Below are 261,569 nucleotides of genomic sequence, written 5' to 3'. Positions count from 1 at the left end.
CACAAGGGCGTCCAGACGGGGTCAGACCAAAGGTCCATCCCGCCCAGTGTCCTGTCGGCCCACGGTGGCCAACGCCAGGTGTCCCAGAGGGAGGGAACCAAACAGGGAATCATCCAGTGACCCCTCCCCTGTCGGCCGTTCCCAGCCTCTGACAAACAAAGGCCAGGGACACCGGCTCTGCCCATCCTGGCTAACAGCCATCGATGGACCGAACCTCCATGAATTTATCTAGCTCAGTTTGGAACCCTGTTCAAGTCCTGGTCTTCACAACATCCTCCAGCAAGGAGTTCCACAGGTGGACAGTGCGCTGAGTGAAGAAAAACTTTTAAACCTGTTGCCTATTAATTTCATTGGGTGGTGCCTAGTTCTTCTATTATGGGAACAAGTAAACAACTTTTCCTTATTCACTTTCTCCACATCAGTCACGATTTCTAGACTCTATCAAATCCCCACTTCATCTTCTCTTTCTGAAGATAAAAAGTTCCTGTCATTTTAATCTCTCTTCCTATGGGACCCGTTCCAAGCCCCTCCGCATCTCTGTTCCCTTTTCTGAACCTTTTCCAATTCCAATAGATCTTTTTTGCGATGAGGCGACCACACCTCTGCGCAGGATTCAAGATGGGGGCGTCCTGTGGTGTGATAGAGGCAATGAGATCTTCTCTGTCTTATTCTCCAAGCCATTTGAAATGATTCCTAACAGGCTGTTGCTTTTGTGACGTCTCTGCCCATGAGTGGGTGTTTGCAGAGAGCTCTCCACAGCGACTCCAGGATCTCCCTCTGGAGTAGTTGTAGCTAAATTAGTCCCCTCGTATTGTTGGTTTACAAACTGCTCTGCAAGCTTCTTACTGTGCAGTGCCGGCAGGCTGGTTCCATTGTGGTTTAGGGGGAGCCCGTCCTTCGTATGCGTAGGGCCCCCCATCCCAAAAGGGTTCCCATTTCCTAATAAATCTGATCCCCTCCTCCCTTCACCGTCGTCTCCTCCGCTCAATGAGACTCTGGACTCTGCCTGCCGACCCGCACGCCCAGGAACTGGAAGCATTTCCGAGAACCCGGCCATAGAGGTCCTGGATTTCACGCACCTACCCCCCAGGAAATGTTTTCGCAGGCCCAGTAGCCAGGGGCTGTTCAGGGCTGGAGTCTGGCGCACTGCGGCCGTAGAGCATTGGGTGGGAAATTGCATTTCCCTGGCAGCACGCTGGGTGTCTGTGTGATGGTGCACAGGCCAATAGGCTACGTCACTCTAGACAGCAGGCGCTCTAAACGCTCTTTCCGTGCAAAAACCCTCTTCCCCATCCACACGCCTTTCTCTGCAAGAGTTCTTCCGCAAAAAGGCTTCTTCCGCGCAGAAAGAGGGACACCGCTTGTCAAAACCCCTCTGCTCTTTAGATCCTCTTGTGCAAAAACGCGCCCGAGGTGCAGACGCTCCGTGAGTTTCATCAGAAAAACTCCGTAGTGTAGACAGAGCCTCACTGTGGGGGGGGTCAGTGTCCCTTGTGCAAGTCCTGCTGTTACAGACCCCTCCCTTTAGCACCCCCCACAGGCAGCTCTAGAGCTGTGACAGGGACCTTCTCCACCTAAGCCACCTCCGCTGTAATCAGCAAATATTGGGGGTTGTAAAATATTGATACCTCTGATTATAGCAAGGAAAAGGGGACTCTGACCCCAGGGGACCTAACGTCTCCTGCACCAGGGCGATAAACGTTTTACAGCCCGGAGCCGCTCCCCTTGCTCGATGCAAAGTCCCTTTCAATCGCAGAGAGATGCGTTTGCTCCCACCCTGAGCACGTGGATCTGGGAGTGTCTTGGTTCTATGTTGGTGGGAGGGGGGAGCTGCAGCGTTTCCTGTGAGCCGGGCGCTTGTGCGGCTGCTCTGGACAGATTCAAATGCCACCTGACTGAGTGGTGCACATGCCTTGGTGCATGTAATAAAGTTATTCCACACCTGGCTGGGAAGGATTAGAGGGAACCTTGGTGAGCAGCTGTGTCAGTGGCTGCTGCCTTTGCCCCATCACCTGCTGTGACGTAGTGGGGGTACCTGGCTGGTTTCTATGCTGCTGGCTCTGGGGTAACCCCCACTGGCTGCCGTGGGTACCACGACCCAGCAAAACAGGATGAGTCACTATGCAAACCAGTGGCCAGACACCCCCCATGGAGAGGAACAAAGGAAGGTGGATGCTGCCCTGGCTGGGGGGCAGGGCTGGAAGAGAGTTAGTTAGTTGGTGTCTGGGAGCATGGAGGAGACAGCCTAGGGGAAGGGGCTGGAGTTTAGGGGCCCAGTCTCCCCCATCTCAAGGGGGCCTGAGGCATCCTAGCCCAGCTCTGTGACCAGACTACATCTGTGCTGTGCTGTATCCTGGAGAGGCAATAAACTTCCTCTATTCCACCGGCTGGTGCAGTCTGTTTGTGCCATTTTGTGGTGCAGGAGACGGGGAGACCCCAACGTGCCATCACACCTGCCTCTGAAGACGGGGCTGCAGGGATAGAAAAGGCCTGTTGGGTCCCATCCCCCCCATCCCCCAGGGGCCCGTGTGTGACTGTTCCCGCGCTCTGTTCTCAGCCGTGTTAGCCAGGTCGAGTTCCCAACATCCCAGCCCCTGGGCAGCGCCCGCCCCAGCCCCAGGGCCCTTCTCAGAGTCCCATAGTCACATTAAGGCCTAAGATGCCCGTGGGAAGCTGTTCAGATCAATAAACACCCCAAATAATTATACCCTCAGACTCAGCCACATTGTCCCTTGTTGTCCTGGCATTCACCCCCCTTCCCTCCCGCTCCCAAAATAGATCCCCCCAATCAATGCTTCTCCTCCGTGGGGTTGGCGCCTGTCGGGGGTCAGTGTCGCTGTCTCGGCTCCCCCGGCCATTGCCCTAGACTGGAGCAGGTTCCTCTATTGCACCCTGAGTGCGTTTGCTGCCGGCTCACCCCCGGGAACACCCCCGGCTGTAAATGCCCATCCGCACATCACAGGCCTGGGGCAGGGCCGGGAAACGCCCAAGGAAACAGCATCCGCCCCCCGAGGGACGTAGCCCACGTGTGGGGCAGGTCCTGGCAGGCAGCTGAGCTGGGGGGGGATGTTTGGGGAGGGCTGGGGAGATGGGATGGGGGAGGGGGACAGTCTGATTTGTGACACGTGTGGGGAAAGGGAGAGGACGCTGCCGGGCTGCTTTGGGGTGGGTGTTGCCGGCTCAGCGAGGGCTGGATCAGCGCAGGGGCCTTGGTGCCTGCAGCCCAGTGAGGAGCCCCGCAAGGAGATCTCTGGGTTAGCAAAAGTGCAGCTCTTCTGTAGGGCTCCCACGGCTGGGCCACGTGGCTGGGGGGGATGGGGCTGCGTGAGGGGGTGGCTGCTTGGCCACCTGCCCTGGTGGTGGGAGCCACATTGGAATGAGGAGTAACGGTAGTTCAAACTAGGAAGCCTAGTTCGAACTACCTAGTTCGTGCCGCGTGTAGCCGCGCCGCACGGGGTTCGAACCAGCGGGGATTTAAAAATGGCGGCTCCCCGCTTATGCTAATGAAGCCCGGGAAATTCAAATCCCGGGCTTCATTTGCAAGTGCGGTATGCATACATTACCCTCCTAGTTCGAACTAGCGGGGTAGTGTAGACATACCCACTGTGACTTGGGCCTTTGGTCGTGGCACGGAGCGGTTGGTGCTGGAGCCGGAGGCAGGCGGGTGAACCCTCGGCTGTGTCCCCCATGGATCAGCCAACGCTGCGCTCAGCATTCGGTGCAGAGCAGGGAACAAGGCTCCTGCAGCTCCTATTAACCAATCAGAAGCATTGCTCCTCGTAATGGTCCCTTGTTTTAATACATTTCCCTCCACGTCTATGGACTATGGATAATACACACTGATATTTACTAGTGTGGCGTGTGCTGGGGGGTGCACACCCACCCACCACCTCACTATTGGTGTTGCAGATAGCAAATTTCAATCCCACCCCCAAAGAAAATTCAACCAGCCCAAGGATGGAAAAATCTTAGCAGGAGCCCTGATCACAGCCCTGCCCAGCCGTTGGAGTTCTGGTGCCATGACGGCTCTGTCACCCCTAGGTTCATCAGGGCATGGTCGTCCCTGAGACTAGATCGGTTTCGTATTTGCCGGCTGTGGAATTACCGGCTTGGTGCAACGTTTGAAGCCGGATCGAACGACGGTTTGTTCAATGATTAACCCTGTGACTTTGGCTCGTTACTGACATTTTCTGGGTGTCATAACCAGGAAGTGCCAGGGCTCTGCTCCCAGACCCAGGCCTGCAGCTCTTCCTCGTGTCCCCCAAGGCAGAGTCAAAGCCCGACCTGCCTCGGAAAGGCCCCTTGTCCAGCCCCTCCAGCCTTTCTCTGAACCAGCTGGGTGCTCGGCTAAGGGCAGATGTTCAAAGGCATTTGGGTGCCTCTAGATTGAGGGGGGCACCTAGGCTGGGACTCACCAGGGGACGTCGGTATCAGTTACTGGGATGGGGGTGGTCTGGCCTAGTGGTGAGAGCAGGAGTCAGCAGCCAGGAATCAGCCCACGGTCAGGGCTGGAGTCGGGGCAGCAACAAGAGCCCAGGGCAGGCCCAGGTTACCTGGAGGGAGCCAGGGCAGCAGCAGCAGCAGGGCTGGGGGGGGCCCAGGACCTCGGTTCTGCAGTTTTCCCTCCGCCCCTTCCTTAGAATCACAAACGCTGCCATTTCGAGATCACTTTCACCTGGTCAAATCCCCCCCAGACCGTCCTCGCCCCTCGCTGCTTCCTCCCCCTTCTGCAGTAAAACCCTCGTCTCCCCAGGCCCCACGGCAGAGAGAAAAGGCCCTTGGGGGGCAGGAGACCAGGGCGGGTAGAGGAGACACCAGGGGTTGGGAGATCCCAGACAGGAGAGAGGCCGAGGAGCGGGGGACGCACTGTGGGGGGAGCACAGGCCCTGGGGTGAGAGCTCAGCGCGGGTGCTGGTGCTGGGGGGAGGCTGCACCTGTCTCTGTTTCCCAGGGCTGGGGGGCCTGTGGTTTGTGGCTCCTCACAGGAACGTTACTTTGGGGCCGTGGCGCGGGGCTGGGCTGAGCGTTTCCTGCGTTCTCACGGCCGCGGCCGAGGCACCGAGTCCCACGGGCCACCCGGGTGCAGGCGGCTGCACAGAGATTTCTGGGGCGAACGCGCTCTGGGTTTCTCTGCACTTCTGGGGGGGCATTGAGGACACTGGGCTCGGCGTGTTGGAGGGTTTTGCCTCAGCCCAGCCTCCCAGACCTTCCCCCCCAGCTCAGGTCTCTGGGGCGGGTCCAGCCCGGCTCAGGCTGCAGGGTCCCACGGACGGGCCGTCCGCGTGGGCATGGGGGGGCTCCACAGAAGAACATTCCTGCAGGAACTCGGCAGCCCTGTCTGAGCGCGACGCGGAGCCCTTGGCCGGTCGGGAGGGGCCCTCGCAGGCTCTCTGGGGCGCGGCTCCAAATGGCTTTTACCTCCTGGACGGGGGCAGCCAGGGCCCTGTCAGCGCCAGTGGGGGTGAGATGGGCCTTTTGCAGAGGGGACCACTGAGCGGCTCCACTTTTGCCTGCAGGGAGGAGCACTGGGTGGTGCAGAGAGAAGCTTCTCTGTTCCTGAGAGGCCAAAGGTCTCTGTTCCGTCTCTGGCTTCCTGGAGCAATAAAAAAGCAGCAAGACCTTTGGATTGACACGATACCTGAGGGGCGAGGCACCTTCCTGCCGCCAGACGGACACGTTAGGAGGTAGGTGAGGGTGGCAGGGAACTTGTTCGTCCCCTCCTGGAAAGCACCATGGCGGCTGCGGACCCTGTAAAGGACCTTAAGGAACGAGCGACTTGTCCCATCTGTCTGGAGTTATTCCGGGACCCTGTGGTGACTGAGTGTGGACACAGCTTCTGCCGGGAATGTATCGCCCGGCACTGCCAGGGAGACGGAGACGTCGCCTGTCCTCAGTGCAGAAAGAAGCTGCAAAAGGGAAACTTACGGCCCAACTGGGAGCTGAGGAACATGGTGGAATCCTTACCCCCCTTGTTACGTTCACGAATTGTGGAAGAATCGAGAGGAGGGCCCATGTGTGACAGACACCAAGAGCCTTTGCAACTCTACTGCAAGGAGGATCAGAGCCCCATCTGCGTGTTTTGTGAGAGATCCCAGGCTCACCGCGGTCACACGGTGGTTCTTGTGGAGGAGGCTGTCCAGGAGCACTGGGTAGGCACCGTTATTTGGTTTTTTTTCAGTAAACTGCAGAGGGAAGTAAACATGTCTTTTCTTTGACTGTAATGGGCCACTTTTTCAGAGAGGTGGGGGTGGGGCATGAGCCCAACACGACTACCCCTCTGCAATCTGCGTTCCAGTCGGCCCTTCTACCAACCTGCTGGTCGCACTGACCTTGTACTGCCCTGGCTACAGGGGGAGGCCGTGGGATTTCTCCCTGGTGTGTGTCGTGTGAGGCCAAACTAATAGTGGCTGCAAAATCAATGGTCAGCCTGAGCGATTGTTAGGACAGTCGGTGGCAGGGCTGTCACTGGAGACTTGTGACTCTCAGTCGGGTGATGTTTCCCTCGGCTGTTTGCTGTGTGGAAGGAATTAATTCTTGAAGCCCTGCAGTGTTTAGAGCTGCTAGGCTGACGCTGCGTTTCCCGGTGCAGTTAGAGATCCACATTCTTTCCTGTGGGATGACAGAGTGAGCGGCCCACTAGCAAATCCTTAGAAACAAGAAGATACAAGATTCCCCCGACTCCTCCAGCGTCCCCTTAGCTCTGCCCTTGGGAGGCCCACAGACCCTGGGAACAGGGCAGCGAAGACGAGGCTGCAACAGGCTGAGATGGAGAAAGAGTCGGGGGGGCCGTTGGGTGGGTCGTGTCCCCTGGATTTGAATCGCAGGTTTCTCTGCGTCCCTGCCCCTGAACTCGCTGCCCAACGGGCACTGGGGAGACGAGTGGCGGGATTACGGGGGGACCCCCCTTGGAACTCTCGGGACCTGAATCACAAAGTTTGCTGGACCAGGGGAGGTCAAGGCTCCCCTCCCAGCTGCCAGCCCTGCTCCTGGGTGCCCTCCCTGGCCACTAGGCTCTGCTGCCAGCCCTGGCCAGGTCTGTGCTGCCTGCCACCGGCCCCGCTGCCTCCGGGCCCAAAAAAGGAGGTTTACAGGTTATTGCACAAAAGGGGGTTTTCCTGACAACTGGCCCCGTCCACACTGGGCTTTTTAGTGGCAAAACCTCTTCCGCAAAAAGGATTGGAAGATATGCAAATGAGCGCTCCATTTGCATATCTTCTGCGACAAAAAACAGCAGTGAGACATAGCCACAGATACACATGCAAATACCAGGCTGTCTGGTCCAATACCGGACACCTGGCAACCCTGCTACACCAAATTAGCTCTGCCTTTGGGAGGCCCACAGAGTTTGGACACCTGCTGCCAGGGGAGGGGAGGCTGCGAGGGGCAGGTGCTGGGATCAGCAGCAGCAACCGGAGGCCTGGGCAGGTCAGAAAGGGAGGGGCCCTGCCCCCTCTCCCCCTCCTCCCTCCTACAGCAGCACAAACCACGTTGTTCTGTTCATTGTAATATTTGTGTCTGAAGGAAACACTAACAAAGCACCTGGAGGGAATCGAGTCCACCTTCGGGAGACTGCACCCGCTGGTGAGCATGGACCGGAAACACCTTTCCCCCAGCGCAGGGGAGGAGGCGCACGAGAAACTGAAGAGACTCGCTGACAACGTAGTGACTCTGTTCAAGGTAAATTCCCCTGCAGACACAGGCTGCCCCGAACGGGGACCCCCCAGTAACCCCGCAGGGAGCCGCTGGCCCTGAGCTGTGTGTCTGCCACAGAGGGGAGAGAGGCCGAGGAGAGGGGGACACAAATGTGCAGCCCGAGGGAGAGTTTCCCATCCCAGCAAACCAGACAGAGCGCCCCTTCCCATCACACGCGGCCAGTGGGCTCTGAGTGCTGCTACCTGGGACAGAGACCTGCACCCACTAGGCAGGGTTACAGCAAGTTGGGTTTGGCCTGGCGGGGCCCAGGAGCTGGACAGAGCCACCAGCGGGGGGGGAGGGGAGGAGTGTGGATCTCAGACCCAGCTTTACAGTCCGCCGGGCAGAGATCCATCGGCACCGCGTCTCGTGGGAACCTCGCTGCAGGACGGGAGCTGAGCGTTGTTGTTTCTCTTCCCTTCCAGGTGCACACAGAGGGCCCGAGGCAAAGGTGAGTTTGTGAAATTCCCTGGGATGCGGGGGGGTCTCTGGGAGAAGATCCCTGTTCCACACACGCCCCAGCGTACAGAGAGCTCGGCGGCGTGGGACAGCGCTGGGGTTAGATCCCGGTTTTCCCTCTGCAATCTGGAGTCACTTTGCTTTGCTAGCGCAGCAGGTTAATGTCGGCAGGAAGGTCTGAGAGTCTGGAAAGGAAAACAAACAGGGAAAGAAATTGTAGAATTTTCCATGATTCGGCCACATCTCTGCTAAATCCCATGTCCCGTGTTAGCCATTTGTATCGTGGCTATTAGGTGTTTGCTCCTCTCCCTTCCCCCGCCCCCAGTGAGGTGCTGTGCCCCTGGGTAAAGGACGGGGACACTGACGAGAGTGGTCGCTCTGCGCAGGTTTGCAGATGCTGCTTCTCAGACCCAGCCATGTGATCCTGAGGCGAGAGCCTCCTCCCCAAGGAAAGATGCTGACGAGACAGAGTCCCAGGAACACAAAGGTAACACAAGGGGCCGGTGTCTGTGCAAGGTCCCTCACCAAAGACTCTTAAGTAAAGTGAGTTCTCATGGGATCAGAGGGAAGGGCCTTTCGTGGGCTGAGAACTGGTTACAAGACAGGAGACAAAGTGGAGGAGTAAACGGTCAGTTTTCAGAGTGGAGAGAGGTAACTAGTGGGGTCCCCCAAGGGTCTGTCCTGGGACCCATCCAACTTATTTATAAAGGAGCTAGAGAAAGGGGTAAACAGTGAGGTGGCAAAATGTGCAGCTGATCCCAAAGTGCTCAAGGTCGTTCAGACCAAAGCCAACTGTGAGGAGCTTCAAAAAGATCTCGCCAAACTAAGTGATTGGCCAACAAAATGGCGAATGAAATTTAATGTGGATAAATGTAAATTCATGCACATTGGAAAAAACAATCCCAACTAGACACACAATATGATGGGGACTAATTTGGCTACAATGACTCAAGAGATCTTGGAGTCATTATGGACAGTTCTCTGAAAACTTCCACGCAGTGTGCAGCAGCTGTCAAAAAAGCAAAGAGAATGTCAGGAGACATTTAAAAAGGGATAGAGAGTAAGATAGAAAATGTGGTTGCTTCATCTCAGAAAAGATCTCTTGGCATTGGAAAAGGTTCAGAAGAGGGCAACAGAAATGCTGAGGGGTTTGGAACGGGTCCCATATGAAGAGAGATTAAAAAGACTTGGACTTTTCATCTCAGAAAAGAGGAGAGTAATGCGGTTATGATAGACATCTATAAAATCATGACTGGTGTGGAAAAAGTGAATAAGGAAAAGTTATTTACTTATCCCAGAATATAAGAACTAGGGATCACCAAATAAAATTAATAAGCAGCAGGTTTAAAACAACAAAAGGAAGTTTTTTTTCACTCAGAGCACAGTAAACCTGTGGAACTCCTTGCCAGAGGATGCGGTAAAGGCTAGAACTTTAACAGGGTTCAAAAAAGAGCTAGATAGATTCATGGAGGTTAGGTCGAACAATGGCTATTAGCAGGGCTCGACAATTGATGTAATCTACTCACCCATGGTGAGTAGATTACAAGCCGGCACAGCCGGTGCAGTGCTATCAGCACATGCGCCGTGTGCACAACTGCGCGGCTGGTGAGCAGGACTCGCCACCACTTGGTGAGCCCTGGCTATTAGCCGGGATGGGTAGGGAGGGTGTCCCTGGCCTCTGTTTCTCTGGGAATGAGTGACAGGGGAGGGATCACGTGGGGATTCCCCGTTGTGCTCCCTCCCTCTGGGGCGCCTGGCGGCAATGGGCAGACAGACCTTTGGTCTGACCCAGTCTGGATGTTCTTCTGTTTTTACGATTCCCTCCCTGCTAGCTCCTTGCTGACATGGCCTCTTCCTAGCGTGTGTGTGTGGGGGCGTCATTACCCAAATTTCTGTAGAAGGATGTTTTCAGCAGTTTTCACTCCCTGCCCATGGGGGTCCCAGAGCGCTGCAGGAGACCCCCCCACCAGGGCCAGGCTGGCTCGCAGGGGGAGCGGGTCTGTGGGGTGGGGGGTGTAGCTGAGGGGCGGGTGATGGGCTGTAGTCGGAGACGCTCCTGCTGCCTGTCAGCCGGGGAGGGGGCCGGGCAGCAGGGGCAGGAGCGACTCCCAGCCGGGAGCAGGTGACAATAACCCACCGTCCATTCACCGGCAGGGAGGGAACCCGGCAGCGAGCCAGCGGCTGAGAAGCAGGAGGAGACGGGGAGTCATGTCGTTCACGTCTGTGAAGAGGCTCCAAGCCCCAAATATGGACTCGACCAGACATCCCTGGACCCAACAGTTCACAGGATCAGTGACACAACAGAGGCTGAGGAGTACAAGGTAGGAAATAACCCGGCGCGGCAATTGCTCCTGGCCGCTGGGAGCTGTGAGATCTGCACCCAGAGGGGGTCGGGCTGAGACCGGGCCCGTTCTGCCGCAGGGGCTGGGGGGGCTTGTGCTGCAAATGTGGGGTCTGTGTCGGGGGTCCCCAAGTCCAGCGCCGTCTCCCCCTGCCCCCCTCGCACAGGCAGTGACACACACAGCAGCTGCTCAGAACTTTTCCAAACTCTCACAGCTGTTTGGTGCAGAAGGACTGGAAACGGGAGGCTCCGTCCTTCACCCGCGGAACGTCACTGGCTTCCCCTGGGCTCAGACACTGAACAGAGCCAATGAGACACATGCCCCCCCCCACACACACACACACACGACTCCTCCCCACGTCACCCCTAGCAGGGGGAGGGCAGGGACAATCCCCCCTCTACCCCAGACCCTGCCCCTTCCCACCCCACCCCAACCTGCCCCCTCTCTACGCCTGCACCGCCCCCACCCTGCCTCTTCCCCCAGCCCCCTCCCTTGAGTGACATGGCCCAGGGGATTTGCAGAGCTGGGGGGGTCTGTCTCTGGCAGGGGGTGGGGGCCCCCCCGCACTCACCAGTGGGGGAAGGGGAATGATGGAGCCTCAGCCCCACTCCCAGCTGTGTCCCCACCAGTAAGTGCGAAGTGGCCGTGAGCCAGGAAGCAGAGTGAGCAAGTACCCTCCCCCCCGCACCCCCAGCTAGGCTAAGCCCCCTCACTCCTCCCACCCATGCCGTTAGGTACATGAGCCCCCTCGTGCCCCCATGAAAAGCCCCCATGTGTTAAAAGACATCACCTGCAGCCCTGCCCGGCTGTAGCCCCTCGGCGGGGGAGTGGGAACAGAGTCCAGCGCCGGGAGGGCCCAGGGGCTGGTTGGTGCCTCTGAGTCTCCGTCTGAGTCTGAGTCTGAGACTCTCCCACGTCCTGGGTCTTGGCTCCCTGAATCCCTCCCAGCATTGGCCTGTGGTGCCCGGTCCTGGAGCATTGGCCTCTCCCCATTGGGCCTGGGGACTGTCCGTCTAGAGCCTCCTCCCGCCCTTTCTGTGGGTTGCTGGGACGGTGCCACCAGGAACCAACCAACCTCTGCGGTGGGAGAGTCACGAAAAGCAGCCGCCACTTGGGAAGCCCAGACAAGCCCCAAGCCGCTCAGAGCCCCGGGGGAGCCCAGACAAGCCCCAAGCCGCTCAGAGCCCTGGGGGAGCCCAGACAAGCCCCAAGCCGCTCAGAGCCCTGAGGGAGCCCAGACAAGCCCCAAGCCGCTCAGAGCCCCGGGGGAGCCCAGACAAGCCCCAAGCCGCCCAGAGCCCTGGGGGAGCCCCAGACAAGCCCCAAGCCGCTCAGAGCCCTGGGGGAGCCCAGACAAGCCCCAAGCCGCTCAGAGCCCCGGGGGAGCCCAGACAAGCCCCAAGCCGCTCAGAGCCCCGGGGGAGCCCAGACAAGCCCCAAGCCGCTCAGAGCCCCGGGGGAGCCCAGACAAGCCCCAAGCCGCTCAGAGCCCTGGGGGAGCCCAGACAAGCCCCAAGCCGCCCAGAGCCCTGGGGGAGCCCAGACAAGCCCCAAGCCGCTCAGAGCCCCGGGGGAGCCCCAGACAAGCCCCAAGCCGCTCAGAGCCCTGGGGGAGCCCAGACAAGCCCCAAGCCGCTCAGAGCCCCGGGGGAGCCCAGACAAGCCCCAAGCCGCCCAGAGCCCTGGGGGAGCCCCAGACAAGCCCCAAGCCGCTCAGAGCCCCGGGGGAGCCCAGACAAGCCCCAAGCCGCCCAGAGCCCTGGGGGAGCCCAGACAAGCCCCAAGCCGCTCAGAGCCCTGGGGGAGCCCAGACAAGCCCCAAGCCGCTCAGAGCCCTGGGGGAGCCCCAGACAAGCCCCAAGCCGCCCAGAGCCCTGGGGGAGCCCCAGACAAGCCCCAAGCCGCTCAGAGCCCTGGGGGAGCCCAGACAAGCCCCAAGCCGCCCAGAGCCCCGGGGGGGCCCAGACAAGCCCCAAGCCGCTCAGAGCCCTGGGGGAGCCCAGACAAGCCCCAAGCCGCTCAGAGCCCTGGGGGAGCCCCAGACAAGCCCCAAGCCGCTCAGAGCCCTGGGGGAGCCCAGACAAGCCCCAAGCCGCTCAGAGCCCCGGGGGAGCCCAGACAAGCCCCAAGCCGCTCAGAGCCCTGGGGGAGCCCAGACAAGCCCCAAGCCGCTCAGAGCCCTGGGGGAGCCCAGACAAGCCCCAAGCCGCTCAGAGCCCTGGGGGAGCCCCAGACAAGCCCCAAGCCGCTCAGAGCCCTGGGGGAGCCCAGACAAGCCCCAAGCCGCTCAGAGCCCTGGGGGAGCCCAGACAAGCCCCAAGCCGCTCAGAGCCCCGGGGGAGCCCAGACAAGCCCCAAGCCGCCCAGAGCCCTGGGGGAGCCCAGACAAGCCCCAAGCCGCTCAGAGCCCTGGGGGAGCCTAGACAAGCCCCAAGCCGCCCAGAGCCCCGGGGGAGCCCAGACAAGCCCCAAGCCGCTCAGAGCCCTGGGGGAGCCCAGACAAGCCCCAAGCCGCTCAGAGCCCTGGGGGAGCCCAGACAAGCCCCAAGCCGCTCAGAGCCCCGGGGGAGCCCAGACAAGCCCCAAGCCGCTCAGAGCCCTGGGGGAGCCCCAGACAAGCCCCAAGCCGCTCAGAGCCCTGGGGGAGCCCAGACAAGCCCCAAGCCGCTCAGAGCCCTGGGGGAGCCCAGACAAGCCCCAAGCCGCCCAGAGCCCTGGGGGAGCCCAGACAAGCCCCAAGCCGCTCAGAGCCCCGGGGGAGCCCAGACAAGCCCCAAGCCGCTCAGAGCCCCGGGGGAGCCCAGACAAGCCCCAAGCCGCCCAGAGCCCCGGGGGAGCCCAGACAAGCCCCAAGCCGCTCAGAGCCCTGGGGGAGCCCAGACAAGCCCCAAGCCGCTCAGAGCCCTGGGGGAGCCCAGACAAGCCCCAAGCTGCTCAGAGCCCTGGGGGAGCCCCAGACAAGCCCCAAGCCGCCCAGAGCCCTGGGGGAGCCCAGACAAGCCCCAAGCCGCCCAGAGCCCTGGGGGAGCCCCAGACAAGCCCCAAGCCGCTCAGAGCCCTGGGGGAGCCCAGACAAGTCCCAAGCCGCCCAGAGCCCCGGGGGAGCCCAGACAAGCCCCAATCCGCTCAGAGCCCGGGGGAGCCCAGACAAGCCCCAAGCCGCCCAGAGCCCGGGGGAGCCCAGACAAGCCCCAAGCCGCTCAGAGCCCTGGGGGAGCCCAGACAAGCCCCAAGCCGCCCAGAGCCCTGGGGGAGCCCAGACAAGCCCCAAGCCGCTCAGAGCCCTGGGGGAGCCCAGACAAGCCCCAAGCCGCTCAGAGCCCTGGGGGAGCCCAGACAAGCCCCAAGCCGCTCAGAGCCCTGGGGGAGCCCAGACAAGCCCCAAGCCGCTCAGAGCCCTGGGGGAGCCCAGACAAGCCCCAAGCCGCTCAGAGCCCCGGGGGAGCCCAGACAAGCCCCAAGCCGCTCGGAGCCCTGGGGGAGCCCCAGACAAGCCCCAAGCCGCTCGGAGCCCTGGGGGAGCCCAGACAAGCCCCAAGCCCCTCAGAGCCCTGGGGGAGCCCAGACAAGCCCCAAGCCGCTCAGAGCCCCGGGGGAGCCCAGACAAGCCCCAAGCCGCCCAGAGCCCTGGGGGAGCCCAGACAAGCCCCAAGCCGCTCAGAGCCCTGGGGGAGCCCCAGACAAGCCCCAAGCCGCTCAGAGCCCCGGGGGAGCCCAGACAAGCCCCAAGCCGCTCAGAGCCCTGGGGGAGCCCAGACAAGCCCCAAGCCGCCCAGAGCCCTGGGGGAGCCCAGACAAGCCCCAAGCCGCTCAGAGCCCCGGGGGAGCCCCAGACAAGCCCCAAGCCGCTCAGAGCCCTGGGGGAGCCCAGACAAGCCCCAAGCCGCTCAGAGCCCCGGGGGAGCCCAGACAAGCCCCAAGCCGCCCAGAGCCCTGGGGGAGCCCCAGACAAGCCCCAAGCCGCTCAGAGCCCCGGGGGAGCCCAGACAAGCCCCAAGCCGCCCAGAGCCCTGGGGGAGCCCAGACAAGCCCCAAGCCGCTCAGAGCCCTGGGGGAGCCCAGACAAGCCCCAAGCCGCTCAGAGCCCTGGGGGAGCCCCAGACAAGCCCCAAGCCGCCCAGAGCCCTGGGGGAGCCCCAGACAAGCCCCAAGCCGCTCAGAGCCCTGGGGGAGCCCAGACAAGCCCCAAGCCGCCCAGAGCCCCGGGGGGGCCCAGACAAGCCCCAAGCCGCTCAGAGCCCTGGGGGAGCCCAGACAAGCCCCAAGCCGCTCAGAGCCCTGGGGGAGCCCCAGACAAGCCCCAAGCCGCTCAGAGCCCTGGGGGAGCCCAGACAAGCCCCAAGCCGCTCAGAGCCCCGGGGGAGCCCAGACAAGCCCCAAGCCGCTCAGAGCCCTGGGGGAGCCCAGACAAGCCCCAAGCCGCTCAGAGCCCTGGGGGAGCCCAGACAAGCCCCAAGCCGCTCAGAGCCCTGGGGGAGCCCCAGACAAGCCCCAAGCCGCTCAGAGCCCTGGGGGAGCCCAGACAAGCCCCAAGCCGCTCAGAGCCCTGGGGGAGCCCAGACAAGCCCCAAGCCGCTCAGAGCCCCGGGGGAGCCCAGACAAGCCCCAAGCCGCCCAGAGCCCTGGGGGAGCCCAGACAAGCCCCAAGCCGCTCAGAGCCCTGGGGGAGCCTAGACAAGCCCCAAGCCGCCCAGAGCCCCGGGGGAGCCCAGACAAGCCCCAAGCCGCTCAGAGCCCTGGGGGAGCCCAGACAAGCCCCAAGCCGCTCAGAGCCCTGGGGGAGCCCAGACAAGCCCCAAGCCGCTCAGAGCCCCGGGGGAGCCCAGACAAGCCCCAAGCCGCTCAGAGCCCTGGGGGAGCCCCAGACAAGCCCCAAGCCGCTCAGAGCCCTGGGGGAGCCCAGACAAGCCCCAAGCCGCTCAGAGCCCTGGGGGAGCCCAGACAAGCCCCAAGCCGCCCAGAGCCCTGGGGGAGCCCAGACAAGCCCCAAGCCGCTCAGAGCCCCGGGGGAGCCCAGACAAGCCCCAAGCCGCTCAGAGCCCCGGGGGAGCCCAGACAAGCCCCAAGCCGCCCAGAGCCCCGGGGGAGCCCAGACAAGCCCCAAGCCGCTCAGAGCCCTGGGGGAGCCCAGACAAGCCCCAAGCCGCTCAGAGCCCTGGGGGAGCCCAGACAAGCCCCAAGCTGCTCAGAGCCCTGGGGGAGCCCCAGACAAGCCCCAAGCCGCCCAGAGCCCTGGGGGAGCCCAGACAAGCCCCAAGCCGCCCAGAGCCCTGGGGGAGCCCCAGACAAGCCCCAAGCCGCTCAGAGCCCTGGGGGAGCCCAGACAAGTCCCAAGCCGCCCAGAGCCCCGGGGGAGCCCAGACAAGCCCCAATCCGCTCAGAGCCCGGGGGAGCCCAGACAAGCCCCAAGCCGCCCAGAGCCCGGGGGAGCCCAGACAAGCCCCAAGCCGCTCAGAGCCCTGGGGGAGCCCAGACAAGCCCCAAGCCGCCCAGAGCCCTGGGGGAGCCCAGACAAGCCCCAAGCCGCTCAGAGCCCTGGGGGAGCCCAGACAAGCCCCAAGCCGCTCAGAGCCCTGGGGGAGCCCAGACAAGCCCCAAGCCGCTCAGAGCCCTGGGGGAGCCCAGACAAGCCCCAAGCCGCTCAGAGCCCTGGGGGAGCCCAGACAAGCCCCAAGCCGCTCAGAGCCCCGGGGGAGCCCAGACAAGCCCCAAGCCGCTCGGAGCCCTGGGGGAGCCCCAGACAAGCCCCAAGCCGCTCGGAGCCCTGGGGGAGCCCAGACAAGCCCCAAGCCCCTCAGAGCCCTGGGGGAGCCCAGACAAGCCCCAAGCCGCTCAGAGCCCCGGGGGAGCCCAGACAAGCCCCAAGCCGCCCAGAGCCCTGGGGGAGCCCAGACAAGCCCCAAGCCGCTCAGAGCCCTGGGGGAGCCCCAGACAAGCCCCAAGCCGCCCAGAGCCCTGGGGGAGCCCAGACAAGCCCCAAGCCGCTCAGAGCCCTGGGGGAGCCCCAGACAAGCCCCAAGCCGCTCAGAGCCCTGGGGGAGCCCCAGACAAGCCCCAAGCCGCTCGGAGCCCTGGGGGAGCCCAGACAAGCCCCAAGCCGCTCGGAGCCCTGGGGGAGCCCAGACAAGCCCCAAGCCGCTCGGAGCCCTGGGGGAGCCCAGACAAGCCCCAAGCCGCTCAGAGCCCCGGGGGAGCCCAGACAAGCCCCAAGCCGCCCAGAGCCCTGGGGGAGCCCAGACAAGCCCCAAACCGCTCAGAGCCCTGGGGGAGCCCAGACAAGCCCCAAGCCGCCCAGAGCCCTGGGGGAGCCCAGACAAGCCCCAAGCCGCTCAGAGCCCTGGGGGAGCCCAGACAAGCCACAAGCCGCTCAGAGCCCTGGGGGAGCCCAGACAAGCCCCAAGCCGCTCAGAGCCCTGGGGGAGCCCAGACAAGCCCCAAGCCGCTCAGAGCCCCGGGGGAGCCCAGACAAGCCACAAGCCGCTCAGAGCCCCGGGGGAGCCCAGACAAGCCACAAGCCGCTCAGAGCCCCGGGGGAGCCCAGACAAGCCCCAAGCCGCCCAGAGCCCTGGGGGAGCCCAGACAAGCCCCAAACCGCTCAGAGCCCCGGGGGAGCCCAGACAAGCCACAAGCCGCTCAGAGCCCCGGGGGAGCCCAGACAAGCCCCAAGCCGCTCAGAGCCCCGGGGGAGCCCAGACAAGCCCCAAGCCGCTCAGAGCCCCGGGGGAGCCCAGACAAGCCCCAAGCCGCTCAGAGCCCCGGGGGAGCCCAGACAAGCCCCAAGCCGCTCAGAGCCCTGGGGGAGCCCAGACAAGCCCCAAGCCGCTCAGAGCCCTGGGGGAGCCCAGACAAGCCCCAAGCCGCTCAGAGCCCTGGGGGAGCCCAGACAAGCCCCAAGCCGCTCAGAGCCCTGGGGGAGCCCAGACAAGCCCCAAGCCGCTCAGAGCCCTGGGGGAGCCCAGACAAGCCACAAGCCGCTCAGAGCCCTGGGGGAGCCCAGACAAGCCACAAGCCGCTCAGAGCCCTGGGGGAGCCCAGACAAGCCCCAAGCCGCTCAGAGCCCTGGGGGAGCCCAGACAAGCCCCAAGCCGCTCAGAGCCCTGGGGGAGCCCAGACAAGCCCCAAGCCGCTCAGAGCCCCGGGGGAGCCCCAGACAAGCCCCAAGCCGCTCAGAGCCCTGGGGGAGCCCAGACAAGCCCCAAGCCGCTCAGAGCCCTGGGGGAGCCCAGACAAGCCCCAAGCCGCCCAGAGCCCTGGGGGAGCCCAGACAAGCCACAAGCCGCTCAGAGCCCCGGGGGAGCCCCAGACAAGCCACAAGCCGCTCAGAGCCCTGGGGGAGCCCAGACAAGCCACAAGCCGCTCAGAGCCCTGGGGGAGCCCAGACAAGCCCCAAGCCGCTCAGAGCCCTGGGGGAGCCCAGACAAGCCCCAAGCCGCTCAGAGCCCCGGGGGAGCCCCAGACAAGCCCCAAGCCGCTCAGAGCCCCGGGGGAGCCCAGACAAGCCCCAAGCCGCCCAGAGCCCCGGGGGAGCCCAGACAAGCCCCAAGCCGCCCAGAGCCGTGGGGGAGCCCAGACAAGCCCCAAGCCGCCCAGAGCCCTGGGGGAGCCCCGACAAGCCCCAAGCCGCTCAGAGCCCTGGGGGAGCCCAGACAAGCCCCAAGCCGCCCAGAGCCCTGGGGGAGCCCAGACAAGCCCCAAGCCGCCCAGAGCCCTGGGGGAGCCCAGACAAGCCCCAAGCCGCTCAGAGCCCCGGGGGAGCCCAGACAAGCCCCAAGCCGCTCAGAGCCCTGGGGGAGCCCAGACAAGCCCCAAGCCGCTCACAGCCCCGGGGGAGCCCAGACAAGCCCCAAGCCGCCCAGAGCCCCGGGGGAGCCCAGACAAGCCCCAAGCCGCTCAGAGCCCCGGGGGAGCCCAGACAAGCCCCAAGCCGCTCAGAGCCCCGGGGGAGCCCAGACAAGCCCCAAGCCGCTCAGAGCCCCGGGGGAGCCCAGACAAGCCCCAAGCCGCCCAGAGCCCTGGGGGAGCCCAGACAAGCCCCAAGCCGCTCAGAGCCCTGGGGGAGCCCAGACAAGCCCCAAGCCGCTCAGAGCCCTGGGGGAGCCCAGACAAGCCCCAAGCCGCTCAGAGCCCCGGGGGAGCCCAGACAAGTCCCAAGCCGCCCAGAGCCCCGGGGGAGCCCAGACAAGCCCCAAGCCGCTCAGAGCCCTGGGGGAGCCCAGACAAGCCCCAAGCCGCTCAGAGCCCTGGGGGAGCCCCAGACAAGCCCCAAGCCGCTCAGAGCCCTGGGGGAGCCCAGACAAGCCCCAAGCCGCCCAGAGCCCTGGGGGAGCCCAGACAAGCCCCAAGCCGCTCAGAGCCCCGGGGGAGCCCAGACAAGCCCCAAGCCGCTCAGAGCCCCGGGGGAGCCCAGACAAGCCCCAAGCCGCTCAGAGCCCTGGGGGAGCCCAGACAAGCCCCAAGCCGCTCAGAGCCCTGGGGAAGCCCAGACAAGCCCCAAGCCGCTCAGAGCCCTGGGGGAGCCTAGACAAGCCCCAAGCCGCCCAGAGCCCCGGGGGAGCCCAGACAAGCCCCAAGCCGCTCAGAGCCCTGGGGGAGCCCAGACAAGCCCCAAGCCGCTCAGAGCCCTGGGGGAGCCCAGACAAGCCCCAAGCCGCTCAGAGCCCTGGGGGAGCCCAGACAAGCCCCAAGCCGCTCAGAGCCCCGGGGGAGCCCAGACAAGCCCCAAGCCGCTCAGAGCCCTGGGGGAGCCCAGACAAGCCCCAAGCCGCCCAGAGCCCCGGGGGAGCCCAGACAAGCCCCAAGCCGCCCAGAGCCCCGGGGGAGCCCAGACAAGCCCCAAGCCGCTCAGAGCCCCGGGGGAGCCCAGACAAGCCCCAAGCCGCTCAGAGCCCTGGGGGAGCCCCAGACAAGCCCCAAGCCGCTCAGAGCCCTGGGGGAGCCCAGACAAGCCCCAAGCCGCTCAGAGCCCCGGGGGAGCCCCAGACAAGCCCCAAGCCGCTCAGAGCCCCGGGGGAGCCCAGACAAGCCCCAAGCCGCTCAGAGCCCCGGGGGAGCCCAGACAAGCCCCAAGCCGCTCAGAGCCCTGGGGGAGCCCAGACAAGCCCCAAGCCGCTCAGAGCCCTGGGGGAGCCCAGACAAGCCCCAAGCCGCTCAGAGCCTGGGGGAGCCCAGACAAGCCCCAAGCCGCTCAGAGCCCCGGGGGAGCCCAGACAAGCCCCAAGCCGCTCAGAGCCCCGGGGGAGCCCAGACAAGCCCCAAGCCGCTCAGAGCCCCGGGGGAGCCCCAGACAAGCCCCAAGCCGCTCAGAGCCCCGGGGGAGCCCAGACAAGCCCCAAGCCGCTCAGAGCCCCGGGGGAGCCCAGACAAGCCCCAAGCCGCTCAGAGCCCTGGGGGAGCCCAGACAAGCCACAAGCCGCTCAGAGCCCCGGGGGAGCCCAGACAAGCCCCAAGCCGCTCAGAGCCCCGGGGGAGCCCAGACAAGCCCCAAGCCGCTCAGAGCCCCGGGGGAGCCCAGACAAGCCCCAAGCCGCTCAGAGCCCCGGGGGAGCCCAGACAAGCCCCAAGCCGCCCAGAGCCCCGGGGGAGCCCAGACAAGCCCCAAGCCGCTCAGAGCCCCGGGGGAGCCCAGACAAGCCCCAAGCCGCTCAGAGCCCTGGGGGAGCCCAGACAAGCCCCAAGCCGCTCAGAGCCCTGGGGGAGCCCAGACAAGCCCCAAGCCGCTCAGAGCCCTGGGGGAGCCCAGACAAGCCCCAAGCCGCCCAGAGCCCTGGGGGAGCCCAGACAAGCCACAAGCCGCTCAGAGCCCTGGGGGAGCCCAGACAAGCCCCAAGCCGCTCAGAGCCCTGGGGGAGCCCAGACAAGCCACAAGCCGCTCAGAGCCCTGGGGGAGCCCAGACAAGCCCCAAGCCGCTCAGAGCCCTGGGGGAGCCCAGACAAGCCCCAAGCCGCTCAGAGCCCCGGGGGAGCCCAGAGAAGCCCCAAGCCGCCCAGAGCCCTGGGGGAGCCCAGACAAGCCCCAAGCCGCTCAGAGCCCCGGGGGAGCCCAGACAAGCCCCAAGCCGCCCAGAGCCCTGGGGGAGCCCCAGACAAGCCCCAAGCCGCTCAGAGCCCTGGGGGAGCCCAGACAAGCCACAAGCCGCCCAGAGCCCTGGGGGAGCCCAGACAAGCCACAAGCCGCTCAGAGCCCTGGGGGAGCCCAGACAAGCCACAAGCCGCTCAGAGCCCTGGGGGAGCCCAGACAAGCCCCAAGCCGCTCAGAGCCCTGGGGGAGCCCAGACAAGCCACAAGCCGCTCAGAGCCCTGGGGGAGCCCAGACAAGCCCCAAGCCGCTCAGAGCCCTGGGGGAGCCCAGACAAGCCCCAAGCCGCTCAGAGCCCCGGGGGAGCCCAGACAAGCCCCAAGCCGCCCAGAGCCCTGGGGGAGCCCCAGACAAGCCTCAAGCCGCTCAGAGCCCCGGGGGAGCCCAGACAAGCCACAAGCCGCCCAGAGCCCTGGGGGAGCCCAGACAAGCCACAAGCCGCTCAGAGCCCTGGGGGAGCCCAGACAAGCCCCAAGCCGCTCAGAGCCCTGGGGGAGCCCAGACAAGCCCCAAGCCGCTCAGAGCCCCGGGGGAGCCCAGAGAAGCCCCAAGCCGCCCAGAGCCCCGGGGGAGCCCCAGACAAGCCCCAAGCCGCTCAGAGCCCCGGGGGAGCCCAGACAAGCCACAAGCCGCCCAGAGCCCTGGGGGAGCCCAGACAAGCCACAAGCCGCTCAGAGCCCTGGGGGAGCCCAGACAAGCCCCAAGCCGCTCAGAGCCCCGGGGGAGCCCAGACAAGCCCCAAGCCGCTCAGAGCCCCGGGGGAGCCCAGACAAGCCCCAAGCCGCTCAGAGCCCCGGGGGAGCCCAGACAAGCCCCAAGCCGCTCAGAGCCCCGGGGGAGCCCAGACAAGCCCCAAGCCGCCCAGAGCCCCGGGGGAGCCCAGACAAGCCCCAAGCCGCTCAGAGCCCCGGGGGAGCCCAGACAAGCCCCAAGCCGCTCAGAGCCCTGGGGGAGCCCAGACAAGCCCCAAGCCGCTCAGAGCCCTGGGGGAGCCCCAGACAAGCCCCAAGCCGCCCAGAGCCCTGGGGGAGCCCCAGACAAGCCCCAAGCCGCCCAGAGCCCTGGGGGAGCCCAGACAAGCCCCAAGCCGCTCAGAGCCCTGGGGGAGCCCCAGACAAGCCCCAAGCCGCTCAGAGCCCTGGGGGAGCCCAGACAAGCCCCAAGCCGCTCGGAGCCCTGGGGGAGCCCAGACAAGCCCCAAGCCGCTCGGAGCCCCGGGGGAGCCCAGACAAGCCCCAAGCCGCTCAGAGCCCCGGGGGAGCCCAGACAAGCCCCAAGCCGCCCAGAGCCCTGGGGGAGCCCAGACAAGCCCCAAGCCGCTCAGAGCCCTGGGGGAGCCCAGACAAGCCACAAGCCGCTCAGAGCCCTGGGGGAGCCCAGACAAGCCCCAAGCCGCTCAGAGCCCTGGGGGAGCCCAGACAAGCCCCAAGCCGCTCAGAGCCCCGGGGGAGCCCAGACAAGCCCCAAGCCGCTCAGAGCCCCGGGGGAGCCCAGACAAGCCACAAGCCGCTCAGAGCCCCGGGGGAGCCCAGACAAGCCCCAAGCCGCCCAGAGCCCTGGGGGAGCCCAGACAAGCCCCAAACCGCTCAGAGCCCTGGGGGAGCCCAGACAAGCCACAAGCCGCTCAGAGCCCTGGGGGAGCCCAGACAAGCCCCAAGCCGCTCAGAGCCCCGGGGGAGCCCAGACAAGCCCCAAGCCGCTCAGAGCCCCGGGGGAGCCCAGACAAGCCCCAAGCCGCTCAGAGCCCCGGGGGAGCCCAGACAAGCCCCAAGCCGCTCAGAGCCCTGGGGGAGCCCAGACAAGCCCCAAGCCGCTCAGAGCCCTGGGGGAGCCCAGACAAGCCCCAAGCCGCTCAGAGCCCTGGGGGAGCCCAGACAAGCCCCAAGCCGCTCAGAGCCCTGGGGGAGCCCAGACAAGCCCCAAGCCGCTCAGAGCCCTGGGGGAGCCCAGACAAGCCACAAGCCGCTCAGAGCCCTGGGGGAGCCCAGACAAGCCACAAGCCGCTCAGAGCCCTGGGGGAGCCCAGACAAGCCCCAAGCCGCTCAGAGCCCTGGGGGAGCCCAGACAAGCCCCAAGCCGCTCAGAGCCCTGGGGGAGCCCAGACAAGCCCCAAGCCGCCCAGAGCCCTGGGGGAGCCCCAGACAAGCCCCAAGCCGCCCAGAGCCCTGGGGGAGCCCAGACAAGCCCCAAGCCGCCCAGAGCCCTGGGGGAGCCCAGACAAGCCACAAGCCGCTCAGAGCCCCGGGGGAGCCCCAGACAAGCCCCAAGCCGCTCAGAGCCCTGGGGGAGCCCAGACAAGCCCCAAGCCGCCCAGAGCCCCGGGGGAGCCCAGACAAGCCCCAAGCCGCCCAGAGCCGTGGGGGAGCCCAGACAAGCCCCAAGCCGCCCAGAGCCCTGGGGGAGCCCCGACAAGCCCCAAGCCGCTCAGAGCCCTGGGGGAGCCCAGACAAGCCCCAAGCCGCCCAGAGCCCCGGGGGAGCCCAGACAAGCCCCAAGCCGCTCAGAGCCCCGGGGGAGCCCAGACAAGCCCCAAGCCGCTCAGAGCCCCGGGGGAGCCCAGACAAGCCCCAAGCCGCTCAGAGCCCCGGGGGAGCCCAGACAAGCCCCAAGCCGCCCAGAGCCCTGGGGGAGCCCAGACAAGCCCCAAGCCGCTCAGAGCCCTGGGGGAGCCCAGACAAGCCCCAAGCCGCTCAGAGCCCTGGGGGAGCCCAGACAAGCCCCAAGCCGCTCAGAGCCCCGGGGGAGCCCAGACAAGTCCCAAGCCGCCCAGAGCCCCGGGGGAGCCCAGACAAGCCCCAATCCGCTCAGAGCCCCGGGGGAGCCCAGACAAGCCCCAAGCCGCCCAGAGCCCGGGGGAGCCCAGACAAGCCCCAAGCCGCTCAGAGCCCTGGGGGAGCCCAGACAAGCCCCAAGCCGCTCAGAGCCCTGGGGGAGCCCAGACAAGCCCCAAGCCGCTCAGAGCCCTGGGGAAGCCCAGACAAGCCCCAAGCCGCTCAGAGCCCTGGGGGAGCCTAGACAAGCCCCAAGCCGCCCAGAGCCCCGGGGGAGCCCAGACAAGCCCCAAGCCGCTCAGAGCCCTGGGGGAGCCCAGACAAGCCCCAAGCCGCTCAGAGCCCTGGGGGAGCCCAGACAAGCCCCAAGCCGCTCAGAGCCCTGGGGGAGCCCAGACAAGCCCCAAGCCGCTCAGAGCCCCGGGGGAGCCCAGACAAGCCCCAAGCCGCTCAGAGCCCTGGGGGAGCCCAGACAAGCCCCAAGCCGCCCAGAGCCCCGGGGGAGCCCAGACAAGCCCCAAGCCGCCCAGAGCCCCGGGGGAGCCCAGACAAGCCCCAAGCCGCTCAGAGCCCCGGGGGAGCCCAGACAAGCCCCAAGCCGCTCAGAGCCCTGGGGGAGCCCCAGACAAGCCCCAAGCCGCTCAGAGCCCTGGGGGAGCCCAGACAAGCCCCAAGCCGCTCAGAGCCCCGGGGGAGCCCCAGACAAGCCCCAAGCCGCTCAGAGCCCCGGGGGAGCCCAGACAAGCCCCAAGCCGCTCAGAGCCCCGGGGGAGCCCAGACAAGCCCCAAGCCGCTCAGAGCCCTGGGGGAGCCCAGACAAGCCCCAAGCCGCTCAGAGCCCTGGGGGAGCCCAGACAAGCCCCAAGCCGCTCAGAGCCTGGGGGAGCCCAGACAAGCCCCAAGCCGCTCAGAGCCCCGGGGGAGCCCAGACAAGCCCCAAGCCGCTCAGAGCCCCGGGGGAGCCCAGACAAGCCCCAAGCCGCTCAGAGCCCCGGGGGAGCCCCAGACAAGCCCCAAGCCGCTCAGAGCCCCGGGGGAGCCCAGACAAGCCCCAAGCCGCTCAGAGCCCCGGGGGAGCCCAGACAAGCCCCAAGCCGCTCAGAGCCCTGGGGGAGCCCAGACAAGCCACAAGCCGCTCAGAGCCCCGGGGGAGCCCAGACAAGCCCCAAGCCGCTCAGAGCCCCGGGGGAGCCCAGACAAGCCCCAAGCCGCTCAGAGCCCCGGGGGAGCCCAGACAAGCCCCAAGCCGCTCAGAGCCCCGGGGGAGCCCAGACAAGCCCCAAGCCGCCCAGAGCCCCGGGGGAGCCCAGACAAGCCCCAAGCCGCTCAGAGCCCCGGGGGAGCCCAGACAAGCCCCAAGCCGCTCAGAGCCCTGGGGGAGCCCAGACAAGCCCCAAGCCGCTCAGAGCCCTGGGGGAGCCCAGACAAGCCCCAAGCCGCTCAGAGCCCTGGGGGAGCCCAGACAAGCCCCAAGCCGCCCAGAGCCCTGGGGGAGCCCAGACAAGCCACAAGCCGCTCAGAGCCCTGGGGGAGCCCAGACAAGCCCCAAGCCGCTCAGAGCCCTGGGGGAGCCCAGACAAGCCACAAGCCGCTCAGAGCCCTGGGGGAGCCCAGACAAGCCCCAAGCCGCTCAGAGCCCTGGGGGAGCCCAGACAAGCCCCAAGCCGCTCAGAGCCCCGGGGGAGCCCAGACAAGCCCCAAGCCGCCCAGAGCCCTGGGGGAGCCCCAGACAAGCCTCAAGCCGCTCAGAGCCCCGGGGGAGCCCAGACAAGCCACAAGCCGCCCAGAGCCCTGGGGGAGCCCAGACAAGCCACAAGCCGCTCAGAGCCCTGGGGGAGCCCAGACAAGCCCCAAGCCGCTCAGAGCCCTGGGGGAGCCCAGACAAGCCCCAAGCCGCTCAGAGCCCCGGGGGAGCCCAGACAAGCCCCAAGCCGCTCAGAGCCCTGGGGGAGCCCAGACAAGCCCCAAGCCGCTCAGAGCCCCGGGGGAGCCCAGAGAAGCCCCAAGCCGCCCAGAGCCCCGGGGGAGCCCCAGACAAGCCCCAAGCCGCTCAGAGCCCCGGGGGAGCCCAGACAAGCCACAAGCCGCCCAGAGCCCTGGGGGAGCCCAGACAAGCCACAAGCCGCTCAGAGCCCTGGGGGAGTCCAGACAAGCCCCAAGCCGCTCAGAGCCCCGGGGGAGCCCAGACAAGCCCCAAGCCGCTCAGAGCCCCGGGGGAGCCCAGACAAGCCCCAAGCCGCTCAGAGCCCCGGGGGAGCCCAGACAAGCCCCAAGCCGCTCAGAGCCCTGGGGGAGCCCAGACAAGCCCCAAGCCGCTCAGAGCCCTGGGGGAGCCCAGACAAGCCCCAAGCCGCTCAGAGCCCTGGGGGAGCCCCAGACAAGCCCCAAGCCGCTCAGAGCCCTGGGGGAGCCCAGACAAGCCCCAAGCCGCTCAGAGCCCTGGGGGAGCCCCAGACAAGCCCCAAGCCGCTCAGAGCCCTGGGGGAGCCCAGACAAGCCCCAAGCCGCTCAGAGCCCTGGGGGAGCCCAGACAAGCCCCAAGCCGCTCAGAGCCCCGGGGGAGCCCCAGACAAGCCCCAAGCCGCTCAGAGCCCCGGGGGAGCCCAGACAAGCCCCAAGCCGCTCAGAGCCCCGGGGGAGCCCAGACAAGCCCCAAGCCGCCCAGAGCCCCGGGGGAGCCCAGACAAGCCCCAAGCCGCCCAGAGCCCCGGGGGAGCCCAGACAAGCCCCAAGCCGCTCAGAGCCCCGGGGGAGCCCAGACAAGCCCCAAGCCGCCCAGAGCCCCGGGGGAGCCCAGACAAGCCCCAAGCCGCCCAGAGCCCCGGGGGAGCCCAGACAAGCCCCAAGCCGCCCAGAGCCCCGGGGGAGCCCAGACAAGCCCCAAGCCGCTCAGAGCCCCGGGGGAGCCCAGACAAGCCCCAAGCCGCTCAGAGCCCCGGGGGAGCCCAGACAAGCCCCAAGCCGCCCAGAGCCCCGGGGGAGCCCAGACAAGCCCCAAGCCGCTCAGAGCCCCGGGGGAGCCCAGACAAGCCCCAAGCCGCTCAGAGCCCCGGGGGAGCCCAGACAAGCCCCAAGCCGCTCAGAGCCCCGGGGGAGCCCCAGACAAGCCCCAAGCCGCCCAGAGCCCCGGGGGAGCCCAGACAAGCCCCAAGCCGCTCAGAGCCCCGGGGGAGCCCAGACAAGCCCCAAGCCGCTCAGAGCCCCGGGGGAGCCCAGACAAGCCCCAAGCCGCTCAGAGCCCCGGGGGAGCCCAGACAAGCCCCAAGCCGCTCAGAGCCCCGGGGGAGCCCAGACAAGCCCCAAGCCGCCCAGAGCCCCGAGGGAGCCCAGACAAGCCCCAAGCCGCTCAGAGCCCCGGGGGAGCCCAGACAAGCCCCAAGCCGCTCAGAGCCCCGGGGGAGCCCAGACAAGCCCCAAGCCGCCCAGAGCCCCGGGGGAGCCCAGACAAGCCCCAAACCGCTCAGAGCCCCGGGGGAGCCCAGACAAGCCCCAAGCCGCTCAGAGCCCCGGGGGAGCCCAGACAAGCCCCAAGCCGCTCAGAGCCCCGGGGGAGCCCAGACAAGCCCCAAGCCGCTCAGAGCCCCGGGGGAGCCCAGACAAGCCCCAAGCCGCCCAGAGCCCCGAGGGAGCCCAGACAAGCCCCAAGCCGCCCAGAGCCCCGGGGGAGCCCAGACAAGCCCCAAGCCGCCCAGAGCCCCGGGGGAGCCCAGACAAGCCCCAAGCCGCTCAGAGCCCCGGGGGAGCCCAGACAAGCCCCAAGCCGCTCAGAGCCCCGGGGGAGCCCAGACAAGCCCCAAGCCGCTCAGAGCCCCGGGGGAGCCCAGACAAGCCACAAGCCGCTCAGAGCCCCGGGGGAGCCCAGACAAGCCCCAAGCCGCTCAGAGCCCTGGGGAGCCCAGACAAGCCCCAAGCCGCTCAGAGCCCTGGGGGAGCCCCAGACAAGCCCCAAGCCGCTCAGAGCCCTGGGGGAGCCCCAGACAAGCCCCAAGCCGCTCAGAGCCCCGGGGGAGCCCAGACAAGCCCCAAGCCGCTCAGAGCCCCGGGGGAGCCCAGACAAGCCCCAAGCCGCTCAGAGCCCCGGGGGAGCCCAGACAAGCCCCAAGCCGCTCAGAGCCCCGGGGGAGCCCAGACAAGCCCCAAGCCGCTCAGAGCCCCGGGGGAGCCCAGACAAGCCCCAAGCCGCTCAGAGCCCCGGGGGAGCCCAGACAAGCCACAAGCCGCTCAGAGTCCCGGGGGAGCCCAGACAAGCCCCAAGCCGCTCAGAGCCCTGGGGGAGCCCAGACAAGCCCCAAGCCGCTCAGAGCCCTGGGGGAGCCCCAGACAAGCCCCAAGCCGCTCAGAGCCCTGGGGGAACCCAGACAAGCCCCAAGCCGCTCAGAGCCCCGGGGGAGCCCAGACAAGCCCCAAGCCGCTCAGAGCCCCGGGGGAGCCCAGACAAGCCCCAAGCCGCTCAGAGCCCTGGGGGAGCCCCAGACAAGCCCCAAGCCGCTCAGAGCCCTGGGGGAGCCCAGACAAGCCCCAAGCCGCTCAGAGCCCAGGGGGAGCCCAGACAAGCCCCAAGCCGCTCAGAGCCCTGGGGGAGCCCCAGACAAGCCCCAAGCCGCTCAGAGCCCTGGGGGAGCCCAGACAAGCCCCAAGCCGCTCAGAGCCCAGGGGGAGCCCAGACAAGCCCCAAGCCGCTCAGAGCCCTGGGGGAGCCCAGACAAGCCCCAAGCCGCCCAGAGCCCGGGGGAGCCCCATACAAGCAACCAGCATCTCAGAGCAGCCAGGCGCACTGAGAACAAAGCTGCGAGGGTCTTGTGTGAATCCACTTTGGCAAACTCCCCTGGGGTCTCCGGCTGTGACTTTCCAAACGCCCCAGGTTTGGGATTCCTACCCGTAGCCACTGGACTCTGCAACGCCTGGAGTCTGGGCAGTGGGGGGTGACCTCGGGCCCTGCAGAGCCAGCCTAAGACACGTGAGAAATGGAAAACGCCCTTCCCAGAATCCTAGAGCCCTAGAGCCTGGGTCTGGCAGAGACCTCAGGAGTCACCGAGTCCAGCCCCCTGCCCAAAGCAGGACCAACCCAACTCCATCATCCAGGCCAGGGCTTTGTCAAGCTGGGCCTTAGAAACAGAATCACAGAGCATTAGCACTGGAAGGGACCTCGAGAGTCATCGAGTCCAGTCCCCTGTGCTCACGGCAGGACCAGGCACTGCCCAAACCAGTGTTTCTTTAAAAACTGTATTGTTTGGTGTGCCTCGGTCTTAAAAAGTTTGTGTGTGGAAAAAAAAAAGGACGGGGAAAAGTTGTTGAGGAAAAAAAAGAGGCATTGCCCTTTTAAGGGTGGCCATTGTGAACTTAGAGGGGTGTCTGTGTTAGTCTGAAACTGAAAGGCTGTTTCTACACTGGCATGAATTTCCGGAAATGCTTAAAACAGAATAGTTTTCGTTATAAGTATTTCTGGAAAAGGAGCATCTACATTGGCAGGCTGCTTTTCCGGAAAAGCCCTTTTTCCGGAAAAGCGTCTGTGGCCAAGGTAGACGCGCTTTTCTGGAAAAGAGCCCCGAGCATCATTTTTGCGATCGGGGCTTTTTTCCGGAAAAGACTACTGGGCTGTCTACACTGGCCCTTTTCCGGAACAGTGTTCCGGAATAAGGACTTATGCCCGAGCGGGAGCAGAATAGTTTTTCCGGAATAGCGGCTGATTTTATATAGTTCAACGTCGTTGCTTTTCCGGAAATTCAAGGGCCAGTGTAGACAGCTCGCAGCTTATTCCAGAAAAGCAGCTGATTTTCCGGAATAAGTGGCCCAGTGTAGACACAGCCAAAAAGTGTGGAGTCCTGGGCACCTTATAGACACAGATTTAATGGAGCATAAACTTTCTTGGGCAAAGATTTTGAACTCTGTTCACCTTTAAGAACACACTGGTCTAGCCCATCCCTGGCAGGTGTGTGTCCAACCTGCTCTTCAATATCCCCAGGGATGGGGATTCCACAACCCCCTTAGACAATTTATTCCAGTGTTTGACCACCCTGACAGGCAGGAACTTTTTCCTAATGTCCAACCTAAACCTCCCTTGCTGCAGTTTAAGCCCATTGAAACACCTCTAGGGATGGAGATTCCACCCTCTCCTTAGGGCAGTGGTCCCCAACGTTGCATGGCTGCCGGGCACCCGGGGGTGGAGCTGCTCATGTGCTAGGCATCTGGGGGCAGGGCCACTCACACACCGTGCTTCAGGGGGTGGGGCCACGCGCCGTGCACCTAGGGCCAGGGCCGCCCGAGGTCAGCACCGCGCATGGGCCGCGTGCCCGGGGCCGCCCACGAGCCACATACCCCAGGCCGGCACTGCACATGTGCCCTGAGGCCAGGGCTGGGACCGCTCACGCGACCCGGGCCGGCCCTGCGCATGTGCTGCGCGCCCAGGGGAGGGGCCGCCCATGCGTCCTGCGCCTAGAGCCGGCACCATGCATGTGCCGCGCACCGGGGGCGGGGCCAGCCCAGATGTTTCAGCGGGCACACATAAATGCTCCGGCAGGCGCCATAGCGCCCGCGGGCACCGCATTGGGGACCACGGCCTAGGGAATCCATCCCAGTGCTTCCCACGCTCCTAGGGGAAGTTTGTCACAGTAGAATATCAGTGGAAACGGGCAACGAGGAGAGAACGTTTATCGATGGTTGTCACAATTGGGAATTGCAGCTCCACCGAACCCCTTCATTTCTGATCAGAGGGTCTTGCTGTGGGAGGGGAGGGGGATGGACGCCAAGGGGGGTGGTTTCTGCAGGACAGAGGGTGACGCAGTCCCCAGCGCGTCAGGGGGAACGTTCTGATGGAATCTCATCTCGGTGCCTCTTCTCTCCCTGTTTCCCCGCAGGTGGATGTGAAGGGCCAGAGGAGCAGGTGGGTTTGTGAATCGCTCTGCAGGGCGCTGGGGAAACCTCCCGCCCCTCGGGCACCACAAGGGGAAGAGCTGTGGAGCAGGGGTGTTAAATTGCGAATAATGGACCAATCGAATAGCCGGTGCATTTTGCTTCGACTGTTCGATTAGTCGACAGGGCTCCTCCGCCTTTGAAGTGCAGCAAGAGCAGGGCTGGGCAGCCCTAGGGCCAGTGCTACACTTTAAAGGTGAAAGTGCCGTGTGGAGCCCGGGGTCACCTGGAGACTCCCCTGCTGACTCCAGGCTCCATGTGGTGCTGCTGCCTTGAAGTCCCCTCCTCTCTGCTCCTCCCCCGCTGCCTCTGTCTGATGGAGGCAGCCAGCGGTGGGGAAGAGACGAGTCGACCGGCCTGTCACTGCCCCATGAGCATTCGCTCATCCTTCCCATCCCTGCTGTGGTCATGTGTGAGAGACCCAGAGACGAGCTCCTGTCCCATCTCCTGCCGCCCCCCCCCCGCCCCGCTCCGATCCCCGTCCCCCTGGGGAATCACTGCAGTCCCATTGCAGGGGGAGGGTGCAGAGTGACCAGACAGGAGGGGAAATAGGAGACACGTCTGGCGTTGCCTCCCCGCTGACTCTCCCGTCCCCCTGTGACCCCCGGGCCAGGAGCTCAACGTCCCTCCCTTCCCCCTGGTGCCGGTGGGTGGGTGGTGAGAAGGCACCAAGTGCTGACGGGAAATTCTGTGTCTAGGTTTGACAGCCCAACGTCTCCAGGCTGGTCGCAGGTCTCTGCGGGGGACCAGGCCGGTGTCTCTCCTGCAGGGCAGGGGGCCGCCCAGACCGAGTCGGGGGGTGACACAGGTGAGCCGGGGCCCTGCGCCGTGGGAAGGTGCCGTGGGGCTGGGTTTGGTGCTTGGCTCTGTTACAGGAACGGGGCCTCCCCGGGCGAGTGACGGGGGGGGGACAGAAAGGGGCCCGGCCCGGTGAGAAGGTCTCGCTGCATTCGCGTCAGTCCCTCCATGTGTTAAGGCCTGGCCGGTGTCTGGTAACCGGGCCCGTCCCTTGCTGGTGGGGCAGGGCCCTCGCCTGTCCCTGCCTCGGAGATACAGGCCCTGGGCCCTCCCCGCTCTTCCCCCCCCCCTCGCCCTGGGGTCGGGGTTCAGGATCCGGCTCTCTGAGGCGCCCAGCAGAGAGCCCCCCCGAGCTGCCGCACCTCCCTCCCCCTCCCCTGAGCAATGGGGCCGGGGGACGAGGGGGCTGGCACAGGGGCATCAAAGTTCGACTCCCCCCCCACACTCACCACAGGGGCTGTGGGATCCAGAGCGGCCCAGCAGCCTGTCCCGCCCGCTGCACGGCCCCCCGGGCTGGGGCAGTGCCCTGGGACCAGGGTGCTCTGAGTCCCACAGAGAGGGGGGTGCAGCAGGGAGGGACAGGGCGGGGGTGGGGAGTGGAGCAGACCAGGCTGCTGCACCAATCAGGCTCCCGCCGCCCATGTGGTGAGGGGGGAAGGTTGAACCTGCTGCATCTCACACCAGCCCCCATCATGCCTGGGTCCGTCCTGTCGCTGGGATGGCTGTCAGCCACTGCAAGGGCCCCAATGCAGGGGCCTGGGGCGGCTGCCCTCACTCTCCCTACGGATGGGCTGGGAAGCTGGAGCGGGGAGTGTGTGTGTGTGTGTGTGTGTGTGTGTGTGTGTGTGTGTGTGTGGTGTTAGAGGGGGGTGTGTGTGGTGTTAGAGGGGTGTGTGTGTGTGTGGTGTTGGGGGTGTGTGTGGTGTTAGAGGGGTGTGTGTGGGGGGGGGTGTTAGAGGGGTGCGTGTGTGTGTGTATGTGTGTGTGTGGTGTTAGAGGGGTGTGTGTGTGGTGTTAGAGGGGTGTGTGTGTGGGGGGGGTGTTAGAGGGGTGTGTGTGTGTGTGTGTGTGTGTGTGTGTGTGTGTGTGTGTGTGGTGTTAGGTGTGTGCGACTTTTACCTGCCACGAGCAGCCAATGTCTCAACCCTGCAGACTCAGCCAGGACCCAGGTGCGAGCTGGCTGGGCTCTGGGGGAGGGTGGGGAGCTGTTTGGCGGAGGGGCGGGTGTTGGAAGGTCTCTATTTGTGGGACTGGGGAAGGGGGAGGCAGGCGGGAGGGACGATGCTCCAGGCCAGACTCTGGGGCTAAATAACCCCCCCCCCCCACCCCCGTCGGTGTCACTCGCAGGGAGAAGAGGCCGGGGGCCTGAGAAACGTAAAGAAGCTTCTGCGGGTGCCCACACAGGGACCAGCTCTGCCCCCCTGCCTCCGAAAATGCCCAGGTCTCTGCCTGCCTCAGGGACACAGCAGCAGGTAGGCTGTGGGACTGTCACACTGCTGGGGGGTCAGGGAGCCCTGTGACCTGCCCAGGAGTCTCTGCTCTGATTCACCGGGTGAAGGCAACAGTGGCCACCAGGCAATTGAGAGGCCAGGCCAGCCCCCGATGTGTGTGTGTGGGGGGGGGATAGAGAGAGAAGGAGGAAATGTTCCCTGCGGGGGGGGGGGGGCTCTGTACATGACTGAACATCCCCGAGACCCCGGAGACGCGTCGGCCCAAGGCCCCGACCGGCACAAACCACGGAAGCTGCTCACACAAGAGACCCCACAGAACAGACGGGCAGGGGCAGCGGGCACTGGGGGAAGGAGGGTGCAGGGGCAGGGCAGGAGGGTGCAGGGGCAGGGCGGGGGTGGGAGGGGAGGGCGGGAGGGCGCAGGGGCAGGGCGGGGGTGGGAGGGGAGGGCGGGAGGGCGCAGGGGCAGGGCGGGGGTGTGAGGGGAGGGCAGGAGGGCGCAGGAGCAGGGCGGGAGTGTGAGGGGAGGGCGGGAGGGTGCAGGGGCAGGGCGGGGGTGTGAGGGGAGGGCAGGAGGGCGCAGGAGCAGGGCGGGGGTGTGAGGGGAGGGCGGGAGGGTGCAGGGGCAGGGCGGGGGTGTGAGGGGAGGGCGGGAGGGTGCAGGGGCAGGGCGGGGGTGTGAGGGGAGGGCGGGAGGGTGCAGGAGCAGGGCGGGGGTGCGAGGGGAGGGCGGGAGGGCGCAGGGGCAGGGCGGGAGTGGGAGGGGAGGGTGCAGGGGCAGGGCGGGGGTGGGAGGGGAGGGCGGGAGGGCGCAGGAGCAGGGCGGGGGTGGGAGGGGAGGGCGGGAGGGCGCAGGGGCAGGGCGGGGTTGGGAGGGGAGGGCGGGAGGGCGCAGGGGCAGGGCGGGGGTGGGAGGGGAGGGCGGGAGGGCGCAGGGGCAGGGCGGGGGTGGGAGGGGAGGGCGGGAGGGCGCAGGGGCAGGGCGGGGGTGGGAGGGGAGGGCGGGAGGGCGCAGGGGCAGGGCGGGGGTGGGAGGGGAGGGCGGGAGGGTGCAGGGGCAGGGCGGGGGTGGGAGGGGAGGGCGGGAGGGCGCAGGGGCAGGGCGGGGGTGGGAGGGGAGGGCGGGAGGGCGCAGGGGCAGGGCGGGGTTGGGAGGGGAGGGCGGGAGGGCGCAGGGGCAGGGCGGGGGTGGGAGGGGAGGGCGGGAGGGCGCAGGGGCAGGGCGGGGGGTGGGAGGGGAGGGCGGGAGGGCTCAGGGGCAGGGCGGGGGTGTGAGGCGAGGGCGGGAGGGCGCAGGGGCAGGGCGGGGGTGGGAGGGGAGGGCGGGAGGGCGCAGGGGCAGGGCGGGGGTGGGAGGGGAGGGCGGGAGGGCGCAGGGGCAGGGCGGGGGTGGGAGGGGAGGGCGGGAGGGCGCAGGGGCAGGGCGGGGGTGGGAGGGGAGGGCGGGAGGGCGCAGGGGCAGGGCGGGGGTGGGAGGGAGGGCGGGAGCGGCGCAGGGGCAGGGCGGGGGTGGGAGGGGAGGGCGGGAGGGCGCAGGGGCAGGGCGGGGGTGGGAGGGGAGGGCGGGAGGGCGCAGGGGCAGGGCGGGGGTGGGAGGGGAGGGCGGGAGGGCGCAGGGGCAGGGCGGGGGTGGGAGGGGAGGGCGGGAGGGCGCAGGAGCAGGGCGGGGGTGGGAGGGGAGGACGGGAGGGAGCAGGAGCAGGGCGGGGGTTGGAGGGGAGGGCGGGAGGGCGCAGGGGCAGGGCAGGAGGGTGCAGGGGCAGGGCGGGGGTGGGAGGGGAGGGCGGGAGGGCGCAGGGGCAGGGCAGGAGGGTGCAGGGGCAGGGCGGGGGTGGGAGGGGAGGGCGGGGGTGCGAGGGGAGGGTGGGAGGGCGCAGGAGCAGGGCGGGGGTGGGAGGGGAGGGCGGGAGGGTGCAGGAGCAGGGGGGGGTGGGAGGGGAGGGCGGGAGGGCGCAGGGGCAGGGCGGGGGTGGGAGGGGAGGGCGGGAGGGCGCAGGGGCAGGGCGGGGGTGGGAGGGGAGGGCGGGAGGGCGCAGGGGCAGGGAGGGGGTGGGAGGGGAGGGCGGGAGGGCGCAGGGGCAGGGCGGGGGTGGGAGGGGAGGGCGGGAGGGCGCAGGGGCAGGGCAGGAGGGCACAGGGGCAGGGCCGGGGTGCGAGGGGAGGGCGGGAGGGCGCAGGGGCAGGGCAGGAGGGTGCAGGAGCAGGGCGGGGATGCGAGGGGAGGGCGGGAGGGTGCAGGGGCAGGGCGGGGGTGGGAGGGGAGGGCGGGAGGGTGCAGGGGCAGGGCGGGGGTGGGAGGGCAGGGCGGGAGGGTTCAGGGGCAGGGCGGGGGTGCGAGGGGAGGGCAGGAGGGCACAGGGGCAGGGCGGGGGTGGGAGGGGAGGGCGGGAGGGTGCAGGGGCAGGGCAGGAGGGTGCAGGAGCAGGGCGGGGGTGCGAGGGGAGGGCGGGAGGGTGCAGGGGCAGGGCGGGGGTGGGAGGGGAGGGCGGGAGGGTGCAGGGGCAGGGCGGGGGTGGGAGGGGAGGGCGGGAGGGTGCAGGGGCAGGGCGGGGGTGCGAGGGGAGGGCGGGAGGGCGCAGGGGCAGGGCAGGAGGGTGCAGGAGCAGGGCGGGGGTGCGAGGGGAGGGCGGGAGGGTGCAGGGGCAGGGTGGGGGTGGGGAGGGGAGGGCAGGAGGGCGCAGGGGCAGGGCGGGGGTGGGAGGGGAGGGCGGGAGGGCTCAGGGGCAGGGCGGGGGTGCGAGGGGAGGGGCGGGAGGGTTCAGGGGCAGGGCGGGGGGTGCGAGGGGAGGGCAGGAGGGCGCAGGGGCAGGGCCGGGGTGCGAGGGGAGGGCGGGAGGGCGCAGGGGCAGGGCAGGAGGGCACAGGGGCAGGGCGGGGGTGGGAGGGGAGGGCGGGAGGGTGCAGGGGCAGGGCAGGAGGGTGCAGGGGCAGGGCGGGGGGTGCGAGGGGAGGGCGGGAGGGCGCAGGGGCAGGGCAGGGAGGGTGCAGGAGCAGGGCGGGGGTGCGAGGGGAGGGCGGGAGGGTGCAGGGGCAGGGCGGGGGTGGGAGGGGAGGGCAGGAGGGCGCAGGGGCAGGGTGGGGGTGGGAGGGGAGGGCGGGAGGGTGCAGGGGCAGGGTGGGGGTGGGAGGGGAGGGCGGGAGGGTGCAGGGGCAGGGCGGGAGTGTGAGGGGAGGGCTGCACGGGGTTCGAACCAGCGGGGTTTAAAAATGGCGGCTCCCTGCTTATGCAAATGAAGCCCGGGGAAATTCAAATCCCAGGCTTCATTAGCAAGTGCGGTATGCCTACATTACCCTCCTAGTTCGAACTAGCGGGGTAGTGTAGACATACCCCTAGTGACTACCAGGTCAGGGATTAAGCCCCAGGAAACCTGGGCCCAGCCTTGTTGTGGTTTCGAAGAGAGTGGAGGGGGAGCCCTCAGGATCAGGGAGCCGAGGGGTAAAGGAAGTGGGAGCGGGGACTCAGATCCTTTCGCTGGTCCATTTCACCAAGGTGGTATAGAAGCCAGGAAAGTTCCCCACAATAGCGGGACCATTCACCCACTTACATGAAGAAAGGGGTGAGCAGGGAGGTGGCAAAATGTGCAGCTGATCCCAAACTGCTCAGGAGAGTTAAGAGCAAAGGAAACTGTGAAGAGCTTCACAAAGACTTCAGCAGACTGGGGGTCTGTCTACACTAGCCCCTAGTTCCAACGAGGGTGGCTAATGTCGGCATTCGAACTTGCAAATGAGGCCTGGGATTTAAATCTCCTGGGCTTGATTTGCACCTTCCCGAGCGGGCGCCGTTTTCAAATCCCCTTGGTCCGGACAGACTGCCCGCGGCTCCATGCGGCCCTTGGGAGTTCATCTGAGCTAGGTCCTGAGTTCGGATTCACGGTTACACTTTGTGGAGTGAGGTGTGGCCGGGTCGTAGCCCCCCCTCTTCTGGGGCACTGCGGGGATTCCCTCTGGGCAGGGACTGGGGCTGGGGCTGCCTAGAGAGGGGAGCAGGGCTCTGCCCCTCCTCCCCCCCGCTTGGCTAGAGACCCCCCCAGCCCCTACCCCTGCTACCGGCCCCCCTCTGCCCGGTGAGCCGGGGCTGCCCAGGCTGGGGGCAAAGGGCAGGGGCTGCCCGGCAGGGCGTGGAGGCTGAGTCTGACCCGAGGGCTGGGACAGGCCAGGAGCAGCCTGGGACCAATCCCAGCCCAGAGACAAAGCCGGGGGGGGGGGGGGGGCTCTGGGGGCCAGAGGGCGACACGTCCCCAGGGCAGGGGCAGAACCCTCCTGCCGAGCGAAATCTGAACCCTCGTCTCTCTGCTTCCCCCCTAGGCGGATGCACCGTCCCGCGGTGACAGGTGGGTTTGTCTCCCTGCCACCCCCCTGTCCCCCTGAATCCCTGGGGCTGCCGTTTGCAAGGCCCCTGCTCCCCCCCCCCTCCCCGGGGAACCGTGTGTCCCTGCCTGGAAAAGGCAGCGAGAGTGACAGACAATCTCCTGTCCAGCCCGCAGGGTCTGACCTCGGCGGGAGCAGCCCTGGGACCTGGATGCAGCGGGCAGGTCGGCGTCTCTCCTGGCGGGCATGTGGCCCGGCCCCCTGAGTTACAGGGGTGTGCAGGTGAGGAAAGGGGCCCTGCCCCGGGGGGGTGTTCACTGGGTCCCCACATTCCTTAGGGCCTGGCCACTGGGACTCAGGAGCTGCGGAACGGAGCCAGCCCCCCCCCCCCCGGTGCCCGCGCTGGTTTTCCGTCGGGGGGGGGGGGGATGCTCCACTCGCTGGTGTTTGCTCCGGAGTAAAGGCCGTGCCCCCCCCCCCCCCGTCTCTTCCCCGGGGGAAGCTCTAGGACTTCAGGCTTCTTCTGTGCCCTTGGGGCCACCTGCCCCTCCCCCGCCAGTCACAAGGACGAGGCGCTCGGGCTCCCCACTGCTCCAGGGGGGCCTTTACGCGGCCCCGAAACTCAGTGGCTGCCCCTGGGTGTGGGAGGCAGCCGGGGAGAGCCCCTGTCTGTCCGGCGGGCAGCCTGTCCGTCCCCTGGCCCCACAGGTGGAAGGGGGGGTCTCGGGGATCCCCAGGGGCTCAGATCCAGGGGGTGGGGACAGGGGGACCAGACAGCAACCAGAGCGGGGGGGGGGGGGGGAATAGGCGCCTGTACAAGACAAAGCCCCGAATCCCAGCACGGTCCCTGCAGCATCCGGCCAGCTGGTCACCCTAGGGCTGTGTCCAGACTCCATGCCTCCTTCGACGGAGGCATGTAGATTAGCCAGATCGGAAGAGGGAAATGAAGCCGCGATTAAAATAATCGCGGCTTCATTTAAATTTAAATGGCTGCCCCGATCTGCCGATCAGCTGTTTGTCGGCAGATCGGGAGAGTCTGGACGCGATGCCCCGACAAAGAAGCCTTTCTTCATCGACACAGGTAAGCCTCGTGACCACGGCCCTAGAGGACACGGCGTTAGGAGCCGAGCGGGAGGGACGGGAATCGCTCAGCCTGGTTCCCTGCATCCCACTGTCCTGTGCCAGGGCTGCAGGGCCCCACGCCCAGATCCGGGTTTGTTTTGTGTCACTCCCACCCCGGCCGGGAGGGTAGGAAGAGGGTGGGTCCAATTCTGAAGGGGGGGGCGCTGGGAGAATTTGACACATTGACCAGAGATTTCCGTGTTCAAAAGAGCCGCCCGGAGAGGGTGAATTTCTGCACTGAGCAGTGTCTGAGACTCCTGGTCTCCCTCACTGACAGTGACCCAGCACTGCCCCTGCGCTCACACAGGAGGCCGGGACGTGGGGCTCTCCGCTGGGTGTCCATGGGCCTAGCTCTGCGAGAACTCACTTGAATTCTAGAGCAGACACTGGACCTGGCTGGTCGGCGTCTCTGCTGGTTCCCACGCCCGTGCTGCCCACGTGGGCTCTGGTGGATGCCGGCTGAGGGGGAGGCAGGGCCAGATCTCAGGCCGGGGCATTTCCTGCTACTCAAATGAGCAAACCTGCCCCATTTTGAAGGGTAAAACCTGGCTCTCTCTCTCTCTCTCTCTCTCTCTCTCTCTTTCTCTCTCTCTCTCTCCCCCCCCCCCCCCAGTGGAGGTGACTCTGGACCCAGCCACGGCCCATCCCCGGCTCAGACTGTCTGAGGATCGGAAAAGCGTGAGACGTGGTGACATCTGGCAGCAACTGCCCAAAAACCCTATGAGATTTGACTATTCTGTTTGTGTGCTCGGGTCAGAGGGGTTCACCTCAGGGAGATGTTACTGGGAGGTGGACGTGGGGTTAGGGGGACGCTGGGCAATCGGAGTCGCCAGAGACTCTGTGCAGAGTAAGGGAAAGATCCAGCCAAAACCTGACTTGGGGATTTGGGCTCTTGACTCCTCTGAGATATCTCAGGTCCCCAGGAAGGTCGGCGTTTATCTGGACTATGAAGGGGGAGAGGTGAGATTTTACAATGCTGAGAACATGGCTCTGATCTCCTCTCTCACGGCCACGTTCACTGGGAGACTCGTCCCTTTCTTCCACCTCCGGACTGTAGGATCCCGTCTCTCGTTGTCCCTGTGCCAGAGGTGAACGTTTCACTGCCCCGCAGAGCCGTTTAGAACAGACACACGGACGGCAGCTGCTCATTCATAGACACCAGGTTACGGCTCCGGGTGCAAGTCGACAGCTGGTGTCTGAGCGCTCACATTGTATTTTCCTCGTCACACAGACGGGTGGGGGAGGGGAGCACTTTTACTATTGTGTTACCGTTTGCGAAGATAATTTGTATCATTATTAAATACTGACTGTAACTCCTGTTTCCTGTCTGTCACTCCCCACTTGAACAGCAGCGCGGCCGAGGCCTAGTTTGCCCTGACATGCTAGGTCTGGCTTCTGACACAGCTCGCTGAAAGCACTGGTTGGGTGTTTCTTGGTTGGTTCGGATGGGTGGAAGTGGCAAACATCCCCCACACCAGATCCCCCTGGGTAGCTGATGCCAGAGCCAAGGGATTTTCCCCACCAGTAGTCGGGGTGGGGAAGCTGCTCTGGTCCTGGCCAGGTCTGTTGCGTCTCCCCCGTCACTCGGCGGCACCAGGCAGCCTGGGCATCCAGCGGGCTCCTCTCGCCCCCCGAATGTTCGGGAGGCTGCTCCCGCTCAGGAACCTCCTCCCCCCACTGCTTCCCCGGCCCAGGTCTCTGATGGCCCAGGACTGGTGGGTGTTGCTGTGTCTGCTCCCCGGCATCCCGTGCTGGACGTTCCAATGCACCATGCACCCCCCGGGTCCTAGCATGGGGGGGGCCCCGCTCCTGCAGCCCGGAGCATGTCCTGCAGAGCCAGGGTGGCTGTGGGCGCTCGCCCCAGAGGGCTGTGACCCCCTCCTGCAGTGTGGGGTTCGGTGACCCCGTCGCACAAGAGCAGAGCCCAAAGTCTCTTTTCTTCCCCAGCTCCAAGCAACGGAGGTTGGGGGGGGGGGGGAGTTTTACGTTGGGGGGAGATTTCCCCAGTGAGCTCTTCCCTGGAAAAGGGTTTGTTTTTGTTTTTGTTTTATATTTTCTTGGAATCACTGGGCTGGTGGCTGCGGATTCCCCAGGATCCGGGGATTAGGATATTTTTGGGGGAGGGGTTTTTGTGCCAGAGCCGGTAGAGGCGAGGTTTGTGTTGGGGGTGTAACAGTGACTAGGGGTCTGGCCTGGCTCTACATTAGTGGGCAGGGGGCTGGCCAGAAGAGGCCTGGCATTGCCCTTCACACATGTTTTTCCCCTTGGTCCTGGCCGCCTTGGACACTAGAGCCAGGCAGCTTTCCTTTGCTGTGTCTTTGCTGAGCCTCACTGGCCCTGCATAACCCTCGTCGGGTCGAGTCCCATGTGATCTGTGACCTGCCCGTCCGCACCGCAGGACTGTGCTGATTTAATTAGACTTCAGAGAGAAACTGCAGCGTGACCGTTGGTTTGCAGATCGGACACTGGCCATTTAGGGCTGAACAAAGCCTGGGAACGGCTGGCAGCTCCCAAGCATCTCTCCTCTCTGGGGCATGTCTGGACGGCCTGGCCACACGGCTTAGCAGGAACTCAGGACACGACGCCGGTGCCGCGCTGCGGGGATGGGCCACCCAGGGCCGGCTCTCGGCACAGCAAGCACGTCCTGGGGGCGGCACATTTCCAGGGGCGGCAGTCCGGCCATACCTGTGTGTACTGGGCTGCCCCGATCTGCCCCATCCGCGGTCACCTGCCAGCAGCAGCCCCTCCCCCCCATGAGGGGCATCCCAGCCCCCAGGCAGGTGCCCCATAGCCCTGCCCCCCACGGGTGGCGCTGCCTGAGTCTCTTTCCCGCGGGGATGGGACCTGCGTGTGCCCCGCTGTGCGCGCTGATTGGCCGGCCGGCGCCACGTCTCAGACCCGGCGGGGCCCTGTGGCAGGTGTGGCCCTGCACTGGCCCTTTAAGGGCTGAGAGGGGTCAGGGAAGCCCAGCTGGAGGCTCTAACGGGACTCCTGGAAGCAGGAGGGAGCAGAGACCTGCCTGTGGCTCTGGGCGAGGGCAGCAGGGACCGGACGGCCGAGGGAGCAAGAGGCTTCCTGGCAGAGGGCAGGCTGGGGCGGCTTTGGGCTGGACAACCCGGGCTAGCAGGCCTGAGGCCCTAGGGCTGCGGGAAGCAGACGCGGGAGGCTGGGGCGGGGGAAGCCCCAGGCTGCCAGGCCTGAAGCCGGAGGGGCAGGAGGCCGCCTGGGAGGCAGAGGGAGCCGGTTCCCCGCCCTCGGCCAGGGAGGAGCGGCCGGCAGGGACTGAGCCTGCCTGGACACAGGGGAGAGAGGGACTGGCAGGGGCACTGAGGCCTGGAGGGGGCACGGGAACCGGGGTCCTGGGCAGAAGCACTGGGGGTCCCAGGGAGCAGGGAGGGCCCCGGAGAGCAGTGAAGGAAGAACCCCCCCCGGAAGGGGGGGCAGACAGAGACCGGAGGGGGCAGGGCCGGAGGGCGGTGCCCTGAAGACAAAACCGAACCGATGGAGGACGTGGGGAGACACCAGTGAACAGAGGGCGCTCGTCGAAACAACCACCTAATTCCCCACGGCGCCTCGCTGAGGGCACCACGCTGGTGAGTCGACCCCATTGCACTCGCACACCCGCCTGCCCCATAATAGCCCCAAATATTCCCTCACCCGCCTGCCCCATAATAGCCCCAAATATTCCCCCAACACCCGCCTGCCCCACTGAGAGGCAACAGGGCTAATGAGCCCCACCCCCAGTCACCTGTAACAGCAGCACTGCACAGTCAGGATCCCCTGCTCCGTGCTGAGATGCAGCCAGCTCTGGGGTGGGGCTGTGTAACAGCAGCACTGCACAGTCAGGATCCCCTGCTCTGTGCTGAGATGCAGCCAGCTCTGGGGTGGGGCTGTGTAACAGCAGCACTGCACAGTCAGGGATCCCCTGCTCCGTGTTGAGATGCAGCCAGCTCTGGGGTGGTGCCATGTAACAGCAGCATTGCACAGTCAGGATCCCCTGCTCTGTGCTGAGATGCAGCCAGCTCTGGGGTGGGGCTGTGTAACAGCAGCACTGCACAGTCAGGGATCCCCTGCTCCGTGTTGAGATGCAGCCAGCTCTGGGGTGGGGCCGTGTAACAGCAGCACTGCACAGTCAGGATCCCCTGCTCCGTGCTGAGATGCAGCCAGCTCTGGGGTGGGGCCGTGTAACAGCAGCACTGCACAGTCAGGATCCCCTGCTCTGTGCTGAGATGCAGCCAGCTCTGGGGTGGGGCTGTGTAACAGCAGCACTGCACAGTCAGGGATCCCCTGCTCTGTGCTGAGATGCAGCCAGCTCTGGGGTGGGGCTGTGTAACAGCAGCACTGCACAGTCAGGATCCCCTGCTCTGTGCTGAGATGCAGCCAGCTCTGGGGTGGGGCCGTGTAACAGCAGCACTGCACAGTCAGGATCCCCTGCTCCGTGCTGAGATGCAGCCAGCTCTGGGGTGGGGCCGTGTAACAGCAGCACTGCACAGTCAGGGATCCCCTGCTCTGTGCTGAGATGCAGCCAGCTCTGGGGTGGGGCCGTGTAACAGCAGCACTGCACAGTCAGGATCCCCTGCTCCGTGCTGAGATGCAGCCAGCTCTGGGGTGGGGCTGTGTAACAGCAGCACTGCACAGTCAGGATCCCCTGCTCCGTGCTGAGATGCAGCCAGCTCTGGGGTGGGGCTGTGTAACAGCAGCAATGCACAGTCAGGGATCCCCTGCTCCGTGCTGAGATGCAGCCAGCTCTGGGGTGGGGCTGTGTAACAGCAGCACTGCACAGTCAGGGATCCCCTGCTCTGTGCTGAGATGTAGCCAGCTCTGGGGTGGGGCTGTGTAACAGCAGCACTGCACAGTCAGGATTCCCTGCTCCGTGCTGAGATGCAGCCAGCTCTGGGGTGGGGCTGTGTAACAGCAGCACTGCACAGTCAATCCGAGGGTTTCCGGAAGGACTGTTGGTTAGCGCTGACCTCAGCTCCCTGCTGTGATGCTAAAGGGGTCGATGATCCGTCCTCAGCTGTGGGGAGGGGGCTAGTTTGTCAGAGCCGGGGCTGATTTCAGAGCAAGGGGCTGACCTGGGCACCCTTGTCCCCCTGAGAGCAGGCCGGGCCTCACTCCCCCACCCCTGTGTCGGGCCAGGCCGGCGCTCTGCCCGTCTGCGCCCTGCGCCCAGCTCCACCGGGACAGCTCTCCGGGGGGGATGGCGGGGGACTCGAGCGGGGAGCCGGGTCTGGCGGAGACGGTCGGCACTTTCATCCCTCCCCCACCGCAGGCCCTTCCAGCCAGAAGCCGCTGGTGCTCCAGGCCTCGGGGCTGTCGGGCTCTGCAGGTTCTTGGTGTTCTCATCCCATTGCCTGGCACAAACGTGGCTGCAAGTGCCAGGCTGGTCGCGGGGCTGGGTTCCTGGATGAATACGCGGGAGGTGTGTGGGGCGGGTCCTGGGGAGAATTTGTCTGAGGTTTGGGGGTGTCTGTGGGCGAGGACGGGCCTGTCCCCGAGGCCTGGGAGAGCGAGGGGCCATTTTCCAGGCTGGGGTGCAGATCTGGACACTGCGCTGGGGTTACGTTGGGGCGGTGGGGGTGACACGTGGAATTCTGTGGGTCTCTCTTTGGGGTCTGTCTAGGAGCAGTTCGTGTCGGGGGGCGCGTCTGGCTCTGTCGCTCTGTGTGTTCACTGCTCCGGGGGGCAGTTCAGTGTGCGGGATGCTCTGTAGAGACCCTGTGGGTGTCTGTCCCTGTCTGTGGGACTGGAGCAAATCCGGTTGTATCCCAGGCCTGGCGCTACACGACAGACTGAGAAATGTGTCTGGCCGGAAGCTGGAGGCGTGAAGGTCGGTGCAGCGGTCGGAGGGTTTCCGGCAGAGGGGGTGGAAATGGGTCTGTCGTGTCAGTGCACTGGAGTGTCCGGGACGTGGCTCTCCCGTGGGGACTGGCCCAGGCTGAGGGGGATGGGGGGGAAGTTGTTCAGATCCCTGTGGAATTCTCCCAGGGTCTCCTTCCCCTGGCTCCATGCAATGGAGATGTCACCGATGTGGGGTAAGTAGAGTCACGTGCTCGGGGGCGGGGCGGAGGAAACGCTGTTCCAGGTCGGCCAGAAAGACGTTGGCATGTGGCACCGACTGATGAGCTGGACGGGCCGGGGGCATGTTTCCGATCCCTCCAGTAGGGGGCCACGAAGCTCCGGGAAAGTGATTTTCACGTGTCCCAGACGATTCTTCTCCTGGAATTCTGTCATTCCCGTGTGGCCCTGCCAATGGAGACGCAGCATTCCTCCTCGCAGGGGCTGCCTCCTGCCGGCAGCTTGGGCATAAGGACACAAGAGCGTCCAGATGGGGTCAGATCAAAGGCCCATCCAGCCCAGTGTCCTGTCTGCCCACAGTGGCCAACGCCAGGTGTCCCAGAGGGCGGGAACCAAACAGGGAATCATCCAGTGACCCCTCCCCTGTCGCCCATTCCCAGGCTCTGATAGGGATTCCTCATTCTTACTCATCCTGGCTCATCACCATTGATGGACTTGTCCTCCATGAATCCATCTAGCTCTATTTTGAACCCTGCTAAAAATCCCTGGTCTTCACAACATCCTCTGGCAAGGAGTTCCACAGGTTGACTGTGCAGTGTATGAAGAAAAACCTGCTGCCTGTTAATTTCATTTGATAACCGCTAGTTCTTATATTATGGGAACAAGTTAATAACCTTTCCTTATTCACTTTTTTCCGCAGTGTCCATCCAGTTCTGAAGCCAGAGCCACTATAGCGGCAACTGTTATAGCAAATTAGCCACCTTGTTCTGAAAACAGAAATAATTTTGTGAGCCAACTAGCCACACTCACCCGGCCCAATAGCCAGGGGCTGTTTGGGGCTAGTGTCTGGTGCACCACGGCCTTAAAGCATTGGATGGGAAATTGTGTTTCCTTGGCAGCGTGCTGGTGTCCGTATGATGGTGCACAGTCTATTGGCTATGTCTACACTGCAGGCTTCTTGCACAAGAAGCTTTTATCGGAAGAGATCTTCCACAAAAACATCTTGCACAAGAGCCCATCCACACTGCAAAAGCGCATTGAAAAAGCAACATGTTTTTATGCAAGAGAGCGATCAGATTACATGGACACTCTCGAAAGTGCGCTGTGATTGCCATACACAGAATGGCCACTAGGTGCCTGGGCTTTTTCCTCTTTCCTCTTCTTGCACAAAAAAACCTTCTTCCCCGTCCACATGCCTTTCTCTGCAAGAGTTCTTCCACAAAAAGGCTTCTTCCGCGCAGAAAGAGGGACACCCATTGCACAAAAGCCCTCTGTTCTTTTGATTCATTGTGCAAAAATGTGCTTGAGTTTTGTCAGAAAAACACTGTAGTGTAGACAGAGCCTCGCTGTGGGGGGTCAGTGTCCCTTGTGCAAGTCCTGCTGTTACAGACCCCTCCCTTTAGCACCCCCCCCCCCCCCCCCAGGCAGCTCTAGAGCTGTGACAGGGACCTTCCCCACCTAAGCAACCGTCACTGTAATCAACACGTGGTGTGTGTTGTAAAATATTTATAGCTCTGATTATTGCTAGTAAAAGGGGACTCTGAACCCAGGGGACCTAACGTCTCTTGCACCAGGCGATAAACGTTTTCCAGCCAGGAGCCGCTCCCCTTGCACGGCGCAAAATCCCTTTGGAATCGCAGCCGGTCCCAGCGCTGAGCCCAGAGAGATGTGTTTGCTCCCACCCTGAGCACACGGATCTGGGAGTGACTTGGTTCTGTGTTGGTGGGAGGGGGGAGCTGCAGCGTTTCCCGTGAGCGGGGCGCTTGTGCGGCAGCTCTGGAGAGATTCAAATGCCACCTGACCGAGCGGTGCACATGCCTCGGTGCATGAAAAAGTTTATTCCACACATTTTTGAGAAATATTAGAGGGACCTGGGCAGCTGTGTCAGTGGCTGCTGCCTTTGCCCCATCACCTGCCTCTGAAGACGGGGCTGCAGGGATGGGAAAGGCCTGTTGGGTCCCAGCCCCCCCATCCCCCAGGGGCCCGTGTGTGATGGTTCCTGCGCTCTGTTCTCAGCCGTGTTAGCCAGGCCGAGTTCCCAACATCCCCACCGCACCTGAAATAGATCCCCCAAGTCAATGCTTCTCCCCCCATGGGGTTGGTGTAGGTGCACCGATCTGAACCTTGGGACGGGGCTGGGAAACGCCCACGGAAATGGCATCCTCACCCCAAGGGACATTGCGGCGCCAATCCCACCCCTGGTAGGGTTGCCAGGTGTCCGGTATTGACCCGCACACTGTGGTATTTTCTCCTCCTGTCCAGTAAAAACATTCAGAAAATACCGGACTGGTTTTTTTCCCCGCCAGGAGGTGAAAATACCGGACACTTGGCAACCCCACAGAACCACTCAGCAACTGGGCCCAACTCCTGGTCCTTCCCAGACCCTCCACTGGGCCCCCTGGATGATTTCGTCTGCGACCCTCTCCGCTTACCTAGTTCTGCAGGGGCTTGTCTTGTGGCTGGAACAGAAAAACAAGATGGCTGATGGCAAAAAAGCCTCTTCTTAAAGGGGCCATGCTGATCTTTAATTTTTAAATTTATTTATTAATTTCCTTAATAACTGCTGTCAGGCCCCCCCCCCCCCCCGTGGTTTTGTTTTTTACGTGAGGGGTAGGGGTGTTTTGTATTTTTGGTTAAACCATCTGGCAACCCTACCCCTGGGGCAGGCTGGGGCAAAGGAAAAATTCTCCATGTCCCAATGCAGCAGGACGGCCCCTACAAAACCAGAAAACCCCCTCCCCGTGCGCCCGGAATGCAGGCGGGGCCCAGGTCTGCTCTGCCTCCCTGCCCACCCAGAGCTGCGTGCGGAGGTCCTGGGTGTGTCACGAGCCTCCAGTGGGCTCCAGGCCTGGGCTGGCTGGGGGGGGGGGGGAGGTGCTGGGCTCTGTCACATCCGTGCTCAGGGTGTGTCCGTCGGCTTCCCTGGGGGTTTGGCACATTGGCTTTGACACGAGGAGCCGGAAATGGCCTGAGCCCCTCCCTGCCTGAGCCCCCAGACCCCCCTCCTGAGCCCCTCCCTTCTCATCCTGTGACCCTGCTCTGCTGGGCGGGTGGGGGAGGTGCTGGCAGGGGACTCACTGGTCTGAAAATGCCTCAATCTCTTGGCCTGCAAAGCCCACATGTGGGGCAGGTCCTGGCAGGCAGCTGAGATGGGGGTGGGTGTTTGCGGAGGGCCGGGGAGATGGGATTTGAGGGGGGGAGTCTGATTTGTGACACGTGGGGAAGGGGAGAAGATGCTGCTGTTTTACTGTGAGTTGGGTTTTCCCAGGCTGCTCTGGGGCGGGTTCCCATTGCACCATCTGGGCGGGGAGGTTTCTGTTGCACCCTCGTGTGTAAATCCCGACACACGACTACAGCCCATCACTGCACATGAGATACCACATGGCCCAGCCAGGCCGGGTTAGCGCAGGGGCCTTCGTCTTCTAGTCGTGTTAAGGGCAAAGACTCGCCCCCTGTGACCGGTGCGGGAGCAGGTGGCTCAGAAAGTGTTGCCCAAGCTCAAGTAAACGGCTCCGGGGGGGGGGGGGGGAATCCACCCTCCTGCCCCTTGGGAAGTTGCTCTGATAGTTAAATACCCCAAATAACGATTTCCTTGCACCCACCCTCATCCCCCACTTCAGCCTGAATCAATCCCCCTGTCATTTCTCTCCCTACATGGTGTTTGCACCTGTCTGGTGTTTGCAGCAAGGTCTCTGATCTCCACGTGTATGTTCTAATATATTTAAATTCTTGGTTTCTTCTGGTAAAGGCAACTGAACACAAGGGACCTGCCATCTCATGCGCCAGGGCAATAAATGTTTTACAGCCAGGCGGCCGCTCCCCTTCTATGGCGCAGAGTCTCTCTGGAAGCAGAGCTGGGTTCAAAGGTAAGTGAAGAGCATGGAGACCTGGGAGATGGGTTGGAAATGGGAGGGAGCGTGGGCTATAACGGCAGAGAGAAAGGAGGGACAAGGCAGAACTGGGAGGCAAAATCAAATGAGTATCTTAGATGCCTGTGTACAAATGCAAGAAGTACTGGTAACAAGCAGGAAGAACTGGAAGTGCTAATAAATAAACACAACTAGGGCATTGTTGGTATCCCAGAGACTTGGTGGGCTAATACACATAATTGGAATATTAGTATGGAAGGCTACAGCTTACTCAGGAAGGACAGGCGGGGAGAAAAGGGAGGAGGTGTTGCCTTATATATTAAAAATGACCACACTTGGACTGAGGTGGAGATGGACGTAGGAGACAGACGTGTTGAGAGTCTCTGGGTTAGGCTAAAAGGGGTTAAAAACAAGGGTGATATGCTAGGGGTCTACTATGGACCACCTACCCAGGCAGAAGAGGTGGATGAGGCTTTTTTTTTCAATAACTTACAAAATCATCCAAAGCGCAGGATTTGATGGTGATGGGGGACTTCAACTATCCAGATATATGTTGGGAAACTAACACAGCGGGGCACAGACTATCCAATAAGTTCCTGGTCTGCATTGAAGAAAACTTTTCATTTCAGAAGGTTGAAAAAGCTACTGGAGGAAAGCTGTTCTAGATTTGATCCTAACAAATAGGGAGGAACTGGTTGAGAATTTGGAAATGGAAGGCAGCTTGGGTGAAAGTGATCATGAAATCATAGAGTTCACAATTCTAAGGAAGGGTAGAAGGGAGAACAGCAAAACAGAGACAATGGATTTCAGGAAGGCAGATTTTGGTAAGCTCAGAGAGCTGGTCCCATGGGAGGCAAGACTGAGGGGAAAAACAACTGAAGACAGTTGGTAGTTTCTCAAAGGAACATTATTAAGGGCCCAAAAGCAAGCTATTCAGATCTGTAGGAAAGATAGAAAATACGGCAAAAGACCACCTTGCATGATCTAAAAATAAAAAAGGAGTCCTATAAAAAGTAGAAACTAGGACAAATTACAATGGACAAATATAAGCAAACAACACAGGAATGCAGGGGCAAGATTAGAAAGGCAAAGGCACAAAACGAGCTCAAACTAGCTACCGGAATAAAAGGAAACAAGACGACATTCTATAAATATATTAGAAGCAAGCGGAAGACTGAGGACAGGGTAGGCCCACTGCTCAGTGAGGAGGGAGAAACAGTAACAGGAAACTTGGAAATGGCAGAGATCTCAATGACTTCTTTGTTTCGGTCTTCACCGAGAAGTCTGAAGGAAAGCCTGACATAGTGACTGCTAGTGGGAAGGGGGTAGATGTAGAAGATAAAATTAAAAAAGAACAAGTTAAAAATCACCGAGAAAAGTTAGATGCCTGCAAGTCACCAGGGCCTGATGAAATGCATCCTAGAATACTCAAGGAGCTGATAGAGGAGGTATCTGAGCCTCTAGCTATCATCTCTGGAAAATCATGGGAGACAGGAGAGATTCCAGAGGACTGGAAAAGGGCAAATCTAGTACCCATCTATAAAAAGGGAAATAAGGACAACCCAGGAAACTACAGACCAGTTAGTTTAACTTCTGTCCCAGGGAAGATAATGGAGCAAGTAATTAGGAAATCATCTGCAAACTCTTGGAAGATAATAAGGTGATAGGGAAGAGCCAGCATGGATTTGTAAAGAACAAATCATGTCAAACCAATCTGATAGCTTTCTTTGATAGGATAACGAGTCTTGTGGATAAGGGAGAAGCGGTGGATGTGGTATACCTAGACTTTAGTAAGGGGTTTGATACGGTCTCGCATGATATTCTTATCAATAAACTAGGTAAATACAACTTAGATGGGGCTACGATAAGGTGGGTTAATAACTGGCTGGAAAACTGTTCTCAGAGGCTGTGTCTACACTGGCCACTTATTCCGGAAAATCAGCCACTTTTCCGGAATAACTTGCCAGCTGTCTACACTGGCCCCCCTGAATTTCCGGAGAAGCACTGACGATCTACTGTAAGATCATCAGTGCTTTTCTGGAAAAACTATGCTGCTTCCCGTTCAGGCAAAAGTCCTTTTCCGGAATACTGTTCCGGAAAAGGGCCAGTGTAGACAGCACAGATTTCTTTTCTGCAAAAAAGCCCCGATCGCGAAAATGACGATCGGGACTTTTTTGTGGAAAAGCACGTCTAGATTGGCATGGACACTTTTCCGGAAAAAGTGCTTTTCCAGAAAAGCATCCTGCCAATGTAGACGTGCTTTTTCCGGAAATACTTATAACGGAAAACTGTCCATTTTAAGCATTTCTGGAAAATCATGGCAGTGTAGACGTAGCGCTCGAGTAGTTATTAACAGCTCACAATCCCCCTGGAAGGGCAGAACAAGTGGGGTTCCGCAGGGGTCTGTTTTGGGACCGGTTCTTTTCAGTATCTTCATCAACGATTTAGCTATTGGCATGGAGAGGATGCTTATTAAGTTAGTGGATGATCCAAAGCTGGGAGGGGTTGCGAGTGCTTTGGAGGACAGAGTCAGAATTCAAACTGATCTGGACACACTAGAGAAATGGTCTGAGGTCAATAGGATGAAGCTGAATAAGGAAAATGCAAAGTGCCCAGTTAGGAAGGAACAATCAGTTTCACACACACAGAATGGGAAGTGACGGTCTAGGAAGGAGTCCTGCAGAAAGGGATCTAGGGGTCAGAGTGGACCACAAGCTGAATATGAGTCAGCAGTGTGATGCTGTTGCAAAAAAAGGAAACGTGATTCTGGGCTGCATGAACAGGATGGTCAAACACTGGAATAAATTGCCCAGGGAGGTTGTGGAATCCCCATTTCTGGAGATATTTAAGAGTAGGTTAGATAAATGTCTATCAGGGATGGTCTAGACAGTACTTGGTCCTGCCATGAGGGCGGGGGAATGGACTCGATGACTCTCGAGGTCCCTTCCAGTCCTAGTGATAGAGATGTAGTCGTGTTAGTCTGGGGTAGCTGAAGCAAAATGCAGGACAATGTAGCACTTTAAAGACTAACAAGATGGTTTATTAGATGATGAGCTTTTGTGGGCCAGACCCACTTCCTCAGATCAAATAGTCTATTTGATCTGAGGAAGTGAGTCTGGCCCACGAAAGCTCATCATCTAATAAACCATCTTGTTAGTCTTTAAAGTGCTACATTGTCCTGCATTTTGCTTCCAGTCCTAGTGTTCTATGATCCTGTGATTGAAATTGTCCCAGTGCTGGGCTCACAGCAACAGGCATCTGCGCCCCCCCTCTGCACACACAGATCAGACAGGAACTGGGCTGTAGGCCGTGTGGGGGAGGTCGCTGTGCAGCTTTTCTGGGCTCACGGCGAGGCCCGTCGGTGTGAACAGGCAGCACCAGAGAGCGGCTCGTGTCCGTTACTCCCGTCTGCACAGCCAGAGAGCTGAGCCCAGCCCAGTGCGGGAAACTATCCAGGGTCACGGCCCTGCCAGTCGGGCTACGGGCGTCCTGGTGCCAAGGTCGCTCTGCTGCCTGGCTCTGTATCCGGTGCCCTGTGGGATCTGGCCGTTGGGGCGGGTCCCTTTGCGGCCGGGGCTGGATTATTGGCTCGGTGCAAAGTCTGAAAGGAATCAGCGTTCGGTGCCGGTTTATCGCCGTTGCTCTGTACACTGGTGAGCAATAAAACGTCCAAACTCCAGGCTCTGCTTTGTCGCTGGGCTGGGCTGTAGCTCCGCCCCGTTGCCCCCCGGCAGACGTTGCTGGAGCTCCATGGGGCTCACCTAACCCCACCCCACAGGGAGCGTCACCAGAGGGCGGCTGGTTTGAATGGGGCGATCGGGCCCAGGGACTGAGCCACGGCCCAGTGAACTGAGAGCGGCAAACTCCAGTGTGAACAGACACAGACGTGGTCCCACCCCTGCCAGGGACCCAGCCGGCGGGGGGGGATTTGGCGTCAGCCCTGTGGCTCCATTGTGGCTTCTGCCAATGTGTGTGTGTGTGTGGGCGGGGGGGGGGGGGTCATGGCCCCACTGCCAATTTCAGAGGGTAGCACTGGGGCTGAAAACAAGGCTCACCTTGTAACTAAGGCCCCAACCCCTAGAACATCCCCCTGCCCCCCACAGGAACTGGACCCGTAGGGCCGAAAGCCTGACCCCCCCCAAGACCCCCAGGCCTAAAACACTGACGGGGGCAGGGAGGGCAGGGGTAAGAGGGGCCGTGGGGCTCATAGGACAGACACTGGGGGGAAGGGCAGGGGCACAGAGGGAGCCGTGGGGCTCACAGGACAGACACTGGGGGGAAGGGCAGGGGCACAGAGGGGGCCGTGGGGCTCACAGGACAGACACTGGGGGGAAGGGCAGGGGCACAGAGGGAGCCGTGGGGCTCACAGGACAGACACTGGGGGGAAGGGCAGGGGCACAGAGGGGGCTGTGGGGCTCACAGGACAGACACTGGGGGGAAGGGCAGGGGCACAGAGGGAGCCGTGGGGCTCACAGGACAGACACTGGGGGAAGGGCAGGGGCACAGAGGGGGCCGTGGGGCTCACAGGACAGACACTGGGGGGAAGGACAGGGGCACAGAGGGAGCCGTGGGGCTCACAGGACAGACACTGGGGGGAAGGGCAGGGGCACAGAGGGGCCGTGGGGCTCACAGGACAGACACTGGGGGAAGGGCAGGGGCACAGAGGGGGCCGTGGGGCTCACAGGACAGACACTGGGGGGAAGGACAGGGGCACAGAGGGAGCCGTGGGGCTCACAGGACAGACACTGGGGGGAAGGGCAGGGGCACAGAGGGAGCCGTGGGGCTCACAGGACAGACACTGGGGGGAAGGGCAGGGGCACAGAGGGAGCCGTGGGGCTCACAGGACAGACACTGGGGGGAAGGGCAGGGGCACAGAGGGGGCCGTGGGGCTCACAGGACAGACACTGGGGGGAAGGGCAGGGGCACAGAGGGGGCCGTGGGGCTCACAGGACAGACACTGGGGGGGAAGGGCAGGGGCACAGAGGGGCGTGGGGCTCACAGGACAGACACTGGGGGGGAAGGGCAGGGGCACAGAGGGAGCCGTGGGGCTCATAGGACAGACACTGGGGGGAAGGACAGGGGCACAGAGGGAGCGGTGGGGCTCACAGGACAGACACTGGGGGGGAAGGGCAGGGGCACAGAGGGGCCGTGGGGCTCACAGGACAGACACTGGGGGGGAAGGGCAGGGGCACAGAGGAGCCGTGGGGCTCACAGGACAGACACTGGGGGAAGGGCAGGGGCACAGAGGGAGCCGTGGGGCTCACAGGACAGACACTGGGGGGAAGGGCAGGGGCACAGAGGGAGCCGTGGGGCTCACAGGACAGACACTGGGGGAAGGGCAGGGGCACAGAGGGGGCCGTGGGGCTCACAGGACAGACACTGGGGGGAAGGGCAGGGGCACAGAGGGAGCCGTGGGGCTCACAGGACAGACACTGGGGGGAAGGGCAGGGGCACAGAGGGAGCCGTGGGGCTCACAGGACAGACACTGGGGGGAAGGGCAGGGGCACAGAGGGGCCGTGGGGCTCACAGGACAGACACTGGGGGGAAGGGCAGGGGCACAGAGGGAGCCGTGGGGCTCACAGGACAGACACTGGGGGGAAGGGCAGGGGTACAGAGGGGTCCGTGGGGCTCACAGGACAGACACTGGGGGGAAGGGCAGGGGCACAGAGGGAGCCGTGGGGCTCACAGGACAGACACTGGGGGGAAGGGCAGGGGTACAGAGGGGGCCGTGGGGCTCACAGGACAGACACTGGGGGGAAGGGCAGGGGCACAGAGGGAGCCGTGGGGCTCACAGGACAGACACTGGGGGGAAGGGCAGGGGCACAGAGGGGGCCGTGGGGCTCACAGGACAGACACTGGGGGGAAGGGCAGGGGAACAGAGGGGGCCGTGGGGCTCACAGGACAGACACTGGGGGGAAGGGCAGGGGCACAGAGGGAGCCGTGGGGCTCATAGGACAGACACTGGGGGAAGGGCAGGGGCACAGAGGGGGCCGTGGGGCTCATAGGACAGACACTGGGGGGAAGGGCAGGGGCACAGAGGGAGCCGTGGGGCTCACAGGACAGACACTGGGGGGAAAGGCAGGGGCACAGAGGGAGCCGTGGGGCTCACAGGACAGACACTGGGGGGAAGGGCAGGGGCACAGAGGGAGCCGTGGGGCTCACAGGACAGACACTGGAGGGAAGGGCAGGGGCACAGAGGGAGCCGTGGGGCTCACAGGACAGACACTGGGGGGAAGGGCAGGGGCACAGAGGGAGCCGTGGGGCTCACAGGACAGACACTGGGGGGAAGGGCAGGGGCACAGAGGGAGCCGTGGGGCTCACAGGACAGACACTGGGGGGAAGGGCAGGGGCACAGAGGGAGCCGTGGGGCTCACAGGACAGACACTGGGGGGAAGGGCAGGGGCACAGAGGGAGCCGTGGGGCTCACAGGACAGACACTGGGGGGAAGGGCAGGGGCACAGAGGGGGCCGTGGGGCTCATAGGACAGACACTGGGGGGGAAGGGCAGGGGCACAGAGGGGGCCGTGGGGCTCACAGGACAGACACTGAGGGGAAGGGCAGGGGCACACAGGGAGCCGTGGGGCTCACAGGACAGACACTGGGGGGAAGGGCAGGGGCACAGAGGGAGCCGTGGGGCTCACAGGACAGACACTGGGGGGAAGGGCAGGGGAACAGAGGGGGCCGTGGGGCTCACAGGACAGACACTGGGGGGAAGGGCAGGGGAACAGAGGGGGCCGTGGGGCTCACAGGACAGACACTGGGGGGAAGGGCAGGGGCACAGAGGGTGCCGTGGGGCTCACAGGACAGACACTGGGGGGGAAGGGCAGGGGCACAGAGGGGTCGTGGGGCTCACAGGACAGACACTGGGGGGAAGGGCAGGGGAACAGAGGGAGCCGTGGGGCTCACAGGACAGACACTGGGGGGAAGGGCAGGGGCACAGAGGGAGCCGTGGGGCTCACAGGACAGGCACTGGGGGGAAGGGCAGGGGAACAGAGGGGGCCGTGGGGCTCACAGGACAGACACTGGGGGGAAGGGCAGGGGAACAGAGGGGGCCGTGGGGCTCACAGGACAGACACTGGGGGGAAGGGCAGGGGCACAGAGGGGGTCGTGGGGCTCACAGGACAGACACTGGGGGGAAGGGCAGGGGCACAGAGGGAGCCGTGGGGCTCATAGGACAGACACTGGGGGGAAGGGCAGGGGCACAGAGGGAGCCGTGGGGCTCATAGGACAGACACTGGGGGGAAGGGTAAGGGCACAGAGGGAGCCGTGGGGCTCACAGGACAGACACTGGGGGGAAGGGCAGGGGCACAGAGGGAGCCGTGGGGCTCATAGGACAGACACTGGGGGGAAGGGTAGGGGCACAGAGGGAGCCGTGGGGCTCATAGGACAGACACTGGGGGGAAGGGCAGGGGCACAGAGGGAGCCGTGGGGCTCATAGGACAGACACTGGGGGAAGGGCAGGGGCACAGAGGGAGCCGTGGGGCTCATAGGACAGACACTGGGGGGGAAGGGCAGGGGCACAGAGGGAGCCGTGGGGCTCACAGGACAGACACTGGGGGGAAGGACAGGGGCACAGAGGGAGCCGTGGGGCTCACAGGACAGACACTGGGGGGAAGGGCAGGGGCACAGAGGGAGCCGTGGGGCTCACAGGACAGACACTGGAGGGAAGGGCAGGGGCACAGAGGGGGCCGTGGGGCTCATAGGACAGACACTGGGGGGAAGGGCAGGGGCACAGAGGGAGCCGTGGGGGTCACAGGACAGACACTGGGGGGAAGGGCAGGGGCACAGAGGGAGCCGTGGGGCTCACAGGACAGACACTGGGGGGAAGGGCAGGGGCACAGAGGGAGCCGTGGGGCTCACAGGACAGACACTGGAGGGAAGGGCAGGGGCACAGAGGGAGCCGTGGGGCTCACAGGACAGACACTGAGGGGAAGGGCAGGGGCACAGAGGGAGCCGTGGGGCTCACAGGACAGACACTGGGGGGAAGGGCAGGGGTACAGAGGGGGCCGTGGGGCTCACAGGACAGACACTGGGGGGAAGGGCAGGGGCACAGAGGGAGCCGTGGGGCTCACAGGACAGACACTGGGGGGAAGGGCAGGGGCACAGAGGGGGCCGTGGGGCTCACAGGACAGACACTGGGGGGAAGGGCAGGGGCACAGAGGGGGCCGTGGGGCTCACAGGACAGACACTGGGGGGAAGGGCAGGGGCACAGAGGGGGCCGTGGGGCTCACAGGACAGACACTGGGGGGAAAGGCAGGGGCACAGAGGGGGCCGTGGGGCTCACAGGACAGACACTGGGGGGAAGGGCAGGGGCACAGAGGGAGCCGTGGGGCTCACAGGACAGACACTGGGGGGGAAGGGCAGGGGCACAGAGGGGGCCGTGGGGCTCACAGGACAGACACTGGGGGGGAAGGGCAGGGGCACAGAGGGAGCCGTGGGGCTCACAGGACAGACACTGGGAGGGAAGGGCAGGGGCACAGAGGGGGCCGTGGGGCTCACAGGACAGACACTGGGGGGAAGGGCAGGGGCACAGAGGGAGCCGTGGGGCTCACAGGACAGACACTGGGGGGAAGGGCAGGGGAACAGAGGGGGCCGTGGGGCTCACAGGACAGACACTGGGGGGAAGGGCAGGGGCACAGAGGGAGCCGTGGGGCTCACAGGACAGACACTGGGGGAAGGGCAGGGCACAGAGGGGGCCGTGGGGCTCATAGGACAGACACTGGGGGGAAGGGCAGGGGCACAGAGGGAGCCGTGGGGCTCACAGGACAGACACTGGGGGGAAGGGCAGGGGCACAGAGGGAGCCGTGGGGCTCACAGGACAGACACTGGGGGGAAGGGCAGGGGCACAGAGGGAGCCGTGGGGCTCACAGGACAGACACTGGGGGGAAGGGCGGGGGCACAGAGGGTGCCGTGGGGCTCACAGGACAGACACTGGGGGGGGAAGGGCAGGGGCACAGAGGGAGCCGTGGGGCTCACAGGACAGACACTGGGGGGGAAGGGCAGAGGCACAGAGGGAGCCGTGGGGCTCACAGGACAGACACTGGGGGGAAGGGCAGGGGCACAGAGGGGCCGTGGGGCTCACAGGACAGACACTGGGGGGAAGGTCAGGGGCACAGAGGGAGCCGTGGGGCTCACAGGACAGACACTGGGGGGGAAGGGCAGGGGCACAGAGGGAGCCGTGGGGCTCATAAGACAGACACTGGGGGGAAGGGCAGGGGCACAGAGGGGGCCGTGGGGCTCACAGGACAGACACTGGGGGGGAAGGGCAGGGGCACAGAGGGAGCCGTGGGGCTCACAGGACAGACACTGGGGGGGAAGGGCAGGGGCACAGAGGGAGCCGTGGGGCTCACAGGACAGACACTGGGGGGGAAGGGCAGGGGCACAGAGGGGGCCGTGGGGCTCACAGGACAGACACTGGGGGGAAGGGCTGGGCACAGAGGGAGCCGTGGGGCTCACAGGACAGACACTGGGGGGGAAGGGCAGGGGCATAGAGGGAGCCGTGGGGCTCACAGGACAGACACTGGGGGGGAAGGGCAGGGGCACAGAGGGAGCCGTGGGGCTCACAGGACAGACACTGGGGGGGGAAGGGCAGGGGCACAGAGGGAGCCGTGGGGCTCACAGGACAGACACTGGGGGGGAAGGGCAGGGGCACAGAGGGAGCCGTGGGGCTCACAGGACAGACACTGGGGGGAAGGGCAGGGGCACAGAGGGAGCCGTGGGGCTCACAGGACAGACACTGGGGGGAAGGGCAGGGGCACAGAGGGAGCCGTGGGGCTCACAGGACAGACACTGGGGGGAAGGGCAGGGGCACAGAGGGAGCCGTGGGGCTCACAGGACAGACACTGGGGGGAAGGGCAGGGGCACAGAGGGAGCCGTGGGGCTCACAGGACAGACACTGGGGGGAAGGGCAGGGGCACAGAGGGAGCCGTGGGGCTCACAGGACAGACACTGAGGGGAAGGGCAGGGGCACAGAGGGAGCCGTGGGGCTCACAGGACAGACACTGGGGGGAAGGGCAGGGGCACAGAGGGGGCCGTGGGGCTCAGAGGACAGACACTGGGGGAAGGGCAGGGGCACAGAGGGAGCCGTGGGGCTCACAGGACAGACACTGGGGGGAAGGGCAGGGGCACAGAAGGAGCCGTGGGGCTCACAGGACAGACACTGGGGGGAAGGGCAGGGGCACAGAGGGGCCGTGGGGCTCACAGGACAGACACTGGGGGGAAGGGCAGAGGCACAGAGGGAGCCGTGGGGCTCACAGGACAGACACTGGGGGGAAGGGCAGGGGTACAGAGGGGTCCGTGGGGCTCACAGGACAGACACTGGGGGGAAGGGCAGGGGCACAGAGGGAGCCGTGGGGCTCACAGGACAGACACTGGGGGGAAGGGCAGGGGTACAGAGGGGGCCGTGGGGCTCACAGGACAGACACTGGGGGGAAGGGCAGGGGCACAGAGGGAGCCGTGGGGCTCACAGGACAGACACTGGGGGGAAGGGCAGGGGCACAGAGGGGGCCGTGGGGCTCATAGGACAGACACTGGGGGGGAAGGGCAGGGGCACAGAGGGGGCCGTGGGGCTCACAGGACAGACACTGGGGGGAAGGGCAGGGGCACAGAGGGAGCCGTGGGGCTCACAGGACAGACACTGGGGGGGAAGGGCAGGGGCACAGAGGGGGCCGTGGGGCTCACAGGACAGACACTGGGGGGGAAGGGCAGGGGCACAGAGGGGCCGTGGGGCTCACAGGACAGACACTGGGGGGAAGGGCAGGGGCACAGAGGGAGCCGTGGGGCTCACAGGACAGACACTGGAGGGAAGGGCAGGGGCACAGAGGGAGCCGTGGGGCTCACAGGACAGACACTGAGGGGAAGGGCAGGGGCACAGAGGGAGCCGTGGGGCTCACAGGACAGACACTGGGGGGAAGGGCAGGGGTACAGAGGGGGCCGTGGGGCTCACAGGACAGACACTGGGGGGAAGGGCAGGGGCACAGAGGGAGCCGTGGGGCTCACAGGACAGACACTGGGGGGAAGGGCAGGGGCACAGAGGGGGCCGTGGGGCTCACAGGACAGACACTGGGGGGAAGGGCAGGGGCACAGAGGGGGCCGTGGGGCTCACAGGACAGACACTGGGGGGAAGGGCAGGGGCACAGAGGGGGCCGTGGGGCTCACAGGACAGACACTGGGGGGAAAGGCAGGGGCACAGAGGGGGCCGTGGGGCTCACAGGACAGACACTGGGGGGAAGGGCAGGGGCACAGAGGGAGCCGTGGGGCTCATAGGACAGACACTGGGGGGGAAGGGCAGGGGCACAGAGGGGGCCGTGGGGCTCACAGGACAGACACTGGGGGGGAAGGGCAGGGGCACAGAGGGAGCCGTGGGGCTCACAGGACAGACACTGGGAGGGAAGGGCAGGGGCACAGAGGGGGCCGTGGGGCTCACAGGACAGACACTGGGGGGAAGGGCAGGGGCACAGAGGGAGCCGTGGGGCTCACAGGACAGACACTGGGGGGAAGGGCAGGGGAACAGAGGGGGCCGTGGGGCTCACAGGACAGACACTGGGGGGAAGGGCAGGGGCACAGAGGGAGCCGTGGGGCTCACAGGACAGACACTGGGGGAAGGGCAGGGCACAGAGGGGGCCGTGGGGCTCATAGGACAGACACTGGGGGGAAGGGCAGGGGCACAGAGGGAGCCGTGGGGCTCACAGGACAGACACTGGGGGGAAGGGCAGGGGCACAGAGGGAGCCGTGGGGCTCACAGGACAGACACTGGGGGGAAGGGCAGGGGCACAGAGGGAGCCGTGGGGCTCACAGGACAGACACTGGGGGGAAGGGCGGGGGCACAGAGGGTGCCGTGGGGCTCACAGGACAGACACTGGGGGGGAAGGGCAGGGGCACAGAGGGAGCCGTGGGGCTCACAGGACAGACACTGGGGGGGAAGGGCAGAGGCACAGAGGGAGCCGTGGGGCTCACAGGACAGACACTGGGGGGAAGGGCAGGGGCACAGAGGGGCCGTGGGGCTCACAGGACAGACACTGGGGGGAAGGTCAGGGGCACAGAGGGAGCCGTGGGGCTCACAGGACAGACACTGGGGGGGAAGGGCAGGGGCACAGAGGGAGCCGTGGGGCTCATAAGACAGACACTGGGGGGAAGGGCAGGGGCACAGAGGGGGCCGTGGGGCTCACAGGACAGACACTGGGGGGGAAGGGCAGGGGCACAGAGGGAGCCGTGGGGCTCACAGGACAGACACTGGGGGGGAAGGGCAGGGGCACAGAGGGAGCCGTGGGGCTCACAGGACAGACACTGGGGGGGAAGGGCAGGGGCACAGAGGGGGCCGTGGGGCTCACAGGACAGACACTGGGGGGAAGGGCTGGGCACAGAGGGAGCCGTGGGGCTCACAGGACAGACACTGGGGGGGAAGGGCAGGGGCATAGAGGGAGCCGTGGGGCTCACAGGACAGACACTGGGGGGGAAGGGCAGGGGCACAGAGGGAGCCGTGGGGCTCACAGGACAGACACTGGGGGGGGAAGGGCAGGGGCACAGAGGGAGCCGTGGGGCTCACAGGACAGACACTGGGGGGGAAGGGCAGGGGCACAGAGGGAGCCGTGGGGCTCACAGGACAGACACTGGGGGGAAGGGCAGGGGCACAGAGGGAGCCGTGGGGCTCACAGGACAGACACTGGGGGGAAGGGCAGGGGCACAGAGGGAGCCGTGGGGCTCACAGGACAGACACTGGGGGGAAGGGCAGGGGCACAGAGGGAGCCGTGGGGCTCACAGGACAGACACTGGGGGGAAGGGCAGGGGCACAGAGGGAGCCGTGGGGCTCACAGGACAGACACTGGGGGGAAGGGCAGGGGCACAGAGGGAGCCGTGGGGCTCACAGGACAGACACTGAGGGGAAGGGCAGGGGCACAGAGGGAGCCGTGGGGCTCACAGGACAGACACTGGGGGGAAGGGCAGGGGCACAGAGGGGGCCGTGGGGCTCAGAGGACAGACACTGGGGGAAGGGCAGGGGCACAGAGGGAGCCGTGGGGCTCACAGGACAGACACTGGGGGGAAGGGCAGGGGCACAGAAGGAGCCGTGGGGCTCACAGGACAGACACTGGGGGGAAGGGCAGGGGCACAGAGGGGCCGTGGGGCTCACAGGACAGACACTGGGGGGAAGGGCAGAGGCACAGAGGGAGCCGTGGGGCTCACAGGACAGACACTGGGGGGAAGGGCAGGGGTACAGAGGGGTCCGTGGGGCTCACAGGACAGACACTGGGGGGAAGGGCAGGGGCACAGAGGGAGCCGTGGGGCTCACAGGACAGACACTGGGGGGAAGGGCAGGGGTACAGAGGGGGCCGTGGGGCTCACAGGACAGACACTGGGGGGAAGGGCAGGGGCACAGAGGGAGCCGTGGGGCTCACAGGACAGACACTGGGGGGAAGGGCAGGGGCACAGAGGGGGCCGTGGGGCTCATAGGACAGACACTGGGGGGGAAGGGCAGGGGCACAGAGGGGGCCGTGGGGCTCACAGGACAGACACTGGGGGGGAAGGGCAGGGGCACAGAGGGAGCCGTGGGGCTCACAGGACAGACACTGGGGGGGAAGGGCAGGGGCACAGAGGGAGCCGTGGGGCTCACAGGACAGACACTGGGGGGAAGGGCAGGGGAACAGAGGGGGCCGTGGGGCTCACAGGACAGACACTGGGGGGAAGGGCAGGGGAACAGAGGGGGCCGTGGGGCTCACAGGACAGACACTGGGGGGAAGGGCAGGGGCACAGAGGGAGCCGTGGGGCTCATAGGACAGACACTGGGGGAAGGGCAGGGGCACAGAGGGGGCCGTGGGGCTCATAGGACAGACACTGGGGGGAAGGGCAGGGGCACAGAGGGAGCCGTGGGGCTCACAGGACAGACACTGGGGGGAAGGGCAGGGGCACAGAGGGAGCCGTGGGGCTCACAGGACAGACACTGGAGGGAAGGGCAGGGGCACAGAGGGAGCCGTGGGGCTCACAGGACAGACACTGGGGGGAAGGGCAGGGGCACAGAGGGAGCCGTGGGGCTCACAGGACAGACACTGGGGGGAAGAGCAGGGGCACAGAGGGAGCCGTGGGGCTCACAGGACAGACACTGGGGGGAAGGGCAGGGGCACAGAGGGAGCCGTGGGGCTCACAGGACAGACACTGGGGGGAAGGGCAGGGGCACAGAGGGAGCCGTGGGGCTCACAGGACAGACACTGGGGGGAAGGGCAGGGGCACACAGGGGGCCGTGGGGCTCATAGGACAGACACTGGGGGGGAAGGGCAGGGGCACAGAGGGGGCCGTGGGGCTCACAGGACAGACACTGGGGGGGAAGGGCAGGGGCACAGAGGGAGCCGTGGGGCTCACAGGACAGACACTGGGGGGAAGGGCAGGGGCACAGAGGGAGCCATGGGGCTCACAGGACAGACACTGGGGGGAAGGGCAGGGGAACAGAGGGGGCCGTGGGGCTCACAGGACAGACACTGGGGGGAAGGGCAGGGGAACAGAGGGGGCCGTGGGGCTCACAGGACAGACACTGGGGGGAAGGGCAGGGGCACAGAGGGAGCCGTGGGGCTCATAGGACAGACACTGGGGGAAGGGCAGGGGCACAGAGGGGGCCGTGGGGCTCATAGGACAGACACTGGGGGGAAGGGCAGGGGCACAGAGGGAGCCGTGGGGCTCACAGGACAGACACTGGGGGGAAGGGCAGGGGCACAGAGGGAGCCGTGGGGCTCACAGGACAGACACTGGGGGGAAGGGCAGGGGCACAGAGGGAGCCGTGGGGCTCACAGGACAGACACTGGGGGAAGGGCAGGGGCACAGAGGGGGCCGTGGGGCTCATAGGACAGACACTGGGGGGAAGGGCAGCGGCACAGAGGGGGCCGTGGGGCTCACAGGACAGACACTGGGGGGAAGGGCAGGGGCACAGAGGGGGCCGTGGGGCTCACAGGACAGACACTGGGGGGAAGGGCAGGGGCACAGAGGGAGCCGTGGGGCTCACAGGACAGACACTGGGGGGAAGGGCAGGGGCACAGAGGGAGCCGTGGGGCTCACAGGACAGACACTGGGGGGAAGGGCAGGGGAACAGAGGGGGCCGTGGGGCTCACAGGACAGACACTGGGGGGAAGGGCAGGGGCACAGAGGGGCCGTGGGGCTCACAGGACAGACACTGGGGGGAAGGGCAGGGGCACAGAGGGAGCCGTGGGGCTCACAGGACAGACACTGGGGGGAAGGGCAGGGGTACAGAGGGGTCCGTGGGGCTCACAGGACAGACACTGGGGGGAAGGGCAGGGGCACAGAGGGAGCCGTGGGGCTCACAGGACAGACACTGGGGGGAAGGGCAGGGGTACAGAGGGGGCCGTGGGGCTCACAGGACAGACACTGGGGGGAAGGGCAGGGGCACAGAGGGAGCCGTGGGGCTCACAGGACAGACACTGGGGGGAAGGGCAGGGGTACAGAGGGAGCCGTGGGGCTCACAGGACAGACACTGTGGGGGGGAAGGGTAGGGGCACAGAGGGAGCCGTGGGGCTCACAGGACAGACACTGGGGGGAAGGGCAGGGGCACAGAGGGAGCCGTGGGGCTCACAGGACAGACACTGGCAGGAAGGGCAGGGGTACAGAGGGGGCCGTGGGGCTCACAGGACAGACACTGGGGGGAAGGGCAGGGGCACAGAGGGAGCCGTGGGGCTCACAGGACAGACACTGGGGGGAAGGGCAGGGGCACAGAGGGAGCCGTGGGGCTCACAGGACAGACACTGGGGGGAAGGGCAGGGGCACAGAGGGAGCCGTGGGGCTCACAGGACAGACACTGGGGGAAGGGCAGGGGCACAGAGGGGGCCGTGGGGCTCATAGGACAGACACTGGGGGGAAGGGCAGCGGCACAGAGGGGGCCGTGGGGCTCACAGGACAGACACTGGGGGGAAGGGCAGGGGCACAGAGGGGGCCGTGGGGCTCACAGGACAGACACTGGGGGGAAGGGCAGGGGCACAGAGGGAGCCGTGGGGCTCACAGGACAGACACTGGGGGGAAGGGCAGGGGCACAGAGGGAGCCGTGGGGCTCACAGGACAGACACTGGGGGGAAGGGCAGGGGAACAGAGGGGGCCGTGGGGCTCACAGGACAGACACTGGGGGGAAGGGCAGGGGCACAGAGGGGCCGTGGGGCTCACAGGACAGACACTGGGGGGAAGGGCAGGGGCACAGAGGGAGCCGTGGGGCTCACAGGACAGACACTGGGGGGGAAGGGCAGGGGTACAGAGGGGTCCGTGGGGCTCACAGGACAGACACTGGGGGGAAGGGCAGGGGCACAGAGGGAGCCGTGGGGCTCACAGGACAGACACTGGGGGGAAGGGCAGGGGTACAGAGGGGGCCGTGGGGCTCACAGGACAGACACTGGGGGGAAGGGCAGGGGCACAGAGGGAGCCGTGGGGCTCACAGGACAGACACTGGGGGGAAGGGCAGGGGTACAGAGGGAGCCGTGGGGCTCACAGGACAGACACTGTGGGGGGGAAGGGTAGGGGCACAGAGGGAGCCGTGGGGCTCACAGGACAGACACTGGGGGGAAGGGCAGGGGCACAGAGGGAGCCGTGGGGCTCACAGGACAGACACTGGCAGGAAGGGCAGGGGTACAGAGGGGGCCGTGGGGCTCACAGGACAGACACTGGGGGGAAGGGCAGGGGCACAGAGGGAGCAGTGGGGCTCACAGGACAGACACTGGGGGGAAGGGCAGGGGCACAGAGGGGGCCGTGGGGCTCACAGGACAGACACTGGGGGGAAGGGCAGGGGCACAGAGGGAGCCGTGGGGCTCACAGGACAGACACTGGGGGGAAGGGCAGGGGCACAGAGGGGGCCGTGGGGCTCACAGGACAGACACTGGGGGGGAAGGGCAGGGGCACAGAGGGGGCCGTGGGGCTCACAGGACAGACACTGGGGGGGAAGGGCAGGGGCACAGAGGGAGCCGTGGGGCTCACAGGACAGACACTGGGGGGGAAGGGCAGGGGCACAGAGGGGGCCGTGGGGCTCACAGGACAGACACTGGGGGGAAGGGCAGGGGAACAGAGGGGGCCGTGGGGCTCACAGGACAGACACTGGGGGGAAGGGCAGGGGCACAGAGGGAGCCGTGGGGCTCACAGGACAGACACTGGGGGGAAGGGCAGGGGCACAGAGGGAGCCGTGGGGCTCACAGGACAGACACTGGGGGGAAGGGCAGGGGCACAGAGGGGGCCGTGGGGCTCACAGGACAGACACTGGGGGGAAGGGCAGGGGCACAGAGGGGGCCGTGGGGCTCACAGGACAGACACTGGGGGGAAGGGCAGGGGCACAGAGGGAGCCGTGGGGCTCACAGGACAGACACTGGGGGGAAGGGCAGGGGCACAGAGGGAGCCGTGGGGCTCACAGGACAGACACTGGGGGGAAGGGCGGGGGCACAGAGGGTGCCGTGGGGCTCACAGGACAGACACTGGGGGGGAAGGGCAGGGGCACAGAGGGAGCCGTGGGGCTCACAGGACAGACACTGGGGGGGAAGGGCAGGGGCACAGAGGGAGCCGTGGGGCTCACAGGACAGACACTGGGGGGGAAGGGCAGGGGCACAGAGGGAGCCGTGGGGCTCACAGGACAGACACTGGGGGGGAAGGGCAGGGGCACAGAGGGGGCCGTGGGGCTCACAGGACAGACACTGGGGGGAAGGGCTGGGCACAGAGGGAGCCGTGGGGCTCACAGGACAGACACTGGGGGGGAAGGGCAGGGGCACAGAGGGAGCCGTGGGGCTCACAGGACAGACACTGGGGGGGAAGGGCAGGGGCACAGAGGGAGCCGTGGGGCTCACAGGACAGACACTGGGGGGGAAGGGCAGGGGCACAGAGGGAGCCGTGGGGCTCACAGGACAGACACTGGGGGGAAGGGCAGGGGCACAGAGGGAGCCGTGGGGCTCACAGGACAGACACTGGGGGAAGGGCAGGGGCACAGAGGGAGCCGTGGGGCTCACAGGACAGACACTGGGGGGAAGGGCAGGGGCACAGAGGGGCCGTGGGGCTCACAGGACAGACACTGGGGGGAAGGGCAGGGGCACAGAGGGAGCCGTGGGGCTCACAGGACAGACACTGGGGGGAAGGGCAGGGGCACAGAGGGAGCCGTGGGGCTCACAGGACAGACACTGGGGGGAAGGGCAGGAGTACAGAGCGGGCCGTGGGGCTCACAGGACAGACACTGGGGGGAAGGGCAGGGGCACAGAGGGAGCCGTGGGGCTCACAGGACAGACACTGGGGGGAAGGGCAGGGGCACAGAGGGGGCCGTGGGGCTCATAGGACAGACACTGGGGGGGAAGGGCAGGGGCACAGAGGGGGCCGTGGGGCTCACAGGACAGACACTGGGGGGGAAGGGCAGGGGCACAGAGGGAGCCGTGGGGCTCACAGGACAGACACTGGGGGGGAAGGGCAGGGGCACAGAGGGAGCCGTGGGGCTCACAGGACAGACACTGCGGGGAAGGGCAGGGGAACAGAGGGGGCCGTGGGGCTCACAGGACAGACACTGGGGGGAAGGGCAGGGGAACAGAGGGGGCCGTGGGGCTCACAGGACAGACACTGGGGGGAAGGGCAGGGGCACAGAGGGAGCCGTGGGGCTCATAGGACAGACACTGGGGGAAGGGCAGGGGCACAGAGGGGGCCGTGGGGCTCATAGGACAGACACTGGGGGGAAGGGCAGGGGCACAGAGGGAGCCGTGGGGCTCACAGGACAGACACTGGGGGGAAGGGCAGGGGCACAGAGGGAGCCGTGGGGCTCACAGGACAGACACTGGGGGGAAGGGCAGGGGCACAGAGGGAGCCGTGGGGCTCACAGGACAGACACTGGAGGGAAGGGCAGGGGCACAGAGGGAGCCGTGGGGCTCACAGGACAGACACTGGGGGGAAGGGCAGGGGCACAGAGGGAGCCGTGGGGCTCACAGGACAGACACTGGGGGGAAGGGCAGGGGTACAGAGGGGGCCGTGGGGCTCACAGGACAGACACTGGGGGGAAGGGCAGGGGCACAGAGGGAGCCGTGGGGCTCACAGGACAGACACTGGGGGGAAGGGCAGGGGCACAGAGGGGGCCGTGGGGCTCACAGGACAGACACTGGGGGGAAGGGCAGGGGCACAGAGGGAGCCGTGGGGCTCACAGGACAGACACTGGGGGGAAGGGCAGGGGCACAGAGGGGGCCGTGGGGCTCACAGGACAGACACTGGGGGGAAGGGCAGGGGCACAGAGGGAGCCGTGGGGCTCACAGGACAGACACTGGGGGGAAGGGCAGGGGCACAGAGGGAGCCGTGGGGCTCACAGGACAGACACTGGGGGGAAGGGCACGGGCACAGAGGGAGCCGTGGGGCTCACAGGACAGACACTGGGGGGGAAGGGCAGGGGCACAGAGGGGGCCGTGGGGCTCACAGGACAGACACTGGGGGGAAGGGCAGGGGCACAGAGGGAGCCGTGGGGCTCACAGGACAGACACTGGGGGGAAGGGCAGGGGCACAGAGGGAGCCGTGGGGCTCACAGGACAGACACTGGGGGGGAAGGGCAGGGGCACAGAGGGGGCCGTGGGGCTCACAGGACAGACACTGGGGGGAAGGGCAGGGGCACAGAGGGAGCCGTGGGGCTCACAGGACAGACACTGGGGGGAAGGGCGGGGGCACAGAGGGGGCCGTGGGGCTCACAGGACAGACACTGGGGGGAAGGGCAGGGGCACAGAGGGAGCCGTGGGGCTCACAGGACAGACACTGGGGGAAGGGCAGGGGCACAGAGGGGGCCGTGGGGCTCATAGGACAGACACTGGGGGAAGGGCAGGGGCACAGAGGGGGCCGTGGGGCTCATAGGACAGACACTGGGGGGAAGGGCAGGGGCACAGAGGGAGCCGTGGGGCTCACAGGACAGACACTGGGGGGAAGGGCAGGGGCACAGAGGGAGCCGTGGGGCTCACAGGACAGACACTGGGGGGAAGGGCAGGGGCACAGAGGGAGCCGTGGGGCTCACAGGACAGACACTGGGGGGAAGGGCGGGGGCACAGAGGGTGCCGTGGGGCTCACAGGACAGACACTGGGGGGGGAAGGGCAGGGGCACAGAGGGAGCCGTGGGGCTCATAAGACAGACACTGGGGGGAAGGGCAGGGGCACAGAGGGAGCCGTGGGGCTCACAGGACAGACACTGGGGGGAAGGGTAGGGGCACAGAGGGAGCCGTGGGGCTCACAGGACAGACACTGGGGGGGAAGGGCAGGGGCACAGAGGGAGCCGTGGGGCTCACAGGACAGACACTGGGGGGGAAGGGCAGGGGCACAGAGGGAGCCGTGGGGCTCACAGGACAGACACTGGGGGGGAAGGGCAGGGGCACAGAGGGGGCCGTGGGGCTCACAGGACAGACACTGGGGGGAAGGGCTGGGCACAGAGGGAGCCGTGGGGCTCACAGGACAGACACTGGGGGGGAAGGGCAGGGGCACAGAGGGAGCCGTGGGGCTCACAGGACAGACACTGGGGGGGAAGGGCAGGGGCACAGAGGGAGCCGTGGGGCTCACAGGACAGACACTGGGGGGGAAGGGCAGGGGCACAGAGGGAGCCGTGGGGCTCACAGGACAGACACTGGGGGGGAAGGGCAGGGGCACAGAGGGAGCCGTGGGGCTCACAGGACAGACACTGGGGGGGAAGGGCAGGGGCACAGAGGGAGCCGTGGGGCTCACAGGACAGACACTGGGGGGGAAGGGCAGGGGCACAGAGGGAGCCGTGGGGCTCATAGGACAGACACTGGGGGGAAGGACAGGGGCACAGAGGGAGCCGTGGGGCTCACAGGACAGACACTGGAGGGAAGGGCAGGGGCACAGAGGGGGCCGTGGGGCTCACAGGACAGACACTGGGGGGGAAGGGCAGGGGCACAGAGGGAGCCGTGGGGCTCACAGGACAGACACTGGGGGGAAGGGCAGGGGTACAGAGGGAGCCGTGGGGCTCACAGGACAGACACTGGGGGGAAGGGCAGGGGCACAGAGGGGGCCGTGGGGCTCACAGGACAGACACTGGGGGGAAGGGCAGGGGCACAGAGGAGCCGTGGGGCTCACAGGACAGACACTGGGGGGAAGGGCAGGGGCACAGAGGGAGCCGTGGGGCTCACAGGACAGACACTGGGGGAAGGGCAGGGCACAGAGGGAGCCGTGGGGCTCATAGGACAGACACTGGGGGGAAGGGCAGGGGCACAGAGGGAGCCGTGGGTCTCACAGGACAGACACTGGGGGGGAAGGGCAGGGGCACAGAGGGGCCGTGGGGCTCACAGGACAGACACTGGGGGGAAGGACAGGGGCACAGAGGGAGCCGTGGGGCTCACAGGACAGACACTGGGGGGGAAGGGCAGGGGCACAGAGGGAGCCATGGGGTCACAGGACAGACACTGGGGGAAGGACAGGGGCACAGAGGGGCCGTGGGGCTCACAGGACAGACACTGGGGGGAAGGGCAGGGGCACAGAGGAGCCATGGGGTTCACAGGACAGACACTGGGGGGAAGGGCAGGGGCACAGAGGGGGCCGTGGGGCTCACAGGACAGACACTGGGGGGAAGGGCAGGGGCACAGAGGGGGCCGTGGGGCTCACAGGACAGACACTGGGGGGAAGGGCAGGGGCACAGAGGGGCCGTGGGGCTCACAGGACAGTGGCCATGGGGCGGGAAGGAGGAGGTTTTGCTCACTGGTGCGGGAGGTGGGGCTGGGTGCGGCGCTGCACCTGTCTCTGCATTTCCCGGTGCGCTGGGTGGGGTTTGCTGATCTCACCCCACTGACAGGTGCCAAGGGGCAAGGTGCAGGCGCCAGGATCGGATCGTTTCCTGCTGCCCCACAGCCCGGCCGAGGCACCGAATCCCTCGGGCCACCAGGACACAGAACCCGGCTGGGCAGCCCCCTCAGCGCCCCCGACAGAGACTGGTGCAGGTGAGCGTCCCGTACGGGTCTGGGGGCGTCTGTGGGGCACTGGCCCTGGAGGTGACGTGGGGGGTTTCGCCTCCCTCTGCTGAGTGGCTCAGACCTTCTCCCTGCAGCTGAGGTAGCTGGGGCGGGTGCAGCCCGGCTCTCGCTGCAGGACCCCGGGACTGGGCCTCTCGGCGGGGCCGCTGGGGCGTTGCAGAGAAATGTTTCTGGGGAGACTCGGCCGCCCCGTCTGAGCTCGGAGCGGTGCCCTGGGCTGGTGTGGACGGGCCCCTTCTGGAGTGTGGCCACGTCTGCACCACACTGCTTATCCGGAGAAAGGTGCCCAACTTGCGCTCTGCAATTCATGCACCTTTCTCCAATTCTTTTTTCGGAAGAGGCTTTTCTGAAATTTGGCCCATCGACACTGGGCCGACTTTGGGAAAACCCTTCTCTTTCGGAAGAGCAGACGCTGTTCCCTGGATCTGGTGGAGTTTTGAGAAACTCCATTGTGTAGACCGAGCCTGTTACCGAAAACGGTTTCTCCCTCCTCTGCTGGGCAGGCGGCTTCCAATGCCCGCTCGGAGAGGGAAGGGGGGTTGTGTTCACTACAAGAACGTCCTTTTCCTAGCATGGATGGGGCCAGCGAGTCCCTGTCCTGGGACAGAGGGGCAGGCGAGAGGGGCGAGAACGGGGCGGGAGGGTCTGGGACCGGGATCGCCTGCAGCAGCCACATCAGACTGATCCGGGTTGTTATCCCTGTGCTCGCCCTAGCCTGGCTCCCAGGGGCCACTGTTCCCCCTCCCCACACCCCCCCTGCTGCTCCTCAGTGCCAGGGGCTGAGATATGGGGCTAAGTGCCATGGGGCCCAGAGGGCGAGAGTCTCTGTCCGGTCTCCAGGGTGCAGCTCCCTGGCCCAGGACCAGCGCAAACGCAGCGAGGGGCTCTGGCTGGTTCTGCAGGGTGAGGCCTCTTCCTGCCGGGAGAGGGACCCAGCGCAGGGTCCGTGGAGCTGACAGGGAACTTTCCCTCCTCTCCTAGACGGCACCATGGCGGCGGCTGCAGATCCGATAAAGAAAATTAAAGAGGAAGCGACTTGTCCCATCTGTCTGGAGTTATTCCGGGACCCAGTGACGAGTGCGTGTGGACACAGCTTCTGCTGGAAATGTATTGCTCAGGTCTTCCAGGGATGTGAAGCTGTCACCTGTCCTCAGTGCAGGCGGTGGCTGCAAAAGAGAGATTTCAGGACAAACCGGGATCTGAAGAACATTGCGGAGATATTAAGGTCGCAGGCAGCAGGAAAAGCTGAAGAATGGAACCTGTGCGAGAAACACCGACAGCCTTTGCAACTCTACTGCAAGCAGGATCAGAGCCCCATCTGCCTGGTGTGCATGCAGTCCCAGGATCACAGGGGTCACATGGTGGTTCCCATGGACGAGGCTCTCCAGGAGTACAGGGTAGGCACCGTTATTCGTCGTTGCTGGTTAGACTCCAAGGCAGTGTGTGCACAGAGGGGTACAGCTCGCCCGGGGACAGGCGGACACATGGGTTGTGTGTTGTGTTGGTATCGGCTCTTCATACCCTTGTTCTCAGGCCCAGAGGCAAGTGAGAGTCAGATCAGATGAAAGTCCCCTGGTAAAGATAAGGGGGGGATAATAGAAGTGATGTCATGGGGTGGTGGGGGGTGTCTATCACATCCCACCCAACCCGGAAGACCCGGTAACAGAAATCCCCGGCACACAGACCTGCCCGTGGTGGGTGCCTGTCACTCCCCAGCCATGCGCTGGAGAAGCAGCTCTGGCCCTGTGGGGTTTGCTCTGTTCTAGGGCCGGGCTGGGGACTTTATTCCTCAGAAAGGGGAGGGGCAGATAGCTCAGGTATCTGCCACAACGGGGGCAGGGGCGGAATTGGCCCCATCCAGACACGGCTCTGGCTCTGGCTGCTCAGCCGTGACCCCGATCCTGGGTCAGGCCCCACAGTCTGGCCCCCAGGTGGCCACAGGAGGGGCTGGCAGCCCCCTCTGGCTTTGCTCCTGCCTGGGCCCAACCCGGATCCTGGTGTAGACTCTGTGGTCAGGCCCCCATCTGCCGGGGGAGGGGCTGGCCACAGTGGCCCAGCCTGAGCCCCCCCCTCCGCTGTGGCAGAGAGACCACGGCAGCCCTGGCTTGGCCCCGTCCAGCCGCCTGGCTGCAGCAGCCGGATCTGACCAGGTAAGTTAACCCAGCCCCAGCCCCCTCCCCACTTTCTCACATACCCCAGCCCCCTGCTCTGAGCCCCTCATACAGCTCAACCCTGACTCCTGCACCCCTCCACACTCCCAGCCCCCTGCCCTGAGCCCCCTGCAACCCACCCCACACTAAAATTCCCTAAGGTACGGTTGTTTGGAACCCCCCTCCCAAGGGGGCAGGTTGTGATAGGACAGTACCTGTAGAGAGTTTCCTTTCAGCCCTGGATAAAAGTGACGGTGAAATAATAAATGTCACGAGTCTGCAGAAAAGAGAGGAGCAGAACAGACACTGGCCTGGGACTGACCGAGTCAGGGAACTGGGACGTACGGTCCCAAGGGGAGACGTTCCCAGGCTGGAAGGAGCTCAGGCGCCATGGCAGCATCTCACGGAGACACCTGCCACCTCTCCTGCTGCACAGGGATGCCAGGCGGGACAGGAAGAGGCCAGTCTGGCCCCCTCAGGAGCTGTTTTGTGACTTTACAATAACTAAGGAGCCCCACAGAGAGCGGACACAGGGATGAATTGCTGAGGAACACGCACAGCAGGGCTCAAGTAGAAACACAGTCAGGAAGGCTAATGCCAGAGCAAGTGGCACCCGGCAATGCACCGCAGTGGAGAGCAGATGCTGCTCTAAAATGCACTAGAGGGGAGAGAGCGAGAGGAGCGGGCGGGTCTGATACCTGTGGGGAGGGAGAGCCCGTCGTCGTCTTCTCCTCGATTGTAGAAACGTGTCTCTGTCTGTCTGTCCGTCCATCTGTGAGTCTGTCCAAGACGCCTCCTAACCCAGGGGTGGCGATACAATGGCAGCGGTTCACCAGGGTTTGCCCCTGACTGGCCTCACCCGCTGTATTTACCTGCCCCTCCGCAGGTCTGGGTGATTGCCAACCCCTTCTGCAGCCCTGCCCCCCAGCAATGATTTACATAAATAAAACCCCAAATTCATTTGAGTTACAGACCCACTAAACCAGCCCCCCCGGATCCATCCCTGCAGGGCCAGTCTCCCGGTGAGTGTAGACAAGGTCTCAGAGATTCATCGGCTTGAAGGCCAAAAGGGACCATCACGATCACCTGGTCACAGGCCGCAGGACCTCCCCCACCCTCACCTGTACCAGACCCCTGGCCTCTGGCTGCGCTACCCAGCCCTTCACACCTGGATTTAAAGACCCCACGTTACAGAGAATCCCCCGTTTAGCCTGGTTCCAGCCAGCACAGGATTCGCACCCTTGCTGCAGTGGGAGTAAAACCCCCCACCAAGAACAAACAACCCAGGCTCACGAACTCTCTCCCATGGGGAGCCTCTCAAACAACCCCCTTCCCCATCTTCACATCCAGGGAACAGCTCGGCTCACCTGGCTCAGGTTCTTCTGAGGCCTGGTCAGGAGGGTCAGTGCCTTGGGCGGTGGAATCCTTCTTTCCAGTTATCACATGATTCAAGGGCTTTATTGCTCCTTGGATGCAGCCTGAAAATACAGTTTCAATATCACATGTTGACAGATGCAAGTCCCGCTGAGAACAGCCAGTAACACTCCAGCATCCCAGTGTATTTATTTTTATGTTGTAACTTTTGTTACCACAGGGAAAAATGGCAGAGCAGCTGGGGGTAATCGAGTCCTCTTGTGGGAAACTGCACCAGTTTGTGAACCAGGTCTGGAAGCACCTGCCGCAGAACGCACAAGACGAGGAACGTCAGAATCTGGCGAGAGTGTGTGAGAAATTAAGAGTTTTGCAGGTGAGCTCTCCTACGGAAAAGCGAACGGCGAAGGGGAAGGGTTAGGAACCCAGCCAGGAGCAGCCGGCACCAAGTTCTGTTTGCACCCACACAAAGAGAAATCCGTATGATCCGTCTGAATGAGAATTTCCCCTTGAAAGAGCAACAAAGCAAAACAGCACACACGGGCCCCAGCAGAGACCGCGTGCCTGTGTGTGTGTGTGTGTGTGTGTGTGTGTGTGTCACCCCTAGATTAGCCGCAGGTGTATGCACGCAAGCGCGCGCGCGCACACACACACACACACACATGCACACACACAGAGCTTCTGGGCCCTGCAGGCAGTTCTCTGTCAAGACTGGCCCAGTGGCAGGAGGAGACCCCGGCTGGGAGTTCTCGGGCCGTTCCCGTCGGGAGCCCTGGGCCCCCCTCCTGGGTGCTCCCCACCCCACTGAGAACAAGTGGAAGCTGCTGGGGCCGAGCTGGGGGGCCGGCCTGTCCCGTAAGGGCCGATGGCAGCAGGGCCGAGGGAGCAGAGAGCCCCCCCCACACGGTAGGCGGGTGGGAAAGTCACACTCAGCCTGGCTGTGCTTGGTGCCAAGGAGCCAGGCCAGGGCCAGGCGCCCACAGTCCAGCCTCCCTCGCGCCGACCTGACCCCGATCCTCGTGGGGGGGGGGGGGGGCGCCCGGCAGGGATTTCTGCAGATCAGGCTGGAGCACAAACTGAAACACGTAGGAACCACACTGAGAACTGACGGGTCTTGTTTCCCCTCTTCCCGCCTAGGTGCACACGGGGACCCCCAGGCAAAGGTGAGTGGATGGAATTCACTGGCTGTGCCCCACACACCCCAGTGCAAAGCCTGCCTGTCAGGGTGGGGCAGGGCCAGACATGGACTGAGAACTGGTTAAAAGACAGGAGACAAAGGGTCGGAATAATGGTAAATTTTCAGAATGGAGAGGGGTAACTAGTGGTGTCCCCCAAGGGTCAGTCCTGGGACCAATCCTTTTCAACTTATTCATAAATGATCTGGAGAAAGGGGTAAGCAGTGAGGTGGTAAAGTTTGCAGATGATACCAAACTGCTCAAGATAGTCAAGACAGAAGCAGACTGTGAGGGACTCCAAGAAGATCTCACCAAACTGAGTGATTGGGCAACAAAATGGCAAATGAAATTGAATGTGGATAAGTGTAAAGTAATGCACATCGGGAAAAATAACCCCAACTATACGTACAGTATGATGGGGGCTAATTTGGCTACGACAAATCAGGAAACAGATCTTGGAGTTATTGTGGACATTTCTCTGAAAACTTCCACACAGTGTGCAGCGGCGGTCAAAAAGGCAAATAGGATGCTAGGAATTATTAGGAAAGGGATAGAAAATAAGACCCAGAATCTCTTACTGCCCCTGTATAAAACTATGGTACGCCCACATCTTGAGTACTGTGTACAGATGTGGTCTCCTCACCTCAAAAAAGATATTTTGGCCTTGGAAAGGGTTCAGAAAAGGGCAACTAAAATGCTGAGGGGTTTGGAACGGGTCCCATATGAGGAGAGGCTAAAGCGACTGGGACTTTTCAGTTTAGAAAAGAGGAGACTGAGGGGGGATATGATAGAGGTCTATAAAATCATGAGTGGTGTGGAGAGGGTGAATAAAGAAAAGTAATTTATTAGTTTCCTAAATAGAAGAACTAGAGGACACCAAATGAAATTAATGGGTAGCAGGTTTAAAACTAATAAGTGAAAGTTCTTCTTCACACAGCGTGTTGTCAACCTGTGGAACTCCTTGCCAGAGGAGGCTGTGAAGGCTAGGACTATAATAGAGTTTAAAGAGAAGCTAGATAATTTCATGGAGGTTAGGTCCATAAAAGGCTATTAGCCAGGGGATAAAATGGTGTCCCTGGCCTCTGTTTGTCAGAGACTGGAGAGGGATGGCAGGAGACAAATCGCTTGATCATTGTCTTCGGTCCACCCTCTCTGGGGCACCTGGTGCTGGCCACTGTCGGTAGACAGGACACTGGGCTAGAAGGACCTTTGGTCTGACCCAGTACGGCCGTTCTTATGTTCTTATGCCTCTAAAGAGGTGTTGGGGGGTTTCTGTCATCTGGCCAGACTCTCGTTGCTACACCCAATGTTAATCGTTCTTACAGTATCTCAAAGGTCTTTCTTCTCGTCCTCCTGCCTCTCTCCAGCGTGTTGCGCTAAAGTGTAAAGAGCAGAGTTTGTGAGAAGAGGAGTTTTAAGAGGGAGTTTTAAGAGGGAGCTCTCCAGGTAGAGAAGAAGCAGATACAGGACTCTTGAGTGAAGTGTGTGTTGTCTTTAGGGCTTTCTCGCTGTGTGCTGAGCTTGTGTTTGTGAGTGAGGGTTGGTGTGTGTGCTTTTTTGTTTGTTTGTTTGTTTGTTTGTTTGTTTGTTTGTTTTCCCCGTGTCTGTGACTGAGGCTTCCCCCCCCCCTCGCCTTCCCCTCTGCCCTCCCCCTCCCCTTGATGGAGTTTGTGCTGTGATTGGCAGGTGGAAACTGTTGGCTTCTAATTAAAGTTTGAATTCTAGAAGCCTCTGCTGATTGGCTGAGCCTTGGTAGGGGGAGGGGCTTTATAAGGCAGTGGGCAAGCGACCAAGGAGCTTGCGAACAGGTGAGTGCTAACAGGGAGTTTTGAGAGGGAGTTGGGAAGGGCGGGAAGTTCTCTTGCCTTTCTTTTTAAATCCCTTTTCCAGGACAGCAGCGATGGTTGGTGATGGGTCTGCTGTTGTTACCTGCACAGCGTGTGCCATGTTTGTCTTCCTCCCGGAAGAAAGAACGGATTTCATCTGCACCAAGTGCAAGCTGGTCGACATTTTGGAAAAGAAAATTAGAGGTCTGGAGGCCCAAGTGTCGACCCTACTCTTGATCAGAGAGGATGAAGACTCCTCGATAGAAGGCAGCGTTTAATCCTTCAAGCACGGCAGGCAGAAGAGCCAGAGAGGGCAGTACGTGACCAAGAAGAGAACTGGCAGCATGTAACTTCTAGAAGGGGAAAAAGGCCAGCACAGGAATCCCCCGATGCTATAGATATAAGCAATCGCTTTCAGGCTCTCTCCACAGGCTCTGCAGTGCTGAAAGCTCTGGAAGGGACCTCACAAGGAAGAAACCAGAAGGGAGCACCATCTACTGAAAGGCATGGGATGCGTAGTCCTAGGGATGGGGGTTCCACAGCCACCACCCCCAAAAGGAAACGACGGGTGGTGGTGGTCGGGGACTCCCTCCTAAGAGGGACTGAGCCATCCCTCTGCCGTCCGGACCTGGAATCTCAAGAGGTGTGCTGCTTACCGGGAGCTCACATTCGGGATGTCACTGAGAGGCTTACCAAGCTGATCAAACCTTCGGATCGCTACCCCTTCCTGCTGCTCGACGTGGGAACTAATGATACGACCAAGAATGACCTTGAGCGTGTTACTGCGGATTATGTAGCGCTAGAAAGAAGGATCCAAGAATTCGGCGCGCAAGTGGTATTCTCCTCCATCCTCCCTGTTGAAGGGAAAGGACTGGGCAGGGATCGTCGAATTGAGGACATCAATGCGTGGTTGCGCAGGTGGTGTCACAGAGAGGGCTTTGGTTTCTTCGACCATGGGACTCTGTTCCGGGCACAAGGATTGTTAGGAAGAGATGGGATCCACCTGACGAAGAGAGGAAGGAGCATCTTCGCAGGCAGGCTTCCAAACCTAGTGAGGAGGGCTTTAAACTAGGTTCGTCGGGGGACGGTGACCAAAACCCTGAAGGGAGTGGGAAAGTCAGATACCGGGAAGAAATGCAGAGAGGAAGGAGCAAGAAAGGAGGACCCATGTTTCAAATGGAGAAGATAGGACGATCAACTGGTTACCTGAAGTGTTTGTACACTAATGCGAGAAGCCTGGGCAACAAACAGGAAGAACTGGAGGCCCTGGCCCAGACCAAGAAATATGATTTAATTGGGATAACAGAGACTTGGTGGGATGACTCGCATGACTGGAGCGCTGTCATGGAAGGGTATAGACTGTTCAGGAACAACAGGCAGAGGAGAAAAGGAGGAGGAGTTGCACTATAGATAAGAGAGCACTATGATTGCTCTGAACTCCAGTATAAAGAGGGAGAAAAACCTGTTGAGAGTCTATGGGTTAAGTTTAAAGGAGCAAACAACAGCAGTGATGTTGTGGTTGGTGTCTGCTACAGGCCACCGAATCAGGTGGATGAGGTAGATGAGGCTTTCTTTGGACAACTGAGCGAAGCTTCCAGATCACAGGCCCTGGTTCTCGTGGGGGACTTTAATCACCCTGACATCTGTTGGGAAATCTATATGGCAGTACACGGGCAATCCAGGAAGTTTTTGGAGAATGTTGGGGATAACTTCTTGACACAAGCGCTGAAGGATCCGACCAGGGGCCGTGCGCAGTTTGACCTTCTGCTCACAAACAGGGAGGAACTAATAGGGGAAGTGGAGGTGGGTGACAACCTGGGAAGCAGTGATCATGAGATGGTAGATTTCAGGATCCTGACCAAAGGAAGAAAAGAGAGTAGTAAAATACACACCTTGGACTTCAGAAAAGCAGATTTTGACTCCCTCAGAGATCTGATGGGCAGACTCCCCTGGGATGCTAACATGAAGGGGAAAGGAGTCCAGGATAGCTGGCAGTATTTTAAAGAAGCCTTATTGAAGGCACAGAAAGAAACCATCCCAATGCGTAGCAAGGGAGGCAAACATGGTAGGAGACCGGATTGGCTTACAGGGGAAATCCTTGGTGAACTTAAGCACAAAAAGGAAGCTTACAAAGAGTGGAAACTTGGACAAATGACCAGGGAGGAGTTTAAAGGTATAGCTCGAGAATGCCGGGGGGTTATCAGGAAGGTGAAAGCGCAAATGGAATTGCGACTGGCTAAGGATGAGAAGGATAACAAGAAAGGTTTCTACAGGCATGTTAATAAGAAGAAGGTGATCAGAGAGGGTGTGCAGTCCCTAATGGATGAAGGAGGTAACCTAGTGACAGATGATGTGGGGAAAGCTGAAGTACTCAATGCTCTCTTTGCCTCTGTATTCTCGGACAAGGTTGGCTCCTGGACTTCTGTGCCAAGTGACGCAAGATGGGATGAAGATGGACAGCCCTTGGTGGGTAAAGAACAGGTTAGGAACTATTTAGAAAAGCTAAACGTACACAAATCCATGGGTCCGGACTTAATGCATCCGAGGGTACTAAGGGAGTTGGCAAATGTCATTGAGGAGCCTTTGGCCATTATCTTTGAAAAGTCGTGGAGATCGGGAGAAATCCCAGATGACTGGAAAAAGGCAAATGTAGTGCCCATCTTTAAGAAAGGGAAGAAGGACAATCCAGGGAACTATAGGCCGGTCAGTCTTACCTCGGTTCCTGGAAGAATCATGGAAGGGATCCTTAAGGAATCCATTTTGAGGCACTTGGATGAGAGGAAAGTGATTAGGAATAGTCAGCATGGATTCGCAAAGGGCAAGTCATGCCTGACCAATCTGATTAGCTTCTATGATGGGGTAACTGGCTCGGTGGACATGGGAAAGTCAGTGGATGTGATATACTTTGACTTTAGCAAGGCTTTTGATACGGTCTCCCACAATATTCTTGCCAGCAAGTTAAGGGATTGTGGATTGGATGAATGGACGGTAAGATGGATAGAAAGATGGCTAGAAGGCCAGGCCCAGTGGGTAGTGATCAATGGCTCGATGTCAGGATGGTGGTCGGTTTCTAGCGGAGTGCTCCAAGGTTCGGTTCTAGGACCGGTTTTGTTCAATATCTTTATTAATGACCTGGATGAGGGGATGGATTGCACCCTCAGCAAGTTTGCAGATGACACTAAGCTAGGGGGAGAGGTAGATACGCTAGAGGGTCCAGAGTGACTTAGACAAATTGGAGGATTGGGCCACAAGAAATCTGATGAGGTTCAATAAGGACAAATGTAGAGTCCTGCACTTGGGATGGAAGAATCCCAAGCATAGTTACAAGCTGGGGACCAATCAGTTAAGTAGTAGTTCTGCAGAAAAGGACCTGGGAGTTACAGTGGATGAGAAGCTGGATATGAGTCAACAGTGTGCTCTTGTAGCCAAGAAGGCTAATGGCATATTAGGTTGCATTAGGAGGAGCATTGCCAGCAGATCCAGAGATGTCATTATTCCCCTTTATTCGGCTTTGGTGAGGCCGCATCTGGAGTGTTGTGTCCAGTTCTGGGCCCCCCACTACAAAAAGGATGCGGATGCATTGGAGAGGGTCCAGCGGAGGGCAACCAAAATGATACGGGGGCTGGAGCACATGACCTATGAGGAGAGGCAGAGGGACTTGGGTCTGTTTAGTCTGCAGAAGCGAAGAGTGAGGGGGGATTTGAGAGCAGCCTTCAACTTCCTGAAGGGAGGTTCCAAAGAGGATGGAGAGAGGCTGTTCTCAGTGGTGGCAGAACAAGGAGCAATGGGCTCAAGTTGTGGTGGGAGAGGTCCAGGTTGGATATTAGGAAAAACTATTTCCCTAGGAGGGTGGTGAAGCACTGGGCTGGGTTCCCTAGGGAAGTAGTGGAGTCTCCATCCCTAGAGGTGTTTAAGTCTCGGCTTGACAAAGTCCTGGCTGGGTTGATTTAGATGGGATTGGTCCTGCATAGAGCAAGTGGCTGGACTTAGAGAATTTTTGGGTGTCTGGCTGGTGAGTCTTGCCCACATGCTCAGGGTTTAGCTGATCACCATATTTGGGGTCGGGAAGGAATTTTCCTCCAGGGTAGATTGGCAGAGGCCCTGGAGGTTTTTCGCCTTCCTCTGTAGCATGGGGCACAGATCACAGCTGGAGGATTCTCTGCATCTTGGGACCTTCAAAGTATTTGAAGGCTTCAATATCTGAGCTATAGGTGAGAGGATTATTCTAGGAGTGGTGGGTGAGATTCTGTGGCCTGCACTGTGCAGGGGGTCAGACTAGATGATCATAATGGTCCCTTCTGACCTTAAAGTCTATGAGTCTAAGAGTAATTTTTTTTGTTCAGGTTTGCAGATCCAGTGTCTCAGACACAGTCACATGAACTCAGCCGAGGATCCCTGGACGAGGCATTTCACAGTATCAGTGGCACAAGAGGGGATGCTTGGTACAAGGTACAAGATGATAATTTAATATCAATGTCCCTATTACAGCGGCTGAGTCCGTTAGGTCCAGAAGCCAACCAGCCATGCCTGGCTCGTGTGCTTGGTTCACTGGACAGGGCTCTCTTCATCTGTTGGCTGATTAGGCCTCACTTGGAATATTGTGTCCAGTTCTGGGCACCACATTTCAGGCAGGATGTGGAGAAATTGGAGAGGAGACAGAGAAGAGCAACGAGAATGATTGACGGTCTAGAGAACAGGAGCTAGGAGGGAAGGCTGAAGAATTGGGTTTGTTTAGTTTGGAAAGGAGCAGACTGAGGGGAGACATGAGCGATTTTCGGGTATTTAAATGGGTGTCACAAGGAGGAGGGGGAAATTGAGGACAGGACAAGAAGCAATGGGCTGAAACTGCACCAAGGGAGGTTGAGGTTGGACATGAGAAAAAAGCTCCTAACTGTCGGGTGGTGAAACACTGGAATAAATTGCCCAGGGAGGTTGTGGAATCCCCATCTCTGCAGATATTGAAGAGCAGGTTGGACACACGCCTGCTGGGGATGGGTTAGTCCAATGTTTCTCAGACTATGCTCTGAGACATCTCCAGGGGCTCAGTGAGGCTGACAAACTGGAAACATCGCTAGGTACAACACACACAAGCAGTGGATCGCTGGGGCTCTGCATCGATTTTTACGCCTGTAAAGGGCTCTGGAGCCCAAAAAGTCTGAGAATCGCTGGTCTAGTCAGTGCTGGGCCCTGCCGTGAGGTCAGGGGACTGGGTTCAACCTCTCGAGGCCCCTCCCCGTTCTAGTGTTCAACGATTCTCTGATTTCCAGTTTCCATCCCTTGGGAAATTCTGATATTTCCACATTTTATTTCCCTTGTGTTGAGTTGTGGAGTCAAACTACAAACACCGTCTGCACAAAATGTCCCGACTTGTTTGGATTCAGAAACACCCAAGTGTTTCCGTCTGTGTCACTGCTACCTCGGGCAGCGCCTGTCTCCGGGGGCTGCGCTTTCTCCTAGGGGCGTTGAAACCCACAGGCCGAGACTGAGCATCTCGAAAACTGCCCCAGGGCTGGAGTAGAGTGTGTGGTGGGAACCTGTGGGCACTTTGCACAGGGGTACCACACACCCCCACCCCCACCCCCACCCACACCCACACTGCTTTATAACAGTTTAAACTGGCGCTGGGGAGAGAGGGGAGCTACAGTCACTTTGGCACTAGCTGCTGCAGCAACATGGCTGCTCTGGCCGTACAGGAAAGAGTTGGGCACTCCCGGCCAGGTCTCAGAGGGGTGCTGAGCAGGCTGCCATGCCCCCGCAGTGCGATGTCTGGGAGGGGCCCCCAGAAGGGCTCAATTTCTGGGGCTGGCCAGAGTGGGGAGCTGGGCTCTGCCCCTCCCCCAGCCTGCTTGGCTAGAGACCCCCCAGCCCCTCCCCCTGCTGCCGGCCCCCCTCAATTTCTGGGGCTGGCCAGAGTGGGGAGCTGGGCTCTGCCCCTCCCCCAGCCTGCTTGGCTAGAGACCCCCCAGCCCCTCCCCCTGCTGCCGGCCCCCCTCAATTTCTGGGGCTGGCCAGAGTGGGGAGCTGGGCTCTGCCCCTCCCCCAGCCTGCTTGGCTAGAGACCCCCCAGCCCCTCCCCCTGCTGCCGGCCCCCCTGTGCCCGGTGAGCCGGGGCTGCCCAGGCTGTGGCAAAGGGCAGGGGCTGCCCGGCCGGGCGCGGAGGCTGAGTCTGACCCGAGGGCTGGGACAGGCTGGGAGTTTCGAGACCCCGGCTGGGAGTTCTCGGGCCATTCCCGTCGGGAGCACTGGGCCCCCCTCCTGGGCGCCCCCCCAGCCCCACTGAGAACAAGTGGAAGCTGCTGGGGCTGAGCTGGGGGGCCGGCCTGTCCCGTAAGGGCCGATGGCAGCAGGGCCGAGGGGGCAGAGAGCCCCCCCACACGGTAGGCGGGTGGGAAAGTCACACTCAGCCTGGCTGTGCTCGGTGCTAAGGAGCCAGGCCAGGGCCAGGCACTCACAGTCCAGCCTCCCTAGCGCCGACCTGACCCCGATCCTCGCGGTGCGGGCGGGGGGCTGCCCGGCAGGGATTTCTGCAGATCAGGCTGGAGCACAAACTGAACCACGTAGGAACCGCACTGAGAACTGACGGGTCTTGTTTTCCCTCTTCCCGCCTAGGTGCGCACGGGGACCCCCAGGCAAAGGTGAGTGGATGGAATTCACTGGCTGTGCCCCACACGCCCCAGTGCAAAGCCTGCCTGTCAGGGTGGGGCAGGGCCAGACAAGGACTGAGAACTGGTTAAAAGACAGGAGACAAAGGGTCGGAATAATGGTAAATTTTCAGATTGGAGAGGGGTAACTACTGGTGCCCCCAAGGGTCAGTCCTGGGACCAATCCTTTTCAACTTATTCATAAATGATCTGGAGAAAGGGGTAAGCAGTGAGGTGGTAAAGTTTGCAGATGATACCAAACTGCTCAAGATAGTCAAGACAGAAGCAGACTGTGAGGGACTCCAAGAAGATCTCACCAAACTGAGTGATTGGGCAACAAAATGGCAAATGAAATTTAATGTGGATAAGTGTAAAGTAATGCACATCGGGAAAAATAACCCCAACTATACGTACAGTATGATGGGGGCTAATTTGGCTACGACAAATCAGGAAAGAGATCTTGGAGTTATCGTGGACAGTTCTCTGAAAACTTCCACACAGTGTGCAGCGGTGGTCAAAAAGGCAAATAGGATGCTAGGAATTATTAGGAAAGGGTTAGAAAATAAGACCCAGAATATCTTACTGCCCCTGTATAAAACTATGGTACTCCCACATCTTGAATACTGTGTACAGATGTGGTCTCCTCACCTCAAAAAAGATATTTTGGCCTTGGAAAGGGTTCAGAAAAGGGCAACTAAAATGCTGAGGGGTTTGGAACGGGTCCCATATGAGGAGAGGTTAAAGCGACTGGGACTCTTCAGTTTGGAAAAGAGGAGACTGAGGGGGGATATGATAGAGGTCTATAAAATCATGAGTGGTGTGGAGAGGGCCGATAAAGAAAAGTTATTTATTAGTTCCCATAACAGAAGAACTAGAAGACACCAAATGAAATTAATGGGTAGCAGGTTTAAAACTAATAAAAGAAAGTTCTTCTTCACACAGCGTGTAGTCAACCTGTGGAACTCCTTGCCAGATGAGGCTGTGAAGGCTAGGACTATAACAGAGTTTAAAGAGAAGCTAGATAATTTCCTGGAGGTTAGGTCCATAAAAGGCTATTAGCCAGGGGATAAAATGGTGTCCTTGGCCTCTGTCTGTCAGAGGCTGGAGAGGGATGGCAGGAGACAAATCGCTTGATCATTGTCTTCGGTCCACCCTCTCCGGGGCACCGGGTGCTGGCCACTGTCGGCAGACAGGATACTGGGCTAGAAGGATCTTTGGTCTGACCCAGTACGGCCGTTCTTATGTTCTTATGCCTCTAAAGAGGTGTTGGGGGGTTTCTGTCATCTGGCCAGACTCTCGTTGCTACACCCAATGTTAATCGTTCTTACAGTATCTCACAGGTCTTTCTTCCCGTCCTCCTGCCTCTCTCCAGCATGTTGCGCTAAAGCGCAAAGAGCAGAGTTCGTGAGAAGTGTAATTTTTTTTGTTCAGGTTTGCAGATCCAGCGTCTCAGACACAGTCACATGAACTCAGCCGAGGATCCCTGGACGAGGCATTTCACAGTATCAGTGGCACAAGAGGGGATGATTGGTACCAGGTACAAGATGATAATTTAGTATCAATGTCCCTATTACAGCGGCTGAGTCCGTTAGGTCCAGAAGCCAACCAGCCATGCCTGGCTCGTGTGCTTGGTTCACTGGACAGGGCTCTCTTCATCTGTTGGCTGATTAGGCCTCACTTGGAATATTGTGTCCAGTTCTGGGCACCACATTTCAGGGAAGAGGTGGAGAAATTGGAGAGGGCCCAGAGAAGAGCAACGAGAATGATGCAAGGTCTAGAGAACAGGAGCTAGGAGGGAAGGCTGAAGAATTGGGCTTGTTTAGTTTGGAAAGGAGCAGACTGAGGGGGGACATGAGCGATTTTCGGGTATTTAAATGGGTGTCACAAGGAGGAGGGGGAAATTGAGGACAGGACAAGAAGCAATGGGCTGAAACTGCAGCAAGGGAGGTTGAGGTTGGACATGAGGAAAAAGTTCCTACTGTCAGGGTGGTGAAACACTGGGATAAGTTGCCCAGGGGGGAGTGGTGGAATCCCCATCTCTGCAGATATTGAAGAGCAGGTTGGACACACACCTGCTGGGGATGGGTTAGTCCAATGTTTCTCAGACTATGCTCTGAGACATCTCCAGGGGCTCAGTGAGGCTGACAAACTGGAAACATCGCTAGGTACAACACACACAAGCAGTGGACGGCTGGGGCTCTGCATCGATTTTTACGCATGTAAAGGGCTCCGGAGCCCAAAAAGTCTGAGAATCGCTGGTCTAGTCAGTGCTGGGCCCTGCCGTGAGGGCAGGGGACTGGGTTCGACCTCTCGAGGCCCCTCCCCGTTCTAGTGTTCAACGATTCTCTGATTTCCAGTTTCCATCCCTTGGGAAATTCTGATATTTCCACATTTTATTTCCCTTGTGTTGAGTTGTGGAGTCAAACTACAAACACCGGCTGCACAAAATGTCCCGACTTGTTTGGATTCAGAAACACCCAAGTGTTTCCGTCTGTGTCCCTGCTACCTCGGGCAGCGCCTGTCTCTGGGCTGCTCTTTCTCCTAGGGGCGTTGAAACCCACAGGCCGAGACTGAGCATCTCGAAAACTGCCCCAGGGCTGGAGTAGAGTGTGTGGTGGGAACCTGTGGGCACTTTGCACAGGGGTACCACACACACCCACCCCCACCCCCACTCACACCCACACCCACACCCACACTGCTTTATAACAGTTTAAACTGGCGCTGGGGAGAGAGGGGAGCTACAGTCACTTTGGCACTAGCTGCTGCAGCAACATGGCTGCTCTGGCCGTACAGGAAAGAGTTGGGCACTCTCGGCCAGGTCTCAGAGGGGTGCTGAGCAGGCTGCCGTGCCCCCGCAGTGCGATGTCTGGGAGGGGCCCCCAGCAGGGCTCAATTTCTGGGGCTGGCCAGAGTGGGGAGCTGGGCTCTGCCCCTCCCCCAGCCTGCTTGGCTAGAGACCCCCCAGCCCCTCCCCCTGCTGCCGGCCCCCCTGTGCCCGGTGAGCCGGGGCTGCCCAGGCTGTGGCAAAGGGCAGGGGCTGCCCGGCCGGGCGCGGAGGCTGAGTCTGACCCGAGGGCTGGGACAGGCCGGGAGTTTCTAGACCCCGGCTGGGAGTTCTCGGGCCGTTCCCGTCGGGAGCACTGGGCCCCCCTCCTGGGCGCCCCCCCAGCCCCACTGAGAACAAGTGGAAGCTGCTGGGGCTGAGCTGGGGGGCCGGCCTGTCCCGTAAGGGCCGATGGCAGCAGGGCCGAGGGAGCAGAGAGCCCCCCCACACTGCAGGCGGGTGGGAAAGTCACACTCAGCCTGGCTGTGCTCGGTGCTAAGGAGCCAGGCCAGGGCCAGGCGCTCACAGTCCAGCCTCCCTCGCGCCGACCTGACCCCGATCCTCGCGGTGCGGGCGGGGGGCTGCCCGGCAGGGATTTCTGCAGATCAGGCTGGAGCACAAACTGAACCACGTAGGAACCGCACTGAGAACTGATGGGTCTTGTTTTCCCTCTTCCCGCCTAGGTGCGCACGGGGATCCCCAGGCAAAGGTGAGTGGATGGAATTCACTGGCTGTGCCCCACATGCCCCAGTGCAAAGCCTGCCTGTCAGGGTGGGGCAGGGCCAGACAAGGACTGAGAACTAGTTAAAAGACAGGAGACAAAGGGTCGGAATAATGGTAAATTTTCAGATTGGAGAGGGGTAACTACTGGTCCCCCAAGGGTCAGTCCTGGGACCAATCCTTTTGAACTTATTCATAAATGATCTGGAGAAAGGGGTAAGCAGTGAGGTGGTAAAGTTTGCGGATGGTACCAAACTGTTTAGGATAGTCAAGACAGAAGCAGACTGTGAGGGACTCCAAGAAGATCTCACCAAACTGTGTGATTGGGCAACAAAATGGCAAATGAAATGTAATGTGGATAAGTGTAAAGTAATGCACATCGGGAAAAATAATCCCAACTATACGTACAGTATGATGGGGGCTAATTTGGCTACGACAAATCAGGAAACAGATCTTGGAGTTATCGTGGACAGTTCTCTGAAAACTTCCACACAATGTGCTGCGGTGGTCAAAAAGGCAAATAGGATGCTAGGAATTATTAGGAAAGGGATAGAAAATAAGACCCAGAATATCTTACTGCCCCTGTATAAAACTATGGTACGCCCACATCTTGAATACTGTGTACAGATGTGGTCTCCTCACCTCAGAAAGATATTTTGGCCTTGGAAAGGGTTCAGAAAAGGGCAACTAAAATGCTGAGGGGTTTGGAACGGGTCCCATATGAGAAGAGGTTAAAGCGACTGGGACTTTTCAGTTTAGAAAAGAGGAGACTGAGGGGGGATATGATAGAGGTCTATAAAATCATGAGTGGTGTGGAGAGGGTGAATAAAGAAAAGTAATTTATTAGTTTCCTAAATAGAAGAACTAGAGGACACCAAATGAAATTAATGGGTAGCAGGTTTAAAACTAATAAAAGAAAGTTCTTCTTCACACAGCGTGTAGTCAACCTGTGGAACTCCTTGCCAGATGAGGCTGTGAAGGCTAGGACTATAACAGAGTTTAAAGAGAAGCTAGATAATTTCCTGGAGGTGAGGTCCATAAAAGGCTATTAGCCAGGGGATAAAATGGTGTCCCTGGCCTCTGTCTGTCAGAGGCTGGAGAGGGATGGCACGAGACGAATCGCTTGATCATTGTCTTCGGTCCACCCCCTCAGGGGCACCTGGTGCTGCCACTGTCGGCAGACAGGATACTGGGCTAGAAGGACCTTTGGTCTGACCCAGTACGGCCGTTCTTATGTTTTTATGCCTCTAAAGAGGTGTTGGGGGGTTTCTGTGATCTGGCCAGACTCTCGTTGCTACACCCAATGTTAATCGTTCTTACAGTATCTCACAGGTCTTTCTTCCCGTCCTCCTGCCTCTCTCCAGCATGTTGTGCTAAAGCGCAAAGAGCAGAGTTCGTGAGAAGTGTAATTTTTTTTGTTCAGGTTTGCAGATCCAGCGTCTCAGACACAGTCACATGAACTCAGCCGAGGATCCCTGGACGAGACATTTCACAGTATCAGTGGCACAAGAGGGGTTGCTTGGTACCAGGTACAAGATGATAATTTAGTATCAATGTCCCTATTACAGCGGCTGAGTCCGTTAGGTCCAGAAGCCAACCAGCCATGCCTGGCTCGTGTGCTTGGTTCACTGGACAGGGCTCTCTTCATCTGTTGGCTGATTAGGCCTCAGTTGGAATATTGTGTCCAGTTCTGGGCACCGCATTTCAGGCAGGATGTGGAGAAATTGGAGAGGAGACAGAGAAGAGCAACGAGAATGATTGACGGTCTAGAGAACAGGAGCTAGGAGGGAAGGCTGAAGAATTGGGTTTGTTTAGTTTGGAAAGGAGCAGACTGAGGGGAGACATGAGCGATTTTCGGGTATTTAAATGGGTGTCACAAGGAGGAGGGGGAAATTGAGGACAGGACAAGAAGCAATGGGCTGAAACTGCAGCAAGGGAGGTTGAGGTTGGACATGAGGAAAAAGTTCCTACTGTCAGGGTGGTGAAACACTGGAATAAATTGCCCAGGGAGGTTGTGGAATCCCCATCTCTGCAGATATTGAAGAGCAGGTTGGACACACACCTGTTGGAGATGGCTTAGTCCAGTGTTTCTCAGACTATGCTCTGAGACATCTCCAGGGGCTCTGTGAGGTTGACAAACTGGAAACATCGCTAGGTGCAACACACACAAGCAGTGGATCGCTGGGGCTCCGCATCGATTTTTACGCATGTAAAGGGCTCCGGAGCCCAAAAAGTCTGAGAACCGCTGGTCTAGTCAGTGCTGGGCCCTGCCGTGAGGGCAGGGGACTGGGTTCGACCTCTCGAGGCCCCTCCCCGTTCTAGTGTTCAACGATTCTCTGATTTCCAGTTTCCATCCCTTGGGAAATTCTGATATTTCAACATTTTATTTCCCTTGTGTTGAGTTGTGGAGTCAAACTACAAACACCGTCTGCACAAAACGTTCCCCCGTGTTTGGATTCAGAAACACCCAAGTGTTTCCGTCTGTGTCCCTGCTACCTTGGGCAGCGCCTGTCTCTGGGCTGCGCTTTCTCCTAGGGGCGTTGAAACCCACAGGCCGAGACTGAGCATCTCGAAAACTGCCCCAGGGCTGGAGTAGAGTGAGTGGTGGGAACCTGTGGGCACTTTGCACAGGGGTACCACACACACACCCACACACACACACACCCCCACCCCCACCCCCCCACACACACACACCCCACACACACACACCCCCACACCCCCCCCCACACACACCCCCCCACACACACCCCCCACACCCCCCCCCACACACACACACCCACACCCACACCCACACTGCTTTATAACAGTTTAAACTGGCGCTGGGGAGAGAGGGGAGCTACAGTCACTTTGGCACTAGCTGCTGCAGCAACATGGCTGCTCTGGCCGTACAGGAAAGAGTTGGGCACTCTCGGCCAGGTCTCAGAGGGGTGCTGAGCAGGCTGCCGTGCCCCCGCAGTGCGATGTCTGGGAGGGGCCCCCAGCAGGGCTCAATTTCTGGGGCTGGCCAGAGGGGGGAGCGGGGCTCTGCCCCTCCCCCAGCCTGCTTGGCTAGAGACCCCCCCAGCCCCTCCCCCTGCTGCCGGCCCCCCTGTGCCCGGTGAGCCGGGGCTGCCCAGGCTGGGGGCAAAGGGCAGGAGCTGCCCGGCAGGGCGCGGAGGCTGAGTCTGACCCGAGGGCTGGGACAGGCCGGGAGCAGCCTGGGACCAATCCCAGCCCAGAGACAAAGCCGGGGGGGGGGCTCTGGGGGCCAGAGGGCGACACGTCCCCAGGGCAGGGGCAGAACCCTCCTGCCGAGCGAAATCTGAACCCTCGTCTCTCTGCTTCCCTCCTAGGCGGATGCACTGTCCCGTGAACCCTCCCTGCGAACCCTCCCTGCAAACCCCCCTGTCCCCACTGAATCCCTGGGGCTGCCATTTGCAAGGCCCCTGCTCCGCCCCCCATGGGAACCGGGTGTCCCTCCCTGGAAAAGGCAGCGAGTGGAGACACCAGCCAATCTCCCGTTCAGCCCGCAGCGTCAGGGACCAGTGAGATCCAGGCAACATTCTGAATGGAGCGGGCCCCCTGACTTACAGGGGTGTGCAGGTGAGGAAAGGGGCCCTGCCCCGTGGGGGGTGTTCACTGGGTCCCCACATTCCTTAGGGCCTGGCCACTGGGACTCAGGGGCTGCGGAACGGAGCCAGCCCCACCCCCCCCCGGTGCCCGCGCTGGTTTTCCGTTGTGGATGGGGGGGACGCTCCACTCACTGGTGTTTGCTCCGGAGTAAAGGCCGTGCCCCCCCCCCCCCGTCTCTTCCCCGGGGGAAGCTCTAGGACTTCAGGCTTCTTCTGTGCTCTTGGGGCCACCTGCCCCTCCCCCGCCAGTCACAAGGACGAGGCGCTCGGGCTCCCCACTGCTCCAGGGGGGCCTTTACGCGGCCCCGAAACTCAGTGGCTGCCCCTGGGTGTGGGAGGCAGCCGGGGAGAGCCCCTGTCTGTCCGGCGGGCAGCCTGTCCGTCCCCTGGCCCCACAGGTGGAAGGGGGGGGTCTCGGGGATCCCCAGGGGCTCAGATCCAGGGGGTGGAGACAGGGGGACCAGACAGCAACCAGAGTGGGGGGAGGGGCAATAGGCGCCTGTACAAGACAAACCCCGAATCCCAGCACCGTCCCTGCAGCATCCGGCCAGCTGGTCACCCTAGAGCAGTGGTCTCCAACCTTTTTATACTCAAGATCACTTTTTAAATGACAGACCAAGCCAAGATCTACCGCCCCGCCCCGCCCCGCCCCTTCCTTGAAGCCCCGCCCTCTCTATTCTCCTCCTCTCCATCACTTGTTATCCCCAATCCTTATACTGCTACTTTAAAAAAAATTCCCATCATTCCTTGCAGCTACTCACCTGTGCTGTTGCTCCGTGAGTAGCTGCTCCTCACATGAGGAAATCTAATGTAAATGTCCTGTGCAGGCGCACAGTTCAGAGAGGGATCAAGAGCTACTCTTAGAGCCCCTGAGATCATCTGGTAGATCACGATGTACTGGTTGGTGACCACGGCCCTAGAGGACACGGCGTTAGGAGCCGAGCGGGAGGGACGGGAATCTCTCAGCCTGGTTCCCTGCATCCCACTGTCCTGTGCCAGGGCTGCAGGGCCCCACGCCCAGATCCGGGTTTGTTTTGTGTCACTGCCACCCAGGCTGGGAGGGCAGGAAGCGGGTGGGTCCAATTCAGCTTGTCTCAAGGGGGGGGGGGGTGGCTGGGAGAATTTGACACGTGAACCAGAGATTTCTGTGTTCAAAAGAGCCGCCCGGAGAGGGTGAATTTCTGCACTGAGCAGTGTCTGAGACTCCTGGTCTCCCTCACTGACAGTGACCCAGCACTGGCCCCTGCGCTCACACAGGAGGCCGGGACGTGGGGCTCTCCGCTGGGTGTCCATGGGCCTAGCTCTGCGAGAACTCACTTGAATTCTAGAGCAGACACTGGGCCCTGGCTGGTCGGCGTCTCTGCTGGTTCCCGCGCCCGTGCTGCCCACGTGGGCGCTGGTGGATGCCGGCTGAGGGGGAGGCAGGGCCAGATCTCAGGCCGGGGCATTTCCTGCTGCTCAAATGAGCAAACCTGCCCCATTTTGAACAGTAAAACCTGGCTCTCTCTCTCTCTCTCTCTCTCTCTCTCCCCAGTGGAGGTGACTCTGGACCCAGCCACGGCCCATCCCTGGCTCGTCCTGTCTGAGGATTGGAAAAGTGCGGAACTCAGAGACACCTGGCAGGATCTGCCCAACAACCCTGAGAGATTTGACACTTGTATTTCTGTGCTCGGGTCAGAGGGGTTCAGCTGGGGGAGATGTTACTGGGAGGTGGAGGTGGGACCGAGGGGAGGCTGGACAATTGGGGTTGCCAGAGACTCTGTGCAGAGGAAGGGAAGGATCCAACTGAAACCTCACGTGGGGATTTGGGCTCTCGACTCCTCTGAGATATCTCAGGTCCCCAGGAAGGTCGGCGTTTATGTGGACTATGAAGGGGGAGAGGTGAGATTTTACAATGCTGAGACCATGGCTCTGATCTTCTCTCGCACTGAGACGTTCACTGGGAGACTTGTCCCTTTCTTCCACCTCTGGGCTGTAGGATCCCGTCTCTCGTTGTCCCCGAGCCAGAGGTGAACGTTTCACTGCCCCGCGGAGCCGTTTAGAACAGACACACGGACGGCAGCTGCTCATTCGTAGACACCAGGTTACGGCTCCGGGTGCAAGTCGACAGCTGGTGTCTGAGCGTGAACGTTGTATTTTCCTCTTCACACAGACGGGTGGGGGAGGGGAGCTCTGTTACTCTTGTGTTACCGTTTGCGAAGATGATTTGTACCTTTATAAAATAATAACTGTAACTCCTGTTTCCTGTCTCTCAGTCACAGCAGCGCGGCCGAGGCCTGGTCTGCCCTGAAATGCTGGGTCTGGCCTCTGACACACCTCGCTGGAAGCACTGGTTGGGTGTTTCTTGGTTGGTTCGGACGGGGGGAAGTGGCAAACATCCCCCGCACCGGATCCCCCTGGGTAGCTGATGCCAGAGCCAAGGGATTTTCCCCACCAGTAGTCAGGGTGGGGAAGCCGCTCTTGTCCTGGCCAGGTGTGTTGCGTCTCCCCCGTCACTCGGCGGCACCAGGCAGCCTGGGCATCCAGCGGGCTCCTCTCGCCCCCCGAATGTTTGGGAGGCCGCTCCCGCTCAGGAACCTCCTCCCCCCCAACTGCTTCCCCGGCCCAGGTCTCTTATGGCCCAGGACTGGGGGCGTTGCTGTGTCTGCTCCCCGGCATCCCGTGCTGGACGTTCCAATGCACCATGTACCCCCCGGGTCCTAGCATGGGGGGGCCCCGCTCCTGCAGCCCGGAGCATGTCCTGCAGAGCCAGGGTGGCTGTGGGCGCTTGCCCCAGAGGGCTGTGACCCCCCCCTGCAGGGTGGGGTTCGGTGACCCCGTCGCACAAGGGCAGAGCCCAATGTCTCTTTTCTTCCCCAGCTCCAAGCAACGGAGGTTGGGGGGGGGGGGGAGCTTTACGTTAGGGGGAGATTTCCCCAGTGAGCTCTTCCCTGGAAAAGGGTTTGTTTTTGTTTTAGTTTTGATATTTTCTTGGAATCACTGAGCTGGTGGCAGCAGATTCCCCAGGATCCGGGGATTAGGATATTTTTGGGGGAGGGTTTTTGTGCCAGAGCCGGTAGAGGCGAGGTTTGTGTTGGGGGGGTGTAACAGTGACTAGGGGTCTGGCCTGGCTCTACATTAGTGGGCAGGGGGCTGGCCAGAAGAGGCCTTGCATTGCCCTTCACACATGTTTTTCCCCTTGGCCCTGGCCGCCTTGGACACTAGAGCCAGGCAGCTTTCCTTTGCTGTGTCTTTGCTGAGCCTCACTGGCCCTGCATAACCCTCGTCGGGTCGAGTCCCGTGTGATCTGTGACCTGCCCGTCCGCACCGCAGGACTGTGCCGATTTAATTAGACTTCAGAGAGAAACTGCAGCGCGACCGTTGGTTTGCAGATCGGACACTGGCCATTTAGGGCTGAACAAAGCCTGGGAACGGCTGGCAGCTCCCAAGCGTCTCTCCTCTCTGGGGCGTGTCTGGACGGCCTGGCCACACGGCTTAGCAGGGACTCAGGACACGACGCCGGTGCCGCGCTGCGGGGATCATAGAATCATAGAATCATAGGACTGGAAGGGACCTCGAGAGGTCATCGAGTCCAGCCCCCTGCCACCCAGGGCCGGCTCTCGGCACAGCAAGCACGTCCTGGGGGCGGCACATTTCCAGGGGCGGCAGTCCGGCCATACCTGTGTGTACTGGGCTGCCCCGATCTGCCCCCATCCGCGGTCACCTGCCAGCAGCAGCCCCTCCCCCCCATGAGGGGCATCCCAGCCCCCAGGCAGGTGCCCCATAGCCCTGCCCCCCACGGGTGGCGCTGCCTGAGTCTCTTTCCCGCGGGGATGGGACCTGCGTGTGCCCCGCTGTGCGCGCTGATTGGCCGGCCGGCGCCACGTCTCAGACCCGGCGGGGCCCTGTGGCAGGTGTGGCCCTGCACTGGCCCTTTAAGGGCTGAGAGGGGTCAGGGAAGCCCAGCTGGAGGCTCTAACGGGACTCCTGGAAGCAGGAGGGAGCGGAGACCTGCCTGTGGCTCTGGGCGAGGGCAGCAGGGACCGGACGGCCGGGGAGCAAGAGGCTTCCTGGCAGAGGGCAGGGCTGGGGGGCTTTGGGCTGGACAACCCGGGCTACCCGGCCTGAGGCCCTAGGGCTGCGGGAGGCAGACACGGGAGGCTGGGGCGGGGGAAGCCCCAGGCTGCCAGGCCTGAAGCCGGAGGGGCAGAAGGCCGCCTGGGAGGCAGAGGGAGTCGGTCCCCACCCTCGGCCAGGGAGGAGTGGCCAGCAGGGACTGAGCCTGCCTGGACACAGGGGAGAGAGGGACTGGCAGGGGCACTGAGGCCTGGAGGGTGCAGGGAAACCGGGGTCCTGGGCAGAAGCACTGGGGGTCCCAGGGAGCAGGGAGGGCCCTGGAGAGCAGTGAAGGAAGAACCCCCCCCCCGGAAGGGGGGGCAGACAGAGACAGGAGGGGGCAGGGCCGGAGGGCGGTGCCCTGAAGACAAAACTGAACCGATGGAGGACGTGGGGGAGACACCAGGGAACAGAGGGCGCTCGTCGAAACAGCCACCTAATTCCCCACGGCGCCTCGCTGAGGGCACCACGCTGGTGAGTCGACCCCATTACACTCGCATACCCGCCTGCCCTGCTATAGCCCCAAATATTCCCCCCACACTCGCCTGCCCCACTATAGCCCCAAATATCCCCCCCACCCGCCTGCCCCACAATAGTCCCAAATATCCCTCCCACCCACTTTCCCCACTGAGAGGCAACAGGGCTAATGAGCCCCACCCCCAGTCACCCGTCACAGCACCTGTGGTGAGATGCAGCCAGCTCTGGGGTGGGGCTGTGTAACAGCAGCACTGCACAGTCAGGATCCCCTGCTCCGTGCTGAGATGCAGCCAGCTCTGGGGTGGGGCTGTGTAACAGCAGCACTGCACAGTCAGGGATCCCCTGCTCTGTGCTGAGATGTAGCCAGCTCTGGGGTGGGGCTGTGTAACAGCAGCACTGCACAGTCAGGGATCCCCTGCTCCGTGCTGAGATGTAGCCAGCTCTGGGGTGGGGCTGTGTAACAGCAGCACTGCACAGTCAGGATCCCCTGCTCCGTGCTGAGATGCAGCCAGCTCTGGGGTGGGGCTGTGTAACAGCAGCACTGCACAGTCAGGATCCCCTGCTCCGTGCTGAGATGCAGCCAGCTCTGGGGTGGGGCTGTGTAACAGCAGCACTGCACAGTCAATCCGAAGGTTTCCGGAAGGACTGTTGGTTGGCGCTGACCTCAGCTCCCTGCTGTGATGCTAAAGGGGTCGATGATCGGGCCTCAGCTGTGGGGAGGGGGCTAGTTTGTCAGAGCGGGGGCTGATTTCAGAGCAAGGGGCTGACCTGGGCACCCTTGTCCCCCCTGAGAGCAGGCCGGGCCTCACTCCCCCACCCCTGCGTCGGGCCAGGCCGGCGCTCTGCCCATCTGCGCCCTGCTCCCAGCTCCACCAGGACAGCTCTCCGCGGATGGAGGGCGGGGGACTCGAGCGGGGAGCCGCGTCTGGTGGAGACGGTCGGCACTTTCATCCCTCCCCCCACCGCAGGCCTCCCAGCCAGAAGCCGCTGGTGCTCCAGGCCTCGGGGCTGTCGGGCTCTGCAGGTTCTTGGTGTTCTCATCCCATTGCCTGGCACAAACGTGGCTGCAAGTGCCAGGCTGGTCGCGGGGCTGGGTTTCTGGATGAATACGCGGGAGGAGTGTGGGGCGGGTCCTGGAGAGAATTTGTCTGAGGTTTGGGGGTGTCTGTAGGCGAGGACGGGCCTGTCCCCAAGGCCTGGGAGAGCGAGGGGCCATTTTCCAGGCTGGGGTGCAGATCTGGACACTGCGCTGGGAGTTACGTGGGGGCGGTGGGGGTGACACGTGGAATTCTGTGGGTCTCTCTTTGGGGTCTGTCTAGGAGCAGTTCGTGTCGGGGGCGCGTCTGGCTCTGTCGCTCTGTGTGTTCACTGCTCCGGGGGGTAGCTCAGTGTGCGGGATGCTCTGTAGAGACCCTGTAGGTGTCTGTCCCTGTCTGTGGGACTGGAGCAAATCCGGTTGTATCCCAGGCCTGGCGCTACACGACAGGCTGAGAAATGTGTCTGGCCGGAAGCTGGAGGCGGGAAGGTCGGTGCAGCGGTCGGTGGGTTCCGGCAGAGGGGGTGGGAATGGGTCTGTCGTGTCCGTGCACTGGAGTGTCCGGGACGTGGCTCTCCCGTGGGGACTGGCCCAGGCTGAAGGGGATGGGGGGGAAGTTGTTCAGATCCCTGTGGAATTCTTCCAGGGTCTCCTTCCCCTGGGTCCATGCAATGGAGATGTCACCGATGTGGGGTAAGTAGAGTCACGTGCTGGGGGGCGGGGCGGGGGAAACGCTGTTCCAGGTCGGCCAGAAAGACGTTGGCATGTGGCACCGACTGATGAGCTGGACGGGCCGGGGGCGTGTTTCCGATCCCTCCAGTAGGGGGCCACGAAGCTCCGGGAAAGTGATTTTCACGTGTCCCAGACGATTCTTTTCCTGGAATTCTGTCATTCCCGTGTGGCCCTGCCAATGGAGACGCAGCATTCCTCCTCGCAGGGGCTGCCTCCTGCCGGCAGCTTGGGCATAAGGACACAAGGGCGTCCAGACGGGGTCAGACCAAAGGTCCATCCAGCCCAGTGTCCTGTCTGCCCACAGTGGCCAACGCCAGGTGCCCCAGAGGGAGGGAACCGAACAGGGAATCATCCAGTGACCCCTCCTCTGTCGCCCATTCCCAGCCTCTGACAAACAAAGGCCAGGGACCCCGGCTCTGCCCATCCTGGCTAACAGCCATTCATGGGCCAAACCTCCAGGAATTTATCTAGCTCTATTTTGAACCCTGTTAAAGTCCTGGTCTTCACAGCATCCTCTGGCGAGGAGTTCCACAGGTTGACAGTGCGCTGAGTGAAGAAAAACTTTTAAACCTGTTGCCTATTAATTTCATTGGGTGGCCCCTAGTTCTTCTATTATGGGAACAAGTAAACAACTTTTCCTGATTCACTTTCTCCACATCAGTCACGATTTTCTAGACAAATCCCTACTCTATCTATCAAATCCCCACTTCATCTTCTCTTTCTGAAGATAAAAGTTCCTGTCATTTTAATCTCTCTTCCCATGGGACCCGTTCCAAGCCCCTCCGCATCTTTGTTCCTTTTCTGAACCTTTTCCAATTCCAATGGATCTTTTTTGAGATGAGGCGACCACATCTCTGCGCAGGATTCAGGATGTGGGCGTCCCGTGGTGTGATAGAGAGGCAATGAGATCTTCTCTGTCTTATTCTCCAACCCATTTGAAATGATTCCTAACAGGCTGTTGCTTTTGTGACGTCTCTGCCCATGGAGTGGGTGTTTGCAGAGAGCTCTCCCCAGCGACTCCAGGGTCTCCCTCTGGAGTAGTTGTAGCTAAATTCGTCCCCTCGTATTGTTGGTTTACAAACTGCTCTGCAAGTTTCTTACTGTGCAGCGCCGGCAGGCTGGTTCCATTGTGGTTTAGGGGGAGCCCATCCTTCGTGTGCGTAGGCCCCCCCATCCCAAAAGGGTCCCCAGTTCCTAATAAATCTGATCCCCTCCTCCCTTCACCGTCGTCTCCTCCGCTCAGTGAGACTCTGGACTCTGCCTGCCGACCCGCACGCCCAGGAACTGGAAGCATTTCCGAGAACGCGGCCATAGAGGTCCTGGATTTCACGCACCTACCCCCCAGGAAATGTTTTCACAGGCCCAGTAGCCAGGGGCTGTTCAGGGCTGGAGTCTGGTGCACTGCGGCCGTAGGGCATTGGGTGGGAAATTGCATTTCCCTGGCAGCGCGCTGGGTGTCTGTGTGATGGTGCACAGGCCAATAGGCTACGTCACTCTAGGCAGCAGGCTCTCTAAACGCTCTTTCCCTGCAAAAACCCTCTTCCCCGTCCACACGCCTTTCTCTGCAAGAGTTCTTCCGCAAAAAGGCTTCTTCCGCGCAGAAAGAGGGACACCCCTTGTCAAAACCCCTCTGCTCTTTAGATCCTCTTGTGCAAAAACGTGCTCGAGGTGCAGACGCTAGGTGAGTTTCATCAGAAAAACTCCATAGTGTAGACAGAGCCTCACTGGGGGGGTGAGTGTCCCTTGTGCAAGTCCTGCTGTTACAGACCCCTCCCTTTAGCTCCCCCCCCTCCAGGCAGCTCTAGAGCTGTGACAGGACCTTCTCCACCTAAGCCACCTTCGCTGTAATCAGCAAATATTGGGGGTTGTAAAATATTGATACCTCTGATTATAGCAAGGAAAAGGGGACTCTGACCCCAGGGGACCTAACGTCTCCTGTGCCAGGGCGATAAACGTTTTACAGCCCGGAGCCGCTCCCCTTGCTCGATGCAAAGTCCCTTTCGATCTCAGGGAGATGTGTTTGCTCCCACCCTGAACACACGGATCTGGGAGTGACTTGGTTCTGTCTTGGTGAGTGGGGGAGCTGCAGCGTTTCCTGTGAGCTGGGCACTTGTGCGGCTGCTCTGGAGAGATTCAAATGCCACCTGACCGAGTGGTGCACATGCCTTGGTGCATGTAATAAAGTTATTCCACACATGGCTGGGAAGGATTAGCGGGAACCTTGGTGGGCAGCTGTGTCAGTGGCTGCTGCCTTTGCCCCATCGCCGGCCTCTGAAGACGGGGCTGCAGGGATGGGAAAGGCCTGTTGGGTCCCAGCCCGCCCATCCCCCAGGGGCCCGTGTGTGACTGTTCCCACGCTCTGTTCTCAGTTAGTTTAGTTAACTAATTAGTTTGTACAATCTGTATCGCACTAAGGGCAGATCTGTGCTGTGTGGCAGAGCTGTGGCTCTTAGGAGTCAGGAGTAGCCAGCACTAGGTGTGATGCTGTTGTAGGCTGAACCCTTATCTGCAAGCTCTTTGACACCTGCACTGTTTGTTAGAAAGGCCGATGATCCCCGTGCTCCCGGGTCTCGGGGGGTCGCTGTGTTACCCTGTAACTAAAAACCCTGCAGTGGGCCTGTCGCACTTTAGACTAACAAAACTACATAACTAGCATCGTGAGCAGGGCTTGACAAGCGGCGGCGAGCCCCCCCCCTCACCCGCGTGGTTTGGGACGCTGCACATGCGCTGATCGTTAATGGTCCCTGGTTTTAATACATTTCCCTCCACGTCTATGGACTATTTACTAGTGTGGCGTGTGCTGGGGGGTGCACACCCACCCACCACCTCACTATTGGTGTTGCAGATAACAAATTTCAACCCCCCCCAAAGAAAATTCAACCAGCCCAAGGATGGAAACTCTTAGCGGGAGCCCTGGTCACAGCCCTGCCCGGTCGTTGGTGCTCTGGTGCCCTGGCGGCTCCGTCTCATCCCTGAGACTAGACCGGTTTCGTATTTGCTGGCTGTGGAATTACCGGCTTGGTGCAACGTTTGAAGCCAGGTCGAACGACGGTTTGTTCAATGATTAACCCTGTGACTTTGGCTCATCACTGACATTTTCTGGGCGTCATAACCAGGAAGTGCCAGGGCTCTGCTCCCAGACCCAGGCCTGCAGCTCTTCCTCGTGTCCCCCAAGGCAGAGTCAAAGCCCGACCTGCCTCTGAAAGGCCCCTTGTCCAGCCCCTCCAGCGTTTTCCTTAACCAGCTGGGTGCTCGGCTAAGGGCAGATTTCCAAAGGCATTTGGGTGCCTCTAGATTGAGGGGGCACCTAGGCTGGGACTCACCGGGGGGACGTCGGTATCAGTTACTGGGATGGGGTGGTCTTGCCTAGTGGTGAGAGCAGGAGTCAGCCGCCAGGAATCAGCCCATGGTCAGGGCTGGAGTCGGGGCAGCAACGAGAGCCCAGGGCAGGCCCAGGTTACCTGGAGGGAGCCAGGGCAGCAGCAGCAGCAGGGCTGGGGGGGGGGGGGGGCATAACCTTGGTTCTGCAGTTTTCCCTCCGCCCCTTCCTTAGAATCACAAACGCTGCCATTTCGAGATCACTTTCACCTGGTCACAATCCCCCCCCCCCCCCCCAGACCATCCTCGCCCCTCGCTGCTCCCTCCCCCTTCTGCAATAAAACCCTCGTCTCCCCAGGCCCCCCGGCAGAGAGAAAAGGCCCGTGGGGGGCAGGAGACCAGGGTGGGTAGAGGAGACACCAGGGGGCTGGGAGATCCCAGACGGGAGAGAGGCCGAGGAGAGGGGAGCGCACTGTGGGGGGGGGGACAGGCCCTGGGGTGAGAGCTCAGCGCGGGGGCTGGTGCTGGGGGAGGCTGCACCTGTCTCTGTTTCCCAGGGCCGGGGGGCCTGTGGTTTGTGGCTCCTCACAGGAACGTTACTTTGGGGCCGTGGCGCGGGGCTGGGCTGAGCGTTTCCTGCGTTCTCACGGCCGCGGCCGAGGCACCGAGTCCCACGGGCCACCCGGGTGCAGGCGGCTGCACAGAGATTTCTGGGGCGAACGCGCTCTGGGTTTCTCTGCACTTCTGGGGGGGGCATTGAGGACACTGGGCTCGGCGTGTTGGGAGGTTTTGCCTCAGCCCAGCCTCCCAGACCTTCCCCCCAGCTCAGTTCTCTGGGGCGGGTCCAGCCCGGCTCAGGCTGCAGGGTCCCACGGACGGGCCGTCTGCGTGGGCACGGGGGGGGGTTCCACAGAAGAACATTCCTGCAGGAACTCGGCAGCCCTGTCTGAGCGCGACGCGGAGCCCTTGGCCGGTCGGGAGGGGCCCTCGCAGGCTCTCTGGGGCGCGGCTCCAAATGGCTTTTACCTCCCGGACGCGGGCAGCCAGGGCCCTGTCAGCGCCAGGGGGGGTGAGATGGGTGTTTTGCAGAGGGGACCACTGAGCGGCTTCATTTTTGCCTGCGGGGCGGCGGGCTGGGGGGTGCAGAGAGAAAACTTTCTATGTTCCAGAAAGGCTGATGGTATCTGTTCCATCGTTGGCTTCCTGGAGCAATAAAAAAGCAGCAAGACCTTTGGCCTAACAGGATCTTTGGACTGACACGATACCTGAGGGGTGAGGCAGCTTCCTGCCACCAGACAGACATGTTCGGAGGTAGGTGAGGGTGGCAGGGAACTTGTTCATCCCCTTCTAGAAAGCACCATGGCGGCTGCAAAGCGTTTGCAGAACATTAAAGCCGAAGTCACCTGTCCCATCTGTCTGGAGTTATTTTGGGACCCTGTGACTGCAGAGTGTGGACACAGCTTCTGCCGAAAATGTATCACTCGGTATCGCGAGGGAGATGAAGATGTCGCCTGTCCCCAGTGCAAAGAGAAACTTCGAAAGAGACACTTACGGCCCAACCGGGAGCTGAGGAACATTGTGGAATTTTTAAGTTTACAAACAGCAGAAGATCTGAGAGGAGGCCATGTGTGCGAGAGACACCGACAGCCTCTGCAGCTCTACTGCAAAAAGGATCAGACCCCCATCTGTGTGGTGTGCGAAAGAGCCCAGGATCACCGCGGTCACTCGGTGGTTCCCGTGGAGGAGGCTGTGCAGGAGCTCTGGGTAGGCACCGTTATTTGGTTTTGTTCATTCCAGGGGGGAAACAAACATGTCTTTACTTGTAATAGAAAGGTCCACGTTTTCAGAGAGAGGAGGGGGCATGAGCTCCCAGTGCTCCAATCCCCGTGTTCTCACAGGGCCCGGTGTTCTTAGGCCTTTGCTGTGGTGATTCCTGCCGTGCACAGGAAGGTGAGTGATTTCCCAGAGAGGCAACGGGCCCCCGGGATCCAGCTGTGAGACTGACTGAGCATGTCTGTGCTCTAACTGAACAGCCAAGAGCCAGGTGCACCTTGGGGTGTGTCTACACAGCACGCTCATTGCGAGATCAGCCACTTTGGAATTGTTTTCCAAAATAGCTTATTTGTAAATAGCGCGTCTACACTGCAGGGAAGCCTCCAAATGAGTCTGAGGCCGGCTCCCCTCGTGTGGACATACTACCACGATTGAGAGCCCCAGGCAGTAATTACTTTGAGCGGCTGTGCAGGAGGAGCTACTTTGAACTAGCGGCAGTGGAGCGTCCACACACCGGCTATTCTGCAATAGCTATTTGGGAAGAGGTGTTATTCCGTGTGGAATGCGGTTTGCAGATTTTGAAATGAGCCGCCCGTTATTTTGATTTTATTCCGAAATAATGGAATTGCTGCGTAGGCGCTCGCATTGTTATTTCGAAATAACTGTGCTGTGTGTGCGCCCTGGGGCACTAACGTAGTTATCAGAGGCTCACGCTTTTGTGAGATACAGCTCACAGCTACAGATGCTTCAAGCAAAGTGGGTTGTATCTCACTGAGTTCTGCCCGGCTAAATCGGTGAGTCTCTCAGGAGCCTCAGGACTCCATGTTGTTTTGGCAGATACAGGCTAACGCGGCTGCCCCGCCCCCTCTGCAATCTGCATTCCAGTTGACCCTGCTGTTGCTGCGTTTGCCGGTGCAGTTAGAGATCCACACGTGTATGCACAGACCTGCCCTGCCAGTCACCGCTGTAAAGCAGAGAGACCCTGCCCTGCCGCACACGCCGTACACTGAAAAGCAGAGACCGATTTCCCAAAGCGCAGTCGGTATTGACATTAACTGCCCAGAACTCCTCAGCACAGAGTCCGGGCTGCCCAGGGATTCCCCGTCCCCTTCCAGAGGGTGGAGAGTGACACTGGTTAAACCTCAGAAAACTAAGACATCAAACATCTCCCCCCCCCCATACATATATGTATAAATACATTTTTGATAATGTCATACCACTCTGCACCCAGTCTCAGCCATGCAGCTTCCTCCCTTTCCCTACCCCTCTGCTCCAGTGTCAGGACTGTCATGGCCTCATCCTGATGGCTGGGGGTGGGGAGAGTCGGGGCTTCCTACTCCCAGATCGGCCCTAAATCATGAAGTTTGCCGGACCAGGGGAGGTTAAGGCTCCCCTCCAAGCTGTCAGCCCTGCTCCTGGGTGCCCCAGCCACTAGGCTTTGCTGCCAACCCTGGCCAGGCCTGCGCTGCTCGCCACCAGCCCCAAAAACGGATCTTGCACAAAAGGGGGTTTTGCTGACAAATGGTCCCATCTACCCAGGGCTTTTTAGTGGCAAACCGGGCAGTGCACACAGACACAGAGTCTCTGCAGAGCAGCACAGGCCAGTAGGGGTCACCCACAGCCCATCACGGCCACCAGCGACTGCAGAACCAGAGCAGGGCCAGAGCCACGAGAGTCGACAGCCCCCCATGACGTCACACCGGTGTCTTCTGGGGTTTTTTACTGGACACCTGCAACACCACATTATCTCTGCCCTCTGGAGGCCCATAGACCTTGGGAACGGGGCAGCTCTGCAGCGTCCGAGTTTGGACACCTGCTGCCAGGGGAGGGGAGGCTGCGAGGGGCAAGTGGAGGGATCAGCAGCAGCAGCAGGAACCACAGCCCTTGGCAGGACACAATGGGAGAGGACCAGCCTCTTCCTCCTTCCTCCCCCCTTCCCCTCCCACAAAGCAGTTTTAATCAGGCCAGAAAATATCTGCACGTCCCAGCCCCACGTGATGGCCGACACCCGAGCTGCCCAGCATGACCACACGTTGTTTTTTTCCTTTTATGTTTTGTGTCTGAAGGAAACAATACGAAAAAACCTGGCGAGAATTGAGTCTGCCTACGAGAGCCTGCGCCCACTTGTGAGCATGGACCAGAAACACCTTTCCCCCAGCGCAGGAGAGGAGGCGCAGGGGAGGCTGAAGAGACTCGCTGAGAACCTAGCGACTCTGTTCAAGGTAAACTCCTCTGCAGAAACAGGCTGCCCTGAACAGGGACCCCTCAGTAACCCCGCAGGGAGCCGCTGGCCCTGAGCTGTGTGTCTGCCACAGACACAGACACACAAATGTGCAGCCCGAGGGAGTTTCCCATCCCAGCAAACCAGACAGAACGCCCCTTCCCATCGCCCGCGGCCAGTGGGCTCTGAGTGCTGCTACCTGGGACAGTGACCCCCCCCCCCCCACTAGGCAGGGTTACAGCCAGCCGGGTTTGGCCTGGCGGGGCCCAGGAGCCGGACGGAGCCGCCAGCAGAGACAGGAGGGGATCTCAGACCCGGCTTTACAGTCCGACGGGCAGAGATCCATCGGCACCGCGTCTCGTGGGAACCTCGCTGCAGGGCGGGAGCTGAGCGTTGTTGTTTCTCTTCCCTTCCAGGTGCACACAGAGGGCCCGGGGCAAAGGTGAGTTTGTGACATTCACTGGGATGCGGGGGGCTCTCTGGGGGAAAGTTCAGCGTACGGAGAGCTTGGCAGATTGGACAGAGCCGGGTGTTGGATCCCAGTTTTCCCTCTGCAATCTGGAGTCACTTTGCTTTGCTAGCGCAGCAGGTTAATGTCGGCAGGAAGGTCTGAGAGTCTGGAAAGCAAATGAGGGAAGAAATTGCAGAATTTTCCATGATTTGGCCACATCTCTGCTCAATCCCATGTCCCGCGTTAGCCATTCGTACCCTTGTTACAAGGTGTTTGCTCCTCTCCCTTCCCCCCCACCCCAAGAACTTGCCGTGCCCCTGGGTAAAGAGGGGAGACACTGACGAGAGTGGTCGCTCTGCGCAGGTTTGAAGCTCTCGCTTCTCAGCCCCAGCCACGTGAACCTGACGGGAGGGGCCGTGGAAGGGGAGTTGCCACGAGGAGCGAGTTACGAGGATGCCAAGGTAACCGATGGGCCCGGTGCCTGCGCATGAGGCTTGGGGGGTTTGTGGCGCTACCAGGGTGGATCAGCACCTCCGAGCGCTGGGTCCGTGTTTGTGTAACTGGACCTGCAGCCCCCGATCGCTCCGCTCGGCCCCTCCCTGCAACGCCCCAGTCCCAGTCTCGGATCGGCGCCCCGGCTGCGCAGCACCCAGCCAGACACAGACAGCCTCCCAGCTGGGGTGGGGGTGGCCTGGCCACTGGGCCGTCAATACGCCGGGAGCCCTGCTGGGCTGGATCCCCGGGGATCAGCCTGTTCGGCCAGAGGGCAAACAGAGTCAGGGGTCAGGCAGGGCCAGGTTACCCGGAGCCCAGGGGAGCCAGCCCCACGCAGGGAAATCCGGCTGAGCAGACAAGTTCCTGTCCCTCTGCCTGGTTCGAGGAGCCGTGGGACACAGACGGACCCAAGAGCCCCCCCACTGGATCCCAGCCCTGGAGTCCTGTCCCGGCAGCGCTGAGTCTGTGGGTCCGGCACCAGGGCGCAGCTCAGACGTGGGTGGGGGCAGGGACTGAGACCAGGCCCGGGTGTGAAATCCAGGTCCCAGGGGCGTGTCCCTTTGCCCTTCCCCATAGACAGTCACCGCCCGGCCGCCCCCAGAGCTCAGGGCTTCTCAGCGCCCCCCTTCCGCCTTGGGGGGCAGCTCGGGCCGATTGTCGGACGTGCCCCTGGCTCTGGGCGCCCGGCGGAGATAGCAGAGACCAGATGTCCAGGGCTGCTGGGGAACGACCCAGTGAACTCAGGGGGGCTGGGAGCGCTGAGCCCCCCTCCAAGTGTGGGGGTGGGGTGTCAGCACCCCACATCATAACTTAGGAAGGTCCTTTCTGGCACGTTTCACTCCCTGCCCATGGGGGTCCCAGAGCCCTGCAGGAGACCCCCCGCCAGGGCCAGGCTGGGTCGCAGGGGGAGGGGTCTGTGGGGTGTAGCTGGGGGGCGGGTGATGGGCTCTAGTCGGAGACGCTCCTGCTGCCTGTCAGCCGGGGAGGAGGCCGGGCAGCAGGGGACAGGAGCGACTCGCAGCCGGGAGCAGGTGCCAATAACCCACCGTCCATTCACCGGCAGGGAGGGAACCCGGCAGTGAGCCAGCGGCTGAGAAGCAGGAGGAGACGGGGAGTCATGTCGGTCACGTCTCTGAAGAGGCTCCTACCCCCAAATATGGACTCGACCAGACATCCCTGGACCCAGGAGTTCACAGTATCAGTAGCACGAGAGAGGCTGCGCAGCCCAAGGTAGGCAATAGCCCGGTGCCTGCTCCCGCTGCCCACAGGGGTCCGGCGTCGCCGCGTTTCTCCCTTCTCCGCGGGCCGGGCAGTGACAGCGCAAACGCTCTGGGACCAGACGCTCAGACCCCTTTGGATTTAGCAGCGTCCCAGAGCTGCAGGGGGGTCCCGTCAGCGTGCGGCTGGGCCGGCCCCCGGCGCGGCAATTGCTCCTGGCCGCTGGGAGCTGTGAGATCTGCACCCAGAGGGGGTCGGGCTGAGACCAGGCCCGTTCTGCTGCAGGGGCTGGGGGCCTTGTGCTGCAAATGTGGGGTCTGTGTCGGGGCTCCCCAAGTCCAGCGCGTCTCCCCCTGCCCCCCTCGCACAGGCAGTGACACACACAGCAGCTGCTCAGAACTTTTCCAAACTCTCACAGCTGTTTGTGGCAGAAGGACTGGAAACGGGAGGCTCCGGCCTTCATCTGCGGAACGTCACTGGCTTCCCCTGGGCTCAGACACTCAACGGAGCCAATGAGACACATGACACCCCCCATGACTCCTCCCCGCGTCACCCCTAGCGTGGGGGTGGGCAGGGACAACCTCCCCTCTGCCCCAGACCCTGCCCCTTCCCACCCCACCCCGACCTGCCCCCTCTCTACACCTGCACCGCCCCACCCTGCCTCTTCCCCCAGCCAGTGCGGGGGGGAGCGGAATGATGCAGTCCCAGCCCCACTCTGCACTCCCAGCCCTGTTCCCACTGGTGAGTGCGGAGTGCCTGGGAGCCGGGAAGCAGAGCGGATGAGTATCCCCCCACTCCTTCCCCCAGCTAGGCCCCTGGGTTGCCCAGAGGCTCTTCCCCCTTGCTCCTCCCCACACGCTGTTGGGTACATGAGCCCCCCAGTACCCCCCATGCCACGCCCCCGTGTGTTCAAAGACATTCCAGCCACAGATCCAGCCAGCCACCCCCAGCCCCCTGCACCCACCCAGCAACCCCCACCCCTCCGCCTGCCCCCTCCCTCACCTGCAGCCCTGCCCAGCTGTAGCCCCTCGGCGGGGAGGTGGGAACAGAGTCCAGCGCCGGGAGGGCCCAGGGGCTGGTTGGTGCCTCTGAGTCTCCGTCTGAGTCTGAGTCTGAGACTCTCCCACGTCCTGGGTCTTGGTTCCCTGAATCCCTCCCCCGTTGCCCTGTGGTGCCCGGTCCTGGAGCATCGGCCTCTCCCCATTGGGCCTGGGGACTGTCCGTCTAGAGCCTCCTCCCGCCCTTTCTGTGGGTGAGGGATTGTGCCCCTGGGCCCCTCACATTGTCCACCGGGAAATGTAGAGGAAGCAGCAGCCGCGCGGGAAGCCCAGATGAGCAGCGGCTCCAGACGGGCAGCGACTCCAGCCAGCAAGAAGCCGCCGAAAGGGCCGGGGAAGCCCCACAACAGGCAGCTGGGAGACCCGAGGGGCCCGGTCGCGTAAAGCACGTGGAGACGGCTTGTGTCACAGCCGCTCCCCAGGGTCTCTGGCTGGGAATTTCCAACCGACGCACGTTGGGGATTCTCGCTCCCCCCGACACTCCTGCACTTCTGAGAGCAGAACCCCTGAGCCGCGAGAGACACGGAAACCGCCCGGCAGGCCCATCGGTGGCAAGGGGCCATGGAGAGAGAACAGCTGTGGCCGTGCTGGAGGGAAATTCCAGCTCCGCCAGCCCCTTCCCCTCCTCTCTGCTCAGACCTTCTCCCCGTGGGAGGGGAGGGGATGGACGCCAAGGGGGGTGGTTTCTGCAGGACAGAGGGTGACGCAGTCCCCAGCGCGTCAGGTGGAACGTTCTGATGGAATCTCATCTCGGTGCCTCTTCTCTCCCTGTTTCCCGGCAGGTGGATGTGAAGGGCCTGAGGAGCAGGTGGGTTTGTGAATCGCTCTGCAGGGCCCTGGGGAAACCTCCCGTCCCTCGGGCACCACAACGGGAAGAGCTGTGGAGCAGGGGTGTTAAATTGCGAGTAATGGACCAATCGAATAGCCGGTGCATTTTGCTTCGACTCTTCGATTAGTCGACAAGGCGCCTCCGCCTTTGAAGTGCAGCAAGAGCAGGGCTGGGCAGCCCTAGGGCCGTTGCTGCACTTCAAAAGCAAAAATGCCCCGTGGAGCCCAGGGTCAGCGGGGACTCCTGTGCTGACCCCAGGCTCCATGTGGCGCTGCCGCCTTGAAGTCCCCTCCTCTCTGCTCCTCCCCCGCTGCCTCTTTCTGATGGAGGCAGCCAGCGGTGGGGAAGAGACGAGTTGACCGGCCTGTCACTGTCCCGTGAGCATTCGCTCGTCCTTCCCATCCCTGCTGTGGTCGTGTGTGAGACCCAGAGACGAGCTCCTGTCCCATCTCCTGCCGCCCCCCCCCCCGCCCCGCTCCGATCCCCGTTCCCTGGGGAATCACTGCAGCCCCATTGCAGGGGGAGGGTGCAGAGTGACCAGACAGGAGGGGAAATAGGAGACACGTCTGGCGTTGCCTCTCCGCTGACTCTCCCGTCCCCCTGTGACTCCCGGGCCAGGAGCTCAACGTCCCTCCCTTCCCCCTGGTGCCGGTGGGTGGGTGGTGAGAAGGCACCAAGTGCTGACGGGAAATTCTGTGTCTAGGTTTTTAGAGTGGCTGTTTCCAGCCCCGTGGCAGGTCTCTGCGGGGGACCAGGCCGGTGTCTCTCCTGCAGGGCAGGGGGCCGCCCAGACGGAGTCGGGGGGTGACACAGGTGAGCCAGGGCCCTGCTCCGTGGGAAGGTGCCGTGGGCTGGGTTTGGTGCTTGGCTCTGTTACGGGAATGGGGCCTCCCCGGGCGAGTGACGGGGGGGGGGGGACAGAAAGGGGCCCGGCCCGGTGAGAAGGTCTCGCTGCATTCGCGTCAGTCCCTCCATTCGCTAAGGCCTGGCCGGTGTCTGGTAACCGGGCCCGTCCCTTGCTGGTGGGGCCGTGCCCTCGCCTGTCCCTGCCCCAGAGATACAGGCCCTGGGCCCCTCCCCCACTCTTCCCCCCCACCCGCCCGGGGTTGGGGTTCAGGATCTGGCTCTTTGAGGCGCCCAGCAAAGAGCCCTCCCACCCCCCGAGCAGCTGCACCTCCCTCCCACTCCCCTGAGCAATGCGGCTGGGGGATGATGGGCCTGGCACTGGGCAGCAAAGTTCGACTCCCCCCCCTCATCACACGAGCAGTGGGTGCCAGAACAGCCCAGCAGCCTGTCCCGCCCGCTGCACGGCCCCTCTGGCCAGGGGAGGGCCCTGGGGGCAGAGCGCTCTGAGTCCCACAAAGATATGGGGCGCAGCAGGAGGGGAGAGGGCGGGGGGCAGCGGAGCAGATTAGGGGAGCCGAATCTGCTGCCCTCCCACACCAGCCCCCGTCATGCCCCGGGTCCGTCCCGTCGCTGGGATGGCTGAGACGGCCACTACAAGGCCCCCAATGCAGGGGCCTGGGGCATCTGCCCTGAGTCTCCCTGTGGATGGGCTGGGAAGCTGGAGCGGAGAGTGTGTGTTTGGTGTCGTGTGTGTGCTGTTTGCACCTGCCCTGAGCAGCCAGCGTCTCTGCCCTGCAGACTCGGCCAGGACCCCGGTGCCGGCTGGAGGGGCTCTGGGGGAGGGTGGGGAGCAGTTTGGGGGAGGGGCGGGTGTTGGAAGCTTGTTATGGGGGTTGCTATTTGTGAGACCTGAGAAAGCGGGGAGGCAGGCGGGAGGGACGATGCTCCAGGCCAGACACTGGGGCTAAACCCTCCCTCCACCCCCGTCGGTGTCACTCGCAGGGGGAGGAGGACGAGTCTCTCAGGAACCGAAAGTGGCTGCTGCTGGTGTTCACAGAGGGGCCCGCCCTTCCTCCCAGCCTCTGAGAAGAAACAACACTCTGCCTGCATTACAGATGCACCAGCAGGTAGGTCGTGGGGCAGTCACACTGCTGGGGGGGGGGGGGGTGTCAGGTAGCCCAGTGGCCCCACCCAGGAGTCTCTGCTCCCATTCACCGGGTGGAGGCAACAGTGGACACCAGGCAATTGAGAGGCCAGCCCAGCCCCTGATGGTGGGGTGGGGAGCAGGGGCAGATGATAGAGAGAGAAGGAGGAAACGTTCCCTGCGGGGGGGGGGGGGCTTGGTACCCGACTGAACGTCCCTGAGGCCGCTGGGGACACGTCACCCCAAGGCCCCGACCGGCACAAACCGCGGAAGCTGCCACACGCTGGGCGTGAAATGTCACGAGGGACCCCGCGGAACAGACGGGCAGGGGCAGGGCGGGGGTGTGAGGGGAGGACAGGAGGGTGCCTGTCGAAATGCAGCAGCAGGGCCAGACAGGCCGGGTCTAGGACAACTTCCATGGCCAGGGCGTTAGGGGCTGGGGTTACGGGTCCGGCTTCGCTCTGCTGAGGCCAGGGCGAGTAGATCACAGCGGGAGCTGGGTGCAGGGAGGAGCAGGGGGACCCGGGACAGAGGCCCGGCCCAGGGGAGCCCACCCGCCGAGGGGCCTGGCAGGCCAGACTGGGAGAAGGGTCGCCCCCCCCCAGGCCAAGCTTCTGCCCGGCAGCATCCCTGCCCTTTCAATCACCGGGTAGGAGGCAGGAAAGCACAGGACACAGCGTACACAGGCAGCGCAGGACTCCCCCCCAAAGCACCGGCAGGGCGTTCACGGTCCCTGCAGCAGAGGCGACAGCCCCACGGCTCCCGGGCCAGGTGGGCGGCTGGCTCTGTGCTCCGGGAAAGGGCGGGGCCGGGGCAGCCCCCAGCGCTGAGCCACCACACGCAGCCCCCGTGCTGCCTGGCCTGTGCCGCGCAGGGCTCCGGCGGAGATTGAAAGGGCCCAGGGATCCGTGTGTCACCCTGCCGCACCCAGGGGCCCCAGGCCCCTTTCAGTCACCGGGACCTGGCATAGCGGCCGGCTCGGCCTCCCCCGCCCCACCCCCAGGACTGCGTCACTTGATGGCCCAGCTGTGTCTGTGCCGCTGGAAGCCGGGTGCTGCGCTGACGCCTGTGACCGGGCGTTCGACCTCCCCAGGGCCCGTCTCTGCCTGGCGCCCCAGGGGGGTCTCCAGCCGGACACAGTCACTGAGCGGCCCCAGTTCCGGCCCGGCTGCCAACGCAGCTACAGCAACACCCTGTGTTGGGGGCACAAGGGGCTGCAGGAGCTGCTGTGTGAGGGGGGGGAGCTGGGCAGCCCCATTCAACCCCCCCCAGCCCATGGCCCCAGCAGCCCCTCCCCTCTGGGGCACCGCAGGGTTCCCCTCTGAGCAGAGACTGGTGCTGGGAGGGGCCCCCATGAGGACTCAGGGGGGTGCTGGGCAGGCTGCCCTGCCCCACAGGGCGATATCTGGGGCTGGCCAGAGTGGGGAGCTGGGCTCTGCCCCTCCCCCAGCCTGCTTGGCTAGAGACCCCCCAGCCCCTCCCCCTGCTGCCGGCCCCCCTCTGCCCGGTGACCCGGGGCTGCCCAGGCTGGGGGCAAAGGGCAGGGGCTGCCCGGCCGGGCGCGGAGGCTGAGTCTGACCCGAGGGCTGGGCCAGGCCGGGAGCAGCCTGGGACCAATCCCAGCCCAGAGACAAAGCCGGGGGGGGGCTCTGGGGGCCAAAGGGCGACACGTCCCCAGGGCAGGGGCAGAACCCTCCTGCCGAGCGAAATCTGAACCCTCGTCTCTCTGCTTCCCTCCTAGGCGGACGCACCGTCCCGCGGTGACAAGTGGGTTTGTCTCCCTGCTAATTCCCCTGTCCCCACTGAATCCCTGGGGCTGCCGTTGGCAAGGCCCCTGCTCCCCCCCCCTCCCCGGGGAACCGGGTGTCCCTGCCTGGAACAGGCAGTGAGTGGTAACAATCTCCTGTTCAGCTTTCAGGGTCGGAGCCCTGTGAGATCAGAGCTATCTTCTGAATGGAAGTGGCAGGTCGGCGTCTCTCCTGGGGGGCGTGTGGCCCGGCCCCCTGACTTACAGGGGTGTGCAGGTGAGGAAAGGGGCCCTGCCCTGTGGGGGGTGTTCACTGGGTCCCCACATTCCTTAGGGCCTGGCCACTGGGACTCCGGAGTAAAGGCCATGCCCCTCCCCCCCCCCCCCCCCCCCCCCCGTCTCTTCCCCGGGGGAAGCTCTAGGACTTCAGGCTTCTTCTGTGCTCTCGGGGCCACCTGCCCCTCCCCCGCCAGTCACAAGGACGAGGCGCTCGGGCTCCCCACTGCTCCAGGGGGGCCTTTACGCGGCCCCGAAACTCAGTGGCTGCACCTGGGTGTGGGAGGCAGCCGGGAGAGCCCCGGTCTGTCCGGCGGGCAGCCTGTCCGTCCCCTGGCCCCACAGGTGGAAGGGGGGAGTCTCGGGGATCCCCAGGGGCTCAGATCCAGGGGGTGGAGACAGGGGGACCAGACAGCAAGCAGAGCGGGGGGGTGGGACAATAGGCGCCTGTACAAGAGAGAGCCCCAAATACCAGCACGGTCCCGGCAGCATCCGGCCAGCTGGTCACCCTGACTGTAAAACTGGCTCTCTCTCTCTCTCTCTCTCTCTCTCCCAGTGGAGGTGACTCTGGACCCAGCCACGGCCCATCCCCAGCTCAGACTGTCTGAGGATCGGAAAAGTGTGGAACGTGGATACAAGCGGCAGGATCTGCCCGACAACCCTGAGAGATTTGACTATTCTGTTTGTGTGCTCGGGTCAGAGGGGTTCACCTCGGGGAGACGTTACTGGGAGGTGGAGGTGGAACCGAGGGGAGGCTGGATAATGGGAGTCGCCAGAGACTCTGTGCAGAGGAAGGGACGAATCCGACTGAAACCTGACTTGGGGATTTGGGCTCTCGTCTCCTTTTACGAATCTCAGGTCCCCAGGAAGGTCGGCGTTTATCTGGACTATGAAGGGGGAGAGGTGAGATTTTACAATGCTGAGACCATGGCTCTGATCTCCTCTCTCACGGCCACGTTCACTGGGAGACTCGTCCCTTTCTTCCGCCTCTGGACTACAGGATCCCGTCTCTCGTTGTCCCCGTGCCAGAGGTGAACGTTTCACTGCCCCGCAGAGCCGTTTAGAACAGACACACGGACGGCAGCTGCTCATTCGTAGACACCAGGTTACGGCTCCCGGGTGCAAGTCGACAGCTGGTGTCTGAGCGCTCACGTTGTATTTTCCTCTTCACACAGACGGGTTGGGGGGAAGGGGAGCTCTGTTACTATTGTGTTACCGTTTGCGAAGATAATTTGTAGCTTGATTAAATACTAACTGTAACCACTGTTTCCTGTCTGTCACTCCCCACTTGAACGGCAGCGCGGCCGAGGCCTGGTCTGCCCTGAAATGCTGGGTCTGGCTTCTGACACAGCTCGCTGAAAGCACTGGTTGGGTGTTTCCTTTCTTGGGCTGTTACGCTGGGCTCACCGGGGGGCGCTGGCATAGACACTGCTCCCCGTTTCCCCTTGCAAACTAAGTTGTTTTGTAGTAACTCTGTTGTCCTTTGTGTGGAGTGCGCTGTCCGTTGTGTGGTGCGAGTGGGGAATGTGTGAGAGGCATCAGGAAGGGTCAGACAGTCAAAAAGACTTGAGCTTTGTGGGGGGCTGTGTTAGTGTGTAACAGGAAAAACTTCAAAAACAACTAATAGTCTGGTAGCTCCTTGTGCTGTGCCCACAAAAGCTCATGCCCCCATCTACGTGTTTTGTGAGTTGTTAGAGTGCTACCAGACCATTTGCTGTTTGTTAAGTTTTTCCAAAAAGACTTGAGACATTTGGAGACGGGGGTAGAACATCCCTGGCACTGGATGGAGGCTGAAGAAACGAGCAGACTAGCTGGGCCCTGGAGACACCGGAAGGTGAGACACAAAGAAGAGCTAAGGAAGCCTGCGCACAGAACTCCAGAGAACACCGATTAACTCCTCGTAAGGCTGGCCGAGGGCAGCAGGACACTGCAAAACCCACAGGCGCGAATGGGAACTGATGTGTGTGAGAAGAGAGTCTGTGGCCAGTAAAACTCCGGGTTCAGCCCTGTGAGCCAAGGCTCAGAGGAGCCTCAGAGGGACCCCGACGCCCCGCTCAGTCAGCCTGGCCTGGCCAGTCAGGCTACATCTAGATGGATTGGTTTTTCGGGATACTGTGTCCAAGAAATGTGTCCACTTTTTCAAAAAAAATTGAGAAGACCAGAGGCGTTTGTTCGCCGTCCTTGTGAACTTCGTTCTACGAGGAAAAAGGGGTGGCTTGAAAGGGCACTTCCCTTCTCAATTTGGTGCCATGTAGACACCAAATTTGGAAAGAGCCTCTTTCAAAAGTAAATTGGAAAAAGATCCGCAATGATCACAAATAGCGTGTTGTTTTCCCATTTACCAGTGCAGTCTAGACGTAGCAAAAGTCTGACTTGATCTACAATGGACTGGTAACTATGCACCCTCTGCAGGACGTGTGTGCGCGCATGTGTAGACACTAACTGCTTTTCTACTGTACTCTCAATAAAGGCAGCGTCTTGCCTTTTCCCCTGAAAAAGATCCTGGGTGCTTCTGAGAAGCGTCACTCTGAGAGCTGCCAGGCTGAGCTCTGGCGAGCCCTGGGCAAATTCAGCCTGGCCATGCAGTCTCCTTGCTTTGTGGGGAAGCGCTTACACCAGCAAGAAGGTTTCCTGTCTCCTCAGAGCAGTCTTGTGGCTGCTGAGGCTGCGGCCAGAGGGGTTTTCCTGGGGGCAGGTGGTGACCTTTGCTCAGTGGCTGGTGTGTGCAGCGTGAATACAACAAGCAAAAGGAAGAAATTTCTGCGACTCCACATCACTGGTTTCTCCTGCAGCGGGAAGCTCTGGAATCTGCTACGGCTCAGCTGGGAGAGACCTGGCGGTGTCTAAAAGCTGCCACTCGTGTGCATAGGTCAGTTAACCTCATTATAGTAATGACACTCCTGTTTCCTTTTCCCAACATCAAAGCCACTTTGTGTGAGACTGGGAGGGGCACTACCCATTCCTCCACATCCCACCGCTGCCACCATCTCAAGGCTGTTTCCCCGCCTTCTTTTGTTGTTTGTTTAAATTCCTATGTGCTGAGTCCATGTGAATCCCCCATATGTAGAAGTGGCCAGGCTGGGTCAGACCAAAGGTCCATCCGGCCCAGTGTCCTGTCGGCCCACAGTGGCCAGCACCAGGTGCCCCAGAGGGAGTGAACGGAACAGGGAATCATCCAGTGTCCCCTCCCCTGTCCAGACAAACAGGAGTCCATCAAGAGATCTCTCTCTTGTCATTTGCAGACAAACGGAGGCTCAGGGGACTGGACTTGATGACCTTCTGAGGTCTCTTCCAGTTCTATGGTTCTGTGATTCTATGTAACCATTCCTACCCATCCTGACTAACAGCCATTGATAGCCGTGTCCTCCATGAATTTATCTAGTTCCTTTTTTAAATCCTGTTAAAGTCCTGGCCTTCACAGCATCCTCTGGCAAGGAGTTCCACAGGTTAACTGTGCGCTGCATGAAGCAATTGTTCGTTTCAAACCTGATGCCTATTCATTTCATTTGGTGACCCCTAGTTCTTATGTTGTGGGAACAAGCAAATATGACGTGTGCCTGCCTTGTGTTAAACCGACTGCAATGTTGCTGGTTCATAAGCCAAGGTGTGGAGAATCACAGAACACTAGGACTGGAAGGACCTCGACAGGTCATCGAGTCACAAGTCCAGTCCCCTGCCGTCATGGCAGGAGCAAAGACCATCTAGCTCATCCCTGACAGGTGTGTGTCCAACCTGCTCTTAAATATCTCCAGAGATGGGGAATCCACAACCTCCCTGGGCAATTTATTCCAGTGTTTCACCACCCTGACAGTTGGGAACTTTTTCCTACTGTCCAAGAAGAAGCTATCTCCCAGAACGACAGGCATGCCAGAACAGGCCTTGCATTGCCCTTCACACATGTTTTTCCCCTTGGTCCTGGCCGCCTTGGACACTAGAGTCGGGCAGCTTTCCTTTGCTGTGTCTTTGCTGAGCCTCACTGGCTCTGCATGACCCCTCGTCGGGTCGAGTCCCGTGTGATCTGTGACCTGCCTGTCCGCACCGCAGGACTGTGCTGATTTAATTAGACTTCAGAGAGAAACTGCAGCGCGACCGTTGGTTTGCAGATCGGACACTGGCCGTTTAGGGCTGAACAAAGCCTGGGAACGGCTGGCAGCTCCAAAGCGTCTCTCCTCTCTGGGGCGTGTCTGGACGGCCTGGCCACACGGCTTAGCAGGAACTCAGGACACGACCCCGGTGCCGCACTGCGGGGATGGGCCACCCAGGGCCGGCTCTCGGCACAGCAAGCACGTCCTGGGGGCGGCACATTTCCAGGGGCGGCAGTCCGGCCATACCTGTGTGTACTGGGCTGCCCCGATCTGCCCCCACCTGCGGTCACCTGCCAGCAGCAGCCCCTCCCCCCCATGAGGGGCATCCCAGCCCCCAGGCAGGTGCCCCACAGCCCTGCCCCCCACGGGTGGCGCTGCCCGAGTCTCTTTCCCGCGGGGATGGGACCTGCGTGTGCCCCGCTGGGCGCGCTGATTGGCCGGCCGGCGCCACGTCTCAGACCCGGCGGGGCCCTGTGGCAGGTGTGGCCCTGCACTGGCCCTTTAAGGGCTGAGAGGGGTCAGGGAAGCCCAGCTGGAGGCTCTAACGGGACTCCTGGAAGCAGGAGGGAGCAGAGACCTGCCTGTGGCTCTGGGCGAGGGCAGCAGGGACCGGACGGCCGGGGAGCAAGAGGCTTCCTGGCAGAGGGCAGGGCTGGGGGGCTTTGGGCTGGACAACCCGGGCTAGCAGGCCTGAGGCCCTAGGGCTGCGGGAGGCAGACGCGGGAGGCTGGGGCGGGGGAAGCCCCAGGCTGCCAGGCCTGAAGCCGGAGGGGCAGGAGGCCGCCTGGGAGGCAGAGGGAGCCGGTCCCCACCCTCGGCCAGGGAGGAGTGACCAGCAGGGACTGAGCCTGCCTGGACACAGGGGAGAGAGGGACTGGCAGGGGCACTGAGGCCTGGAGGGTGCAGGGGAACCGGGGTCCTGGGCAGAAGCACTGGGGGTCCCAGGGAGCAGGGAGGGCCCTGGAGAGCAGTGAAGGAAGAACCCCCCCCGGAAGGGGGTGCAGACAGAGACCGGAGGGGGCAGGGCCGGAGGGCGGTGCCCTGAAGACAAAACCGAACCGATGGAGGACGTGGGGGAGACACCAGGGAACAGAGGGCGCTCGTCGAAACAGCCACCTAATTCCCCACGGCGCCTCGCTGAGGGCACCACGCTGGTGAGTCGACCCCATTACACTTGCATACCCACCTGCCCCACAATATCCCCCCTCAAACCTGCCTGCCCCACAATAGCCCCCCTCACAGCCGCCTGCCCCACAATAGTCCCAAATATTCCCCCCACCCGCCTGCCCCACTGAGAGGCAACAGGGCTAATGAGCCCCACCCCCAGTCACCCATCACAGCAGCACTGCACAGTCAGGATCCCCTGCTCTGTGCTGAGATGCAGCCAGCTCTGGGGTGGGGCTGTGTAACAGCAGCACTGCACAGTCAGGATCCCCTGCTCCATGCTGAGATGCAGCCAGCTCTGGGGGGGGCTGTGTAACAGCAGCACTGCACAGTCAGAATCCCCTGCTCCGGGCTGAGATGCAGCCAGCTCTGGGGTGGGGCTGTGTAACAGCAGCACTGCACAGTCAGGGATCCCCTGCTCCGTGCTGAGATGCAGCCAGCTCTGGGGTGGGGCTGTGTAACAGCAGCACTGCACAGTCAGGATTCCCTGCTCCGGGCTGAGAGGCAGCCAGCTCTGGGGTGGGGCTGTGTAACAGCAGCACTGCACAGTCAGGATCCCCTGCTCCGGGCTGAGATGCAGCCAGCTCTGGGGTGGGGCTGTGTAACAGCAGCACTGCACAGTCAGGAACCCCTGCTCCGTGCTGAGATGCAGCCAGCTCTGGGGTGGGGCTGTGTAACAGCAGCACTGCACAGTCAGGATCCCCTGCTCCAGGCTGACATGCAGCCAGCTCTGGGGTGGGGCTGTGTAACAGCAGCACTGCACAGTCAGGATCCCCTGCTCCGTGCTGAGATGCAGCCAGCTCTGGGGTGGGGCTGTGTAACAGCAGCACTGCACAGTCAGGATCCCCTGCTCCGTGCTGAGATGCAGCCAGCTCTGGGGTGGGGCAGTGTAACAGCAGCACTGCACAGTCAGGATCCCCTGCTCCGTGCTGAGATGCAGCCAGCTCTGGGGTGGGGCCGTGTAACAGCAGCACTGCACAGTCAGGATCCCCTGCTCCGTGCTGAGATGCAGCCAGCTCTGGGGTGGGGCTGTGTAACAGCAGCACTGCACAGTCAGGATCCCCTGCTCCGTGCTGAGATGCAGCCAGCTCTGGGGTGGGGCTGTGTAACAGCAGCACTGCACAGTCAGTCCGAGGGTTTCAGGAAGGACTGTTGGTTGGCGCTGACCTCAGCTCCCTGCTGTGATGCGAAAGGGGTCGATGATCGGGCCTCAGCTGTGGGGAGGGGGCTAGTTTGTGTGACGGCACGTTGGGGGTTCCCCGTCTCCTGCACCCCGAAATGGCACAAACAGACTGTACCAGCCAGTGGAATTGAGGGTGGTTTATTGCTCCTCCAGCACAGCGCAGCACAGATGTAATCTGGTTACAGGAACTGGGCTAGGATGCCTCAGGCCCCCTTGAGATGGGGGAGACTGGGCCCCTAAAACTCCAGCTCCTCTCCCTAGGCTGTCTCGTCCATCCTCCCAGACAGCCACCAACCAACCAACCCACTTCCAGCCCTGCCCCCAGCCAGGGCAGCATTCACCTTCCTTTGTTCCTCTCCATGGGGGGTGTCTGGCCACTGGTTCAACAAGTTTGTCCTTATCTCTGCCTAGTGAGGTTTTCCCTGCTGGGTCTTGCTCCAGACAGCAGGGGTCACCACAGCCCAGCAAGTACCCCCACTACGTCACACCCCCAGCCCCCCTCCGAGAGCGAACTGAGCAGGGTCACTCCGCTCGTGACCTGGGGAAGTTCGGGCCCCTCGCTACGGGACAGCGCGTCGGCGATGATGTTGGCGCTCCTCTTGCCGTGGATCACTTCCATGTCGTAGTCCTGCAGGAGCAGGCTCCACCGCAGCAGCTTGGCGTTCGTCCCTTTCATCTGGTGTAGCCAGGTCAGGGGGCAGTGGTCGGTGAACACCATGAAACACCGGCCAAACAGGTACGGCTGCAGCTTTTGCAGGGCCCACACCATGGCCAGGCGTCCCTCTCTACGGTCGCGTAGCTCCGCTCCCGGGGCAGCAGCTTCCTGCTCAGGTACACGATGGGGTGACGTTCCCCTTTCTCGTCTGCCTGCATCAGCACCGCCCCCAGCCCGGTGTCCGAGGCGTCCGTAAACACGATAAAGGGCTTGTCGAAGTCTGGGTTTACCAACACTGGGGCCTTGGCCAGGGCTCCCTTCAGTGCACAGAGAGCCCTCTGGCACTGCTCCGTCCAGACCACCCTGTCGGGCCTCCCCTTCCTGCACAGCTCTGTGATCGGGGCAGCGATGGAGCTGAAGTTGGGCACAAACCTCCGGTAGTACCCCGCCATCCCAATGAAAGCCTGGACCTGCTTCTTGGTCTGGGGCACAGGCCAGTCCCGGATGGCCTCCACTTTGGCCGGCTCTGGCTTCAAGCAGCCGCTCCCCACCTTATGGCCCAGGTAGGACACTTCGGCCATTCCAACCTTGCACTTCCCAGCCTTTACGGTCAGCCCGGCCTCCCTCAGCCGATCCAGGACCTGGCTGACCTGGGCCACGTGGTCCTCCCAGGACTGGCTGAAGACGCAGATGTCATCGATGTACGCTAGGGCACAGTTCTCCATTCCCCTCAGCAGCTGGTCCACCAGGCGCTGGAAGGTGGCCGGCGCCCCTTTGAGGCCAAAGGGTAGGACCAGGAACTCATAGAGCCCCAGTGGCGTGATGAAAGCCGATTTCAGTCTGGCCTCCTGGTCTAGCGGCACCTGCCAGTAGCCCTTGGTGAGGTCCAGGGTGGTGAGGTAGCGAGCGCCCCCCAGCTTGTCCAGGAGCTCGTCGGGCCTTGGCATCGGGTAGGCGTCGGACACCGTGATGGCGTTGAGCTTCCGGTAGTCCACGCAGAACCGGATCGACCCGTCCTTCTTGGGAACCAGCACCACGGGAGAGGCCCAGGGGCTGGAGGACGGCTGGATCACCCCCAGGGCCAACATGTCCTGGACCTCTCTCTCCAGGTCCTGGGCTGTTTTCCCTGTGACTCTGAATGGGGGGCAGCACACCGGGGGGTGAGTGCCCGTCTGCACCCGGTGGACAGCCAGGTTGGTAAGACCCGGCTTGTTGGAGAACAGCTGCTGGTGGGAGCGCAGCACCTCCCGGATCTCGGCCTGCTGGGCCGGGGTGAGCTGGTCCGAGAGGGAAATTGACTCCAGCGAAGAGTCCTCTCCGGTCCCAGGGAACAGGCCCACCAGGGGATCCTCCCCCTGCTCCTCCCAGGGCTTACACACGGCCAGCACCAAGTTCTCCCTGTCCCAGTACGGCTTCATCATGTTAACATGATATACCCGCTGGCCGCGCGTCCGGCCCGTCAGCTCCACCACGTAGTTCACCTCGTTCAGCTGCTTAACCACCTTGAAGGGGCCGTCCCAGGCGGCTTGCAGCTTGTTCTTCCGCACGGGGATCAGGACCATCACCTGGTCCCCGGTAGCGTAGGCGCGGGCCCGTGCATTGCGGTCGTACCAGACCTTCTGCTTCCTCTGGGCCCTGCTCAGGTTCTCTCTGGCCAGGCCCATGAGCTCGGCAAGTCTTTCCCGGAATGTCAGGACGTATTCCACGACCGGCTCACCCTCCGGGGAGACCTTCCCCTCCCACTCGTCTTTCAATAAGTCCAGGGGGCCCCTCACTCGCCTCCCATATAACAGCTCGAACGGCGAGAACCCCGTGGACTCCTGGGGCACTTCCCTGTACGCAAACAGCAGGTGGGATAGGTACTTGTCCCAGTCCTGCGGGTGTTTGTGCATAAAGGTCCGTAGCATCTGCTTCAGAGTCCCATTGAACCTCTCCACCAACCCGTTGGTCTGGGGGTGATACGCTGAGGCCCAGGTGTGCTGCACCCCACTCTTCTCCCACAAGCACCGGAGCAGGGCCGACATGAAGTTGGATCCCTGGTCCATGAGAACCTCCTGGGGAAACCCCACCCTGCTGAAAATGGTCAGCAGTGCGTCTGCCACCGTGTCTGCCTCGATAGAGGGCAGGGCCACGGCCTCGGGGTAGCGGGTGGCGAAGTCCACCACCACCAGGATGTATTTCTTCCCCGTCCGGGTCGCTCTGTTGAAGGGCCCCACAATATCCATCGCCACCTTCTGGAAAGGCTCCTCTATGATGGGCAGGGGTCTCAACGCAGCTTTCCTCCTGTCTTGGGCCGTCCCCACTCGCTGGCAGGAGTCGCAGGACCGGCAGTACCGCTGGACAGCTGCAAACATCCCCGGCCAGTAGAAGTTTTGGAGCAGCCTCAGCCGCGTGCGCCGGATCCCCTGGTGTCCCGAGAACGGGATGTCATGGGCCAGGTGTAGCAGCTTGCGGCGATACCTTTGGGGAACCACCAGCTGCCGCTGGAGCCCCCACTTGCCTACCGTCCCGGGGGAAAGCCATTCCCGGTACAGAAATCCCCTCTCCCACCGGAACTTCTCCTGGCAATCTCCTCCTAGGGGTTGAGCGGCACCCAGGTCAGCCCGGTCCCTCAGGGCCTGCAGGGAGGGATCCGCTCGCACCTCCGCCTGGAATTCAGCGGCTGGGGCTGGGACAGGGCCGTGGTTCCCCCCACTGCCTAGGTCCAACTCTAGGTCTGCTGGGACGGGGCCCTGGGCCCCCTGTTGGGAAACCTCCTCGAGTTCCGGGCCGCAAGCCCCTCGCTTGCTCTGGCTACGGGTGGTGACCAGCGTCCTGTGGGGTCCGTCTGGCCACTCCTCTAGGTCACTCCCCATTAGCACGTCGGTGGGCAAGTGCGGGTGCACCCCCACTTCCTTGGGGCCCTCCTTGGCCTCCCATTTCAGATGCACCCTGGCTACGGGTACCTTAAAGGGGGTGCCGCCTATGCCCCTCAGTGTCAGCTGAGTGTCGGGTAGCATGCGGTCTGGGGCCACTATGTCGGGCCGGGCCAGCGTCACCTCCGCCCCCGTGTCCCAGAAGCCCGTCACCTTCCTGCCATCCACCTCCAGGGGTACGAGGCAGTCCCTCCGTAGGGGCCGTCCTGCCCCCACCCGGTGCACGGAGAAATCTGTCTCCCGAGGGTCAGACCTCCCAGGGGGGGTGCACTGAGCATCCTTCCCCCCTCCCCGAGCGGAGGTTTGCCGACCAGCCCCTGCCTCTGGGGCAGCCGGCCCTTCTTCCCGCCCCAGCCAGTTAACCCTGGAACGTCCCAGGTCATGGGACCTGTTCTTGCGCCTGGTGCATTGAGCCCTCTTGTGGCCTCGTTGCCCACAGCGATGGCAAGTTAGGTTGTGTGGGCCCATTCGGGTCGGCTCTGCCCGGGCCCTGGCTGGTTTTCTGGGGTATCGATGACTGGTCCTGGTCCCTGGGGCTCGCCTCGGAGGTGTCTCTCTCCGTTGCTCCGCCGAGAACCGGTCTCTGCGCGATTCTCTTTCTCTCCGGGACTCCCGTTCACCCCCGGACCGGCTCTCCATGAACTCATCTGCCAGTCTCCCGGCCTCCTGGGGGTTCTCTGGTCTCCGGTCCTTGAGCCACAGCCTCAGTTTGGGTGGGCACGCTTCATAGAGCTGCTCCATCATGACCAGCTTGAGCAGCTCCTCTGCGGTCTGGGCTCCGACTCCAGACACCCACTTGCGGCAGTATTGCGCCAGGCGGGAGGCCAGGTCCACATAGGTTTCCCGTGGCCCTTTCTGTACCCCCCGGAACTTCTTCCTGTACATCTCGGGGGTCAGCCCGAACTTGTGCAGCAGGGCCTCCTTGACTCGGTTGTAATCCCCGGGCTGTAGGTCCTCCAGCTGACTGAGCACTCCGGCCGCCTCCTGGCTCAGTGCGGGGACGAGCTCCTGTAGCCAGTCAGCTGGGGGGACCTGTTGCAGCCCACAGGCCCTCTCAAAGGAGCTGAGGAACCCGTCTATGTCGCCCACGTCCTTCAATTGGGCCACCATGAGCCTCTCCAAGCGTCTGGCAGTCCTGGGACCCTGGGGCCCATCCGCACTTGGCGCAGCCGGTGCCCCGCCGGTTCTCCGCTCTGCCATGGCCAGCTCATGCTGTCGCTGCCTCTCTCGATCTTGGCGCTCCTTCTCTCGATCTTGGCGCTCCCTCTCTCGGTCCTGGCGGTCCTTCTCTCGGTCCTCTACTTCCAATTCCCTGATCCGCAGCTGGATCTCCAGGCGCCGCAGCTCCGCTGGTCTGGCCCCTGCCCTAGATGGGCTACGGCTTGCAGGCCTCCCGGGAGATGCTGTCTCATCTCTCCGGTGGGTTCCAGCGCTCCTCCCCCTCTCTGAGCCTGACACACTCTCAGGGGGGGTCTGGCTACTTCCCCTGGGGACAAGATCCTGGCCCTGTGGCTGGTCATTATCTTCCAGCTGGGTAATCAGCTGGGCCTTGGTTGCTTTCCGCACAGGCAAGCCCCTCTCTCTGCACAGCCCCACCAGCTCTGCCTTCAAGAGTCGGGCGTAGGCCATCTGCCCGCTGGGCCCCTTGGTGCAGACTCACCAGCCTAGTGCTGCAGCGCCCCACGATTCCCAGGAACCGCTTCGCTCTGTCTCCAGCACGCCTGGCTCCAGGGCTCTTGCTTCTACTGTGCCTTGTCGCTCGCCGCTGGGAGCTTCATCCACGGGGTGCAGTGCATCCCACTCCTGACACCAGTGTGACGGCGCGTTGGGGGTTCCCCGTCTCCTGCACCCCGAAATGGCACAAACAGAGTCCCCCAGCCAGTGGAATTGAGGGTGGTTTATTGCTCCTCCAGCACAGCGCAGCACAGATGTAATCTGGTTACAGGAACTGGGGCTAAGAGGCCTCAGTGCCCCCCCTTTGAGATAGGGGAGTCCCAGCCCCCTCCCCAGCTCCTTATACCCTGCCTTCCAGCGAGGAACTAACTAAATTCCCTTCCAGCCCTGCCCCCCAGTCAGGGCAGCATCCACCTTCCTTTGTTCCTCTCCATGGGGGGTGTCTGGCCACTGGTTCAACAAGTTTGGCACTACCTTTGCATAGTGAGGTTTTCCCTGCTGGGTCTTGCTCCAGACAGCAGGGGTCACCACAGCCCAGCAAGTACCCCCACTACGTCACAACTTGCCGGATGATTTGTCTTGGGAGAGGGCAGGGGCGGGGGTCAGGATGTTGGGACAGGGCTTAAAAATGGGTCTGTCCTGGCCAGACCGTGCCGTATGGTCCCCTGCACGTGACCTCGCTTCGAATCAGGCCTGTCGTGCAGCCCAGGGCTCCGGGAGGGGGATTCTGGTTTTCCAGGTCTCACTGCAGAAAGAGGCTTTATTGTCTCCTGCAAGAAGGGTGCTTAGCCCAGGAATCAGCTCTGCCCAGCCAGAGAAAGGCGACGACCCCCCACTCACTGGCTGGCTGCCGCTGACCCTCCCCTGCCATCGCTGGGTGGAGTTTTCATTTTAACTTCTGTGCCTGAAGGAAACAATACGAAAGCAGCTGGAGGGAATTGAGTCTGACTGCGAGAAACTGAACCAGCTTGTGAGCATGGACCAGATGGACCTTCCTGAGAAAGCGAGAGAAGAGGCGCGTCAGAGTGTGAAGAGACTCACTGACAACATAGCGACGCTTTTAAAGGTAAAGGGGCCTTTCTAGACCAAACGCTGTAAAGGGGGAAGCCCCAGGGACTCAGCGAGGAGCAGCTGCCGCACAAACAGGATCCCGTCTGCTCAGTCTGAATGAGAATTTCCCATTGCAAGAGCAGCAAAGCCAGGAAGCACAAGAGGGCCCAGCAGAGAGTGGGCAGGGTGTGCCGTAGCTTGGGCTGAACAGACGAGGAGACGCACCCAGCACAGTCGAAAGGCTTAGTCCCCTGCATGTTCCCCTCTCTGAGTCACTGTGGCCTAGTGGCCTAGCCCGGTTTTCTCATCCTTTTTTATAAAGTGCCCCCTTTTCAAAAAACAGCATTATAATTCCCCCCAGTCCCTACAGTTTTCAGACACACGCAATTTCCTTCTACCATTGCAACACATTTGTTTAAACGACTTAATTGTAGCCAGCAGGCAATGACATTTTGGGGTGTAGAAAGCACAAAAATAATAAAATGCTGTAAAACTTAAGCAGGGGTAAGCAGTGAGGAGGGGTAAGCAGTGAGGAGGGGTAAGCAGCAAGGTGGTAAAGTTTGCAGATGACACTAAACTGTTTAGGATAGTCAAGACAGAAGCAGACTGTGAGGGATTCCAAGAAGATCTCACCAAACTGAGTGATTGGGCAACAAAATGGCAAATGAAATTTCATGTGGATAAGTGTAAAGTAATGCACATCGGGAAAAATAACCCCAACTATACGTACAGTATGATGGGGGCTAATTTGGCTACGACAAATCAGGAAAGAGATCTTGGAGTTATCGTGGACAGTTCTCTGAAAACTTCCACGCAGTGTGCAGCGGCGGTCAAAAAGGCAAATAGGATGCTAGGAATTATTAGGAAAGGGATAGAAAATAAGACCCAGAATATCTTACTGCCCCTGTATAAAACTATGGTACGCCCACATCTGGAATACGGTGTACAGATGTGGTCTCCTCACCTCAAAAAAGATATTTTGGCCTTGGAAAGGGTTCAGAAAAGGGCAACTAAAATGATGAGGGGTTTGGAACGGGTCCCCTATGAAGAGAGGCTAAAGCGACTGGGACTTTTCAGTTTGGAAAAGAGGAGACTGAGGGGGGATATGATAGAGGTCTGTAAAATCATGAGTGGTGTGGAGAGGGCTGTGACGGCGCGTTGGGGGTCCCCCGTCTCTTGCACCCCGAAATGGCACAAACAGACTGCACCAGCCGGTGGAATAGAGGAAGTTTATTGCCTCTCCAGGATACAGCACAGCACAGATGTAATCTGGTCACAGCGCTGGGCTAGGATGCCTCAGCCCCCCCCTTGAGATGGGGGAGACTGGGCCCCTAAACTCCAGCCCCTTTCCATAGGCTGTCTCCTCCATGCTCCCAGCCAGCAACTAACTAACCCTCTTCCAGCCCTGCCCCCCAGCCAGGGCAGCCTCCACCTTCCTTTGTTCCTCTCCATGGGGGGGTGTCTGGCCATACTCGTTTGCATAATGACTCATCCTGTTTTGCTGAGTCCTGGTACCCACGGCAGCCAGTGGGGGTTACCCCAGAGCCAGCAGCATAGAAACCAGCCAGGTACCCCCACTACGTCACAAGGGCCGATAAAGAAAAGTTATTAATTAGTTCCCTAAATAGAAGAACTAGAGGACTGTGACGGACCGGGCCGTGTCTGGGCACAGCTGAGGGCATCCGCTCAGGGCGAATTGCTCAAATCCGGGGCTCCTTACAGCCCCCAGACTGGTGACCTCTCCAAACAGGCCACAAACCAGTCCCACAGAGCGCTTCAGCTGCCTGCCTGAAGCCTCCCGAGCAAAACCCCTCCGACACCCCAGCAATATCCGTGCCCCAGATGGCCCCGGGCCTATACACAGGTGGGGGGGGGTCCTAGCACCCAATCCCACCTACCCCGAACAAGTTCTGTCCGGTTCCAAGAAACCAGCCACAGATCCCTGGTCAATTTACCCTCTGGACCTTGCCCACAAATCACGCTGGGCCAATCCTTTAGAATCTATATCTAAAGGTTTATTATTACAAGAAAGAAAAGCCTGAGAGTAAGGTTATTAAAGTACAGTACGTTACATGCACCGAATCTCCCAGTCCTCGATGCAGGCTCTAGCAGAGATGTTACAGCTGCTGGTTTAAAAGTCCTTATTGCACATCCTACGATCAGGATGGGTTCACAGGTCTTCCGGGCTCTTCAATCCCTGCAGTGCTGCCTCTGGGATGAAGTGCTGAGCTGAAGACAAAATGGCATCGATCACATGGCCTCTTTATACCCCTTTCCTGGCCTCTTCTGGTATGCAGCAAGTCACCTGGTCAGAGGCCAATCTCTGTGTTTCCTGCTGGCTGCCCTCAGGTGACAGCCCCCATTCTTTGGGTGTGTCCTTGGACCATCAAGTGCCATTGTCCCACAGGGCCTGGCTAATCAGCCTGTCCATAGCCATGCTTAACCACATTCACAGAAATATTCAGCTTCCACACAGATTACAGATTCCTACCTACACACACAGACATTATACACTCACATAAATAGCGTACCTAAGATCAACAAACAAACAATAAGCTCCCATTCAATACCCCACATGGCTCCCTTTTATACCAATTTCTGGGGCCAACACCCCCACCTAGGGGTGCAGCAGCGATCTGGCTGCTTCCCTCCAATTCGGTAATGTGACAAGGACACTAAATGAAATTAATGGGGAGCAGGTTTAAAACTAATAAAAGAAAGTTCTTCACACAGCGTGTAGTCAACCTGTGGAACTCCTTGCCAGAGGAGGCTGTGAAGGCTAGGACTAGAACAGAGTTTAAAGATCAGAGGGGTCACTGTGTTAGTCTGAATCTGCAAAAGTGGCGAGGAGTCCTGAGGCACCTTATAGACTAACTGAAGTGTTGGAGCATGAGCTTTTGTGGGCAAAGACCCACTTCGTCAGATGCTCGCTGGGGCTGGGGTGGCGACTGCAGGGGCTGTTCAGGGGCTCCGGCCCGAGCTCCTTCCCCTCCAGCGGCCAACCCTGACTGAGCGGCTCCCTGGGCTTTTATACCCAGCTTCCCCTTGGAGCCTGCCCAGCTGGGCCAGGGCAGCTCCCTGCTCCTTAGTGCGAGATGTACACACCCCATCACACGCAAACACACGCACATCATCACATACGCACACGCCTACACACGCACACACACACACACACACACGCACAGGATCTGATACATTTTTGGTACCACATGATGGAAGAAGCGAGGCTCTGTCCTTCCTCACTCGAGTGTCCCTGCATCGCCCCTGAGCCTGGCTGTTCAGGGACCAATGAAAGGTCTCACTGCAGAAGCTCTTCCCCTCTGCCCACGGGGAGGTCACATCTCTGGGGTCTGTGGTTCCTCGGCGGTGAGGCTGTAACTGCAGCCCACAGGGCTCCCTTGGCCTTTGGTCTCTTCTGCCTCTTACACCAGCTGCAGGGGAAGGTCCCTCCAGGCCTGGGCCCTGTAAGACGGGGGCTTCCGGCCTGGGCCCGGGAACCTGGCACCGATAAAGGGCCCCGTGGTCACCCCCACTGGAAATGGAGGGTCTGGGGGGGATTTTGTCCCTAACGACACTGGCCTGAGCAGTGAGACCAGGGCTGGGTCACGAACCGGGCAGGACGGGATGGGGAGGGGCCAGAGTTGCTGCACACGGGATGCTCACGGAGAGCTGGGTCCTGGGGCTGCTTTATGCAAAAATGCAGGGGACTCCCCCCACTCTGCCCACCCCAGGGTCTTCCCCCCCCTCCCCCCGGCTCTTCCCATTCCCTCCCCGTGAGCCATCCCACTGTACCTGCTGCTCCACTGGAGACTTGAGGAAAGGAGCAGAGCGCTGGGGACCCGGGGCTGCCGGAGCAGCTGTGTGTGAGGGGTGGGGAGCTGGGCAGGCCCCATTCAGCCCCAGAGGGGGGTGCTGGGCAGGCTGCCCTGCCCCACAGGGCGATGTCTGGGGCTGGCCAGAGCGGGGAGCTGGGCTCTGCCCCTCCCCCAGCCTGCTTGGCCAGAGGCCCCGTGTCCCATGACAGCGGGTGGCTTGTGCGGGAGGGTCGAGGATCAAATGGGAAATGCTGTTTGTGGGGCTGAGTGTAAAACCCCCCCGGGACTGAGATTCTCTTCCACACGGGCAGCTGATCGTCTCCTGTGTCTCTTCCCCAGGTGGCTGTACAGGAAATCAGGAAAAGGTGAGTGTTTGAGGGGCGCTGGGGTGTGAAGAGCAAACGACCCTCCCCTGCTCCCCAGACCTGCCGGGTGTCGCTGATCTGTCGTTATTTGAGTCACCAGGAAAGGGGCAGAGTGAGGGGGAGGGAGGAGACGGGAGACAGGCTAGAAATTCCCTGAGCCGCTGGGAGTCGTCTCCCAGAGAATTCCTAGACACCATGCGCGACGGCTTGTGAGCCGTTATCTGCCCAGTCGGAACAGGCAATAGGAGGACCCGTAAGAAGGCCAGAGGGCGACAGAGCCAAGCAGAGGCAATCGGTGATGAGAACAGCGTGAACTCTGGCAGGACGAGTGTGTCGGTACAATCAGGCAGGGCAAAGAAGAATTTGAAAAGAAGCTTTCTAGAGGCACGTTGGTAACAGGAAAATGTGATTATTTTATGAATGGCAATGACGATCAGGAAGTTAGTCATTCTGTAATTCCTAACTGTCGTGTGCACCCCAGTGCTGAAAGAAGCCTTTGTACACGAGGACTTGAGGCAGCTAATGTGAGGCTGATTTTGAAAGAGGGCTCCAGCGATGATCCTGGCAATTACAGATTTGTAAATTTAACTTCCACACCTGGGAAATTCTTTGAAATGAAGTATAAATAGGTCATAGAGTGGTAGGGAAGAGCCAGCATGGATGTAAAGAACAAATCATGTCCAACCAATCGGATAGCTTTCTCGTCGATAAGGGATAAGAGGGGACATGGGACCTAGATTTTAGTAAGGCATCGGTATGGTGTCGCATTATCTTCTTATCAATAAACTAGGAAACTACAACATAGGTGGGTGCATAACTGGCTGGATAACCGTTTTCAGAGAGAAACTTAAACAACAACAAACGGTCTAGTAGCACTTTACAGACTAACAAAACAATGTAGATGGGATCCTGAGCTTTCGTGGGCACAGCCCACTGCTTCAGATGACCTGAGTATTGAGTTTAGGATGTCAAGACCCAAAATAAATAGGAGAAGGGGGGGCGGGAAACCAGGAGCAGAGAGTATGAAAATATCAAGGGAAAACCAAAGAGGCAGAGCTGGCAATCTATAAGCACCTACAGATTGGACAGTTAGAAGAAGCAGATAAGGATCACAGGGTAGCAATTAGAGAGCAAGGGTACCAGTGCAAGACCCTACACAGACCAAGAGCTGTTGGCACCTTCATTGTTTGTTTGGCTGATAATGTCCCAGCCAACCGTTATCTCCACTGAGGCCACAGGGTTGAGAATTAAATGTGTGGATGAATTGTCATTCCAACCCTTCTCCGGGTATTTGGCTTGTAGAATTGGTCTGTGACAAGACAGCCACCTGGGGATCTTTTAAAGGGGGATTAGCCAGGGTGGGCAGGGAGGGATCCCATGTTCAGTAAGACCCTGAATCTGTAGTTGCCAGAAACTGGGAGGGGAAAGGGAAGGGTGTGGGGTGGGGGAGAGGCAGAAGACAGTGTCAGCACCAGAGCTTCAGGAGACAGTCACGGGGGGGGATGGGCTATAGGTACCATTGGTCTGACCCGGTGTGGCTGTTCTCATGTCCCTGTGCAGTCCCTGGGCCAGGCGTTTACATGCCCCGTCCCTCCCCTTGTAACTGATGGGCCCTGGGTGAAGGAGAAGGGAGTGACGACAGTAAATCTTGTGTTTAGGGCTGAAGACTGGCCGCTCCCGACGCCACCAGAGATACCTGATTGGAGCAGTTCAGATGGCAGCTCTGCGAGCAGCGAGGAGGAAGGTAAGAGGGGCCCTGCCCTGCGGGAGTGTCTGTCTGTGGGGTTCAGGGCCTGGACTTAGCGCTGCAGCAGTGAGTCCGTCTGGCTGCCACGTGCTCCCTACTCTGCCTAGCGCTCAGCAGGGGAGATGCCCGGCCAAGCACAGACGTCGTGTGAGCGGTACATGGGGGGAGGAGGGTGAAGCACAGGGCACGCACACACACACACACACACACACACATGTGCACCTGGAAGGCAGTTCCCTTCGCTCACTCTCCGGCCGGCAGAGGTACCTGGGCTGCTGGCGCTGGGGAGGGGGGAGCACTCACAGCCAGACAGGAACAGCCGGGCGCTGTGACCCAGGGGGCCGTGCCTGGCTGCAGAACTACAGCCTCAGGATCGGGGGGCTGCTGTGGGGGGGAGGAGCCCCCACCCTCTCCTCTGGCAGGCTGAGCAGAGCGAGCCCCTCAGGGCAGCTGGGCACCCACAAAAATTGGGGGGGGTGGCCCATGATCCCTCATGCCCCCCCCGGCCGTGCCCCTCTCTGGGAAGCAGGGCCCCCCGGTGCCCTCACAAACCCACCCGTGTGCCAGGGGGATCAGCTGTGTCTGGCGTTCGGGTGCAATTCACGTTAGCTGTGGCTGTGGGGCAGGACGCCCAAGGCAGTGAAGAGGAAATGGGGCAGCTGTTTCTGTTGGGCGGGGGGGGGGATTCTAGTCCCATTTTACCGGCTCCCCCCACCGGCATTGCGAGATCGGGGAGATCAGACTCCGTCGTGGGGCCTTATTTCTGGCTGATCATTCCTGGAGCTGAGATCCTGGAGCAGGGTTTGGGGCTCAGCCCTAGATCGAGTGGGGCCGCACTGGGGCAGTGAACGGCCACACAGAGTCTGCGGGGAGCAAGGGTTTCCCCTGGAGCTGGGGTACGTGACGTAACCTCCCCCTGTGATGTTGCAGGAGCAGCGATGGGCAGCGGAAGTGAAGCAGCAGGAGAGGAACAGCAGCATCCAGCAAAGAAGAGGAAAGATAATGAGAATTAGCATCAGACGTAGCAGCAGCAGAGAGCAAGCGCTGGCCGGTGTCTCAGCCTGCAGCAGCTGCGGAGAGGAGGGGCTGGAATACACGGAACTCACCCGTCCTCTCTGCAGCCGAGGGGTGCGAGTGTCTGAACTTGAATTTGTCTCCCGCTCATGTCAGCCCTCTGCTGTGTCAGCGTAACAACAACACCTCCATGCCTGGTATAGAGCCATGCTCATTGTACCTACGCTGGTGCAGTAGTACTGTAGACACTGTGTTACTTGTATAGATCCTAACAGTCCTCTGGCAGCTGCCCCCCATGGCCTGACACTGACTGTGGCATCAGGGGTAACTGCAGGACCCGACCACGTCACCACAGGCAACATTCAGACTTTCACAATGTCGCATACACTGTCACATACACAATGTCGCATACACATACACAATGTCACATACACATACACACTGTCACACATACACAATGTCGCATACACAATGTCACACATACACAATGTCACACATACACATACACAATGTCACACACACATACACAATGTCACACATACACAATGCCATAGTTGGTCTGAATTTAGCTTGAATGTTTTTAACTCTTTATAAGTTCTGCTCTTTTGATGAAGGGTTGGGGGGGTGTTTGGTTTTTTTTCCCCCAAAATATTTGTTTAAAATTGCCTGTGTGTGTTTTTGTACCAATATAAAACGTCGCTATTTTGACACTAATCTCTACTGGCTCCCGTCGTCTATTGCTGCATCCTCTGCAGCGCTGGAAGCAGCCGCTCACCTGGTGCAGGATGGTGTCACACGACTCACAGGATCAGTCACATAAAACCAATGGGTGTGTGGTCACACGGCTCCTCCTGTGCCACAAGGGCCGGGCCGGGTCGCCCAGCCCGCACCCAGCGCGTTGCTCTGGCCCAGTGTTCAGTGACCTTTCCAGATCCCCCTGCGCCGAGTCGCTCGTGCTGGGCTCTGCTCAGCGCCTGGTCGCTCCAGTCTCAGTCGGCAGCCAGGGGCCTGACCTGCCTCCTCCCCCGCCCGCGGGAACTTTTCTCCAGTCGCCTCCCGGATCCTAGGCAGGCGCAGCAGGCAGCTGTGACCACTGAGACGTTTCTCTGGCTGAAGTCCCCCCCTGCTCCGGGCTGAGATGCAGCCAGCTCTGGGGTAGGGCTGTGTAACAGCAGCACTGCACAGTCAGTGCAGCCCAATGTCTCTTTTCTTCCCCAGCTCCAAGCAAAATAAAGCTTGGGGTGTGTGGGGGGGGAGGGAGTTTTATGTTAGGGGGGAGATGTCTGTGACCTGCCCGTCCGCACCGCAGGACTGTGCTGATTTAATTAGACTTCACAGAGAAACTGCAGCGCGACCGTTGGTTTGCAGATCGGACACTGGCCATTTAGGGCTGAACAAAGCCTGGGAACGGCTGGCAGCTCCCAAGCGTCTCTCCTCTCTGGGGCGTGTCTGGACGGCCTGGCCACACGGCTTAGCAGGGACTCAGGACACGACGCCGGTGCCGCGCTGCGGGGATGGGCCACCCAGGGCCGGCTCTCGGCACAGCAAGCACGTCCTGGGGGCGGCACATTTCCAGGGGCGGCAGTCCGGCCATACCTGTGTGTACTGGGCTGCCCCGATCTGCCCCATCCGCGGTCACCTGCCAGCAGCAGCCCCTCCCCCCCATGAGGGGGCATCCCAGCCCCCAGGCAGGTGCCCCATAGCCCTGCCCCCCACGGGTGGCGCTGCCTGAGTCTCTTTCCCGCGGGGATGGGACCTGCATGTGCCCCGCTGTGCGCGCTGATTGGCCGGCCGGCGCCACGTCTCAGACCCGGCGGGGCCCTGTGGCAGGTGTGGCCCTGCACTGGCCCTTTAAGGGCTGAGAGGGGTCAGGGAAGCCCAGCTGGAGGCTCTAACGGGACTCCTGGAAGCAGGAGGGAGCGGAGACCTGCCTGTGGCTCTGGGCGAGGGCAGCAGGGACCGGACGGCTGGGGGAGCAAGAGGCTTCCTGGCAGAGGGCAGGGCTGGGGCGGCTTTGGGCTGGACAACCCGGGCTAGCAGGCCTGAGGCCCTAGGGCTGCGGGAGGCAGACGCGGGAGGCTGGGGCGGGGGAAGCCCCAGGCTGCCAGGCCTGAAGCCGGAGGGGCAGGAGGCCGCCTGGGAGGCAGAGGGAGCCGGTCCCCACCCTCGGCCAGGGAGCAGTGGCCGGCAGGGACTGAGCCTGCCTGGACACAGGGGAGAGAGGGACTGGCAGGGGCACTGAGGCCTGGAGGGTGCAGGGGAACCGGGGTCCTGGGCAGAAGCACTGGGGGTCCCAGGGAGCAGGGAGGGCCCTGGAGAGCAGTGAAGGAAGAACCCCCCCCGGAAGGGGGGGCAGACAGAGACCGGAGGGGGCAGGGCCGGAGGGCGGTGCCCTGAAGACAAAACCGAACCGATGGAGGACGTGGGGGAGACACCAGTGAACAGAGGGCGCTCGTCGACACAGCCACCTAATTCCCCACGGCGCCTCGCTGAGGGCACCACGCTGGTGAGTCGACCCCATTACACTCGCACACCCGCCTGCCCCACTATAGCCCCAAATATCCCCCCAACACCCGCCTGCCCCACTATAGCCCCAAATATCCCCTCACCCGCCTGCCCCACTATAGCCCCAAATATCCCCTCACCCGCCTGCCCCACTATAGTCCCAAATATCCCCTCACCCGCCTGCCCCACAATATCCCCAAATATTCCCCCCACCCGCCTGCCCCATAATAGCCCCAAATATTCCCCCAACACCCGCCTGCCCCACTGAGAGGCAACAGGGCTAATGAGCCCCACACCTAGTCACCTGTAACAGCAGCACTGCACAGTCAGGATCCCCTGCTCCGTGCTGAGATGCAGCCAGCTCTGGGGTGGGGCCGTGTAACAGCAGCACTGCACACTCAGGGATCCCCTGCTCCGTGCTGAGATGCAGCCAGCTCTGGGGTGGGGCTGTGTAACAGCAGCACTGCACAGTCAGGATCCCCTGCTCCGTGCTGAGATGCAGCCAGCTCTGGGGTGGGGCTGTGTAACAGCAGCACTGCACACTCAGGGATCCCCTGCTCCGTGCTGAGATGCAGCCAGCTCTGGCGTGGGGCTGTGTAACAGCAGCACTGCACAGTCAGGATCCCCTGCTCCGTGCTGAGATGCAGCCAGCTCTGGGGTGGGGCTGTGTAACAGCAGCACTGCACAGTCAGGATCCCCTGCTCCGTGCTGAGATGCAGCCAGCTCTGGGGTGGGGCTGTGTAACAGCAGCACCGCACAGTCAGGATCCCCTGCTCCGTGCTGAGATGCAGCCAGCTCTGGGGTGGGGCCGTGTAACAGCAGCAATGCACAGTCAGGATCCCCTGCTCCGTGCTGAGATGCAGCCAGCTCTGGGGTGGGGCTGTGTGACAGCAGCACCGCACAGTCAGGATCCCCTGCTCCGTGCTGAGATGCAGCCAGCTCTGGGGTGGGGCTGTGTAACAGCAGCACTGCACAGTCAATCCGAGGGTTTCCGGAAGGACTGTTGGTTGGCGCTGACCTCAGCTCCCTGCTGTGATGCTAAAGGGGTCGATGATCCGTCCTCAGCTGTGGGGAGGGGGCTAGTTTGTCAGAGCCGGGGCTGATTTCAGAGCAAGGGGCTGACCTGGGCACCCTTGTCCCCCCTGAGAGCAGGCCGGGCCTCACTCCCCCACCCCTGCGTTGGGCCAGGCCGGTGCTCTGCCCGTCTGCACCCTGCTCCCAGCTCCACCGGGACAGCTCTCCGGGGGGGGGAGGGCGGGGGACTCGAGCGGGGAGCCGGGTCTGGTGGAGACGGTCGGCACTTTCATCCCTCCCCCACCGCAGGCCCTTCCAGCCAGAAGCCGCTGGTGCTCCAGGCCTCGGGGCTGTCGGGCTCTGCAGGTTCTTGGTGTTCTCATCCCATTGCCTGGCACAAACGTGGCTGCAAGTGCCAGGCTGGTCGCGGGGCTGGGTTCCTGGATGAATACGGGGGAGGTGTGTGGGGCGGGTCCTGGGGAGAATTTGTCTGAGGTTTGGGGGTGTCTGTAGGCGAGGATGGGCCTGTCCCCGAGGCCTGGGAGAGCGAGGGGCCATTTTCCAGGCTGGGGTGCAGATCTGGACACTGCGCTGGGAGTTACGTGGGGGCGGTGGGGGTGACACGTGGAATTCTGTGGGTCTCTCTTTGGGGTCTGTCTAGGAGCAGTTCGTGTCGGGGGGCGCGTCTGGCTCTGTCGCTCTGTGTGTTCACTGCTCCGGGGGGTAGCTCAGTGTGCGGGATGCTCTGTAGAGACCCTGTGGGTGTCTGTCCCTGTCGGTGGGACTGGAGCAAATCCGGTTGTATCCCAGGCCTGGCGCTACACGACAGACTGAGAAATGTGTCTGGCCGGAAGCTGGAGGCGTGAAGGTCGGTGCAGCGGTCGGTGGGTTTCCGGCAGAGGGGGTGGAAATGGGTCTGTCGTGTCCGTGCACTGGCGTGTCCAGGACGTGGCTCTCCTGTGGGGACTGGCCCAGGCTGAGGGGGATGGGGGGGAAGTTGTTCAGATCCCTGGGGAATTCTTCCAGGGTCTCCTTCCCCTGGGTCCATGCAATGGAGATGTCACCGATGTGGGGTAAGTAGAGTCACGTGCTGGGGGGCGGGGCGGAGGAAACGCTGTTCCAGGTCGGCCAGAAAGACGTTGGCATGTGGCACCGACTGATGAGCTGGACGGGCCGGGGGCATGTTTCCGATCCCTCCAGTAGGGGGCCACGAAGCTCCGGGAAAGTGATTTTCACGTGTCCCGGACGATTCTTTTCCTGGAATTCTGTCATTCCCGCGTGGCCCTGCCAATGGAGACGCAGCATTCCTCCTCGCAGGGGCTGCCTCCTGCCGGCAGCTTGGGCATAAGGACACAAGGGCAGCCAGACGGGGTCAGACCAAAGGTCCATCCAGCCCAGTGTCCTGTCGGCCGACAGTGGCCAATGCCAGGTGCCCCAGAGGGAGGGAACCGAACAGGGAACCATCCAGTGACCCCTCCCCTGTCGCCCATTCCCCGCCTCTGACATACAAAGGCCAGGGACACCGGCTCTGCCCATCCTGGCTAACAGCCATCGATGGACCAAACCTCCATGAATTTATCTAGCTCAGTTTGGAACCCTGTTCAAGTCCTGGTCTTCACAACATCCTCCGGCAAGGAGTTCCACAGGTTGACAGTGTGCTGAGTGAAGAAAAACTTTTAAACCTGTTGCCTATTAATTTCATTGGGTGACCCCTAGTTCTTCTATTATGGGAACAAGTAAACAACTTTTCCTTATTCACTTTCTCCACATCAGTCACGATTTCTAGACTCTATCAAATCCCCACTTCATCTTCTCTTTCTGAAGATAAAAAGTTCCTGTCATTTTAATCTCTCTTCATATGGGACCCGTTCCAAGCCCCTCCGCATCTCTGTTCCCTTTTCTGAACCTTTTCCAATTCCAATAGATCTTTTTTGCGATGAGGCGACCACATCTCTGCGCAGGATTCAAGATATGGGCGTCCCGTGGTGTGATAGAGAGGCAATGAGATCTTCTCTGTCTCATTCTCCAAGCCATTTGAAATGATTCCTAACAGGCTGTTGCTTTTGTGACGTCTCTGCCCATGGAGTGGGTGTTTGCAGAGAGCTCTCCACAGCGACTCCAGGGTCTCCCTCTGGAGTAGTTGTAGCTAAATTAGTCCCCTTGTATTGTTGGTTTAAAAACTGCTCTGCAAGCTTCTTACTGTGCAGTGCCGGCAGGCTGGTTCCATTGTGGTTTAGGGGGAGCCCGTCCTTCGTGTGCGTAGGGCCCCCCCATCCCAAAAGGGTTCCCAGTTCCTAATAAATCTGATCCCCTCCTCCCTTCACCGTCGTCTCCTCCGCTCAGTGAGACTCTGGACTCTGCCTGCCGACCCGCCTGCTCGGGGAACTGGAGGCATTTCAGAGAACGCGGCCATAGAGGTCCTGGATTTCACGCACCTACCCTCCAGGAAATGTTTTCGCAGGGCCAGTAGCCAGGGGCTGTTCAGGGCTGGAGTCTGGCGCACTGCGGCCGTAGGGCATTGGGTGGGAAATTGCATTTCCCTGGCAGCGCGCTGGGTGTCTGTGTGATGGTGCACAGGCCAATAGGCTACGTCACTCTAGGCAGCAGGCGCTCTAAACGCTCTTTCCGTGCAAAACACCCTCTTCCCCGTCCACACGCCTTTCTCTGCAAGAGTTCTTCTGCAAAAAGGCTTCTTCCACGCAGAAAGAGGGACACCCCTTGTCAAAACCCCTCTGCTCTTTACATCCTCTTGTGCAAAAACGCGCCGCAGGTGCGGACGCTCCGTGAGTTTCATCAGAAAAACTCCGTAGTGTAGACAGAGCCTCACTGGGGGGGGGGGGGGTCAGTGTCCCTTGTGCAAGTCCTGCTGTTACAGACCCCTCCCTTTAGCACCCCCCCCCAGGCAGCTCTAGAGCTGTGACAGGACCTTCTCCACCTAAGCCACCTTCGCTGTAATCAGCAAATATTGGGGGTTGTAAAATATTGATACCTCTGATTATAGCAAGGAAAAGGGGACTCTGACCCCAGGGGACCTAACGTCTCCTGCGCCAGGCGATAAACGTTTTACAGCCCGGAGCCGCTCCCCTTGCTCGGCACAAAGTCCCTTTCGATCGCAGAGAGATGCGTTTGCTCCCGCCCTGAGCACACGGATCTGGGAGTGACTCGGTTCTGTGTTGGTGGGAGGGGGGAGCTGCAGCGTTTCCTGAGAGCCGGGCGCTTGTGCTTCTGCTCTGGAGAGATTCAAATGCCACCTGACCAAGTGGTGCACATGCCTCAGTGCATGTAAATATTTATTCCACACATTGCTGGGAAGGATTAGAGGGAACCTTGGTGGGCAGCTGTGTCAGTGGCTACTGCCTTTGCCCCATCACCTGCCTCTGAAGACGGGGCTGCAGGGGTGGGAAAGGCCTGTTGGGTCCCATCCTGCCCATCCCCCGGGGGCCCGTGTGTGACTGTTCCCGCGCTCTGTTCTCAGCCGTGTTAGCCAGGCCGAGTTCCCAACATCCCAGCCCCTGGGCAGCGCCTGCCCCAGCCCCGGGGCCCTTCTGTGTGACAGAGCCTCACAGTCACGCTAAGGCCTAAGAAGCCCTTGGGAAGCTGCTCGGATCAATAAACACCCCAAATAATTATACCCTCAGACTCGGCCACATTGTCCCTTGTTGTTCTTGCATTCACCCCCCTCCCCCACCACAGTAGATGGACTAATTTGTCGAGTCCTGATCATGAGCTTTCGTCGACACAACCCTCGTCATCAGCCCCGGGCAGTGCTAATTTTCTGTTCAGTTGAGTTTCCTATTAACCAATCAGAAGCATTGCTCCCTGCTAAGGGCCCCTTGTTTTAATACATTTCCCACCGCTTCTATGGACTATGGAACATACACACTGATATTTACTAGTGTGGCGTGTCCTGGGGGGTGCACACCCCCCCACCACCTCACTATTGGTGTTGCCCATAATAAATTTCAACCCCCCCCAAAAGAAAATTCAACCAGCCCAAGGATGGAAACTCTTAGCGGGAGCCCTGGTCACAGCCCTGCCCGGCCGTTGGTGCTCTGGTGCCCTGGCGGCTCCGTCTCATCCCTGAGACTAGATCGGTTTCATATTTGCTGGGAGTGGAATTAACGGCTTGGGGCAACGTTTGAAGCCAGGTCGAACGACGGTTTGTTCAATGATTAACCCTGTGACTTTGGCTCGTTACTGACATTTTCTGGGTGTCATACACAGGAAGTGCCAGGGCTCTGCTCCCAGACCCAGGCCTGCAGCTCTTCCCCATGTCCCCCAAGGCAGAGTCAAAGCCCGACCTGCCTCGGAAAGGCCCCTTGTCCAGCCCCTCCAGCGTTTTCCTTAACCACCTGGGTGCTCGGCTAAGGGCAGATGTTCAAAGGCATTTGGGTGCCTCTAGATTGAGGGGGCACCTAGGCTGGGATTCACTGGCGGACGTCGGTATCAGTTACTGGGATGGGGGTGGTCTGGCCTAGTGGTGAGAACAGGAGTCAGCAGCCAGGAATCAGCCCACGGTCAGGGCTGGAGTCGGGGCAGCAACGAGAGCCCAGGGCAGGCCCAGGTTACCTGGAGGGAGCCAGGGCAGCAGCAGCAGCAGCAGGGCTGGGGGGGGGGGGCCCACGACCTCGGTTCTACAGTTTTCCCTCCGCCCCTTCCTTAGAATCACAAATGCTGCCATTTCGAGATCACTTTCACTTGGTCAAATCCCCCCCCAGACCGTCCTCGCCCCTCGCTGCTCCCTCCCCCTTCTGCAATAAAACCCTCGTCTCCCCAGGCCCCACGGCAGAGAGAAAAGGTCCGTGGGGGGCAGGAGACCAGGGGGCTTGGGAGATTCCAGACGGGAGAGAAGCCGAGTGGAGGGGCTGGTCGGGAGGGGCCCTCGCAGGCTCTCTGGGGCGCGGCTCCAAATGGCTTTTACCTCCCAGACGGGGGCAGCCAGGGCCCTGTCAGTGCCAGTGGGGGTGAGATGGGCCTTTTGCAGAGGGGACCACTGAGCGGCTCCCTTATTGCCTGCGGGGAGGCGGGCTGGGGGGTGCAGAGAGAAGCTTCTCTCTGTTCCTGAGAGGCCAAAGGTCTCTGTTCCGTCTCTGGCTTCCTGGAGCAATAAAACGCAGCAAGGCCCTTTGGACTGACACGATACCTGAGGGGCGAGGCACCTTCCTGCCGCCAGACGGACACGTTAGGAGGTAGGTGAGGGAGGCAGGAACTTGTTCATCCCCTCCTGGAAAGCACCATGGCGGCTGCGGAGCCTGTAAAGAAACTTAAAGAAGAACTCACTTGTCCCATCTGTCTGGAGTTATTCTGGGACCCTGTGACGAGTGAGTGTGGACACAGCTTCTGCCGGGAATGTATCGCCCGGCACTGCCAGGGAGACGGAGACGTCGCCTGTCCTCAGTGCAACGAGAAACTTCAAGAGAGACACTTACGGCCCAACCGGGAGCTGAAGAACATTGTGGGGTTCTTAAGGTCACAAATAGTGGAAGATCCGAGCGGAGGGAACCTGTGCGAGAGACACCGACAACCTTTGCAACTCTACTGCACAGAGGATCAGACCCTCATCTGTGTGGTGTGCAGGGAGTCCCGGGCTCACCGCGCCCACAACGTGGCTCCCGTGGAGGAGGCTGTCCAGGATCACAGGGTAGGCACCGTTATTTGTCTTTGTTCATTAAAGTTCCTCCAAACCACCTGGTTTCGTATGAAGGGCTACATGTCCGCATGTAAACAGTTCCTTTACCCAACCGGTGATTCCCGTCACGCACAGAAAGGTGTGTGTGTGTGTCAGGTGCGGGGGGGGAGGGGTTGGTTACCAGGGAGGCAACGAGTCCTGGGGATTCAGCGTGTGCGACCGACTGAGGATTCCTGGGGTCTGTCCCCAACTTGCGGTTTGACCTTGGGGAGTCGCACTGGCCTTGTGCTCCCTGGCGATGGCCGGGGGGCCGTGAGATTTCCCTCTGTTGCACTGGCCTTGTGCTCCCTGGCGATGGCCGGGGGGCCGTGAGATTTCCCTCTGTCGCACTGGCCTTGTGTTCCCTGGCGATGGCCGGGGGGGTGTGAGATTTCCCTCTGTCACACTGGCCTTGTGCTCCCTGGCGATGGCCGGGGGGCCGTGAGATTTCCCTCTGTCGCACTGGCCTTGTGCTCCCTGGCGATGGCCGGGGGGCGTGAGATTTCCCTCTGTCGCACTGGCCTTGTGTTCCCTGGCGATGGCCGGGGGCCGTGAGATTTCCCTCTGTCGCACTGGCCTTGTGCTCCCTGGCGATGGCCGGGGGGCGTGAGATTTCCCTCTGTCGCACTGGCCTTGTGTTCCCTGGTGATGGCCGGGGGCCGTGAGATTTCCCTCTGTCGCACTGGCCTTGTGTTACCTGGCGATGGCCGGGGGGCCGTGAGATTTCCCTCTGTCGCACTGGCCTTGTGCTCCCTGGCGATGGCCGGGGGGCCGTGAGATTTCCCTCTGTCGCACTGGCCTTGTGTTCCCTGGCGATGGCCGGGGGTCCGTGAGATTTCCCTATGTCGCACTGGCCTTGTTTTCCCTGGCGATGGCCGGGTGGCCGTGAGATTTCCCTCTGTCGCACTGGCCTTGTGTTCCCTGGCGATGACCGGGGGGGCGTGAGATTTCCCTCTGTCGCACTGGCCTTGTGTTCCCTGGCGATGGCCGGGGGTCCGTGAGATTTCCCTATGTCGCACTGGCCTTGTTTTCCCTGGCGATGGCCGGGTGGCCGTGAGATTTCCCTCTGTCGCACTGGCCTTGTGTTCCCTGGCGATGGCCGGGGGGGCCGTGAGATTTCCCTCTGTCGCACTGGCCTTGTGTTACCTGGCGATGGCCGGGGGGTGCCGTGAGATTTCCCTCTGTCGCACTGGCCTTGTGTTCCCTGGCGATGGCCGGGGGGCCGTGAGATTTCCCTCTGTCGCACTGGCCTTGTGTCCCCTGGCGATGGCCGGGGGGCCGTGAGATTTCCCTCTGTCGCACTGGCCTTGTGTTCCCTGGCGATGGCCGGGGGGCCGTGAGATTTCCCTCTGTCGCACTGGCCTTGTGTTCCCTGGCGATGGCCGGGGGGCCGTGAGATTTCCCTCTGTCGCACTGGCCTTGTGTTCCCCTGGCGATGGCCGGGGGCTGTGAGATTTCCCTCTGTCTCACTGGCCTTGTGTTCCCTGGCGATGGCCGGGGGGCCGTGAGATTTCCCTCTGTCACACTGGCCTTGTGTGCCCTGGCGATGGCCGGGGGGCCGTGAGATTTCCCTCTGTCACACTGGCCTTGTGTCCCCTGGCGATGGCCGGGGAGCCGTGAGATTTCCCTCTGTCTCACTGGCCTTGTGTTCCCTGGCGATGGCCGGGGGGCCGTGAGATTTCCCTCTGTCGCACTGGCCTTGTGTTCTCTGGCGATGGCCGGGGGGCCGTGAGATTTCCCTCTGTCGCACTGGCCTTGTGTTCCCTGGCGATGGCCGGGGGGGCCGTGAGATTTCCCTCCGTCGCACTGGCCTTGTGTTCCCTGGCGATGGCCGGGGGGCCGTGAGATTTCCCTCCGTCACACTGGCCTTGTGTTCCCTGGCGATGGCCGGGGGGCCGTGAGATTTCCCTCCGTCGCACTGGCCTTGTGTTCCCTGGCGATGGCCGGGGGGCCGTGAGATTTCCCTCCGTCGCACTGGCCTTGTGTCCCCTGGCGATGGCCGGGGGGCCGTGAGATTTCCCTCTGTCACACTGGCCTTGTGTTCCCTGGCGATGACCGGGGGGGCGTGAGATTTCCCTCTGTCGCACTGGCCTTGTGTTCCCTGGCGATGGCCGGGGGGCCGTGAGATTTCCCTCTGTCGCACTGGCCTTGTGTTCCCTGGCGATGGCCGGGGGGCCGTGAGATTTCCCTCTGTCGCACTGGCCTTGTGTTCCCTGGCGATGGCCGGGGGGCCGTGAGATTTCCCTCTGTCGCACTGGCCTTGTGTTCCCTGGCGATGGCCGGGGGGCCGTGAGATTTCCCTCTGTCGCACTGGCCTTGTGTCCCCTGGCGATGGCCGGGGGGCCGTGAGATTTCCCACTGTCGCACTGGCCTTGTGTCCCCTGGCGATGGCCGGGGGGCCGTGAGATTTCCCTCTGTCGCACTGGCCTTGTGTGCCCTGGCGATGGCCGGGGGGCCGTGAGATTTCCCTCTGTCTCACTGGCCTTGTGTTCCCTGGCGATGGCCGGGGAGCCGTGAGATTTCCCTCTGTCGCACTGGCCTTGTGTTCCCTGGCGATGGCCGGGGGGCCGTGAGATTTCCCTCTGTCTCACTGGCCTTGTGTTCCCTGGTGATGGCCGGGGGGCCGTGAGATTTCCCTCTGTCGCACTGGCCTTGTGTTCCCTGGCGATGGCCGGGGGGCCGTGAGATTTCCCTCTGTCGCACTGGCCTTGTGTTCCCTGGCGATGGCCGGGGGGCCGTGAGATTTCCCTCTGTCGCACTGGCCTTGTGTCCCCTGGCGATGGCCGGGGGGCCGTGAGATTTCCCTCTGTCGCACTGGCCTTGTGTCCCCTGGCGATGGCCGGGGGGCCGTGAGATTTCCCTCTGTCGCACTGGCCTTGTGTTACCTGGCGATGGCCGGGGGGTGCCGTGAGATTTCCCTCTGTCGCACTGGCCTTGTGTTCCCTGGCGATGGCCGGGGGGCCGTGAGATTTCCCTCTGTCGCACTGGCCTTGTGTTCCCTGGCGATGGCCGGGGGGCCGTGAGATTTCCCTCTGTCGCACTGGCCTTGTGTCCCCTGGCGATGGCCGGGGGGCCGTGAGATTTCCCTCTGTCTCACTGGCCTTGTGTTCCCTGGCGATGGCCGGGGAGCCGTGAGATTTCCCTCTGTCGCACTGGCCTTGTGTCCCCTGGCGATGGCCGGGGGGCCGTGAGATTTCCCTCTGTCGCACTGGCCTTGTGTTCCCTGGCGATGGCCGGGGGGGCGTGAGATTTCCCTCTGTCGCACTGGCCTTGTGTCCCCTGGCGATGGCCGGGGGGCCGTGAGATTTCCCTCTGTCGCACTGGCCTTGTGTCCCCTGGCGATGGCCAAGGGGCCGTGAGATTTCCCTCTGTCGCACTGGCCTTGTGTTCCCTGGCGATGGCCGGGGGGGCCGTGAGATTTCCCTCTGTCGCACTGGCCTTGTGTTCCCTGGTGATGGCCGGGGGGGCCGTGAGATTTCCCTCTGTCGCACTGGCCTTGTGTCCCCTGGCGATGGCCGGGGGGGCCGTGAGATTTCCCTCTGTCGCACTGGCCTTGTGTTCCCTGGCGATGGCCGGGGGGGGGCGTGAGATATCCCTCTGTCGCATTGGCCTTGTGTCCCCTGGCGATGGCCGGGGGGCCGTGAGATTTCCCTCTGTCGCACTGGCCTTGTGTTCCCTGGCGATGGCCGGGGACCCGTGAGATTTCCCTCTGTCACACCTGTGTGGTGAGGCTGCACCAGTAACACCCGTAAGAGCCCTGCAGGTCTGCGCTGTGGGTAGGACGCTCTGGCAGGGCTCTGGTTTGAGACTCTTTTGACTTCCATTCGGGTGATGCTTCCCTTGGCCACTTGCTCTGGAGAAGGGATTAATTCTCCAAGCCCCGGCATGGTTAGAGCCACTCAGCTGGTGCCGCATTTCACTGTGCAGTGAGAGACCCACATGCGTGTGCCCAGCCCCCCCTGCCACTCACTGCTGGAAAGCACAGACACGCTGTGCTGCTGGACAGGCCATGAACCCTTCCAGGTGTTCGTACACTCCCTTCCCTGCCAAACCACCTCGTAAAACATGGGAAAGGCGCCTACTGCTCCTGCCCAGCCGCTGGGCCCAGAGGGGCAGAAAGAAGCAGACAGGAGTGGTTGTTTTTCAGTACGAGCTCTTCCCACTTCATCAGAAGGGTTGGAGTGGAAATGACCAAATCCAAAGTATATAGAACAGCCAAAGCAGTTACCTGTCAATGGTAGGACTCGTGTTAATGAGGCTAAAAGGCCTGGCTGTGTCTCATTCATAGCTTGTGCTGTGAAAATGCAGATGTTAAAGGCAGGGGAAATTGGCTTTGCAGTGCACCAGCCAGTGAATGTCTTTGCTCAGACTCAGGCTGTGTCAAATCTGTAAATGAATTCCCGTTCTGCAGGGTCTCTGGCCCTTCTAAATTGTATCACCCCATTATGGAGGGAGACGGCTGTGGGGCCAGCCAGCCTCAGCCACTGTCCTCAGCCCTCCCTCCAGAGTGGGGCTGATATTGGCACTCGCCCCCAATCCCCACATGTTCCTCCATACCCCACGAGGTGCATCCCCACTTCTGTTTTTGTTTGTTTGTTTGTTTGTTTGTTTGTTTGTTTGTTTGTTTTCAAAACTGAGCATTTGTCCATTTGCTCTTGCTGGCTGATGATCAGCCCGTATAAATGAATGGGGAAAATGCCCAGTTTGGGTGGAGGGAGTCACGATGTTCAGGACAGAGCTTCAAAATGGGTCTGTCCTGGCCAGACCGTGCCGTATGGTCCCCTGCATGTGACCTCGCTTCCAATCAGGCCTGTGGTGCAGCCCAGGGCTCCGGGAGGGGGATTCTGTTTTTCCAGGTTTCACTGCAGAAAGAGGCTTTATTGTCTCCTGCAAGAAGGGTGCTTAGCCCAGGAATCAGCTCTGCCCAGCCAGAGAAAGGCGACTGACCCCCCACTCACTGGCTGGCTGCCGCTGACCCTCCCTGCCATCGCTCGGTGGAGTTTTCATTTTAACTTCTGTGCCTGAAGGAAGTAATACGAAAGCACCTGGAGGGAATTGAGTCCGGCTACCAGAAACTGCACCAGCTTGTGAGCACGGACTGGACGTACCTTCCCCAGAGTGAGCGAGAAGAGGAGCATCAGAGGCTGCAGATACTCACTGACAACGTAGCGACACTTTTAAAGGTAAAGGGGCCTTTCTAGACAAAATGCTGTAAAGGGGGATGTGACGGCGCGTTGGGGGTCCCCCGTCCCCTGCAGCCCGAAATGGCACAAACAGACTGCACCAGCCGGTGGAATAGAGGAAGTTTATTGCCTCTCCAGGATACAGCACAGCACAGATGTAATCTGGTCACAGAGCTGGGCTAGGATGCCTCAGGCCCCCTTGAGATGGGGGAGACTGGGCCCCTAAACTCCAGCCCCTTTCCCTAGGCTGTCTCCTCCATGCTCCCAGCCAGCCACTCTAACTAAATTCCCTTCCAGCCCTGCCCCCCAGCCAGGGCAGCCTCCACCTTCCTTTGTTCCTCTCCATGGGGGTTTATCTGGTTCAACAAGTTTGGCATTACCTCTGCCTAGCGAGGTTTTCCCTGCTGGGTCTTGCTCCAGACAGCAGGGGTCACCACAGCCCAGCAAGTACCCCCACTACGTCACAGGGGAAGCCCCAGGGACTCAGCGAGGAGCAGCTGACACACAAACAGGATCCCGTCTGCTCCGTCTGAATGAGAATTTCCCATTGCAAGAGCAGCAAAGTGAGGAAGCACAAAAGGGCCCAGCAGAGAGTGGGCAGGGTGTGTGTGTGTCTCACCTGAAATGGCTAGTGGGTGCACGCGCACACATACACACCTCTCTCTCTCTCTCTCACACACACACACACACACACACACACACACACAGATATGAACGCACACACATACACACACACACAGACCCTGCCTTAGTCCAGGCTGACCAGAAGAGGCGACGCACCCAGCACAGGCCACAGGCTGCCCTTTATCCACCATCTGGCCAGATGTTCCCAAGAGCTCGCGCTGAGCAGCTCCCACTGGGAACACCGGAGACTCCCCAGGTCCCTCTGCCCCTGAGAGCCCGTGGGAGCGGCTGGGGCTGAGCCGGGGGGACAGTCTGTCCAGTGAGGGCAGCCGGGCAGAGGCTGCCGAGAGCCCTTCCCACACCCAGGCCGGCGGGAGGCAGCGGTGTCTGGCTGGCTGGGCTCAGAGCCGCCCGCAGGCCTGGCCAGGCCATGTCCAGGTCCATAGAGCGTCTCGTTCCCAAACTCCTCCTAACACCCGTCTCAGACACAATTCTCGTGTGAGCGGAGCCGGGGGAGGTCTCAGACCCGGCTTTACAGTCCGCCGGGCAGAGATCCATCGGCACCGCGTCTCGTGGGAACCTCGCTGCAGGGCGGGAGCTGAGCGTTGTTGTTTCTCTTCCCTTCCAGGTGCACACAGAGGGCCCGAGGCAAAGGTGAGTTTGTGAAATTCCCTGGGATGCGGGGGGGTCTCTGGGGGAAGATCCCTGTTCCACACACGCCCCAGCGTACAGAGAGCTCGGCAGCGTGGGACAGCGCTGGGGTTAGATCCCGGGTTTCCCTCTGCAATCTGGAGTCACTTTGCTTTGCTAGCGCAGCAGGTTAATGTCGGCAGGAAGGTCTGTGAGTCTGGAAAGCAAACGAGGGAAGAAATTGTAGAATTTTCCATGATTTGGCCACATCTCTGCTCAATCCCATGTCCCGCGTTAGCCATTTGTATCGTGGCTATTAGGTGTTTGCTCCTCTCCCTTCCCCCACCCCAGTGAGGTGCTGTGCCCCTGGGTAAAGGACGGGGACACTGACGAGAGTAACTGTTGTGTGCAGGTCTGACGGTGCTGAGTCTCACACCCAGCCAGGTGATCCTGAGGCGAGAGGCTCTCCCGCAAGGAAAGATGCTGGCGAGACAGAGTCCCAGGAACGCAAAGGTAACACAAGGGGCTGGGTGTCTGTGCAAGGTCCCTCAGCAAAGGCTCTTAAGGAAAGTGAGTTCTCAGGGGATCAGAGGGAAGGGCCTTTCATGGACTGAGAACTGGTTACAAGACAGGAAACAAAGGGTAGGAATAAACGGTCAGTTTTCAGAGTGGAGAGAGGCAACTACTGGGGTCCCCCAAGGGTCTGTCCTGGGACCAAACCTATTCAATTTATTTATAAATGATCTAGAGAAAGGGGTAAACAGGGAGGTGGCAAAAGTTGCAGCTGATCCCAAACTGCTCAAGGTCATTCAGATCAAAGCCGACTGTGAAGAGCGTCAGAAAGATCTCACCAAACTGAGTGATTGGGCAACAAAATGGCAAATGAAATTTAATGTGGATAAGTGTAAATTCATGCCCATTGGAAAAAACAATCACAACTATCCACACAATATGATGGGGACTAATTTGGCTACAACGACTCCACAGATCTTGGAGTCATTGTGGACAGTTCTCTGAAAACTTCCACGCAATGCGCAGCGGCTGTCAAAAAAGCAAAGAGAATGTCAGGAGACATTTAAAAAGGGATAGAGAGTAAGATAGAAAATGTGGTCGCCTCATCTCAAAAAAGATCTCTTGGCATTGGAAAAGGTTCAGAAGAGGGCAACAGAAATGCTGAGGGGTTTGGAATGGGTCCCGTATGAAGGGAGGTTAAAAAGACTGGGACTTTTCATCTCAGAAAAGAGGAGAGTAATGGGGTTATGATGGAGGTCTATAAAATCATGACTGGTATGGAAAAAAGAGAATAAGGAAAAGTTATTTACTTATTTCCACAATATAAGAACTAGGGGTCACCAAATAAAATGAACAGGCAGCAGGTTTAAAACAAACAAAAGGAAGTTTTTCTTCACTCAAAGCACAGTCAACCTGTGGAACTCCTTGCCAGAGGATGTGGTAAAGGCTAGAACTTTAACAGGGTTCAGAAAAGAGCTAGATAGATTCATGGAGGTTAGGTCCAACAATGGCTATTAGCAGGGCTCGACAATTAATGTAATCTACTCGCCCGTGGTGAGTAGATTACAAGCCAGCACAGCCAGTGCAGCGTGATCAGCACATGCGCCGTGTGCACAACCGCATGGATGGTGAGCAGGGCTCGCCACCACTTGGTGGGCCCTGGCTATGAGCCAAGATGGGTAGGGAGGGTGTCCCTGGCCTCTGTTTCTCTGGGAATGGATGAAGGGATCACATGGGGATTGCCCGTTGTGCTCCCTCCCTCCGGGGCACCGGGCGGCCGTGGGCAGACAGGAGCTTTGGTGTGACCCAGTCTGGATGTTCTTCTCTTTTTACGATTCCCTCCCTTCTAGCTCCTTGCTGACATGGCCTCTTCTGTGTGTGTGTGTGTGGGGGGGTCATTACCCAAATTTCTGTGGCAGGATGTTTTCAGCAGTTTTCACTCCCTGCCCATGGGGGTCCCAGAGCGCTGCAGGAGACCCCCCGCCAGGGCCAGGCTGGCTCGCAGGGGGAGGGGTCTGTGGGGTAGGGGGTGTAGCTGAGGGGCGGGTGATGGGCTGTAGTTGGAGACGCTCCTGCTGCCTGTCAGCCGGGGAGGGGGCCGGGCAGCAGGGGGCAGGAGCGACTCGCAGCCGGGAGCAGGTGCCAATAACCCACCGTCCATTCACCGGCAGGGAAACAGGTGGAGACGGGGACTCATGTTGGTCCTGTTGGCCAAAAGGATCCGATGCGCAAACATGAACTCAGCCAAGGATCCCAGGACGAGGCAGTTCACAAGATCAGTAACACAACAGGGGCTGCGCAGTCCAAGGTAGGCAATAGCCCGGTGCCTGCTCCCGCTGCCCACAGGGGTCCGGCGTCGCCGCGTTTCTCCCTTCTCCGCGGGCCGGGCAGTGACAGCGCAAACGCTCTGGGACCAGACGCTCAGACCCCTTTGGATTTAGCAGCGTCCCAGAGCTGCAGGGGGGTCCCGTCAGCGTGCGGCTGGGCCGGCCCCCGGCGCGGCAATTGCTCCTGGCCGCTGGGAGCTGTGAGATCTGCACCCAGAGGGGGTCGGGCTGAGACCAGGCCCGTTCTGCCGCAGGGGCTGGGGGGCTTGTGCTGCAAATGTGGGGTCTGTGTCGGGGGTCCCCAAGTCCAGCGCGTCTCCCCCTGCTCCCTCGCACAGGCAGTGACACACACAGCAGCTGCTCAGAACTTTTCCAAACTCTCACAGCTGTTTGGTGCAGAAGGACTGGAAACGGGAGACACCAAATGAAGAACTAGAGGACACCAAATGAAATTAATGGGTAGTAGGTTTAAAACTAATAAAAGAAAGTTCTTCACACAGCGTGTAGTCAACCTGTGGAACTCCTTGCCAGAGGAGGCTGTGAAGGCTAGGACTAGAACAGAGTTTAAAGATCAGAGGGGTAGCCATGTTAGTCTGAATCTGCAAAAGCGGCGAGGAGTCCTGTGGCACCTTATAGACTAACTGAAGTGTTGGAGCATAAGCTTTCGTGGGCAAAGACCCACTTCGTCAGATGCTCGCTGGGGCTGGGGTGGTGGCTGCAGGGGCTGTCCAGGGGCTCCGGCCCGAGCTCCTTCCCCTCCGGCGGCCAGCCCTGACTGAGCAGCTCCCTGGGCTTTTATACCTGGCTTTCCCAGGGAGCCTGCCCAGCAGGGCTGTGGGGTGGGGCCTTTTCCACCAGCTGGGCTGGGGCAACTCCCCGCTCCTTAGTGCGAGATGGACACACCCCATCACATGCAAACACATACACATCATCACATACAGACACGCACACGCACACACACATCATCACATACAGACACGCACACGCACACGCACACACACATCATCACATACAGACACGCGTACGCACACGCACACACACACGCACACACAAGCTGCTCTGTAACATTTTCAGGATCTGATACACTTTTGGTACCACATGATGGAAGAAGCGAGGCTCTGTCCTTCCTCACTCGAGTGTCCCTGCATCGCCCCTGAGCCTGGCTGTTCAGGGACCAATAAAAGGTCTCACTATGGAAGCTCTTCCCCTCTGCCCACGGGGAGGTCACATCTCTGGGGTCTGTGGTTCCTCGGCGGTGAGGCTGTAACTGCGCCCACAGGGCTCCCTTGGCCTTTGGTCTCTTCTGCCTCCTACACCAGCTGCAGGGGAAGGTCCCTCCAGGCCTGGGCCCTGTAAGACGGGGGCTTCCGGCCTGGGCCAGGGAACCTGGCACCGATAAAGGGCCCCGTGGTCACCCCCCCCCCCCGGAAATGGAGGGTTTGGGGGAATTTTGTCCCTAACGACACTGGCCTGAGCAGTGAGACCAGGGCTGGGTCACGAGCCGGGCAGGACGGGATGGGGAGGGGCCAGAGTTAGATGCTCACTGAGAGCTGGTTCCTGGGGATGATTTATGCTAAAAAGAAGGGGACTCCCCCCCACTCTGCCCAGCCCAGGGTCCCCTCCCCATGACCCATCCCACTGTACATGTGAGGGGGTACGGGGAGGGGGCACTGCCCTCTTGCTGCTCCACTGGAGACTTGAGGAAGGAGCAGAGCGCTGGGGACCCGGGGCTGCCGGAGCAGCTGTGTGTGAGGGGTGGGGAGCTGGGCAGGCCCCATTCAGCCCCAGAGGGGGGTGCTGGGCAGGCTGCCCTGCCCCACAGGGCGATGTCTGGGGCTGGCCAGAGCGGGGAGCTGGGCTCTGCCCCTCCCCCAGCCTGCGTGGCCAGAGGCCCCGTGTCCCATGACAGCGGGTGGCTTGTGCGGGAGGGTCGCGGATCAAATGGGAAATGCTGTTTGTGGGGTTGAGTGTAAAACCCCCCGGGACTGAGATTCTCTTCCCCACGGGCAGCTGATCGTCTCCTGTGTCTCTTCCCACAGGTGGCTGTAAAGGAACCCAGGAAAAGGTGAGTGTGTGAGGGGCGCTGGGGTGTGAAGAGCAAACGACCCTCCTGCCCCCCAGACCTGCCGGGTGTCGCTGATCTGTCGTTATTTGAGTCACTGGGAAAGGGGCAGAGTGAGGGGAAGGGAGGAGACGGGAGACAGGCTAGAAATTCCCTGAGCCGCTGGGAGTCGTCTCCCAGAGAATTCCTAGACACCATGCGCGACGGCTCGTGAGCCGTTATCTGCCCAGTCGGAACAGGCAATAGGAGGACCCGTAAGAAGGCCAGATGGTGACAGAGCCAAGCAGCGGCAATTGGTGATGAGAACAGCGTGAACTCTGGCAGGACGAGTGTGTTGGTACAATCAGGCAGGGCAAAGAAGAATTTGAAAAGAAGCTTTCTAGAGGCACGTTGGTAACAGTAAAATGTGATTATTTTATGAATGGTAATGACAATCAGGAAGTTAGTCATTCTGTAATTCCTAACTGTCGTGTGCACCCCAGTGCTGAAAGAAGCCTTTGTACACGAGGACTTGAGGCAGCTAATGTGAGGCTGATTTTGAAAGAGGGCTCCAGCGGTGATACTGGCAATTACAGATTTGTAAATTTAACTTCCACACCTGGGAAATTCTTTGAAATGAAGTAAAAATAGGTCATAGAGTGGTAGGGAAGAGCCAGCATGGATGTCAAGAACAAATCATGTCCAACCAATCGGATAGCTTTCTCGTCGATAAGAGGGGACATGGGACCTAGATTTTAGTAAGGCATCGGTATGGTGTCGCATTATCTTCTCATCAATAAACTAGGAAACTACAACATAGGTGGGTGCATACCTGGCTGGATAACTGTTTTCAGAGAGAAACTTAAAAAACAACAAACGGTCTGGTAGCACTTTACAGTCTAACAAAACCTGTAGATGGGATCCTGAGCTTTCGTGGGCACAGCCCACTTCTTCAGATGACCTGAGTATTGAGTTGAGGATGTGAAGACCTAAAATAAATAGGGGAAGGAGGGGTGGGAAACCAGGAGCAGAGAGTATGAAAATATGAAAGGGAAAACCAAAGAGGCAGAGCTGGCAGTCTATAAGCACCTACAGATTGGACAGTGAAAAGAAGCAGATAAGGATCACAGGGTAGCAATTAGAGAGCAAGGGTACCAGTGCAAGACCCTACACAGACCAAGAGCTGTTGGCACCTTCATTGTTTGTTTGGCTGATAATGTCCCAGCCAACCGTTATCACCATTGAGGCCACAGGGTTGAGAATTAAATCTGTGGATGAATTGTCATTCCAACCCTTCTCCGGGTATTTGGCTTGTGGAATTGGTCTGTGACAAGACAGCCACCTGGGGATCTTTTAAAGGGGGATTAGCCAGGGTGGGCAGGGAGGGATCCCGTGTTCAGGAAGACCCTGAATCTGTAGTTGCCAGAAACTGGGAGGGGAAAGGGAAGGGTATAGGGGGTGGGCAGGAGACAGTGGTCAGCACCAGCGCTTCAGGAGACAGTCACGGGGGGGGATGGGCTATAGGTACCATTGGTCTGGCTCAGTGTGGCTGTTCTCACGTCCCTGTGCAGTCCCTGGGCCAGGCGTTTACATGCCCCGTCCCCCCTCTTGTAACTGATGGGCCCTGGGTGAAGGAGAAGGGAGTGATCAGTAAATATTGTGTTTAGGCCTGAGGACAGGTCGTCCCCGACGCCAGCAGAGGGATCTGGAGGGAGAAGTTCAGATGCCAGCTCTGCGAGCAGCGAACAAGAAGGTAAGAGGGGCCCTGCCCTGCGGGAGTGTCTGTCTGTCTGGGGTTCAGGGCCTGGACTTAGCGCTGCAGCAGTGAGTCCGTCTGGCTGCCACGTGCTCCCTACTCTGCCTAGTGCTCAGCAGGGGAGATGCCCGGCCAAGCACAGACGTCGTGTGAGCGGTACATGGGGGGAGGAGGGCGACGCACGGGGCACACACACACACACACACACACACACACGCATGCACACGTGTGCACCTGGAAGCCAGTTCCCTTCGCTCACTCTCTGGCCGGCAGAGGTACCTGGGCTGCTGGTGCTGGGGAGGGGGGAGCACTCACAGCCAGACAGGAACAGCCGGGCGCTGTGACCCAGGGGGCCGTGCCTGGCTGCAGAACTACAGCCTCAGGGTCGGGGGGCTGCTGTGGGGGGTGGAGCCCCCACCCTCTCCTCTGGCAGGCTGAGCAGAGCGAGCTCCTCAGGGCAGCTGGGCACCCACAGAAATTGGGGGGGTGGCCCATGATCCCTCATGACCCCCCCTGGCCGTGCCTCTCTCTGGGAAGCAGGGCCCCCCGGTGCCCTCACAAACCCACCCGTGTGCCAGGGGGATCAGCTGTGTCTGGCGTTCGGGTGCAATTCACGTTAGCTGTGGCTGTGGGGCAGGACGCCCAAGGCAGTGAAGAGGAAATGGGGCAGCTGTTTCCGTCTGGGGGGGGATTCTAGTCCCATTTTACTGGCTCCCCCCCCCCCCCAGCATGGCGAGATCGGGGAGATCAGACTCCGTCGTGGGGCCTTATTTCTGGCTGGTTGTTCCTGGAGCTGAGATCCCAGAGCAGGGTTTGGGGCTCAGCCCTAGATCGAGTGGGGCCGCAGTGGGGCAGTGAACGGCCACACAGAGTCTGCGGGGAGCAAGGGTTTCCCCTGGAGCTGGGGTACGTGACGTAACCTCCCCGTGTGATGTTGCAGGACCAACAATACCAAAGCAGCAGAAGAGGAACAGCAGCGTCCAGGAAAGAAGATGAAACCATAATGAGAATTAGCATCAGACGTAGCAGCAGCAGAGAGCAAGCGCTGGCCGGTGTCTCAGCCTGCAGCAGCTGCGGAGAGGAGGGGCTGGAATACACGGAACTCACCCGTCCTCTCTGCAGCCGAGGGGTGCGAGTGTCTGAACTTGAATTCGTCTCCCTCTCATGTCAGCCCTCTGCTGTGTCAGCGTAACAACAACACCTGCATGAGTGGGGTGGAGTCAGGCTCGTTGTGCCTACGTTGGTGCAGTATTACTGTAGACACTGTGTTACTTGTATAGATCTTAACAGTCCTCTGGCAGCTGCCCCCCATGGCCTGACACTGACTGTGGCATCAGGGGTAACTGCAGTGCCCCTACCACGTCACCACAGGCAACAGTCAAACTTTCACAATGTCGCATACACTGTCACATACACACTGTCACATACACAATGTCACATACACATACACAATGTCGCATACACATACACAATGTCACACACACATACACAATGTCGCATACACATACACCATGTCGCATACGCATACACAATGTCGCATACACATACACAATGTCACACATACACAATGCCAAAGTTGGTCTGAATTTAGCTTAAATGTTTTTTACTCTTTATAAGTTCTGCTCTTTTGATGAAGGGTTGGGGGGGGGCATTTTGGGGGGTGTTTTTTCAAAATATTTTTTTAAATTTCCTGTGTGTGTTTTTGTACCAATATAAAACTTTGCTATTTTGACACTAATCTCTACTGGCTCACGTCGTCTATTGCTGCATCCTCTGCAGCGCTGGAAGCAGCCGCTCACCTGGTGCAGGACGGTGTCACACGACTCACAGGATCAGTCACATAAAACCAATGGGTGTGTGGTCACACGGCTCCTCCTGTGCCACAAGGGCGGGGCCGGGTCGCCCAGCCCGCACCCAGCGCGTTGCTCTGGCCCAGGGTTCAGTGACCTTTCCAGATCCCCCTGCGCTGAGTTGCTCGTGCCGGGCTCTACTCAGCGCCTGGTCGCTCCCGTCTCAGTCGGCAGCCAGGGGCCCGACCTGCCTCCTCCCCCACCCGCGGGAACTTTTCTCCTGTCGCCTCCCGGATCCTAGGCAGGCGCAGCAGGCAGCTGTGACCACTGAGACGTTTCTCTGGCTGAAGTCCACTTTCCCCTCACCTCCCCCACTGCTGATTCCTTCTGCGTAACCCCCTGGCATCATCAGGAGTGCTGACCAGCACCCGGTGACTAAGGGGTTAATTAATGTCTCCTGTACCTAGCCAGGTTTTGGGTGGTCAGCCAATAACAATGCAGTGGGGAAAAGTTTAGCTAGTCAGTCCAGCAGGATTTATTGTTTTCTGTGTTTGGGGATGTGGAAATAATGGCTGAGCTTGTTACAAGTTGTTGTTGTTTTTTTCCTTTGAAACTAACCGTTCAGCCTGGGGACTTTCCCTGAGATTCTGTATCAACTGGTGGCTCTTTCCACCTGGCCGATTTACTAGGCTTGCAACTGTAGTTTTGTTTTGATAATAAAAGATTGTTGTTTTTTTTAATTAACCGGGATTGGTTGATTGTTGTCTTTAGCACTCAGTGCCTTGTTACAAGGTGTGAGGAGTCCACGTACTTGAGACATATCCTCCCCTCCCCCTCTCCCCCCGTCCACAAAGTCACTTAAATCCCCAAAGTCTTTTCGATGGCATATGGCGGACACTCCCCTCCCCGGGGTCCAAGACCTTAAAACCTTTTGGCTTGCGTGGTCACCCAGCTCATGTCCAAACTGTATGAGTTCAGTCTTCTAGTTAATATTCCAAGGCCTCTTCGGCCAAAGTCCGTTAATAACCAGTCCTTTAAGTAGGAGATGCAGTGCTGCGGGGATGGTGGGGGACCCAGGCCCTCCTGCTCCACCGGCTCCCGACCCAGGGCCCTAGGGCACAGGAACAGACCTGCTGCCGGGGTTGGGGTTGGCGCCAAAATGCACCAACCCCCACCTGGCTTAACAGCCCCACCCTGGTCACTTCCTACCTCGATGAGGCTACCGATCTGGAGCTGGCCCCCGCCGGAAGGTTCCCCACCTCGAGGGAGCACGTTGGGTGTGAAGAACGTTCCTGCTTCGGGGTCCACGTCAGCAAATGTTTGTCGAAGTGGCAAACATCCCCCGCACTGGATCTCCCAGGTATCCACCCACCTGGCTAGCAGTGGGCAGGGCCGCGGGATTCTCCCTCGCCAGTACTCGGGGTGGGGAAGCCGCTCTTGTCCTGGCCAGATGTGTTGCATCTGCCCTGTCCCTCAGCAGCACCAGCCATGCAGCCTGGGGGTCCAGTGGGCTCCTCTTGCCTTCCAAATGTTTGGGATTCCACTCCCACTCAGGAACCTCCTCCCCCCACTGCTTCCCCGGCCCCAGGTCTCTTATGGCCTGTGTAAGCAGGGGCTGAACTGCTGCTTGCTGTCAGCCAGCTACAAGGAGGGGTGGGTGTGCCTGCTACAATTGTTTAGCTCCGCAAGGTAATTAACTGTTGACATGTAAATACAGCTCAGGAGAGAATCCGAGGGGTGGCTATGGAAATCCCATTCAGCCAGGGCTGATGGAGGGTCAGTGCTGGAATGCAATGTGGAGAATTGTAAATAATTTGGGCTGTTGTGGGGGTCACTAATCAGGCTCCCCCTAAATGTGGGGACTGTAAAACATGCCACCAGTGCTTGCAGGAGAGACACCACCATCATGGTAAGGGGTCTTGCAGGAACATGCCTCCCCCCTTCCAGAGTTGAGTGAACTGAGCTGGGGGAAAGGGTTAAAGGGCTTGAGTCAGCCTGGGTCACACCTGCCAGGGGTGAGCTATAAGACTGGCCCAGCCTGCACCTTTCCCCTGGCTGTGTCTAGACTGGCAAGTTTTTCTGCAAAATCATCTGCTTTTGCGGAAAAACTTGCCAGCTGTCTACACTGGCCGCTTGAATTTCCGGAAAAGCACTGAGGATCTCATGTAAAATTGTCAGTGCTTTTGCAGAAATACTATGCTGCTCCCATTGGGCAAAAGTTTTTTTGAAAAATATTTGCACAAAAGGGCCAGTGTAGACAGCAGAGATTTGTTTTCCGCAAAAAGCCCCGATGGCGAAAATGGCAAGTGGGGCTTTTTTGTGGGAAAATGTGTCTAGATTGGCCACGGACGCTTTTCCTCACAAAGTGCTTTTGCACAAAAGTGTCCTGCCAATCTAGACGTGCTTTTCTGAAAATGCTTTTAACGGAAAACTTTTCCGTTAAAAAAATTTCTGGAAAATCCTGCCAGTGTAGACGTAGCCCCTTTGTTTTAAGGAGAGACCTAAAGCAGACTCCCTGAGGAGCCTTGTCTTTTGCTAGTCCAGTGGAAGCTGGATTCCTTTGCCAGTCCAGCTGGTGGCTAGAGAGTTGAAATCACGGAGAGCTGAAATCACTGGTTTGGCTGAGAGCCAGACCCATTGCAGCCAGTGGAGTGGCAGTGACCAGCAGAGTGGCTGGTGGGAATCACTGGCTGGTGGCGTAACGTGGCGCAGAGCGGCAAGGAGCAGTGACCAGCGGCGTGGCACAGTGACCAGCGGCGTGGCACAGTGACCAGCGACGTGGCGTGGAGCGGCAGCAGCTGAGGAGTGGCCGCAGGCGCCCAGTGGAGCGTCCGGTGGTGTGGGACAAGACAGCTGGAGGAGCGTCGTAAGGTGCCCCCGATCTATCCTCCCACCCCCATTTCTACCCAGGTTGGGAGGTGAAGCCCTGCGGGTGAACTCTGGGACTCTGGGTGGCACGGACCAGGGACAGAGACTTTTGGGGTGTGTGACGTAGTGGGGGTACTTGCTGGGATGTGGTGACGCCTGGTGTCTGGAGCAAGACCCAGCAGGGAAAGCCTCACTAGGCAGAGGTAATGCCAAACTTGTTGAACCAGTGGCCAGACACCCCCCATGGAGAGGAACAAAGGAAGGTGGAATGCTGCCCTGGCTTGGGGGGCAGGGCTGGAAGAGGGTTAGTGAGTTCCTCGCTGGAAGGCAGGGTATAAGGAGCTGGGGAGGGGGCTGGGACTCCCCTATCTCAAGGGGGGGCACTGAGGCCTCTTAGCCCCAGTTCCTGTAACCAGATTACATCTGTGCTGCGCTGTGCTGGAGGAGCAATAAACCACCCTCAATTCCACTGGCTGGTGCAGTCTGTTTGTGCCATTTCGGGGTGCAGGAGACGGGGAACCCCCAACGCGCCGTCACACTGGTGTCAGAAGTGGGATCCACTGCACCCCGTGGATGAAGCTCCCAGCGGCAAGCGACAAGGCGCCGTAGAAGCAAGAGCCCTGGAGCCAAGCATGCTTGAGGCAGAGCGAAGCGGTTCCGGGGAATCGTGGGGCGCTGCAGCACTAGACTGGTGAGTCTGCACCAAGGGGACCAGCGGGCAGATGGCCTACGCCCGACTCTTGAAGGCAGAGCTGGTGGGGCTGTGCAGAGAGAGGGGCTTGCCTGTGCAGAAAGCAACCAAGGCCCAACTGATTACCCAGCTGGAAGATAATGACCAGCCACAGGGCCAGGATCTTGTCCCCAGGGGAAGCAGCCAGACCCCCCCTGAGAGTGTGTCAGGCTCAGAGAGGGGGAGGAGCGCTGGAACCCAACGGAGAGATGAGACAGCGTCTCCCGGGAGGCCTGCAAGCCGTAGCCCATCTAGGGCAGGGGCCAGCCCAGCGGAGCTGCGGCGGCTGGAGATCCAGCTGCGGATGAAGGAATTGGAAGTACAAGATCGAGAGAGGCAGCGACAGCATGAGCTGGCCATGGCAGAGCGGAGAACCTGCGAGGCCCCGGCTGCGCCAAGAGTGGATGGGCCCCAGAGTCCCGGGGATGCCAGGCGCTTGGAGAGGCTCACGGTGGCCCAATTGAAGGACGTGGGCGACATAGACGGGTTCCTCAGCTCCTTTGAGAGGGCCTGTGGGCTGCAACAGGTCCCCCCAGCTGACTGGCTACAGGAGCTCGTCCCCGCACTGAACCAGGAGGCGGCCGGAGTGCTCAGTCAGCTGGAGGACCTACAGCCAGGGGATTACAACCGAGTCAAGGAGGCCCTGCTGCACAAGTTCGGGCTGACCCCCGAGATGTACAGGAAGAAGTTCCGGGGGGTACAGAAAGGGCCACGGGAGACCTATGTGGACCTGGCCTCCCGCCTGTCGCAATACTGCCGCAAGTGGGTGTCTGGAGTCGGAGCCCAGATCGCAGAGGAGCTGCTCAAGCTGGTCATGATGGAGCAGTTCTATGAAGCGTGCCCACCCAAACTGAGGCTGTGGCTCAAGGACCGGAGACCAGAGAACCCCCAGGAGGCCGGGAGACTGGCGGATGAGTTCATGGAGAGCCGGTCCGGGGGTGAACGGGAGTCCCGGAGAGAAAGAGAATCGCGCAGAGACCGGTTCTCGGCGGAGCAACGGAGAGAGACACCTCCGAGGCGAGCCCCAGGGACCAGGACCAGTCATCGATACCCCAGAAAACCAGCCAGGGCCCGGGCAGAGCCGACCCGAATGGGCCCACAGAACCTAACTTGCCATCGCTGTGGGCAACGAGGCCACAAGAGGGCTCAATGCACCAGGCGCAAGAACAGGTCCCATGACCTGGGACGTTCCAGGGTTAACTGGCTGGGGCGGGAGGAAGGGCAGGCTGCCCCAGTGGCAGGGGCTGGCCGGCAAACCTCCGCTCGGGGAGGGGGGAAGGATGCTCAGTGCACCCCCCTGGGAGGTCTGACCCTCGGGAGACAGATTTATCCGTGCACCGGGTGGGGGCGGGGCGGCCCCTACGGAGGGACTGCCTCGTACCCCTGGAGGTGGATGGCAGGAAGGTGACGGGTTTCTGGGACACGGGGGCGGAGGTGACGCTGGCCTGGCCCGACATAGTGGCCCTAGACCGTATGCTACCCGACACTCAGCTGACACTGAGGGGCATAGGCGGCACCCCCTTTGAGGTACCCGTAGCCAGGGTGCATCTGAAATGGGAGGCCAAGGAGGGCCCCAAGGAAGTGGGGGTGCACCCGCACTTGCCCACCGACGTGCTAATGGGGAGTGACCTAGAGGAGTGGCCAGACGGACCCCACAGGACGCTGGTCACCACCCGTAGCCAGAGCAAGCGAGGGGCTGGCGGCCCGGAACTCGAGGAGGTTCCCCAACAGGGGGCCCAGGGCCCCGTCCCAGCAGACCTAGAGTTGGACCTAGGCAGTGGGGGGAACCACGGCCCTGTCCCAGCCCCAGCCGCTGAATTCCAGGCGGAGGTGCGGGCGGATCCCTCCTTGCAGGCCCTGAGGGACCGGGCTGACCTGGGTGCCGCTCAACCCCTAGGAGGAGATTGCCAGGAGAAGTTCCGGTGGGAGAGGGGATTTCTGTACCGGGAATGGCTTTCCCCCGGGACGGTAGGCAAGTGGGGGCTCCAGCGGCAGCTGGTGGTTCCCCAAAGGTATCGCCGCAAGCTGCTACACCTGGCCCATGACATCCCGTTCTCGGGACACCAGGGGATCCGGCGCACGCGGCTGAGGCTGCTCCAAAACTTGTATTGGCCGGGGATGTTTGCAGCTGTCCAGCGGTACTGCCGGTCCTGCGACTCCTGCCAACGGGTGGGGAAGGCCCAAGACAGGAAGAAAGCTGCATTGAGACCCCTGCCCATCATAGAGGAGCCTTTCCAGAAGGTGGCGATGGATATTGTGGGGCCCTTCAACAGAGCGACCCGGACAGGGAAGAAATACATCCTGGTGGTGGTGGACTTTGCCACCCGTTACCCCGAGGCCGTGGCCCTGCCCTCCATCGAGGCCAACACGGTGGCAGACGCACTGCTGACCATTTTCAGCAGGGTGGGGTTTCCCCAGGAGGTTCTCACGGACCAGGGATCCAACTTCATGTCGGCCCTGCTCCGGTGCTTGTGGGAGAAGAGTGGGGTGCAACACACCTGGGCCTCGGCGTATCACCCCCAGACCAACGGGTTGGTGGAGAGGTTCAATGGGACTCTGAAGCAGATGCTACGGACCTTTATGCACAAACACCCGCAGGACTGGGACAAGTACCTACCCCACCTGCTGTTTGCGTACAGGGAAGTGCCCCAGGAGTCCACGGGGTTCTCGCCGTTCGAGCTGTTATATGGGAGGCGAGTGAGGGGCCCCCTGGACTTATTGAAAGACGAGTGGGAGGGGAAGGTCTCCCCGGAGGGTGAGCCGGTCGTGGAATACGTCCTGACATTCCGGGAAAGACTTGCCGAGCTCATGGGCCTGGCCAGAGAGAACCTGAGCAGGGCCCAGAGGAAGCAGAAGGTCTGGTACGACCGCAATGCCCGGGCCCGCGCCTACGCTACCGGGGACCAGGTGATGGTCCTGATCCCCGTGCGGAAGAACAAGCTGCAAGCCGCCTGGGACGGCCCCTTCAAGGTGGTTAAGCAGCTGAACGAGGTGAACTACGTGGTGGAGCTGACGGGCCGGACGCGCGGCCAGCGGGTATATCATGTTAACATGATGAAGCCGTACTGGGACAGGGAGAACTTGGTGCTGGCCGTGTGTAAGCCCTGGGAGGAGCAGGGGGAGGATCCCCTGGTGGGCCTGTTCCCTGGGACCGGAGAGGACTCAGCTGGAGTCAATTTCCCTCTCGGACCAGCTCACCCCGGCCCAGCAGGCCGAGATCGGGGAGGTGCTGCGCTCCCACCAGCAGCTGTTCTCCAACAAGCCGGGTCTCACCAACCTGGCTGTACACCGGGTGCAGACGGGCACTCACCCCCCCGGTGCACTGCTCCCCATTCAGGGTCACAGGGAAAACAGCCCAGGACCTGGAGAGAGAGGTCCAGGACATGTTGGCCCTGGGGGTGATCCAGCCGTCCTCCAGCCCCTGGGCCTCTCCCGTGGTGCTGGTTCCCAAGAAGGACGGGTCGATCCGGTTCTGCGTGGACTACCGGAAGCTCAACGCCATCACGGTGTCCGATGCCTACCCGATGCCAAGGCCCGACGAGCTCCTGGACAAGCTGGGGGGAGCTCGCTACCTCACCACCCTGGACCTCACCAAGGGCTACTGGCAGGTGCCGCTAGACCAGGAGACCAGACTGAAATCGGCCTCACGCCACTGGGGCTCTATGAGTTCCTGGTCCTGCCCTTTGGCCTCAAAGGGGCGCCGGCCACCTTCCAGCGCCTGGTGGACCAGCTGCTGCAGGGAATGGAGAACTGTGCCCTAGCGTACATCGATGACATCTGCGTCTTCAGCCAGTCCTGGGAGGACCACGTGGCCCAGGTCAGCCAGGTACTGGATCGGCTGAGGGAGGCTGGGCTGACTGTAAAGGCTGGGAAGTGCAAGGTTGGAATGGCTGAAGTGTCCTACCTGGGCCATAAGGTGGGGAGCGGCTGCTTGAAGCCAGAGCCGGCCAAAGTGGAGGCCATCCGGGACTGGCCTGTGCCCCAGACCAAGAAGCAGGTCCAGGCTTTCATTGGGATGGCGGGGTACTACCGGAGGTTTGTGCCCAACTTCAGCTCCATCGCTGCCCCGATCACAGAGCTGTGCAGGAAGGGGAGGCCCGACAGGGTGGTCTGGACGGAGCAGTGCCAGAGGGCTCTCTGTGCACTGAAGGGAGCCCTGGCCAAGGCCCCAGTGCTGGTAAACCCAGACTTCGACAAGCCCTTTATCGTGTTTACTGACGCCTCGGACACCGGGCTGGGGGCGGTGCTGATGCAGGCGGACGAGAAAGGGGAACGTCACCCCATCGTGTACCTGAGCAGGAAGCTGCTGCCCCAGGAGCGGAGCTACGTGACCGTAGAGAGGGACGCCTGGCCATGGTGTGGGCCCTGCAAAAGCTGCAGCCGTACCTGTTTGGCCGGCGTTTCACGGTGTTCACCGACCACTGCCCCTGACCTGGCTGCACCAGATGAAAGGGACGAACGCCAAGCTGCTGCGGTGGAGCCTGCTCCTGCAGGACTACGACATGGAAGTGATCCACGTCAAGGGGAGTGCCAACATCATCGCTGACGCGCTGTCCCGTAGCGAGGGGCCCGAACTTCCCCAGGTCACGAGCGGAGTGACCCTGCTCAGTTCGCTCTCGGAGGGGGGAGAACTGTGACGTAGTGGGGGTACTTGCTGGGATGTGGTGACTCCTGCTGTCTGGAGCAAGACCCAGCAGGGAAAGCCTCACTAGGCAGAGGTAATGCCAAACTTGTTGAACCAGTGGCCAGACACCCCCCATGGAGAGGAACAAAGGAAGGTGGATGCTGCCCTGACTGGGGGGCAGGGCTGGAAGTGAGTGAGTTGGTGGCTGGCTGTCGGAGGGCATGGAGGAGAGCCTAGGGGAAGGGGCTGGAGTTTAGGGGCCCAGTCTCCCCATCTCAAGGGGGCCTGAGGCATCCTAGCCCAGTTCCTGTGACCAGATTACATCTGTGCTGCGCTGTGCTGGAGGAGCAATAAACCACCCTCAATTCCACTGGCTGGTACAGTCTGTTTGTGCCATTTCGGGGTGCAGGAGACGGGGGACCCCCAACGCGCCGTCACACGTGTGTGAGAAGAGAGTCTGTGGCCAGTAAAACTCTGGGTTCAGTCCTGCGAGCCAAGGCTCAGAGGAGCCTCAGAGGGACCCCGACGCCCCGCTCAGTCAGCCTGGCCTGGCCAGTCAGGCTACGTCTAGACTGCATTGCTTTTCCAGGATACTGTGTCCACGGAACATGTCCGCTTTTTCAAAACAAATTTTGAAAGACCAGAGGCGTTCGTTCGCCATCCTTGTGAACCTCATTCTACGAGGAATAAGGGCGGCTCGGAAGGGCACTTCCTTTCCCAGTTTGGTGCCGTGTAGATGACAAATTTGGAAAAAGCCTCTTTCGAAAGTAAATCGGAAAAAGATCCACAATGACCGCAAATGGCGAGTTGTTTTCCCGATTTACCAGTGCAGTGTAGACCTAGCAAAAGACTGACCTGAGCACCAATGGACTGGTCACTAAGTGCTTCCATTGGGCTCCAGGCCTGGGCTGGCTGGCGGGGAGGCGCTGGGCTCTGTCACATCCGTGCTCAGGGTGCGTCCGCCCTGCCAGCCCGTCGGCTTCCCTGGGGGTTTGACACGTTGGCTTTTACACGAGGAGCCTGAAATGGCCTGAGACCCCTCCCTGCCTGAGCCTCTCCCTTCCTGAGACCCCCCCTGCCTGAGCCCCCCCTTCCTGAGCCCCTCCCTGCTCACCCCCTGGCCCTGCTCTGCTGGGCGGGTGGGGGAGGTGCTGGAAGGGGGCTCGCTGGGCTGCAAATGCCTCAAACTCTTGGCCATCGGGCGCCCTGCAAAGCCCACGTCTGGGGCACTGGGACGTCGGTCGGCCTCACCCCCGCTCAGTGTGGGCCTGTCACAGCCCTGAGCCGTGTCGCTGGGCTGGGCTTTTAGTGCAGAGCTGGCCTCGGCCACGGGAAGAATTCTTCCAGCCGCCTGGCCACCGGCTCCCGAGGGGGGAATTAACAACAGCCACGGGAACCTTCCCTTGGTGGAGCAAGGAGCTCTTCCCGCTTCCATGAGTGCCTGAAGAGGATCCCTAACGGCTCAGATAGCTCCTCAGTGGGTCCCTGGTGACTTGAAGTCATTTAACGTCTCTAAGTAATATTTAACCTATTTAACCAGAAATCCTACCTCTGCATCTACAGAGGAGGTAGGAGAAAAATTGTTCTCCCTGGCCTCTGAGGACAGGACAAGAAGCTTAAACTGCAGCAAGGGAGGTTGAGGTTGGACATGAGGAAAAACTTCCTGTTAGGGTGGTGAAACACTGGAATAAATTGCCCAGGGAGGTTGTGGAATCCCCATCTCTGGAGATATTTCAGAGCAGGTTGGACAGACGCCTGTCAGGGATGGGCTAGTTGGTGCTTGGTCCTGCCGTGAGGACAGGGGATTAGTTCTCCTCTTGGGATCCCTTCCAATTCTCTGATTCGGTGGCTCTAGGATTTAAACTGGGGTTCGCTAGTTAGATGTCTCATCTCTGCTAACCGTGGGGGTGAAAACTGAACTTCCTATTGTTAGGTCAAAGGGTCAGGTCATGTCACTGCCCAAAACAGCACAATAAAGGGAAGTCGGGCAGATGCAGGTGCAGCGAGACAAGACTTGAAAAATGACTACGCTAGTGGTTCTGCGCAGACCGGTTTGTTTACTTTACGCTGTATGCTTAACCCGGTGAAAAATAAGAACTGGATATCTGTCCTCTTGTCTTCCGTGCCTCCTTGGGGTAACTGAGTAGCTCCAGGGGGCAACGAGCCCGTTTGGCTAACACTCGACGACCGAGCAAGGAGCCTGCCCTGTCCTGGGTCGTTTTCTTGTTTCTAATGTATTCAGAGAATGTTTTCTTGCTTCACCTTTGTGCCACTCATTAATTTAAATTCATTGGGCTTTGACCTTTACAGTTTTGTCCCGTAATGCCGTCCCTCATCTCCCCAAGCCCCCCGGCAGAGAGAAAAGGTCCGTGGGGGGCAGGAGACCAGGGTGGGTAGAAGAGACACCAGGGGGCTGGGAGATCCCAGACGGGAGAGAGGCCGAGGAGAGGGGGGTGCACTGTGGGGGGGGAGCACAGGCCCTGGGGTGAGAGCTCAGCGCGGGTGCTGGTGCTGGGGGGAGGCTGCACCTGTCTCTGTTTCCCAGGGGCGGGGGCCTGTGGTTTGTGGCTCCTCACAGGAACGTTACTTTGGGGCCGTGGCGCGGGGCTGGGCTGAGCGTTTCCTGCGTTCTCACGGCTGCGGCCGAGGCACCGAGTCCCACGGGCCACCCGGGTGCAGGCGGCTGCACAGAGATTTCTGGGGCGAACACGCTCTGGGTTTCTCTGCACTTCTGGGGGGGCATTGAGGACACTGGGCTCGGCGTGTTGGGGGGTTTTGCCTCTGCCCAGCCTCACAGACCTTCCCCCCAGCTCAGTTCTCTGGGGCGGGTCCAGCCCGGCTCAGGCTGCAGGGTCCCACGGACGGGCCGTCCGTATGCGCATGGGGGGGGGGGGGTTCCACACAAGAACATTCCTGCAGGAACTTGGCAGCCCTGTCTGAGCGCGAAGCCTTATTGCCTGCGGGGAGGTGCATTCAGTGGTGCAGAGAGAAGCTTTTTTATGTTCCTTAGAGGCCGGTGGTGTTTGTTCAATCTCTGGCTTCCTGGAACCATTCAAACACGGCAAGGCCCTTGGGCCTGACACGATATCTGAGGGCGAGGCACCTTCCTGCCGCCAGACGGACACGTTAGGAGGTGTGTGAAGGTGGCAGGGAACTTGTTTGTCCTCTGGAAAGCACCATGGCGGCTGCAGAGCCTGTAAAGGACCTTAAGGAACGAGCGACTTGTCCCATCTGTCTGGAGTTATTTCGGGACGCTGTGATGACTGAGTGTGGACACAGCTTCTGCCGGGAATGTATCGCCCGGCACTGCCAGGGAGACGGAGACGTCGCCTGTCCTCTGTGCAGAAAGAAGTTTCAAAAGGAAAGCCTACGGCCCAACTGGGAGCTGAGGAACATGGTGGAATCCTTGTTACGTTCACAAACTGGGGGAGAGCCGAGAGGAGGGCCCATGTGTGAGGGACACCAAGAGCCTTTGAAGCTCTACTGCAAGGCAGATCAGACGCCCATTTGCCTGGTGTGCAGGGAGTCCCAGGCTCACCGCGGTCACTCGGTGGTTCCCGTGGAGGAGGCTGTCCAGGAGTACTGGGTAAGCACCGTTATTTGGTTTTGTTCGTTAAACTGCAGGGGGGAAGTAAACATGTCTTTACTTTGACTCTAATGGGCCACTTTTTCAGAGAGGGGTGGGGGCGGGGACATGAGCCCCACACAACTATCCCTCTGAAATCTGCGTTCCAGTCGGCCCTTCCACCGACTGGCTGGTCGCACTGACCTTGTACTGCCCTGGCTATAGGGGGAGGCCGTGGAATTTCTCCCTGGTGTGTGTCGTGTGAGGCCAAACTAATAGCGGCTGCAAAATCAATGGTCAGCCTGAGCGGTTAAGACAGACGGTGGCAGGGCTGTCACTGGAGACTTGGCTCCCAGAGGCGAGATCTTTCCCTCGGCTGTTTGTACTGGAGAAGGAATTCATTTTTTTAAGCCCTTCAGTGTTTTGAGCCACGGGGCTGACTCCACGTTTCCCGGTGCAGTTAGAGACCCACATGTGTGTGCACAGACCCTCCCGACCAGTCACTGCTTAAGCGCCGACCTGTTGTCCTGATGTACGCGCCGTACACTGAAAAACAGAGGGACCGATTTTCCAAAGCGAAATAGGCAGAGTTGTTGACTTGAACTCCCACGACTTGAACTCGAGTCAGACTTAAGTCACCGACTCGACTTAAGACTCGACTCCGATTCATGGTTTGTGACGTGAGACTCGACTCGAGACTTGCTAATTTTGTTAAATTGACTTGGTGGAAAAATTGTCCGAAAATGCCGCTATCGATGGCTTGTACAAAAGTGACCTGACATTTTTTAAATGAAGCCTTGAGACTTGACTTGGGACTTGACTTGAAAGTGACTTTAGGGACGCGAGACTCGACTTGGGACTTGACTCGAAAGTGACTTTAGGGACGCGAGACTCGACTTGGGACTTGACTTGAAAGTGACCTTAGGGACGCGAGACTCGACTTGGGACTTGTCTCGAAAGTGACTTTAGGGACGCGAGACTCGACTTGGGACTTGACTTGAAAGTGACCTTAGGGACGCGAGACTCGACTTGGGACTTGACTCGAAAGTGACTTTAGGGACGCGAGACTCGACTTGGGACTTGACTTGAAAGTGACTTTAGGGACGCGAGACTCGACTTGGGACTTGACTTGAAAGTGACCTTAGGGACACGAGACTCGACTTGGGACTTGACTCGAAAGTGACTTTAGGGACGCGAGACTCGACTTGGGACTTGACCCGAAAGTGATTTTAGGGACGCGAGACTCGACTTGGGACTTGACTTGAAAGTGACCTTAGGGACGCGAGACTCGACTTGGGACTTGACTTGAAAGTGACCTTAGGGACGCGAGACTCGACTTGGACTGGACAATGACAACTGGAAGACAACACTGGAAATAGGTATTGACATGAACTGCCCCAAAACTCCTCAGCACAGTCTGAGCTGTCCGGGGATCCCTCCTCCCCTTCCAGAAGGTGGAGAGGAGCAAAGGTGAAACCTCGGAAACCAGAGACCAAACATTTCTGTCTCTCTCTCTGTCTCTCTCTGTGTATATATAAAAAAACTTTTCCTGTGGGATGAAAGTGACGTCATCATCTCACTTTGCCTTCTGCGCGCAGCTTCCTCCCCCAACTCCAGTGCCCTGGGGTCAGGGCTGTTATGGCCTCGTCCTGGTGGTCGGGGTGGGGAGAGCCGGGGCTTCCTACCCCCAGAGAGGGGGGGTTGGTGAGCACAGGGAGCGGGAGGGGGGGCAGCCTCCCTTCATTAGCAAACCTCACACAGTCTGCTAGCGCGTACAGACCCACAAACCCTGGGGATGGGACCATGAGAGTCTACCCAGACAAAGAGCCATTGTCGCCTTCGTCGTTTGGTAGGTCGATAATAACCCAACCATCCGGTATTGTCTCCCCTCTTCCCCCTCCGCTCCAGAGGCGGTCAAGGCTCCCCTCCCCACTGCTGGCCCTGCTCCTGGGTGCCAGCCCCAGCCACTAGGCTCTGCTGCCAGCTCTGGCCAGGTCTGAACTGCCCACTACTGGCCCTGGTGCCTCCAGGCCCGGCGGGGGCTGTGCTCCCCACTGCAGTCAGCCCTGCTGGGGCTGCGCTTCTGAACTTGACCAGCCAGGGCTCCGGTCCAGCAACATCCACAGTCCTGCAGGGTCACGGATGTTGCCAGACCCGAGAGTCCTGGGGTTTAGCGGCTCAGGCTGTGGCTGGCCCAGGCGGGGGGGCTGTTCCTGAGATACATGCAGAGTGCACAGGTGTCCTGTGGGTCAGCCCGGTCCCGTGTCAGCCCCTGAGGACACTCGTCCCCTGGTCTCAGGCAGGGTCAAGCAGCCGGTCAGGAGGCCGAGGGCTCCAGGGGAGAAACACCGGCCCTTGCCCAGGTGCAACCTCCAGGGAACAGCCCTGCAGAGTCAGAGTTTGGACACCTGCTTCCAGGGGAGGGGAAGCTGCGAGGGGCAGGTGGTGGGAGCAGCAGCAGCAACCAAAGGCCTTGGCAGGTCAGAATGAGTCCGGCAGAAAGGGATCTAGGGGTCAGAGCAGACCACAAGTTAAATACGAGTCAACAGTGTGACGCTGTTGCAAAAAAAGCAAACCTGATTCTGGGCGGCATGAACAGCTGTGTTGTGAGCAAAACATGAGAAGTCCTAATTCCGCTCTGCTCTGCGCTGCTCAGGCCTCAACTGGGCTGTTCTGTCCAGTTCTGGGCACCACATTTCAAGAAAGAAGTGAAGAAATTGGAGAGGGTCCAGAGAAGAGCAACAAGAATGATGCAAGGTCTAGAGATCGTGATCTAGGAGGACAGGCTGAAGGAATTGGGCTTGTTTAGTTTGGAAAAGAGAAGACTGAGGGGGGACATGAGAGCAGTTCTCAGGTATCTAAAAGGGCGTCATAAAGAGGAGGGAGAAAACTTGTTCATCTTGGCCACCCAGGTTTGTTTATTTACCGGCGCTCCAGCCACGGAGCCTCACCACTCCCCTTGGCTCCGTTTCGTCCTTCACAGCCAAGGGGCGGGCAGTTAACGTGTTTCTCAAAGTGATTCCTCAGGAAACTGTCAGAAACGCTGGTCTAGCCCATCCCTGATTGATGACCCTAGAGACGGGGTTTGGCCCTACCATGAGGGCAGGGGACTGGACTTGATGAACTTTCGAGGTCCCTGCCAGGTCTGTGACTGTGAGCCGGCTTGGAGTTAATTTCCTGAGGCACCGAGCACCCTCTGCTCTACTGTGGACACAGACAGGGAGGCCAGGCTGGACAGGAGCAGGCGGGGGGCTAACGAAGGAGGCATTTCTGTGGTTCCAGTGAAAGATCTCCAGGTTCTCAGGCAGAACCGCACAGCAGAGCGAAATCTGAACCCTCGTCTCTCTGCTTCCCCCCTAGGCGGATGCACCGTCCCGCGGTGACAGGTGGGTTTGTCTCCCTGCGAACCCCCCTGTCCCCCTGAATCCCTGGGGCTGCCGTTTGCAAGGCCCCTGCTCCCCCCTCCCCTGGGAACCGGGTGTCCTTGTGTGGAAAAGGCAGCGAGAGTGACAGACAATCTCCGGTCCAGCCTGCAGGATCTGACCTGGGTAGGAGCAGCCCTGGGACCTGCAGGGAGCGGGCAGGTCGGCATCTCTGCTGTTCCGGTTGGACGGGCGGCGCGGGGCTACAGAGGTAACGGGAGCGAAGGCCCCGCGGGAATGTCCCTGCCCTGAACTCAGCGCCTGGCGCAGGGGCCCTGTGGGTCTGGGGCTGGTGTCTGTGCCACTGGGGCAGCCCGGTCCCCTCGTGCAGGTTTCCCTGCCCTCCGCTGCCGTCTCAGGGAAACCGGCTGGTTGCTGGGGTGTGAGAAGGGGGGTTATAGGCAGGGGCTGGAAGCCTGTCGGGGCGGGCCAGAGAGGTTGTTCCCATTCAGCCAGTGGGTGGGGGGGCCACGGGGCAGGAGCAAGGAGCTGGGCAGGGCCGAGCTGTGTGACTGACCCCACCCTTGTGTCACACGCAGGGCCAGGGGGGGAGGCGCCGGAGAAGCAGGAAGCGACTGAAACTTGTGTCGGTGAAAAGGCTGCACCCCTGAGGCGGGCGGCCAGAAGTCGTCACCGGAAATATTGTACAATAAGTGAACTCAGCCAGGTAGTTGGAGCAGCCTTTCCAAGAGCGATGGAGGCCCCAGGGCCCAGGGAAGCTCCGGTCTGGCCTGCAGGGAGACTCAGGGAGCCAGAAATTCAAAAATCACTTTTATTCGCCCGCCGTCGTGTCCATGAATGTGCATCGCACTTAGCTCGGCGTCTCTACGTGCGACTCTACACACACACACACCATGCGCCGGCAGGTTGAAGTTTGCTCCCCCCCTCCCCCCGCGTGCAAACAAGCGCGTGACGCTGCCCCGTGCGCAGGCCGACCCCCACCCCCACAGCGGGAATTTCTTCCCAATCCGGTCGGGTTATCGACACGTCTGTACAGCCCCCTCTCCCCCGCCCTGCCTGGTCCCATCCCAGTGAACGGTCCGAGCGCTCGCAGGGGACGTTTGCAGACAGCACGGGTACGGGGAGAGCAGCAACGACGGGAGAGGCGGGGGGGGGGGTCACTGATACACAGCTGGGTGTGAGGGGGGGAGCTGGGTAGGCCCCATTCAGCCCCCCCCACCCCAGCCCATGTCCCCAGCAGCCCCCCTCCCCCCCGTGTGGGGCACTGTGGTGATTTCTCTTGAGATTAGTGCTGGGAGGGGCCCCCAGAAGGACTCAGGGGGGTGCTGGGCAGGCTGCCCTGCCCCACAGGGCGTTGTCTGGGGCTGGCCAGAGTGGGGCAGCTGGGATCTACCCCTCCCCCCCTCCCTCCCCCTTCTGCCGACCCCCCTCTGCCCGGTGAGCCGGGGCTGCCCAGGCTGGGGCAAAGGGCAGGGGCTGCACGGCCGGGCGCGGAGGCTGAGTCTGACCCGAGGGCTGGGACAGGCCGGGAGCAGCCTGGGACCAATCCCAGCCCAGAGACAAAGCCGGGGGGGGGGGCTCTGGGGGCCAGAGGGCGACACGTCCCCAGGGCAGGGGCAGAACCCTCCTGCCGAGCGAAATCTGAACCCTCGTCTCTCTGCTTCCCTCCTAGGCGGATGCACCGTCCCGCGGTGACAGGTGGGTTTGTCTCCCTGAGAACCCCCCTGTCCCCCTGAATCCCTGGGGCTGCCGTTTGCAAGGCCCCTGCTCCCCCCCCCTCCCCGGGGAACCGCGTGTCCCTGCCTGGGAAAGGCAGCGAGAGTGACAGCGAATTTGTTCAGGTTTCAGGCTCTGACCCCTGTGAAACCTGGGATGGGGCCTGGCGGCAGCGGGCAGGTCGGTGTCTCTGCTGTTCCCGAGCGAGGGGCGGCGCGAGGCCGTGCAGGTAAAGAGAAGGGCCCTGCTGAGACAGACGTCGGGGTCCCTGCTCTGATTAGTGCCTGGGTCCAATAGGCCCGTGTGTGTTCAGGGCCCTTGTCTGGGTCCCTGGGGCAGCCCGACGCCCCTTGTGCCCCCTCTGGGAAAAGCCCTGGGCGGGTTTCCCTGCCCCCAGCTGCTGGCTCAGGCCTGCCCAGGACCCTGGCCGTAGAGAGGGACACCGGCTGGCTGCTGGGGTATGAGAAGGGGGTTTATAGGCAGGGGCTGGAATCTCGTCCGGAGGCTGTTCCCATTCGGCCAGTAGGCGGGGGCCCAGGGGGCAGGAGCAAGGAGCCGGGCAGGGCCGAGCTGTGTGACTGACCCCACCCTTGTGTCACACTCAGGGCCAGGGGGGGAGGCGCCGGAGAAGCAGGAAGCGACTGAAACTCGTGTCGGCGAAGAGGCTGCAGCCCCCAGGCCTGTGCCCGGAGGAATTCACTGGAGACATCCCACCATTGGCGTGATCAGGGAGCTTGGCCAGGTACTTGGTGCCGCCCTTGCTGGGCCCAGGGTCCTGGGAAGCTCCGGTCTGGCCGGCCTGGAAAGAGCTGACAGAAATTGAAAACTCCTTTCTATTCGCCCGCCGCCGTGTCCCGGGGCTCGTCCAGCCCGTCGCTCGGCGTCTCTACGTGGGACTCTGGGATGAGGCACCGGCCGAGTCACAGCCCCTCCGTGAGCCTAGCGCAGGGCCACCCCTCGGGGCCGGGCTCTCCCCGTCTCGGCGTCTCAGAACCGCCTCAGTCCCCGCCCCCCCTTTCCAACGCCCCACGGGAGCTGGGCCGGTCGCCCCTCTGCCCCATCGGCTGCTGGTCGCTGTTCCCAGCCTGCGGGAGCCCAGAGGGGCCCAGCCTGCAGCCTGCCCGGCCCTCGGGCCCTGCCCCCAAACCAGGGTCCCAGCTGGGACAGGGAGCGAGGGAGCCGCATGGGCCCGGGGACCCGTCGGCCTGGAGCATCCGGGAGCTCCGCTTGCATGGAACCACCTCCCCTGCACACCAGCACTGTGCCCTGCTGGGCCGGGAACTGACGTTTGCTCCCCCCCCCCCCCCCCCGTGCGCAGGCCGACCCCCACCCCCACAGCGGGAATTTCTTCCCAATCCGGTCGGGTTATCGACGGGTCTGTACAGCCCCCCCCTCCCCCGCCCTGCCTGGTCCTGTCCCAGTGAACGGTCCAAGCGCCCACAGGGGACGTTTGCAGACAACACGGGTACGGGGAGAGCAGCAACAACGGGAGAGGCCGGGGGGGTCACTGGTGCACAGCTGGGTGTGAGGGGGGGAGCTAGGTAGGCCCCATTCAGCCCCCCCCCGCCCGTAGCCCCAGCAGCCCCCCCTCCCCCGCGTGTGGGGCACTGTGGGGATTCCTCTCGAGATTAGTGCTGGGAGGGGCCCCCAGAAGGACTCAGGGGGGTGCTGGGCAGGCTGCCCTGCCCCCACAGTGCGTTGTCTGGGGCTGGCCAGAGTGGGGCAGCTGGGATCTACCCCTCCCCCAACCCCTCCCCCTGCTGCCGGCCCCCCTCTGCCCGGTGAGCCAGGGCTGCCCAGGCTGGGGCAAAGGGCAGGGGCTGCCCGGCCGGGCGCGGAGGCTGAGTCTGACCCGAGGGCTGGGACAGGCCGGGAGCAGCCTGGGACCAATCCCAGCCCAGAGACAAAGCCGGGGGGGGGGGGCTCTGGGGGCCAGAGGGCGACACGTCCCCAGGGCAGGGGCAGAACCCTCCTGCCGAGCGAAATCTGAACCCTCGTCTCTCTGCTTCCCCCCAGGCGGATGCACCGTCCCGCGGTGACAGGTGGGTTTGTCTCCCTGCCACCCCCCTGTCCCCCTGAATCCCTGGGGCTGCCGTTTGCAAGGCCCCTGCTCCCCCCCCCCCCCCCCGGGGAACCGTGTGTCCCTGCCTGGGAAAGGCAGAGAGAGTGACAGACAATCTCCTGTCCAGCCTGCAGGGTCTGACCTCGGCGGGAGCAGCCCTGGGACCTGGATGCAGCGGGCAGGTCGGCGTCTCTCCTGGGGGGCGTGTGGCCCTTCCCCCTGAGTTACAGGGGTGTGCAGGTGAGGAAAGGGGCCCTGCCCCGTGGGGGGTGTTCACTGGGTCCCCACATTCCTTAGGGCGTAATGGAGCCAGCCCAGCCCCCCCGGTGCCCGCGCTGGTTTTCCATCGTCGGAGGGGGGGGGACGCTCCACTCACTGGTGTTTGCTCCGGAGTAAAGGCCGTGCCCCCCCCCCCCCCGTCTCTTCCCCGGGGGAAGCTCTGGGACTTCAGGCTTCTTCTGTGCTCTTGGGGCCACCTGCCCCTCCCCCGCCAGTCACAAGGACGAGGCGCTCGGGCTCCCCACTGCTCCAGGGGGGCCTTTACGCGGCCCCGAAACTCAGTGGCTGCCCCTGGGTGTGGGAGGCAGCCGGGAGAGCCCCGGTCTGTCCGGCCGGCAGCCTGTCCGTCACCTGGCCCCACAGGTGGAAGGGGGGGGTCTCGGGGATCCCCAGGGGCTCAGATCCAGGGGGTGGGGACAGGGGGACCAGACAGCAACCAGAGCGGGGGGAGGGCAATAGGCGCCTGTACAAGACAAAGCCCCGAATCCCAGCACGGTCCCTGCAGCATCCGGCCTGCTGGTCACCCTAGAGGACACGGCGTTAGGAGCCGAGCGGGAGGGACGGGAATCTCTCAGCCTGGTTCCCTGCATCCCACTGTCCTGTGCCAGGGCTGCAGGGCCCCACGCCCAGATCCGGGTTTGTTTTGTGTCACTCCCACCCCGGCCGGAGGGCAGGAAGTGGGTGGGTCCAATTCAGCTTGTCTAAGGGGGGGGGGCTGGGAGAATTTCACACATTGACCAGAGATTTCCATGTTCAAAAGAGCCGCCAGAGGAGGGTGAATTTCTGCACTGAGCAGTGTCTGAGACTCCTGGTCTCCCTCACTGACAGTGACCCAGCACTGGCCCCTGCGCTCACACAGGAGGCCGGGACGTGGGGCTCTCCGCTGGGTGTCGCTGGGCCTAGCTCTGCGAGAACTCACTTGAATTCTAGAGCAGACACTGGACCTGGCTGGTCGGCGTCTCTGCTGGTTCCCACGCCCGTGCTGCCCACGTGGGCTCTGGTGGATGCCAGCTGAGGGGGGGGGGGGGGGGGGCAGCTCTCAGGCTGGGGCATTTCCTGCTGCTCAAATGAGCAAACCTGCCCCATTTTGAACAGTAAAACCTGGATTTCTCTCTCTCTCTCTCTCTCTCTCTTTCTCTCTCTCTCTCTCCCCCAGTGGAGGTGACTCTGGACCCAGCCACGGCCCATCCCCAGCTCGTCCTGTCTGAGGATCGGAAAAGCGTGAGACGTGGTGACATCTGGCAGCAACTGCCCAAAAACCCTGAGAGATTTGACACTTGTGTTTGTGTGCTCGGGTCAGAGTGGTTCACCTCGGGCAGACATTACTGGGAGGTGGAGGTGGGACCAAAGAGAGGCTGGGAAATCGGAGTCGCCAGAGACTCTGTGCAGAGGAAGGGAAAGATCCAGCCAAAACCTGACTTTGGGATTTGGGCTCTCGACTCCTTTCATGTATCTCAGGAACCCAGGAAGGTCGGTGTTTATCTGGACTATAGAAGGGGAGAGGTGAGATTTTACAATGCAGAGACCATGGCTCTGATCTTCTCTCTCACTGCCAGGTTCACTGGGAGACTCGTCCCTTTCTTCCGCCTCTGGGCTGTAAGATCCCGTCTCTCATTGTCCCCGTGCCAGAGGTGAACGTTTCACTGCCCCGCAGAGCCGTTTAGCTGCTCATTCATAGACACCAGGTTACGGCTCCGGGTGCAAGTCGACAGCTGGTGTCTGAGCGCGAACTTTGTATTTTCCTCTTCACACAGACGGGTGTGGGGGGGTGGGAAGGGAGCTGTGTGAACTATTGGGGTTACCATTTGTGAAGACCATTTGTAGCTTTATTGTGAATACTAACTGTAACTCCTGTTTCCTGTCTGCCACCCACCACTCTAATGTCAGCGCGGCCGAGGCCTGGTCTGCCCTGAAATGCTGGGTCTGGCTTCTGACACAGCTCGCTGGAAACTCTGGTTGGTTGTTTCCTTTCTTGGGCTCACCAGGGCGCTGGTGTAGACACTGCTCCCCGTTTCCCCGTTGGGTGGGAGGACGTGCTGCCCTGTCTCTGAAGCAATGCTGCATGGTCACTGGGCATGCTCCATGCTCAATTTGCAATGGAAGAGGTGCCAGGACTCACGCAATTTCTGCACATTCATAACTGCTCTGGCAAAAGCCCAGACTAGGAGCTGCCAAGCTGATGTAGCCAAAAATGTGTATTGTAGTGTTGATTCTCAGACACAAGTATGCTGCATAATGATGGGATGTGTACAGATTTGTGTCGAAGTTGTGTGTGCTTCTGTTTCACCCTGTTTCTCATGAGTCTCATGGGCAGAAAGTGTCCGCCCTGCAAACTAAGTTGTGTCTTTTAGTAACTCAAAAGCTTCAGAGGGGGACCAAGTTAGTCTGTAACTGGAAAAACTTAACAAATTGTCCAGCAGCATCTTAAAGACTCACAAAACATGCAGATATTGTCATGAGCTTTCGTGGGCAAAACCCACTTCCTCACAAGACTGGAGTACAGGCAGTCCCCAGGTTACATGGATCCGACTTACATCAGATCCCTACTTACAAACGGGGTGAGGCAACCCCGCACTAGCTGCTTCCCCCCAGCAGACCAGGGAGATGTGAAGCTAGCGCCCCCCCCCCAGCAGACCAGGGAGATGCGGAGCGGCTTTTCTCAGCAGACACCTCAGCTTGAGAATAAAGGACTGAGGGAAGTGAGGTGTGGGAGAATAAAACTGAGCTCTGGAGAAATGTTTGGCTAGAGTTTCCCCTACAATATGTACCAGTTCCGACTTACATACAAATTCAACTTAAGAACAAACCTACAGTCCCTATCTTGTACGTAACCGGGGACTGCCTGTATTAGAAGTCCAGTTCTAAAATAAATAGGGGATGGAGGCGAGGGGGTGGGGGAAAGGAAGGTGAATTAGAGTGTTCATGTTACATGAAGCTGATAGAAAAAGTGCAAATTGTTCTTAAGTGCCCACTGCTTGGGATGTGGAAGGTCGTGGGCTAACCAGGTGATGTCTTTGTTCATACCTTTGTGCTGGGTCCCACACCTGTAAATAAAGTTAAGTTTCAAGGCTTCCCTGTGTATTTGGCTTGTGGAATTGGCTTTGAGTGACTTTGAGATCCATTCATGAGCGCCCAGGCGGGTTAACTCTGTCATCCTGTGTGTGGGGTGCTTGGCCCGTTGTGTGGTGTGAGTGGAGAATGTGTGAAAGGCATCAGGAAAGTCCAGACCATCCAAAAGCCTTGAGACACTTGGAGATGGGGAGAGAACACCCCTGGGGCCTGAGGCTGGCTGGAGGCTGAATAAATTAGCAGACTAGCCGGGCCCTGGAGGCAGGCAGACACTCAGGAAGGGAGGCAAAACAAGAGTTAAGGAAGCTGGCCACAGACATCGAAGAATAACACTGGAAAACGCAGATTAACGCTCTGAGGCTGTGCTCCGGGAGTAACCCCAGAGACAGTGACCGAGGAGTCTTCTCTGCCCATACGAAAGGGTGTTGGAAAATAAAACCCTGCACTTTAAATAAAGAAGAGTTTACTGAAGTAATCCGAGAAGAACCAATAACCATCTATAAGACTGTACAAATGAGAGACACCAGATGAAAAAATGGTAAATCAAGTAAGTGAAACAATTTTCCCACCCTTAAATAACCTCTTAATTAAATAGGACATTCTAAAATCCAAAGCATTGAATGGAGTAGTGTTATAAAACGGAGCCTAAAGATCAAAAAGCTCTGGGGATTAACCTCAAAGGTAGTCACTTTATTATTTGGGATACTAAAAACAGCCACAGGCTGTTTATCCCAATGAAGAGTAACTAGTAGTTAAGCCTTTTTGACAGAATTAAACACCTGTATTTAAAGAATCAGTATCAGAGAGCCAAGTATAAACTCGGTCTAGAAACTTGTGTGCAACACGGTCATTCAACATGGTGCTAAAACTTTTAAACTAAAAATGGACGTGGACAAAACTAGATAAATTGGGTAGGACGAGAAAATGACACGTAGCGACAGTTGAAATAAAATCAAACAAAACTCTGACTACTGCTTTTACTTCACTAGTGACTAAGACCAGGTCTACAAGATACACGACTCCAGTTATGAGAACTGCTGAGCTGGAATCAACATACCTTGCATCCAGGAGCGGCCCTAGACGAGCTGCCGGCAACTGGCACCCTAGGCAAAACGCGTGATTGGTGCACGATCGGTGCCCCCGCCTCCAAAGCCCTCAACGGAAGTTTATCTTGGCACCCTAGAAGACCGTCTAGGTCATCTGTATTGACGGGCCACCCCTGCTTGCATCGATTTTTCTGGGGTGGCCCCATAGTGGGAGCTCAATGGAAGAAGCTCTTCCCTAGACTTCCTTTAGTTCTTGCAACTGCCTGGGTTGATGGAGGCACCCTCAGCATACGATTTAGTAGACCCTTATAAGACCTGCTAAATCGAACACCGGAAGATCAATCTTTGGAGTGCCAGTCTTCCCGGAAGTGACAACAACCAGCCTGAATAAAGCATCAGGTTTCTTTGGGACCTTCCCGCACCTGATCGGCAGAGGAGCACCTATCACCAGTTACGAACTGCCAACAGAGACAGAGGCTTCCCTGGAGGCCGGATACGGGTACCTACGCACACAAAAAGGACAGGAAACAGAATACCCCATCTCATTAGCATCTTCAGAGCTTCTTGAGACGTAATAATCAAATTCCATCACGTATTAAGAATGTAAAATTTCGTTTAATTGGTTAACCGGTTAAGTGTAAGGTTTAACCGATTAAAGAAGGGACAGGCTGGGGAGGGGGCTCTCCACCCCAGCTGGACTGAAGCAGCTCCCCCACCCCCCACCCACTCCCGACATGGGTGGGGCTGCTCTGTTTGGGCTGAAGTATTCCCCACCCACACTCCCAAGTATAGGTTAATTATCTGGTAAGTATCATCCCTTAAGGGAGATGTTTACCAGGGAACCGGTTAACCGGTTGCCCTTTCGTATCCCTACACTGCATGAGATTCTTACTGCAGCCTCTTGTCCTGCAGACTCTGATCTAGAATGTGTCTGTTTTAACAACAATTGTGCGTCCTCGTGACACGGCCACTCCAGCCTCACCTGAGCCGGTAGCATCTCTGCTGCTCTATCGCCAGTTGAAGCTTAGCCCACACCTAGGGCAGTTCTAGGGGTTTTCTCCAATGTTTGAGTGTCAACTAAAACTTTTCCCGGACACCCTGTATTTGTCATGTTTCTCCCTGGGAGGGAGTTTTCTGGAGATTATAAGCACTAAGCAGTTTCAGAAACATTTCCCACAATCAAGATGCTTGCAAGGGCTTCACTCTGCTGTGGATTTTCTCATGCGCTGTCAGGGCTGACCGTGACCTGAAGTTTTTCCCACACTCGGGGCATTTAAAGGGTCTCTCCCCCGTGTGGATTCTCTGGTGAGCGATGACGTTCGAGCTCCGGCTGAAGCTTTTCCCGCAGTCGGGGCAGCGGTAGGGCCTCTCCCCCGTGTGGATTCTGTGATGTAGCAGGAGGTTGGACAGGTGGCGGAAGCTTTTCCCACACTCCTGGCACTGGTAGGGTCTCTCCCCTCTGTGGATTCTCTGGTGTTTGGTGAGGGTGGAGCTGTCCCGGAAGCTTTTCCCACAGCTGGGGCATTTGTAGGGCCTCTCGCCCGTGTGTTTTCTCGCGTGTCGGGTGAGATCCGAGCTGCGCCCAAAGCTCCTCCCGCACTCCAGGCATTTATAAGGTCTCTCCCCGGTGTGAATCCTCTGGTGTATAATCAGGTCTGAGCTCGAACCGAAGCGTTTCCCACACTCGGCGCACTCAAAGGGCTTCTCTCCGGTGTGGACTCTCTGGTGTTTATTCAAGTGCGATCTGTCCCCGAAGGTTTTCCCGCACTCCTTGCACTTGTAGGGCGTCTCTCCAGTGTGGGTTCTCTGGTGTCGGGTGAACTTCGCCAGCTGAACAAAATGTTCCCCGCACGTGGGGCATTGGAAAGGTCTCTCCCCCGTGTGGGTCCTCTGATGGGCGAGCAGGTTCCCGCGCCGGCTGAAGCTCTTCCCACACTCGCCGCACTTGTACGGGCTCTCCGCCGCGTGAGTTCTCCGGTGCGACAGGAAGGGCGAGCTCTGGCTGAAGCTTTTCCCGCAGTCCTTGCACAGGTAGGGCCTCTCCCCCGTGTGGCTTCTCTGGTGCAGCAGGAGCTGAGCGCTGTGAGCGAAGCCTTTCCCGCACTGGGCGCACCGGTAGGGTTTCTCCGCCAGGTGGGTCCGCTGGTGGGCGCGGAGGTAGGCCTTCTGGCCGAAGCGTTTCCCGCACTCCGGGCAGCGGTGGGGCCTCTCGCCCGTGTGGGTGCTCTGGTGGACGAGCAGGTTCCCACGCCGACTGAAGCTTTTCCCGCAGGCGGCACAGCTGTAGGGCCTCTCCCCCGTGTGGGTTCGCTGGTGGCCAGCGAGCGTGGAGCTCTGGCTAAAACCCCTCCCGCAGTCGGCACACTTGTAGGGTCTGTCTTCCGCGTGGGTCCTCTGGTGGCTGAGGTAGGCCGATTTCCAGGGGAAGCTTTTCCCACAGGCGCCGCATGTGTAGGGCCTGTCGTTGGGCAGTCGCGGCCCAACAGCTTCTTGGATGTTCGTCACCCCTCTGCTCCTGGGCGAGGATTTGCGGGGGTTCGCCCTGGCGTGGTTACTCTGCCGCCTCTCCAGCTTGCACCGACTTTCAAGGGCTTCCCCCTCCTCGGCGTGCTGAGAAACATCCTCTTCTGGCCTTCCTGGTACCATCTCGCCGGGTTCCACGAGCTCGGGACCTTGCGGGTTCCCCTCCTTGTTCTCACTCACCATCCTCTCACCTGCGGGGACAAAGAGACAGTCCAGACAGGAGTCACTCTGTGTGCTGGGGGGAGAAGGAGATTTAGGGCGCATCTATACTGCAGGGCTTAATTCGAAATAAGTGATGCAAATGAAGCTACGTCAATTGCGTAACTTATTTTGAAGTCGCTTATTTTGAAATAGGGCGCGTCTACACAGCTCTGGTTTCGCAACAGAGCGCTCTTCCCCCGACTTCCCTTCCTCCTCGTACAATGAGAGTTACAGGAGCTGGGATAAGTCCTCCAGCTCGACAGTATTTCGACGCTATTTCGAAGTAACTGCCGGCTGTGTAGACACGGACGAAGTTATTTCTTCTGCTTAGCTGGGCGTCTGCTCCCCAACACGACCAGTCTGCTATCCACTCCAATGGGCTTGCAGGTTAACTAGAGGAGCACCCTAACCCTCAAATCCCTTTGCAGCATTCCCCTGTGGGGTCCAGCCATGCTCCTTAGGAGCAGTGCGCTTGTGCGGCCAATCTGGAGAGATCTAAATGCTGCCCAGCTGGTTAGCAGAGGACCAGAACCAGACACAAGACTCCAGCTGAGGCCTAATATAAAATCATGAGTGGTGTGGAGAGGGCGGATACAGAAAAGTTATTTGTTAGTTCCCATAATAGAAGAACTAGAGGACAGCAAATGAAATTAATGGGGAGCAGGTTTAAAACTAATAAAAGAAAGTTGTTCTTCACACAGCGTGTAGTCAACCTGTGGAACTCCTTGCCAGAGGAGGCTGTGAAGGCTAGGACTATAATAGAGTTTAAAGAGAAGCTAGACAATTTCCTGGAGGTTAGGTCCATAAAAGGCTATTAGCCAGGGGATAAAATGGTGTCCTTGGCCTCTGTTTGTCAGAGGCCGGAGAGGGATGGCAGGAGACAAATCGCTTGATCATTGTCTTCGGTCCACCCCCTCTGGGGCACCTGGTGCTGGCCACTGTGGGCAGACAGGATACTGGGCTAGATGGACCTTTGGTCTGACCCAGTACGGCCGTTCTTATGTTCTTATGAGTAGAGCGGAAGAACGACTTCTCGTGTCTTGCTCACAACACACCTGTTCATGCAGCCCAGAATCACGTTTGCTTTCTTTGCAACAGCATCACACTGCTGACTCCTATTCAGCTTGTGGTCCACTATAACCCCTAGATCCCTTTCTGCCGGACTCCTTCCTAGACAGTCGCTTCCCGTTCTGTGTGTGTGACACGGATTGTTCCTTCCTAAGTGGAGCACTTTGCAATTGTCTTTGTTAAACTTCATCCTATTTAACTCAGATCATTTCTCCAGTTTGCCCAGATCAGTTTGAATTATGACCCGTCCTCCAAAGCACTAGCAACCCCTCCCATCTGCAAACTTGGTACCATCTGCAAACTTAATAAGCGTCCTTTCTATGTCAGGGCCTGCTCGTTTGCCCACAGCCTACGGCCCAGTTGTTTGCAGCCCACGGTGCAATTTGGGTTTACGTGGGAGTCAAAACAAAAAAGTCGTCAATAGAATGGTCTTCTGTTGAGATGCGTTTTACTAGTTACATTCCTGGACTGGCATTGCCCATTACAAGTGCCGTCATACCGCTGGCAGTCGGGTCAATGTTGCATTCTAGTCATATCAGCAGAACTGACTTAAATGGGGCCTGCGTGTTGCATACTCTTGCCTTCATCTTTGTATTCATGCCTGTCACTGTGAAAGAAGCTATTCGCATAGACATTTGCATGTCTATGCAACCACACTTCAGTTGCAGCCCGTGGCCTGTGCTGTATCATTGTGGCCCCCGGGGGCTTGCAAAGTTGAGTAGCCCTGGTCCATGCCAATATCTAAATCCTTGACGCAGATACTGAACAGACCTGGTCCCAGAACCACTGAGTCTACAGCTCAGCAGCAGAGCTGGCGACTAAACATCGATCCGACTGGAAGTCTGTTCGTCAGCTCTGCCTTGACCCAGACTTTACCCCGTCCCGGGAGCTGTACCTGGGGTTCACACCTACACTCGTCCCCACCGGGCGTTCAAGTAAGTCCTCACAGGACACTCCCCTATGTACATTCTCTGTCTCACCAAAAAAACCGGACGGTCCTACACCCCCCTTGCCAGCTGGCTTCCTGGGGTCCTTGCATCTCACAAGCAAACCCAATTCCCTGTCCCAGCCCGGAGCTCCACCCTGCACCCCAAACCCCTCATCCCCAGCCCTACCCGGAGCTCCACCCTGCACCCCAACCCCCCATCCCCAGCCCTACCCGGAGCTCCACCCTGCACCCCAAACCCCCCATCCCCAGCCCTACCCGGAGCTCCACCCTGCACCCCAAACCCCTCATCCCCAGCCCTACCCGGAGCTCCACCCTGCACCCCAACCCCCCATCCCCAGCCCTACCCGGAGCTCCACCCTGCACCCCAAACCCCCCATCCCCAGCCCTACCCGGAGCTCCACCCTGCACCCCAAACCCCCCATCCCCAGCCCTACCCGGTCCCCCGCCTCCAGCTGCAGGTTCGTGACTCTGGCTGTGACCCCCCCCCCCCACGAGGCCGGACTCCTGCTCTCACCACTAGGCATGACCACCACCCCCTGGGCCCTGGCTCCCTTGCCCGGAGGAGAGGCCCAGTTCTAACACCCGCTCCCATCCCAGTCTGGCCCGGGGGAGGGCACGGACAGACACGGGGAGGGGGGATGTCTGCCCGGAGGGTAGAAACACGGAGCCACCTGCTCATCTTTACAGCCCGGGCTCCCCCCCCCCGGCAGGGGCAGGCGCTGGCTTTCCTCCTGCAGGGGATGGGGCTGGGCGGGGCTGGCAGCCAGGACCCCCTCCCCCCCCATTGCTCCTGCTGCCCCGCCCGGCCCTGTGCCCGGGGCGCGCCCCTCACCTGCAGGCTGCGGCTCCGGGGCTGGGCGCAGGGAGCCGCGCTGGCTCCAGCCGGGCCGGGCGCCGCGGGGCGCTGGGGCCGGGGCGGGAAGGGAAGGGGCCGCCCCGTGCTCCGGCCTCTCCCCGCCCCCAGCCCGGGGAGGCGCCTCCCGCCTCGCTCCGCCCGCCCGGCTGCGGGGGGGAGGGGGGGGGCAGAAGTGGATCCGGAGCCCCCCTGGGAACGCGGGGCCGGGCTCGGAAAGGGGGGAGGCTGGATCGGGCCAGGCCGGGGGGGGGGGGGGAAGGCCCCGATTCGGAGGGAGGGGGGAGCAAAAGAGACAGCGGAGGGCGGGGACACACACACACACACACACACACACACACACATCACAGGCAGAGACACACAAAAATCCAGGGATCTCGCGCGCTCCCGCTCTCTCTCTCTCTCACACACACACAAAAACTCCGGGAACACAGACACTCTATCCAGGGAAGGAACACACATACACACACACACACTCAAAAACCTCTGGGAACACAGACACTCAGTCCAGGGAGGACACACACACACAAATCCGGGGATGTCAGACCCAGACACAAATCCAGGGATGGCACACACACACACACACATGCACATACATACACACACTCTCACACACACACACACCCTGTCCAAGGAAGACACACACACACACTACTCAGGGAACACAGACACTCTATCCAGGGAAGACACACACACAAATCTAGGGATGGCACACATACACACACACACACTACTCAGGGAACACAGACACTCTATCCAGGGAAGACACACAAATCTAGGGATGGCACACATACACATACACTCTCTCTCTCTCTCTCTCTCTCTCTATCCAGGGAACACACACACACAAATACAGGGATGTCAGCTATCACTAAATACAGGGATGTCAGCTATCACTATTCTATCACTATTCTACAGGGATGTCACACACAGATACAAATCCAGGGATGTCACACACACACACACACACACTAACTAGGGAAGACAAATGGAAACACGCATGCAGGTGCACACATACTCTATCCAGAGAAGACACACACACACACACACACACACACTGTATCCAGGGAAGACATACACATACTGTCCAGAGAAGACACATGCAAACATGCACGCACGCACGCATGCACACAAACACACACACACACACTATCCAGGGAAGACACTCACACACACAAACATCCCCTACTCCTTCCCCTGAAATAATTCCTTGGCAGTCGGAACAGTTCCCAGATGCCGAGTGGTTCCCTGGCACCTTTGGGTCCGTCCGCACAACGGGACATGGTCGAATTCAGATGGGCAATTTCAGCTACGTTAGTTACTGATGTAGCTGAAGTCAAAGCACCATAACTCAGCTTGTGGTGCTGTCCACACAGCAGGAAGTCAACTGGAGCAGCTCCCCTTTGACTTCCCGTGCTCCTCGTGGGAACAGGCCCGCTGGCCTCGCCCGGAGCGCCCCCTCACTTCGAATTAGTGCGTCTTCACTAGACCCGCTCGTTCGAACCCTGGAAGATCGACCGCGGCAGCTTCCATCTTCCTCTGCCGTGTAGACGACCCCTCGAGAGCAACCAATCGATTAGGTCCAGAGCGCCCGTGGGTAGAACTCACTTTCTCAGAGCTCCTGCCCTGGTACATATGTTAGTCGGAGGTGCATTGGCCTGCTCGTTTTCCAGCGCCAGACGAACATGGCCACCCCTCTGAGGCAGCTCCCAGGTGTGTCTTATCGGCACCGCCTAACGGCCAAGGGGCTTTTGCACCTTTCCAGTATTCATGTACATACAGCGTCCACGCCAGCGTTCCCTGGAAGCCGGGCGCTTTGGGCGGAGGGAGAGATTCCAGGGCTGCCCCGCTCGGCTGTGGGTTTCTAGCGGTGGTGCGCGCGCACATGGCTCAGGGCACATAGAAAAATTGATTCTGAACATGGATGGGAAAAGGCCGCACGTGGATGGAAAAAGTGAGAGGGCACGTTGTTCATGAGGCCTGTTGTCTGTAGCGCTAGGTCTCTTGGGGTTAGCGCTGTGCTGATGGGTGACCTGGATTACAGTCTGAATTGCTTAGCTAGCTCCATCCACCCTGTCGATCTACCTGTCCCCACACACACCCCCATCTACCTGTCCCAGGTACCGTCTTTACCTATCCCCACACATCTCCCCAGCTAATCTATCCATCTATCTATCCATCCTCATATACCCCATCCTCTATCCATCTATCCCCACCCCCTCTATCTATCTATCTATCCCCACCCACCCCCTCTATCTATCCCCTCACCCCCCTCTATCTATCTATCTATCCCCACCCACCTCCTCTATCTATCTATCTATCTATCTATCTATCCCCACCCACCCCCTCTATCTATCTATCTATCTATCTATCTATCTATCCCCACCCACCCCCTCTATCTATCTATCTATCTATCTATCTATCTATCTATCCCCACCCGCCCCCTCTATCTATCTATCTATCTATCTATCTATCTATCTATCCCCACCCACCCCCTCTATCTATCTATCTATCTATCTATCTATCCCCACCCGCCCCCTCTATCTATCTATCTCCACACCCCCCTCTATCTATCCCCACCCACCCCCTCTATCTATCTATCTATCTATCTATCATCCTCCCCCCCCCCCCCCACACACAGGACGGGCCCGGGGCAGCGGCACTGGGGGGGGGGGCAGGGAGGGGACCGAGGGAACGGGGGGGGGGGGTGACTGAGGCTCAGAGCCAGAGGTGCTCGGTCCCAAGCCCGTAGCCAGGCGGGGAGTCACTTGGCTGGGGGTGCCCGGGAGGCGAGCGCAGACCCCCCCCCCCCCGGCTGCAGCCCGGCCCCTCCGAGCCGCCCCCGTCCCCGGTGCGCGCTCAGCCGGGCCGGGCCGGGCGGGGCGAGGGGCGGACGCTGCGCAGCAGCCGGGGTTGGACTTCCCGGGTCAGCCCGGGAGCCGCCGCCTCCTTTGTGCGCCGGGAGCCGCCGCCTGAGCCAGCCCGCGGGGAGCCCCGCCCCGTCCCCAGCGCCCCGCGGCGCCCGGCCCGGCTGGAGCCAGCCCCGCGCCCTGCGCGCCCAGCCCCGGAGCCGCAGCCTGCAGGTGAGGGGCGCGCCCCGGGCACAGGGCCGGGCCGGGCAGGGACGTGACTCTGCCCCCCCCCCCCCCCGGCTCCTCCTCGCCCAGCGCTGCTGCCCTCCCGGCGCCTCCCCCCCGGCTCAAGTTCCCGGAGCGCCCTCAGGAGCCGAGCCAGTCCCGGGAGAGCGGCGGAGCCGGGGCCGAGTCTCTCAGGCCGAGGGGGCAGATCCGAGCAGGAGCAATGGGGGGGGGGTCCCAGCTCCATTACCTGGGGGGGGGCTCCCAGCTCCATTACCTGCAGCTCCCCCCCCTTGGGCAGAGGTGCCTTGGGCCAAGGGGAGGTGCAGGGAGGGGAATAGCCGGGCACTGCCCTGGGGACAGGGGCCGGGGAAATCTAGCCTGTAACTCCTGCAGCCCCCGGCCAGAGGGACACCGACCTGCCAGTCCCGTGTGGGCTGCCAGTCTCGGCCTGTGGCAGCTGCTGCACTTGTCCCTCTGCGACAGCCTCCGCCCTCGGGGGATCTCTGCAGAGCTTTGGGGAGACCCCCGTTGGCCTGGGTCCGAGGGACACGGCGAGCTCCATGCGTCGTTGACATCACGCTCTCGAGTGCCCAGCCTGCATCCCGCAGGGACCAAGCCCAGCAGCAAGTGACAAAGGGCTCCGTGTGTGTGCCCGGCCCAGCAGCCGGACAGGGCCGCTGTCTGGCTGGGTTTTTGCTGGATGCCGGGGTGGCCGGAGGCCGTGCGTGCTCACCAGCGTCTCGGGCAGACAAAGTCCTTGGGGAGCGTCCGTCTGGAGCAGGCGCAGGAGTTTTTCCCTGGCAGCTGGGAGATGATTTCTTCCCCTTCAGAGGCAGAAACATCCGACTCGAAATGAGGCACAACCTCGAAATCGTTCCTGCGCTTAATCCCCTGTCGCTCGTTGCCACAGCGGTGCTGGGTTCTCTGTCTCCTGATTAGGGATGTACAAGAATCCCAAGCGGTGTTACAGGCCGGGGACCTACTGGCTAAGTAGCCGTTCTGCAGAAAAGGGCCTGGGGGTTACAGTGGATGAGAAGCTGGAGATGAGTCAACAGGGGGCCCTTGTAGCCAAGAAGGCTAATGGCATATTAGGTGCATTAGGAGGAGCATTGTCAGCAGATCCAGAGATGTCATTATTCCCCTTTATTCGGCTCTGGTGAGGCCACATCTGGAGTATTGTGTCCAGTTCTGGGCCCCCCACTACAGAAAGGATGTGGACACATTGGAGAGGGTCCAGCGGAGGGCAACCAAAATGATTCGGGGGCTGGAGCACATGACCTAGGAGGAGAGGCCGAGGGAGTTGGGTCTATTTAGTCTGCAGAAGAGAAGAGTGAGGGGGGATTTGACAGCAGCCTTCAACTTCCTGAAGGGGGTTCCAAAGAGGCTGGAGAGAGGCTGTTCTCAGTGGAGGCAGGTGGCAGAACAAGGAGCAATGGGGCTCAAGTTGTGGTGGGAGAGGTCTAGGTTGGATATTAGGAAAAACGATTTCCCTAGGCGGGTGGTGAAGCGCTGGGATGGGATCCCTAGGGAAGGGGGAGGTATCTCCATCCCTAGAGGTGTTTCAGTCCCGGCTTGACAAATCCCTGGCTGGGATGATGGAGTTGGGGTTGATCCTGCTTTAGGCAGGGGGCTGGACTTGATGACCTTCTGAGGTCTCCGCCCGCCCTGGGGTTCTGTGATTCCCATTTACAAAGTTGACTGATTAAATGGTGTTTAACTGGGGAACCAGCCCTGCGCCCGCGATGCATCGTGGCACAGTGGACCCGGCCAGACTGGAGCCCTGCCCATCCGCATTGTTCCACAGGTGGGAGGCTGGTCCAGCCGGGCCGTCGGTTACCCCGGTGAGCATGCCGGTACGGTGAATACTTACCGGTTAACTCTCGACATTCCTAGTCTTGTCTTAGAGCCGCCCTGGGTAACTCCCGAGATTTGGCCCGGACACGTTTGCTCGGTCTTTGGGGTGGATGTTCACCGGGTCACAGTAAATAGGCTCGGACCGACAGCAAGTCGGGCTAGAGGAGGCAGGGTCCCTTCAGGTCCGAGGGCACCAGGCTGCTGAGTGGTCCCCTTGATGTTGCCAGAGAAAGTCTGGGGGCCTGGCCGCTGGATAACAGCCACCTTTTGCTGCAGGTCCGCCTGAGCCAGGGACAGGAAATGGCCGTGGCGGGGCCGGTGACCTTCGAGGAGGTGGCTGTGTATTTCTCTGAGGAGGAATGGGCTCTGCTGGACCCGGGCCAGAGAGCCCTCTACAGGGACGTGATGCAGGAGAATTACGAGGCTGTGAGCTGGCTGGGTGAGGATTCCTGTCCCCGCGGGTATCAGGAGCTGGGGGGAAGAGGTCTCAGGAATACCTGGGTTGTCGTCTGTGCAGGGTTCTTCATGGGTCCTCCAGGCTTGGGGGGGGATTGGTCCTGGTTGTCCCCATCTCCTGTGTGAGAGCCTGTCCCCTCCACGCCCCATCCCACAGGCCAGGGGAGGTCATTTCTGGCCTCCCCCGCCACCCCGCCAGCCTGGCTCTGCTCCTGGCCTGGGGTGCACTGGGCTGCAGAGGAAGAAGTGCTTTTTAAAGAGAATTAAGCACTGGGACAGCTTCCTAGGGAGGCGGGGGAGTGTCTGTCGGGGAAGGTTTTGAAGAACAGATTAGACTAGGGGGGCTCAGACTGCAGGCCAGAGTGGGTCGCCATCCCATTTTAATGGAGCCCTGGCCCCACACCGGAAGCCCAAGTCCACTGCCCAGGGCTCAGGTTACCTGCCCCCCGCTCAGGACAAAAGCCCTTGGCTTCAGTTTCGACCCCTCGGCTGGGCTCGGGCGTGGTCCCCCCTTCCTAGGAGATGGGGTAATGTTTGTGGTCAGAGGGGGTCCATGACCGGTGAGAACACCTGGGTCAGACACACACTGGGCAGGGTGGTCTGTGTTCACATGGCGCTGGGCGGGGTGGGCTCTCGAGGTTCCTGCACCCCTCCATTTCCAAGGTGCCGTGTGTCTGACCACGGTGGGAGGGGAATGGCCCCTTCGTGTGGGTGTTGGCACAGGCTCCTAACGAGACCGCAAGGTGGGGCAGTGTGTGTAGTTGTTTGGATTAATTGATAAGCCCAGGCTTATCGGCTAATTGTTTAAACGACTATCCTCTAACGTACCTAGTGTGTGCTGGGTCTCAAAGCAGTAACGGCACTGGCCTGACTGCAGCACATCACCTCTTCTTTCCTTACCTCCCACTGCAGGGTTTCCCGTTTCCAAACCCGGTGAGACCTCCTGGCTGGAACGAGCGGGGAAGCTCCAGGAATGGGAGAGCCGGAGCCATGCCAACACAGGTGAGGAATCAGCTGCCCTGAATCAGAAACCGATGACTGCGTCTTCGTGTCACTCAGGCCTTGTCTAGGCAGGCTCTTTTGGATGCCAAAAACTGCCTTTGGGCGACAAAGCAGGGAGCGCGTTTACACTGCAGTGCGACTTTTGTTGGGAAAAACACCCAGTTTTTGGAAAGAAAAAACTTCCAGCCCTGGGCGTTTGTCTTTTCTCCTCCCTTTGTTGTTGACAAAAAGCCGGTGTGGACTCTGCTGTTTGATTGTCGAGAGATCTCGCTTCCACTCGTGTCACACAAGGCCTGTCCTGATGGCTCTGCTCAGTGTTGTGTGATCTCTGCTGCCTTGCGGGCAGGTGCCCCTCCCCCTTTCACAGCTCCGGGAAGTGTCTGACAGCTGAGTGAGCAGCTCCATTTGGGGAATGAACAAAGAGCAAATCATTGGGATGCTTCTGTTCCGTCCTGCTAGGAACCCAGCGGCAGGCCAACTGCTGCTGCAGGGGGAGGACTGGGAGGCGGCCGGGCTGCCTGGACATTCCTCAGCACGGAGAGCTCCCAGATCCACGAGGGAATCCCAAGCAGCACAGGGCTCAGCTCTGCCTTCCCACGGCACTGCACTGTGGGATGCTGCCCCACAATGCTTTGCTCTGTCTGTTGAACGGTGCTAGCCATGTGGCCAGGAAATGCCCACAGTGGGGGACAGAAAAACTGGTTTGACCGGTTTTTCCTTTTGCCGACTTTCCCATGTTGACGGCACTTTTGCCGCTAAAGCAATGTTTCTTAAACTTGTTAAGACCGAGGAACACCAAGATTATGAGAAATGCCAAGGATTTTTGTTCAGCAAAAAAAAAAAAAAAAAAAGATACGAGGGAAAGGGTCAGGGGAGAAGTTATTGAGGGGGAGAAAAAAAGGTCACCTGCTCCTTTAAGGGTGGCCATTTTGAATTCTGTTCTCCACGGCACACCAGCCACAGAACATAGTTTAAGAAACACTGAACTAAGTTCAGTCTTCCCCAGCAGTTCCTTTGGGTTTTGCTGCCCTTTGCTACCCCCTGTCCCCTCCCAACCACCACACACACATACAGGGACTGACTGGTTCTCTCTCTGTCACAGCAGGTGACAGGACAGCGAATGCGAACACGGAGGAGAATCGGGTAGATCCTGAGCAATTGGAACCACACGGGGCAAGATCGGGCATATCCAAAGAAGAGGTTTCCCAGATTCCTGTGCAGCGAGACGCGTGCGAGAGTCAGTGCAGTCCAGCGAGGCCACGCGGAAACCAGCCGAGGCAGAGAAAGTGTAAATCCTCGGCCCAGAAAATATCGGTCCAGGAAAGCAAAGAGACAATTCAACAGAGCGTCCCCCGTGGGAAGACTCCCTACACGTGTGGTGACTGTGGGAAAAGTTTCCAGTGCCGATCACGACTTACCACGCACCAGAGAACCCACACGGGGGAGAGACCCTACTTGTGTCTGGAGTGCGGGAAAAGCTTCAAGCAGAGCTCAGCCCTGGTCACGCACCGTGAAATCCACGAGCGGAAGAAGACCTACGACTGTTCCGACTGCGGGCAGAGCTTCACTCGGAGCTTAACCCTCCTTCAGCATCAACGAATCCACACGGGAGAGAAACCGTACCAATGCCGGGAGTGCGGGAAAACCTTCCGCGTCAGCTCAAATCTTCTGTCGCACCAGAGAACCCACACGGGGGAGAAACCTTATAAATGCCCCACTTGTGGGAAAAGCTGCAGCCAGAGCTCAAACCTCCTCTCACATCAGAGAACCCACACGGGGGAGAGGCCCTACCAGTGCGCGGAGTGTGGGAAAAGCTTCGGTCAAAGTTCGTCCCTCGCCAAGCACCAGAGAATCCACACAGGAGAGAAGCCGTATCACTGCGCGGACTGTGGGAAAAGCTTCTGTTACAGCGGGGAACTCCATTATCATCAGAGAAGAACCCACACGGGGGAGAGACCCTACAAATGCGGCGAGTGCGGGAAAAGCTTCAGCTGCCTCTCGCACCTTCGGACGCATCAAGCGACCCACACGGGAGAGAAGGCGTGCAACTGCCTCGTCTGTGGGAAAAGCTTCACGCGCAGGTCCACGCTGATTGCTCACCAGCGGATCCACACCGGAGAGAGGCCCTTTCCGTGCGCCGAATGTGGCAAGAGCTTCCGTGTGAGCTCCTCCCTTTCGGAGCATCAGAAAGTCCACCGGGGGGAGAGGCCCTACAAGTGCCATCACTGTGGGAAAAGCTTCTATAACAACTCAGCTCTTTTGGTTCACCAGAGAGCCCACACAGGGGAGAGGCCTTACACGTGCAGTGTGTGCGGGAAAAGTTTCTATAACAACTCCGCGCTTTCCATTCACCAGAGGACCCACACGGACGAGAGACCTTACACGTGCAATGACTGTGGGAAAAGCTTTCGAAGCAGCTCGCACCTGCTGTCACATAAGAGACTCCACAGTGCCGAGAAACCCTACAAGTGCACCGACTGTGGGAAAGATTTCCGGCGCAGCTCCAACCTCAGCACGCATAAGAAAACTCACAGAAGGCACCAACCCTAGAAATGTCCTGTCCGGGGTCGGGCCGAGGGCAGGACACCTTCTCCAATTCCCATGAATTCCCAAGAGCCAGGGCAGGCTGGAGTGGCCGTGGAACTAGGTCGTGAAATACGTATTAAAGCAGAAATTGAAATCATCTTCCGGGAACAGAGCTCTGCAGAGCAAGAGGCTGAGATAAGATTCGTACGTGGTGTCCCCCTTTGATTGTGTTGAGAAACTGAAGAGCCGTCTTCATCACCTACTTTTATTTTGGATGGTCTCAATTATTTTTTTCTCGGGGTCCAAATTGCTTGCTCAAGATCTGGTCAAAGATTTGGGGGGGCCATTCATAAGTATCTGGTGGTTCAGATTTCAGTGGTCTGTCTGTAGGCTATCCCGACCTAGAAAGATCTTCCTCTTACAGAACGTGGCTTCTTATTACACTTGCTAGTGTTTTAGACCTGGCTGCTCTGGGGGACTGTGAAACTGAGAACCGCAACGCCTAACTTTTAGAGACCTAGGCAGGCACAGGGTCCACCATGGCTGAGTTAGTGGCGTAGACTCCCTCTAGAGCGAGGGGGCAGAAGGAGATGGTTTAGACTGTGATTCATAAAGGCCAGCCAGATCTGTCCCAGTAAAACAGTTCCTCTGCATATGAACACTGGGGCCAGAGAGAGCGAGAGAGATTAACTCAATAGCGGTGAGGTCTCCCCGCAATACGACGGCGTCCCTGGGTCCAACTCCTTATGTTCTTCTGGAGACAAGACCGCAAAGGAGAAGACTGAGCACAGAACGATGGACCGAAGGCTGAGAAATTCCACCTGGTTGAAAGTGCGGTTCTTACGGCTAAAATTCTAGAGGGCGTTTCTGTGCCCCACAGAAAGTCAGAATTCAGCTGCGGAGAGCATAATTATGGTTGTTCCTAGAGCACAGAACCCACTGGGGTTCCGTTCTCGTCCATAAAGCCAGACTCTTGGGCTCTTTATTTGGAAAAAAACCAACCCCAAAGTCAACTAAACCTAACAATGTATAGCCAGCTATACAATAGCTCCTAATTTCACATGGTACGCATGCAAATGATATCACTGGCCGTGGTGATAAAGAAACGGCACTCTGAAGCGGTGAAGACAAAGTCTAAAAACGTCCTCCTTCACGCCTTGCGTGGCTGAGGGGGATGTCACGGCACTTAGCTGACTGCCTTTCCAATTTTGGGGGGGGGGTCTGATGAGGGCAGAAGTCAAGTTCAGCTGTTCTGATTGTGTTGCCACTACGGAAATTCACAGTTAGATTTTGTTTTGTTTTGTTTTTTTCTCTTTTAGCTCAGTTGCTAACTGTCACTGCTATGATAATTGTTCCCTGTTCTACTATGGGCTGTTCTTGACAGTTATTCGGTCTTTACAGGTCAGAGTGACTCATGCTTGCAAGTAAGAGGAAGGTTATATTGTGTGCGATGGTGAATGGGGAAAGCTGCCTTTTAAAATCACACTCTCCCGTGTGTGTGCGCGCGCGCGTGTGTGCGTTCTCTAAATTTTAAAATCATGTTATGCCAACTTCAGTTGTGTGGTGTATTGTAAGTTACAGAGTAACGGAATGTGTTAATACCTTACATTGCCCGGTCGTCTCATTTCAATATTTGTTTATTAATTTAATTAGTTCCTCTCCTATCTTTGTCTACTTTAAATCCCAGAAGCAGGGTACTTTATGATAGTTGTCTTTGTATATAGGAATGCTGCAGTGTTTCCCTGTTATGTGGAATTACCTTTAACAAACTCTCTCTTCTGCCTATTCACTCAAACACTAAAATCTCTCCCTGCATATACTGTTTGCCTACTGGCTTTCTAAAAGCCTCCATAAGCCTGCTTGATTCACTTTACTTTGAATACTTTGGCTACTGACACTTCTTTCTGATCTTTCACACTAATAAAATGGCCTATTAATTCAGTTAATCCTCCCTGTTTGGTACCATTGCATAATCCCGAGACTCCAGATTTTGGATGTTTCATTGCAACCACTAGCTAGAAACGTGTCTAAGCAATGTTGTAGTAATAATATATATTTGAATTTTTGCTTTCAGAATGATGCTTTAGCTTCACAAAGTTACCTTCTTAATACAGAAGTAAAAGAAGGCGTTTTGCTGGTTTTTTGTTAAATTTACACTATTTTCAATTTGATTGTCCTATCCAATTTATCTAGCTTTGGTTTTAGATTAAAAAATTAAAACCACTAAGCAATCTGATATGAAATCTAATTAGTCATTGACTTAATATTTGGCTATCTGATACTATTTCTCTCTTTGTCGAATTCTGTTAATAATACTTAGCTACCGAGGAATTAAGCAAACATTGAGTTTAATGCCTCTCCATTTTTCAGTTTTATGTTTAATTTTATAACACTAGTCCATTCTATATCGTTAACCAAATTTCTATTGTTTTAGATTAGTTAAGAGGTTATTTTAACAATCACTACATGTTTATCAGCCACTTTATTTACTTTCTTTTAAAATTGGGTGAATCTCATTCACATTATTCTTGTTGATTCAGTTGCTTATTGGTACCTTCTCTTATTTTTGCTTACTTAAATAAATCTTTATTTAAAGTTGATTTCAGTTGTTTGTTTTGGGACAACCCTTAGTGTATAAAAAAAGAAGAATCCTTGGTAAAATGTATGTGGCTGTTCCCCAGGACAATCTGATTAATAACCATAATAAATAAATCCAGTGGTTGATCTGATTTTCCTGAACTAGACATGAGAGAAGCAAGCCATTTATCAGAGGGGTAGCCGTGTTAGTCTGAATCTGCAAAAGCGACGAGGAGTCCTGTGGCACCTTATAGACTAACTGAAGTGTAGGAGCATAAGCTTTCGTGGGCAAAGACCCACTTCGTCAGATGCATGTCAGAAGCCATTTATGATTATATTAATTGTTCTGGCCAATTATGAATGTTGATTATTTGGTTCTTTTGGGGTAATTTTACTTTGAAAATTGCCTGTCATCCAACTTCTTGAGCTTACCCTCTGCCTCCCTGCTTTGGAACCGTTTTTCTGGACACGTGGGCAGGAGAAAGGGGTGATCCTCAGTAGCTGAAGAATTGTTTGGCGTTCTCATTTGGAAGACTGAAGGGACGGAGGTGACAAAGCTGGAGATGCCCGAGCACGTCTTCTGAAAAGTGCGTGGTAGGTCTTGCACAACATCTGTGAGAGCAGGTGGCTGAGAAAGAGGAGGGGGAGGGATTTTCCTGGACCTTTTAAAAAGGCAGACAAGGGACCTTCACCCAAGAGATAAGGGACATGGGGTCAGGGATGTGACGGGCTCTGACTTTGATGTCAGAGAATTGTCAGAGCAAATGCATGTCCCATAGCTAAGGAAAAGATTGCAGTGAGTCTGTCAAGATTTTATTAATTATTGATTTTGTGCAGGGAGCTATGCCACCCTGATGTTTTTCAGCTGAGTTGTACATGATAAAAAAAGGGCCCATTTAAAAGATCCATTAAAAAAGATCACACACGCCACATTTCACACCTAGTGAGTGCTCACAAAGGCTGCGTCTAGACGGCATTTCCTCTTTCGGAAGAGGAAATGCCAACGAGGAAAAAGGAAACGCAAATGAAGCGCTGATTAGCATGTTCGCACGCTTCATTTGCATCTCCTCTTCCGATCGCTTTTTCAAAAGAACCCTTCTTCCTCATAAAATGAGGTTTACAGCGTTCTTTCGAAAAAGGGGTTTTTTCCAAAGACTGTTTTTTCCACAAAAAAAACCCTCATTTGAAAAAGCGATTGGAAGAGGATATGCAAATGCAGCATGTGAACATGCAAATCAGTGCTTAATTTGCATTTCTTCTTTCAGAAGAGGAAAGCAGTCTAGAGCAGTGTTTTTCAACCAGGGTAGGAGTACCCTTAGGGCTCCTCAAGAGAAGTCTGGGGGGGTACGTTAACAAAACTGAAATTTGAAGAAAACTGAATTTTTGCTTTAAGTTTTACAACACTTTGTGTACTTTTTAACACCCCAAAATTTCATCGCCTGCCCAGCTATGATTAAGTTGTTTAAACAAATGTGTTGCAATGGTAGAAAAAAAATTGTGTGTCTGAAAACTGTAGGTAGTGGGGGGACTTTTTTTTAAAGGGGGTATTTCATTAAAAGTTGAGGAACACTGATGTAGATGCAACCAAAGGAGCCAGGTTGCAGGAGGGACATGCACAGACACTGCAGACCCCCCGCTTGCTCCCCCAACCCCGCCCACTGCCGCCCCTCCCCTGGTGCGCGCGGCGCTTTTAAGCAGACACAGCCTGGGCAGCGGGCCCGCACGTGCGGCCTCGGCAGCGCTACTGCGCATGCTCCTGGCGACCTGGCCAGGCCCGTCCCAGTAGGCAGAGCCTCGAGGGGGCGGGGCCTGCCATCGTGCAAGGCACTCTAGCTGTGTGACCACATGCATGCTTTCACCAGTGACACGACTGTGCGGTGGGGCCAGGCTCGGCAGCCTGTGCACTTCTGCCCCTCCCCCCCGTGCAACCCCAGCGTCCCCCAGGGGTGCCCCTGCTGCATGGGGGGAGGGGAGCGGGATACGGCACTAGTAGGGAGCCGGTGTAAAGCCAGCTCCTTGCCTGCACCGGCTCCCTCTCTTCCCCCTCCCCCCACCTTGCTGCCTCGGCTACAGAGGCAGCAAAGGGAGGGAGCGGTGCACGTGGTTGATAAGAACAATAGATGCACTCAGGCTGCACAGTGCGTGGTGTGCGCCCCCCAAACGGCAGAGCCCCGCCCGTGTGTGTCAGCAGGGACAGCGTCTGGGCAGAACGGGGCGTGGGAAGGATTAAAGCCCCTTCTGACGTGTCTCCAATGGCCCTTCTCCCCCGACAGGCTGCAGGACACTCATGTCTGTCTCCAGCTCAGCCCCGGGCCTGCAGAGCCAGGGACAGGAAATGGCCATGGCAGGGCCAGTGACCTTCGAGGAGGTGGCTGTGTATTTCTCTGAGGAGGAATGGGCTCTGCTGGACCCAGGCCAGAGAGCCCTCTACTGGGACGTGATGCAGGAGAATTACGAGGCCGTGCGCTGGCTGGGTGAGGATTCCTGTCCCCTCGGGTATCAGAAGCTGGGAGGGCTCTGGAGCAGCTGGGTTGGGTTTGGTTCAGGGTCCCTCATTACCCTCTACCCCACCAATGTCAGGAGTATCAGCCTCAAAATCCTGGCTCCTGCGTGAGAGACTGTCCCCTCCATGCCCCCTCCCAGGGGGCACAGGGTCAGGGACATACCAATGGTGCTGCTCTTCCCACAGCCAAGGTCTCAATGTGCTTCCCCACCATCTTGGTCATGTGCTTTAGCTGGAGGTGTCAGTGGAAGGGCCCAGGCAGGAACGGCAGGTACCATTGGTCTGGATCTGGCTGCTATTAGTATCTGCAGGGTCCCCCTTGTGCCAGTGGGCTACGCCTCTGGAAGGAAAGCATGTCCTTTCCCACCAGTGAGAGGAGCTGGTTGCTGGGGCTGAAGAAGCGTTGATGAGGGAGTTCACATCATGTGAACACTCAGTGGTAGAGATACATGAGCTGAGCAATTCTTGCATTTCAGGAACTGCACTTGTCAAGAGACTTGCGGTCTATTCCTTGCCATGACACAGACATGGTGTGTGACCCTGGGCTTGTTTCTATGCCCTAATCCCCTGTCTCTGCACTGGGGATGTGAAGAGGCGAGTATTTAACTTTTTAATAATTAGTCGATAAAGACAGTTAACTCCTGCTGTGGTACTACAGTTTAAATGTAGTTTGAAAGTTAACTCCCGCTGTGGCAGCAGGACCCCCTGAGTACAGGGACTGCTACTCCTGCATGAGGAGTAACAGTTAATTCGAGAGAAGAGTTTTGGATCGGACTACCGCGTCGACACACGGCTAGTTAATTCGGGCTACCAGCATTTTTAAATGGTGACCAGCTGCAAATATGCTAATCAAGCGCAGGATATTCAAATCCCGTGCTTCATTAGCAACTTCGGTATGCTTCATTTGCCTCCCTAGTCCAAACTAGGGGGCAAGTGTAGACATAGCCTAAGGCTGTGTCTACACTGGCCACTTATTCCGGAAAATCAGCCGCTTTTCCAGAATAACTTGCCAGCTGTCTACACTGGCCCCTTGAATTTCCGGAAAAGCACTGACGATCTAATGTAAAATCGTCCGTGTTTTTCCGGAAAAACTATGCTGCTCCCGTTTGGGCAAAAGTCCTTTTCCGGAAAACTGTTCCGGAAAAGGGCCAGTGTAGACAGCACAGATTTCTTTTCTGCAAAAAAGCCCCGATGGCGAAAATGAGATGGGGGCTTTTTTGCAGAAAAGCGCGTCTACATTGGCACGGACGCTTTTCCAAAAAAAGTGCTTTTCCGGAAAAGCGTCCTGCCAATCTAGACGGGCTTTTTCCAAAACCCCAGCTCCTCCCAGCCAGCTGCTTGCTCCCCCAGCCCCGCCCTTTGCTGCCCCTCCCCCGGGGAGAAGCAGCTGGGAGGAGGGGGGGGTAAACGTTCTGTGCTGGCAGAACGCAGGGCGGCGGCTTCACTGGCGCTCCTGCGCATGCGCACGCCGGGTTACGTCGGCCACGGCGCTAGAGGCATGAGAGGAAGGAGACGCGCGGCTACTGCGCGTGCGCCGAACCGCGAGCGGCGCCCCGGCCGCAGTGCGCATGCGCCCCGAGGCGCGCGTTCCCGAACGAGCCGCTGGTCGCTGCCCGCGGCTGGGGGGCGGGGCAGGAGGGGGCGGCGGAGCTGAGGTGAGGGCGGGGGCCGCTGTGGGTCTCTGGCGGGGGGAGCGGAAGCCTATCGCGCCGCGCTCTGCCTATCACCAGCGTGTCATTGCCTGGGATGCGCATGTGCCGCTCGTGTCGCCGAGCTGTCCGGGGTGCGCATGCGCCGCTCGTGTCGCCGAGCTGTCCGGGGTGCGCATGCGCCGCTCGTGTCGCCGAGCTGTCCGGGGTGCGCATGCGCCGCTGGTAGCGTCGGGCTCTCCGGGGTGCGCATGCGCCGTTCGTGTCGCCGGGCTGTCGGCAGTGCGCATGCGCCCCGAGCTGCGCTCACTGAGGGAGCTGGTGGTGTCGTTGCTGGCGGCCGGGCTGGTGACGTCACAGCCCAGAAGCGGGCGGGGCAGGGCGTGGAGAGACCCGGACCGGTGACGTCACAGGTGGGAGGGGAGGGGCGGATCCACGTGTCCCAGGGCCCCCCCCATGCGACATTCAGGGGGCGGGGCCTGCGAGAGCGACGTCACCGTCGTGCAAGGCACGAGCCGTGCGACCCCCGTGCACGCTCACTCGTGACAGGACTGTGCACTGCCCCCCCCCAGACCCCTGCGGCCCCTTTAGCACGGGGAGCCGGTGGGCACCGGAGCCCCCCCCCCCACCCAGAGACCCCGAGGGGGGGCGAGGAGCCGATACGATTAACGGATAAGCCCGGGCTCCTCGGCTCGCCGTGTCGTGCATCGCACGTTGGCCGCCCTAGTCTGAGATGGAGCTTGGGCGCAGCGGGGAGGGGACGTGGGGTCTCGGCGGGAGTTTGGGTGAGGGCGGGGTTGTGACCTGGAGCAGTGACTGAGGTGCCGAAGGGGGTGCAAGTTGCAGGCGTGTGTATGGGGATGGGTGCAAGAGAGGATTTTGACCTGCGGGAGGGGTGAAGACTGTCTTTGGGTCACAACACTGTGGTGGGGGTGGGCCGGATCTGGTCATGTGGGGGGCCTGCATCTATCGCATGGGCCACGTTATGTTCCACTAGATCAGGACTACTCACCTTTGGACACCCTGGGGGCCACAAGCTTTGCGGACGGGAAGTTTCAAGAGGGAGTCTAGAAGGGGAGTTGGAAGGGGGCTGGATACACTTGCCTTTGTTTAAAACTTTTAAACTAAACTAATACCAAAACTAGCTAGCTTAAAATAAATACCCTGTCAATAATCTAAGTAGCTGTAGGAAAGAATGCAGGCAGAAGCCCAGCAGCAGGGTGGGGGCTGCCCTGTTTATTGCACCCAATGTAGCATGTCTGATTAGCTGCCCTGAGGGCAGGTGGCGTATGTGTGCATTCGGTGCAAGGAGCTCCTGGCCCTCAGAGATCGCATATGGGCTTTGGAGGCCAGGTGGCTGAATTGGAGGAATTAAGGGAGGCCAACAGGTACGTAGATGAGGCTTTCCGAGACACTGTAGAACTGTGCCACCTCTGGTCAGATAGCCCCTGTGCTGTTAAGGAGCATGAAAGGCTCAGGGAAGGACAACAGCCAACAGCAGCAGAGGTCCTATAGTTGGGACCCTCCTTCCAGAGGCAGCTATTGTCTCTTCTCACACTGAGGATACATCTCCGGGGGAGTGAACTTCAGTCGTTAGGAAAAGGCGGTGTTAGTAATGGGGGATTCGAGCATTAGAAACATAGATAACTGGGTTTGTGATCACTGGGAGAACTGTATAGTGATTTGCTTGCCTGGTGCAAACGTGGATCTCTCGAGACATCTAGATGGACTTATGTGTAGTGCTGGGGAGGAGCCAGTGGTTATGGTACATGTAGGTACCAATGACATGGGGAAAGGTAGAAGAGAGGTTCTGGAGGCCAAATTTTGGCTGCTAGGAAAGAGATTGAACTCCAGGACCTCTATGGTAGCTTTCTCTGAAATGCTTTCAGATCTACGTGCATGCTAGTGTAGGCAGGCAGAGCTTCAGAGTCTCAATGCGTGGAGATGATGGTATAGGGAGGAAGGGCTTAGATTTATTAGGAACTGGGGGAACTTTTGGGTTAGGGGGAGCCTATATAGGAAGGATGGGCTCCACCTAAACCAAAATAAAAACAGACTGCTGGCACTTCACATTCAAAAGGTCATAGAACAGTTTTTAAACTAAGAGCTGGGGGAAAGCCGACAGCTGCAGAGGAGGACATGGATCGGACAGAGACATCTCTTAGGGGAGATTCTATTAATAGAAATGCTTTATGTTCTAGTGTCAGCTGATGGTCAGGGCAGAGTGTGTGTGTGTGGGCGTGTGTGTGTGTGTGTGTGTTACACCCGAGTCTTTAACTGCTGGGACACAAGGCCCCGTCTCAGTGGGCAGCCTAGGGAGGCTGACGGACGCCCCGAGAAGTTTAACGTCCATGTCTTTTACCGCTAGGACCAGGGTCCCGACGCGGAGGGCAGCCAACAGGCTGACAGACACACCAGAGTTTATAGGAAGAGCTTATTGCATCTCAGATTTTAACTGCTAGGATACAGGATCCCTCCGCAGTGGGCAGTCTAGGGAAGACTGAGAGATGCCCCAATGGATCTGTCCTCTGGAAGTGACACGATCCAAAACGCCCAAGCTCTCCCTATACCTGTCCCTTAGGACCGGCTGAAGTTCTTTTAAACTGTGCTTGGTTCTGTTACAGCAACTGAAGGAGTCAGGTTACAGCTTAAACAGTTACAGGTTTATTAAAGAAGCTTATAAATCATATGGTTACAATGGCTATTGCTCTATTTCTTAACTGCTAGCAAATATAGATCTTAAAAATGGTTACCAAGAAAATAAAGATAGAAAATAGAAATAATGGTACCAAGTGACAGCTTAATCTTTAAAGAGCTCTAAGTCTATGTGTACACTTAAGACAAAGGACAACATCCAGGTACAATTTTTACCCCCTTCTGTGCCTCTCGACTCCAGGGGGTCAAGCCAGGGCCGGTCCCTTAATTCCTAGGAAAGACGAATACGCGGTGGGTGTCCCCGTGAAACCTCAGGAGGTCAAACACCTAACCTGACCAGCAGATAGATGGTAGATTGACGCTCAGAGTGAGTGTGCTGCTGGACCCATCTTTATACCCATGGGGGCCCGTATCCTCTTTCTTATCTAAGATGCCAAATTGTGTTGGTCCGTTTTTGTGGCGCCAGTTCTTACAAGCAAATTTCAACTTAATTTACACTTGCAAGAGAGATAACTAAATTGTGAGTACTGGACATTTTTTTACTGGGCGGGCGATTCCTCCCCCTGCGGACAGCTGTGTGTTCATATCAATAATATCAATATGGGTTTGACTCAAGCGCACTCCTCGGCAGCCTCTTAGTCAGCAATTGGCATATCTCTGTCTACAGCCATTCAGGGTCACAGCAGCCTGCATATCCAGGCCTTCTGTTCAAGGCTTACTGCTCTGTGTGCCCTGCATGCTGCAGGCAAGCAAAAATGGATGTTACAGGGGGGTTCCTATCTGGCTACATCTAGTCAGGAGAAGAGGATGGAAGTGGGGGTCGGATCAGATGAGACACAATCAAATGAAAAAGAGTCTAATACTGAGGTGGGCAATAATTTTTGAAGTGCCCCCGGGTCCACCCCGGCAAATCCTCGGGGCTGCTGCATGCACAGCACACCTGCCTCTCCAGTGCCTTCAGCAGCTTAAGAACTTAACCCACGGACAAGGCACATGGGCTTTCAAGCAAATACTGGAAGGGACAGGGACAGGTTGCTTCTGGGCTACCCCACCCGCAGATCATCATTGGTCTGGGGATGGGGGAGCCCCTTTGCCCCCCCTTCCCATGAGGCACCCATACTCCTGGCAGGGCAAGAGGCTTCCCACGCTCCTCCACCCCCAGGCCAATCAGTGCCTGCACGAAGTGAGTAACTTCCTTTTCTTCTTCAGGTGATATCCCCGTGGGTGCTCCGCTGGTGGTGACTACAAAGCAGTACCCGCTATGAATGGTGAGAATCAAAGTTACTGCCTAATGGTGGAGGATAAGACTGCTGTAGCCTCCGCTGTATCGCCTGCTGGTTGCAGCCTGATGGCATAATGCCTGGCGAAGGTCTGTTCAGATGCCCATTGGCTGCCTGAGAGGTGTCGCTGAAAGGGACACTGCTGAGGAAAGCAGTAGTTGTTGCCGTTGGGACCGCTTCATAAGCAACAGCTCCGCTTCTCCTCAGCAGAAGGCCTCTCTGATTGGCCTAGGGGCAGGGAGAGCGCCCGAAGCCGCCTCCCACACTACCCCTGCCCTGCGAGGAGCACATGGCACTTCAAAGTGGTACACGCTCCTCGCAGGGGGGGAGGAGACATCGCGCGCTCCCCTGCCCCCAAACCTTGATTGGCCTGGGGGCGAGGGAGCTGAATGAAGCTTCCTTCGCCCTGCGTGAGCGTACGGCACATGAAATAGTGATTCTCTCCTGATCCTGTGACTCTCTGCATTTTAGGATCCCATCCTGTAAACATTCAGCAGGTATGTTTAACTTTAAATATCTGAATGGTGCCCTTGACTTCACCTAACCTCTTTTATGGGGAGGGTATTTAAAGTCTGTGTCGATTTAGTCCTGAAGAGAGAGCCTAGGTCTGTGCTACAAATCATGGAGGGAGACTAGGGACCTTAAATACAGGAGCCTAAATTTAGACATCTACATCCATGTTCAGGCAGGGGAACATGCAGCTTGTGGATCAGAACCACTGGGTGCTCAGAACCGAATCCCATTGTTGCCAGTGAAGTGATGTGGAACTCGAGCCGGGTATTGAGAGAGAGGAATATGATTTTGGATCTAACCTGTGTGTGCTGTTTGTGGAATATCTGGACTCAAGCATTTGCCCAAAATGGCCAAGTCCAGCCTGTGTGTCAACAGGGACAGCGTCTGGGGAGAACGGGGGCATGGGAAGGATTAAAGCCCCTTCTGAAATGTCTCCAATGGCCCTTCTCCCCCAACAGGCTGTAGAACACCCATGTCTGTCTCCAGCTCAGCCCACGGCCTGCAGAGCCAGGGACAGGAAATGGCCGCGGCGGGGCCGGTGACCTTCGAGGAGGTGGCTGTGTATTTCTCTGAGGAGGAATGGGCTCTGCTGGACCCGGGCCAGAGAGCCCTCTACTGGGACGTGATGCAGGAGAATTACGAGGCTGTGAGCTGGCTGGGTAAGGATTCCTGTCCCCGCGGGTATCAGAAGCTGGGTTGGATTTCGTTCAGGGTCCCTCATGGCCCCCTACTTCCCAATGTCAGGAGTATCGCCTCCAATAATCATAGACTGCTGGAACTCTAGAAATGAAAGGAACCTTGAGAGGTCATTGATCCCAGTCCTCTGCCCTTCCGGCAGGACCAAGCATTGTCTAGACCAGGGCTACTCGACTTTGGAAGCCCTGGGGGCCACAGTGATACTCACAGTACATGCTGAGGGCCACAACTTAAGTGTGGTTGCATATATATACAAATAGCGTTTCACAGTGACGGGCGTGAATACAAAGATTAAGGCAAGAGTACACAACACGGAGGCCCCACTTAAGTCAGTTCTGCTGATATTAATGAAATGCAATATTTACCCGATTGCCACCTGTATGCCAGCACTTTTAATGAGCAATGACAGTCCAGGAATTTAACTACTAAACACGTCTCAACAGAAGACCATTCTATTGCCTCCTTTTTTGTTTTGGCTCCTACCCGCAGGCCGCAAACAAACGAGCCGCAGGCCACGTGTTGAGTAGTCTTGGTCTAGACCATCCCTGACAGGTGTCTGTCTAACCTGCTCCTAAATATCTCCAGTGATGGAGAGTCCACATCCCACCAGGCAATTTATTCCAGTGTTTCACCACCCTGACAGGAAGTTTTTCCTAATATCCAGCCTCAACCTCCCATGCTGCAGTTTAAGCCCATTGCTTCTTGTCCTGTCCTCAGAGGCCGAGGAGAACAGTTTTTCTCCCTCTTCCTTGTGATACCCATTTAGATACTTGAAAACCGCTCTCAAGTCCCCTCTCAGTCTTCTCTCTTCTAAACTAAACAAGCCCAATTCTTTCAGTCTTCTGGCTCCTTTGTGAGAGACTATCTCCCTTCCCCTCCCCATGTCCGCTCCCAGGGGATGCAGGGACAGGGACATACCAATGTTCCTGCGCTTCCCACAGCCAAGGCCTCAAGGCACTTCCCCACCATCTTGCCCATGTTGTGCCTTGGGCGGAGGTGTCAGTGGAAGGGCCCAGGCAGGAAGGGCTGGTATCAATTTTCTGGGTCTGGGTCCAGGTCCGGCTGCTGTTAGTGCCTGCAGAGTCCCCCTTGTGCCAGTGGGCTGAGTCCTGCAAGGAGGGCGCTGTTCCTAGAGCCCTTCCCTGCCAGTGAGACGGGCTGGTTGCTGAGGCTGCGGGAAGCTCAATGGGCCAGTTCACGCTCTGTAACTGCTCTCTGGTGGTAGCGCTCCTACTTGCTGTTGAGATACTGGCAGTAAATCCTAGCACTGACACAGACTTCCTCTGTGACCATGGGCAAGTCACTTAGACTCTCCGTGCTCCAGTCACCTGTCTCTGCACTGGGGATGTTAAAAGGGAGATATGTAACTATTCGTGGAGTCAATGGAATTTTTATGGACTACTCGATTAGTTGCTAAGGAAGAGCTGATTGGTCAGGCAGCTGAGACCCCCCCCCCCTGCAATGTTTGCAGCTAACCTATGTTGCTGCAGACGGGCTGTTCTGTGAGATAAGATTTGATGCTGCAGACTCCTCTGCCCTGTCCCCTTCACCGCATGAGGCAGCAGCTTGGGGGGGAGAGAGATGGCTCTGCCCCACTCCAGCTCCTGCTCCTCTTCCTTGCTGCTTCTGATAGAGGCAGCAAGGAGAGGGGGAGAATTGTGGGTAGTCGACTTAACTAACTGAGAAGCCTACTCACTCACATCCCTGCTCTCCACTGGGTACTGTGGTGTGTGCCTGCTTCACAGCGCTGGGCAAGGGTAAATACACAAAATAGGGGAGATGCTCAGCCCCATGTAAGGGCCCTGATAGCACAGTGGGGTCCTGACTGACACCAGAGATCCCAGAGGCTGCTGCAACTGATGATCTTTGCATCCCGTAGCGGCTGCAGTGCTTTACGAATTGCTGCCAGCGCCACAGAGCGTCCTTATGGCTGCTCAGGGTGGCTCTTTCTGGAGCTCTGATACCAGCTGTGCTGGCTGAGCGTGTGGCTTGTCCATGCAGCACAGCTCAGGGCAGTGGCTCAAGAAATACCCAGGTGCTGTCTCTTGCAAGAGACTTAAAGTTGTCCTGCTCTGTTCATGAGCCTGTTGCCTCCTCCTCCGAGATGCAAACACGTGAACGGCAGCTTCTGTGCAGCCAAGGGCGGGGGGGCAGCAAATGGGTGGCCAGGCCGGCCAGAAGAAGAAAGTGGGGAAACCGCACAGGGAGGCTGCTGCTGGTGGAGTAGAACCGAGGCTGCAGAGGGGAAGCTCAGCGGCAGCAACAGCCACACACAATGGAGAAGCATATTTACATATTCATTAACAAAATATTACCACACCGTTATTGCAGATATCAAAAACTCTAACAAATTCACAGATAGAATTCCTCTGGCTGCTGGGTGGGGCCTCCCGTTCCCGTTGGCCACTAGTGTCTGGGGAGGGAGGGGAACGCACAGAGCAGGGTGTACGTTGGGCACCCTTTGTAGCAACTTATGTTTTGTCAGGGGCATAGGAGCTGGTGCTACCAAGAGCTACCTCCGGTCACCTCTGCTCTCCTCCCTCCCACCATCCCGCCACTCTATGGAGTGGGAGAGCTGCCATTGTATCTTCATCCCTATTTCTGTACAACCCCTGCCCTTGTGTCTCCCTCTCTTCCCCAGCCAGGCTCCTCTTGCTCCCACAGTCTCCCCCCCCCCGCATTCCCCCTTTCTCTCTCTGTGACTCCCCTCAGAGTGTCCCTCTATGGCTCCCACCTGTCCTATAAGTCTCTTCTGAATCCTCCCAACCTCCCTTCAGCGCCTCCTGTATCTCCCTCCTGTCCCCCCTCATCCCCCTCTTCAGCCCCCTCTGGGGTTGGCTCCCCCCACACATGCTGCACACTGGGCATGGGTCACAGCCACCTCCTCTGGGAGCAGCCTGGGGCCAAATCCTCCCTCTACAGCCTGGGGGTTCTGGGTCCCTGCTCATGGGGGGAGGGGAAGGAGGTGTCTTCTACCTGTCTTGGGGTAGGGGCTGGCCAGACTGGAGCACTGCCCTGGGACAGGCTCCTGTGGAGCAACAGGACTGGCTCTGCTGGAAAGTCTGTGTCCCGTCTGCAGCAGGAAGACCAGCAGCGCCCACCCTTCCCTCTCCCTGCCAGGGCTCAGATTTCTGGCCCAGAGCCTGGCCCCAAAATGCCCCAAGCAGTATCTGCGAGTCACCCCCTGCTGCATGGGCAAAGCCCAGCGATCGCTTCCTCCTTGCCTGCAGCTGCCACTGAGTGCTAACGTGACACCCACTGTGCGGCAGCAACTTCCCAGCCCCAACTCCGAAAGCCCCTGCGCCCTACTGCTGGGTCCTAGCGCGGCACGTGCCCCTGGGCTTGGGCAGTGTGCAGCGGCCTGGCAGCCAGCGGTTTACAGCCTGACACTGGCTGCAGACCGGTGGCTGGGAACCCCTGCGCTAGAGAGTACAGCAGAGAGCTCAGCTCCCCCGAGGAATACGCTGGGCCGTTCCCGAGGTGGGGGGGATGGACCTTTACTGCAGGTGAGTGTGAGATGGGATCTTGTAGCAGCCAGAGCCCCGTCTCTGCAAGGGGGGAGGAGCCTCTCTGGGTGGGTGACTCGGATCCAGGCTCTGGAAGCAGTAATGGCACAGACCTTAATGAACAAGATCAGCACTGGGTTCATTGCTCCCTGGGCAGGATTTCCAGTCTCCAAAGCTCTCGCGATCTCCTGGGTGGAGCGAGGGGAGGAGCTGCAGATCCCGGATCTCCAGGGCTCTGAGGAAGGGGGGATTATCAGCGACACCCGCACAGGTGAGCAATTGGCTAAACTGACTCAGAAACCAATTTCTGTGTCCTCATAGCAGGTGTCACTTCTGCATTTTCATCAAGTCTGACTGACACGTCAGCCTGTGATCCACTCCAGTTCTAAGGGTGGGGGGGGAAGGCTGGGCTCTTCCCTTTGGGAAATGATTGTGAAGAAGGAGGATGAACTCAGCTCATGATTATTCCTCCTTTCCAACCATTCTTTGGGTGTGTTCCTCCTTTTCTGTTCCCCTGTCAGAGTTTTCCTTTCAGCTCAGTTCTGAGAATGACTCCTCTCTGGATTCTCTTTCAGTCCCTGCAGGTGATGGGACACTGAGTGAAAACAATGAGGAGAATCTTCCACAGGAAGGACTGGAGCATGTGACTCCATGTGGGATGTTACTGGGAAGATCTGAAGGACATGTTTTCCAGAGTCCTGAGCAGGGAGAGACCTGGGAGAGTCAGCGTAACCCAGAATGGCAGCAGGGAAACCATCCAGAAGAGGGACAGGGTAAATCTAGTCACAGGAGCAGAGGGGAGAAAAGAAACACAGAAATAATTCAACAGAAATTCCCCAATAAAGATGCACCCTGTGCTTATCGTGAGTATGAAACTCTTAGTGAACATGAAGGAATCCACCCAGAAGAGAAGCCCTTCAAATGCTCTGACTGTGGGAAAGGCTTCAAACGGAACTCAGACCTTGTTACCCATAAAAAAATCCACACAGGAGAGAAGCCCTTCATCTGTTCTGACTGTGGGAAAAGCTTCATTCAAAGGTCATACCTCCTTAGACACAGGAGAACGCACACAGGAGAGAAACCCTTCAGTTGCTCTGAGTGTGGGAAAAGTTTCAGTCGGAGCTCACACCTTGTTACCCATATGAGAACGCACACAGGAGAGAAACCTTTCAGCTGCTCTGACTGCAGGAAAACCTTCAGTCAGAGGTCATACCTTCTTAGACACAGGAAAACGCACACAGGCGAGAAACCCTTCAGTTGCTCTGAGTGTGGGAAAACCTTCAGTCGGAGCTCACACCTTGTTACCCATAGGAGAACCCATACAGGGGAGAAACCATTCAGGTGCTCTGACTGTGGAAAAAGCTTCAATCAGAGCTCAGATCTTGTTACCCATAGGAGAACACACACTGGGGAGAAACCATTCAGGTGTTCTGACTGCGGGAAAAGCTTCAGACAGAGTTCTGAGCTTGTAAGACACAGGAGAATCCACACAGGGGAGAAACCCTTCAGCTGCTCTGAATGCGGGAAAAACTTCAAACAGAGTTCAGAGCTTGTTACTCATAGGAGAATCCACACAGGGGAGAGACCTTTCAGCTGCTCTGACTGTGGGAAAAGCTTCAAACAGAGCTCAGAGCTTGTTACCCATAGGAGAACCCACACAGGGGAGAAACCGTTCAATTGCTCTGAATGTGGGAGGACCTTCAGACAGAGCTCAGAGCTTGTTGCACATAGGAGAACCCACACAGGGGAGAGACCCTTCAGCTGCTCTGACTGTGGGAAAAGCTTCAGTCGGAGGTCAGTCCTTGTTATCCATAAGAGAAGCCACACAGGAGAGAAACCTTTCAGCTGCTGTGACTGTGGGAAAAGCTTCAGTCGGAGGTCAGTACTTGTTATCCATAAGAGAACCCACACAGGAGAGAAACCGTTCAGCTGCTCTGACTGTGGGAAAAGCTATAGTGAGCGCTCAAGTCTTATTGTTCATCAGAGGACCCACACTGGAGAGAAACTTTATAACTGCTCTGAGTGTGGGAAAAGTTTTAATAAGAGGTCAGTGTTGGTTTTGCATGGGAGAATCCACACAGGAGAGAGACCTTTCAACTGCTCTGACTGTGGGAAAAGCTTCAGTAAGCTTTCACATTTTGTTAGACATCAGAGGACCCACACAAGGGAGAAACCCTTCACCTGCTCTGACTGTGGGAAATGCTTCAAACAGAGCTCAGAGCTTGTTGCCCACCAGAGAACCCACACAGGGGAGAGACCCTTCAGCTGCTCTGACTGTGGGAAAAGCTTCAGCCTGCGCACATATCTTGTTAGACATGGGAGAATCCACATAGGCGAGAAATCCTATAACACTGGTCACCACCCAGAGGATTCAGATCTACCAGTAGATCTTGGAGCCTCTAACAGGTGATCCTGACTGGTTTGACAGGAAGCTATCAAGTGTTGGCCTATACTACTCTTCCATCCACTGTCATGTTGCTCCTTCTCTCTGCCTTGGAGCTGCCTCTCAGGAGCCTCCTGCTTGTTGTGCAGGGTCTGGGAGGGAAAAGAGCTGGGGTGCCTATATCAGGGTGTCCCACCGCCCCCCACTTCTGTACCCTATCTTCACACATTGCGAAGGGGATGGAGGGAGCTTGGCAATGCAAATCTCTGTCACTCCCACAGACTGTGTGTCTGCCATTCTCACATATACACACAGTCCTTCAATCTCAAATCTCGACCCATCACATATGTGGGGAGTTGTTATTTCTGTTACTGCTTGCAAAATGTGCTATTTTTGGTTTTTAACGGGCCGGTGCATTTTATAATTTTCATTTATCTCTTATACTTAAATTTAATTATTTATGTAGTGAGTTATTAAATGCTTAACCGGGCCTGTCTGGAGTAATTATCCCTGTGGTAATTGCTGTTCCTGGAATAGGCCTGTATCTGCCTGCAGCCCCTGAGAAAGGCAGAGTAGGGGGTCTCCACATGTGTCCTTGCCTGCAGATATCACTCCTACCGTTCCCATTGATCAGTAATGGGGAACGGTGGCCAGTAGAAGATGTGGGCTCAGTGCCTATAGATGAGGGGTAGCACAAGGTGCCACTGCTATACATACCAGCTGCTTTCAGGAGTGGTTCAGATCCAGGGGAGGAGTAAGGCTACCTTTACTCTACCACCCCAAAGCAGTCTTAGTTAAATGGTGCCCGGACAGAGCCTTTTTTCTCAACCCCTGTCCCAGCCCTGAACTTCCTCCAACACCCAACCTCCTGCCTCAGGCATGAGTCCCCCTGCACCCAAATTCCTTCCCAGAGCTTGCACCCTGAAACACCTTCTGGACCTTGGTCCCCCACCCTGCGTTAACCCCAGAGCCCCTCCCACACTGCAAACCCCTTGGCCCAAGACAAAAGCTTGCACTCCAACCTGCTACCCCAACCTGGGGCAAGTGAGTGAGGATGGGGGAGGAAAGGGGATGGAGTGAGCAGAGTGAGGCCATGGAAATGGGGTGGAGCAGGTGTAGAGCCTCAAAGAAGAGGTGGGAAGCAAGTGGAGCAAGGGTATGTTGCTTTGAGGTAGATCTTATATTGCACTTACATTGAAAAAGATCTTGTGGTTATAAAGGTTGGAGACCACTGTCCTATAACCTGAGTTTCCTTTAGGCTGTGTGTCCCTGTGGTTTTGCTGAAGTCTATTAAAAGCTATAGGAGCACTTACAAGCTTTGGTGGGGAGAGATGCCTCTACCCACTGGTCTCATCCATGTCCCAGACATACCATGGCCCCAACAGTGGCAGCTCGTCCATAGGCGCGAACTACGCGGTCGCCTAGGGTGCCAAATTGAATGGCCATTGAGGGGTTTGGAGGCGGGGGCGCCAATTGCACACTGATCACACGTTTCGCCTAGGGCACCAGTTGCCAGCAGCTCATCTAGGGCCACTCTTGGACCCCTCACCCAAATAGCAGCATCTGAGCTAGGGAGAGAGATCTGGTGGTGGTCTTCTTTCCTGGATGTAGCCTTATAGTGGCTGACACTGAAAACCCCTCCGGCATTGAGGTCATGCTCCCAGCTGGAGCCCTCACCCCTCCACACCTCAAACCTCTGTCAGCCCTGAGCCTCTCACCCCTGAATCAATCCTTACATCCCTGCTCCCCAACTCTTTGCCCCAGCCCTGAGCCCCCATCCCACAATCCAAACCTCTGAGCCCCACTCCTGCCACATGAACTTTGTTCTGTGCGCCAATATGCAGATGTCACACATTCCTCCTATTACGATGCCCCTAACAAAACTCCTGCCTCTGTGAGGGAAAAAATAGATGGAACACCAGATATAACTGCTCTGAGTGTGAGAAAAGCTTCTGTGAGAGGTCAGACCTTGTTAGACATCAGAGGATCCACACAGGAGAGAAACCGTTCAGCTTCTGTGCCATAGCCAGTAGCACACCTTCCACCCATGAAGGTTGTAAAAACTAATTTCACCAGTTCCAAACAGCTCCTCACAATCCCAAAGGATCTGCCACATGGCCATGTCAATTTATACCTCAGATGCTAGCTGAAAGAGCATGCTGTGCCAATCCTTCGAAAGAAAGAAAGAAAGAAAGAAAGAAAGAAAAAGAAAATGTTGAGAATATAATTGTTAAAGGAAACAAATTACATACACCTATTGCAATGTTCCTGGTGCAGGCTTGTAGCAGATGGAATAAACTGCTGTTTTAAATATCATCATCTTTGTTAGGATGGGTCATCAGCCCTTTCAAGCTCAAGTCATAGCAAAGATGCTCCTGAAGTGATAAGCTGGAATAAAGACAAAGATGGAGGAACCTCTAGGGCCCATATCATAGGCTTGCCCATGCGGGGGAATTCCAGTGTGCTCACTGTTTGTAAGTACCTCCCAAAATGGAGTTTGTCACATGAGCAAGTCACCTATCCACACATGACCCAGTCCTTTCACACGGGTAGCCCTGTCTTACATGTTGGTCTGAAGTTACACAGCAAAGTCTTCAGCTGTGGATTGGCACCCCTTGAGGTGTATTGTCAGTCAAGTACTGCTATTCATTGGACTAGTGACCCTTTCACAATAGGGGGTGAAACCTGTTGATAATCTCCCAGAAGCAAATGTGAAATTCAAGTACAGAGCCAATACTCATAACTTCCAGTCAAACATGATACTCGTTTATGAGTGCAAAAATTCTTTTAAAGAGAAAAGTGGAATCAATTATCAAATTCATGATCTGTTTTTGTCAGTGTTACGCTCATATGGTTTTAAAAACTGTACGTTTCACTATTCCAGATATTTTAATTTGAAATGCCACGTGGTGGTGTAATTGTCAAGATCCTGACCAAAAAAAGGGATTGTGGGGGGTAGAGAAGTTGTCAGAAAGTTTATTGCTGGATGAATTGTGGTATTACTACTGTTCTGTGCCTGTGGAACTGGAATCATTTCAGAGAACACCATCTTTGAAGTCCTGGCTTTCCATCTCTTACCTAGCAACCTAAATTTGCTTCCAGGACTCTCTCCTATCCGTCGCTATGTCATTGGTACCTACATTTACCACGACCACCCGCTCCTTCCCAGCGCTACACATAAGTCTACCAAGACGTCCCAAGAGATCCACAGTCCTCCCACCAGGCAGGCAAGTTACCATTTATTTCTCCTAGTTATCACACGCCCACAGCCAGCTGTCATTTCTCTCTCCTCCAGTTGGACGTTTTTCCCTGAGACTTTTATCCTCCTCAAAAGCACAGAGGTTGTCGGACTGGGGATGGAACTGTTCTACTGTGTCCCAATAAGTCTCATCTGTGCACTTCTCTGCCCACTGTAGCTCCTCCAATTCAGCCACCCTGGTCTCCAAAGCCAGGACATGGTCTCTGTGGACCAGAAGTTCCTTGCACACATACGCCACCTGTCCTTAAGGCAGGGAATCGATCATACATTAGTCCTAAGGGGTGCTCGACTCCCACTCCTCCTTTAGTTCTGCCGCCAGCTCCATCTGTTCACCCAAACCCCCACCCACAATATTTTTCTATGGATATGGCAGCTGCAGGGCACCTTTGGAGCCAGAATCTACGTCATTAAGCAATGGATGCAGAATCAGAGCACAAAGGTTTGATCCAGAAAATAGATTGAACAATTCCGTAACTTCCTGCTATGCAGGTATGCCCACAGACGCCAAGGCCATGTGTGTCTAGGTGTGGATTACAGATCACAAGCATCACCAGCAGTCCTGATTTTGACATGGTTCTGGCAGTCTTTGGCATCTTATGAATGTACGCGCTGCTGAGGAGTGAAATCTAGGAAATGAGGTTAGTTTTCCTTACTGGCTCAGAAAAAGGCAAATCAAGGTACCCCAAATGTACCTTTGTGGGGGTAGGAGAAGAGGGTGGCAGCCATGCCTCTCCTATATAATGGTCCTTTGGCTGGGTGAGCGTCCTTACGGTAGGCAGACCTCGAACTAAGGGCCAGATGGACTTCTTCCTACAGAAGAGTGTTGGGAAGAGGGAAAAGCAGAGGCAGTTGGAGCTGGAGAAAGGTGGGAAGCTGGACACTCCAACTACACCGACTAACCCCCCTGCTCCAACTGATGCTCCCCAACTTAAGAAGGCGTTGAAGGTAGGAGATGATGCGGAGGCCGCCTTAGTGAATTGTCTTGGGAACAACACCCCCAAAGACCAGTACATGATGAAGCTGAGACCACAACTCAGTGGCCCCTTAGCAGAAGATGCCTGGGGTGCAATGAATGTGATGGTCTTGCGCTCAGAAATATAGCCCTCCATCTCCCTCTCCTGTTCCCATTTCTTCCCTTCCATCCTGGAGCACACAGCGCTTTCTCTGGTACTCGCTGGGATTCTGTCTCTGAATCTCCCTCACTCTGCTTCATGTCACAGATCAACTGACTCAGGGCCCACCTCTCCGCTGAATTTCTCCCTCCCGCTGCGGGGTCCCAGGGCTTTTTCCTTCTCTGAGTTGTGTCGCTGTCACACGTCTCATTTCAGCTCCCATCGTGGGCCCCAGGCTTCTCACCGAACTCTCGTTTTACTTTCTTTTCACCTTTCCCCATTTCACTTCTTTCTTTGGGTACCAGACTGTCCCTTCCTCCCAGCCAGGGCATTTTCACATCTCTCCCTCCCAGCCCCATTGCTCCCCACAGCAGAGCAGCATCCCTCTCCTGGTGGCCAGTAGTCACTTCCCACTGTCCCTGGGGAGCCCTCTCCCAGGATCCCAGCTGGCCAGGAGCCTCCACTCTCTCCCCAAATCCCAATCCATTCTGTGACCAGACCCCCTCCACTCCACCCAGTGATCTCTAAGGTTTGACAGCCTGGGCACGTCTACACTGGGATGTCATTCTGATATAACTAAAATCGAAGTAACTCCCAAAAGAACAAACTTGAAATAGCAATTTCCCTGAGGAAACCAGGAGTGCAGATTTCAAACTCACCAGCCTGGTATTTCAAAATAACAAGGTGGGTGGTGTGGATACCCCGCTCGCTATGTTGATATAAGGGGGTTATACCGCGGAGGGGTTGTGTTGCGACCTGGGAGATCTGATGGGTGCTGCTCAGAGACTCAGGAGTTGCTGTGGGAGGGAGAGGCTGCTACCCGCCTTGCAGAGGGGCTGGCGGCTTCTCACCCCAGAGCCAAACCCCCTCTTACCCCACATGGGCTGGCAGCGTCTCCCCAAGCCAGATCCCAGCTCCTCCCTGCCAGCCCCTTGCTTCCCCTGCACAGACCCTACCCCTCCCCCAGCCCCGCCCTTTGCTGCTCCCCTGCATGGACCCCGCCCCTCCGCTTGCCCCCCCACACCTCCTCCCTCCCCCCAGCCAGCTCATAGCTGCCCCCCATAGACTCCACCCCTCCCCCAGTCCTGCCCCTTTGCTGCTCCCCTGCATGGACCCCGCCCCTCCGCTTGCCCCCCCACACCTCCTCCCTCCCCCCAGCCAGCTCATAGCTGCCCCCCATAGACTCCACCCCTCCCCCAGCCCCGCCCCTTGCTGCCCCCCACAGACTCCACCCCTCCCCCAGCCCCGCCCCTTGCTGCCCCCCACAGACTCCACCCCTCCCCCAGCCCCTCCCCCAGCCCCGCCCCTTGCTGCCCCCCACAGACTCCGCCCCTCCACCAGCCCCGCCCCTTGCTGCCCCCCACAGACTCCGCCCCTCCACCAGCCCCGCCCCTTGCTGCCCCCCCACAGACTCCGCCCCTCCCCCAGCCCCGCCCCTTGCTGCCCCCCACAGACTCCGCCCCTCCCCCAGCCCCGCCCCTTGCTGCCCCCACAGACTCCACCCCTCCCCCAGCCCCGCCCCTTGCTGCCCCCACAGACTCCACCCCTCCCCCAGCCCCGCCCCTTGCTGCCCCCACAGACTCCACCCCTCCCCCAGCCCCGCCCCTTGCTGCCCTCAGCCCCGCCCATTGTTGACCCCGCCCCTCCCCTTGCTGCGCGCGGCGCCGTTCAGCGCCGGGACGGGGGTGGGTGTTACAGCCTGTGCGGGCAGAGCGCAGGGCAGCAGCTTCAGCGGCGCTACTACGCATGCGCGTGAGCCACGAGTCCCGCCGCAATCACCGCGCACGCGCCGCACCTCCGCGTGCGTGGCGCCTGAGTCAGAGTGCGCACGCAGCCTGAGGCGCGCGTTCCGGAGCAGCCGTTGGTCGCTCCCTGCGGCGGAAATGAGGTGCGGGCGGGAGTCGCGTGCGCAGGGGGGCGGGGCGGGCGGAAGCCGGGCGGCCAGGGTCTCGTTGCCCGCGGTGCGCATGCGCCGCTCGTAGCGCCGGGCTGTCCTGAGTGCGCACGCGCCGCGCGCCGCGACTTCTGAGGGAGCCGTTGGGGTCGTTGCGGGCGGCGGGGCTGCTTCCGGTTCCGCCCAGGAGGGGGGGGCCCCGCAGGGGCTGGTGACGTCACACGTCGGTGAGGGTGGGCGCGCTGGCGACGTCACAGCCAGGCAAGCGGGTGGGTGCGCTGGTGACGTCACGGAGCGGTGCCCGGGGCTCGTGACGCCACAGGTGCGGAGTGGACGCGTGACCGATGACGTCACCTTTTCGGGGCGTGGCTAGATGACGTCACGCTGGCAAGGCAGTGATTGATGATGTCATGCGGGCAGGGGCGGCGACTGATGACGTCACGCAGGGCAGGGGCGGGGAGTGATGACGTCACGTGTCTGGGGTTGCCCTGGGGGCGGGGGTGGGGGACAGGATCCAGGTCTGGAGGGGCAGGCAGGCAGGCGTGGGGACGATAAGGAGACGTGGTGGGCTCGTTCCCTGAGAACTAGGGGGCCCCAAATGGCATGAGGGGGCGGCAGGTTTTAAATAAAAGGACGTTTCTTCTGCACGCGGCGCACAGCCAACCTGTGGAACTCCTCGCCGGAGGACGCCCTGAAGGCCAGGTCTTTCCCAGGGTTCAAAAAGAAGCTGTGGAGGTTCGGTCCACCGATGGCTGTTAGCCGGGAGGAGTAGGGATGGCGTCACTAGCCTCTGTTTCTCTGGAGGTGGGTGACAAGGGAGGGATCACGTGAGGATCCCTCCCTCTGGGGCACGGGTATTGCACAGGCTACTGGGCTTAGATGGACCTTTTGGTCTGACCCAGTGCGGCCATTCTTATGTTCTTATGTCGGGGGAAGCAGGTGGGGGGGGGGGTGGCTCCGGGCCACCCTCTGCCTCGATCTTCATGGGGCAGGGGGGGGATCTGCGATAGCAACAACACCATCGTGCAATGCACTAGTCATGCACTCTCACCGCTTACATGACTGTTCCATAGTGTTGGGGCGGGTCCAGCAGCCTGTGTGCTCCCAGGCCCACTCCTCATGAGACCCCTGCATCTCCGAGGTGCTGCCTCTGCAGCCCCCACACAGACCCCGAGTTTTCTTTACCCATCTTGAGATCTGTTTCTTTATCTGGGGACCGTGGCGGCTGCCGTTAGGACAGGATCTCCTTCTCACAGCCTGGTGTGACACTACTTTAATGCAAGTTAGATGGAATGTGAATAGGTGACTTCAAGGTTTACAGCTAATGGCTGCTGCTCTTCAGTCTGGCTGCAGAGGGAGGCTTTAGGCCTTCCAGCATGGCTAGAGAAGTGTAACCATATTGTTACACTTGCAAATAGGGGCTGCTCGTCCCATGTGCTGTGACCCCTGCTCCCTCTTTCCCGATGCGACCCCACTTCCGGTTCATGTGGGCAAATCTCTGGGGCAGGGGGTGAGTCTGTGCAGGGGCAAAACGGACCTCCCAGGTGATCCACACAGCTGGTGGCAGGACCAGGAGAGGGGTCAAGGGGCAAAATCAGGGCAGGCTGTGGGGTTTAGAACAGGGTCTGGCCAGTAGCAGAGGGGAGGGCCCAAGATAGAGAAGGGCCGAGGGCTGGAAGTGATGGTTAGGGGGTAGGGGTAGAGCTGGGAGACTGTATAGTGTATGTTAGGGGAAATGATTAGCTACTAAAACAAATGATTGAAGAAGTGGTGGATTCTCCATCTCTTGGTGTTTTCAAAGTGACACTTGACTTTCTAGAAAATATGCTTTGGGGAAAGAAAGGTTGGCCTGGGGTAACAGGATTACGTACGATGGCTGAGACAAGAATACATGAGATAGTGATCCCTCCTGATCCTACGAATCTGTGTATCTTAGGATCCCATCCTGTAAAAAACTTTCAGCAGGTGTGTTTAATGTTAAATCTCTGAATTGTAGCCTTGATTCACTCAGTCTCTGTAAAATCTCTGTTGGTTTAGTCCTGATGAGAGGACCTAGGTCTGTGCTACAAATAATGGAAGGACAATAGGGGCCTTTAAATACAGGAGCTTAAATTTAGACACCTACAAAGTCAAGTGTTACTTTGAGAACACCAAGAGATGGAGAATCCACCACTTCTTCAATCATTTGTTTCAGTAGCTAATCATCTTCCCTATCATGCACTGACATGCAGCTTGTGGATCAGAACCACTGGGTGCTCAGAACCGAATCCATTGTGGCAGGTGCAGTGATGTCGAACTCGAACCAGGTATTGAGAGAAATGACTATGGTTTTGGGATCTAACTTGTGTGTGCTGTTTGTGGAATATCTAGACTCCAGCTTTTGCCCAAAACGGCTGAGTCTAGCCTGTGTGTCTGCAGGACAGAGTCTGGGCAGAACGGGACTGTGGGAAGGCTTAAAGCCCCTTCTGAAATGTCTCCATTTGCTCTTCTCCCCCAACAGGCAGCAGGACACCCATGTCTGTCTCCAGCTCAGCCCTGGGCCTGCAGACCCAGGGACAGGAGATGGCCGTGGTGGGGCCGGTGACCTTCGAGGAGGTGGCTGTGCATTTCTCTGAGGAGGAATGGGCTCTGCTGGACCCGGGCCAAAGAGCCCTCTACTGGGACGTGATGCAGGAGAATTACGAGGCTGTGCGCTGGCTGGGTAAGGATTCCTGTCCCCTCGGGTATCAGAAGTTGGGTAGGGTTTGGTTCAAGTTCTTCATTGCTCCCTGCCCCACAACATCAGGAGAATCAGCACCAATAATCCTAGCTCCTGTGTGAGTGACTGGTTCCCGCTCCCCATGCCTCATCCCTGGGGACGCAGTGTCAGGGTATAACACTGGTGCTGCTCTTTCCATAGCCAAGGTCTCAATGTGCTTCCCCACCATCTTGCCCATGTTGTGCCTGGGCTGGAGGTGTCAGTGGAAGGGCCCAGGCAGAAACGGCAGGTACCAGAGTTGTGTGGCTGGGACTGGCTGCTGTTAGTACCTCTGGAAGGAAGGAGCGGTTCCCAGAGTTCTTCCCTGCCTGTGGCTGATTTCTGTGACATGCTGTCTCCTGGGTGAATGTCTGCCTTCATGCCCTGCCACGGGTGTCCTTTGTGACCTTGGTCAACTCACTTAGACTGTCTGCGTCCGGTCCCCTGTCTCTGCAATAGCTATTATAGGTGTCCCTGCATCACAGGGCTGGAGAAGGATAAATATATTAAATGGGGGAGGTGCTCAGCCCCATCTAAGCGCCCCGATAGCACAGTGGGGTCCTGATTGACACCAGGGATCCCAGGAGCTGCTGTGACTGATAATCTTTGCTTTCTGTAGTGGCTGAGGTGCCGTATGAATTGCTGCCAGCACAACAGAGCGTCCTTACAGCTGCTCAGGGCGGCTCTTTCTGGAACTGATGCCAGCTGCACTGGCAGAGCGTGCGGCTTGCCCGTGCAGTCAGCTCAGGGCTGTGGCTAAAGAAATACCCAGGCTCCGTTTGGGGGCTAGGGTGCTTGGCCCAGCTCCTCAGGCAGAGGGACAGTGAGACGTGTCGGTCACGGAGTGTGGGGGAGTCCCCAGGCTCGGCACCCCCATCCACAGTCAGACAGCAGGTAGAACAGACGGTTTATTGTTCCAGGAACCAGGAGCATTCAATACAGTCTGTCTGGCGAAAACGGGGGCCCAGAGCCCCAGCCCCTCAGGCCAGGCCAGGCCCCTTCTCCCCCAGCCAGCCGAAATACTAACTCACACTCAGAAGCTTCAGGGGGAGCCGAGTTAGTCTGTGCGGGAAAAACTTAAAACCAAAAAACAACCAATGGTCCGGCAGCACTTTATAGACTAACAAAACATGTAGGTGGGATCACGAGCTTCTGTGGGCCCAGCCCACTGCTCCCAGCCCTCCAGGCCTCTTCCTTTGGTCAGATTCAAGGCAAAGTGTCACCTGACTGAATCCGCCACCTCTCTCAGGTGACCGGCCGGCCCATTCCCTAGTGCCTCCCCTCAAGAGTTCGCCTTCAGAGATCCTATCCCCGCTGGGCCGGCCACACACATCACTCACTCCGGAGCAGCACAGGGCAGTAGGAATCGCAAACAGTGAGTACAAAACCAGAGGGAACACAGGACTACAAGAGGGGACAAAATCCCCTGCTGTGTCCCAGTGTCCCACCCTGACAGCCATACTGGCTCAGTGAGAAACCACAATGCTGCCCCGCTTGTGACTTCTCCTTTCATACATTGACACAGACAAGGTGGAATCAAAGGACACTGCGCTCCGTGTGTCGCTGCCCCCTTGTCCTTGTACCTGTCCGTAGCCATTATCCCCTCACCCCGCCCTCCGCCCCGATATGCAGAAGGGTCAGTGTGCTCCTCTGCCATCGCTTAGAAGTGTGTGTTGGCAGGTGTCACTTCTGCATTTTCATCAAGTCTAACTGACCCTCTAGTCTGTGATCCACTCCAGTCAGGAGGGAAGGGGAAGACTGGGCTCTCCCCTTTGGGAAAGGGTTGTGAGGAAGGAGGATGAACTCAGCTCATGAGTATTCCTCCTTTCCAGCCATTCTTTGGGTGTGTTCCCCCTTTTCTGTTCCTTCCAGAGCTTTCCCTTCATCTCAGCACAGACAATGACTCCTCTCTGGATTCTGTCTCTATCCCAGCAGGTGATGCGACGCTGCGTGAGAACAACGAGGAGAGTCTTCAGCAGGAAGGACAGGAGCACGTGGCTCCATGTGGGATGTTCCTGGGAAGATCTGAAGGGCATGTTTCCCAGAGTCCTGAGTGGGGAGAGACCTGGGAGTGTCAGCGCAGCCCACAACGGCAGCAGGGAAACCATGCAAGGGAGGGACAGGGTAAATCCAGTCACAGGAGCAGAGGAGAGAAAAGAAACACAGAACTCGTTCAACCGAAAATCCTCCATCAACATGCACCCTGCGCTTGTAGCAACTGTACAACCCTTCGTGAACACGAAAGAGACCACCCAGGAGACAAGCCCTTCAGCTGCTCTGACTCTGGGAAAAGCTACAGTTCTAGCTCAGAACGTATTACACACGGGAAAACCCATCCAGGAGGGAAACTTGATAATTATTCTGACTGTGAGAAAGGGTTCCATAGGAGCTCAGAGTTCGTCCCTCATAGTAGAATGCACACAGGGGAGAAACCTTTCAGCTGCTTTGAGTGTGGGAAACGCTTCAGTACAAGTTCAAACCTTGTCAGCCATAAAAGAATCCACACGGGGGAGAAACCCTTCTGCTGTTCTGACTGTGGGAAAAGCTTCAGTACAAGTTCAAACCTTGTCAGCCATAGAAGAACCCACACGGGGGAGAAACCCTTCTCCTGTTCTGACTGTGGGAAAAGCTTCAGTGCTAGTTCACACCTTGTTATCCACAGGAGAACCCACACGGGGGAGAAACCTTTCAAGTGTTGTGACTGCGGGAAAAACTTCCGTCAGAGCTCCGAGTTTGTTAGACACAGGAGAATCCACACAGGAGCGAGACCCTTCAGCTGCTCTGACTGTGGGAAAAGCTTCCGTCAGAGCTCAGATCTGACTCGGCATACATGGACCCACACCGGAGAGAAACCTTTCCAGTGCTCTCACTGCGGGAAACGCGTCCGGCACAGCTCAAACCTTATTACACATATGAGGATCCACACAGGAGAAAAACCGTGACTGCTCCAGCTGAGGGAAACGCTTCCGTCCTCGTTCAGTCTGTGTTCGACACGGGAGAACCCACAGCGGAGAGGGACCTTTCAAGTGCTCTGACTGCAGGAAAAGGTTCAACTGCAGCTCACACCTTGCTCCGCATAGGAAAATCCTCAGAGGGGAATAACCCTTCAGCTGCTCTGATTGTGGGAAATGCTTCCGTCATAGTTCAGCCTTTGTTACCCGCAAAGGAAAGCACGTGGGGGACAAAACATTTCGCTTCTCTGATGGTGGGAAAAGCTCCCGTCAGAGCTCACTCCTTACTGCCCATGAGTTACTGCGTGCAAGAGGCACACCTCGTAACTATTTCAACTGCAGGAAAAGGTTCAATGAGAGCTCAGAGCCGGTTACTCATCAGAAATTCCACACGGGGAAAAACCCTTTTGCTGCTGTGTCTGTGGTAAAAGCTGGGCTGGACCTTGAAGTACGGGTAGGTGAGAAAATAGGAAATGTCTGTTTAGACATGAGCAGGGGTTTTTTCCTATGGTTTGTTTTCTGTGCTGAAGTCCATGTCCTCCCCTCCCCCTGTCCCACCCCTTCTACACTGTAATCTTAAACTGAATCCCAGGGATACATTTCTTTGTGTTTTTTAATTTGTTCTTGGTTACCTTGAATCACCAAGCAACCAAATCTACTTTCTCAGGTGTATCTTTTTGTTTGGTTAATAAAATCACATTTTTTAAGGCGATGATTTAATTCCTGTGGGCTGTGTGTGCCAGCCTCAGACTGAGGCTGCATGTTGTTTCCTCCCTTTAGTTTGTTTTCCCAACCTCTCCTGCGGTGGAAGAGGCTGGGGCACCCCCCTGGAAGACGTTCCAAGTGCTTCCTCCTGGATTCAAGAAGAAAAGGGCTTTTTCTCTCGTGGGTGGCGGCAGCCCCTTTCCCAAGGGCAGGAAATCCATGACCCTGTGGAGCTTGTAAGCAAGTGACTATAGAGGTAAGGTATCTGGCAGGCCTCCCCGCTTCTGCACTCAGAGCGCCAGAGTAGGGCACAGCCTTGACATGCTGGCAGCGCTGGTCGGATCATTTTAAACCAGGGACACAGATCTCAGGCCGCATTTCTTTTCTGTTTAGCGGTTGGAATTTGGGGTTCTGTTTTTCCCTTTAGCTGCCTGCGGAAGGCTAATCCCGTATAGCCAGAGTCCAAGCCAAAGAGTTATTTGGGGTTTTCTAGATTTTGGGGCAACTGGACAGCTAGGCTAGAGTAGAGCAGGGAAGCAGCCCCGTGCATGCATTTGGGGTAGGGAAGAGTAGCCCTGGAGTAATCTGCTTTCCCCAAGCAGCACACTGAGGTAAAAACAGCCTCACACCAAGGTGAAGAGTCGTACAACAAGGAGGGGGGACAGGAGCTTGTCCCTGTGAGGCTGGGGGAGTAACCTTGTGGGTAGGGGCAGGAGTAGAGGGTGGCGGTCATGCCCACCCCCTCCCATAGAACTGTCTCCGGGTAGGAGAGCATCCTTAAGGCAGGCAGATGAGTGTTTGGAAGTGGAGGAGAGGGAAAAGCAGAGGCACTTGGAGCTGGAGAAAGCTGGGAAGCTGGGCGCTCCAACTATAGCAGCTAACCCCCCTGCTCCAACTGATGCTCCCCAACCCAAGAAGGTGGTCTAGGTAGGAGATGATGCAGAGACTGCCTTAGTGAATTTGGAATGGGCCTGTCTTGGGTACAGCATCCCCAAAGACCAGTACATGATGGAGCTGAGACCAGAATTCAGTGGCCCCTTAGCAGAGCTGGCAGCTGACATGCCTGGGGAAAACACGAATGACTGTGAACTCTTTAAGTTCAAATTGGGATGGAATTCACCTTCGAACATGCCTGTTGCCATTTCAGCACCCTAAGGAGCAAATCAGATGTGGCATGACCCCACCATGCCTGCTAGGTGAAAATACCTGGGAGGCAGGGATATGAGGAGGAGATGTTGTGATGTCGTGGGGATTCTGTCCACTCCTGTCGCCCTGTGATCGCTCTGGTTTTGCATTCACTGTTGGCTTTGTTGTGCTCTGTGCGATTCCTACTGTCCTAGGCTCCTCTGCAGTGACGGTGTGGGTATGCCTCAGTTTCCCTGGGCACTGCAGCACTATCTGCATGAGGAGGGGGAGGCCGGGCGTGACTCACTGTGGAAGTACGTCCGTCTCTCGCATCCTGAGGGCCAGGTGACCGCAAATAACTCCTTGGACTTGTTGTGGGAGCTAGTTTTTCAGCTGGCTGAGGGAGAAGGGAGCCTGCTCTCCCCAAGATGGGCTGTACTGACGGCTCCTGTAACAAGAAGTCTGAGCTACGCTATGTCCCTGGAAATCAACAAACCTGCTCTGCTTGGTGGCTGAGAGTCACGTCTGGCTGTGGATGGAGGTGCCGGGCTCGGGGACTCCCCAACCCTCCGTGACAGATGTTAATTAAGACTGTGGAAGGGCCAGCACTCCAGATGGAAATGGAACGCTTCCTCGAGGGCCTTCCGACCGATCTCCAGCGACACCCCCAAGCTGGGTATTTTGATACTGAGTCCCATGACCATCTCAAGCTGGTGAGGAGAAATGAGAGAGGCTGAAAGAAAACGTGGCCCTGCTCTGTGCTCTGGGGAGGGACATCCCCCACCTCTAACATGTAAGGGAAGGTCACAGTCTGTTCTACACACGTCCCAGGCCCCTTGCTTCCCACAGCAGCATCCCTCCCCTGGGGGGCCAGTCATCACCCTGCCCTGCCTCCGGGCTCTGGTGAGGATCTTGCAGCCTCTCCCAAGACCCCATTGAATTCTGTGTGGGGACACACACCCCACCCGGGGACCGGGCACGGCCAGCCAGAGACATTATTTGGACACAGCCGCGGTGGGACGAAAGCTGGTCACTGGCTGGGAGTAGGGCGATGCATGACGGGGGGGAGGGGGGAGAGCTCTGGGGCTATTGACCATGGGGGGAGGGGACCCACCCAGCCCAGGGAAGGGACTCAGGCGTTGCATGGGGGGTGGGGGGGCTGCAGTGGGGTGGGGTGGAGGGAGACTGTGCAGAGTGGGGGGGGCGGGGAGGGGGGAGAGCTCTGGGGCTATTGACCATGGGGGGAGGGGACCCACCCAGCCCAGGGAAGGGACTCAGGCGTTGCATGGGGGGGGGGGGGGCTGCAGTGGGGTGGGGTGGAGGGAGACTGCGCAGAGTGGGGGGGGGCGGGGAGGGGGGAGAGCTCTGGGGCTATTGACCATGGGGGGAGGGGACCCACCCAGCCCAGGGAAGGGACTCAGGCGTTGCATGGGGGGTGGGGGGGCTGCAGTGGGGTGGGGTGGAGTGAGACTGTGCAGAGTGGGGGGGGCGGGGAGGGGGGAGAGCTCTGGGGCTATTGACCATGGGGGGAGGGGACCCACCCAGCCCAGGGAAGGGACTCAGGCGTTGCATGGGGGTGGGGGGGCTGCAGTGGGGTGGGGTGGAGGGAGACTGTGCAGAGTGGGGGGGGCAGGGAGGGGGGAGAGCTCTGGGGCTATTGACCATGGGGGGAGGGGACCCACCCAGCCCAGGGAAGGGACTCAGGCGTTGCATGGGGGTGGGGGGGCTGCAGTGGGGTGGGGTGGAGGGAGACTGCGCAGAGTGGGGGGGGCGGGGAGGGGGGAGAGCTCTGGGGCTATTGACCATGGGGGGAGGGGACCCACCCAGCCCAGGGAAGGGACTCAGGCGTTGCATGGGGGTGGGGGGGCTGCAGTGGGGTGGGGTGGAGGGAGACTGTGCAGAGTGGGGGGGGCGGGGAGGGGGGAGAGCTCTGGGGCTATTGACCATGGGGGGAGGGGACTCAGGCGTTGCATGGGGGGTGGGGGGGCTGCAGTGGGGTGGAGGGAGACTGCGCAGAGTGGGGGGGGCGGGGAGGGGGGAGAGCTCTGGGGCTATTGACCATGGGGGGAGGGGACTCAGGCGTTGCATGGGGGGTGGGGGGAGACTGCGCAGAGTGGGGGGGGCGGGGAGGGTCAGTGGGCGGCTCCCTCTTTTGAGTTTCCGCCCATGTGCGGAATAAATGCTGTTCCGTGCGCCGGGGCGGATGTGCACGCTTCCATCAGGCGCCCCCTCCCCGATCCGGCCCTGTGCGAACCAGCTGGGCGGCCGCGCGGGGAGCGTTCCAAGGCGGGGAAAGCCGGGCAGCGGCCTCGGCAGCGCTACTGCGCATGCGCCGGGTTGGAGCTCCCCCTCCTCCTCCCGACCGTGACTGCGCGTGCGCCCAGGACCTCGCAGCCCCCCCCCTTCGGCGGCCTGTGCGTTGTGCGCATGCGCCCGGCGGCGCGTGTTCGGAGACAGCCGTTGGCGACTCGGCCGGCGGCCGCCGCTTCCGCCTGCAGGGGCGGGGCGCGCTGAGGTGAGGCGGGGGGAGGGGTCGGGCCGGGGGGCGCCTGAGGGCAAAGTCCGTGCAGCCGCCGCCCCGGCCGCCGCCAGTGCGCATGCGCTGCGCCCCTCCTCTCGCTAGGGGGCGCCCTGTGCGCAGTGCGCAGGCGCGGCCGGTTTCAGGGAGCGGATGGGGTGGCTGACGTCACGCGTGGGGCGGGGCTCAGGTGCGCTCCTTGGCACGGCGCATGCGCGGCGCTGGGGCGGGGCGTGTCCCCGGCGGGGGTACCAGGCCCCCCCCCAGCTCCCTCCCAAGTCACAGAACGTGGCTCTCGTGCAAGGCACTATAGCCGTGCAACTGCACGCTCACTGGTGACACGACTCCCCCCCGCGGCTCTCGTGCAAGGCACTATAGCCGTGCAACTGCACGCTCACTGGTGACACGACTGCCCCCCGCGGCTCTCGTGCAAGGCACTATAGCCGTGCAACTGCACGCTCACTGGTGACACAACTGCCCCCCCGCGGCTCTCGTGCAAGGCACTATAGCTGTGCGACTGCACGCTCACTGGTGACACGACTGCCCCCCGCAGCTCTCATGCAAGGCACTATAGCCGTGCGACTGCACGCTCACTGGTGACACAACTGCCCCCCGCAGCTCTCGTACAAGGCACTATAGCCGTGCGACTGCACGCTCACTGGTGACACGACTGCCCCCCGCGGCTCTCATGCAAGGCACTATAGCCGTGCGACTGCACGCTCACTGGTGACACGACTGCCCCCCCCGCGGCTCTCGTGCAAGGCACTATTGCCGTGCGACTGCACGCTCACTGGTGACACGACTGCCCCCGCGGCTCTCGTGCAAGGCACTATTGCCGTGCAAGGCACTATTGCCGTGCAACTGCACGCTCACTGGTGACACGACTCCCCCCGTGGCTCTCGTGCAAGGCACTAGAGTCGTGCGACTGCACACTCACTGGTGACACGACTGTTCAGTGGGGCCAGACCGGCAGCCTGTGTCTCCCCCCCCATCACTGCCAGACCCCTGTGACCCCCTGAGGTGGCCCCCCCAGCACAGGAATGGAGGGGCAAGATGGTGCTCGCGGGGAGCCCGTGTGAAGCCAGATCCCACCAGCTGGCCCCCCCACACACCTTGCTGCAGGAGGGAGCTCGGGGCAGGGGATTGGGGGCAGGGTCTGCGATGGAGATTGGGTGCACAAGGGGGCTTGGGGAGGGGACTGGAGCTCATCATGGCCTGCAGGGCCTGGGAGGGGTCCCACAGATTTGGGGCTCGGTTTTTCTCTCTCTCATGATGCTGCCACCTCTGTGGGACCCTAGAAACCCAGCGTGAAGCACAGCTGCCCCCCGCAGAGTGTGGGCAGGCAGGCAGGTGTTCAGAGCCCTTCCCCAGTACCTCTGTGCTTCCAGCCAGCCGCAGCCTGCAGGTGCGGGGCAAGCCGTGGGTAAAAGCTCAGTCTGCTCTGGTACAGGGCCTGAGTAGCTCCCTGCAATTGGGCGACTCGGCCAGCGCGCTGCTTCCCCTGCTCTCTCTGCTCCTGGTGCTGCCCCGCTCCCAGGTGCGGTGGGAAAACGGCCGGGAGCTGGGGTGCGGATCGATCAAGCCTGTGGAGGGACAAAACCGACCACACCTGGGTGGGCAGAGGGACGGGTGTCAGGGTTGTTTTGTTTACTTCTCCACTGGAGCTGGGACCAAGTCCTCAGGTTTTTTTCTTTCTCGCTGCTTCATTTTTTCCCTGTGCCTTCTGGTGGTGGTTTGCATTACTGTGCCTTGCCAGAGACAGTCTCCGGAGCACCGCCTGCCGGTCTGCTGTCCTCTGCGAATCTGCGATTAACGCGCATTCAAAAACCGAATGCGTTAATCCTGCCCTGCATTAATAAAAGGCATTAACGCCCGTTAATTGAGAGCCCTCGTTTTTTATCCCCATTTCCCATCATTCCAAAAAGCAAATGGGATGTGAGGAGTTATTAAGAAAGGGATAGGAAATAAGATGAAGAATATCTTACTGTCCCTATTTAAAACTATGGGATGCCCACATTTTGAATACTGTGTACAGATGTGGTCTCCTCCCCTCAAAAAAAGATATTTTGGCCTTAGAAATGGTTCAGAAAAAGGCAATTAAAATGATGAGGGGTTTGGAATGAGTCTATATGAGGAGAGGCTAAAGAGACAGGGACTTTTCAGTTTAGAAAAGAGGAGACTGGGGGGGGAATATGATAGAGGCCTATAAAACCATGAGTGGTGCGGAGAAGGTGAATAAAGAAAAGTTATTTACTTGTTCCCATAATATAAGAACTAGAGGACACCACATGAAATTAATGGGTAGCAGGTTTAACACTAATAAAAGAAAGTTCTTCTTCACACAGCACACAGTCAATCTGTGGAACTCCTTGCCAGAGGAGGCTGTGAAGGCTAGGACTATAACAGAGTTTAAAGAGAAGCTAGATAATTTCATGTAGGTTAGGTCCATAAAAGGCTATGCCCCTTAGAGCGGAGAGATGTCACTGGTCAGTCTGTTCAGTATTGATGCACTGTTGTTTGTTTAACAAAACCTCTGAGAGCTGATTGGCTTCCCCAGTATCTGTCTGTTCATGGAGAGAAACTGCTGGAACCCCCACGGCTCCTCAGTCCAGTGGGTCCGGCTCCGTGTGAACCAATAATGGGAAGCTGAAGCCAGACACACTCAGACGAGGGAGGGGGCAGGGATGTGTGGTGGGGAAGGTGATTAGCCGCTGAATCAAATGGCTGAAGAACTGGTGGATTCTGCATCTCTTGACGTTTAAAAAAAATTCTAGGAAATATGCGTTATGGTAATCAAGGTTTGTCCTGGGGCAACAGGATTAAATACAATGATTTGTGGCACAGATGAGACCAGAGAGTGGGATCTAACGATTGCTCCCCGGTCCTGTGAATTTTAGCTTCCAGGAGATTCAGCAGGTGCCCAGAACCGAATCCCATCAGGGCAGGTGCAGTGATGTGGAACTCGAGCCAAGTATTGAGAGAGATGACTCTGGATTTGGGATCTAACCTGTGTGTGAAATATCTCCACTCCAGCATTCATCCAAAACAGCCGAGTCTAGCCTGTGTGTCAGCAGGGACAGATTCTGGAGAGAACGGGGGTGTGGGAAGGATTAAAGCCCCTTCTGAAATGTCTCCAATGGCCTTTCTCCCCCGACAGGCTGCAGGACACCCATGTCTGTCTCCAGCTCAGCCCCGGGCCTGCAGAGCCAGGGACTGGAAATGGCCGCGGCGGGGCCGGTGACCTTCGAGGAGGTGGCTGTGTATTTCTCTGAGGAGGAATGGGCTCTGCTGGACCCGGGCCAGAGAGCCCTCTACTGGGACGTGATGCAGGAGAATTACGAGGCTGTGCGCTGGCTGGGTAAGGATTCCTGTCCCCTCGGGGGGGGGGGGGAGCGCCTCTGGAGCAGCTGAGTCGGGTTTGGTTCCAGGTCCCTTATTGCTCCCTGCCTCCCAGTATCAGGAATATCAGCCCCAATAATCCTGGCTCTTGAGCAAGAGACTGTCTCCCCCCCCCCCACGCCTCTTCCCAGGGGACGCAGGTTCAGGGACATACCAATGGTGCTGCTCTTCCCACAGCCAAGGTCTCAGTGCGCTTCCCCACCATCTTGCCCATGTTGTGCCTTGGCCGGAGATGTCGGTGGCAGGGCCTGGGCAGGAACGGCAGGTACCAGAGGTCTGGGATGGGTCCAGCTGCTGTTAGTGCCTGTAGGGTCCCCTTGTGCCAGTGGCTGAGCCCCTGAAAGGAGGACGTGGTTCCCAGAGTCCTTCCCTACCTGTGGCTGATCTCTGTGACATGCTGGTTCCTTCTAGGGAGAGGGGCTGGGGCTGAGGGAGGGCGGATGAGGCCGTTCACGCTCTGTGGGCGTTCTGTGGGGGCAGCTCTGTAGCAGATAGACATGAGCAGAGCTCTTCCTGTGTGTCAGGCACAGGGCCTGGGTCCCCTTTGAGCCGTCCGGCTTTATTCTCCCTGGGGCTCACTTGCATCTCGATGCAATGGAAATAATCTCCTCATCGGTCTTGTCATTTTAGAGGGAAATATCTTTGAGGAGGGACTTTTCTTCCCTGCGTCCAATTGCATGCCCTGACACAAGCATCTTGTGTGACCTTGGTCAACTCACTTAGAGTGTCTGTGTCCGGTCCACTGTCTGCAATAGCTATTACAGAGTGTCCCTGCATCCCAGGGCTGGGGAAGGATACATACAGTAGGTAGGGGTGATGCTCCGCTCCATCTAAGCACCCCGATAGCACAGTGGGCTCCTGATTGACACCGGAGATCCCAGCTGCTGCTGTGACTGTTAATCTTTGCTTCATGTAGCCACTGCGGCGCCGTACGAATTGCTGCTAGCGCCACAGAGCGTCGTTACGGCTGCTCAGGGCGGCTCTTTCTGGAGCTGTGATCCCGGCTGTGCAGTTTGCGCCCTTTCTGTGACTTCTCCTTTCCTACACTGACACAAACAAACAAACATTGCGCTCCGTGTGTCCCTCCCTCCTTAGCCTCCTGCCTGCTCGTTTGATGCACAAGGGTCAGTGTGCTCCTCTGCCATGTCTTAGGAGTGCGTGTTGGCAGGTACTGCATGGATGGGGTGTTTTACTGCCCTTCTCCCCACTCGGGAATGGGCTTGCCTGCTTAGCTGGGACCCAGTGCCCTCCCATTTGGCCAGGGCCAGGCCTGTTCAGGTTCAGAAATGTTGTCTACACACAAACAGGGCAATTACAGTCACCACATCACAACATTCCCATTGGCACTGCGCATGGCACTTTGCACAAGGTTTGGTTGCAGTTGTGTAACTGGTAGCACAGTGGTCGTGTTTCAATCCTATAAGGTCACAGCGGGCAGGGGATCTTCACAGCGTTAAGTGAAGGTCTGAGACGGGCTCTTGCGGAAGGGGTGAGAACGAGCTCTTGCGATGCACACACTGGGCAGCCGAGGGCGGCGGGAGGGCAGCAAGGGGGGAGGAGCCTCTCTGGGTGGGCGACTCAGATCCTGGCTCTGGAAGCAGTAATGGCACAGACCTTAATGAACAAGATCAGAACTGGGTTCATTGCTCCCCGGGCAGGATTTCTAGTCTCCAGAGCTCACATGATCTCCTGGGTGGAGCGAGGGGAGGAGCTGCGGATCGTGGCTCTCCAGGGCTCTGAGGAAGGGGGGATCGGCAGCAACACCCGCACAGGGGAACAATCAACTAAACTGACTCAGAAACCAATTTCTGTGTCCTCATAGCAGGTGTCACTTCTGCATTTTCATCAAGTCTAACTGACCTGTCTGCCTGTGATCCAGTTCATCCAGAGGGTGTGGGGGCGTGGGAGCCTACGCTCTCCTTTGGGAACAGATTGTGAGGAAGGAGGAGGAACTCGACTCATGTTCATTCCTCCTTTCCAGCCATGTGTTGGGTGTGTTCCCCCTTTTCTGTCCCCCTGTCAGAGTTTTCCCTTCAGCTCAGCAGAGAGACTGACTCCTGTCTGGATTCTCTCTCTATCCCAGCAGGTGACGGGACGCTGAGTGAGAACAATGAGGAGAGTCTTCAGCAGGAAGGACCGGAGCACGTGGCTGCATGTGGCGTGTTACTGGGAAGACCTGAAGGGCATGTTTATGAGCGTCCTGAGTGGGAAGAGACCTGGGAAAGACAATGTAGCCCAGAATGGCAGCAGGGAAACCAGGCAAGGGAGGGACAGGGTAAATCCAGTCACAGCAGCAGAGGGGAGAAAAGAACCATAGAAATAGTTCAACAGAAAGTTCCCTATGAGTACACACTCTGCTCGTGTAATGAGTGTGAACACGAAAGAACCCACCTAGGAGAGAAGCCCTTTAAGTGCTCTGACTGTGGGAAATGTTTCAGTCAGCAATTGCACTTTACTAACCACCAGATAAGACATACAAGAGAGACACCCTATAACTGTTTTACCTGTGGGAAAAGCTTCAGTGAGAGCTCCAAGCTTGTTAGGCATAGGAGAACCCACGAAGGGGACAAACCATTCAACTGCTCTGATTGTGGGAAAAGCTTTTGTCAGAGGTCACACCTTCTTAGACACAGGAGAACCCACACAGGAGATAAACCCTTCAGCTGCTCTGACTGTGGGAAAAGCTTCTATCAGAGGTCACACCTTGTTACTCACAAGAGAACCCACACGGGGGAGAAACCCTACATCTGCTCTGACTGTGGGAAGAGCTTCAGTTGCAGCTCACACCTTGTTAAACATTGGAGAATACACACCGGTGAGAAACCCTTCATCTGCTCTGACTGTGGAAAAAGCTTCAGTAAGAGGTCAAACCTTGTTACCCACAGGAGAAGCCATACAGGGGAGAAACCCTTCAGTTGCTCTGAGTGTGGGAAAAGGTACAGCAAGAGTTCAAATCTTGTTAGGCACAGGAGAAGCCACACAGGGGAGAAACCCTTTAGCTGCTCTTATTGTGGGAAATGCTTCAGTCAGCGCTCACTCCTTACTGACCATGAGATAATACACACAAAAGAGACGCCCCATAACTGCTCTGACTGCGGGAAAAGCTTCAGTCAGAGGTCAAACCTTGTTAGACATCAGAGAATCCACACGGGGGAGAAACCGTTCAGCTGCTCTGAGTGTGTGAAAAGCTTCCGTCATAGTTCAGCCCTTGTTAGACACAGGAGAACGCACACAGGGGAGAAACCGTTCAGCTGCTCTGACTGTGGGAAAAGCTTCAGTGCAAGTTCAAACCTTGTTACTCATCGGAGAATCCACACCGGAGAGAAACCCTTCAGCTGCTCTGACTGTATGAAAAGCTTCAGTCAGAGCTCAGAGTTTCTTAGACATCAGAGGATGCACACAGGAGAGAAACCCTTCAACTGCCCAGACTGTGGGAAAAGCTTCAGTCGGGGGTCAAACCTCATTACCCATCGGAGAACCCACAGTGGGGAGAAGAGTGGGCAATAATTTTTGCAGGGGTCTACTTCATGAATTTTGCTATGTGGTCCCAGGCCAGCTACAACCCCACCTAGAATGGGTGGGGCTGGAGTTTAACCTCCCCCCAAAGTTGTCTTGGGCCAGATACATAGCTAAGGGCTTGCACTCCCCAGCCTTGTTGCTACTGTTTGCCTGGCAGCTGCTGGGGTTGCTGCAGCTTTTTTAACATTCTCGTGGCTCTGGCTTCTGCCACAGTCACATAGCGACCGTGAACCATGAGCCATTTTGATCGGAATCTACTGCTTGAGCTACCACTTGGAAATTTGGCAGCAGCAGCAACAGGAGAAAAAGAAAGCGGCCAGATGCCGTCCGTGAGCTGGATCATGCCCATGTTTGCCACAGCCTATGAAATAGCACGCAAGTACTTAGGGCTTTGGTGAGGAGAGGTGCCTCTGCCCACTGGTCTCAACTCTGGCCCAGACCATACTCAGTAGGATGGCTTTGGCCCGAGAGCGGCGGTGGCAGGGAGAATTGTCTTTCCACCACCCCCCCTTCCTTGCAGCAGCAGCTGAGATGCGGGGAGAGATGTGGTGGGAGTCTTCTCTCCCAGATGTAGCCTTTCAGTGGCCTACACCTCACACCCTTCCATCCTTGAGATCACCCCCAGGCTGTAGCCTTCACCCCTTCACACCTCAAACTGCTATCTCAACCCTGAGCCCCCCAACTCCACCCTAGAGCCAGCCCTCACACCCTTCCTAGCCAACTCTTTTCCACAGCCCTGAGCCCCTTCCCACAATCCAAAACCCCTGAGTCCCGCTGCTATGACATGAACTTAGTTCTGTGCATTAGACTGGAGATGTCGCACGTTCCCCAGTATAGAACCCCCTAACAAAACTCATTCTGCACATGTGTGGGGAAGAAACATGGCGCGCTGGGTATAACTGCTCTGCCTGTGGGAACTAGAGAGTATTGAGCAAGAAGCCAGGAGAACCAAAAAGAAGAAAGCATTGCGACTTGAATGGGAAGGGATACATGCCTGCTGTCTTTCTTTGTGCGAATTTAAAACCAGGAGCTGGGGAAAGGAAGGTGAATGAAACCAGGCAGAACTGCCATGCCTGCAAAGAATGTAGGGTGTAGAAATAGACTGGACTTTGAAGCTCTGGTATGTGAGTAGAGAAGTTATTTTCATTGTTTAGCTAAACTTCTCTGTGCCAACTCCATGTGCCCCCCCCCCCCCCGCTGCTACCTTCCATGCACTCATCTTAAACTGAATCCCAGGGATTCAGAGTTTCTCTGGTTTAATTTGTTCTTTTCTCACTTAGTTTGAAATGCTGAGCAACCAAGTCTGCTTTATCAAGCGTATCTTTTTGTCTGGTTAATAAAATCACCTCTTTTTTTAAGGGGCTGGTTTGGTTCCTGTGTCCTGGAAGGTAAGAGGTGGTAACAGGATTGGAGTTTGTTTTTTCTCCTCTCAAGGTCTCTTGTGGTGGAAGAGCTTGGGGGTTTAGTTCTCTGAATCTCCCTCCCTCAGTTCCATGTCATGGATCACCCAACTCAGGGGCTCACCTCTCTCTGCAGGATTGATGGCTCCCCTGGCGGGGCACAGAGCTTTTCCCTGCTGGGTTGTTTTGCTGTCACACGTCTCGTTTCAGCTCCCACCAAGGGCCCCGGCTTCTTGCCACGCTCTCGTTTTACTTTATTTTCACCCAGAACTGTTTCTCTTCTTTTTCCTGGTGAAACCTGCCCCGTACCAGGCTTTCCCTTCCTCCCCAGAGCCAGCGTCTCCCACCCCCACAGCAGCATCCCTCCCCTGGGGGCCAGTCCTCATCCTGCCCTGGTCCCTGGGCTCCCCCCAGATCAGGTGAACTCTGTGGGAAGCCCCCACCCAGGTAGGTTTGCCAGGTGTCTCGTATCAGACACACTTGATTGGTGGGGGGGACGAGGGGAGGAACCAGCCAGGAGGGGAGCGGGGCTGGGGGGGGGGGGGGAGCAGGAAACCGGGCGCGCGGGACATTGCAGGTGTCGGGTGTTTTCTGACTCTGCCGGACAGAGGCCCCTGCCGGCCGAACACGGACCCCTGCCCCCCCACGGGGGATGGGGGGGGCCCCCCGGGACTTGCAGGGGGGGGGGCTGGTGCGGCTCCGGGACTCCAGAGTGGGGGGGGGGGCTGCATCTGCAGCGGGGCGGGGCCAACAGCCTGGGGGGGGCGAGGGCGGGGTCTCTGCCAAGCCCCTCCCCTCCCGCAGGGGGCGCTGCAGGCTGCAGCCCTGGGAAGGTTCCAGCCGCTGAGGGCAGGGTGCCGGGCAGCGGCCTCAGCAGTGTCACTGCGCATGCGCCAGGCGTCGGGGGAGGGCGGAGGCTGCAGGAGTGTCGGACGCCGCGTGCCGCCCGAGGCGCGTTCAGGGCGCATGCGCCGGGCAGCGGCCTCAACCAGTGCTACTGCGCATGCGCGGGGCGCGCGCTGAGGGAGCCGTTGGCGGCGTTCCTCGCGGCTCCGCTGCTTCCGCTTCCGGCTGGCGGGGCCGGCGGAGCTGAGGTGAGGCGGGGCGGCGCCTGCGGGGGGGGGGCGGGGCGACCGTGGCGGGCCCGCGGGCCAGACACCGGGCAGCTGCCGCCGCTGTGGCCAGTGCGCATGCGCCGCGCCCGGTGTACTCTTCCCCCCCCCCAGGCGCCCTGTCTGGGCTGCGCATGCGCGGTGCTCTCAGGGCGCCCTTGGCCGGCGAGGCGGGTGACGTCACAGATTGGGGGCGTGGCCGATGCGGGGGGGGGGGGGTGGTTGCCTTGGGATCGGCACGCTGAGGCTTAGTCCCCGCCCTCGCACGGCGCATGCGCAGCGGCGGTAGGGAGCCGGGGGTGAGCGTGGCGCAGGTCACGTGCCGCGCGCCCCCTGCCGGGCGGCTCCCTCAGCTTGGGTACTCGCTCGGCGCAGTGCGCATGCGCCAGTGCTCTGAGCATGCGCAGAAGCGCCGCTGAAGCCATTGCCCTTACCCTGCCCTCACTCTCGCCAAGTGCTTGCTGAGGTGTGGGGGAGGGGGGCTGAAGTGGCTGCAGGCAGCTCAGGGTGGGGGGGGCAGTGACAGGTGAACTCTGCAGCGGGGGGGGGGGAGCAGCCCCCCCCGTGGGAATGAGGCGCTAGCCAAAAGGGAGTGGGGGGAGGCTTTTTTATAATTCACTCTCCTCAGAGGCGCTGAGCATGCTCCTTAGGGCGGCAGCCCCCCCCCCCCCCCCCGCACGCCCTGCCCTTGCTGTGCACCAATCCTTGCTGCCTAGCTGCAAAACGGGGATACAGACGGGAAAAGGGGGCTGACGACAGGATGTGACGTCTCATCCCATTTCGCACACTTTTCTGTGGTCTGCGGCCCAGGAATCACTGAATTAGGGATCAAGTATCAGAGGGGCGGCCGTGTTAATCTGACGCTGCAAAAGCAACGAGGAGTCCTGTGGCACCTCACAGACTAACAGCGTTATTAGAGCATAAGCTTCCGTGCGCAAAGACCGTGCATGTGACGAAGTGGGTCTTTGCCCAAGAAAGCGTATGCTCCAATAACTCGGTTAGTCTATAAGGTGTCACAGGACTCCTCGTCGCTTTTGAATTAGGGACGTGAAGGATTAGTCGACTGTCCAGTAAGCAAATGCTTATTTGCTTCCCACAGCCCTTGGCTGCCCCTATCAGAAAGAGGGAAAGGAGGGAGTACTCTGAAGGGGCAACACTGTATGCATCTGAGAGATTAACGCACGTTAAAAAAATGAATGGGTTAATTCTGCCCCACATTAATAAAAGGTGTTAATGCACATTAATTGACAGTCCTTGTTTTTTTACCCCCATTTTTCATAATTCCATTCCCTGATGAAGGGTTTGTTTCCATGCTATGACAAAAAGGCTGAGAGCTGCCACCTGTGTCAGTCTCTTTGTGGAAAAAAACTGCTGGACCCCCAGGGCTCCTCAGTCTAGTGGGTCCGGCTCTGTGTGAACCAATAATGGGAAGCTGAAGCCAGACAAAATCAGACTAGGAAGGGGGCAGGCATGTTTGGTGGGGAAGGTGATTAGCCGCTGAATCAAATGGCTGAAGAACTGGTGGATTCTTCATCTCCTGATGTCTTCAAAACAAAACTTGAGAACTGTACAGAAAATATGCTTAGGGGAAGAAAGGTGTGTCCTGAAGTAATGAGATTAATTCCAATGGCTTGTGACACGGATGAGACCAGAGTGCGTGATCTAATGATCCCTCCTGATCCAAAGAATCTGTGTATCCTAGGATCCCATCATGTAAACATTCAGCAGGTGTGTTTAATTTTATGTATCTCAGTGATCCCCCTGACTTCGTCTCTGATGTGGGGAGGGTTTATAATGTCAGGGTCGATTTAGTCCTGAAGAGAGGGCCTAAGTCTAGGCTACAAATAATGGAAGGAGACTAGGGGTCCTAAATAACAGGAGCCTAAATTTAGACACCTACATCCATATTCAGGCAGAGGAACATGCAGCTTCTTGATCAGAGACACTGGGCGCTCAGAGCCGAATCCCATCGTGGCAGGTGCAGTGATGTGGCACTCGAGCTAGGTAGTGAGAGAGATGAATATGGATTTGGGATCTAACCTGTGAGCGCTGTTCTAGACTCAGCATTTGCCTAAAATGGCAGAGTCTAGCCTTTGTGTCACTAGGGACAGAATCGGGGGAGAACAGGGATGTGGAAAGGAGTAAAGTCTCTTCTGAAATGTCTCCAATGGCCCTTCTCCCCCAACAGGCTGCAGGACACCCATATCTGTCTCCAGCTCAGCCCACGGCCTGCAGAGCCAGGGACAGGAAATGGCCGCGGCGGGGCCGGTGACCTTCGAGGAGGTGGCTGTGTATTTCTCTGAGGAGGAATGGGCTCTGCTGGACCCGGGCCAGAGAGCCTTCTACTGGGACGTGATGCAGGAGAATTACGAGGCTGTGCGCTGGCTGGGTAAGGATTCCTGTCCCCACGGGTATCAGAAGCTGGGGGGGCTCTGGAGCTGCTGGGTTGGGTTTGGTTCAGGGTCCCTCATTGCTCCCTGCTCCCCAATATCAGGAATGCCTGTGTGACCGTGCCTCCTCCAGGCCTCGTCCCAGGGTCAGGGACATACCAATGGTGCTGCTCTTCCCACAGCCAAGGTCTCAATGCGCTTCCCCACCATCTTGCCCATGTTGTGCTTCAGCTGGAGGTTTCAGTGGAAGGGCCCGGGCAGAAACGGCAGGTACCAGACTTGTGGGTCTGGGTCTGGCTACTGTTAGTGCCTGCAGAGTCCCCCTCGTGCCAGTGAGCTGAGGTCTGGAAGAAGGGTGCAGTTCCCAGAGTCCTTCCCTGCCTGTGGTTGATCGCAGTGACATGTTGCTTTCTGCCAGGGGGAGGGTTGGGGCTCAGGCTGGGGCTGGGGCTGGGGCTGAGGGAGGGCGGATGAGGCCGTTCACGCTCTGCGGGCGTTCTGTGGGGGCAGCTCTGTAGCAGACAGACGTGAGCAGAGCTCTTCCTGTGTGTCAGGCACAGGGCCTGGGTCCCCTTTGAGCCGTCCGGCTTTATTGTCTGTGGGGCTCACTTGCCTCTCTGTGCAGTGGAGATAATCTCCTCGTCTGTCTTGTCTTTTTAGAGTGAAATCTCTTTGGGCAGGGACTTTTCTTCCTAGGTGAATGTCTGCCTTCAAACACGTTTGAACTGCCGCTAGTGGCATGCCCTGCCACAGACTTCCTTTGTGATCTTGGTCAACTCACTGTCTGTGTCCAGTACCCTGTCTCTTCAATAGCTGTTACAGAGGAGATGCTCTGCTCCATCTAAGCACCCTGATAGCACAGTTGGGTCCTGATTGACATTGGAGATCCTAAGTGCTTCTCCGACTGATAAACTTTGCTTCTTATAGCAGCTGCGGCACCGTACAAATAGCTGCTAGCGCCACGGAGCATCGTCACTGGCACAGCATGCGGCTAGTCCATGCAGCACAGCTCAGGGCTGTGGCTAAAGAAACATTGAGGATCTGTTTGGGGGCTAAGGATCTCTACTATATATTGTCAAAGGAGCAGGGTGCTTGTGTCTCAGCTCCACAGTTACAGTGAGACGTGTCCCACCCCAGCAATGGTACGGGCTTAGTCATCAACCAAAACACTGCTCCTGTGCCAGCATGAACATATCCATCCTTCAACTTCCCCTGTCATATATTGACAAAAACAAAATTCATGTTGAGCTCCATGTGTTCTGCCTGTTTGGACAAATTGTCCGTGTCCATTATCCCCTTGTCTCCCTGCTGTGGGTCGGTGTGCTCCTCTGCCATCTCGTAGGCGTGTGTGTTGGCAGGTACTGCACCGATGGGGTGTTTACTGCCCTCCTCCCTGCTCGGTAATGTCCTTGCCTGCTTAGCTGGGACCCAGTGCCCTCCCATTTGCCAGGGCCTGGCCTGTTCTGGTTCAGAAATGATGTCCACACACAAACAGGATAATCACAGTCACCACATCGCAACGTTCCCATTGGCACTGCACACGACACACTTCACACAAGAGCTGTTGCAGTTGTGTAACAGCGGTAGCACGATGGCCGACGTGGTCAAGTTTTAATCCTAGGAAGTCCCGATGGGCAGGGGGTCCCCACAGCATTAAGTGATGATCAAAAAAGGGCTCTGCCAGAAGTGGCGAGAACGTACTAACAAGGTGCAAATACGTGCCCAATGGGGGAACAACATAAGCTGGCCAGGTGGGCCACAAGGCGAACGTGGGGAAACCGCACAGGGAGGCTGCTGCTGCTGGTGGAGTAGAACTGACGCTGCAGAGGGGAAGCTCAGCGGCAGCAACAGCCACACGCACCGGAGAAGCAGCCCAGCCCAATGCACCCTGGCCGGCTGCGGGAGCGGCAGCTGTTGTGGGCAGCCGGCAGGGCCACCCAGACACAGGCAGTTGGGGCCGGCGCCTGCAGCGTAGGCAGGGCCTGGAGCAGCCAGCCAAGGATTCACTTTGCAGCTCAGACAACTTCCTCTGCCACCTCCTGGATCTAGTAGAGCCCCCAAGCAGGGCAGCCAGGAGCGGTGTGGGCGGAGTCCTTGGGGAGCCAGAGCGCTGCTGGGGCCTTTCTCTCCAGGTCCTGCTGACCTGCCATGTGGCAGCTGCAGTCTGAGCCCTGCTTGGGGGCCTCGGTGCCAGCCCTGGCCGGAGCTCCCCTGAGCAGTGTGATCCTGTCCCGCCCTGCAACGGGGGATGGGGTGGGCTATGAGGGAGACTGAGTTGTACCCTAGAGAGTGCAGCAGAGAGCTCAGCTCCCCCGGGGAATACGCTGGGCCGTTCCCGAGGTGGGGAGGATGCACCTTTACTGCAGGTGAGTGAGAGATGGGATCTTGTACCAGCCAGAGCCCCGTCTCTGCAAGGGGGGAGGAGCCTCTCAGGTTGGGCGACGGATCCTGGCTCTGGAAGCAGTAATGGCACAGACCTTAATGAACAAGATCAGCACTGGGTTCATTGCTCCCCGGGCAGGATTTCCAGTCTCCAAAGCTCACGCAATCTCCTGGTTGGAGCGAGGGGAGGAGCTGTGGATCCCGGATCTCCAGGGCTCTGAGGAAGGGGGGCTCGGCAGTGACACCCGCACAGGGGAGCAATCGGCTAAACTGACTCAGAAACCAATTTCTGTGTCCTCATAGCTGGTGTCACTTCTGCATTATCATCAAGTGTAACTGGCCCGTCAGCTTGTGAGCTACTCCAACCAGAAGGTTTCGAGGGGAAGGGTGGGTTCTCTCCTTTGGGAAAGGCTTATGAGAAATGAGGATCAACTCAGCTCATGATTATTCCTCCTTTCCAGCCATTCTTTGGGTGTGTTACCTCTTTTCTGTTCCCCTTCCAGAGTTTTCCTTTCAGCTCAGTCCAAACAATGACTCCTTTCTGGATTCTCTCTCTATCCCAGCAGGTGATGAGACGCAGAGTGAGAACAACGAGGAAAGTCTTCAGCAGGAAGGACTGGAGCATGCGGCTCCACGTGGGATATTACTGGGAAGATCTGAAGGGCATGTTTCCCAGAGTCCTGAGCAGGGAGAGACCTGGGAGCATCAGTGTAGCCGTGAACTGCTACAGGGAAGCCATCTGGAGGAGGGGCAGGGTAAATCCAGTCACCGGAGCCACACAGAAACCGTTCAACAGAAAATCCTCTGTCAAGACGCATCCCACACTTGCAGTGAGAGTGCAGGTCTTATCGAACAGGAAAGAACCTACCGAGGAGGGAAGCCGTTCAAATGCTCTGACTGTGGGAAATGCTTCAGTCTGGGCTCAGTCCTTGTTACCCACAGGAGAAGCCACACAGGGGAGAAACCCTTCTTCTGCTCCGACTGTGGGAAAAGCTTTAGTAAGAGGTCAAACCTTGTTAGACATTGGAGAACCCACACTGGAGAGAAATCCTTCATCTGCTCTGACTGCGGGAACAGCTACAATTGCAGCTCAGACCTTGTTACCCACAGGAGAATCCACGGAAGGGAGAAACCCTTCAACTGCTCCGACTGCGGGAAAAGCTACAGTAAGAGCTCGGATCTTCTTATCCATTGGAGAAGCCACACAGGGGAGAAACCTTTCATCTGCTCTGACTGCGGGAAAAGCTTCGGTAAGAGCTCAGAGTTTGTTAGACACAGGCGAATCCACACGGGAGAGAAACCCTTCAACTGCTCCGACTGTGGGAAAAGCTTCAGACAGAGCTCACACCTTGTGACCCACAGGAGAACCCACACCGGGGAGAAACCCTTCAACTGCTCTGACTGCGGAAAAAGCTTCAATCAGCTCTCAATTCTTGTTAGACATAGACGAACCCACACGGGGGAGAAACCCTTCAGCTGCTCTGACTGCGGGAAAAGCTTCTATCAGCGCTCAAGTCTTGTTAGACATAAGACAACCCACACGGGCGAGAGACCCTTCAGCTGCTCTTACTGTGGGAAAAGCTTCAGTCAGTGCTCCTGCCTTACTAACCAGATAATACATACAAGAGAGACAACCCAACTGCTCTGATTGACGGAAAGTTTTAAAATACAGGTCAGACATTGTTTAGACAGAGGAGAAGCCACATGGGAGATATGCTTCAGCTTGGGAACAGCTACAGTGAATGCTCTCACCCTATTGCACATCAGACCATTCTCACAAGACAGAGCCCCCATAACTGCTCTGACTGTGAGCAAAGGTTCATCTGGGCCTAATACCTCATTGATCATGTCTTGGAAGAGAAAAGAAACCGCTGTAGTTCAAGCAGAAAACCTTTAATCAATTTCCATACATTCTATCACATTGGAGTACCCAAATATGCGAAACCCTATTGTATTGTAACAGGGTTTCTGGGGGCATTGCCAATAGGGTTAAATCAGGGTGAATTGTTTAAAGGCAGGGCTAATTATAACCCCAGCCTGACAGTCCTCCACCAGAAAGCACATCAAAGCACTCACAAAGAGTACTTCTGTGTGCTGCACTGGCCAGCAAGAAGACAAACAAGCAGTCATCTCAGACTCACCATCTTCTCCTGTGCCACAGCCAATGAAAGTTGTGAAAACCAAGCTCACCAACTCCAAACAGGTTCTCACCATGCCAAAGGATCTGCCACATGGCCAAGTCAATTTATACTTTAGATCCTACCTGAAAGAGTGCGCTGTGCAAATCCTTCAGAATCGAAAATCAAAAGATTTATGAATACTGAAAGAAAGAAAATGTTGAGAATAAAATTGTTAAAGGACACAACTTACATACACCAATTGCAATGGTCTAGGTGCAGGTTTGTAGCAGAGATGGAATAAGCTGCTGTCTTTCATCTGAAGAAGTGGGTTGAGCTACAAAAGCTTATGATACCATTTACATTTTTTGTTAGTCTCTAAGGTGATGAAGGTGTTTTCTATTACAAACTAACACGGCTACCTCTATGAAACTGCTGTCTTAAAAGTATTTGGGGCACATCCTCTGTTAGGATGGGTCATCAGTCCTTCTGCACCCAGTTCATAGCAAAGATGCCCCTGAAGTGATGAGCTGGAATGAAGACAAAGATGCAGGAACCTCTAGATACCTTTGCCCATGCAGAGGGAATTCCGGTGTACGCGCTGTGTGTACTTTCCTCCCAAAATGGTGTTTGTCACATGAGCAAGTCATCTGTCCACACGTGACTCAGTCCTTAGTCAAGCTGTCGTCTTACATGCTGATCTGAAGTTACATAGCAAAGTCTTCAGCTGTGGATTGGCGCCACATGAGGTGTATTGGAGTCCTGTGGCACCTTATAGACTAAGGGTACGTCTACACTAGCTTGTTAGTTCGAGCTAGGTAGGGTAATGAGGGCAAGTGGAGTTGCAAATGAAGCCCGGGATTTAAATATCGCGGGCTTCATTTGCATGTTCCCGGGCACCACCATTTTTAAATCCCCCTTAGTCCGAGCTCTGTGCCCGTGGCTACACGCGGCACGGAGTAGGTAGTTCGAATTAAAGATCCTAATTCGAACTACCGTTACTCCTCGTGGAATGACGTACCCTAACAGATGCATTGGAGCATAAGCTTTCATGGGCAAAGACCCACTTCATCAGATGCATCGGACAAAGTGAGTCTTTGCCCACAAAAGCTTATACTCCAATATATCTGTTAGTTCATAAGGTGCCACAGGACTCCTTGTCGCTTTTGCAGATGCAGACTAACACGGCCACCCCTCTGATACTTGAGGTGTATTGTCAGTCAAGTATTGCTAGTCAGTTAAGTAGCAGCCCTTTCACAACAGGTGTGTGAAACCTGTTAATAATCTCCCAGAAGAAACATGTGAAATACTAGTACAGAGCCAATACTCATAACTTCAGATAAAAAATGGTACATGTCAATGAGAGCAAACATTCTTCTAAAGACAAAAGTGGAATCAAATTTGCGGTCTATTTTTGTCAGTGTTGTGGTCATATGATTTAAAAAAACCGTTAGGTTCACAATTTCAGATGTTTTAATTTGAAATGCCACATGGTGTTGTAATTTCAGGGGTCCTGACCAAAAAAGGAATTGTGGAGAGGTGTCAGAAGTGTCACAATGTTATTGCTGGAGGAGTTGTGGTATTGCTGCCATTCTGTGCTGTGTTCAGAGTTGGGGGCCTGTCCAACAGCCATCACTCTGTGGTCATCTTGCTCTGAAGGCAGGCAGACCTCTAACTAAGGGCCAGATTAAGTTCCTCCTATTGATGAAGCATTTGGAAGTGGAGGAGAGGGAAAAGCAGAGACGCTTTGAGCTGGAGAAAACTGAGAAGCTGGACACTCCAACAACACTGACTAACCCCCCCGCTCCAGCTAATGGTCCCCAACCCAAGAAGTACCCGGTGTTCAAGATAGGAGATGATGCGGAGGCCGCCTTAGTGAATTTAGAATGTGCCTGTCTTGGGTACAACATCCCCAAAGAGCAGTACATGATGGAGCTGAGACCACAACTCAGTGGCCTTTTAGCAGAATTGGCAGCTGAAATGCCTGAGGAAAACATGAATGATCATTAGTTTTTTAAGCAAGAGGCCAGAACTTGGATGTGGCTCACCACCGAACATGCCTGTTGCCGTTTCAGAGCCCGAAGGTGGAAACCAGACGTGCCTGCGTGCTTAAAAAAAACCAAAACCTGGGACGCAGGGATAACAGGAGCAGATGTTAATACTATGGAAGAGCCAGCTCTCCTGGTGAAAACAGAACCATTCCCATAGGGCTTTACTATAGACCTCCAAAGATACAGTGAAGATGGGAAGCCCAAAACCATAACAGGGGTGGGGAAAATTGGAGGCTGGAGGTGCGATTACAAAAGAAAACTGCCAGCCATTCGAGGGAGTACCAGAGGGGCTGTCTCAGAATGGGAGGAGTCAGACGCGAGACTTAGACAGCAAGTAGAACACAAGGTTTGTTTGTTGACAGGGACACAGCGTAGCCCGACTTCTTGTTACAGGAACCAGGCTCATTTGGTACAATCCATCTTGGGCATAGGGGGGCCCAGAGCCAGGATTCTGGGCCCCTGCCTGTCCCCCCCAAGCCAGCTAGACTCCCCTCTCCCTAAGCCAGCCAAAAAACTAGCTCATGCACCCAGCAACTGGCCCCAGCCCTGTAGGCAGCCCCGCCTACTGCTTTGTCCCGCTCCCCAGGTATTATCTGTCACTGGCTGCATCTTCCCCTGAGGGGCAGGTGACCAGAGGCCTGGGTCATTCCCTCTGTGCATCCCCTCAGGAGCCCCATCCCCCGCTGGGCACCACACGCAGTCATTGCAGAGCAGCCTAGGGCAGTCGGAATCGCATACGGCACAACAAAGCAAACAGTGAGCACGAGACCCACTGTGTCACATCTCCCCCCTTTGAGACCGAACCGAGCAGGGTCACTCAGCCAGTGGCCTGGGGAAGTTCAGGGCCTTCTCTCCATGCCAGAGGGTCAGCAGGGACTCGGCACTGTCCTTGACACAGACCCCCTCCATGTCCCCATGTGGAAGGAACAGCCTCCAGCTCAGCAGTTCAGGTGCTGGGCCCTTGGTGCAGCCCTTGAAGCTGTCTGACTTCTCCCCATTGGGACACAATGCAGCTCCGTGGGGAAATCATTCTCTCACATCTGGGCCGTTAGCTGGGCTTTGCTGAACCCTCTGATCTTCATCCCTCTCTCCTGGCAGAGCTCAGCAATGTCCCTGCTCTGAAGTGGCTTCACACAGTCAAAGAGACTAACAAGTAACTCTTTTGGCGGAGTCTGGTTCTCTGAGACTTCACCTTTGACATACAACACAGCTCAGGGCTCTTAACAAAGGGGCTGATGTACTTGCCTGGGAAAGTTTCCCAGACTAAGCCCGTTAAGACGCTCCTTGTATATAAGTCGTTGTATTCCTTGTATGCAGAGGATCTTGGTCTTTGTGTATTTAGTAGTGAATTTAGTGTGTGCAAGTATAGTATTATCCAAAACCTCCAAGAAGAAATCACAGCCAATGTGGACCAGTCTGTCGAGTGATTGGGCAACAAAATGGCAAATGAAATTTAATGTGGCTAAATATAAAGTAATGCACATTGGAAAAAATAACCCCAACTATACCTACAGCATGATGGGAGCTAATTTGGCTACGACAAATCAGGCAAGAGATCTTGGAGTTATCATTGATAGTTCTCTGAAAACTTCCACACAGTGTGCTGCGGTGGTCAAAATGGCAAATAGAAGGTTAGGAATGATTAAGGTCTATAAAATCATGAGTGGTGTGGAGAGGGTGAATAAAGAAAAGTTCTTCATTAGTTCCCATAATAGAAGGACTAGAGGACACCAAATGAAATTAATGGGTAGCAGGTTTAAAACCAATAAAAGAAAGTTCTTCACGCAGCGTGTAGTCAACCTGTGGAACTCCTCAGCAGAGGAGGCTGTGAAGGCTAGGGCTATAACAGTTTAAAGAGAAGCTAGATAATTTCATGGATGTGAGGTCCATAAAAGGCTATTAGCCAGGGGATAAAATGGTGTCCTTGGCCTCTATTTGTCAGAGGCTGGAGATGGATGGCAGGAGACAAATCGCTTGATCATTGTCTTCGGTCCACCCTCTCTGGGGCACCTGGTGCTGGCCACTGTCGGCAGACAGGCTACTGGGCTAGATGGACCTTTGGTCTGACCCAGTACGGCTGTTCTTATGTTCCCTGTGTGTGATTTGGGAGGTGCATGATGGGTAAGAGGGGTGCTTGGCCTTTTCTGAACATCCAGCATTCAGTAACCAAAGGGCTAAACCCAGGTAGCTAGAAAGTGTTGGCAGGAAGCCAGGAGAACTAAGAAACTATTGGAATTTGAATGGGAAGGGTACCTGCCTGCTGGTTTTCTTTGTGTTCTTTTTAAGGCAGGAGCTGGGGGAACAAGCTGAATGGAACCCGGCAGAACCATCATGCCTTCAAAGCATACGGGGCATGGAAGCACGGGTAGGTGAGTCAGTAGGAAATGTCTATTTAGACACAATCAGGCTGTTTTCTGTGTTTCTTGATCAATTAAACGTCTGTGCCGAGTCTCTGTGCCCCCCACACCGTACTCTGTAACCTTGAGCTGAAACCCAGGGGTGTTTAGTGCTTTTCTCAGTGACTTTAAAACACTTAGCAACCAAGTGTGCTTTATGAAGTCTTTTAATGAAATCACTGTCCAGGACACAAGAATCAAATCCTCACCTTAAAAACAAAGGCAAGAGGAGGTCAGTGGATACCTCCTAAGACTGAGGTGAGCTGTCAGATTGGCTGTGGCCCACCTCTGAACATGCCTGTTGCTGTTTCAGTGTCCTAAGTGGAAACCAGACGTGGCATGGCCCCAACATGCCTGCCAGGTTAAAATAACTGGGATGCAGGGATGGCAGGGACAGATGTGAAGACTGAAGGAGCCAGCTCTCCTGCTGAAAATGGAACACTTCCCAGAGGGACTTGGGTAATATGCCAGGTTCATCTGGGCACCTCTCCAAGGTCGAGTCAGGGCTATTTTCAGCCCAAGCCTGGGGAGGGGCGAGCCTTCCATGTAAGACACCAAACCAGACAGCTCTTCAGCTGCCACTCTGGCCAGCAGAAAGTCTCACAAGTGAAACCCCTCCAACCCCCCAGCTTTACCTGTGTCACAACCTGCCCCACCCCGACACAGGCAAAAGGTTATTAAACCAATCTCTCCAACTCCTACTCCCAAAGAACCAGCTCAGTTTGTACCTCATCTTACCCAAAAGAGCACGCTGGGCCAGTCCTTGATTAACCTGGAGAGTTTAGATTCTAAGCAGAAAGGTTGCGCGCGAGATGGTTACACATCACCGAGTGCTCGTGGCAGGCTCTTAGCAGAGATGTAACAAACTGCCAGCTTACAAGTCTCTGGTTACAGCCTATGTCCGTCTGGGCCTGCTGGTGCGTCTGGACTGGAGCGCAGGAGTGACGACGGGATGGAGGCAATCTCAGAAACATCCTGCCCATGGAGATGGAAAACACATTTGTCTTCTGGGTGCTGGTGCCGCCCAGCATGGACTGATCACATGACCACATACCAGTTTCTGTTTTTAGCCAAGGAGCCATGGAGTCCCCAGGTGTGCCCTCCGCCAAGGGGCCATTGTGTGCTCCTCCAGTGTCAACTGGCAACATGTTAGAGCCGTGGCCCCTGCACCCCCCCAGCAGAAAACATGCAATATATCGACACAAAGCCCGTATTCCTAACTGTACACAGCTCACACAAGTACACAGGTAGCCTAGCTCTCGTTACACACCTCACATGCCCCCGTGCTCCGAATGGGGGGGGGGGCAAGCACATGAGTAGGTACAATGATTTGCCTATTCACATTAAACTCCAATAATGTGGCACCTTCCTGAAGAGCTGTAATGATACATCCAAGGTGGGAACCTACAACCATGACAGAGGGAACTGGAGCCAGGGAGGAACAAATCTCACGTCATTCGAGGCAGGACCAGGAGGGGCGCCCAGGGAGTACCACCCCTGGGGGCAACCCCAGGGCCTACCTGTCAGGGAGGAGCCCTCCACCCCAAGGGAAGCCACGGACACCCTCTCGTCCCACGGCCCCTTTCTAGGGAGCCACCGTGCTGCCGTGACAAGGCACCTGGGTCACGGTCTGTTCCATGCATGTCCCTGGCCTCGACTCTGCAGCAAGTCACACAACGGCTCTGGCGATGCCCACGGCCCTTCAGGGGCAAGGTGGCAATGTCAGCCCCTCCCCACCAGGGTATCGGCCCCTCCACGTGTGGCCTGCAAGGCCTCTGGACTCATGAGGTCTCCCTAGGCCAGCCCCGCCCTGCCAGTCTCTCCACACCTGGCTCTGAGCTGCTCCACTCTGCCCCGGCCCTCTGAGCAGCTGCTCTCCCTGCTCTGGGGGCTGTTTCTGCCCCTGTCTTGTCTGGCCCAGCTCCGGTCCCTGCTCCCTCCTCCTCTCTGCCCCCGGCAATAGCCGCTCATGTGCTCTAGGGCCCCCACCTCCTGGCTCTCAGTAGCCAGCCTGCCCTGTCACTCAGGCTGACCTGGTGTATTGGCCACTGCCCACCGCACCCTGGAGACTGTCCCTTTTGGGCTGGAGGCTAGTCAACCAACCCCCCCCCAGCAGTGAGTTTGTGTGAGGGGCCAACTCCCCTGACAATAAACCTCCACTGCCATTGGCTGTTCCACAGCAGAGCCCCATTGGTCACATGGAATCAGATGGGCCCAGATCAGATCATCCAGAATTGAAAACGGGTGTGTGGGGCTGCAGCGCCATCTAGTGGCTACAGGAGTTGCCACCCCAACCTGGTGTCCGGGTTGGGGGGTTCCTCTGCACCTCCCAGCATCTGTACTGACTCCAGGTGACAGTGCACCTCCCATCACGCACTGCCGTTAGTGACACCCTCACAGCTCCCCAGCTGTCCCTGCCATGAGGCAGGCAGGACCCGACTGTTACACCCACGGACAGAGGGAGAAAGGAAGATGGAGAAAGAGAAAGGCCCGTGTCTGACACCGCACAGCTGGGCAGAGGCAGTGTTGGGAACAGGACCACAAGCCCTGAGTATCCCACACACCCTCAGGCTGGAGTTTCACACCCTCATGTGGGCTGCAGACCCAAGCCCTGCATAGCGACTACTCAGCCAGTATTTTAGAAGCACTGGCCCATTAGCATGAACGAGGAACTGCTCCGACACACCCACTGGCGAGAAGCAGAATTCCCCAAGCAGACGACTGGTGCTGGCTCCTTTGCTGGGCTTAAGGAGAAACACAAGGGCCTGAGTCTCCTCCCCGTCACTGGGTGGGGGGCCCAGCTCTCAGGGGCGGGAGCCTGAAAGTTCTCTTCCCAGGTGGCCCAGTGGGGATGACTCACGCTCAGAGCCCTCTGCCTGGCCCATGTCTTTGGGAGAGCTTCCCACCCCTCGGGGCTGGAGAGCAGCCCCCTCCCCGCCAGCAAGAGGAGGGAGAAGGGAAACCAAGCCAGACAAAACCCAGTGTCCTCAGTGATTCTCAGGGGACAAAGGCCTATGGGGGGGGAGGGGGGAATAGTCCTTCACCGTAACCAAGTATTTATTGTACAGGACTTGCATTTGGGCTGCATCTGTACCAAACCTCTCAGACGCTCACCTTCTCCACAGGGACGTCCGTCTTCTAGCTCAGTTACGGGAAGGGGAGAAAACTCAGAAGAGGCTTCTCCTCCTCCTCACGTTCATTGCCCTGCATTTTCTCTCAGTCCTTACAGGAAGGAAAAGCAACAGGGGCCTCTGAGATCGCCCCTGCCCTGCAGCCTGTCCCACCTGGCGGTTGTCATGGACCGTGTGAGGTCACCACCGCCCAGACCCGGGAACAGCGGGGGGCAGGTCCAACTGCGGGGACGCACAGAGGTGTGGGTTTTGGAGCAGAGCCGTCAGACAGCCTGGAGTCCAAGAAGCTACTGCGGGAGCTGAGGAGTCCAGGGCTCTGGTGGCTGAGGGTTTACCCAGAGGCCAGAGTGCAGGGCTTTCCAGGGAAGGGTCTCTCAGCTAAGTCCTACAGCTCGATGGGTGGCCGATAGCCCAGAGGTAGTTCCTCCATCTTTATCAGGGTGGCTGGGAGATAGAGGCGGGGTGCGTCTCTGTCAATCCAAGCTGCCCACCAGTCACTCAGCCTTCAAGGGGGAGTGGTGAGTCTGGACTCCCTGCGGAGGGTGACTGTGATCAGACACGGAACTGGCACTTGCTCTGAGACAGGGAGGCAGAAATCTCTGTCTGTAAATGCATGGGAACAGGCTAAGGGACCACCTGAGGGATGGGCCGAGGAATGTCTCAACAGGAAGAGGGGGAACACCTTTCCATTGGAACCCCTCCCTTCCTACACCCTCAGGGTAGTCCTGATACAGCACGCCTTTCTGATGAGAAAGAGAAACCGGTAGCTGAACACACCACCTGGTACACAGCGGTGTTAAAGGGCGGGAGAAATACTGTACCCCACACAGGGTCTGCAGAGAGAGTGTGGTATGAGATCCATACTTGGAAACACTACTCCATCATTGGTTTGCTGGTAACCTTATGACTCGGCCTGCAATATGCATGGACCAGCACAAAGAAACTCATATGAACAGTAAACCTCTCGAAAGTATGCAGCATACGTGAGTTATAGAAAAACATCTGTGCTTGCTGGGGACAGAAGCGAAAGGATCGCACAAGCATGCAGCTTCTAAACTAATGACTGCATGGGCTTAGAGCCAGGCATAACAGCAAAGGAACAACCTGCACTGCTGCATGGATGGGGAAACTGAGGCACACCCACCTCATGGTGACGGTGGCTAAATGCCAAGACACTTACACACTGTATATGTGCCCAGAACAAAATTCACATGGGGTGGCCATGGCAGGTCTGGGCCAGGGTTAAGACCAGTGGGCAGAGGTGTATCTCCCTGCCACAGCCCTAAGCACTTGTGCAGCACTTACTAGGCTGCTACGCGGTCACATGAACATGCAACTCAAAGGGACCTTGGGTTACAGGGTTTTCCCTTATGTTGATCCTTTGTTGCTCAATGAGGGTTGCGTCCTGAGAGAAGGTTTCGCCCCAGTCAGAGGAACGGACGGATTTCTCTCTTGTGAAGATTCTCCTGGATCTAACATCGCCTGAGCTCTGAAAGCACCTTTCCCCGCAGCCAGGGCAGTTCCAGGGCTTCTGCCCTTGTGAACTGTGCAGTGATTGTAAAGATTTGATCGACAACTGAAACTTTTCCCACACTCCGAGCAGCTGAAGGGTTTCTCCCGTGTGTGGGTGCTCCGATGTCTGACAAGGTCTGACCTCCGACGAAAACTTTTCCCGCAGTCAGAGCAGCAGAAAGGTTTCTCCCCTGTGTGGATTCTCCCATGAGTAACAAGGCCTGACCTCCGACTGAAGCTTTTCCCACAGTCAGAGCATCTAAAGGGTTTCTCTCCTGTGTGTGTTCTCTGGTGACTAATGAGATTTGAACTCTGACTGTAGGTTTTCCCACAGTCAGAGCAGCGGAAGGGTTTCTCCCCCGTGTGGCTTCTCTTATGCCTAACAAGACTTGAGTGTTGATTGAAGCTTTTCCCGCAGTCAGAGCAGTTGAAGGGTTTCTCCCCTGTGTGGCTTCTCCTGTGGGTAACAAGGTGTGCCCTCTGATTGAAACTTTTCCCACAGTCAGAGCAGCTGAAGGGTTTCTCGCCGGTGTGCATTCTCCTGTGTCTAACGAGCAGTGAGCTCATACCGAAGCTCTTCCCACACTCAGAGCACATGTAGTGTTTCTTTCCTGTGTGGTTCCTCTGATGACGAACGAGACTTGAGCGCTCACAGAAGCTTTTCCCGCAGTCAGAGCAGTCAAAGAGTTCCTCCCCGGTGTGGGCTCTTTGATGTATAACCAGGTGTGATCGCCGAAGGAAGCTTTTCCCACAGTCAGAGCAGCTGAACGGTTTCTCCTCTGAGTGGAGTTTCTGATGTAAAAAAAGGACTAGTCTCAATTTAAAGCTTTTCCCACATATTTTGCACGTGGAGGCTCTCTCTGGATTGGGTCTTCTCTGAATAGCTTTTTTGATTCTCTTCACACCTCTCCGGTGACTGGATTTACCCTGTCCCTCCCTTGCACGGTTTCCCTGCTGCCGTTCTAGGCTACGCTGACTCTCACAGGTCTCTCCCCGCTCGGGACTCTGGGAAACATGCCCTTCAGATCTTCCCAGGAACATGCCACATGGAGCCACGTGCTCCGGTCCTTCCTGCTGAAGACTTTCCTCATTCTTCTCATGCAGCATTCCATCACCTGCTGGGACAGAGAGAGAATCCAGACAGGAGTCATTCTCTGTGCTGAGCTGAAGGGAAAACTCTGACAGGGGGACAGAAAAGGGGGAACACACCCAAAGAACGGCTGGAAAGGAGGAATAATCATGAGCGAGTTCATCCTCCTTCCTCACAACCCTTTCCCAAAGGAGAGAGCCCTTCCCCCCCACACCCTCTGGACTGGAGTGGATCACAGGCTGAAGGGTCTGTGACGCTTGATGAAAATGCAGAAGTAACATCTCCTATGAAGACACAGAAATTGGTCTGAGTCAGTTCAGCCAATTAATCCCCTGTGCGGGTGTCGCTGCCGATCTGGGATCCGCAGCTCCTCCCCTCGCTCCACCCCGGAGATCACGTGAACTTTGGAGACTAGAAATCCTGCCCGGGGAGCAATGAACCCAGTGCTGATCTTGTTCATTAAGGTCTGTGCCATTCCTGCTTCCAGAGCCAGGATCCGTCGCCCACCCAGAGAGGCTCCTCCCCCTTTGCAGAGACGGGGCTCTGGCTGGTACAAGATCCCATCTCACACTCATCTGCAGTAAAGGTGCAGCCCCCCCCCCACCTCGGGAACGGCCCAGCGTATCCCCTGGGGGAGCTGAGTTCTCTGCTACACTCTCTAGGGTACAAGTCAGTGTCCCTCATGGACCACCCCACCCCCCATTGCAGGGCGGGACAGGATCACACTGCTCAGGGGAGCTCCGGCCAGGGCTGGCAGAGCTGACACCGAGGCCCCCAGGCAGGGCTCAGACTGCAGCTGCCACATGGCAGGTCACTAGGACTGGAGGGATGTCTTGCCCAGCCTGGGCCGCCCTCCATGCCTGCCCTTCCTTGCTTGATGGTTACAGGTAGGTAGGGTACACAGGATACCCACCGCAGAGAGGTGGCAGGGTAGCCCCTCTCTGTCCCAGGCTTCCCGAGGAGTGTGGGCAGTGCCGGGGGGCGGAGGGAAGCAGTGGACATCCTCAGCCACCCTCCCTCAGCCACAGCCCCCAGCACCACTGGTATGTCCTTGAACCTGCTTCGCATGGAAGGGGGCGTGGGGAGGGGACAGTCTCTCACACAGGAGCCAAGATTACTGGATATTGGGGGGCAGAGAGCAATGAAGAACTTGAACCAAACCCAACCCAGCTTCTGATACCCGAGAGGACAGAAATCCTTACCCAGCCAGCTCACAGCCTCGTAATTCTCCTGCATCACGTCCCAGTAGAGGGCTCTCTGGCCCGGGTCCAGCAGAGCCCATTCCTCCTCAGAGAAATACACAGCCACCTCCTCGAAGGTCACCGGCCCCGCCGCGGCCATTTCCTGTCCCTGGCTCTGCAGGCCCGGGGCTGAGCTGGAGACAGACATGGGTGTCCTGCAGCCTGTCGGGGGAGAAGGGCCATTGGAGACATGTCAGAAGGGGCTGTCATCCTCCCCACGCCCCTGTTCTGCCCAGATGCTGTCCCTGTTGACACATAAGCCAGACCCAGCCGTTTTGGGCAAATGCTGGAGTCGAGATAGTCCATGAACAGCACACACAGGTTAGATCCCAAATCCATATTCCTCTCTCTCAATACCTGGCTCGAGTTCAACATCACTGCACCTGCCACGATGGGATTCAGTTCTGAGCGCCCAGTGGTTCTGATACACAAACCGCATGGTCCCCTGCCTGAACATGGATGTAGATGTCTAAATTTAGTCTTCTGTATTCAAGGCCCCTAGTCTCCCTCCATGTCACTGTAGCACAGACCTAGGCTCTCTCATCAGGATTAACCCGATACAGACTTCACAAGCCCCCCACGCAACACAGATGAGGTCACAGGGACCATTCAGGTATTTAAATTTAAACACCTGCTGAATTTTTACTGGATGGGATCCTAAAAAATTACATATTCACAGGATCAGAAGGAATCATTAGAAACTCTGGTCTCATCTGTGTCACAAACCATTGTACTTAATCCCGTTACCCCACAACAAACCTTTATTTCCCCAGAGCATATTTTCTAGAAAATCGTCAAGTTTTGTTTTGAAGACATCAAGAGATGGAGAATCCACCAGTTCGTCAGCCACTTGATTCAGCGGCTAATCACCTTCCCCACCACACATCCCTGCCCCCTCCCTCGTCTGAGTGTGTCGGGCTTCAGCTTCCCGTTCTTGGTTCACACTGAGCCGGACCCACTAGACTGAGGAGCCATGGGGGTTCCAGCAGTTCCTCTCCATGAACAGACTGGTGCAGAGGAAACCAGGCAGCTCTCAGAGGCTTTGTTACAAAAGCGACAGTGCATTGATACTGAACAGACTGACCAGTGACATCTCTCTGCTCTAAGGGGCTGTAACGAGTGAGCTTTAGCTTCACACCTTTAGTGTCATATCATGGACACAAGCCCTTCATAAGGGAATGGAACAGGGGGAAATAGGGGTAAAAAACCCTGTTAATTCCTTTAGTCTGAAACGCTTTAGCTGCTCTTCCATCACAGCTACACATATGGTGCATGCGCAGACCGCGCTGCGTGGCCGCGTCGGGCTAAAATCTGCTTACCACAGGTGAGTAGGTTGCCTTAGTTGTCGAGCCTTGCCCATGACAGCAGAGTAACACCACTGGCTCCCCAACGGTCATATCGTTAATAATGTTGTTTAACATCACACTTGAGTCAATGCGATAGTACCGAACTTGTCATCCAAATCCGATTCAGCTGTCTCCCTCTGGAACCAGGTGATAACATGCTTTTGTAGAGGGATGGCTGCTTTTAAATCCATTACTGACTGTCCAGGGAGTAGCACACAGAAGCCCATTAGGGAAGGTTTTAACCTCCCTGCACATTCACTAATGGATTGACAAGTGGCCAAACTTCTACAGCCCCCAGGGGGGACACACCTGCAAAGTCCTTTCCAGTTTTAAGCAGACACACAAACCCATCGGGGACTCCTGTGGACACTAAGACCAGGTCTGGCCGTTAGCGTGTGGAAGGGGCTGTATGTAAAATATCCTACAGCATCTAGCCCATTATCGGGCAGGGAAGAGCTGCCTTGTGCAGTCGCTGGGCACACTGTGCCGTTCGGAGCAGAGCCCTGGGGTGCCCCACCCTGGAAATGGCAAACACGCCATTCCTGCCCCCACACTTCATTTTTGCAAGCACTGTAGAGGACTTTCTTCCCTCCCCACCAGTTACTTCCCTCCCCTCTGCCTCTCCCCATCCTGGGGTTTCCCCTCTTCCACTGGCTGATTTTGCCCCTTGGCCCTGCTGCCTGTTGTGGGATCCACTTGTGCTGTCGGTTTTTTCTCTGAATACTCGCACCATCCCTGCTCTCCCACCTCTGGTAGTTGGCGCTGCTCCTGGGGCGGGGCTGCATGGCAGGTGGCTGCCTCCTGTGCCAGAGCTGGAGCCAGGGCTGAGATGCCACCGTCCCAGGACAGCTGCACAGTGGCCTGGCTCCAGCAGGCCTGGCCGCATCTTTAGCTACAAAGGGGTCAGCTAAGCGCCTGCTGAAGACATTGCTCTATTTTCAGTCTGACGTCATTTCACCCTCTTCCACAAGACACAGGGGCAGCTTTTTTAATAGCAATGTTAAAACTTAATACAGAGATTATCAGAAGATGATCCACACCTATATGAAAATGACCAATACAGAGATTTATAGTTAATACAGAGATGTATCTCCATTATGGAGTTTGGGCCATCAATTTCCAGTTACAGCAAAAGTTTTGTTTGTCAGAAATAAAAGGGAACATTTCATCTCCCTTCCAAGGCCTTTACTTGCTTTCTGTAGCTTCAGGAGGTAGCTAAGTTAGTCTGTACAGGATAAACTTAAAAAACAGCAAATGGTCTGGAAGCACTTTAGAGACAAAACATGTAGATGGGATCATGAGCTTTCGTGGGCACAGCCCACTTCTTCAGATGACCAGAGTTTTGACTTTAGGATGTGCAGACCCAAAATAAATAGGGGAGAAAGGGGGGGGGAGGAAGGGGGTGGGAAACAAGGAGCAGAGGGTATGAAAATATCAAAGGGAAAACCAAATAGGCAGAACTGGCAATCTATAAGCACCTAAAGATTGGATACTTAAAAGAAGCAGATGAGGATCATAGGGTAGCAATTAGAGAGAAAAGATACAGTAAGTGTTGATTGCTATATGTATTATCATTAAATGTGGCATATTGCCTTATCCCCCTGAAAAGATCCTGTGCAGTATTTCTAAGTACAATAATAAAATCCAGTTAAAATCCATTCTCAGCCATGGTGTGACTAAAGAGAAGTATTTTCCCAGACCTATTTAATTTGGAGACATGTGAAATATTGTCCAGCACCATATATAGGCTACAGTAAATTTAGGGTTTAAAATACATTTCTGCAGATAAATAAAAAAGATTTTGTTGTGGGAACAGAAACTAATTTTTGCCATTTTTAACGTAATTTCCATATCACTCAGATTAATATTTTGGTAACAGTTCCAAGTTGTCTAGTTGTACATCATTTTCCAAGATATGAAGAATACAAAACGATACAGATGGACATGCTATAACACACTGGTGTGTGAGCCAGTGGAAGAGAAGCATCTATAAATCTAACAGTTCTCTGCAACTATTTCAACACGGAAATTTTCACTCAGTTTTGTTTTTAATGTTGGATGCGGGTTTTTTTCTCCTTTTTTTTTTTTTTTGTAAATACAGTAGACTTGATGCCACACAAACACTTTTTCATGCTAACAGCCTGGTCCAAAAATCTGTGGAAAAGTCCGTCAAGCAGCCAAAATGCTATTGAAGGCCAAAAAGTGTAGTATGAAAATATTCCAGCACCCAGCTGGGTGTGACCTAGCAACGTGCGTGTAAACCTGTGAGGTTTCTATGGGCTCTCATGTCTCAGAGACTCCTGCATCCTCTTGGCAAATGCTCTGGGACACGTGACCTCTCTGCCTCGGTTTCCCTTCCTGTGCTTGCACACCCAACACCACACTCCTGCCGCAGTGCGCAGCTGCACCCGCCCTGGCACGTGGGGGGGGGGGCACCAGAGCGGGGCACATGCGCACACACGAGGGGGGGGCCGGAGGGAAAACCTGGGCGGGATCCTGCCCCCCCCCGCGAATTATCCCCCCTGAACCCACCATCCCTTCTCAGGGCTGCCCCCCCGTCCTCGCCTGCCCCGCCCCCCCAGGGCTGACCCCCCCCCTCGTTGCCTGCCCCCCCCACCTGCAACCCCTCAGGGCTGACCCCCCCCTCGCCTGCCCCCCCCCCCCGGGCTGACCCCCCCCGTCCTCGCCTGCCCCCCCCACCTCGCGTGCCCCGCCCCCACCCGCACCCCCCCAGAGCTGACCCCCCCCCCCCTCAAGTCTGCCCCCCTCGCCTGCCCCGCCCCAGAGCTGCCCCCCCCAGGGCTGACCCCCCACCCGGTCCTCGCCTGCCCCGCCCCCACCCCCTCAGGTCTGGCCCCCACCTCGCCTGCCCCGCCCCCCTCTCAGGTCTGCCCCGCCCCCATTCCCGCCTCACCTCAGCGCCCTGCCACAACCGGAAGCGGAAGCAGCGGCGCGAGACCAACCGACACCAACGGCCTCCCGAGCGTTCGCGGCGCATGCGCGGCCCCCCGCGGAGGCCGGCTCGCGGCGCGCTCCGCCTCTCGCACGGGCCCGGGGCGCCCGGCGCATGCGCGGTAGCGCGGCTGAGGCCGGCGCCCTGCCCGCCCGGGCTGGAACCTTCCCTGCGGCCCGGCTGGTTCGCCGGCGGCTACCGCGCGTGCGCGCGCAGGGTGGTGCACAGCCGCGCCGGCCGCGGTGCGCGCCACAAAACTTATTCCGCGCGTGGACGGAAAATCTGAAGCGAGGGCCCCGGAGGGGGGGGGGGCGGAGCAGAGACCCGCCCAGTGACCCCCGCAGCACCCTCCACGTGACCCAGCAGTGTGGGGGGGGCCAGCAACCCCCCCAGGCTGTTGTCCCCGCCCCACAGCAGGTGCACACGCCTTCCAGCCTGCCCCCCCCAGCAACCCATGAGTCCCTGAGCAGCGCCCACCACAGCCCCACACCCACTCCGGGGCGCCCCCCTTGAGCCCTGCCCGGCCTTGGGGAGCACCTCACCCAACCCACGGCTTAGCCATAAGTGGGGCATCTGCACGCTCCTGCCCCCCTCAAGTTACAGGTCTGCCCTCTTTAAGGATGCTCTCCCATCCTGCTACAGCTGTATGGGCAGGACATGCCCCCCACCCTCTGCTCCTGCCCCCCTCAAGTTACAGGTCTGCCCTCTTTAAGGATGCTCTCCCATCCTGCTACAGCTGTATGGGCAGGACATGCCCCCCACCCTCTGCTCCTGCCCTCACCCACAGGGCTGCCCCCCACCCCCAGACTCTCAGAGACAAGCTCCTGTCTCCCCTCCTTGGTGTAGGAGACTTCACCTAGGAGGTGGACATCTGACGCTGGTGTGAGGCCGTTTTCACCCCAGAATGGCGCTTAGGGAAGGTTGATTACTCCCAGGCTACTGTACCTGACTGCAAATCCATGCACTAGGCTGCTTTCCCTCCCTACTCTTGTCACGAATCATGGGTAGTGTGAATGGTGAGCATGAGTGAATCACCAGTAAGTGAGCTGAAGAGAGGCCATGCAGAGGTCCTGGCAAGAGCCCCAGAGGATTATGGACTTGTTTACAACTTTAAACAAGAAAGTTGTGTGAAATAAAAGAACTGTGTATGTGGCTGAGGCAGCATTTCCACATTAAAAAAAAAAAAGTAAGAAGGGAAGAATCTAACCAGGGACAGACCATTGTTCCTACTCCTGGTGAGACAAGCAAAATTGGGTGGTGCAAAAACCAGGTGTTTCTGGATCGGTCATGAACGCGAGTAAGAAGAAGGGGGTGTCACTAACGGACATCACCCCATTTGGACTGTGTGTAACCAGTGGATGGCATCCCACCCGACTGGCCTCTGCCGAGGGGATATATACCACACCATTTTGCCCCAGGAGTTGGAGTCCATCAATTTGGCATATTAGGGTGATGTGCACATCGGACTTCCAGCTCAACCAAATTAACCAACATTACCTGAGGTCTGGGTTAGGAATTATATTTACACTGTTAATATTCCATTTAATTATTACTTTTAATGCCTTTTTATGTTTGCAATGCCTTTTAAATGTCTTTCATTGTTTGTTTTGATTAAGTACTAAATATACATATACATATAGTGCTTTTAAAATTTCCTCCAGAATTGCTTGCAATAAACTTGTCAAGGGTACAATCTGTCTACCGTGGATCTCTTGTTCTGTGAGACGGTTATAATACACAGTCAGGAGCTCTGTTTGCTTGGCTCGATAACCCGAGCAGCAGCAGCACCACCCTCTTGTGACACTCTAGCCTAGCTGTCCAGTTTTCCCAAGTCTAGAAAAAAACCCAGATAACTCTTTGTCTTGGACTCTAGCTGTGCAGGTTTAACCTTGTGTGTGCCTCTTCCTCCAAGGGCAGCCAAAGAAAAACAAACCAACCCAAAGATTCCAAAGGCAAAAGAGAGAAAGGAAAAATGTGTCCTGTTTGTGAAATTCTGAGGTCTGTGTCCCTGGTTCAAAATGATCCAACCAGATTTGCCACCATGTCAAGGCTGTTCCCACTCTGGCGCTGAGTGCAGAAGGTGCGGCACTGCCAGAGACATTACAGATACCTTGCCTCTATCGGCTTCTGCTTCAAACCTCCCCAGGGTGACAGGTTTTCAGGCCTTGGGAGACAGGCTGCCACCACCTGAGTGAGAAAAACCCTTTTCCTCTTGAACCCAGGAGGAAGCACTTGGACCTTCTTCCAGAGGGGTTCCCCAAGCTCTTAACATGAGAGTTAGGGAGGAGATAAAGAAAAACTGCAACCCTATTACCTCCTCTTACCTTCCAGGACACGTCATGGCTCCTTCCCCACTCTGGCACGATAAATGCAGAAGTGGGGGCCATCAAAAGTACCCCAAAACCTTATCCACAAGGCTTTGGTATAAAGCTTCCCCCAAAATCTTAACCACCTTAGATTTTGGGGATAAAAACTTCACTGCCATCACCCAAATATTAACAAAGAAATCAGGGAGAGAGTACTTAGGAAAAGCTCAGCCCCAAAATTACAAACCAGGACACAACCATTAACCAACACTAGGTTAATAAAAAGAGAAAACTTTTATCATCACC

The 261,569-nt window shown here is 59.0% G+C and overlaps 10 protein-coding genes and 1 pseudogene across 17 annotated transcripts; 9 read left to right on the top strand and 2 right to left on the bottom strand.

Moving 5' to 3' along the window:
- The first annotated feature begins 5,604 nt into the window (after positions 1–5,604).
- On the top strand, positions 5,605–11,305 carry LOC149523137 (zinc finger protein RFP-like). Its single transcript, XM_089770537.1, has 6 exons — positions 5,605–6,149; positions 7,522–7,677; positions 8,118–8,143; positions 8,538–8,638; positions 10,306–10,472; positions 11,228–11,305. Exons 1-6 carry the CDS (start codon positions 5,733–5,735, stop codon positions 11,303–11,305), a joined length of 945 nt encoding a protein of 314 aa, XP_089626663.1. The 5' UTR covers positions 5,605–5,732.
- An 18,794-nt stretch (positions 11,306–30,099) lies between these two features.
- LOC142823182 (butyrophilin subfamily 2 member A2-like) lies at positions 30,100–177,299 on the top strand. 3 transcript variants are annotated; one of them, XR_016347395.1, is made up of 7 exons: positions 30,100–30,219; positions 30,947–31,056; positions 32,394–32,518; positions 36,802–36,827; positions 111,673–111,785; positions 112,341–112,889; positions 175,914–177,299. XR_016347395.1 is itself a non-coding variant. In XM_089771416.1 (6 exons), exons 1-6 carry the CDS (start codon positions 30,149–30,151, stop codon positions 112,817–112,819), a joined length of 924 nt encoding a protein of 307 aa, XP_089627542.1. In that variant the 5' UTR covers positions 30,100–30,148; the 3' UTR covers positions 112,820–113,328. The 3 variants fall into 3 exon arrangements, 2 of the variants coding, with proteins under 2 accessions (XP_089627542.1, XP_089627543.1); XM_089771416.1 differs by lacking the exon at positions 175,914–177,299 and having other exon boundaries at positions 112,341–113,328; XM_089771417.1 differs by lacking the exons at positions 111,673–111,785; positions 112,341–112,889; positions 175,914–177,299 and adding exons at positions 36,974–37,086; positions 38,540–39,222.
- LOC149523136 (zinc-binding protein A33-like) lies at positions 88,301–92,293 on the top strand. The gene is made up of 3 exons (XM_089771449.1): positions 88,301–88,315; positions 89,790–90,039; positions 91,603–92,293. The coding sequence occupies exons 1-3, from the start codon at positions 88,301–88,303 to the stop codon at positions 92,079–92,081; spliced, it is 744 nt and encodes a 247-aa protein (XP_089627575.1). The 3' UTR covers positions 92,082–92,293.
- LOC149523135 (zinc finger protein RFP-like) lies at positions 139,614–147,304 on the top strand. Its single transcript, XM_089771425.1, has 3 exons — positions 139,614–140,611; positions 145,666–145,821; positions 147,074–147,304. The coding sequence occupies exons 1-3, from the start codon at positions 140,207–140,209 to the stop codon at positions 147,101–147,103; spliced, it is 591 nt and encodes a 196-aa protein (XP_089627551.1). The 5' UTR covers positions 139,614–140,206; the 3' UTR covers positions 147,104–147,304.
- Positions 166,185–177,299, top strand: LOC142823137 (E3 ubiquitin-protein ligase TRIM21-like). Its single transcript, XM_089771347.1, has 10 exons — positions 166,185–166,809; positions 170,149–170,174; positions 170,318–170,421; positions 170,750–170,877; positions 171,844–171,869; positions 172,013–172,116; positions 172,493–172,629; positions 173,904–173,929; positions 174,077–174,189; positions 175,385–177,299. Exons 1-10 carry the CDS (start codon positions 166,402–166,404, stop codon positions 175,861–175,863), a joined length of 1,551 nt encoding a protein of 516 aa, XP_089627473.1. The 5' UTR covers positions 166,185–166,401; the 3' UTR covers positions 175,864–177,299.
- Positions 177,300–178,938: 1,639 nt separating this feature from the next.
- On the bottom strand, positions 178,939–184,071 carry LOC102451876 (uncharacterized). Its single transcript, XM_089771351.1, has 2 exons — positions 183,917–184,071; positions 178,939–181,057 (listed from the first exon to the last, which is right to left on the bottom strand). The coding sequence occupies exon 2, from the start codon at positions 181,047–181,049 to the stop codon at positions 179,523–179,525; it is 1,527 nt and encodes a 508-aa protein (XP_089627477.1). The 5' UTR covers positions 181,050–181,057; positions 183,917–184,071; the 3' UTR covers positions 178,939–179,522.
- A 2,815-nt stretch (positions 184,072–186,886) lies between these two features.
- Positions 186,887–195,455, top strand: LOC149523134 (uncharacterized). 2 transcript variants are annotated; one of them, XM_089771329.1, is made up of 4 exons: positions 186,887–187,020; positions 189,148–189,310; positions 190,240–190,329; positions 191,435–195,455. In XM_089771329.1, exons 2-4 carry the CDS (start codon positions 189,172–189,174, stop codon positions 192,877–192,879), a joined length of 1,674 nt encoding a protein of 557 aa, XP_089627455.1. In that variant the 5' UTR covers positions 186,887–187,020; positions 189,148–189,171; the 3' UTR covers positions 192,880–195,455. The 2 variants fall into 2 exon arrangements, with proteins under 2 accessions (XP_089627455.1, XP_089627454.1); XM_089771328.1 differs by having other exon boundaries at positions 191,432–195,455.
- Positions 195,456–199,467: 4,012 nt separating this feature from the next.
- Positions 199,468–211,107, top strand: LOC106733071 (uncharacterized). Of its 2 annotated transcripts, XM_089771284.1 has the most exons (6): positions 199,468–199,590; positions 203,449–203,507; positions 203,991–204,016; positions 204,491–204,691; positions 208,392–208,505; positions 208,810–211,107. In XM_089771284.1, the coding sequence occupies exons 4-6, from the start codon at positions 204,505–204,507 to the stop codon at positions 210,642–210,644; spliced, it is 2,136 nt and encodes a 711-aa protein (XP_089627410.1). In that variant the 5' UTR covers positions 199,468–199,590; positions 203,449–203,507; positions 203,991–204,016; positions 204,491–204,504; the 3' UTR covers positions 210,645–211,107. The 2 variants fall into 2 exon arrangements, with proteins under 2 accessions (XP_089627410.1, XP_089627412.1); XM_089771286.1 differs by lacking the exons at positions 199,468–199,590; positions 203,449–203,507 and having other exon boundaries at positions 203,514–204,016.
- LOC142823150 (uncharacterized) lies at positions 199,920–243,878 on the top strand. Its single transcript, XM_089770536.1, has 6 exons — positions 199,920–199,997; positions 203,449–203,507; positions 230,076–230,276; positions 232,401–233,819; positions 238,537–238,737; positions 241,684–243,878. Exons 2-6 carry the CDS (start codon positions 203,501–203,503, stop codon positions 242,766–242,768), a joined length of 2,913 nt encoding a protein of 970 aa, XP_089626662.1. The 5' UTR covers positions 199,920–199,997; positions 203,449–203,500; the 3' UTR covers positions 242,769–243,878.
- On the top strand, positions 216,651–225,209 carry LOC102452877 (uncharacterized; annotated as a pseudogene). Its single transcript, XR_016347391.1, has 3 exons — positions 216,651–216,876; positions 219,383–219,583; positions 221,555–225,209. The product of XR_016347391.1 is annotated as an uncharacterized LOC102452877 (transcript).
- A 3,957-nt stretch (positions 243,879–247,835) lies between the features above and the next one.
- Positions 247,836–259,059, bottom strand: LOC149523133 (uncharacterized). 3 transcript variants are annotated; one of them, XM_089771358.1, is made up of 3 exons: positions 258,919–259,059; positions 254,620–254,820; positions 247,836–253,445 (listed from the first exon to the last, which is right to left on the bottom strand). In XM_089771358.1, exons 2-3 carry the CDS (start codon positions 254,804–254,806, stop codon positions 252,184–252,186), a joined length of 1,449 nt encoding a protein of 482 aa, XP_089627484.1. In that variant the 5' UTR covers positions 254,807–254,820; positions 258,919–259,059; the 3' UTR covers positions 247,836–252,183. The 3 variants fall into 3 exon arrangements, with proteins under 3 accessions (XP_089627484.1, XP_089627486.1, XP_089627485.1); XM_089771360.1 differs by having other exon boundaries at positions 247,836–253,442; XM_089771359.1 differs by lacking the exon at positions 258,919–259,059 and adding an exon at positions 255,978–258,499.
- Positions 259,060–261,569: the final 2,510 nt, after the last annotated feature.

This window comes from Pelodiscus sinensis, chromosome 19, assembly GCF_052426305.1.
Source record: "Pelodiscus sinensis isolate ZL-2025 chromosome 19, ASM5242630v1, whole genome shotgun sequence".
In the NCBI taxonomy this organism is placed as follows: Eukaryota; Metazoa; Chordata; order Testudines; family Trionychidae; genus Pelodiscus; species Pelodiscus sinensis.
This window is presented reverse-complemented; position numbering and strand designations above follow the sequence as displayed.

Excerpts from the sequence above, each read along its gene's own strand:
- LOC149523137 (XM_089770537.1), top strand. The coding sequence starts at position 5,733 with ATGGCGGCTGCGGACCCTGTAAAGGACCTTAAGGAACGAGCGACTTGT. Across the intron at positions 8,144-8,537 it reads ACAGAGGGCCCGAGGCAAAG|GTTTGCAGATGCTGCTTCTC; the intron begins GTGAGTTTGTGA and ends CGCTCTGCGCAG. Across the intron at positions 10,473-11,227 it reads CAGAGGCTGAGGAGTACAAG|GTACATGAGCCCCCTCGTGC; the intron begins GTAGGAAATAAC and ends CCATGCCGTTAG.
- LOC142823182 (XM_089771416.1), top strand. The coding sequence starts at position 30,149 with ATGGAATCTCATCTCGGTGCCTCTTCTCTCCCTGTTTCCCCGCAGGTG. Across the intron at positions 31,057-32,393 it reads CGAGTCGGGGGGTGACACAG|GGAGAAGAGGCCGGGGGCCT; the intron begins GTGAGCCGGGGC and ends TGTCACTCGCAG. Across the intron at positions 111,786-112,340 it reads TGACTTACAGGGGTGTGCAG|TGGAGGTGACTCTGGACCCA; the intron begins GTGAGGAAAGGG and ends TCTCTCTCCCAG.
- LOC149523136 (XM_089771449.1), top strand. Across the intron at positions 90,040-91,602 it reads TGACTTACAGGGGTGTGCAG|TGGAGGTGACTCTGGACCCA; the intron begins GTGAGGAAAGGG and ends CTCTCTCCCCAG.
- LOC149523135 (XM_089771425.1), top strand. The coding sequence starts at position 140,207 with ATGGCGGCTGCGGAGCCTGTAAAGAAACTTAAAGAAGAACTCACTTGT. Across the intron at positions 140,612-145,665 it reads AGGCTGTCCAGGATCACAGG|GAAGTAATACGAAAGCACCT; the intron begins GTAGGCACCGTT and ends CTGTGCCTGAAG. Across the intron at positions 145,822-147,073 it reads ACGTAGCGACACTTTTAAAG|GTGCACACAGAGGGCCCGAG; the intron begins GTAAAGGGGCCT and ends CTTCCCTTCCAG.
- LOC142823137 (XM_089771347.1), top strand. The coding sequence starts at position 166,402 with ATGGCGGCTGCAGAGCCTGTAAAGGACCTTAAGGAACGAGCGACTTGT. Across the intron at positions 170,878-171,843 it reads CAATAAGTGAACTCAGCCAG|GCGGATGCACCGTCCCGCGG; the intron begins GTAGTTGGAGCA and ends CTTCCCTCCTAG. Across the intron at positions 172,117-172,492 it reads GGCGGCGCGAGGCCGTGCAG|GGCCAGGGGGGGAGGCGCCG; the intron begins GTAAAGAGAAGG and ends TGTCACACTCAG.
- LOC102451876 (XM_089771351.1), bottom strand. The coding sequence starts at position 181,049 with ATGGTGAGTGAGAACAAGGAGGGGAACCCGCAAGGTCCCGAGCTCGTG.
- LOC149523134 (XM_089771328.1), top strand. The coding sequence starts at position 189,172 with ATGGCCGTGGCGGGGCCGGTGACCTTCGAGGAGGTGGCTGTGTATTTC. Across the intron at positions 189,311-190,239 it reads CGAGGCTGTGAGCTGGCTGG|GGTTTCCCGTTTCCAAACCC; the intron begins GTGAGGATTCCT and ends CTCCCACTGCAG. Across the intron at positions 190,330-191,431 it reads CCGGAGCCATGCCAACACAG|CAGGTGACAGGACAGCGAAT; the intron begins GTGAGGAATCAG and ends TCTCTGTCACAG.
- LOC142823150 (XM_089770536.1), top strand. Across the intron at positions 230,277-232,400 it reads CGAGGCTGTGCGCTGGCTGG|CAGGTGACGGGACGCTGAGT; the intron begins GTAAGGATTCCT and ends TCTCTATCCCAG. Across the intron at positions 238,738-241,683 it reads CGAGGCTGTGCGCTGGCTGG|CAGGTGATGAGACGCAGAGT; the intron begins GTAAGGATTCCT and ends TCTCTATCCCAG.
- LOC106733071 (XM_089771284.1), top strand. The coding sequence starts at position 204,505 with ATGTCTGTCTCCAGCTCAGCCCACGGCCTGCAGAGCCAGGGACAGGAA. Across the intron at positions 204,692-208,391 it reads CGAGGCTGTGAGCTGGCTGG|GATTTCCAGTCTCCAAAGCT; the intron begins GTAAGGATTCCT and ends CTCCCTGGGCAG. Across the intron at positions 208,506-208,809 it reads TATCAGCGACACCCGCACAG|TCCCTGCAGGTGATGGGACA; the intron begins GTGAGCAATTGG and ends ATTCTCTTTCAG.
- LOC149523133 (XM_089771358.1), bottom strand. The coding sequence starts at position 254,806 with ATGTCTGTCTCCAGCTCAGCCCCGGGCCTGCAGAGCCAGGGACAGGAA. Across the intron at positions 253,446-254,619 it reads CGAGGCTGTGAGCTGGCTGG|CAGGTGATGGAATGCTGCAT; the intron begins GTAAGGATTTCT and ends TCTCTGTCCCAG.